We start from the raw sequence: 284,539 nt of genomic DNA on the forward strand, positions 1-284,539 counted from the left end.
CGCTGAGATAAATTCAAAATTCCTAACGGTTTGGAAGATATAGTCCTGACTAAATGACCATTTTTTCATCAAAGCATCAAACCTTTGGAGGCCTATAACCGCGAAAGTTGATGAGTTAGGGAAAAACGGCGAGAAAAGTGTCTTCTCATTTGTGGTGTTCTATCACACTGTGAAGTCAGAATATGGTCAAGAAAGTACACACAGTGTTACTTTTGTATTCGGTGCCCGTATTCGGAACATTCAGGACCTTTTACTGGATTAAAAGTAACAAGTAAGAAATGGGGCCACATTATACCATTATCTGGACATTAACTTCAAGCGTTTAAAAAAGAATTTCGAACAAAAATATCAAAACAGGTGGAATAAGTTTTTATTTTTTATTCTAGCTGAATGGGCCAGAAACGTGGACCCGGGACGTTTCTGGCCCATTGTTTGGGTTCTCCGTTTAAAACTTAGTAGTATATCTACCAATTAATTTATCTTGTATTCTAGCTGAATATCTACCAATTAATTTATCTTGTTTTTTCTTGTTACTTCGACTTTATGGGCCCCAAAAACCTGAGGCCTTGATGAAAAAAGGGATCATTTTGTCAGGCTAGTATCTTCCTAAAGTTGTTTGCTATTTTGACCTGTTCATAGAAAGTTCGAATGTTCCAGAAATTTGTCTACTGAAATCTTTGCTACGTTATTGTGGATCATTGATTTTGGAAATTTGAATGGTTTAGTTTCTATGAAGCAGAAACCGAAAAAATAGTAAAAAAATCGCATTTCTTTTGCTACTTTGTCCTTAAAGAACCGTTTCTACAGACTTTGTATGCTCTAGAAAATTGTTAATTGAGATCTTAGGTACATTTTTGTGGTTAGTTGTTTGATTCAGTTTTGATCGGTTTGATATCTGTGGACCAAAATCCGAGAAAAAATTATAATGGAAATTTGACCTTAACAATTGTGATCTTGAAGATGAGGTTGAATGCATTTTATGTGTTCACAATTATTATTCATTAAATATTAAATCGCGAAAATTGCATACACGCCCACTGTGCATTTTTTCTATTGTTATACCCTGCACCACACTGTGGTAAGTGCTCTTGAATCAAATTTTTATGGAAGGTGCTTACACCTGGAAAGTTTTTTAGATGAGAAAAATCAAAAAAACTAAAAAAATCGCCGGAGCGCCTTTTATAAATAAATCGCGATTGAAGTTGACATTTTTAAGGGGTTTTTAGGTTTTCACGATTTTGCTTGGAGACCACAAGTCGTATTGAAATGGGACTAAAGAAAATGTGCTATCAGCGAAAATTCTGTACAAGAGTGGTTGATTGGTATTTTCCTAGGTTTTGCTATTTTTGAGATATAGAGCAGAGTGAGGCAGAGAACATTTTTGGGTCTCTCTTGTGCTCTCAATGAGCGTAAATTTGTTGTTGTTCACAACGTGTTAGCATCTACACAGGCTGTGAGCGATAACAAATTTACGCTCACTTAGAGCACATGGGCTCTCTTGTGAGTCACAATGCCTCCTCCTGATATAGAGGTTCAGATCAAACTTTCATAGGTCTTCAGGATTTAGCTTGAAAATTGCAAATCCTTTGGAAATGGGACTTAAGAATATGTTGTTGCTGTAAAAAGTCTCTACAAGATTGGCTTTCGTAATTTTTTCTAGGTGTATCGTTTTTGAGATATATAAGTTTAAGTTGGGAAATTGCAGCCATGACATTGTTTTATGAGGAGGCGATACAGTCAATCCATTGTCCTAATTTGAGCTTTATATCTCAATAACGGTAAGAACTACGAAGGTATCATAAAAATCAATCTTGTAAAGAATTTTCATAGCTACAACATTTTCTTTAGTCCCATTTCGTAAGGGCTTGGGGTATCCAAGCAAATTCGTGAAAACCTAAAAACCCTTAAAAATGTCAACTTGAATCGCGATTTATTTAAAAAGCGCTCCGGCGATTTTTTTTTTTTTAGATTTTTCTCATCTATGAACATTGTAGTTTCAGAATCCGCAAAAACTTCCCAGGTGTAAGCACTTTTCCTTTAAATTTGATTCAATTTGGCTCAGATTTGGATATACATAGCTTCCAAATATATTTTCTGCCGATTTTACGTATTTGCTTCACCAAAAACGCTATATACTTCCGATTTTGATGACATATGGTATTTGTTTCTGAATTCGGCCTAAAAATAAATGTGCCAAATTTGATCGAAAATTTGGCTCATTTGAATAGAACCCCCCTTAAAATTTGGGAATACAGAAAGGTTGTGTCGATACATATTGACTCTATATTGAGAACGAAGTACTTTCCCTCTTGATTAAGGATACACCCGTATATCATGCTTTGGCAAGGATTCTTTAAATAATCTGGTATAATGCCTAACAATGCTTGCTTTTTTACCCTCAGCATTTATGAGGGTATATACACTTTGATACGACGAAATGTGTTTCAGACAATTTGGAGTCGATTGAGCAATGTCCGTCCATCTGTCTGTCTGTCTGCCTGGCTGGCTGGAGCGCACGATAACTCTCGAACGGATCAACCGATTCGATCCAAAATTTGGCTTTCGTTATATTTTGTCCAAACTTAGTTTAAGTTCGAAGATGGGTTATATCGATCCACTCCTTTCGGTACCTCCCCCACAAAATTTCGAAAATGTTCGGACATTTTGTACGTACGATAACTCTTGAAGGAAGTAACCGATTTGGACCATACTTTGCAAATCGTGAAATGTCTACCAGACTTAGATGAGGTTCTAATATGGACTCAATCGGTCCACTCCTTCGGGTACCTCCCACACAAAATTTGGGATATGTTCAGTTTAGGGCCTGCTCTCGAATCGATGTGGTTTTTGTTTCAGCAACTTGTATTCACTGCCCCCCCATACGACGGTACAAGTTTCATGAGGGGCAAGTCCGCACATCCTGAGAAAATAGCCTGAAAGTTGCAAAAAATCCCTATGACACCGTGTTTGGTTGTTGGAGCCCAAGATAACTCTCGAACGGATCTGCCGATTCGGTCCAAAATTTGGCCTTCGTAATATTTTGTCCAAACATAGTTTAAGTTCGAAGATAAACCATGTCGGTCCGCTCCTTCAGGTACCTCCCCCACAAATTTCAAAAATTTTCGAAAAAAAAAAATGTGCGCACGATAACTCTTGAAGGGAGTGACCGATGTAATCCATACTTTGCACATCCTAATATATCTACCAGATATAGATCAGGTTCGAATATGGACCATATTTGTCTACTCCTTCTGGTACCTCTCACACAAAATTTCGGATAAGTTCACTTTAAGACCTGCTCTTGAATCACTTTAATTTTTGTTGAAGCGCTTTGCATTCGCTACTTCCATTACGACGGTAAAAGTTTTTTCAGGGGCAAGTCCATATTTTTTGGGAAAACAGCCCGAAAGGTATAAAAAACCGCTATATCACCATATGTGCCGATCGGAGAGCACGATAACTCTCGAACTGTTCAACCGATTTGGTCCAAGATTTGGTCTTTGTCATATTATATCCAAACTTAGTTTCATGGGGCAATACCTGTCCACAACTTCCGGTACTTTAAAAAATTTCACTAAAATGCTAGGACGATATCACTTGAATGGGGCAACCAATTTAGTCCACACTTTGGATCCTCTAATAGTTTGTCAAAATTTAGTTTAACTTCTAAAATGGCCCATATCGATCCTCTCTATGGGTACCTCCCCAACAAAAGTTCAACATTTGTGTCTTAGTGCAGTTAATTCCTAATCCACATTTTTGTCGGTAAGTTTAAATGTCCAAAAAGGGCCACAAAATTCTGAAGAGACCTTAAATACATTCGATCTGTCCGTAGCTGAGGGTATATATCTGTCGGCAAAGCCGACTGACACTTTTTTACTTGTTAATTAGTGGATTCTAGCAGTAGACGCCAGTACCTTCTTCCATATTGGACCCGTCTGTGTAAATTGCCAGACCATCCAGAGGAGATATGAACTCAGCCCATGCTTCTCTGCTTGGGAAGATAACAGTTAAGGAGTCAAACTTAAATGAGGTAGGCATATAATCGCTTACGCAACCATTGTCACCTAAGTAAAGTCGACTATCAATTAGTTTTAGGATATTCGAGTGTCCAAAGTGTGAACCCTGCCAACACCCTGACACCCGGAGTATAAAAGCAGTTCTCGCCGCCTGAAATTGGATTAGGATGTCCAGAAGTTGGATATCTAGGACGACGTTTAAAGCAGCTTGAGGAGTGCTTTTAATCGATCCGGTAATTAGCAGTGACGCGGTTCTTTGTACACTCGATAATTTGGAAAGTAACGCTTTGTTCCCAAGAGCTTGCCAACAGACCAGGCCACAATAGGTAAGTATGGGCAGGACCACGGTTACATACAGCCAGTGTATGGTCTCAATCGCTAGTTTTTCCCAATGGAGTTCTTACAGGAATAGAATGCCATGAGTCCTTTCTTCATTCGCTCCTCTATATTTCTTTTCAATGACAAGCGATGGTCCAGAATAGTGCCGAGATATTTAGCTTCCGTAGAAAGTTCCAGGGCCACCCCGTCCAGTGAATAGTACAAGCTCTGTTTTTCCGGGTTTACTCCCACACCGTTTTTCTGGGCCCAGTTTTCAAGCTGTACTAAGGCTCTTTGCATGAGCTCAGACAGGGTTGGCAGGAATTTGCCACTTATCAGCACAACCACATCATCAGCATAAGAAACCACCTTGATCTTCAGCCGTTCGAAGCACAAAAGTATTTCATTTATTACCAGAAGCCATAGCAGGGGTGAGAGAACTCCTCCCTGCGGAGTGCCTCTGTTAACAGATTTCCTCATGCATGAGTTGGTATACGCCTTACCATAGCCCCCGTAGAACGGTGCCTCCCGATTTTCGGTATTTTGAAGCTAATGGCCACAATAATCCATCGAAGTGGCTGAAATTTGGTATTTAGTGTACTGTGGGGGTATTTAGCTTTCCCCTTTAATTTTGTCGTTATAGGGTCACGCCTTCATATACCCCTCATTGCCAACGTACTTTCTGATTTTCGGTATTTTGAAGGTTACGGCCACAATAATCCATCGAAATGGTTGACATTTCGTATTTGGTGTTCGGTGGGGTTATTTAACTTTTTCCCTCTAATTTTGTTGGTATAGGTCCACGCTTTCATATATCACCCATTGACCGATTTTCGGTATTTTGAAGGTTGTTGTCTCAATATTCCACCGAACTGGCTGAAATTTGGTGTTTTGTCTTCATTTGGAGTATAAAACATTCATATGCAATTTGTAGGTATGGGTCCACACCTTTATTTAGCCCCCATTCTAAAGGTTGTGACGTTAATATCCTACCGAAATGAATGAAATTTGTAAAAGAATTATAAGCATAGGTCCACGTCTTCCTATATCCCCCATAGAAGCATACCTCTTGACTTTTAGTATTTTTTTTACCGAAAAATCGGAAATTTGGTATTTAGTCTTCTTTGAGTCTAAAAACTTTCTGCAGGAATTTGTCGGTATATATCGAAGAATTTGCTGAAATTGGGTATTTAGTCTTCTTCATAAACAAAAGGAAACTAATTGTTCCATTTTACTTCAATACAACTCGTGTAGGAGGGTATAACAAGTTCATCCCGGCCGAACTTAACGCCGTTTTGACTTGTTTACAAATACTCTTTCCCCTTTATCTATTTTTTCGAGCTTGAAGGAGGTTTCTCGTGCACTACCCGTTGCCACTAATTACATACTAGCACAGTATACCACATTCTTCTCGCCACTTTGCCACTGTGCTGATGATACCGAAACGAGGAGTGATTTTATTAAGCAATTGGGCAGTTGAGTGGAATATGGTGGGGCTATATGTTTTGATTGTAGCTTTCCGATGTCCAACTTCCGAGTCGTGTTTGTTCGTAATTTAGTTGCTACGATTATTCCGATACGTATATTTGCTGCAATAAGGTAATGATCCATCTTTCACGAAATCATTAATTTAGTTTTTTGTTTATTGATCCCGTGACAGCCAGGTGCCCTTATTAACGTTGAGATGATTAAATCTGGTGCTGTTAACTATCATATTTGTCACCGCTGAGAAATCTCTCAGCCTCAATCGCCTATTATAGTTTTAATTTCGCCTATTATAGTTGAATGCCCATGGGCAGTATACCGGTCATATTTTTTTTAAGGTTCTCCACATTGAAACAATAAATCATTTTAATAATACTCGTACCATCGACCGATAAATCTTTAAGTGAAGTGTGTTCATATTCATAAATAATATAACCTTGCAATTTTTTAGCAATTAACAAATAATTTATTTATAGAAATTTGTAAGAAAATATTATATACTAAAAATAAGAAAACAATTTCGATATAATACAAACTCAAATTTAAGAAAATAATAAAAAACTAAAGCTAACAACTTGAGTAATTTATGAAAAATCATAGACCAACAAGTTTACCACCAATTATATCCAATTGGGCATTGACACTCTTATTAATGGATTTGAAGATTTGTTGTGGTTTCTAAAGATAAAAAAGAGAAAAGAAATATTTTGAGGTAAGTAAAAAAATCACTTAAACTAAACGATTACCTGAATGATTGTATTGAGGAAATTTGAAAATGCTTCATAACCGTTGACCAAGCTACGTGAAATACCATCGAACATATCTCCATTGTTGCCATATTTTTCGTGTTCATGAATTGTGTCCAAAATTGGAACAGGCTAAAAACGTTAGAATATTTAATTAAGTTAGATTACAATACATAATATAAAATAGTTACCTGTGTTTTATCGACTATAAATTTCTGACTGTTGTCGTAGACACTCAAAACCTTGGAGGGTACACCTTCTTTTTCCAAATTAACTGACTCGCGGGTTTTTACCGGGGCTTGGAATAGTGATATCTGGGAAGAAAAAAAAGTTTAATAGAATTTCATCCACAGAGTTATAGTGACAAATTAATGTTTAAGCTAATGGTGCTCTTTACGAACTATCCTTAATGTCAAAATGCCTCAAATATGTACTATAAATAATACCGATAACTGATAAAACGGTTGTTAAATGACAGGCATAATAGCTTCAAATCACAAAACCAGATTATGATTTATAGAGTACTTGTGAGAACATGGTCGAGTGTTCCCAAATGTTCATGGTTAACATTTGGTCATATCCATGAATGTATACCTGTGGAACGTTTCTCCCAATTAGTTACTTTTGACAAATACTTAAATATTCATACAAAAATGTAAATATGTAAATAATATGTATGTATTGAGAAAATGATTCCTAGACAAAACACTAGGGTGACTTGATAAAGAAAGACTTCAATAAATACTTCATAATTACAAATTTGTAAAAATGTTTGCATAAATAGAAGTTATCAAAACCAGCCTTTGTCTTCTAGCCATTAGCATTCAAATACGCCAGATGAGCCTGGCTTAAACCACCAGGCGAAACGATCGTAGCGTAATGGTTGAGTGTGTGGTATTTCGCTAGAATTCATTTTTAAATACAAAACTCCTTAGGCCATGTTAGCTCGATTAATCCAATTAAGTAAATATTTATTATTTATTTATTTTTATTTTGTTATTTGTTTAATCAACCAACTCCCTCATGGACAACATGTTGATAGAATATTGTAAAGAAGGAAATATGATAATAATGCCGAATTAGAAAGGAGAATATCTTTGACTCAACATTCAGTGTGAACAATGAAAGATCTGATAACGGAATGAAAATGATAGACTTCGCAACCGCAAAAAACATGGTACTTAGCAACATTAGAATTAAGCATCTTGACATTCGTAAGGGGACGTGGCTGTCACCTATTACGAAAGAAAACAAGTAAGAACAGCATTAAGTTCGGCCCGGCCGAACTTGATATACCCTAAACCACGAGTTGTAATGAAGTAAAACTGAACAATTACTTTCCTTTCGTTTATGAAGAAGACTAAATACCAAATCCCAGCAATTTCGGTAAGACAATGTGGCTAACTTTAAAAATACCGAAATTCGAGAGGTACCGTTCTATGTGCGCTATATGAAGGCGTTTACCTGTAGGGAGAAATTTCGGGGGTAAGTTTTATACGACCAACAAAGACTTAATACCAAATTTCAGGCATTTCGGTGGAATATTGAAGTCACAATCTTTAAAATACCGAAAATCGGGAGGTACAGTTCTATGGGGCAAATTTCAAGTGGAAAGTTCTGCACCGCCAACGAAGACTAAATGCCAAATTTCAGCCATTTCGGTGGAATATTGAGGACAAAACCTTGAAAATACTGAAAAGTGTGATGTTCTATAGGGTCTATATGAAGGCGTGGACTATACCGACAAATTTAGAGGGGAAATTTAAATATCCCAAATGAAGACTAAGTCCCAATTTACATTAGGCGAGTTTTCTTGCGGCAATTGTCAGTTTGTAGGTGAGAGAGGGTGCTGAGAGGCAAAGGGTTACCATATGCCTCACCTCTCTCTCCTACAAAATGACAATTGCCGCAAGTAAACTCGCCCAATGTAAATTGGGACTAAATACAACATTTCAGCAATTTCGTTGGAATATTGATACCACAATCTTCATGGGGCAATATGAAGGCGTAACCCTATACCTACAAATTTCAGGTGGAAAGTTTTGCATCCCAACGAACACTACATACGAAATTTCAGCCATTTCGGTGGAATATTGAGGCCACAACCTTCAATATATCGAAAATCGTGATGTGCTATTCTATGGTGGCTATATGAAGGCGTGGACCTATACCGATATTTTTAGAAGGAAAATTTGAATACCACCAACGAAGACTAAATAAAAAATTTCAGCCATTTCGGAGGAATATTCACTAAAAGAAAAATGCTTCGTTGTATCAATGAACGGGTTACATTGATTATTTTTCATTGATGCTATGAAACGTTCCGTTAATGTAATGAAATGTTTCATTCATGCAATGAAACTGTACGTTATTTAAAATTCAATAATTTTTGGTTTCATTGTATAAACGAAACGGATTTCATTGATGCAATGAAACTTTAAATTTCTATACATTTAAGAAAAATATGTATGTTTTGAATTCAAACTAAATGGAATGGACTAAAAAAATAGTGCGCAAACATCTTTTTAAAAAAATGGCGAAAAATGTATATGAATGAAACAGTTTCATTAAATAAATGAAAGAGTTTCATTAAATAAATGAAACATTTTTGAAATTCCTTTTTGCGTTTTGCATTCTTTGTAAATCTGTTAAGTTATAAAATTTGTCTTCTAATTATTTGTCTTTATTAAACAAATTAAATTTTTCACAATCATAAAAAGAACACATTTATATATTGGTATAGAATCACATACTTAAAAATGTATGCATGAATAATTGCCAAAACTAGCAGAAACGTCATCAACTGTACAAAAATTCGCTACAGTCGCCGATTGATTGGCTTTGCATCAATGAAGAAGTTTCATTGCATAAATGAAGGAGTTTCATTGCATTAATGAACAATTTCGTTAATTTTACTTGAATGAAACTCAATGAACTGTTTTCATTGATTCAATGAAGCTCTACGTTGGCTCAAAATCAATGACAAATTTCATTGTTGTTGCTTCAACAAAAATCAAAGCGATTCGAGAACAGGTCCTAAACTGAACTTTTCCGAAATTTTGTGTGGGAGGTATCCGAAGGAGTGGGCCGATTGACTCCATATTGGAATCCCATTTAAGTCTGGTAGAAATTTCACTATGTGCCAAGTATCCAATCGGTTACTCCCTTCAAGAGTTATCGTGCGCACAACTTTTCCGAACATTTTCAACTTTTTGTGGGGGGGGGGCTACCTGGAGGAGTTTCATTGCATTAATTAACAATTTCGTTAATTTTACTTCAATGAAACTCAATGAACTTTTTTCATTTACTCAATGAAGCTCTACGTTGGCTCAAAATCAATGACAAATTTCATTGATACAACGTAGGATTCCATCCACATTACGTAGCTTTTTCTTTCAGTGTTGAGGCCATAACCTTCAAAACACCGAAAACCGTGATGTATCGTTCTACGAGCCCTATATGAAGGCGTTGACCTGTACCGACAAATTTTATATGGACAGTTTTATACCCCAAATGAAGACTAAATACCAAATACCATTTCGGAGGAACATTGAGGCCACAACCTCCAAAATACCGAAGTACACTTCTATGGGGGCTATATGAAGACGTGGACCTATACCGACAAATCTCAGGGGAACAGGTTTATACCCCCAACGAATACTAAGTACCACATTTCAGGCATATACTGATGAAGTATATATACTTTATAGTGTCTCCGATGTGTTTCGATGTGTTACAAATGGAATGACAAATGTAATTATAACATAAAACATTCATCGATCGATATGAGGAGCAAACATCGCCTGGGAGAATTATTTATATTCCACTCAAATTACCAATTGCTTAATTAAAGCACTACTCGTTCTTTGGGTGCCACAGTAGTGCAATGGTGTGCACACCCGCCTTGAACGCAGAATGTTGTGGGTTCGATTCCCCGGCCATATACTCTGAGCTAATATGGAATTATTAGTTTTCTTCTGTTGCGAAAGTACCTATGCAAAGAATTTTAGCTGGAGAAATCACCTATGTGAAACCCTAAGTGTGAAATTATAGCCGATTCAGCCAGAACATGTGGATAAAAACTTCAAAATACCTGAAATCGAACGGTACCGTCATATGGGGGCTACCAGAAAACGTGGACCTATGCCCATAATTTATGGTTGTGAAGTTTCGTGGTCATTGGAAACCCTAAATGTCAAATTATAGCTAATTCGGGCAGTTTTCTCAAGAAGTATGGACTTGCCCCTGAAAAGACTTTTACTGCCGTAATTGAGGCAGTGAATGCAAGTTGCTTAAACAAAAATCAAAGTGATTCGAGAGCAGGTCTTAAAGTCAATTTATCCAAAATTTTGTGTGGGAGGTACCCGAAGGTGTGGACAAATATAGTCCATATTCGAACCTGATCTATATCTGGTAGATATTTTAGGATGTGGTAAGTATGGACCAAATCGGTCACTCCCATCAAGAGTTATCGTGTGCACAATTTTTCCCGAACATTTTTGAACTTTTGTGGAGGAAGTACCTGAAGGAGTGGACAGTTATGGCGAACTTAAACTATGTTTGGAAAAAATATTACGATGGCCAATTTTTGACCGAATCGGCAGAACCGTTCGAGAGTTATCTTGCGCTTCCAACCACAACACACGGTGTCATAGGGATCTTTTGTAACTTTCAGGCTATTTTTCAATAAAACTTGTACCGTCGTAGGGGGGTAGTGAATACAAGTTGTAACAACAAAAATCACAGCGATACGAGAACAGGTCCTAAACTGAACTATTCCGAAATTTTGTGTGGGAGGTACCCCAAGGAGTGGACCGATTGAGTCCATATTGGAACGTCATCTATGATTGCTAGAAATTTTATGATGTGCAAAGAATGTTTGATTTTGGGGGCGGTATCGGAAGGAATGGACTGATATAACCCATCTTCGAACTTAAACTAAGTTTGGACAAAATATTAAGAAATCCAATTTTGGAACGAATCGGTTGATCCGTTCGAGAAGTATCGTGCGCTCCAGCCAGACGGACGGGCATGGCTAAATCAACTCTAAATTTTCTGAAACGGATATCCTTCAAACATACTTGGGGTCTAAAATCATTATTTCGATGGGGCACATTTTTGGTCGTATAAAAGTGTACACGAGGGCAACTAGAAAACTTTCTGGCCTATGCTACACGCACTGTCGCCAGGCGACATTTTCTTTGAAAGTTTGACAGTTCTTAGCGTAAGCGTTGTTTACAGTGACTTGAAAAAATCACTTTGCAAAAAAAAAGGAATTTAGTTGTGAACATTTTCGTCCGATAATTTTTCACAATTTTTGACGGGGATAATCACGGCAAGAGGGCATCTTTCAAAATGGTCGATAAACCCAGCAAAAAAAGTCCTCCCAAAATCATGGGTTTCGTCAGGGATTTTTGACAGCCGTAACTACTCTCAAACCCCCTTTCTTCCCCATTATTTTTACAAGGGCAAGTCGCACTCAGTTTGTAGTTATTTTAGGACCACTAGAATAACTAGTTATTCTGTGGCCACTAGAAGTTGAAAAGTAAGGTGAAAAAATTCTGTTTTTAGAACAGTTGAGGTAGAGAATTTGTTTTAATTTCATCACACTTTTATTTTACTTTATTTTATTTGGCTGTCTGCCCGAATTGAACCCACGAACCCTCTGATTTCTAGTCAAAGACACTACACACTATACCACGCACACGAATATTAAGGGTTGCTTAAGAACTTAAATGTGCAGTGCACATGTGCACCACGAACTGTTATTTTTTAATTAAAAAAAAACTCGCGTGCCGACGGTGAGCGTTGAACACACAACCGTAGGATTTATAGTCGGACACACTCTCACTGTGCCACCGTTGAACAGTGTCACGACCGTGGCCAAAAATGGTACAAACTAAATACTTCGTTGAACAAATGTATTAATGGGAAGTGATAGAAAATATATTAATTAAGAAGAATCTGAAGTTTGGTACTGATACGTGAAGTAGTTTTTGCTATATGAGGATTTAAATACGTATTTTTGTGTTTTTTTATACCCTCCACCATAGTATGGAGGGTATATTAAGTTTGTTTTTCCGTTTGTAACGCATTGAAATACTCATTTGCGACCCTATAAAGTATATATATTCTTGAACAGGGTAAAATTCTGAGTCGATCTGTGCACGTCCGTCCGTCCGTCCGTCCGTCCGTCTGTGGTAATCACTCTAGCATCCACAAAAATGGAGATAGAACGCTGAAATTTTGGGAAGATGCGTCTTTTGTTTGCAGGCAGGTCAAGTTCGATGATGGGCTATATCGGTCCACGTTTTGGTATAGCCCCCATATAACGGTACCCCCCGATTTACGGTATTTTGCCGTTTTTAGCTACATTTTCAGACCGATTTAGCTATAATTTGACATTTAGGGTTCTTAAGTGTCAGCAAACTTATATCACAAAAGTTGTGGACATAGGTCACCGTTTTGGTGTAGCCCCCATATAACGGTACCCCCCGATTTACGGTATTTTGACGTTTTTAGCTACATTTTCAGACCGATGTAGCTATAATTTGACATTTAGGGTTCTTAAGTGTCAATAAACTTATATAACAAAAGTTGTGGACATAGGTCCACGTTTTGGTATAGCCCCCATATAACGGTACCCCCCGATTTACGGTATTTTGAGGTTTATAGCTACATTTTCAGCTATAATTTGACATTTAGGACTCTTAAGCGTCACTAAGCTTATATAACAAAACTTGTGGACATAGGTCCACGTTTTGGTATAGCCCCTATATAACGGTACCCCCGATTTACGGTATTTTGACGTTTTTAGCTACATTTTCAGACCGATTTAGCTATAAATTGACATTTAGGGTTCTTAAGTGTCAATAAACTTATATAACAAAACTAGTGAACGTAGATCAATGTTTTGGAATAGCCCCCATATAACGTTGCCGCCCGATTTCAGGTATTTTGACGATTTAAGTCGCATTTCTAGACCGAATTAGCTATAATTTGATATTTAGGGTTCTTAGTGACCAAAAAACTTATATTCGAAATAATTATGAACGTAGGTCCATGTTTTGGTATAGCCCCATATAACGGTACCTCGGTATAACGGATTTCGGTATCCCCATATAACGGATTTTCGGTATTTTGAGATTTTTACCTACAAGTTTTAACCGAATTATCTGTAATTTGAACATTTGATATTTGAAATTCTAAGTGGTCACCACACCTCTCCACCAAAAATTGTCAAGAAAGGTCGATGTATTGATAAAGCTCCCATATAAAAGTACCTCCCGATTTTCAGTAATTTGATGATTTTAGCTACAATATTAAACCGAACTAGCAGTAATTTGACATTTGAAGTTCTTAGTGGTCACAACACCTCTCCATAAAAAATTGTCAACATACATAGGTCCATGTTCGGATATAGCTCCCATATAACGGTACCTCCCAATTTTCAGTAATTGGCAATTTTTATCTACAATTTTTAACCGTACTAACTGTAATTTGAAATTTGAAGGTTGTAGTGGTCACCACACATCTGCATCAACAATTTTCAACATAGCCCCAATACTTCCCGATTTTCGGTATTTTGAGGATTTTACTTAAAATGTTTAACCACGTAGGACCATGTTTTGGTATAGCCCCAGAACAAACCTCCCGATTTTCCGTACCTTTGCTTTATTTTTTGGACGAACTTTCTGTAACTTGAAATTTAAAAGCCAACAAAAATTCTGCAACAAAATTTGTTCATTTAAGTTCATATTTTCGTATAGCCCACATACATCCGAACTAGCCGTTAATGACATTTGAAGTTCCCGCGTTATGTATTTTCGGTATTTTGAGGATTCTAGCTACAATTTTAACCGAATTAGGAGTTATTTGACATTAAAGGCTCCCATCAAAAACTGTCAACATAGGTCCATGTTTAATTATAACCCCTATATAACGGTACCTCCCAATTTCTCGCCCACCAAAAATTGATAACATATATAGTTAGATATAGGCACCATAAAAAAGGGCCTCCCGAATGAAGCATTTTATGTACATACATTATCTGACATTTTGACGTACCCACTTAAAGTTGGGGAATGAAAACTAATTATTCCATTTTAGTTCAGAATATTTTATGGTGGAGGGTATGAAAAGTTCGGCCCGGCCGAACTTAATGCTTTTTTACTTGTTTTTCTTAAAATTAATAAATTATATTATGCGTTAATATTTAAAATTTAAAAGTAACGGTCGCTGCAAAAAATGTTCCTAAGTTCTCTTGGGATGTAATAAACTTGGTTACACTTTTGTTTGCATGTAAATGTTAATCGTATGGTGTTTACATTTGCCCAAACATTCTGAAGCAAATTTTAAATTGAGTGGAGTGGGGAAAAATTGTATAAAAGTGTATATCGATATTTTTGATGTATGAGTAGTAAAAAGTGAGTACTTCAAATATATAAAGGTCCCAGCTGCAGAGGTTTGCAGACGAATGTCTCATTTCTCTTATTCAGCGACCACCTCACTGAGATTCCCCCTTTTTTAACAAATCGTTTTGCTGTGTTGGCTATAGCGCGAAAACGAATGAAGCGATCATCATATATTTTTGTGGGCTTATTAAGTACCTAATTATCTTGTTTTAAAACGAGAGAATTTTAAAAATATCAATTTAAAAAAAAAATTGTGAACAGCGACCCAGCAAATTATTACAAACCTCCTTTCCCACCCATTATTTTAACAAGGGCATGTCGCGCGAAATATCTGGTTATTTTGTAACCACTGAAATAAGTAGTCAGAATCTACTCAGTATCTACTTATTTCAGTGGTTACCATCTACCTATTTCAGTGGTTACAAAATAACCAGATATTTCGCGCGACATGCCCTTGTTAAAATAATGGGTGGGAAAGGAGGTTTGTAATGAGGATTTTTGCTGGGGAAAATCAAAATTCGATTTTTACAAAAAAATTGACCGTTTTTTGACCACTAATCGGTCAAAAAATTTTTTTAAAGGAAATTTCTCATATATAAAGACAAGAGTTTGATATATTCAATATGCTCACAAACAATATGAAGACAAAACACCAAATTTCAGTCATATCGGGTGGATATTGAGGCCACCACACTCAAAATACCGAACATGAGGAGGCACGGTTCTATGGGGGCTATATGAAGGCGTGGACCTATACCGACATATTTCTGGTGGAAGGTTATAAGTCCCCCAACGGAGACTTAATACCAATTTTCAGCCATTTCGGTGTGATAATCAGGCTAAAACCTCCAAAATACCGAAAATCGGGAGGTACTGTCCTATGGGGGCTATATGAAGGCGTGGACCTATGCAGACAAATTTTAAGGTGAAGGCATAATGTCCCCTACGAAGACAAATACCAAATTTCAGCAATTTCGGTGTAATAATGAGGCTAAAATCTCCAAATACCGATAATCGGGATGTACCGTTGTATGGGGGCTATATCAAAACGTGGTCCTAAGCCCACAATTCTCTGTTGGAATGTTTGATACCTCTGCCGATGACTAACCACAAAATGTGAATACTTTCGGTTGGTAATTGTGTCTAAAACATTCAAAATACCGAAAATCGGGAGGTACGGTTCTATGGGGGCTATATCAAAACGTGGACCGACCAACCCAATTTTTTGTCCTTAAGATTGTAAGTCAATAATAGGTACGTGTACCAAAATTGATGCACCTAAGACAACTCCTTCTATTTTTGGCCACAGTTAATATGAACTCGCGACATTGTGCGTCGTCATTACTTAGTGAGGAGTAAATTAAGTAGGTTTACCTTGTAAATTTTTTAGGAAGTAACTCATTACTTTTCAGATTACTTGTGATGCGAAAAGAATCTTGTTTACATTACTTTGTAAAGGGTTACGTAATGACTACCGGATCCAAATTTTTGCTGGGAAAGGACCATCCTATATTACTATGAAAAACTGGTTTAATGAATTCAATCGTGGCCGACGCTCGTCAAAAGCGAAGGTCTTGTGGGTCGCCCAAAATCGCACGTTGTGGCAGAAAAATAAAGCCGTGCATGAACGGATAATGCAAGATCGCCATGTTATATACCGTGTGATAGAGACACCCGTGGTCATTTCTTCAACGAACTAACATTTGATACTCGTATTGCATGAACACTTGTTTTTTCGCTAGATCCAGCGAAATTGGTCAATTGCTCCAAAAAGGCCTTTGTGGATTGGTGCAATTAAAATTATGAATAAACACAATCGCTGTGCTTCAAACTACATTTATAAGATCGTCACAGACGAATCTTGGATCTATGCTTAGGAGCCCGAAATAAAACCGTATGTGTCTTCGAAAGCGAGCCAAATCCAATGAAAGTTGTTCATGTAAGAAGACCTTCGAAGCAAATGGTTGCCTTTTTATTCGGCAAAACTGGCAATGTTGCGACTAGTATGGTTTGAGAAATGTAGGACGGTTAATTCTAAGTATTACACTGTAATTTGTTAGCTTGAAGTGTCCTGAGAAATTCAAAAAACTAACAAGAGAAGACGAATCGTTCTGCATCATGACAATGTTAGCTTTCACACATCGATTCAAACCAGCTCCTGTTTAACCGGACAAAACGTGGGATTGATGGGTTATGTGCCGTACAGCCCTGACTGGGGATCCAATGACTTAATCTGATTCCAGCACATCAAGAAAAAAAGACGTTATCAACGATTTTCGTAGCCAGAAGATGCTGTAAAGGCGTTCAAAAAATCTAAAATCATAAGGAGGCGATGCAGTCAGTGCATTGTCTCAATCTGAACTTCTATATCTCAAAAACGGTAAAACCTAAGAAAATATCATAGCGGTCAATCTTGTGGAGAATTTTCACAGCTACAACATTTTGTTTAGGCCCATTTACATAGGACTCGCGGTTTCCAAGCAAAATCGTGAAAACCTAAAGAACCCCTAAAAATGTGAACTTAAATCGCGATTTATTTGAAAATCCCTCCGGCGATTTTTTTGTTTCTTGATATTTCTCATCTATGAGCATTACAGTTTCAGAATCTGCAAAAACTTCCCAGGTGTAAGCACCTTCCCTTTAAATTTGGTTAAGACACACCGTGTGTATTTTTGTACACGAACATTATTATATCCCCTACCATAAAATATTCTGACCTCAAACGGAATAATTTGTTTTCTTTCCTGTCCAGGATACCAGTCGGAGACGTTTTTTGATCACTAAGAACTCCAAATAGCAAATTAAAACCAATTTGAAGCGAAAATGTAGATAAAACCCTCAAAATAACTGAAATAGGGAGGTACCGTAACATGAGGGCTATACCGAAACCTGGAGCTAAGACCACATTTTTTGGCGCAGAATGTTTTTGATCATTAAGAACTCCAAATGGCAAAATACAATCAATTCGGGCCGAAAATGTTGATACAATCTTCAAAATACCTGAAATCGGGAGGTACCGTAATATGAGGGATATACCGAAACCTGGACCTAAGACCACAATTTTTGGTGCAGAGGGTTTTTGATCATTGAGAACTTCAAATGGCAAATTACAACCAATTCGGGCCGAAAATGTTGATAAAATCTTCAAAATACCTGAAATCGGGAGGTATCTTAATATGAGAGCAATACCGAAACCAAGCCTAAGACCACAATTTTTGGCGCAGAAGGTTTTTGACCTTTGGAAACCCCAAATACCAAAGTACAGCCAATAAGGGCCGAAAATGTAGATAAAAGCTTAAAAATACCTGAAATCGTTTGGCACCGCTACATGGGGGCTATAGGAAAAACTGGACCCATATTTATTATTTTTTTGCCTAAAGTATTTTTTACATATTTTTAACATATACTGAAAAAATTAGATTGATCCGACGTTTATAAATATTTCTGTCGCACCTTCCCATACAAGTGGGACCACAGTGCACTGTAAACAACCCAACACATTGTCGTATGTCAAAATGTCCTGAGTACGCTTAGGCTAACAACTGTTAAACTTTCCAAAAAATGTCTGCTTAGGCAAGCAAGTTTTCTAGTGCCCCTCGTATACCCTCTTTAGCCTAAAGGCTGAGGGTATAAAAATATTTTTGGTTACCAAGGATAACGAAATCTGGGTAAAAATCGTCTCCGAATTTGAAAATAACTCGCCAATTTGAGCTAGAAACTGTGAAAGACCAAGATACCAAGAACCAAGAAGATTCTATCCAAGCTTGATTTAAGAAGAAACGTAAAGTTTTTAGAAACAAATTTGAAGGTTAACGAATAAATACAATTACATGTAGAACGCCCTTAAATAAGTAATATTTTGACAAAATAAATCAGATTTCATAAAAGCAACTTTTATGGGTAGTAATTAGTACTGAGCCACATTGTAGTTCTATACAAATGGGCTAACATAATGTACATATGTATGTAAGTAGATAATACTCGTACTAACCAATATAAAAATAGTGTCGTAAAATGTAACCTTAGCTCAAGTTATAAACACTTTTAAATAGTTAATACTTGTTTATGATAAGCGTACATTAACAACGTTGTTTCCATCATAGTATCGCCTAATATTTTGTAGAACTCACTCAATTCCAAAGAGAGAATTTACTTTTCCGTTTTTATGTTATTTCCCATATCACTTTTTCTGCGCAGGCTCATTATTATCTATCATACTACAATATCGATTATATTAACTTTACCCTAAAACCAGCTTTGGAATCTGATGCTGCATCTTCGGCTTGTGAATGGATATCGATATCTGATGGCGATGAATTTGGGTTCGGCTCAGCTTGAACACCATAATTATAAGATTCTGCAGGTTCAATATCCAACGAAGATTGACGAGGAATGCGTTCTGAATTCTTGTGAACTTCAGTGCCAATATTTTTAGTCTCCGCTGCATTTACACTTTTTGTAATCAGAGGTACATTTATCGATTCCGCTACATCCATATCAATGTCATCGAAACTTTGATCTTCAACTACGATTTGACCCAATGGCAAGGCAACACAAAATGACACAAACAACACATTAGCGATCAAGAAGGTTGACCACACAACACTGGACGTTTTCATTGTAATCACAAATGGGCTTTAATTACTCCGCTATAAAAGTATTAAGACGAAAACAACGAACGAAGTTCCGTTTCACACTACCAATTCGGACAATTTGTAAATTCCAACTAATTCGGCGTTGTGCTTTAAATCACGATTTGTATTTGAGGCCAAAGGCTTGCTTAGCAGCGCAAACCGAAAAAAATTGTAACAAAAACCTGCGACATCATTGCACACATTTTTATGTGTGGTTGGGAATACACACGCACACCCGACCAAGTCTAAGCAGCCAAGCAAGCTTTTGGCCAGCATAGTCCAAGGTACATGCAAACATATGGATTTTTTGTGTGTGCCAAGTTTGTTGAGTTATTGTTTGCCCACTTTACATCAATGTCCATGACCATCTATTTAGAGCTGCTGCTGCTACAGATGAGAGCTGATCGCGAAGCTGTGCTAACAAGATCAACAAATCCGAGAGTGAGATGAACAAAAAAACTCTCTAACTCAAAGCGTGCTACTGTCAACAACATCTTTCGCAATCAATGAGGAAGGAAGTGAATCACCTCAAGTGTATGGATGGTTGCATAAATGGATCGTATAGCATCCATATGGGGCGACAACATTGGTTCAAACAACAAACGATTAACCGCTGAACCCAGTTTTTTTTATTAGTAACACAATATGAAATCCAGAAGTTTAGATGCAACAAACTTTCCAATAAAAATGGGCTTTCATAAAACAAGACTTGGCCAATTATTTTTTGCCAAATAAGTTAACGAGAAACTTTTCAGGCTTGTTATTAAAACAGGGACGTGTGGGTGCATGGAAGGTGTCTAATAATAATGCGGAACTAACCAAAACTGTATCTGTATCATTGCTCACATCCACACTTTAAACCAAAATTTAAATTTCTAAAGAAGAATTAATGTTCGTCAACCTTTCCTCTCTCTGATCTCACACATCTACGTCCCTGCGGTGGCGTGGTATTTGCCCAGTTATATTTTTAGCAAATATGAATGAAAAATTGTGTAATAATCTTGTTTTCGTCCATTGCTGGTAATGTCGCTGTTGTTTGTCTTATTGTTGTTGTTGCTGAGACACTACTGGCCCAAAGAAAATCCAGTCTTCTGCACCGCACCAAAACAAACCCGACTGACTACACACGCCATATTTAAGATGTTAATGTGCGGCGCATGCCCATTACGCTTGTCCCACTGACTGACTGACAGATAAATACATTTTTGGAGTTAACAGTTATTTTACATTAAAAAAGCTTATGCAGAGCTAAATATGTAAAAAATATTTTCTTTGTTTTTTTTTCAAAAGCTTTCACTTGTAAGCTTATTAACAGTGCCCGCTAGTTTTACATTGTAATGACAGGTTTACACAATGTAAATTTTGTAAGCCACACTGCTGAGTTTATGTTGACTTCTTGGAGTTGTATTGTCCATATTTATATAAGGCAAGTTTCCTTGCGTCAATTGCCAGTTTGATGGAGAGAGAGGTGGGGCATATGGTAACCCTTTGTCTCTCAGCACCCTCTCTCACCAACAAACTGACAATTGCAGCAAGGAAAATTGCCAAATGTAAATATGGAATATTTATATTAGGCAATTTTCATGACACAATTACCCAGGTAGTGGTATCGTAAAATTTCGGAAAGAAATTCTGGAAAAATTCGAAGAAAAGCTTAGGTTTGCTGAAAAAATCGTTATAATTTTGTGATTAATAGTAGAACAATGTGCACGAGTATGTTGAAGCTATAAACACTAGCTTGAATTATTATATGTTGCATTTATGTTTAAACAAATTAAAAATTGTATATGCGAATTTTATAACCAGTTATTTTTTTCGACAAAAACCGAACAAAAAAATTCCTTAGAAAATCGATTAGAAATTCGAATTGATCATATAGAAAATCGTTTCAATTTAGAGAAATTGGCAAATTACTAAAAAAATATTCTGAAAATCTCAGAAAAATCGGAAATCGGAAATCTCGGAAAAAATTGTTAGCTGGGTGGTCATGACCTTTATTGTGATACACCGTCGTTCAATAGATTCTTTGCCTGCTGGAGAGCTGATAATTTACAAAATGTGTTTTTAAAAAGTGGATTTCCAGAGGCCAAATTTCACCCAAAAGTATGTACCACATTTGTTTATACACTTTGAAAACATTGAATAGGGCGATTTTGTTCCTTGATGCGGTGTTTTAAAACGGAGATACAAGTGTCTTCTAAAATATTTTCTTTGTAAAAAATATTTTCTTTGTTTTTTTTTTCAAAAGCTTTCACTTGTAAGCTTATTAACATTGCCCGCTAGTTTTACATTGTAATGACAGGTTTACACAATGTAAATTTTGTAAGCCGCACTGCTGATTTAATGTTAACTTCTTGGTGTTGTATTATCCATAAGTCCATATTTACATTAGACAATTTTCCTTGCGGCAATTGTCAGTTTGATGGAGAGAGAGGTGCGGCATATGATAATCCTTTGCCTCTCAACACCCTCTCTCCTGCCAACTGACAATTGCCGCAGGGTAAATTACCTAATGTAAATATGGACATACTCGATAAAGTAAGCGATTAAAGTAGAAACAGAATCAGCTCGTTGCTTGCTTGGCTTGCTTTCCAAATGTCAAATTATATGGGGAACGCCGGAGGAATTGCAAAGCGGCTCTAGCATTCCTTTATAATTTAACATTTGGAAAGCAAGCAACGAACTGATTCTGTTTCTATCTTTATAGTTGCGATATGTTCCGAATCGGCTTCAGTTTTTTTTTTGGAAAAAAAAATACTTGAAGAGGATATAGAGAACAGTGCACGGCGCTCTTGAAACAATTTTAAATGGAAGGTGCTTACACCTCGGAAGTTTTTGCGGATTCTGAAACTACAATGTTTATAGATGAGAAAAATCAAAAAACAAAAAAAATCGCCGGAGCGCTTTTTAAATAAATCGCGATTTAAGTTGACATTTTTAGTGGTTGTTTAGGTTTTCACGATTTTGCTTAGAAACCGCAAGTCATATCAAAAAGGGACTAAAGAAAGTGTTGTAGCTATGAAAATTCTCTACAAGACTGACCTTTATGGTATTCTCGGCGGTTTCACCGTTTTTGAGATATAGAAGTTCAAATTGGGACAATTCAAATTCAATTCAATTCTGTATCGCCCCCTTATAAAACAATGTCATGACGGCAAATTCCCAACTTAAACTTATATATCTAAAAAAATGTTACAACTTAGGATAAGTTGCTTAAGCCAGTCTTGTAGAGAATTTTCACAGCTTTAAGATTTTCTCAGGTCCCATATCGATAAGACTTACCGTATTCAAGCAAAATCGCGAAACCCTAACAAAAAACACATAAAAATATAAACTGAGCTTCATTATCTCAAAAATGGTACAGGCTGGGAACAAATGATAAACGTCAATCCTATAGAGAATTTTTACAGCTACAACATTTTCTTTAGCTTCATTTCGATTGGACTTGCGTTTTCCAAGCAAAATCGTGAAAACCAAAAAAACACCTAAAAATGTGAATTTTGACCGCCATTTATTTGGAAATCCCTACAGTGATTTTTTCTTTTTCTCATCTATGAACACTGCTGTTTCAGAATTCACAAAAACTTTCCCTGTGTAAGCGGTTTTCATCAAAAGTTAGTTAAGGCGCACCCTTCATGTCATTGTTTTGTAAGGGGGCGATACAGTCAGTGCATTGTCCCAATTTGAACTTCTATAACTCAAAAATGGTAAAAACTACGAAAATACCATAAAGGTGGGTCTTGTAGAGAATTTTCATAGCTACAACATTTTCTTTAGCCCAATTTTGATAAGACTTGCGGTTTCGAAACAAAATCGTGAAAACCTAAACAACCCTTAAAAATGTTAACTTAAATCGCGATTTATTTAAAAAGCGCTCCGACGATTTTTTTTTGTTTTTTGATTTTTCTTATCTATGAACATTGTAGTTTCAGAATCCCCAAAAACTTCCAAGGTGTAAGCACCTTCCATTTAAAATTATTTCAAGATCACCGTGAGTGTTGTTGTTGCAATAAAGAATATATTTTCAGTAATTTACTTATGCAACCTACACTGGTTGATTCCAGAAAGATTCAGGATACAGGTAAGGGGGTAATCTGAACAGATATGTAAATGCAGCATTTCATTCTGCACCACTCCACATGCCGGTCATGTGGAGGATATCGTGCTCAATACGAAGTGAGGCGGCTGTATCGACAGGATCTTAATAATAACAAATACAAGTAAACAATTTTTATGTTCGGCCGGGCCGAAATTTGTATCAGGGTTTCGGAGTCGAGGTATTTTTGGGTCGACTCCGATTCCAGACCAATTTTTTTCACGACTCAGGCTCCGACTCCAGGTCGACTTCGAGTGTAATTTAATAATGTAATAATTTAAACTTTTTCCTATATTTGGGTCCATATACAGGCTAATCTGTTGGTTTTTCCTAACATATTCTTAGAAATAGCATTCGTTCGGATATAACACTCAACTACAGAACATAAATATAAAGTAAAATTAATACCTATAGTGTTTCGTCTAATTTTTTTTTAATACTTTCAAGGCTGTGGCCTAAAATGGATGAAATTTGATATTTAGTCTTCCATGGGTGTATTAAATATTCTAGAAGAGTATTATATTATAATGGTTGCCGCCGTGGTGCAATGGTATGCACGCCCGCCTTGCGCGCTAAAGGTCGTGGGTTCGATTCCCCGGCCAGGCAACATCAAAACATTTTTCAGCGGTGGCAAAATGCCCCTCAGTAATGTTGGCGACATTTACTGAGTATTCAGCCATGTAAAACTTCTCTTCAAAGTGGTGTCTTAAGACACGCCGTCCGGACTCGGCGATAAACAGTAGGTCCTATATCATTGAGCTAATATGAATCGGGGTTTAATCATTGATATGACAGAAGTCTCCCTTGTCCCTTCAGGGATGTTTGTGGAACAATTATACAATTATAAATATATTTTCATGTCGTCATACATATAGCCCCCATAAAAGCGTACTTCTCAATTTTTGGTATTTTTATGATTGCGCTCTCAATAATCGAAACTGCTGAAATTTGGTATTTAGTCTTCTTTTAGGGTTTTACAACTTTCCACCTGAAATTTGTCGGTATTGCTCCACGATTTTCGGTATTTTGAACGTAGTTTTTCTTGAAATTTTAAGTCACGAGTGTCTATCGAATTGGTTGTTAATTTGAATGTTGCGTTCCCAGAAGATAGAAAACCTACTCACAAAAAAACTATCCATATATGTATATCTAGGCTTAGGCCAAGCCTCTACGAACCGGTATTACCCAATCTTATGTTTTTCAAGGGTTTTTTATTAAAGTTTCGAACCGAATTCCGTTAACGGCTGTTCTTACTTATTATTAAAGCGTCTTGCGGCGCAAACTCAAGATCGAACACTAATAAACATCAAAACCTAGTCCTTTATCGATCGATTTTGTAAAAATATATGATTTTACGTAAATAGTAGTCAGAATAAGGGAAAAATCGATTAAAATCAATCGATTAATTATTATATTTGATGTCGTTATTAATTATACCCTACACCACTATGTGGGGAGGGTATTATAAGTTGGTTTTGGCCAAAAAGTTTGTAACGCATCGAAATAATGGTCGTAGACCCATACTTGTATATACCAAAATGAATGTCTCGACGAGCTGAGTCGATCTGGCTATGTGTGTCCGTCCGTCTGTCCGTCTGTCCATCTAAACCTTGTAATCACGCTACAGGTCGCAATTTTGATCGGATCGTCACGAAATTTTGAATGTTGATGGGGGTCCCGGAGGGGAAGAAGCCTATTGATTTTGGTGATGGTCGGATAATATCTAGGGGTCGGAAAGGGCAAAAAACTTAGGTGGATAAAAAGACAACGTTTTTTCCAAAGCGAATATCTCAGCTTCTATATGGGGTATACCAAAAGCAAAAAAAACAATGAAAGCAGAAAATATCACCTTTCGAATGATGTAAAGTAGGTTCTCGTAGGTGATCAAACAACGAAGATATCACAATAGTAGCAAATAAAACCCCAATTTTAATTTTTGCGATTTTAATTATATTGACGAATATCACAGCTTTGGTTGAAAATTTTCCAAAAGCAAAGTCTGACTATGAAAGTAGAAGATCCCGTCTTTACAATGATGCAAACTAGGTCGGCGTAGGTAACCAAATAACGGAGATATCGCAATAGTCGGTAATACATCCCATTTTTCTATTTTTTTGGAAATCACGCTATAGGTCGCAATTTTGATCGGATCGTCACGAAAATTTGAGGGTTAATTGGGGTCTCACAGATAAAGAAGCCTATTGATTTTGGTGATGGTCGGATAATATTTAGGGGTCGGAATGGGCAAACACTTATTTGGAGAAAAGTCAACACTTTATTTCAAAGCCAATATCTCTGTTTCTTTAAGAGGTATATCAAAACCAAAACCTGGCCAGGAAAGTAGAAAATATTACCTTTACAACGATGTAAAGTAGGTTGTCCTAGGTGGACAAATAGCAGAGATATGCAATAGTCGATTATGCATCCCATTTTCCGATTTTTTTGTAATCACGCTACAGGTCGCAATTTTGATCGGATCGTCACGAAATTTTGGGGGTTAATGGGGGTCCCACAGAGGAAGAAGTCTACTGATTTTAATGATGGTCGGATAATATTTAGGGATCGGAATGGGCAAAAACTCATTTGGAGACAAATTCAAAGTTTTATTCTTTGTGAATATATTGGCTTTTAGTAGAGGTATTCCAACGGCAAAACCTGTCAATGGAAGAAGAAAATATTACCTTTACATTGGCGTAAAGCAGGTTGGCGAAGGTGGTCAAACAAGGAAGATACCACAATAGTCGGTAATGCATCCAATTCTTCCATTTTTTGCAATCAAGCTACAGGTCGTAATTTTGATCGGATGGTCACGAAAGTTTGGTTGCTTATGGGGGTCCCAGAGAGAAAGAGGCATATTATTTTTGGTGGTAGTCGGATTATATTCCCTAAAAGAAATGTTTACCAGTGAAAACCTTATGCACAGGGGTAGTGGTGTAGGGTATCGGCCCCATCCCGACTATAGCCTTTGCTCACTTGTTTTTTTCATAACTAGGATTTTATACAATCTTTTGTAAAAGCTCATCACAATATCATGTAAGGATATGATGTTGTAAAAAATTCATAATCCTAGCAAGCATCTGAAATTCATACATAGTTGAGGCGCTCAGTGCGCACATTGATTAAAAAATTAAAGGATCAATTGGACCAAAAACATTCTCGACTCGCATTTTGTGATCAAAATAGAGATGGAAAGACTAGACTTCAAAGGATAGTAAATATGCTGCAAATCTTCCTCTAACTTAGTATTGTTACGAATGTAACTGATAGGTTTAAGTTAGTTTAGTTTAATTTCCGTTAATTTAAAAATTTGAATTGTAACGTAAAGTTTTTATTACGCAGTTACAATAGACTAAATACTCTTATAGACAGAGAAGTCTTAATGTGTGCTGTTTTTGTAGATGGCGCCCTTCCATTCAATATGCTCTCGATATCCTGAAGTTGTCACTCAAATATGTCGTGTAGTAGCCCCATAGACAAAATAATCTATAGATAGATAATTTTAATGTGTTTATTTTTTATAGATGTTGCCCTTCCACTCAATATGCTCTCGATATGCTGTGGTTTTCACTCAAATATGTCGTGTAGTAGCTCAATTTTAAAAAAATTACCACTAACGCCATCTAACTATTACAGAGCATACTAAGTAACATGCTGAGAACAATTCTTCGTCTACACCTTCATTAGTCTATGGCAGTTACTTTATTTAAGCAACAACAACTACCATGTAGAACTCTCTTCATTATTCTAGATGTTACTTTACCTCTCATTAATGTGCTTTTATTTTGTTTTGCCATAGTCATGTAATTATTGTTTAGTTTGTCACTTCTTTATTTCTTGCATCTGTTTGTTGTTGTAGTTACGTCATTACTGTGCTTGTCGTCCAATTGTATTCCCCCCATGTATGTATGTGAGTATGGTTGTTCGCTTATGGGTGCTTTACACGATATGTATTTTACATATGAGTTGTCACTTTGCATATACATTTTGTATTGGAGAAGTGACAACTCATATGTAGAAAACATACCGTGTAAAGTACCCATTAGTGCGAATGTGCGTCTGTGTGTTCGCTGCACAGATTCGAGGTGTTGCCATATGTGTTCTAGAGGACTCTAGAACAGGGAGACTTTGGGGTATAAATACAGGGGAACTGGCAATGACGGAGTAGTTGTGTTTTAAGCGTTGAACTGAACAGATCGGTAAAAGAGTAGCTGCGTGCTAACTAGAGACTTGCTGTGTGCTTAGTAATTAAAGTCGGTTACGAATAAGTGTAATAAAGTAAATAAAGCATTGTAGAAACGTAATCTAAAACGAACCCTGTTTTATTTGGTACAAATCGTACTGGGGAATAAAACAACGTCTACACGGAGATTAGTTAAACCTAATTCCGTAACAGTATAATACAGCGTTTGCTTGTAAGTTTTTTATAGCTTAAAAAAAAATAAATAATGATTTTTGAAAAAAATGTTGGTGTACCGAATTTAATGTTATATTTCTATAATGCAAAAGAAAATTTGCCCGGAGTCGGCGTCGAGTTATTTTTTTCGACTCAGACTCCGACTCCAGCAAAATTGCTCGACTCCAACTCGTAGACTCCGACTCCGACTCTGAAACCCTGAGTTTGTATACCTAACTAAACATAAACTAATCTGAACTTAAGACCTCGACACATAAGAAGCATGGAATTCTTGCTTAAGTCATATCTGGTAAATGACTACACACTAAACTTCTCTACGATAAATTGTCATCATAGTCGATGGTCAAACTAGCAAGGTTTCTTGAAACCAATCTCAGCAAAGTTTCTTGAAACCAATCACGTTTGCTTGAAAATGAAAGAAAATGGAAGGAAAAAACTTGCAACGAACAACAAGAAGAGGCAACACAACAAACACAGAAAACCATGTACATGGGTTTCACTACTTCATACCCCTCGCCTATAAACTTGACGTCACCATGTTGAAATCGTGCTAGTCTGACCATCAACATAGGTACATGTTTTGGTATATCTCTCATATAAATATACGAATTTGTTGACCGAATTGTCTTTAATTTGACATTTGAGGTTCCCAGTGGTCACCCGAATATAAAATATATTGATTTTGTATCACGAGTTTGCTTTAAAATCTGTAGGTACAGCACCGCCTACCAAACATTTTTGGTAACCAAACTTCTTCATAAAAGACTCCAAATATTAAATAACGTTAAACTAAGTTCGAAAGAAATGTTTGGAAAAGTTTTAGAGCTATCTTGCACGATAGCTATTTGGGTATCTACCGGCAGGGTTTTGGAGCTTGGACCATTATCTCAGGAAGTATTGACTTATTTCGAAAAAAGATTGTACCGTTTTAAATGAGGCCGCTAGAACAACCTTCTGAAAAAAGTTTCTAAACGATGCGGGAGGAGCTCTTAAACTTCACTTTATCCGAATTTTGTGTGGGAGGTACCCTAAGGAGTGGACCGGTATAGTCCATATTCCAACCTGATACATGACTGGATGAAATAGTATGATGTGCAAAGTCTGCACCAATCAGAAACTCCCTGCAAGAATTATCTTGCGGATTTGCCATTTTGGGTGATGCCGTCAAGGTTTTCTGGAACAGTTTTCAAAATATCTCAGGATGTATGGACATGCACAAGAAACAAATTGTACCGTCGCAAAGGGAGCCGCATGGACAACTTACTGAAACAAATTTCAAAACGATCCGAGAGTAGCTGTTAAACTTCACTTTATCCGAATTTTGTGTGGGAGGTACACGAAGGAATAGACCAATATAGTCCATATTCGAACCCAATCTATATTTGGAAGGAATAATACGATGTGCACAGTTTGGACCAAATCGATTGCTCCCTTCGAGAGTTATCGTTCACACAATTTTACAGACAAATTTTATACTTTTGTGGGGGAGTTACGCGAGCGAGTGGACCGATAAGACCCATCTTCGAATTTAAACCAAGTTTGGACAAAATATTGCGATACCCAAAATTGGGTTCGAATCGGTTGATCCGTTCGAGAGTTATCGTGCGCACCAAAGTGTATATGAGGAAAAGTCAAAATTTTTTAGTTTCCATGAAGCCAAGGTTTGCACTATTATAATACGCGAACTATTATAGTTTACCCGTAACTATGACTATTGCTGGATTATTTTAGATGTTTTTGTACAAAGCTCAAAAATTTAGCAAAAAAAATTTAATTTACGTGGTAGTTACGACCGCGTAAAGGAAAAAACATAGGTAAAAACACGTTGAAGCTAAACAGGTTTTTTACATTGCTATTCGATTTCTGATTAAACCATTCAAATGACGGACATCTGTCCAAAGTAAAAGTAGGAGAATACAAAATGAAGATTACACTTCTAATGTATCACTTTTCAAAATTTCCACTGCATCCACCTTTTATGGATGCTGACATTTTGAAGCCGGATTTCAGATGTTTTTTGTATTTTTTATGTAACTGGGACGCGCATTCGGATATTTCGAAAAACAAATTATAGGATTAAAGAACTCGCGATTTCGCATAATCTGATATGTATATTGAGTATGTAGCCAAAACAGCAGCAGAGTAATCTACTGCCAAAGGCTAAAATTTAGTGTGATATTTTTTCTAAAAAACCTATTTTTTGGGTACAGTATTTACAATATCGTTTTGAGTGTGCTGGTACCCCGCGATATTTTAGTTTTTCGACGATCCGGATCATATGAATCACAGATCATAAAAATCCATCTACTAGAACGGCGGAAATGGCTACTGCAAAAATTGAAAAATTTGCGAAAAATGTTTTTCAAAATATCGCTGACTAATTCGCGTTTTATGTGGATCGTTTCCATTTCAATGAAGAAAGTGAATCATCACTCGCGTTTGTGCGAAAACAGCGGTTTGAAAAATTTAGCGGCGTGGGAGCTATATCCGATTTATCCAAAAAATACTGTGTGATGCTACATCCACGGTTCTTGATGGATTTTATTGAAATATGTTTAGATCGATGTATTTTTTCACGGTTGATAGTGAAATCGGATGCGCATAAAAAGTGTATGCACTTTGTGCAAAATATAAGCGTTATACAGTTTGTTGCACACTAAACTGCAGACGATGCTACATCATAGCGGCCAAAGTAAATCCTGGCAAATGTGTACAAATTAAAAGAGAGGAATTCGCTGTATTGGTAAACCGCATGCGCATCAAGTGATTTTGAGGATTTCGCGATTTACACGCATTTCAAAATGAACATTACCCGATACAATTTTATTTCAAGATTATAGCCCATTTAAAGGAACCCAACATTTATTTGAAACATATCCATATCTTCTGCTAGATGTTAGCGTGTTTTCGAGAAGTGATTAGAATAAAAAATGTGATTTATTGCGTGAAATTTAACTAAAATAGAAGAAAAACTCCGACCTATTTTTCTTACATTTTGTTCAACTAACTCACAAAATAAATTTTGATAAATATTTTCTCTTACAAAAATTTTATAAATTTCCTCAATATATTTTTTTGTTTTCGCTATAATATGAAAACCACTAAACGGATTTGTATAGTTTTGGTTTCATTTGAATCTTCGCGATGTATAGATTACGTACATATTTTTTATATATTTTTCAGAGGCATAATCAGGTTGAATTTTATTAAAACAAGTTGCAAACTACCAATTGTTTGGAATTCTTTCCTAATTTCCGCGAAAATGCACAACTTTTTCACTAAAGTTATGGGACCTCAGTAAACATATAGTATGTAGGGAGCCCCTAATTAAGAGACTTTCTCAATATAATGATTAGAGTCTTTTAAAGATTTTTTTCTTTTTATCAGAATTGAAACCGCCATAACTTTTGCGCGCAACAACCAAAATTAGTATCACGAACAGATTTAAGAATGGCATTTTTTCCCCAATCTATGTACCAAAAATCTTTCATGTAGCTTAAAAAAAAATTTTTAATTTTTTTTTTATGGAAAACTAAAAAATTTTGTCTTTTCTTCATATACCCTTTTAGCCTAAAGTGGCCTACAACGATATTTGTATATGTATATCGAGTTCGTCACAATCAATATACATACATATGTTATTTTCAAAAACTGTTTTTTTATTTCATGGAAAATCAAAACTATTTTGATTCCAATCATGGCACAATTACCCAGGTAGTGGCATCGTAAAATGTTGAATATGTTATGTCAAAACTTTCTTTATGTTGTTGGGGAAATTACAACAAAAATAATTTTTTATAAAGGGATTTGACATTTCATATTCGATCAGCTGGTGTGATACCACTACCTGGTAGTTCTGCCATGATTTCAATCCTGCTAAAAATACTGACACATACATTGACAAAATCTTCAAAATTTACTAATACGATTACAAATGCTGTCCTGCATGCCCACAGTGTATGGGCCGCATATGGATTGAGGAAAATCAAACTAGTTTTGATTTTCAAAATGAAACCGATGAATATGGTTCATTGTCAAAGTTGTCAAAAAGGAAATTTTGAAAAAAAAAATAAAACATTGTGTTTGTGAAGAAATAAAAAAAATTAAGTTCATTCATTTTTAGAGGAAAATTTGAAGATTTCTGTTGCCGATTGAAGACTGATTGAATGATTTACTACACACTTAGGGGTAGTTTACACTAAATGTAAATGTCATATGGCATGAAATTTTCCATCATTATATAGTCGCTAATATGTGCAATATCGGGAATTTTCCTTACGCCATTTACTTTGTGCGTCCACACCAGCAAAAATGTAATAAAATTACGTCTCCACATTGCCTGCGTGGGTAGATATGGAATGTTTTTATTTCGTGTCATATGACATTTACATATAGTGTAAACTACCCCTTATCCAGCAAACACGTACAGTAGGGGTTCATCGGCTGGACAAGCCAATTTGATAGTATATGGGCCGCTTTACCTTTTAGTTTGTTTATGTTACTCGACATTTTTTATTCGACTACTTTTTATGTTGGAGTTTCCAAAGAATGCTCTGTTCCAGAACCTGCAAGAAGCTACTATTTTTTACTACGATAACATTTTTCCTTTATGTTGTCGGAAAAAATAGTAAATATTAGTAGATTCTTGCAGTTCTGGAACAGACCAAATACTAAATACTATTGGCGCATAAACTCATTGAACAATCTCCAAGTGAATACATAGAATGCGTATGAATCACGGCATGACATATTTCCTCTTCAGCATGGACATCAGTACTTGAAAAAGGCGACGAGGCGTTGATATGCAACAAGTTGGGATGTAACAAACGTATGGTGGCAATACTTTCGCGCCATGTGTTCCAAAACAGCTGTAAGCAACAGTAAATTTAATAAACAATCTAATCCATATTATTTCACATTTCATCCAACAAACCCTTTTATATAAATGACCACCAAATTCAAAAAACATTGGCTTATCTTCGTCGTCGTCGTCTTCACCACACACGACTATTCGCATTATGTCTCGCTTTTGTTTGCGAAAGAAATTCAATTTGACAAATTGCAAAGGCAGCATGCTGACCAGCTCGAATGTTTCAATTTCGGGATCTTTATTCTGATGGCCATGGACGTCTTCTAAATCGGTTTTATCGAAATCATCACAGCCAAAGAGGAGTTTGGAACGTGTCAAACCTTGGAAGTTGTGAGAAAATTTTGTTAGATTGCTGCACCCATGTCTAATTGTATCTCATTGGCTTACCAATGTGAAATTGCCTCAAACCAATGCCATTCTCTGTCACCTGAGTAAATGGATTCTCCACAATAATTGGTTCATAAATCTCTTCATATTCCTCAATCATCAGCTTTTGTATGCGAAACATATTGGAAATGAAATTTAAGTTTCACAGAGAAAAAATGGCAAAGAACAAACACAATTTGTAAATAAATCAAAAATAAAAGGAAGAAGTATCGATAGCGTGCAAACGGTCTTGAAGAGCGTTAATAGATCTCGGGTCAATTGAAGTGTTATTTGGGGAGATACCTCAAAAATATGTTAAAGGTAGTGAGCAAACATGTGCAATGGAACCCATTAGGATTTTAACCAACGACCATAAAACCAAAGACTAACGAATTACCAAGAGAGATTTCTGTCATATAAATGAGTATCCTCATAAGGGAGGACTGATAGAGTCCATATTGGAATATTTCACCATGTGCAAAGATGGACCAAATCGGTTACTCGCTTCAAGAGTTATCGTGCGCACAATTTTTACGAACATTTTCGAACTTTTATGGGGGAGCTATCAGAAGAAGTGGACCGATATGGCTCATCTTCGAACTTAAACTAAGTTTGGATAAAATATTACGAAAGAAAAGAGCAGCCAGCCAGACGGACTGACACTGCTAAATCGACTCCAAATTGTTTGAAACGGATTTTGTCCTAACATACTTGGGATCTAAAATCATTATTTCGACAAGCCACATTTGGCTGAAATTGTTGTCATAGGTAGTCCTTAGCATCGTGATCACAACGGTATATACCTTTCCCGAGATATGGGTCTTGAAATTTCGGAAATGTCTTACTTTAACACCGCTGTCTTGTTTATGGACACCTCTCGGATCGTTCTGAAAGTTTTACCATAGGTAGTCCTAGGGACCCTGATCACAACTTTATATAGCTTTCCCGGGGGAAGTCCATACTCCCCGAGATTTAAGTCTTGACATTTCGGAAATGTCTTACTTTAACACCGTTGACTTGTTTATGGACACCTCTCGGATCAGACTGAAAATTGTACCATTGGTAGTCCTTGGTACCCTAATCACAACGATTATAGCTTTCCCGGGGGAAGTCCATACTTCCCGAGAATGGGTCTTGAAATTTCGGAAATGTCCTACTTTAACACCGTTGACTTGTTTATAGACACATCTCGTATCAGACTGAAAATTGTACCATAGATAGCCCTTGGGACCCTGATAACAACTATATATAGCTTTCCCGGGGGAAGTCCATACTTCCCGAGGTATGGGTCTTGACAGTGCATGAACACAGCCCATGAAATCGTCTTTGTCATCAGAATACGAGACTCCTCCGCAGTCCCATCAACAGCAACATTCCCACAAGATCCCCGACGGGGAAAGGGAGACTTCTTAATGATATGGAACCTACTTTTTATCGCCGAATCCGAACGGCGCACAGTGTTACCGCTTCCATACAAAAGTAGAAGAATTTTTTTGCACAAATACTTATGAGGGCCCAGGAATGAAAAATATCAACTTTGGTCCATATCGGTTCAGATTAGGATATGGCCCCCATATATACCTTTTCCCGATTTTGCTACAACTCGTTCAATTTTCATCAAATAGCCTTCAAATTGAATACGTGATTTTGCTATAAATCGGTATATTTTTGAAAAATATCCAACAAATTCAACATGGAATGTTTCCTCGGGCCCTTTTTCAGTTTCACCGATTTTGACAAAAATCGGTTTAGATTTGGATATAGCTCTCATATATATTTTCGCCCGATTTTATGTATTCGATGCACTTACCACGCAATGTATGTGAGATATTCATTAAATTAGGAAAATGTGACGTAATTATTCGTAATTGAGTGACATCGGGCGAAATTATATATGTAAGTCATATTCAAACATGAACCAATATGGACCAAAATTGATATTTTTCATATCTGTGCAAACATTCATCAAACCTGGGGCCTGAGGAAACATCCCATGTTAAGTTTGAAGGCTATTCATCAAAAATTTAGCGAATTATAGCAATGTTGTTGTAGCTACTCAGGCGCCTAAGAAAATAACACATACCAAATTCGAAAGCTATTCGATCAAAATTTAACAAGAAAAGATATATATGGTGGCTATATAAAATCTGAACCGATATAATAAGAATTTATATTTTTTTATCAAATTTAAATTTTTAATTTTTGATAACGGTACTTTGCCCATATCTAGTTGATGTCAACTTGTTGTACTAAAATCAAATCCCCTTTCGAAAGTCGCAATGATATAGATAATATAGATAATTATTGCATTGTCCACGGGCTTTAGCCGTTCACACAATATCTCAGATACTATGTTATAGGCAATAGGGAGCAGATTTATGCCCCTGTAATTGGAGCACTCAGTCTTATCTCCCTTCTTATGGACGGGATATAGGATGCTCACGTTTCGATCGTCGGATACGCATTCTTCCTGACAGCTTATGCTGCTTCGACCGGCTGAAGATCAAGGTGGTTGCCTATAATGATGTGGTTGTGCTGATAAGTGGCAAATTCCTGCCAACCCTGTTTGAGCTCATGCAAAGAGCCTTATTTCAACTTGCAAACTGGCCCCGGAACAACAGTCTGGTAGTAAACCCGGAAAAAACAGAGCTTGTAATATTCACTAAGAAACGCAAAATTTCCAATTTCGAGCCTCCGCCCTGGAACTTTCTACGGAAGCTAAATACCTCGGCACTATTCTGGATCATCGCTTGTCATGGAAAATAAATGTGGAGGAGCGAACGAAGCAGGGACTCATGTCACTCTACTCCTGTAAGAACTCCATTGGGAAAAGCTGGGGACTGAGACCAAAGATCATACACTGGCTGTATGTAACCTTACCTATGGTGGACTGGTCTGGTGGCAAGCTCTTGGCAAAAAAGCGTTACTCTCCAAACTATCAAGTGTATAAAGAACCGCGTCACTGCTGATTACCGGATCGATTAAAAACACTCCTCAAGCTACTTTAAACGTCATCCTGGATCTGATATGTGTTGATCATGTGTGCTGCAAAATATGAGTATGCGTGTCCGATACTATTTTATTATAGCGACAATATCAAATAGCATCAGCATCGCTAGCAATATTTTTGCGAAATTTGTTGCTACATGTTGACATTGTTCATTGTTAGCTCTGTTCCAGAACTAAAAAGTTTTTACAATTTTTACCACTTTTACACATTTTGCGTTCCCGTACACAAAATTTATATGAAAATCGTTTACGACTTTTACAACTTTTACGACTTTTACCACTTTATAAAGTACGGGAACAGGCCAGTTGCTAAACATATTTCGAACAAAATTTAGCAGGCAAAGCTGCAAATATTCGGTGATTTTGTTAATATGGAGTCAGCATTTTCAACCCTGATATGCCTGATATGCCTACCTCATTCAAGTTTGACTCCCTAACCGTTATCTACCCAAGCAGAAACGCATGGGCTGAGTACATAACTCCTCTGGACGGTCTGGCAATTTACACAGACGGGTTCAAGATGGAAGAAGGTACTGGCACTAGAGCCTACTGCTAATTAAAAACTCATACAAGCTCGACGATAAGTGTAGTGTTTTTCAGGCGGAGATTCTTCTGCTACCAGGAAAGCAGCTGAATTGGTGAAAGGCTTGAAGGCAGCCTTACATGACCGGTGACTAAATATGTCGATAGTCAAGCGGCCCTCAAGGCTCTCAAGTCATGGACCATAAATTCAAGAGCTACTCTTGATTGTAGGAGAGCTCTGCAAGATATACACCATATCGTAAAGCTATGTTGGGTTCCGTGTCACAACAACATTATGGGAAACGAGGTAGCAGATAAACTAGCTCGAGGTGGCTCTAGGTCAGGCCTGCTCAAGGTGCGCACCTGAGCTGTCGGTGTGTGTCAATTTTCTCACACACACAATTTAAAAAGAGAGCTTTTGTTTTTGTTTTGAATATTTTCAAAATTAAAAATCAGTCTCTATTGAACATTCAATGAGGAAGGTTCTGTTTTCGAATTTGTCTATGAATTTATATGCGTACACTGAAAAAATGAATGAAGATACTAAATACGAATTTTTATTTGCCTAAAATTTTTACGGCAAATTAGAGTATTTGGTTTGTCAACGCACTTTGGTTTGTCACGAACTTGATTTGCAACAAATTATAACATCAACAGTCACATTTGGTCAAAATAAAATAATTATTCTACTCTATATTTTGAAATATAAAATAAAAAAAAAAACTGTTACGATATTTCTCACAGTATACAGAGAGACAACCCCCCATACCATTGCTATCGCAAACGATTCGTTTTCGAATGTTTTTCGATAGTTTTGCGGATATTTTGTTCGAAAACGACACACGAAAACGAATTAAAAACGATTCATTCGTCGCTCAGTTTGTGGCAGGAAAGCCTTCGAATTCGAATATCGTTAATAATATTATTAGCGAATGAAAGATGATAGTTTTTACGATAGTGGCGAAAAACATTTTTTGTGGAGTTTCTTGATGTTTCTGTTATGTACCTTTTCCGTTTTTATTTCTTTATGTTTGCGACTCGATATGTAACTGCTGATAAACATTGTTGTCTTGTGTTTGGCAACCTACCCATATGTTGTCTTTATCAACACTTATTGTCTATATTATACGTAGCATTTATATCGAAATTATTTGAAAAAAGCAAATGGGATTTTTTTACAAACAATATAATTTTTTTTTTTTGAAACAAAAAAATTTTCAAAGTAAAAAATGTTTCTCGAAACAATTTTTCTTGAGAAGAAAAAACATTCGCCAAATGTTCGAAAACGATATCGTTTATAAACTTTTGACGAACAAAAGCACAACGTGCTTGTGTACACCCGAAAAACATTTGCCAATTCTTCGAATGTGATATCGTTTTCGAAAGTTTTGCCGAACATTCGAATAATATCCGCAATTGGTATGGGGGGAAAGGAAAATTGAAATTTGTGTATTTCAAAACCAACACAATTACAAAATGTGTTTGTATGTGTCTGAGCAGGCCTGCTCTAGGTCTATCCACTTATCAGTTGATGAAACCGTTCGGCCACCGATGTGCCACAACATCAGCAAACTTCGGGAGAGCACATCAAAGATGGCTATTGGAACCTGGTTGTAGGGTATCCAAGGCAATCTGGCCTATGGTCTCTCGTCGAAGAACGGATTCCCTTCTCTCACTTGATAAGTTAGGGATGAAAATCGCGGTGGGACTTATAACAGGTCACTGCAGAGTGAGATCTCTAACTTCAAAATGGGACGACAGTGGCATTGATTACTGCCGACTAAGTGAAGATGCGGAGGAGATAGGACTGTTGAACATGTGCTTTGTATGTGCCCCTTGTTGCAAACAAGGAGGTACCGACACTCTGACCTTCCTGTCTAACATAAATCCAATCGTCCTACTCAACTTTGCCAAACATCTATCATGGCTTGGCAAAGGTCCTTAAAATCCAATGATAATCAGACTCTTTTCACTCTTTCAGAACATTCTCATCTATACCTTGGCATAGATTTCTACATATCCATCCTATCTGTGCTGCACCATCAACTCAACATCTCCTACAATCAGCATCATCTCATCACCTCTACCCTATCATCCTCATCTCATAAAACTACATCAACACTTTCTCATCTCTATCATATTTAAATTATCAATAACACATGTCCATGATCTTTAACCCTTAAGCAATAGCCTACACAGGATGAACACAATGGACCAACGGTCTCCGAGTGGTGCAGTCACCTATTCATTCTACTAGATGGCTGTGCATCCTTAAACCTAACCTAACTAGCTGATGCATACATCCTATTTGCGTATCGCCCCCGAACAGCTCGGATGGTAAGCAATCATCTCCTGCTGCCTGGGATTGAATTTGTGGTATTATCGTCGTCTTCCCTAGTATCGTATAACAGTTTGGAAAAATGCTATTTCTATATCCTGAGCACATTATCTGTATCAGTCACCAAATTACCTAGCTGGTCTCTAAAGAGGATGTGCCTGTTACAAAGCCATCAGTTTTTATGTTTCGCTCATTGGTAGAATTTTCGGACTTCATTCTGGCTCCTGCTTCCTGTACATTAATTCAAAGGACTTCAAATTAACGGCCCCCATTAAACTCTACTGGCAATGTCGATGACTACCACAGTGACGAGACCCTCTAGCGGGAAATGTAGTAGCAAGAACAATGTTCACGGTGCGCCTTAAATAATTTTAAATGAAAGGTGCTTACACCTGGGAATTTTTTGCTGATTCTGAAACTACAATGTTCATAGATGAGAAAAATCAAAAAACGAAAAAAGTCGCCGGAGAGATTTTCAAATAAATCGCGGTAAAATTTCACATTTTTAGGACTTTCTTAGGTTTTCGCGATTTTGCTTGAAAACCGCTAGAACTATCGAAATGGGGTTAGAGAAATTTATGTAGCAGTGAAAATGTTCTATAATATTGACCTTTATGACTTTTTATTAGGTCTTACCATTTTTGAGATATAGAAGTTCAAACTGGGACAATGCACTGACTGTATCGTCTCCTTATAGAACAATGTCATGAAGGGTGCACCTTAACCAACTTTACGTGAAAACCGCTTACACCTGGGAAGTTTTTGCGGGTTCTGAGACAGCAATGTTCATAGATGAGGAAAATACAAAAACAAGAATTGCGGTTTCCGAGCAAAGTCGTGAAAACATAATAAAGCCCTAAAAATTTGAACTTTGACCGCGATTTATTAGAAAATCCCTCTGGCGATTTTTTTTTGATTTTTTGATTTTTCTCATCTACGAACATTGTAGTTTCAGAATCCGCAAAAACTTCGCAGGTGTAAGCACCTTTCATTTAAAATTAGTTAAGGCGCACCGTGTGTTTTAACCTGAAGTTGGTCGCAGTTTGTTGGCGCAGCCACCACCGCCACGCTATGAGAGGGCATGTCCAGCCATCACTCGGGACAGTTGGCGGTTGACCGCTGGTGAATTTACATGGGGTATGATAAGCTCATACCAATCTTTTAACTCTGTGGTGTGGTAGTGAGTTAACTGGGGTATAAGTTCGTACCAATGAGTTAACTGGAGTGCGGAGATTTGTCGATGTACCGTTCTTTTAACTCTGTAGTATTGTTGTATTTTAGCTAACTGAGATGCGGAGATTCTTCGACGTACCGATCTTTTAACTCTCTAGTGTTGTTGTACGTGAGTTAACTGGGGTGCGAGAAATGCGTACCGATCTTTTAACTCTCTTGTGTTGTTGTCGGTTGAGTTAACTGGGGCGCGTGTAAAGCGAACCGATCTTTTAACTATAACTGACGAATTGTTGTGTTAATGTAAGCACCTTAACGCATGTGCATCATAGCCGTACCAGATTGTCGCCGAGGTACATATCGGTAACCGAGCTGCTACAGACTCCGTGTCGTCAATGTGCACAGAATCGCTGCCGTTGTAAAGAACGTGTCTAACAAGCTGCTGTCTAAGGAAATGAAGGCAACGTCTGCCCCGTGAGTATCCGACGCCTTTCCAAATCCATAGTATATCCCGTATGGCAGTAATATCGGTATTGTACTTTCCAGGTACATACGCAGATTCGCCGATCATGGTCCTTAAAAAGTTTTGCGGGTGTCGTGTACTTTAGGGGGTTTGTTTATGTGGCTAACGCCACGCCCAAACCCAAGTTTTTATCGTTCTTATGACACATGTTAGCTTGCTACATTTAACGGATGTTAAAAGCAGCTCCCCAGGTCAGTGTCCACTTGAAATGAGAGAGGGACCAAGATAAGTCCAGGGCTTTGCCATGTTAAAGGGCCATTGCTTGACATCTTTCATTCCTTACTTCACTCCCATGCACATAACACATTGTACAATTGTCCCACGAAAGTTAGACGAATACTAAAGTAGGGCAATCATTTTTTTTCCGCACAGAAAATAATTTCAAATAGTGGAATTCTTTAAAAAGTCAATATTTTGAAACGTGGATAACTACTAGAATCGCCCAATTATGCAATATTCTCGCCTAATCGACAAAAACATTTCCTTTTTGGACATAAATACGGAAATAAAAAACTGAACAAATTCCGCACGGAATTTTTATTCATGAGTGTCCTGAAGGTCTCCATTATATTAAATACATTCCGTAGGTATAGATCAGGCCTGCTCAAGGTGCGCACCTGAGCTGTCGGTGTGTGTAAATTTTCTCACACACACAATTTAAAAAGAGAGCTTTTGTTTTTGTTTTGAATATTTTCAAAATTAAAAATCAGTCTCTATTGAACATTCAATGAGGAAGGTTCTGTTTTCGAATTTGTCTATGAATTTATATGCGTAAACTGAAAAAATGAATGAAGATACTGAATACGAATTTTTATTTGCCTAAAATTTTTACGGCAAATTAGAGTGTTTGGTTTGTCAACGCACTTTGGTTTGTCACGAACTTGATTTGCAACAAATTATAACATCAACAGTCACATTTGGTCAAAATAAAATAATTATTCTACTCTATATTTTGAAATATAAAATAAAAAAAAAACTGTTAAGGCCTGCGTACATAAGCTGCTTTGCCTGATTGCCTTGCTTACCTGCTTCATTTCTGACGTAATAAAAATAATAGAATAAAGACGAAATTTCGAACTGGGTTGCCATCAGTTGGAAATTGGGTCGGTCTTCTTTGTTCTTTTATTTTTTTATTGAAGCAGCAAAGCAAGGCAATCAGGCAAAGCAGCTTATGTACGCAGGCCTTTACGATATTTCTCACAGTATACAGAGAGACAAAGGAAAATTGAAATTTGTGTATTTCAAAACCAACACAATTACAAAATGTGTTTGTATGTGTCTGAGCAGGCCTGGTATAGATCCAATGCGAGTTTTTTTCTACAAAAACTTTATTATAATAAACAAATCAAGCTACACTACAAGTTACATAAAACATAAATATACATAGGGGGGCATTATAAAATCACTATAATTTGCATAAACAATAGAATTTGTTGATTCACCAATAACATCCCTAGAACAAACAATTTTTGAATCCTCAAGGTACTTATTCCGAAACATACATTCTGAGAATTCTCAAAATAATTTAATCAATATTTAGTAATTGCCATAAAATTGCCACGATCAAAGCGTTTGTGGGCCATCATGGCACTTAAGTTTGCCGTAGCCAAGGCCAAAGGACCATCGAAACGTTGTGGAAGTGTTGATGATTCCGATGATGAGGGAGTAACAATTAAATCATGGGAAGAGGGGGGAGGTTTTATGGTCGCTGAAGAAAATATGTTGCCATGTTTTGAAGTGGCCACCTTGCAATTGGGTTCCCCTGCATTTTTCATGGCGCTTTTATTGTTTTCTCTAAAATGGCGCCCAACATCGGAAGGTACACATTTGTCCATTTCATTTATCTTTGACTTTGTTAGTGTAGTTTGGTTATCGCAACATTTAATTTTGGCCTTTTCCATATCTGTTGGATTGCAAATCATGGTCGGTTTGGGTGAATCTTTAGCGAGGCCCAGTTTCTTCATGCGATTGCGCCTATGCCACTCTTTTAGTTCAGAATTTTTAAAATCGACATCTATTGATGAAGACTGGTTTAAGGGACTCATTCCCATTCGGTTATGATTTGGTTTCTCAGGATGCGATTTCAATTGTTTCTGGTTGGTTTTAACTAATAAATCATTTAAATTGTTAATTGGAAACTTGTCTAAAGGTGGCGGATGATTCCAAGCCTTGAGGCGATCATTCAGTAGGGGATGTTTCATTTCCGGCACTTCAATTTGTTCCTTTTTTCCTCCATTCACCGAAATGCGTTTACGTAAAACGGCATCAATTGCCATTAAATCATTTTGTATGGAGGAGCTGACCCTCATTGCCTCTGGCAATGAACCCAAATTAGCTTTTACATGTTGATTTCGTAGAGGCATCAAACATTTGGCAATGGAGTCATGCAACAAATAGCCACCACCACTACTGTGCATGGAACGCGAAATAATATTCAATTGTGGTTGATGCGAAGCCTGACGTTGCCGTTGACGTTTATCATCATGTCTACGAAATAGGCTGGAACGTGAACTGCTGGCACTTGAACCATAACGTCGGGAACCATAGATTTTTAGATTTGGTGATTTTATGGCTTTCTTTTGGGCAAGCACAGAGCTAATAGTGGATGTACTCTTCTTTCGTATTTGTTGATTATTTTGATTGCAGGTCCCCAATATTTGTATTAAACGTTCATGGTTAAGCTTGGGGGGCTTGGAACGGGCAGATTTCTTTGCTAGACCAGTCGTTGTTTGTGGTACTATTCTACTGGCCTGTTGCTCCGCCAATTGTTGTGATTTAAAAGTCCGTATGGGAGCTTTGTTTTCTGGTCGCTCGGCCGCTATCTTGGGAGGTTTGAGATCTATAAAAACGGAATTTTAAAATAAGATTAAAACCACGTCCGACATCCCTTACCTTTCCTATAAGAGAACGGCATTTGTTTATAGATCTTTTGTATGTAGGTATTGACAATCTCATTGGTGTTCTTCGATAGTACCCAAGGCTAAAATCATAAATTATATTTTTATTTAATGTTGATTAGATTTGAAACCTTTCTGGAAGATCCCTACTCACATTCAAATGGAAATTGTTTTGCACAATTTTCTGTATATTATTACTCGCCATTTGCAAATATATTTTTTATTTATTTTTTTCACGAAGAGATCTCTAATAAAGTAACGATTCTTAAAAAATCTTAAAATTTGTAATTTAAAAATTTCGAACAGGAAATAAATAAATGAAACTTCAAAAATAAAATAAGTACAAATTCAAAGTGTACTCCTTGCATTTATCACAAAACAAAGCCCAGGAAGGTACAGTAAATTTTTTGAAGCAGAGTTTCTGCAAGATTATACCATCAGGTTTTTTATTCTTGCTTCCTGGCATTTAGCCCTCTAATACATCAGCAAGCTCTCAACAGAAGAGATAGTGTAAAAAATCAGGGAATTATTGGGCGATTCAGCAAGACAGACAGTAGGACGAACAAAGCTAGTTTGTCTCCAAATTGCCCGAAACGGATTTGGTCTAAAGGTGACATAGGGGATGAAAGATACCAAGCAATTGTCCTGTCCGGCTGTAAAATGACATAGCCCAGGACTTTTCTTTGACTCTTTTTCATCTGATGTAAAGCATGACTGACACTGTCACCCGGGGAGCTGCCTTTAAAACCACTTAAAGGTAGTGAACTAACATGTACCGCTCGTTCACCCATAGGAACTTTAAAAAGTTGGGTTGGGCGTTGGCCAGTAATCTACCCTGCAAAAAACATCGTTCTATAAAAAAAGAAAGAAAAAGAAAATCAAACACCTCTAAAGTTGTCTACCCCGCAAATGTGCACCTAAATGTCTGGACTCTTTGTAGAGAAGGTGCAGTTTACGGACTGGAGGATGTACTTGCAAAGTACAAGGCCGATGTAACTGCCATACAAGAAATACGATAGATTGGAAAAGGCTTTTGGACACTTGAACTTGCCGGGAAGCATAGACTTGTCCAAGGAAAACATAATATCGCTAAGAACAGGACCACAATGAACGGCATCGGTATACATTTTCAAAGGATCTTCGAACAGACCCTAAACTGCACTTAAACAAAAATATTGCACTTTTGTATGTGTGCTTAAGCAGAGGGCCGATATGGGCCATTTTAGAAGCTAAACTAAATTTGGACAAAATATTAGAAGATCCAATGTTTGGACCAAATTGGTTGCCCCGTTCAAGAGATATTGTGCATACCATTTTAGTGACCCGGTCAGGCAACATCAAAATTGTAAACGGTGGCAAAATACCCCTCAGTAATGTTGGCGACATAGTGTTGTCTTAAGACACTCCGTTCGGTCCAATATCATTGAGCTAATATGAATCGGGGTGCACTTATTGATATGAGAGAAGTCTCCCTAGTCCCGCCTGGGATGTTTGTGGAACAATTATACAATATTTTAGTGAAATTTTTTAAATATTGGGGGGGAGTACCTGTAGTTGTGGACCGGTATTGCCCATCGTCGAACTGAAACTAAGTTTGGACAATATATGACGAAGGCCAAATTTTGGACCAAATCATTTTATCACTTAGAGAATTATCGTGCTCTACAGCTATTACATATGGTGCCATACGGATTTTTTTACACCTTGTGGGCTTTATTCTCAAGAAGTATGGACTTGCCCCTGAAAAACTTGTTACAGTTGAATTTGAGGTAGCGAATGTAAGTTACATAAACAAAAATCGAAGTGATTCGAGAGCTGGTCTTAAAGTGAATTTTGTGTTAGAGGTACCGGAAGGAGTTGACAAATATAGTCCATATTCCAGCTTCATCTATATCTGGTAGATATATTAGGATGTGTAAGGTATGGAACAAATCGGTCACTCCCTCCAAGAGTTATCGTGAGCACAATTTTTCCGAATATTTTTGAACTTTTGTGGAGGAGGTACCTGAAGGTGTGGATCGATATGGCTTATCTTCGAACTTAACCTAATTTGGACAAAATATTACGAAAGCCAAATTTTGGACCTAATCGGGAGTTATCTTGCGCTCCAACCACAACACATGGTGTCAAATGGTTTTTTGCAACTTTCAGGCTATTTTCTCAGGAAGTATGGACTTGCGCGTAATACCGTCGTATGGGGGGGGGGGGGGGGCAGTGACTACAAGTTGTTACAACAAAAATCAAAGCGATTCGAGAGTAGGCCTTCTGAACTGAACTTTTCCGAAATTTTGTATGGGAGGTACCCGAGTAAAGCGATTGAATCCATATTAGAACCTCATCTAAGTCTTGTAGGAATTTGACGATGTACAAAGTATGGACCAAATCGTTTAAATGGGCGCCATTGTGATTGATGGAAGATATTCACCGAGCGTGTTGGATGTACGACCGTTCCGAGGAAATGAAGTACGAGCATACACAACACGAAAATTGGACATCGGTAAGCTACAATCACAACAAATAGCCACAGCATATTTTACTCAACTGGCCCAATTGCTTAACCCAAGCATTCCTTGTTCCAATAATATATCTGCACAATAGCCAAAATATTGCCCAATTAATGCAAACAGCCGCAACATATATACTTGGATACCAGAGACCTCCCCCAGGAAACCATGGTATGATCAGGAGTACCGTGCTGCTACGGAAGAGAAAAATGCGGCATATTGGGCTACTCCACAATCTGCTGCAACGCGTAGCGCACGTGAGAGGTATCGTGAGAAAAGGAGAGAGAGGAGAAAGGTAATGGAAAAGCGGGAGTGTGACAAAATCGAGATGTACAGGAGCCAGATGAAGTTTGAAAATTCTACCAATCTAATGGCTTTGGTACAGGAACATCCTCCTGTAGAGACCAGGAACGTGATTTGGTGACTGATACAGATAGTGCGTGTGCTAGTGTACTAGCGAAGACTATAAAGATACCACAGATCCAATCCCAGAAAATGGTATTGAATGTATACCGCCCGGCCAAAATCAGATAAAGACAGCAATAAACCGGCTAAAGAATAATAAGGCAGCAAGAGCAGATGGCTTACCAGCCGAATTGTTCAAAACCACATTTAACACGCTGATAAGGTGTATGCATGAGCTAGTTGGCACCATCTGGCACGAAGTACACAGAAAAAAATATTTCAAGAATTTTTACATATTTTCGTTCGTGATGTAGTTTTTTCATACTGTACAGGTACCTGACATAAGATACATGTGCAGTTTCTTATTTCCATCAAAAATATGTAAGATTTTCATGAGATGCAAAATCACTTTCCTATTTTTTCCCGATATTCCACTATTTGCTCTCATATTTCCTCTCTTACTTGGTAAATGCTCTCAACTTTGTTACGTCTCACCATCGTATTGACAATGTATACATATATCAACAAACCACACACATACATACCACAACAACATACCTAAACTACCAGTGTTGTTAGTTAACTGACAAACCAAACAACTACAGTGCGTTTGGTGTCGAAAAAACAAAGTTCGTATAGTCAAATACTTCGCAACTAAAAATTTGTAATTTCTTTAATATAAAGGCAACATCTAATATCTCAACCTAGTGCTGATAGACTTAACATGTATGTACATATGGTTCGTATAGTTCTGCTATGTTCACAAGACGATAACAACTACAGTGAAAATCATTAGAAGAAACGGTAAGTTACAATAATACAAAATAAAAGAATTAATAAAAATAGCAAAATGTGTCTTTGGTTTGGTTGGTGGTGTGTGGTGGTTAGTTAATAATAACAAAAACAACAACTCACCAACATTGTTTTGCTTTATGAAAGGCGTTCATGAAATGCAGAAATTTGAACCTTTATGAACACTATTCCTGAAATGCAGTAATTATTTTTTTCTGTGTAGGCGTACTCGACGATTGGAACCTGAGCATTCTTTGTCCCGTTCACAAAAAGGAGATAAGACTGTTTGCTCTAATTATAGGGGCATAAGATAGTCAGGGACATTGTGCGAACGACTAAAGCCTATAGTCAACAAAATAATTGGACCATACCAATGCGGCTTTAGACCTGACAAATTCACCATTGACCATATATTTAACCTGTGCCAAATCCTGGAAAAAACTCCACAGATGCAGATCGACACTTACCATCTTTTTGTCGATAAAAGAGCAGCCTTCGACAGTCCCTTACATTCAAAGGTATTCCAAGCCATGTCTAAATTTTGTATACCCGCAAAGCTCATTCGGTTAAAATAGGAAAGAACCTCTACGAACAGTTCAGTACCAAAAGAGGTTTCAGACAAAGAGACAGTCTTTCATGTCATCTCTTGAACATCCTGCCGGAAAAGGTTATACGAGATGCAAACGTCAAGGGAAATGTCACATACACCACAACACCTATAACCACAGATTAATTGCTTATGTGGACGATATTGACTTCATAGGTCGATTAATAAAAGAAGTAACTAATACCTTTAAGAAGGTCCATGGAGAATGTGCAAAAGTGGGTCTGGCAGTAAAGGGAGATAATAACAAATGTGGAAGTTGTATAATTTTGAGGTAAAGACTTCATCTACTTCGGTCATAAGATCTACGGGCCAATATGCGTCGACGTCGTATGAACCACGTGCTGTATCGGCTATACAACGCCATAAGTATAGTTAAACTTAGCGATGTACGACTATTGGCCTAACATGTCATAAGAATGAGCAATGATGAGCCCGCTAAAAATGCGTATAAATACGGGCCACATGGCGGTACACTCACAAATGGAAGGCCAAGGCTTGGATGGACTAAACCAATTAAAGATGATATCGAAAAGCGCGGTATTCCAAATTGGAGAAATAAAGCAAAAAATAGAGAGGGACAAATGTTCCGTAGAGGGCCACCTAAGTAAGTCTCCTTTGGGGCTACAAAACTTTCCTCCAGAAATTTGTCAGTATAGGTCCACGTTTTCATACACCACCCATAGAACAGTACCTCTCTATTTGCATTATTTTGAAGGCCTTAAGGTAAGGTCACATTAGGCAAATATTTGGTACAAATTCGTTTTCCCATATTTGCCCAAACAAATGTGAATTTCATACAAAATTTTATTTGTGTTCACATTACAGGCAAATATTTGACACATTTTGTTTGTTCAAACAGTGACAAATAACGAAATGGGCAAACATGTTTGCAGTGTGTTCACATTTGAAAAGATATTTTCACCTAGAAATTGTTTGAGCAAACTGCCAGCAATTATAAAATTATTTGGCCGAGAAAAATAGAGAGAGAAAAAGAGAGAAATAATGAAAATGGCGTTGTGTTTATTGTTTGTTGTGGAGAAAGCAAATCAAAGACCACCTGTTTGGCAATGTGTGCCTTGTCGGAATGAGTTCATTTGTGTATTGTTGCGAATGTATGTGAATTATGGCACATTGACATTGTGCCTTGGAAAATTATTTTTATAAACAGCTTTCAATTTTGTTTATTATGAATTCATAGATATTTGTATTTAAATATTGTCAACGTAGTATTTCAACCAAAAGGGTGAATACAGTTTACCATGAAAACGTTTTCTATTAATGAAAATAATACACAGGTTATCAAGATAATGTTTTTAAACATAGAAAACGAAGTTTTTTGTATTGACTTATAAAAATTAAATTTTTTATAAAAAAATCGCGCTTTTTGTAAAATTAGTTGGTGAAGTTTGTGAAGATAATATTGGGCATATAAATAAAAATCCATGTATAACAATAATAACCAAATGAAAAAGAGTGTCAAATTCAATTGCGGTACTTTGTTTGGCGTCTTCAAAATCTTTCTAAAAAATTGATTACCGCAGCTATTTACAGTTTGCCACGGTAATATTTTTAAAAGAAAGAAGGATTTTTTGTACTAATTTATTAAAGTTGGCAGATAATCGGGATTAAAACGTCGGTTTTTGTTTTCAAGATAGTATTGTATGTATATATAACAAAACTAAATCCGCGTAGCAGTGCAATTATAACCACTACCAATAATTACGTCACAATTACTATTGTAATGTATGCCCATACGTCTAATAATTTCTGAGATTTTGCGTTTTGCTAAAACCCACCATTTTTGATGCTCAACCGGTTTCAGTAGCACCCATTAAAAATATGTCTATATACACCTATTTCAAACAGATTCTTCACGAACCGCGGATGTGCTTCCACGTTATGTTTTAGGTAAAATCGCGTTTAAAGGATTCCATTTATGTACGAAATGTTAAAGAAAATCGCGGTTTAAATTTTAAACGCAAAAAATAGGTTTTTTGAAAAAAGATATGCATTAAACGACGTAAAATCACGAGTTCTATAATCCTATTATGAGTTTCGAATATTATCTTGTTGCGCGTCCGAATTATTAAAAAATTCAAAAAACCCCGAAATTCCGGCTTCGAAATGTCAGCATCAATTTTAGGTTGATGCAGTGGATATATCGAAAAATGATACACTAGTATCATATTGCCCATGAAGTATTCTTTGAGTCTTTCTTTGGGTATATGTCTATAAAATGTAAGGTTAAGCCAGAAATCAGAAGGGAGCATAAAAAAACGTGTTGGCTTCAACCCATTTTTAGCTATTTTTCTACATTGATGCCGACACAGTTTCCACGTAAATTAATTTTAATGGTCGACCTTATGGGATTCCTCCTAAAACACTTCATTTTATAGATTTTCAATCATACTATATAGAATATGTAAACAGTTCGCGAATTCTGAATGGGTGAAACTCGGATTCATCGATTGTAAAACATTTTTGGTTTTCGCCATATACATATACATATGTATACGTATACATATATAAATCCCTCACCTCCCATTAATTTATTTCTTTATTCACTAATTATTGACTTTGTATTATGTATTTACAAGAAATTTCGTCATTTTATGGTCATAATATCCCTTTTTAATATGTGACAACAATGTGTTTCAGCAGATGTTTGCTCTTGTTTGCTCTTACAAACAAATTGTAAGACCAAATAAATGTTTGTCAAAAAAGGAGGAAAATATTTTCTGAACGGTGTTCACATTAAAAGAAATTTAGTTAAATTTTTGTTTGCTTCCAAATAGTTTTGTTTTCCCAAAAGCAGCTGTTTTCTTGTTTGCCTTTGAAAAATATTTGCTGGTCAAATTGTGGCAAACAAATATTTGTCACTTTTGAGCAAATATTTGCCTAATGTGACCTTACCTTTAGCCACATTCTCTTACCGAAATGATTGAAATTTGGTATTTGGTCTTCATTGGCTCTATACAACTTTACCAAAGAAATTTGTCAGTATAGGCCCACGTTTTGATATACACGCCCCCCATAGAATGGTATCTCCCGATGTTCGTTACTTGATACAGCCTCCATAGAACGTTACCTCCCAATTTTTGATATTTCCAAGTTTTTAAAAGCATTTTTCAACAGGAATGGGTAGATGTACAGCATTCCTGCAAAGAATTGTTGGTATAGGACCACGTTTTAATGTAGCCCCATACAAGGTACCTCCCAACTTTCGGTATTTTGTAGGTTTTAACCACATTATGGAATTTCGGACTCTGAAGGAGTCGAAAACATATATTAAACCTTTTTATATCCTCAGCATTTATGCTAACGAGCCTCATCGAAATAATGGTTTTAGACACCAAGTATGTTCGCACGAAATGTGTTTCAGACAATTTGGAGTTGATTTAGCCATGTCCGTCCGTCTGTCTGTCTGGCTGGAGCGCACGATAACTTTCGAACGGATCAACCGATTCGGTCCAAAAACTGGCTTTCGTAATATTTTGTCCAATCTTAGTTTAAGTTCGAAGATGGGTTATATCGGTCTAATCCTTTCGGTACCTCCCCCATAAAAGTTCGGAAATGCTCGGAAAATTTGTGCGCACGATAACTCTTAAAGGAAGTAACCGATTTGGTCCATACTTTGCACATCGTGAAATTTCTACCAGACTTAGATGCGGTTTCAATATGGACTGAATCGGTCTACTTTTTCGGGTACCTCCCACACAAAATTTCGGAATAGTTCAGTTTAAGGCCATCTCTCGAATCGCTTTGATTTTTGTTTTAGCAACTTACATTTACTGCCCCCCATACGGCGGCACAAGTTTCATTAGGGGCAAGTCCATACTTTCTGAGAAAATTGGATGAAAGTTGCAAAAAACCCCTGTGACACCGTGTGAGGTGGTTGGAGCGCAAGATAACTATAGAATGGATCTGCCGATTCGGTCCAAAATTTGCCCTTAGCAATATTTTCTCCAGATATAGTTTAAGTTCGAAGATGGGCTATATCGGTCCACTCCTTTAGGAACCTCCCCCCAAAAGTTCAAAAATGTTCGGAAAAATTGTTCGTACGGTAACTCTTGAAGGGAGTGGCCGAATTGGTCCATACTGTACACATCCTAATATATCTACCAGATATAGATCAGGTTCAAATATAGACTATATTTGTCCACTGCATCCGGTACCTCCCACACAAAATTTCGGATAAGTTCACTTTAAGACCTGATATCGAATCACTTTGATTTTTGTTGAAGCAACTTGCATTCGCTGCCTCAATTACGATTACTACTTGAGCAAACAGCCCGAAGGGTGTAAAAAACCCCTATGGCACCATATGTAGTGGCTGGAGATCCACTTTCATAATGGTCAATGTCGATCCATTCCTTTTAGTATCTCCTCCGCAAAACTTTTGATCTTTAATCCTAATCAACATTTTTATCGGTTCAAACGCCAAACATTTTCAAAACCCCCTAAATACACACGTGTTTTTGGAAAAAAATAGTTTCAATATACACAGGTTGAGGGTATATACCTGTCGGCAAAGCCGACTGATACTTATTTACTTGTTTAACATAAATATAGCCACAGCTTCCACGCAAATTATCTTTTAAGTCCAATATGTTCTGCCACGTTCAAAAACATTTCATTTTATACAAAAATATTTAATTTGTATAATATACAATCACAAGTCGCGTGTTCTAAAAGGGTAAACCTAGGCTTCAGCTATGTTAAATTTTCAAAAATATTGGTGATATACACTTTCATACGGGCAAAATGTGCCTCATCCAAATAATGGTTTTAGACCCCAAGTATGTTTGGAAGAAATGTGCTTCAGAAAATTTGGAGTTGATTTAGCCATGTCCGTCCGTCTGTCTCTCTGGCTGGCTGGAGTGCACTATAACTCTCGAACGGATCAACCGATTCGGTCCAAAATTTGGCTTTCATAATATTATGTCAAAACTTAGTTTAAGTTCGAAGATGGGTTATATCGGCCTACTCCTTCCGGTACCTCCCCCATAAAAGTTCGGAAATGTTCGGAAAATTTGTGCGCACTATAACTCTTGAAGTAAGTAACTGATTCTACCAGATTTAGATGCGGTTTCAATATGGACTCAATCGGTCCACTCCTTCGTGTACCTCCCACAAAAAATTTCAGAAAACTTCAGTTTAGGACCTGTTCACTAATCGTTTTGATTTTTGTTGTAGCAACTTGTATTCCCTGTCCCCTATATAACGGTATAAGTTTCATAAGGGGCAAGTCCACACTTCCTGAGAAAATAGATTGAAAGTTACTAAAGAGCCCTGTGACACCGTGTGTAGTGGTTGGAGCGCAAGATAACTCTCGAAGGGATATGCCCGATTCGGTCCACAATGTGGTCTTCGTAATATTTTGTACAAACTTAGTTTATGTTCGAAGATAAGCCATATCGGTCCACTCCTTTAGATACCTCCCTCACAAAAATTCAAAAATGTTCGAAAAAAATTAGCGCACGATAACTCTTGATGGGAGTTACCGATTTGGTCCATCCTAAAATATCTACCAGATATAGATCAGGTTCGAATATGGACTATATTTGTCCACTCCTTCGGGTACTTCTCACACAAATTTTTGGATAAATTCACATTAAGACCTGCTCTCGAATCACTTTGATTTTTGTTGAAGCAACTTGCATTTGCTGCATCAATTACGGCAGTAAAAGTTTATTTCAGGGGCAAGTCTATACTTCTTGAGAAAACAGCCCGAAAGTTGTAAAAAAAAACCCCTATGACACCATATGTTGTGGCTGAAGAGCTCGTCCACACGTTGGATATCGTAATATTTCTTCGTATATTATATGAAATTCGAAGGTGGTGCTTATAGGTCCACTTCTTCCGGTACCTCCCCCACAAAAGTCGAGAACATGTTCGATGAAATGGTACGCGCCATTTCTGTAGTGCGATTCTCTAACACATTTTTGAGTTACCGACAAAAATCGGTAACATTAAAACGCAAAATTATGAATGAAAAGTTCAAGTAAAAGTTGGCAACATTGTTGCTATCGGTAGAACTTTACGACTACTTTTTATTGGTCGCTAACTTACCGAATAATATCGTTAACTACCGAAATTATAAGCATTTTAATTTTACCCATAGACTAATGAAGAGTATTTAGTCTATGATTTTACCGACATTTGTCTGTAACTCAAAAAATGAGTTAGAGAATCGCACTACTGATAGACGTAGCAACCGATTTGGTCTTAACTTTGTATCTCTAAATATTTTCGAAACTTAGTTTATGTTCAAAATGTTTATGTGGTTCGAGAATCCTTTGGACATTTTTACCGAAGGTTTTCCTAGTTCCTACAGCAATATTATGTTTTTTCGAGGCTAGTGTGATAAAGCCCTATCTGTCGATATCTCCTCAAATTTTTTAACTTTAATCCTATCCATACTTTTGTCGCATACACCCAAAATTTTGAAAACCTCCCTAAATACATTAGTTTTCTTTTTCTTTTCTTTTTTTATGGGAAAACTGTATTTCAATCCACACAGGCTGAAGGTATATCTATGCCGACTGATACTTTTTTACTTGTTTACAGTTGGAGTGGCGAAAGGGCCTAGTACTTTCATAAACGAAGGGAAACTAATTGTTCCATTTTACTTCAACACAACTTGTGGTGAAGGATATAAAGAGTTCGGCTCGTCCGTCCCTACTTGTTAATATTGTCTGTCCAAATGTCAAAGTCACATATTTGCGATAGAAGCTAGTAACCTATAAAATGTGTAGCAGCTATCCACTCGAACTTTTTTCTGTTTTTTTGTTTAATTTGTCTTATCAGGATTATGATTCATTCTGCTGAATAATCATGGATATCTCCATGGTCGAAATAAATCTCTAACTGTGAAAAAAGATTCAATTTCGATTTATAGATTTTATTGCACTTTAACATAGAATATTTATACACAAAATACAATTAAAGTTGCATATTGATATAGAAGCACTTTTTGTTTAACTTATATCTAAATTTAATACATGCAATTGTAACAATTACATTCACTTATTGGCGTGAAGGGCTAAAGAAGTGGTGGCATAGAAAAGAAACAATGTTGTCAAAATAAAACAGCTTCTAAAGAACTGTTACAAGTTCTTGGATTATATCAATCAACCTGATTATAATGTGTTGACCTAATCCACCGCTATGTGATCCATTCTTCCTTTTGCCCTTCACTACCACATATACATAAATAATTGCTTATAATTATATATTATATAATACACACAACAACATTAAAATCTAAAAGAAAAATTGCAAATAAATTCGCACAATTTGTGACAGTTTGCAAAAAATAGCCCCAACACTTGCACCTCATTTAACCGAATTTAATGGATTTTTCAGTAGATTTATTGCTGCTGCTACTGGACGAATTATTGCGATTGCCGTTCTTTAAAATACCGCCGATACTGGTGGTGCCGCTGCTAGAGGTGTGATTAGAACCGCCATTAAATGTTGATGAATTGCCACCGCCTCCACCACCATTTAGGGAGGATTTTTGCAATTTCTTTGTCATTTCGGATACGCTGAATGTAGAATTATTGAAATTGACATTTTGATATTCATACTGCTGCGGCTGATGGCTGCTGTTATGATGATGATGGTGATCGTGATTTTGCTGGGAAGCATACCGTTGCTGATGCTGCTCATGGCGATGATGATGCTGCTGCTGATGGTTGTGGTGCTGGTGATTATGTTGCTGCATTTGCTGTTGACTCTGATGTAAGGGGCAATTACGTTGATGTTCCATAGCGGAACCATTTGTCTTTTTCAATTTTGACCTTGACAACGTACTGTGTAATTCACTTTGTAGCGTATCATGTTGATCACCACCGGATTCATTGCGTTTCGCTGTTGCCGCTGCTGATGATGATGGTGGACTAATAAAATCAAACTTTTCCGGTTCTTTTCTAGCACCTGGTTGATGATATTCACCAATGGTTACTGTACCCAATCTCAGTGTTTGACGATTTTGACTACTGGGACTTGTGACCTGTGGCGGACTTGTATTCCTATTGGAGTTGGAATTACGGTAGAGAGTTGTATCACCATTTTGTCCCATCGTAATACCGTTTGAAGGCACCGAAGATCTCAGGGTAACATTGGACGTTTGGTCATTGCAATACAATGATGATGTTGGTTTTGCATTAAACGCCTGGGAATTTTGGGCAAACTGTTGGGTTTTCAGGTTGCTGTTGTTGCTTGTCAGAGGTGATGACATTTGCATGGGCTGTGTGAAAGAAGAAAAAAGATATGAATTAAAAACAGTCAAGTGGATGATTAATTGTTTAAACAATTTATTTACCGGCGGTTTTGGTATGTGACTGTTGTTTTTATTTGTGTTGTTGTTGTTGCCGTTTTCTTGTTGCGTCTTTTCTTTTGTATTTTCCGCTATTTCAACTTTACCCGGAGGTTTGGTGCCTTTTGCCCGATATGTTGTGGGGTCATCCATCATTGTCGTGCCTTTAAGAGCTTCTTGGCGGTCCTATGGAAAATTCAAAAAATAACAATTTTAATTAAAAATATCTGATAAAAATAAATAATCTAATTAAACAAAGGAAATAAAAAAATAATGATAAACTTAACTAAATTATCCATAGAAGACCCGTTTGGAAGGGCTTTTATATATAAAATGCCTCTTGAGAAAAGCTTCCATCCTTTGAAGCCACCTTTAGAGGGAGTTCTAACCATAGAATACCACTTTAGTGGGGTTTCAGTTACAAGAAGACCTCTATAGAGGGGCTTATATCCGTAGAAGACCCCCTTAGAGAAACTAACTAAATCCACGTTTAGTGGATGGATTATGGAAAAATATTCTTTAAAAATCGAAGTTTGGTGGTCTGATGACACATGGAAAAATATTTTTTAAAAAATCCACGTTTGGTGGTCTGATATCCCATAGAAAAATATTATTTAAAAAATCCAAGTTTGGTGGTCTGATGGCCTATGGACAAATATTCTTTAAAAAATCCACGTTTGGTGGTCTGATATCCCATAGAAAAATATTATTTAAAAAATCCAAGTTTGCTGGTCTGATGGTCTATGGAAAAATATTCTTTAAAAAATCCACGTTTGGTGGTCTGATGGCCTATGGAAAAATATTCTTTGAAAAATCCAAGTTTGCTGGTCTGATGGTCTATGGAAAAATATTCTTTAAAAAATCCACGTTTGGTGGTCTGATGGCCTATGGAAAAATATTCTTTGAAAAATCCACGTTTGGTGGTCTGATGGCCTATGGAAAAATATTCTTTAAAAAATCCACGTTTGGTGGTCTGATGGCCTATGGAAAAATATTCTTTAAAAAAATCCACGTTTGGTGGTCTGATGGCCTATGGAAAATATTCTTTAAAAAAATCCACGTTTGGTGGTCTGATGGCCTATGGAAAAATATTCTTTAAAAAATCCACGTTTGCTGGTCTGATGGCCTATGGAAAAATATTCTTTAAAAAATCCACGTTTGGTGGTCTGATGGCCTATGGAAAAATATTCTTTGAAAAATCCACGTTTGGTGGTCTGATGGCCCATGGAAAAATATTCTTTAAAAAATCCAGGTTTGGTGGTCTGATGGCCCATGGAAAAATATTCTTTAAAAATTCCAGGTTTGGTGGTCTGATGGCCTATGGAAAAATACTCTTTAAAAAATCCATGTTTGCTGGTCAGATGGCCTATGGAAAAATATTCTTTAAAAAATCCACGTTTGCTGGTCTGATGGCCTATGGAAAAATATTCTTTAAAAAATCCACGTTTGGTGGTCTGATGGCCTATGGAAAAATATTCTTTGAAAAATCCACGTTTGGTGGTCTGATGGCCCATGGAAAAATATTCTTTAAAAAATCCAGGTTTGGTGGTCTGATGGCCCATGGAAAAATATTCTTTAAAAATTCCAGGTTTGGTGGTCTGATGGCCTATGGAAAAATACTCTTTAAAAAATCCATGTTTGCTGGTCAGATGGCCTATGGAAAAATATTCTTTAAAAAATCCACGTTTGGTGGTCTGATGGCCTATGGAAAAATATTCTTTAAAAAATCCACGTTTGGTGGTCTGATGGCCTATGGAAAAATATTCTTTAAAAAATCCACGTTTGGTGGTCTGATGGCCTATGGAAAAATATTCTTTAAAAAATCCACGTGTGGTGGTTTGATGCTCTGTGGAAAAATATTCTTTAAAAAATCCACGTTTGGTGGTCTGATGGCCTATGGAAAAATATTCTTTAAAAAATCCACGTTTGGTGGTCTGATAGCCTATGGAAAAATATTCTTTAAAAAATCCACGTTTGCTGGTCTGATGGCCTATAGAAAAATATTCTTTAAAAAAACCACGTTTGGTGGTCTGATGGCCTATGGAAAAATATTCTTTAAAAAATCCACGTTTGGTGGTCTGATGGCCTATGGAAAAATATTCTTTAAAAAATCCACGTTTGGTGGTCTGATGGCCTATGGAAAAATATTCTTTAAAAAATCCACGTTTGCTGGTCTGATGGCCTATAGAAAAATATTCTTTAAAAAAACCACGTTTGGTGGTCTGATGGCCTATGGAAAAATAATTTTTAAAAAAATCCACGTTTGGTGGTCTGATGGTCTATGGAAAAATAATTTTTAAAAAAATCCACGTTTGGTGGTCTGATGGTCTATGGAAAAATATTCTTTAAAAAATCCACGTTTGGTGGTCTGATGGCCTATGGAAAAATATTCTTTAAAAAATCCACGTTTGGTGGTCTGATGGCCTATGGAAAAATATTCTTTAAAAAATCCACGTTTGCTGGTCTGATGGCCTATAGAAAAATATTCTTTAAAAAATCCACGTTTGCTGGTCTGATGGCCTATGGAAAAATAATTTTTAAAAAATCCACGTTTGGTGGTCTGATGGCCTATGGAAAAATAATTTTTAAAAAAATCCACGTTTGGTGGTCTGATGGTCTATGGAAAAATATTCTTTAAAAAATCCACGTTTGGTGGTCTGATGGCCTATGGAAAATATTCTTTAAAAAATCCACGTTTGGTGGACTGATGGCCTATGGAAAAATATTCTTTAAAAAATCCACGTTTGGTGGTCTGATGGCCTATGGAAAAATATTCTTTAAAAAATCCACGTTTGGTGGTCTGATGGCCTATGGAAAAATATTCTTTAAAAAATCCACGTTTGGTGGTCTGATGGCCTATGGAAAAATATTCTTTAAAAAATCCACGTTTGGTGGTCTGATGGTGTTTTGAAAAAATATTCTTTAAAAAATCCACGTCTGGTGGTCTGATGGTCTTTCGAAAAATATTCTTTAAAAAATCCACGTATGGTGGTCTGATGGTGCTTGGAAAAATATTCTTAGGAAAAAATATTCTTTAAAAAATCCACGTTTAGTGGTTGGATGTTGGTTCAAAAAATATTCTTTAAAAAATCCAAGGGAGTGATAGGATCTAATGGGGCCTACTGACATTTATAATATATCAATATTATAATTCTTTGTTTGTTCTTTTACTGACATTTATAATATATCAATATTATAATTCTTTGTTTGTTCTTTAATTTCTTGTCTAAACAATGCAATTGTTTTTTTTTTTTTTTTTTTTTTGATAAGATTAAAATTTAGTAAAAAAATATAAACAAATGTTGAATCATTCACCACCTCACTTTTGCAACCGTCTGTTTGGGTTGTTATATTTTTCGACTTGCCGGTAAACTAAGGCATTGCTAAATCCCAGACATACCTCATAGGTACTGAACGTAACCAAACATTTTCCACTGCGTGCGGGTTTCATTGTAGCGTGCACCAACGCTGTGGTGGCTGTCGATGTTGATGATGGCTCTGCTGACGTTGTGGATGTTGATGATGATGTTGTTGTGGTGGCTTCGTTATCAATAGAGTTTTGCATTATGTTTATGTTTCACTTAGCCTCCCTCCTCCAGCTTCGGTCGGTATCACTGATATCTTAATTTAAAGTTTGCTTATGGTCGTTACACTTGTGTTTTTGTTTCGTATTTTGTTTTGATATCTTTCGTCGTTTCTTTTTCTATGAAATTTGAATTTAATTGAATTGGTTTGGGTGAATGACAAACCAACGTCACTATCACCTGACGGTTTGGTTGGTAGGTAGTTAACTAGCGGTCACAACTCCTTACACTTCAACGTTTCGAATAGAAATAAATTATTGTTAATTATAGCTGTTGTTTTTGTTTTGTTCGAAGTTGTTAAGTTTTTCCGATTTGCTGTTTTCTCTACACCTCGTAACGTCGTTATCAGGAGAGCTACGAACTGGTTGGGTGCTTGGGGTGATGATGATGATGATGGCTGTGGTGCACTGATGGTTCTTCTGTTTATACCACGTATTCCAAAGTTGTTAACAATTGCTAGAGATAAGATAAAATTGCTGGGAGATGTTACAAGTCCCACAACAGCTATACCATCAATTCAATTTAATTCAAAAGCGATGAGTCAAACATCACCTCAGAATAGAATGTCAATTTGGCCAAAAGGGGACTAGAGGGAGTAGAATATCCTGTTATTTCAATATTATGTATGATATCACAAAATCGTTGTCTATCTATTCCACCAAGCGTAAAAAAACCGACGTGTGATAACGCAACTCAACGTCTGTTATTTAATAATAATTCAAATAATAAACGCGATCGGATCAGGCAGCAACAGCGCACCGCAACATAAAAACAAAAGCTTTCTTAATACCAACTGTCAATTAATTGTTGGTAATTGCCTGCGCTACAGCTTTTAGTGGCACTTGCTACATAGGCAGGCTAGTTGTCTATCAAGCAAGTAGGGATGTCGATGCCGGTAGGTTTTCATAAATTCATAAATCATGGCCATTAGACCACCAAACGTGGATTTTTAAAGAATATTTTCCATAGGCCATCAGACCACCAAACGTGGATTTTTTAAAGAATATTTTTCCATAGGCCATCAGACCACCAAACGTGGATTTTTTAAAGAATATTTTTCCATAGGCCATCAGACCACCAAACGTGGATTTTTTAAAGAATATTTTTCCATAGGCCATCAGACCACCAAACGTGGATTTTTTAAAGAATATTTTTCCATAGGCCATCAGACCACCAAACGTGGATTTTTTAAAGAATATTTTTCCATAGGCCATCAGACCACCAAACGTGAATTTTTTAAAGAATATTTTTCCATAGGCCATCAGACCACCAAACGTGGATTTTTTAAAGAATATTTTTCCATAGGCCATCAGACCACCAAACGTGGATTTTTTAAAGAATATTTTTCCATAGGCCATCAGACCACCAAACGTGGATTTTTTAAAGAATATTTTTCCATAGGCCATCAGGCCACCAAACGTGGATTTTTTAAAGAATATTTTTCCATAGGCCATCAGACCACCAAACGTGGATTTTTTAAAGAATATTTTTCCATAGGCCATCAAACCACCAAACGTGGATTTTTTAAAGAATATTTTTCCATAGGCCATCAGACCACCAAACGTGGATTTTTTAAAGAATATTTTTCCATAGGCCATCAAACCACCAAACGTGGATTTTTTAAAGAATATTTTTCCATAGGCCATCAAACCACCAAACGTGGATTTTTTAAAGAATATTTTTCCATAGGCCATCAGACCACCAAACGTGGATTTTTTAAAGAATATTTGTCCATAGGCCATCAGACCACCAAACGTGGATTTTTTAAAGAATATTTTTCCATAGGCCATCAGACCACCAAACGTGGATTTTTTAAAGAATATTTTTCCATAGGCCATCAGACCACCAAACGTGGATTTTTTAAAGAATATTTTTCCATAGGCCATCAGACCACCAAACGTGGATTTTTTAAAGAATATTTTTCCATAGGCCATCAGACCACCAAACGTGGATATTTTAAAGAATATTTTTCCATAGGCCATCAGGCCACCAAACGTGGATTTTTTAAAGAATATTTTTCCATAGGCCATCAGACCACCAAACGTGGATTTTTTAAAGAATATTTTTCCATAGGCCATCAGGCCACCAAACGTGGATTTTTTAAAGAATATTTTTCCATAGGCCATCAGACCACCAAACGTGGATTTTTTAAAGAATATTTTTCCATAGGCCATCAGACCACCAAACGTGGATTTTTTAATGAATATTTTTTCATAGGCCATCAAACCACCAAACGTGGATTTTTTAAAGAATATTTTTCAATAGGCCATCAGACCACCAAACGTGGATTTTTTAAAGAATATTTTTCCATAGGCCATCAAACCACCAAACGTGGATTTTTTAAAGAATATTTTTCCATAGGCCATCAGACCACCAAACGTGGATTTTTTAAAGAATATTTTTCCATAGGCCATCAAACCACCAAACGTGGATTTTTTAAAGAATATTTTTCCATAGGCCATCAAACCACCAAACGTGGATTTTTTAAAGAATATTTTTCCATAGGCCATCAGACCACCAAACGTGGATTTTTTAAAGAATATTTGTCCATAGGCCATCAGACCACCAAACGTGGATTTTTTAAAGAATATTTTTCCATAGGCCATCAGACCACCAAACGTGGATTTTTTAAAGAATATTTTTCCATAGGCCATCAGACCACCAAACGTGGATTTTTTAAAGAATATTTTTCCATAGGCCATCAGACCACCAAACGTGGATTTTTTAAAGAATATTTTTCCATAGGCCATCAGACCACCAAACGTGGATTTTTTAAAGAATATTTTTCCATAGGCCATCAGACCACCAAACGTGGATATTTTAAAGAATATTTTTCCATAGGCCATCAGGCCACCAAACGTGGATTTTTTAAAGAATATTTTTCCATAGGCCATCAGACCACCAAACGTGGATTTTTTAAAGAATATTTTTCCATAGGCCATCAGGCCACCAAACGTGGATTTTTTAAAGAATATTTTTCCATAGGCCATCAGACCACCAAACGTGGATTTTTTAAAGAATATTTTTCCATAGGCCATCAGACCACCAAACGTGGATTTTTTAAAGAATATTTTTACATAGGCCATCAAACCACCAAACGTGGATTTTTTAAAGAATATTTTTCAATAGGCCATCAGACCACCAAACGTGGATTTTTTAAAGAATATTTTTCAATAGGCCATCAGACCACCAAACGTGGATTTTTTAAAGAATATTTTTCCATAGGCCATCAGACCACCAAACGTGGATTTTTTAAAGAATATTTTTCCATAGGCCATCAGACCACCAAACGTGGATTTTTTAAAGAATATTTTTCCATAGGCCATCAGACCACCAAACGTGGATATTTTAAAGAATATTTTTCCATAGGCCATCAGGCCACCAAACGTGGATTTTTTAAAGAATATTTTTCCATAGGCCATCAGACCACCAAACGTGGATTTTTTAAAGAATATTTTTCCATAGGCCATCAGACCACCAAACGTGGATTTTTTAAAGAATATTTTTCCATAGGCCATCAGACCACCAAACGTGGATTTTTTAAAGAATATTTTTCAATAGGCCGTCAGACCACCAAACGTGGATTTTTTAAAGACTATTTTTCCATAGGCCATCAGACCACCAAACGTGGATTTTTTAAAGAATATTTTTCCATAGGCCATCAGACCACCAAACGTGGATTTTTTAAAGAATATTTGTCCATAGGCCATCAGACCACCAAACGTGGATTTTTTAAAGAATATTTTTCCATAGGCCATCAAACCACCAAACGTGGATTTTTTAAAGAATATTTTTCCATAGGCCATCAAACCACCAAACGTGGATTTTTTAAAGAATATTTTTCCATAGGCCATCAGACCACCAAACGTGGATTTTTTAAAGAATATTTTTCAATAGGCCGTCAGACCACCAAACGTGGATTTTTTAAAGACTATTTTTCCATAGGCCATCAGACCACCAAACGTGGATTTTTTAAAGAATATTTTTCCATAGGCCATCAGACCACCAAACGTGGATTTTTTAAAGAATATTTGTCCATAGGCCATCAGACCACCAAACGTGGATTTTTTAAAGAATATTTTTCCATAGGCCATCAAACCACCAAACGTGGATTTTTTAAAGAATATTTTTCCATAGGCCATCAAACCACCAAACGTGGATTTTTTAAAGAATATTTTTCCATAGGCCATCAGACCACCAAACGTGGATTTTTTAAAGAATATTTTTCCATAGGCCATCAGACCACCAAACGTGGATTTTTTAAAGAATATTTTTCCATAGGCCATCAGACCACCAAACGTGGATATTTTAAAGAATATTTTTCCATAGGCCATCAGACCACCAAACGTGGATATTTTAAAGAATATTTTTCCATAGGCCATCAGACCACCAAACGTGGATTTTTTAAAGAATATTTTTCCATAGGCCATCAGACCACCAAACGTGGATATTTTAAAGAATATTTTTCCATAGGCCATCAAACCACCAAACGTGGATTTTTTAAAGACTATTTTTCCATAGGCCATCAGACCACCAAACGTGGATTTTTTAAAGAATATTTTTCCATAGGCCATCAGACCACCAAACGTGGATTTTTTAAAGAATATTTTTCCATAGGCCATCAAACCACCAAACGTGGATTTTTTAAAGAATATTTTTCCATAGGCCATCAAACCACCAAACGTGGATTTTTTAAAGAATATTTTTCCATAGGCCATCAAACCACCAAACGTGGATTTTTTAAAGACTATTTTTCCATAGGCCATCAGACCACCAAACGTGGATTTTTTAAAGAATATTTTTCCATAGGCCATCAGACCACCAAACGTGGATTTTTTAAAGAATATTTTTCCATAGGCCATCAAACCACCAAACGTGGATTTTTTAAAGAATATTTTTCCATAGGCCATCAAACCACCAAACGTGGATTTTTTAAAGAATATTTTTCCATAGGCCATCAAACCACCAAACGTGGATTTTTTAAAGACTATTTTTCCATAGGCCATCAGACCACCAAACGTGGATTTTTTAAAGAATATTTTTCCATAGGCCATCAGACCACCAAACGTGGATTTTTTAAAGAATATTTTTCCATAGGCCATCAAACCACCAAACGTGGATTTTTTAAAGAATATTTTTCCATAGGCCATCAAACCACCAAACGTGGATTTTTTAAAGAATATTTTTCCATAGGCCATCAGACCACCAAACGTGGATTTTTTAAAGAATATTTTTCCATAGGCCATCAGACCACCAAACGTGGATATTTTAAAGAATATTTTTCCATAGGCCATCAGACCACCAAACGTGGATTTTTTAAAGAATATTTTTCCATAGGCCATCAGACCACCAAACGTGGATATTTTAAAGAATATTTTTCCATAGGCCATCAAACCACCAAACGTGGATTTTTTAAAGACTATTTTTCCATAGGCCATCAGACCACCAAACGTGGATTTTTTAAAGAATATTTTTCCATAGGCCATCAGACCACCAAACGTGGATTTTTTAAAGAATATTTTTCCATAGGCCATCAAACCACCAAACGTGGATTTTTTAAAGAATATTTTTCCATAGGCCATCAAACCACCAAACGTGGATTTTTTAAAGAATATTTTTCCATAGGCCATCAGACCACCAAACGTGGATTTTTTAAAGAATATTTTTCCATAGGCCATCAGACCACCAAACGTGGATATTTTAAAGAATATTTTTCCATAGGCCATCAGACCACCAAACGTGGATTTTTTAAAGAATATTTTTCCATAGGCCATCAGACCACCAAACGTGGATTTTTTAAAGAATATTTTTCCATAGGCCATCAGACCACCAAACGTGGATTTTTTAAAGAATATTTTTCCATAGGCCATCAGACCACCAAACGTGGATTTTTTAAAGAATATTTTTCCATAGGCCATCAGACCACCAAACGTGGATTTTTTAAAGAATATTTTTCCATAGGCCATCAGACCACCAAACGTGGATTTTTTAAAGAATATTTTTCCATAGGCCATCAGACCACCAAACGTGGATTTTTTAAAGAATATTTTTCCATAGGCCATCAGACCACCAAACGTGGATTTTTTAAAGAATATTTTTCCATAGGCCATCAGACCACCAAACGTGGATTTTTTAAAGAATATTTTTCCATAGGCCATCAGACCACCAAACGTGGATTTTTTAAAGAATATTTTTCCATAGGCCATCAGACCACCAAACGTGGATTTTTTAAAGAATATTTTTCCATAGGCCATCAGACCACCAAACGTGGATTTTTTTAAGAATATTTTTCCATAGGCCATCAGACCACCAAACGTGGATTTTTTAAAGAATATTTTTCCATAGGCCATCAGACCACCAAACGTGGATTTTTTAAAGAATATTTTTCCATAGGCCATCAGACCACCAAACGTGGATTTTTTAAAGAATATTTTTCCATAGGCCATCAAACCACCAAACGTGGATTTTTTAAAGAATATTTTTCCATAGGCCATCAAACCACCAAACGTGGATTTTTTAAAGAATATTTTTCCATAGGCCATCAAACCACCAAACGTGGATTTTTTAAAGAATATTTTTCCATAGGCCATCAGACCACCAAACGTGGATTTTTTAAAGAATATTTTTCCATAGGCCATCAGACCACCAAACGTGGATTTTTTAAAGAATATTTTTCCATAGGCCATCAGACCACCAAACGTGGATTTTTTAAAGAATATTTTTCCATAGGCCATCAGGCCACCAAACGTGGATTTTTTAAAGAATATTTTTCCATAGGCCATCAGACCACCAAACGTGGATTTTTTAAAGAATATTTTTCCATAGGCCATCAGACCACCAAACGTGGATTTTTTAAAGAATATTTTTACATAGGCCATCAAACCACCAAACGTGGATTTTTTAAAGAATATTTTTCCATAGGCCATCAGACCACCAAACGTGGATTTTTTAAAGAATATTTTTCCATAGGCCATCAGACCACCAAACGTGGATTTTTTAAAGAATATTTTTCCATAGGCCATCAGACCACCAAACGTGGATTTTTTAAAGAATATTTTTCCATAGGCCATCAGACCACCAAACGTGGATTTTTTAAAGAATATTTTTCCATAGGCCATCAGACCACCAAACGTGGATTTTTTAAAGAATATTTTTCCATAGGCCATCAGACCACCAAACGTGGATTTTTTAAAGAATATTTTTCCATAGGCCATCAGACCACCAAACGTGGATTTTTTAAAGAATATTTTTCCATAGGCCATCAGACCACCAAACGTGGATTTTTTAAAGAATATTTTTCCATAGGCCATCAGACCACCAAACGTGGATTTTTATACCCTCAGCCTTTAGGCTAAAGAGGGTATTTACACTTTGATACGACCAAAAATGTGCCTCATCGAAATAATGGTTTTAGACCCCAAGTATGTTTGTACGATATCCGTTTCAGACAATTTTGAGTAGATCTAGCAATGTCCGTCCGTCTGTATGTCTGTCTGTCTGTCCGTCTGTCTGTCTGGCTGGCTGGTGCGCACGATAACTCTCGAACGGATAAATCGATTCGGTTTAAATTTTGGGTATCGAAATATTTTGTCCATATTCGATTTAAGTTCGAAGATGGGCCATATAGGTCCACTCCTTCAGGTACCTCCCCCACAAATGTTCAAAAATTGTCGCAAAACTTGTGCGCACGATAACTCTTGTAGGGAATAACCGATTTGGTCCATACTTTGCACATCGTGTAATTTCTACCAAACTTAGATGAGGTTCCAATATGGACTCAATCGGTCAACTCCTTCGGTTACCTCCCACACAAAATTTCGGAAATGTTCAGTTTAGGACCTGGTCTCAAATCGCTTTCATTTTTGTTTACGCAAGTTGTATTCGCTGTCCTCTATACGACGCTGTAAGTTTCATTAGGGGCAAGTCCATACTTCCTGAGAAAATAGCCTGAAAGTTACAAAAAAAACCCTATGACACCGTGTGTAGGGGATGGAGCGCAAGATAACTCTCGAACGGATCTGCCGATTCGGTCCAAAATTTGGCCTTCGTAATATTTTGTCCAAACATAGTTTAAATTCGAAGATAAGCCATATCGGTCCACTCCTTCAGGTACCTCCCCCACAAAAGTTCAAAAATGTTCGGAAAAATTGTGCGCACGATAACTCTCGAAGGGAGTGACCGATATAATCCATACTTTGCACATCCTAATATATCTACCAGATATAGATCAGGTTCGAATATGGACTATATTTGTCTACTCCTTCTGGTACCTCTCACACACAATTTCGGATAAGTTCACTTTAAGACCTGCTCTCGAATCACTTTAATTTTGTTGAAGCGATTTGCATTCGCTACCTCCATTACGACGGTAAAGTTTTTTCAGGGGCAAGTCCATATTTCCTTGGAAAACAGCCCGAAAGGTGTAAAAAATCCCTATGTCACCATATGTGGCTGTCGTAGAGCACGATAAGTCTCGAACTGTTCAACCGATTTGGTCCAACATTTGGTCTTCGTCATATTATATCCAAACATAGTTTCAGCGGGCAATACCGGTCCACAACATCCGGTACTTCTGCCCAATATTTAAAAAATGTCACTAAAATGCTAGGACGATATCACTTGAGTGGGGCAACCAATTTGTTCCAAACTTTGGATCTCCTAATGTTTTGTAAAAATTTAGTTTAACTTCTAAAATGGCCCATATAGGTCCTCCCTAAGGGTACCTCCCCCTCAAAGGTTCAACATTTGTGTCTTAGTGCAGTTAATTCCTAATCCACATTTTTGTCGGCAAGTTGAAATGTCCAAAAAGGACCACAAAATTCTGAAGAGACCTTAAACACATTCGATTTGTCCGTAGGTGAAAGTTTCACTTCACATTGGCTGAGGGTATATATCTGTCGGCAAAGCCGACTGACACTTTTTTACTTGTTTAAAGAATATTTTTCCATAGGCCATCAGACCACCAAACGTGGATTTTTTAAAGAATATTTTTCCATAGGCCATCAGACCACCAAACGTGGATTTTTTAAAGAATATTTTTCCATAGGCCATCAGACCACCAAACGTGGATTTTTTAAAGAATATTTTTCCATAGGCCATCAGACCACCAAACGTGGATTTTTTAAAGAATATTTTTCCATAGGCCATCAGACCACCAAACGTGGATTTTTTAAAGAATATTTTTCCATAGGCCATCAGACCACCAAACGTGGATTTTTTAAAGAATATTTTTCCATAGGCCATCAGACCACCAAACGTGGATTTTTTAAAGAATATTTTTCCATAGGCCATCAGACCACCAAACGTGGATTTTTTAAAGAATATTTTTCCATAGGCCATCAGACCACCAAACGTGGATTTTTTAAAGAATATTTTTCCATAGGCCATCAGACCACCAAACGTGGATTTTGTAAAGAATATTTTTCCATAGGCCATCAGACCACCAAACGTGGATTTTTTAAAGAATATTTTTCCATAGGCCATCAGACCACCAAACGTGGATTTTTTAAAGAATATTTTTCCATAGGCCATCAGACCACCAAACGTGGATTTTTTAAAGAATATTTTTCCATAGGCCATCAGACCACCAAACGTGGATTTTTTAAAGAATATTTTTCCATAGGCCATCAGACCACCAAACGTGGATTTTTTAAAGAATATTTTTCCATAGGCCATCAGACCACCAAACGTGGATTTTTTAAAGAATATTTTTCCATAGGCCATCAGACCACCAAACGTGGATTTTTTAAAGAATATTTTTCCATAGGCCATCAGACCACCAAACGTGGATTTTTTAAAGAATATTTTTCCATAGGCCATCAGACCACCAAACGTGGATTTTTTAAAGAATATTTTTCCATAGGCCATCAGACCACCAAACGTGGATTTTTTAAAGAATATTTTTCCATAGGCCATCAGACCACCAAACGTGGATTTTTTAAAGAATATTTTTCCATAGGCCATCAGACCACCAAACGTGAATTTTTTTAAGAATATTTTTCCATAGGCCATCAGACCACCAAACGTGGATTTTTTAAAGAATATTTTTCCATAGGCCATCAGACCACCAAACGTGGATTTTTTAAAGAATATTTTTCCATAGGCCATCAGACCACCAAACGTGGATTTTTTAAAGAATATTTTTCCATAGGCCATCAGACCACCAAACGTGGATTTTTTAAAGAATATTTTTACCACAAAATCACAGAGCCTCAAATATGGATTTTTACTGAAAATTTTCTCAACAACAATCACCACAAAATCACATTTCCATATCGCCACCCCTACCACCTACCCAAATAACGAGAAAAAGATAGGCTCACCGCCTGCAGTGCGTTTTTGTTTTCATGCCACAATAAAATCCAACTGAGCCAACAGAGCTGTACACGCGTCATATTTTCTAACTTAGGTAAGGTTAGGTTTGTCTGTTTATGAGTTATTAGGTCGCTCACTGGCACTAATGTGTCTTTAGTAATGGTAATTTACTTAAACATTGTCTAAACCGTAGATAGGGTTTCAAAATATTTCATAAATTTCGGAAGTGTTTTGATTTTTGTTTGTTTTATTAATTGAGTTAATTGCATAGGCAAAGTGAATGTCTATGTAATAGGTGAAGTGAAATACAATTATATTTTGAACTTGAAAACCGTAGGAGAATGCAATTAGTTACTAAATGAAGGTATATGGTTTTGTATTACTTTGTATGGTGGACTTCAAATAGCCAAATGTAAAGGGTGCAATTTTAAATTGATTTAAATTTTAAATGAAATACATATGATTTTCAAATTTATTGTCGATGCAAACGCAGAAATTAAATTAATTGCTGGTTAAAGTATGTTCGTGGGACCTATGTAGAAATTTTGACAACTTATAGTCGATTTGGTGGAATCATGTTGCTAGAACCTTCAGAACTGTTATATAGAATCTGCAATTTAATGCAGGTGGAAATTACAAGGTCAATATTACTGCTCCAGATGATCAGATCAAAATATATTTCAGAGCGTCTAGAAAGAGCCAACGACGGATATCTTTAAAACAGAATCTCGATACACACAAGCCATCTAGACTCCCTCCAGATCAATTAACAACATAAATGGATTACTAACGATGTAAGGGGCAAATATAGACTCGGATTGCAGCAAAGATTCGCATATGGTTAAAAGTTGCGAATAAAGTTCGGACTGTCACGAAAGCCGGAATCAGTCGGCTTTGCCGATAGCTAAATACCCTTAGCCAATGACTGTAGGAAAAACAATAACAGGAGTGGTGAACCTACCCGCCATACCATAGCTATCGAACACGATATCGTTTTCGCTCAGTTTGTGGTAGGAAAACCTTCGATTTCGAATATCGTTATTATATTATTAGCGAATCAATTGAAAATAGTTTTTACAATAGTGGCGAAAAAGATTTTTGATGGAGTTTATATGTTATGTTTGCGATACTGTTGACAAACATCGTTTTCTTGTATTTGCCCACCATACCATTGTTAACGAAAACGACATCGTTTTAGAATATTTCTCGATAGTTTTGCGGATATTTTGTTCGAGAACGACACACGAGAATGAATTGAAAACGATTCAATCATCGCTCAGTTTGTGGCAGGAAAACCTATTGCCGAATATCGGCAATAATATAATTAGCGAATGAACGGCGATAGTTTCTACGATAGTGGCGAAAAAGATTTTTTGCGGAGTTTCTTGATGTTTTTGTTATGTACCTTTTCCATTTTTATTTCTTTGTTATTTTTTCGACATGATATGTAACAGTTGATAAACATCTTTGTCTTGTTTAGATTATACGTAGCCTTTTGGTCTGTTCCAGTACTGCAAGAATCTACTAATTTTTGCTATATTTTTCGATAACATAAAGGAAAAATGTTATCGTAGTAAAAAATAGTAGATTCTTTCATATTTTGGAACAGAGCATTTATATTGACATTTATTGAAAAAAAAACAAATGGGAGTTATAGGGCGAAACCTATAGCTCTGCGTGTTGCGTGTGCGTTCAAAAATACAAAAACAAAATACATGTATTTGTTGTTGTTTTCAATTTGAAATACATGTATTTTGTTTTTGTATTTTTGAACGCACACGCAAAGCGCAGAGCTATAGGTTTCGCCCTTATACAAACAACCATGGTAGAACAAAGAAGGTAGAGTAAATACTACAACAAATACAATTCAACAACAACCACAGAGGAATTTGTTTTTGTTTGTAACGTTACTGTCACCGGTACATGTACATAAACAAAACAAGGAAATGTCTATAAATTATTGGAATTTATAAAACTAATATTTTTTCATATTTGATTGAATACCTATTTTGAAAAACATGAATGAAAATTCGTTACATTTTCAATTTAAAGTATCCATATCATTCTACTAAATGGATAATCTCACGTAAAAACTAGAATTCTTGAAAAAAGTTTTGGGGTCGCTAAAAATTTATTGAAAAAGGAAAAGCTGTTTCAAACATTTGTTTTTGAAATCAAGGAAGCACATTTTTATTAGGGCTTTCATTTTTTTCAAATTTAACAAAATATCAAAATATTAAAAAATATTGTACCGCTTCTATAAGAGGTGTTATTGTGTGTGTCACGTTGTTAGGACTTGGAAGAGGTTACATATCATTGATATGAAGCAGTCTTAATGGGAAATAGTTTTTTTCTGAATGATATTTTTTTCCTCAAAAAATATATATTCCTAATATACATCGAAAATAGAAATAAATGATCTGTTCCAGTACTTCAAGAATCTATAAATTTTTACTATTTATTTCGATAACATAAAGGAAAAAATTTTATCGTAGTAAAAATAGTAGCTTCTTGCAGGTTCTGGAACAGAGCAAAAAATGTAAAATGTGCTATGGAATTTGACACTAACATTACAGCCCAGTTCAGTCAGCTGGGTATTGCTGTTACCTTATTTTGTTCTACCATGACAAACAATATAAAATTATTTTTTGAAACAAATAAATTTCCAAAGTTTCTCGAAACAATTATTCTTGTGAAGAAAAAACTTGCACTAATTGTTCGAAAATTATATCGTTTTCGAACTTTTGGCGAACAAAAGAAAAACACAAGAAAAAAATTTGCCAAACGTTCAAAAATGATATCGTTTTCGAAACTTGTGGCAAACATTCGAAAAATATCAGCAACTGGTCACGGTGCTCTTGAAACAACTTTAAGGTGCTTACACCTGGGAAGTTTTTGCGGATTCTGAAACTACAATATTCATAGATGAGACAAATCAAAAAAACAAAAAAATCGCCGGAGCGCTTTTTAAATAAATCGCGATTCAAGTTGACATTTTTAGGGGTTTTTTAGGTGTTCAAGATTTTGCTTGGAAACCGCAAGTTCTATCGAAATGGGACTAAAGAAAATATTGTAACTATGAACATTCTCTACAAGATTGACCTTTATATATAGCATTTCCAAATTAAATGAAACCTTTTCCAAATTGAATGAAACTTTTTCCAAATTGAATGAAACCTTTTCCAAATTAAATGAAACCTTTTCCAAATTAAATGAAACCTTTTCCAAATCAAATGAAACCTTTTCCAAATCAAATGAAACCTTTTCCAAATTGAATGAAACCTTTATTTTTATTGAAAGAAAAAAGCCAGAATATTTTGAAAAGATAAAGAAATAAAAAATTATATGGATTTTCAACGAAATTCTAAATTAAACTCTAATCTTAAGTAATGACATAAAAGTGTAACTCGCTGCATGTTTTGCTTCCTTGAACATAAACATTTCATAATTTTTGGGCATCAATTAAGGCTATAGCGAAATAATCCTAAAGAGAGAATTTAGGTTTAAAAAATTCCTAATAACACTGTGACACAAAATGGAGGTGAAAATCTGGGGCAGAGATAATTCCCTTTGGGGATGAAAGCCCTTGGTGAGTATATTATGAATCCCGAAGGCCAGATCCGCCGTGAGTCGAAGTTCCGAGTTATGGCGTGATTAAGTTTCTGCTGAAGACCATATAAGGGATCTGAAATTAACGTTATATCTTTGTTAACAGTTGTTTTAGCTTATTTATGAAATGACTTGTCTTCAGTCAAATTGAATGAGGACTGTTTTCGTAGAGCATTTCGGCTTTCTAACTCGCTTCCTTCAATGTCATTTTCGTCCCTTATTTTAAGAACCGCTATAAAAGTACCACATGATGACGTTTTTCAGCTTCGAAATGTTCTTCAAAAATGTCGCTCAGAAAATGTTAGGTACGACCCTGATTGACAACTAATCGATTTTGTTGCGTTTTCACGGTCTGTTGTTTGAGCTGTTCGATACAATACTCAATCACGTCAACGGTATTACGATCTATTGTCCGATCTCGTAGTACGACTCTGGCACCAGTGTTGCCGTTTTGGGCATTTCGGCCCAAATTTGGGCCGAATAAAAATTTTTTTTTAATTTTGGGCCGATGGGCGGCCCAAAACCATTTTGGACAGTTTTCATGCTAATAATTTTAAACAATATTTTATAAAATATCAAATACTAGTCTTTGGGCTATTATTATATGCCTACTTTTACTATTGGATGGATTTGAAAACGCAAAATAAAGCAATTTGGTGGCATTAAAAATATAATTTTCACATTAAAACTTAATGCCAAGAAGGTCCACCTAAGAGTTTAATTGTCACTTTTAAATTTTAGTTACCCGGGTTTTGAAATATATTTTTCATGATACTTAAGTACTTGGTAAAGATTCATGCATTGTGTTCATAAATAAAAAAGTTCATAATAATTTGATGGCAACGGAATCATGGCAAACTAGAGGTGTTTTTTTTCTATTTTTGGCATATATTGTACCTATAATTAACAACCTTAAGAATGAATTTCAAGCAGATAGTTCAGGTTTATCCTATTTATATCCGAGTGTCAACTCAAATTTTCTTTTTTTATAAAAAAAAAAAAAATTAACTACAAAAAAAACATTAACAACAAAAATAAATCGTACCAGCTCGAAACTTCATAAATATTTGTAGCCACAAAAGCAAACAATTACATTTATGCACGCTCTTACTTAACAGAAAATGAAAAGTTTAATAGCCCATTTAGATATGACTTCATTAGCCGGATTTAGCACATTGTCAGGTTTTATTTGCTAAATCCAGCCAAAATCTACCAGATTTCCCATACAAAAAAAATCCTCGTATTGAGTGGATTTGTTTTAAATCTGTCATAAATACTCGTATACAACTCTGTTTTTTGCAACATGTTGCTAGAAAATACAAAAAGTTGCAAGTTGGCACAAGAAACAAGGTAGATGCATCGGTGAATTGCTACACTAAAAATAATTTAAAATGTAAAAATTTGTAAACAAGGCGGAAAAATTAAATTTGTTTTGATGTACAAAGTTGATTTTAATCAACCAAGACTAATATTTACGATGTGTAAACGATAAAATAATTCGTTTGATTTTTTAGATGGGCAAACTGCGATAAAATAATTATTTATTTGCTCTTTGGTTAGCATTAGTAGCATAATGTGCTAACATTTTCAGTACTAAACAATAAATTTGTAATTTGACGAATTCAATTTACAAAATTTTTTTTTTGACGTTTCAAATTCGATCAGATGGGCTGATGCATCTACCTTGGTAATTGTGCTATGAACAAAAATCAGCTGACTGTCTAATGCTTGGTTTACATTTACGAAATCCACTCGATTTCAACTGTCAAATCCAAAGATTAAACGTCAAATGAAATCCAGATGAGATTTCATTTGACGTTTGAGCTATGGAATTGACAGTTGAAATCGAGTGGATTTCGTAAATGTAAACTTATGGGCCACCGTAGTGCAATGGTTAGCACGTCCGCCTTGCACTCAGAAGGTCTGCGGTTCGAATCCCAGGCCAAGCAACATCAAATTTTCAACGGTGGCAAAATTCCCCCTCAGTAATGCTGGCGACATTTCCTGAGTATTTAAGCCATGAAAAACTTCTCTACAAGTGGTGTCGTAAGACACGCCGTTCGGACTCGGCAATAAAAAGTAGGTCCCATATCATTGAGCCAATATGAATCGGCGTGCACTCATTGATATGAGAGAAGTCTCCCTTGTCCCATCTGGGATGTTTGTGGAACAATTATTATTATAAATTATTAAACTTATGCTAAGTGGCAAAATGTATATCTAAATGCAATGAGATTTGTACTGGATTTATTAAATCCAGTCGAGGATTTATGGCTAGTATAAATGAGATATAAAATAAAATTTGCTGTTTTGGAGTTTTATATTAAATTACTAGATCAAAATAATAAGAGAATAGACTATAAAGTGACCCAAATACCCCCCTTTATTACAACTCTTCTTTTGTTATAGTTTGGATTTTGCGTACAGATTTATAGCGTTTCGGCCAACTTAAAGTTAAATTGAAGGAGGACCTTCTTTGTATTAACGTTTAGTGTGAAAATTACACTTTTAATGGATCCAAATTGTTTTTTTTTTTTGCGTTTTCAAATCCATCCAATAGTAAAAGAAAGGATGTAATAATGGCCCTTAAACTACTAAATACCATAACTCCATATAAGGTAACCTCAAACGAAGTTTTGCCTATTAAGAACCAGGTATTACATTTTCCCAGACTTGTCGAATGTGACACCGATTTAATAGTAAGAGATTGGAATTTGCTAAGACTCGGTGAAACTATACTTTCTTCATCTCAAAGAGCACATCTTATAATACCTTAGGAATTTTTGTTGTTGAAAAATAGTGCATATTCTTGAGGTAAATGGCTATCTGCGAAACCATCTTTTTGTAAAAGCGTTTTGCGGTGAAAACGGATGTGCCGATCATAGAATATTTTGGTAAGCGTTTTAGGAACCTAATAAAACAGAATTAAAAAAGAAATATTTAAAACAAATTTTGAGCTGTCAAAGTCAAAATTTCTATTTTTTGTCAAAAAATTGGGCAAAATATTTTTTTTAATCTGTCTCGCTTAAAGGCAAGCATTTCATGTATTTTATAAGCTCACATGAATAATATAACAAGGTCATATGAAGATCGTCAATTCGTTTTAGAGCTATCGTTGGCACCGACTTCAAAAACGCCGTTTCGAAAAACACGCACTTAAAGTGCTACATTCAAATCACAATAAATTGTTGCCTTCCAATCATTATATCTCAGACAATTTTTTGAGACATACTACCTTTACGTAAAAATAGACAATATTTTTTTCGATTTTACTAAAAGTATATGAGAGGTATGAGGTATCTATGAGAAATATATATTTTTGTTTTAATTTTTAATGTTGGGCCGTTTTAGGTCGTTTTGGGCCGTTTTTAGGAAAATTTTGGGCCGAAAAAATTTTTTCGAACGGCAACACTGTCTGGCACACAATTTTATTGTTGAAAGTTTTTTTTCAGGATTATTTTTATGCAATAACTTAATAAGTAAACGAATACAAATAATGATTGAATTAAACCGGAGTAATTTTAAATTTGTAATGCTATGTATATACAGCAATGCTGAACACAGTAGTAAAGGCATTTTCAAAAATAAAATTGTGTACCAGAGTGGTACTACGCGATCAGACAATAGATCGTAATATCGTTGACGTGATTGAGCATAGCATGAAAATTCCACAAGCAGCAAATCGTGAACCACTTCATTAGGTAATACAATTAGCCCTGTTGTTATTAGCAATTTTTTAGACCTTAATTCTCTCTTTAGCATTATTTCGCTATAACCTTAATTGATGCCCAAAAATTATAAAATGTTTAAGTTCAAGGAAGCAAAACATGCAGCGAGTTGCACTTTTATGTCATTACTTATGATTGGAATTTAAGTAAAAAATTCTTGAAACACCATATATTTTTATTTCTTTCGCTTTTCAAAATATTCTGGCTTTTTTCTTTCAATAAAAATAAAGGTTTCATTCAATTTGGAAAAGGTTTCATTTGATTTGGAAAAGGTTTCATTCAATTTGGAAAAAGTTTCATTCAATTTGGAAAAGGTTTCATTTAATTTGGAAATGTTATATATAAAAGTTTAAATTGGGGCAATTCACTGACTGTATCGTCTCCTTATAAATGAATGTCATGACTGCAATTTCCCAACTTAAACTTATATATCTCTAAAATGGTACAACCTAGGAAAAAATAACGAAAGCCAATCTTGTTTAGAATTTTCACAGCTATAAGATTTTCTCTAGACCTAATCGTGAAAACCTGAGAAAAAAAAAACTTAAAAGTGTGCCCTGAACTTCTATGTATCAAAAATTGTAAAGCCTAGGAACAAATCATAACGTCAGTCAGTCCTCTAGAGAATTTTCACAGCTACAACATTTTCTTTAGCCTCATTCGAAAAGACTTGCTGTTTCCAAGCAAAATCGCGAAAACCTAAAATAAACATAAAAATGTGATTCTAACTCCTTCATAAGACTTTTTTCCAGGAGTTTTTAGGTCTTCCTTTTTTCCTGCTACATTGAGGATTCCAATCTAGGGCTTGGCGGCACAGTTCATTGTTATTTTTTTCTCAACGGGTGCCCTTTCCATTTTCTTCTTTTTTTGATTGTTATTATTGGATCGGTATTGCTCCTTTGGTAGAGATCGGAATTGCTTATAACATTTGACCGAAGAAGTTTGAGTCGGCTTTGCCGACAGAGATATACCCTCAGCCTCAGTGAATTGAAACTTCCATCTACGGACAGATCGAATGTATTTAGGGTCCTTTCAGAGTTGTGTGGCCCTTTTTGGACATTTGAACTTGCCGACAAAAACGTGGATTAGGCTTAAATATCAACAGTGTTGCAGAGGAGGTACTTAAAGTAATTGACCGAAATATACCATTATAGAAGTGGATCTTATTTTAGAGTCATATCTTTTTGATAGATATCGCGCCCACTAGTCATTTCAGTGGGTCATCGTATAACTTTTGGACCGGTATGCCAAAAAGCATGGACTTTTCCACGGAAAACATAATGTGGCTGTAAACAGGACACAACGAACTGCATTGGTATACATTTCCAAAGGATCTTCGAACAGACCTTTTTGCTACTGCACCTTTTTTTGGGGGAGGTACCATAAGGAGTTATAGTGCTCTTCAGCGACACCATATGATAGGGGTTTTTGCACCTTTCGGGCTGTTTTTTCAAGAAGTCGTAATTGAAATCAAAGTTATTCGAGACCAGGTCTTATAGTGAACTTATCCGAAATTTTGTGTCGGAGGTACCCGAATGAGTGGACAAATATAGTCCATATTTTAACTGGATATACATCTGGTAGATATATTAGGATGTGTAAAATATGGATCAAATCGATCACTCCCTTCAAGAGTTATCGTGCGCACAATTTTTCCGAAAATTTTTGAACTTTTGTGGGAAGGTACCTGAAGGAGTGGACCATATCGGCTTATCTTCGAACTTAAACTAAGTTTGGACAAACTATTACGAAGGCCAAATTTAGGACCGAATCGGCAAATCCGTTCGAGAGTTATCTTGCGCTCAAACCACAACACAGGGTGTCATAGAGTTTTTTTGCAACTTTCAGGTTTTATCAGGAAGTATGGACTTGCCCCAGATGAAACTTGTACCGTCGTATGGTGGGCAGAAAATACAAGTTGTTATAACAAAAATCAAAGCGATTCGTACCCGATGGTGTGGACCAATAGAGTCCATATTGGAACCTCATCTATGTCTGGTAGAAATTGTTAAGTATGGACCACATTAGTTACTCCCTTTTGTGGGGGAGGTCGCGGAAGGAGTGGACCGTTAATGCCCATCTTCGAACTTAAACTAAGTATGGACAAAGTATTATGAAAGCCAAATGTTGGACCAAATCGGTTAATCCCTTCGAGAGTTATCGTGCGCTCCAGCCAGACAGACAGACGGACATGGCTAAATCAACTAAATCTGAAACGGATTTCGTCCAAACATCCTTGGGGTCTAAAACCATTATTTCGATGAGGCACATTTTGCCCGTATGAAAGTGTATATACTCTCGTTAGCATAAATGCTGAGGATATACAAAAAATTCCGAGAGTAGCTCAAGGTGTGATATATAGCATTTCCAGATTAAATGAAACCTTTTCCAAATTAAATGAAACCTTTTCCAAATTAAACGAAACCTTTTCCAAATTAAATGAAACCTTTTCCAACGGAAATGAAACCTTTTCCAGATGAAATGAAACCTTTTCCAGCTGAAATGAAACCTTTTCCAATTGAAATGAAACCTTTTCCATTTGAAATGAAACGTTTTCCAAATCAAATGAAACCTTTATTTTTTATTATAAGGAACTTGAAACTAATATTGATTTTTTATTGTTTAAATTAAAATGCTAACACAAATTGATGTAATTAAATCAAATATAGTTGTATATGTATGTTTTTCGTGGATAAACCTTACAGTAGTGGGATTTTGTAACTCATTTTTACCTTTACCGACAAAAATCCGTAAAATTAAATCGGAAAATTATTATTGAAAATTTTCAATAAAAGTTGGCATCACTGTTGCTATCGGTAAAGGTTAGCGACTACTTTTTATTCATCGTTAACTTACCGAAAAAAAATCGTTAATTACCGAAATTATGGGCATTTTAATTTTAACTAGTTTTGTCGGTAAGGCCAACAATGTGTTACAGAATCTCACTACAGGTGTCATTGTTTTTTTTACTCTTTTTGAACTCTTATTTCATAATTTTAACTTTATTTTTATCCATAAACGAAAAACAAACACTGAAATTCTTTATGGTTTTGTTAATATCGATCTGGAAATGAAAAATATATAAATTGACTATGTTAACATAATACTTTTCTTAGGTAGTCAGTCCCTTCAGTTTTCTGCTCTCATTTTTCTGTTGAATGCTGTGCTCTATAGCCTCAATGACGGATCGCGAAGTTCAGTTGTAGCGCAGCATTTTATTTTTGAAAATGCATTCTAAATCCGTTGAACTTTTGGAATATGGCTGCAGGAATTTAAGTTGATATCTGTTTATATGTAATAAAGTTCTTATGTCATTCTTCTTACGAATTTACTGATTATCCATTATCAGAAACGGGTTTTCTATTTCTAAGTCTGGTGTAATCTTTCCCAAAATACCTTCTATAAATTGTTTGAATTTGTCTGCATTCACTCTTAAACTTGAAATTATATTATGGTACACAAAACCCCCGATTTTATTTACTGCAATTAGAGTTACATATCGATCTTATAAAGTAGGCAGCACAATCTGTAGATTAAATCCACTATTCTTCTATAAATATTAGGGTTATGACTTTTTTGCAACCTCATATCCCTGTATCATAGCGTGATGAGTTTTGCCATAAGATTACATAAAATCTTAAGTATAAGGTGATTCGGTGAAAAAACCTCACGCACAAATGATTTTAAAATTTGAATTTATCAAAAATATGGACAATTTTTTGAAGTCACTGAAAACAGATATATAATTGAAAATATACTTTAGAGCCACATGAGATAATTAAAATGACATAAAATTTATTCCTCAATATTTTTCTTCAATTCTGAGAATCGTAAAAATGTCGTAAACGCTTTTATGCAAAAATATAATTTTTTAGCAAAAAACAAAAAATTTAAAATTTTTTCAAAGTGACTTTTTCGCGACTTTTTTAATATTTGAATGAAATAAAAGTTATTATAGTTATTAGTAAGCTTATATTTATTCATTCGTGCAACAAAAAATAATTTTTGGAAAAAAAAATTTTTTTCATTTCATATATTTTTTCAAAAAATTATTTTTTTAAAATCGATTTGTGCGTGAACTTTTTTTATATTTCAATGGAATAAACGATAGCATAGTGATTAATAGGCAAAAGTTCATTCATCCCTGCTACAGGAAATCATTTTTGAGGAAAAATGTCAAAAAGTCATAACCCTAATAAATATTAAATGTTCCCTTTGTTGAAGTATCAATTTTGGAAAATACCGAGCCTGTTTTTTTTTAACTGCGACGTTTTAGGCTTGTTCTATTTCGACTGAGGCTGTTTTTTAAATAATTTTCAATTTCCGTATTTAATTTTTAAGGTTTGGAAAACACAGTTTTTTATTGTTAAGACTGAAGTAAAAACTACGAAAAAATAACTCAAAAAACAAAACAAAAATAAAAAACAATGATACTTGTAACGCTTATTCACAAATTCATTCCAATATAACTATATTTGTTATAATAACATCAATTGATGTTATTATTTTATTTTAAAACAATAAAAATCAATATCACTTTATTGTTCATTATAATAAAAAATAAAGGTTTCATTTAATTTGGAAAAAGTTTCATTTCAAATGGAAAAGGTTTCATTTCAATTGCAAAAGGTTTCATTTCAATTGGAAAGGGTTTCATTTCCGTTGGAAAAGGTGTCATTTAATTTGGAAAAGGTTTCGTTTAATTTGGAAAAGGTTTCATTTAATTTGGAAAAGGTTTCATTTAATCTGGAAATGCTATATATGACAAAATTCATTTCTCGTGCTCAATAAGTGGCCATAACCTTAATTTGTCTTTAAGTAATTATTTTCATTAAAATGCACTTACTTTATTTTCAGAAGACTCCTTGAAACCATTTCGGAACATGCGTTTATGAGCCTGCTTAAACTCGTTCATTAAAGCACTGTGTTGGTCATCGACTGCAATGTGAGAATTATGGCTCTTGGTGGAAGATTTTTGTTCAGCGTTGTTGTTCAAGCCATCACTGCTCTGTGATGGCTGACAATTGGGTTGACGTTTCTAATGAAGAAAAAACAAATTATAAAACGTCGCAACACAAACAAAACATAGAAGTTCTTACCGCTCTTCGTTTCTTTAATTCCTCTGTAATGGCATTTGAAAGACTGCAGCTATCATTTTGTGTAGCAGGTGCTGATGATGCTGCCACTGCTGATTCACGTGACTCACTATCCCCTCCACAGGGCGGCTTTGGAGGAGAGTTTGGTAAATCATTTATGGCCACATAATTTGCCAAGGTTGCATATCTTTGCATGGTCGATGCTAAACCTCCCAGTTTGATGTTGGAATCTTTGTAGATGGGCGGCGATTGAATCGTATTTTTATGGCTATTCGTTGTGTGATGCATAGTTTTAGGCGCATTATTTGTTTGTATGGCAATTGGTGGTGGAACAGGTGGTATGTTACTCTTTACATCTGCCGAGCATTGATTCTGCTTTGTCAAGGTGGCAACATTGTAATCGTTATCATTACTGGAAACACTTTCACTATAACCACTGGTCAAGGAACCATGGCGCATGGTGTCCATGTTACTGTTGTGCAGCGGCTGCGGCGGTGGTGGCTGTGTTTGCGTAGTGGCCACATAGGTGTTGTTAATGGACGTACCACTCTCGGAAAGTTTAATAATTGTTTTATTAATTTCTTTGTGGGATTTTGAAAGGTTCTTCATGGTATCATCCGCACGCATGGTACCATTGGATTCAATGACCATGGATTTCATACAACGTTCCGCATTAGATTTTGATCTTGTCCTCGGTTCATTTTCATACAGCCCCTGATTCCAAATATTTTGTTTTGTCACTGCGGCTGTATGAGGTGGCGAGGACGGTGCCACACTCGTCGTTTCCTCCCGCACCGATGTTAAACGTTTTGACTTAACATCACCCCAACAGGGACTTTGATCCCCAGTCACCGAACTTGCTGAACTGTTGTAGCCACTCGATTCACCGGGAAAGAGATCACAACCAGCACCTTTGTGAACGGTCATATCCAATTTGTTGGAACTTTTCATAACTGCCACTGCCTCACTGAACAGGACATCGGAGAAATCAATGCTATTCACAGTTAAAATTTGATCCCCTGGACGTAGACCTGCTTCGCGAGCTACACTTTTCTCTTTTGTGAATTGTACAAAAATTCCCGGTTTCCATTCGGGCCCTTTGCATATGCCCAAACCGAGTTTGGTGCGCGGTGCCACATTGAGAACTATGTTGACCACTCGCTCATTGCGGTTGCGTAGAGTTTGATGTTCTGTACTCGTGCTCGACTGAAAGGAGCATTCCGAAGGTGTGCTACTAATGCTGGGAATTTTCACAACGCTCCACGAAAGATTATCCGCATCGGAGCTGGAAGAAAGAGAAACGTTTTTAGGAGGACAAAGAGAGGAAAAGAAATGTAGCCTTGCTGAATAGAGATTTCCATAGGAAATCAGCAATTCAGCCTGGCTGAATAGAGATTTCTGAATTTCTGATTTCCTTAGGAAATCTGCAATTCAGCTTGGCTGAATAGAGGTTTCCATAGGAAATCTGCAATTCAGCCTGGCTGAATAGAGGTTTCCATAGGAAATCTGCAATTCAGCCTGGCTGAATAGAGGTTTCCATAGGAAATCTGCAATTCAGCCTGGCTGAATAGAGGTTTCCATAGGAAATCTGCAATTCAGCCTGGCTGAATAGAGGTTTCCATAGGAAATCTGCAATTCAGCCTGGCTGAATAGAGGTTTCCATAGGAAATCTGCAATTCAGCCTGGCTGAATAGAGGTTTCCATAGGAAATCTGCAATTCAGCCTGGCTGAATAAAGGTTTCCATAGGAAATCTGCAATTCAGCCTGGCTGAATAAAGGTTTCCATAGGAAATCTGCAATTCAGCCTGGCTGAATAAAGGTTTCCGTAGGAAATCTGCAATTCAGTCTGGCTGAATAGAGTTTTCCATAGGAAATCTGCAATTCAGTCTGGCTGAATAGAGGTTTCCATAGGAAATCTGCAATTCAGCCTGGCTGAATAGAGGTTTCCATAGGAAATCTGCAATTCAGCCTGGCTGAATCGAGGTTTCCATAGGAAATCTGCAATTCAGCCTGGCTGAATAGAGATTTCCATAGGAAATCTGCAATTCAGCCTGGCTGAATAGAAATTTCCATCGGAAATCTGCAATTCAGCCTGGCTGAATAGAAATTTCCATCGGAAATCTGCAATTCAGCTTGGCTGAATAGAAATTTCCATCGGAAATCTGCAATTCAGCTTGGCTGAATAGAGATTTCCATCGGAAATCTGCAATTCAGCTTGGCTGAGTAGAGTTTTCCATCGGAAATCTGCAATTCAGCCTGACTTAACAAATGTTTTCATCAAAAATACATACTCCTTTGATGGCAACATGCCCACACTGCGCACTTTAAGGACCAAGCGATCTTGACTAGTAACAAGTTGGCAAAATTCTTTGTGAATGGCATCATCGATTCGAAATCCATTGATACGCAATATTTGATCGCCAATCTGAAAGCAAACGAAAATATTGAAAGTAAATTATTTTCAAATGGAAGCCAAATCTAATCGAAGAAATGAAGGGAGTGACATACATTCCTCTAGAATAAAAGATCAATGAATTACTAATTTTCATAAAAGTGACCCACATTTGAATTCAAAGAATGAAAATTGAAAACAAACCAACATGCATGCGGAATAATATTCAACAGGTATCCGAAACTAAACAATGCTGTCTGCTAATTAAAATTCATGTGTGGTGGCGACCACAAGTATGCGGCAGCAAACTCTTAAGCGTCATAATAATATTCAACGTGTGTGTGTGTAGTACCGGCGGGCGGTGTAAACTCTCCAAACATGGTACGTGAAAGACTCTCCCATAAAAGGTGATAATGATGATTCTCTCGCTTCAAGTAGAAGAAGAAATCTATCATCTCATGGGTTATGCTTAAGTGAAAATTCAAAATTTAACTGCGGGTACGCTAAGTGACACACAGACAAAGCTTCAAAACATTCCACTTCATTACAAATTAAGTTTCTATGTGGGTTCAAGAGGGGACTAACTACATAATTTTGGAAGTAAAGCAAATTCAATCGACACGTAAATAGAACATTCAAGTACGTAAACACTTTCACTGTTCGATTTTGAGATATACAAATGTGGGAGGCCGACATCGATTTTAGTAAATAAATATTTGGAAATTTTTAAAAGTTAGATTTTAGCTTAAACTACGCCATAGAAAACTCAAATTTGCCAGGCTGAATTGAAGATTTTCAAAAGTAGCCCTAATTAAGGCAGGCTGAATTAGGTTGTCTATAGGAAAACTTCAATTCAGCCTGGCTGAATTAGGTTTTCTATAGGAAAACTTCAATTCAGCCTGGCTGAATTAGGTTTTCTATAGGAAAACTTCAATTCAGCCTGGCTGAATTAGGTTTTCTATAGGAAAACTTCAATTCAGCCTGGCTGAATTAGGTTTTCTATAGGAAAACTTCAATTCAGCCTGGCTGAATTAGGTTTTCTATAGGAAAACTTCAATTCAGCCTGGCTGAATTAGGTTTTCTATAGGAAAACTTCAATTCAGCCTGGCTGAATTAGGTTTTCTATAGGAAAACTTCAATTCAGCCTGGCTGAATTAGGTTTTCTATAGGAAAACTTCAATTCAGCCTGGCTGAATTAGGTTTTCTATAGGAAACCTTCAATTCAGCCTGGCTGAATTAGGTTTTCTATAGGAAACCTTCAATTCAGCCTGGCTGAATTAGGTTTTCTATAGGAAACCTTCAATTCAGCCTGGCTGAATTAGGTTTTCTATAGGAAACCTTCAATTCAGCCTGGCTGAATTAGGTTTTCTATAGGAAACCTTCAATTCAGCCTGGCTGAATTAGGTTTTCTATAGGAAACCTTCAATTCAGCCTGGCTGAATTAGGTTTTCTATAGGAAACCTTCAATTCAGCCTGGCTGAATTAGGTTTTCTATAGGAAAACTTCAATTCAGCCTGGCTGAATTAGGTTTTCTATAGGAAAACTTCAATTCAGCCTGGCTGAATTAGGTTTTCTATAGGAAAACTTCAATTCAGCCTGGCTGAATTAGGTTTTCTATAGGAAAACTTCAATTCAGCCTGGCTGAATTAGGTTTTCTATAGGAAAACTTCAATTCAGCCTGGCTGAATTAGGTTTTCTATAGGAAAACTTCAATTCAGCCTGGCTGAATTAGGTTTTCTATAGGAAAACTTCAATTCAGCCTGGCTGAATTAGGTTTTCTATAGGAAAACTTCAATTCAGCCTGGCTGAATTAGGTTTTCTATAGGAAAACTTCAATTCAGCCTGGCTGAATTAGGTTTTCTATAGGAAAACTTCAATTCAGCCTGGCTGAATTAGGTTTTCTATAGGAAAACTTCAATTCAGCCTGGCTGAATTAGGTTTTCTATAGGAAAACTTCAATTCAGCCTGGCTGAATTAGGTTTTCTATAGGAAAACTTCAATTCAGCCTGGCTGAATTAGGTTTTCTATAGGAAAACTTCAATTCAGCCTGGCTGAATTAGGTTTTCTATAGGAAAACTTCAATTCAGCCTGGCTGAATTAGGTTTTCTATAGGAAAACTTCAATTCAGCCTGGCTGAATTAGGTTTTCTATAGGAAAACTTCAATTCAGCCTGGCTGAATTAGGTTTTCTATAGGAAAACTTCAATTCAGCCTGGCAGAATTAGGTTTTCTATAGGAAAACTTCAATTCAGCCTGGCAGAATTAGGTTTTCTATAGGAAAACTTCAATTCAGCCTGGCTGAATTAGGTTTTCTATAGGAAAACTTCAATTCAGCCTGGCAGAATTAGGTTTTCTATAGGAAAACTTCAATTCAGCCTGGCTGAATTAGGTTTTCTATAGGAAAACTTCAATTCAGCCTGGCAGAATTAGGTTTTCTATAGGAAAACTTCAATTCAGCCTGGCTGAATTAGGTTTTCTATAGGAAAACTTCAATTCAGCCTGGCTGAATTAAGTTTTCTATAGGAAAACTTCAATTCAGCCTGGCTGAATTAGGTTTTCTATAGGAAAACTTCAATTCAGCCTGGCTGAATTAGGTTTTCTATAGGAAAACTTCAATTCAGCCTGGCTGAATTAGGTTTTCTATAGGAAAACTTCAATTCAGCCTGGCTGAATTAGGTTTTCTATAGGAAAACTTCAATTCAGCCTGGCTGAATTAGGTTTTCTATAGGAAAACTTCAATTCAGCCTGGCTGAATTAGGTTTTCTATAGGAAAACTTCAATTCAGCCTGGCTGAATTAGGTTTTCTATAGGAAAACTTCAATTCAGCCTGGCTGAATTAGGTTTTCTATAGGAAAACTTCAATTCAGCCTGGCTGAATTAGGTTTTCTATAGGAAAACTTCAATTCAGCCTGGCTGAATTAGGTTTTCTATAGGAAAACTTCAATTCAGCCTGGCTGAATTAGGTTTTCTATAGGAAAACTTCAATTCAGCCTGGCTGAATTAGGTTTTCTATAGGAAAACTTCAATTCAGCCTGGCTGAATTGGGTTTTCTATAAGAAAACTTCAATTCAGCCTGGCTGAATTTGGTTTTCTATAGGAAAACTTCAATTCAGCCAAGCTGAATGAAAGTTTTGAAATTTGGTTTTGGATTTATTTAAAAAAAAAACTGTTTGAATATTTTCCACTTACCCTCAAACCCTTTTGCTCCGCCTCACTATTGCGATCCACATTGGACACAAAAAATCCCGTATTATATTCCTTGCCACCCCTTACCGAAAACCCATAGGAAGGTGTGGCACTGGGCGTTACCAACATACGACGAGTATGTGGTCGAAATAGCCGTATAAGACGTATTCGTGTTGAGGTGGGTATTGCACACCAAGACGAGGCCGCTGTTGTGCCAGTCATCATATCACTGGACGAGCTGGTTGTGGAGCCCTGAAAGCTGCTACAATCGGTAAGTATAGATGTTGCCATATTTTTGGACACGCTGGTCGTTTTTGCACTGGTCACAAGAATGAAGGAAACTGAAAAGGAAAAGAAAAAAATTTTGTTAATAAAATTCCCGACTTCATTTCAGGAAGTAGAATGGTCTAATAGCTGCAAGAAGACAGATCCGCACCATATGAAAATGCCCTCGTATTGTTTGCTATACGAAGCCATGCCATTTTGTTGTAATTTCTATTTTTGCTTCCGTTAGCCATTATAACCTCTCCTTAATTAGCTACACATTCCTTCGAAATGTTTCTCACATTAAGCATAGCTTCATAATTGCCTTAAACAATGGCTCTCCTATACCTCATAGCTTACATCCCGAGCTAATGATGGCTACATCTGATATACCGACAAAAAATAGACCAAAAGGTGGGACAACAAAACAAACATTTACCGTCGAATGCCAGGAAGAAAACAAACGAAGTAAATCCGCAAAAAATCATGGCCAACCCATTACAGACGCTATCGATTTCATCATACCACCATCCAGCCAGGCAGCAACCCACATATAGCTGGCTTACCACCTTCCACCCAAACACCACATGAAGCGACGCGAAGTGTTATTCAATTACCCAGCTGTTGTAGGAGGAGCAGACCTCCAACGCCATAATAACGTCTGTGTCGTTGAGAAGATTATCCGATAATGGTACGTTAACCTAATCCTGCTTACTTTGCATTTGAACCAGGGCTTTCTTCCTGCATGAAATCCAGGTAGTCATCCTAACCACAGCGCTTGCAGTGCAATAAGGAAAAATAACCAAAACATTTGCCAGCTTGCCTCTTATTGCACAAGCTTCTCTATAAGCTTGATGACAAATCGTGACCTTTCCATTAAAACAACAACAGCGCCACATAATGGTATTACAATTGTGCCTGCCTCCAATGACTTTATCCAGCCGAACATTTTTGGTGTCATCCATGGAGGCCAAGTAAAAGTGAAAATAACAGCAACGGCTGCAGCTCGGCCGCACAATGAACATTCAACTTTCTCCTTTAAGCATTCATCCAGTCAGTCAGTTAGTGGCTACCATCATTTTCAGCAGCAGCAGGAACATCTTCAGATTCCTATTGGACAGAGTAGCAGAGGCAGCTGTAAATTCGATGAGTCTATGCTATGGCCACACATTAGCGGAATGAATGAACGAAATGAATGGCAAATATTATTGGCTAAAAGATTAGCTCAGGAAACGAGGGAGGAGTGCAAAGGGAGGTATAAGCTAAATAATGTTTTCCATAGGAAAACAGCAATTCATCCTGGCTGAATAGAGGTTTGCATGGGATATCCTCAAGTTGAAGTTTCCCCCCGGAAACCACTATTCAGTCAGGCTGAATTGAAGATTCCCACCGGAAACCTTTATTCAGCCAGGCTGAATTAAAGTTTCCCCCAGGAAAACTCTATTCAGCCAGGCTGAATTGAAGTTTCCCCCTGGAAACCTCTATTCAGCCAGGCTGAATTGAAGTTTCCCCCTGGAAACCTCTATTCAGCCAGGCTGAATTGAAGTTTCCCCCTGGAAACCTCTATTCAGCCAGGCTGAATTGAAGTTTCCCCCTGGAAACCTCTATTCAGCCAGGCTGAATTGAAGTTTCCCCCTGGAAACCTCTATTCAGCCAGGCTGAATTGAAGTTTCCCCCTGGAAACCTCTATTCAGCCAGGCTGAATTGAAGTTTCCCCCTGGAAACCTCTATTCAGCCAGGCTGAATTGAAGTTTCCCCCTGGAAACCTCTATTCAGCCAGGCTGAATTGAAGTTTCCCCCTGGAAACCTCTATTCAGCCAGGCTGAATTGAAGTTTCCCCCTGGAAACCTCTATTCAGCCAGGCTGAATTGAAGTTTCCCCCTGGAAACCTCTATTCAGCCAGGCTGAATTGAAGTTTCCCCCTGGAAACCTCTATTCAGCCAGGCTGAATTGAAGTTTCCCCCTGGAAACCTCTATTCAGCCAGGCTGAATTGAAGTTTCCCCCTGGAAACCTCTATTCAGCCAGGCTGAATTGAAGTTTCCCCCTGGAAACCTCTATTCAGCCAGGCTGAATTGAAGTTTCCCCCTGAAAACCTCTATTCAGCCAGGCTGAATTGAAGTTTCCCCCTGGAAACCTCCCCAGACTGGCTGAATAGAGGTTTCCAGTGGGGAACTTCAATTCATCCTGGCTGAATAGAGGTTTCCAGTGGGGAACTTCAATTCATCCTGGCTGAATAGAGGTTTCCAGGGGGAAACTTCAATTCAGCCTGGCTGAATAGAGGTTTCCATGGCAAACTTCAATTCAGCCTGGCTGAATAGAGGTTTCCAGTGGGAAACTTTAATTCAGCCTGGCTGAATAAAGGTTTCCGGTGGGAATCTTCAATTCAGCCTGACTGAATAGTGGTTTCCGGGGGGAAACTTCAATTCAGCCTGGCTGAATAGAGGCTTCCAGGGGGAAACTTCAATTCAGCCTGGCTGAATAGAGGTTTTCCTGTGGGAAACTTCAATTCAGCCCGGCTGAATAGAGGTTTCCATGGGGAAACTTTCATTCAGCCTGGCTGAATAGAGGTTTCCAGGGGGAAGCTTGAATTCAGCCTGGCTGAATAGAGGTTTCCAAGGGGGAAGCTTCAATTCAGCCTGGCTGAATAGAGGTTTCCAAGGGGGAAGCTTCAATTCAGCTTGGCTGAATAGAGGTTTCCACGGGAAAACTTCAATTCAGCCTGGCTGAATAGAGGTTTCCAGGGGGAAACTTCAATTCAGCCTGGCTGAATAGAGGTTTCCAGGAGGAAACTTCAATTCAGCCTGGCTGAATAGAGGTTTCCAGGAGGAAACTTCAATTCAGCCTGGCTGAATAGAGGTTTCCAGGGGGAAACTTCAATTCAGCCTGGCTGAATAGAGGTTTCCGGGGGGAAACTTCAATTCATCCTGGCTGAATAGAGGTTTCCAGGGTGAAACTTCAATTCATTCATTGTTTAGAAGCCAAAGTCTTCATTTCCCATTTTAACCACACTCAACATACGTCTTCATTTTCATTCGCACTTACCACATGTGCTAATGTCTCAAATGTCTGTCGCTTTTTTGTTTTTGGTTTATTTTGCCATAATTGCGGTTTACCACTGGCACCCGGTCTGATTGAGCTCAAAATCTTACCAAAATCGAACAAGTGTTGAAATTGGCATCTTCGAAAGACAGACAGACATAGAGACATGGGAGACAGACAGACATTTATGCAGACTTTGTGAATGAAGGAAAACATTTGTTATTTTATTAACAGAAAGTTAATAATAACAAAAACAACAAGAAAGAAAATTGCAAATAAGAAAATACTGCAGCGGCAGTCGTCGTGGCTCGAACAAAAGATGTGCACATTTCTGTCAAAACAAATTTATCAAATTGGAAATTGCAACAATAATAGCATAACATCAAAACTAACGACGAACTCAGTGACTCCCCATGGAAGTGAAGTGAAGAAAACAAAAAAAGAAGGCAAACAAAACAAAAAAAACGAAGCACAACACAACAATGATAGTCACGTAACCTATGTCAAATGACATTGAAATGGAAAATGATCATCTTTCATTTTCATTTTTTTTTCGTACATATTTACAATCAAAAGCTACAAACTACAACAAAGTTTGGCTTTGTTAGTGTTGTAATGGTGATACTTGTCACTGTAAACTCCTGTGGCGGAACGACACTTGCCGAGTGACATCTCTTATTTCAGCTGCAAAAGATCATTGTAAAGCAGAAGAAGAAGAAGAAGAAATATCTGTTCGGGAGAAATTTATTTATTGCAACCAACCGCACACACACACCTTGATACCCACACCTGATGAACCCTCTTTTAATGTGTGATTACAGTTATAGGAAATCATGTGCATCCAATGCAACGACGAGGAGGATCAGCAATGTTCCCATGATATTTGATTTCGCGTTTTTTCTTCTTTTCTTTCATTTGCGAAAAAAGGGAAATTTTATTTGCCAAAGAAAAAATGATAGGATTTTTTGGTAAAACACCTGGCAATGCAGAGGGGAAATCGAATAATGGCTAATTTATTTGAATTGATAATACCAGCAGGTCGGTCCTAGGTTAATTTTGTGGTTAGGCGTAATTGTGGGAATCATAAACTAAAATTAATAATTTAAGAAGGAGTATATTTATATATGGGTATCACAGGGGCGCAATGATAATCATACCCGTCTTTTACGTAGGCATTGGAAATTTAGATTCCATGGAAACACGTATTTTGAAAGTTTACCTCGGGTGGTACTCGAGAATAATTCCAGAATATTTATACCCTCAGCCTTTAAGCTAATGAGGGTAAATACGCTTTGGTACGACCAAAAAAATGTGCCTCGTCGAAATAATGGGTTTAGACCCAATGTATGTTTCGACGAACTCTGTTTCAGACAATTTGGAGCCAATTGAGCAATGTCCGTCTGTCTGTCTGGCTGATCCGTCCGTCTGTTTGACATTCGTAATATTCCTTCGAATACCTCCCATACAAAATTCGTGACGGTTAAGAGCTCCTCTAGGATCATTTTGAAATTTTTTCAGCAGGTTGTTCTTGTGGCCCCCTTTTCGGGGCCAAGTCCATACTTCCTGAGATAATGGTCTAAAAGCTCCGAGAAACCTTAAATGGCAAACCCGCATGATAACACTCGCAGGGAGTTTATGACTGGTCCGAACTTTGCTCTTCGTATTATTTCATCCAGTCATGTATCAGGTTGGAATATGGAATATTATATCGGTCCCGGCTTTCGGGTACTTCACACAAAAAAAAAAAAAAAAACAAGTGAGAACCCCCCATACCATTGCTATCGAAAACGATATCGTTTTCGAATGTTTCTCGAGAGTTTTGCGGATATTTTGTTCGAGAACGACACACGAGAATGAATTAAAAACGATTCACTCGTCGCTCAGTTTGTGGCAGGAAATCCTTCGATTTCGAATATCGTTAATAATATTATTAGCGAATGATTGACGATAGTTTTACGATAGTGGCGAAAAACATTTTTTGTGGAGTTTCTTGATGTTTCTGTTATGTACCTTTTCCGTTTTTATTTCTTTATGTTTGCGACGCGATATTTAACTGTTGATAAACATTGTTGTCTTGTGTTTGGCAACCTACCCATATGTTGTCTTTATCAACACTTATTGTCTATATTATACGTAGCATTTATATCGAAATTATTTGAAAAAAGCAAATGGGAATTTTTTACAAACAACGTAAATTTTTTTTTTGAAACAAAAAAATTTTCAAAGTAAAAAATGTTTCTCGAAACAATTTTTCTTGTGAAGAAAAAACATTCGCCAAATGTTCGAAAACGATATCGTTTTTAAACTTTTGACGAACAAAAGAACAACGTGCTTGTGTACACCCGAAAAACAATTGCCAATTCTTCGAATGTGATATCGTTTTCGAAAGTTGTGTCGAACATTCGAATAATATCCGCAATTGGTATGAGGGGAAAAGGCTATAGTCCGTACGGGGCCGACTATGTGATACCCTACACCACTACCTCTGTGCATAATCTTTTCACTCGAAAACATTTATTTTAGGGAGATACGAAAGTTTTCGCCTATCTGGCTTTTATACCAAATGACTTAAGGCGAACTGAACCAAAATAATTAATATTTATTGTTATATTTGACTACTATCGACATCACCAACATCAATAGGCTTCTATCTCTGTGAGAAGATTTCGTGATGATCCGATCAAAATTCCGACCTGTAGTGTGATTGCAGAAAAGTGAAAAAAATTGATACATTAACGACTATTGCTATATCTCTATTATTTGACTACCTACGCCAACCTACTTTGCATAATTTTAAAGATGGGGTTTTCTACTTTCTTAGTCAGGTGTTGTTTAGAAGGTCCCCTAATCAAAGGTGTGCTATCGGTCAATATTATTAAAATCGCAAAAATTAAAAGTTGGGTTCTATTATCGACTATTGCGATATCTTCGTTGTTTGACCACCTACGACAACCTACGTTACATCTTTGTAAAGGTGATATTTTCTACTTTCATTGCCATGTTTTGCCTTTTATAGACGCTGAGATATTTGCTTTGGAAAAAATGTTGACTTTTTCTCCAAATAATTTTTTGCTCATTCTGGCCCCTAAATATTATCCGACCATCACCAAAATCAATAAGCTTCTTCCTCTGTGAGACCTCCATTAACCCTCGTGACGATCCGATCAAAATTGCGACCTGTAGCGTGATTCCCAAAAAAATGGAAAAATGGGATGTATTACCGACTATTGCGATATCTCCGTTAGTTGGTCACCTACGCCGACCTAGTTTGCATCATTGTAAAGAAGTGGTCTTCTACTTTCATAGTCAGGATTTGCTTTTGGAAAGTCCCCAACCAAAGCTGTGATATTCGTCATTATAATTAAATTGCAAAAATTAAAAGTTGGGTTTTATTTGCGGTTATAGTGATATCTTCGTTGTTTGATCACCTACAAGAACCTGTTCTACATCATTAGAAAGGTGATATTTTCTACTTTCATTGGTATACCTCATATAGATGCTGAGATATTCGCTTTGGAAAAAAACGTTGTCTTTTTATCCACATAAGTTTTTTTGCCCATTCCGACTACTAAATATTATCCGACGATCTCCAAAATCAATAGGCTTCTTCCCCTCCGGGACCCCCATCAACGTCCAAAATTTCGTGATGATCCGATCAAAATTGCGACCTGTAGCGTGATTACAAGGTTTAGATGGACAGACGGACGGACACACATAGCCAGATCGACTCAGCTCGTCGAGACATTCATTTTGGTATATATAAGTATGGGTCTACGACCATTATTTCGATGCGTTACAAACTTTTTGGCCAAAAACCAACTTATAATACCCTCCCCACATAGTGGTGTAGGGTATAAACACACAGATTACCAGCTCATCTCGGATCGTTTTGCATTTTTTGCAACAAGTTCTTCTTGCACGACGGCGCATTTTGTTTCGGGGCAAGTCCATACTTACTGGGATAATGACCCAAAAGCTCCAAAAAAAGCTTGCCGGCGCCAACTAAACTGGGTAATACGTAAAATAACCCTCAAAAGGAGATGTTATAACGATTTGGTCCAAACGTTCTACATGGTATTATTATACCCTCAGCATTTATGCTAACGAGCAAAATGTGCCAAGTATGTTTGGACGAAATCCGTTTCAGAGTCGATTGAGCAATGTCCGCCGTCTGTCTGTCTGTCTGGCTGGCTGGAGCGCACGATAACTCTCGAACGGATCAACCGATTCGGTCCAAAATTTGGCTTTCTTTATATTTTGTCCAAACTTAGTTTGGAACTTCCGGTATCTCCTCCACAAAAGTGGGAAAATGTTCGGAAAATGTTTGCGCACGATAACTCTTGAACATCGTGAAATTTCTATCATACTTAGATGAGGTTCCAATACATATAGACTCAATCGGTCCACTCCTTCGGGTACCTCCCACACAAAATTTCGGAAAAGTTCAGCTCAGGATCTGCTCACGAATCACTTTGATTTTTGCTGAATCAACTTGCATTCGCTGCCCCAATTACGACGGTAAAAGCTTTTTCAGGGGCAAGGCAATACTTCTTGAGAAAACCGCCCGAAAGGTGTAACAAACCCCTATGGCACCATATCTGGTGGCTGGATAGTAGAGTTGTGCCAAAGGAACTATATGGAACTATCTCGTTCACTTCGCAGTTCCAATGGCCCACAGTTTTTCTTTGAACAAACTGCGTATACTTAACAGCACGATGTTACTCATACGTTTTGGAACTAGTACAAGGAACTAGGAACTAGATTACCCAACTCTACTGGATAGCATGACGTAGGGGATGAACGATATCAAGGAACGGTCCTGACCGGCTTTAACATGGCAAAGTCCAGGATTTATCTTGGCCCCTCTCAAATCTCAAGTGGTCACGGACCTCCCCGTGGTGTCACCTGGGGTAGCTGCCTTTAACACCCGTTAAAGGTAGTGAACTAAAATGTGCCGCTCGTTCACCCATAAGAACGTAAAAAACTTAAGTTTGGGCGAAAGAAAATAGAAACAAATCCCTCTAAAGTTGACGAATCCCGCAAACGTTTTAAGGACCATGATCTGCCAAACTGCACCTGGAATATTCGCACTCTTTATAGAGAAGTTGCAGTCTTCGCATTGGCAGACGTACTTGAAAAGTACAAGGCCGACATTACTGCCATACAGGAAATACGATGGATTGGGAAAATCGTCTCAACAACACCTAACACAACTATTTTATAGCTGCCATGACACAAAGCATGCATTTGGCTGCGGATTTGTAGTTGGTCGGACGTTAAAACATATGGTCTCCAGCTTCACCCCAGTGAATGAAAGACTCGCTGCAATTCGATTAAATTCAAAATTCTTCAACATCAGCTTTATTTGCGCTTAGAAGAAACATATGACCTGTTGCCCTGCCCATGACATTAAAATTATTCCAGGCGATTTTAATGCCAAAATTGGAAAGGAGAATATCTTTGGCCCAACGGTCGGGTAATTCAGTCTCCACAGTGAAACATCTGACAATGGTATAAGGCTGATAGACTTTGCAGCTGCAAAAAACATGGTAGTTAGCAGTACCCGATTTAATCATCTCGATATTAATAAGGACACCTGGCTGTCTCCAGATCAGAAAACAAGAAATCAAATTGATCACGTTGTGATAGATGGGAGACATGCATCGAGCGTGTTGGATGTACGATCGTTTCGAGGTGCAAACATAGACTCGGACCACTACCATGTTGCAACAAAGGTACATACCAGATTAAACGTAGCAAACAAAGTACGAACACACATAACACGGAAGTTGGACATCGGTAAACTGCAATCGCAACAGATAGCCACCGCATATTCCACTCAACTGGCCCAATTGCTTAATCAAAGCCCTCCTCGTCCCGATAACATATCAGGACAATGGCAAAACATTGCCCACTATATGCAAACAGCGACAAAATCGGTACTTGGATACCAGAGACCTCCACCAAGGAATCCATGGTATGACCAAAAGTGTCGTGCTGCTACCGAAGAGAAAAATGCGGCATATAGGGTTACTCTACAATCAGTAACACCGCGTAGCGCACGAGAGAGGTATCGGGAGAAAAGAGAAACGTATTTTCCGCAGGAAAAAGAGAGAGTTGGAAAAGCGGGAGTGTGAACAATCTAGATGTACAGGAGCCAGAATGAAGTCCGAAAGTTCTACCAAAAAGTGAAACATCAAACTGATGACTTTGGTTCAGGTACATCCTCCTGTAGAGACCTGCAAGGTAATTTGGTAACTGATACAGATAGTGTGCTCAGGATATGAAAAGAACATTTTTCCAAACTGTTGGTATCCAATAGTAGCGAAGACGATGAAGATACCACAGATCCAATCCCAGAAGATGGTGCTGAATGTATACCCCCAGCCAAGAAGGGGTAACGTCAGCAATGAACCGATTAAAGAATAATAAGGCAGCAGGTGCCGATGGTTTACCAGCCGAGCTGTTCAAAACCGGAGGCGTCAAGCTGATAAGGTGTATGCATCAGCTAGTTAGCACCATCTGGCAGGAAGAACGAGTACCAGACGATTGGAACCTGAGTATCCTGTGTTCCGTCCACAAGAAAAGAGACAAAACTGTATGCTCTAACTATAGAGAGAATACTTATCTGTCTATTGCCTACAAGATGGTGTCAGGGATATTATGCGAACGACTTAAGCCTATGGTCAATGAAATAATTGGACCATACCAATTCGGCTTTAGACCTGGCAAATGCACCATTGCCACATATTTACACTGCAGCAAATTCTAGAGATGACCCAAGAGATGAAGATCGACACCTACCACTTTTTGTCGATTATAAAGCAGCCTTCGACAGCCCCCTACTTGCAAAGGTAGATAAACGTATCGAGGTGCAACGATTACGTTGGCTAGGCCATATCATAAGAATGAGCGATTAAAGACGTACAAAAATGGGTCACATGGCGGTACACGCAGAACTGGCAGGCCAAGGCTTCGAGGGAGCAAACCTAGCGGAAAAAGAGATGGAAATACGCGGTATTCCAAAAGCGAACAGAGAAAAATGGAAAAAGTGTTCTGTAATGGGCCAGCTAAGTAAGTAAGTAATACACAATGGAGAATCCTGTAAACGTTCCAAAATAATATTCTCCGAATTGTTTCGGGCAGCATCAACATGGCAAATGTCATTCATGATGGGATCAGGATACTGTCAGTCAGGTAACATAACATATCAATGTAAGGTAGTTAAGATATGTTCCTCTTTAATCAAAAATGTTCTATATAGGTCCACGTAGTAGGCTTTAAACCTGCACAATATCGAAAATCTGTCAATGACTTTATATGGCAGCTATTCCTTCTTCTTCTTCTTTATTGCTTATTCGATTTTCGAATGTTAGCGATCATATTACAATTGTCAAAAAAATTACATATTTATGTTTTTTATAAATTATTAACAAAATAGGAAAATATATCTCTATTTCTCGCTATGCTTATTAGATTTTCGGCGTTCTGGAATTCTGTCCATTGTTGGATATTTTGAATCCATGACATCTCTTTTTTGACATCTCTATTCCTAAACGTAGGCAAATATAGGCAATCTTCCAACTTGACCAGTAGACAACAAAAGACGCACATGTGGGACATTTTAGGGTCATATCTTAGTTGGGTTGAGTGCTAGATTGATAAAAATGCTAACGCCATATTAGCAAAAGCACAGAATATTTGCAGCTTTGCCTGCTAAAATTTCTTCGAAATATGTTTAGCAACAATGAACAACGGCAACATGTAGCAACAAATTTTACAAAAATAATAGGTGTGTCTTTTTACTTACTAAATGTTGCTTTGTTCAGCAACTTTTCCTTTATACAACTGTCAAAATCTGCAACATTAGTAATAATTGTTACTAATAATCACGTAAAAAGACACAGCTATTGCTAGCGATGCTGAAGCTATTTGATATTGTTGCTATAATAAACACGTAAAAAAGTATCAGTCGGCTTTGCCGACAGAGATATACCCTCAGCCTGTGAATATTGAAACAATTTTTTCCCCCAAAAAACGTATTTATTTAGGAGGTTTTAAAAATTTTGGGCGTTTGAACCGACAAAGATGTTGATTAGGATTAAAGATCAAAAGTTTTGCGGAGGAGATACTAAAAGGAATATATCGACATTGACTATTATGGAAGTGGATCTCCAGCCACTACATATGGTGCCTATGGGGTTTTTACACCCTTCGGGCTGTTTTCTCAAGAATTATAGACTTGCCCATGAAAAAAACTGTTACCATCGTAATTGAGGCAGCTAATGCAAGTTGCTTCAACAAAAATAAAAGTGATTCAATATCAGGTCTTAAAGTGAACTTATCCGAAATTTTGTGTGGGAGGTACCGGATGGAGTAGACAAATATAGTCCATATTTGAACCTGATCTATATCTGGTAGATATATTATCGTCCAAACACACTTGGGGTCTACAACCATTATTTCGATGAGGCACATTTTCATCGTATCAAAGTATATATATCCTTTTTAGCCTAAAGGCTGAGGGTATAAAAAATTCTTTAAAAAATCCACGTTTGGTGGTCTGATGTTGGATGAAAAAATTCTTTAAAAAATCCACGTTTGGTGGTCTGATGTTGGATGAAAAAAATTCTTTAAAAAATCCACGTTTGGTGGTCTGATGTTGGATGAAAAAAATTCTTTAAAAAATCCACGTTTGGTGGTCTGATGTTGGATGAAAAAAATTCTTTAAAAAATCCACGTTTGGTGGTCTGATGTTGGATGAAAAAAATTCTTTAAAAAATCCACGTTTGGTGGTCTGATGTTGGATGAAAAAAATTCTATAAAAAATCCACGTTTGGTGGTCTGATGTTGGATGAACAAAATTCTTTAAAAAATCCACGTTTGGTGGTCTGATGTTGGATGAAAAAAATTCTTTAAAAAATCCACGTTTGGTGGTCTGATGTTGGATGAAACAAATTCTTTAAAAAATCCACGTTTGGTGGTCTGATGTTGGATGAAACAAATTCTTTAAAAAATCCACGTTTGGTGGTCTGATGTTGGATGAAAAAAATTCTTTAAAAAATCCACGTTTGGTGGTCTGATGTTGGATGAAAAAAATTCTTTAAAAAATCCACGTTTGGTGGTCTGATGTTGGATGAAAAAAATTCTTTAAAAAATCCACGTTTGGTGGTCTGATGTTGGATGAAAAAAATTCTTTAAAAAATCCACGTTTGGTGGTCTGATGTTGGATGAAAAAAATTCTTTAAAAAATCCACGTTTGGTGGTCTGATGTTGGATGAAAAAAATTCTTTAAAAAATCCACGTTTGGTGGTCTGATGTTGGATGAAAAAAATTCTTTAAAAAATCCACGTTTGGTGGTCTGATGTTGGATGAAAAAAATTCTTTAAAAAATCCACGTTTGGTGGTCTGATGTTGGATGAAACAAATTCTTTAAAAAATACACGTTTGGTGGTATGATGTTGGATGGAAAAAATTCTTTAAAAAATCCAGGTTTGGTGGTCTGATGTTGGATGAAAAAAATTCTTTAAAAAATCCACGTTTGGTGGTCTGATGTTGGATGAAAAAAATTCTTTAAAAAATCCACGTTTGGTGGTCTGATGTTGGATGAAAAAAATTCTTTAAAAAATCCACGTTTGGTGGTCTGATGTTGGATGAAAAAAATTCTTTAAAAAATCCACGTTTGGTGGTCTGATGTTGGATGAAAAAAATTCTTTAAAAAATCCACGTTTGGTGGTCTGATGTTGGATGAAAAAAATTATTTAAAAAATCCACGTTTGGTGGTCTGATGTTGGATGAAAAAAATTCTTTAAAAAATCCACGTTTGGTGGTCTGATGTTGGATGAAAAAAATTCTTTAAAAAATCCACGTTTGGTGGTCTGATGTTGGATGAAAAAAATTCTTTAAAAAATCCACGTTTGATGGTCTGATGTTGGATGAAAAAAAATCTTTAAAAAATCCACGTTTGGTGGTCTGATGTTGGATGGAAAAATTTTTTAAGAAACCCACGTTTGGTGGTCTGATGTTGGATGAAAAAATCTTTAAAAAATCCACGTTTGGTGGTCTGATGTTGGATGAAAAAATCTTTAAAAAATCCACGTTTGATGGTCTGATGTTGGATGGAAAATTTTTTTAAGAAATCCACGTTTGGTGGTCTGATGTTGGATAAAAAATTCTTTAAAAAATCCACGTCTGGTGGTCTGATGTTCGAAGAAAAAATTAAAAAAAATACACGTTTATTGGTCTGATGTTGGATAAAAATATCTTTAAAAAATCCACGTTTGGTGGTCTGATGTTGGATACAAAAATTCTTTAAAAATCCACGTATGGTGGTCTGATGTTGGATGAAAAAAATCTTTAAAAATCCACGTATGGTGGTCTGATGTTGGATGAAAAAAATCTTTAAAAAATCCACGTTTGGTGGTCTGATGTTGGATGAAAAAACTTCTTTAAAAAATCCACGTTTAGTGGTCTGATGTTGGATAAAATAATTCTTTAAAAAATCCACGTTTAGTGGTCTGATGTTGGATAAAATAATTCTTTAAAAACTCCACGTTTAGTGGCCTGATGTTGGATGAAAAAAATTCTTTTAAAAATCCACGTTTGGTGGTCTGATGTTGGATGAAAAAAATTCTTTAAAAAATCCACGTTTGGTGGTCTGATGTTGGATGAAAAAAATTCTTTAAAAAATCCACGTTTGGTGGTCTGATGTTGGATGAAAAAAATTCTTTAAAAAATCCACGTTTGGTGGTCTGATGTTGGATGAAAAAAATTCTTTAAAAAATCCACGTTTGGTGGTCTGATGTTGGATGAAAAAAATTCTTTAAAAAATCCACGTTTGGTGGTCTGATGTTGGATGAAAAAAATTCTTTTAAAAATCCACGTTTGGTGGTCTGATGTTGGATGAAAAAAATTCTTTAAAAAATCCACGTTTGGTGGTCTGATGTTGGATGAAAAAAATTCTTTTAAAAATCCACGTTTGGTGGTCTGATGTTGGATGAAAAAAATTCTTTAAAAAATCCACGTTTGGTGGTCTGTTGTGGATGAAAAAAATTCTTTTAAAAATCCACGTTTGGTGGTCTGATGTTGGATGAAAAAAATTCTTTTAAAAATCCATGTTTGGTGGTCTGATGTTGGATGAAAAAAATTCTTTAAAAAATCCACGTTTGGTGGTCTGATGTTGGATGAAAAAAATTCTTTTAAAAATCCACGTTTGGTGGTCTGATGTTGGATGAAAAAATTCTTTAAAAAATCCACGTTGATGGTCTGATGTTGGATGAAAAAAATTCTTTAAAAAATCCACGTTTGTGGTCTGATGTTGGATGAAAAAAATTCTTTTAAAAATCCACGTTTGTGGTCTGATGTTGGATGAAAAAAATTCTTTAAAAAATCCACGTTTGGTGGTCTGATGTCGGATGAAAAAAATTCTTTAAAAAATCCACGTTTGGTGGTCTGATGTTGGATGAAAAAAATTCTTTAAAAAACCCACGTTTGGTGGTCTGATGTTGGATGAAAAAAGTTCTTTAAAAATCCACGTTAGGTGGTCTGATGTTGGATGAAAAAATTCTTTAGAAAATCCATTTTTGGTGGTCTGATGAAAAAAATTCTTTAAAAAATCCACTTTTGGTGGTCTGGCGAAAAAATTCTTTAAAAGATCCAGGTTTGGTGGTCTGATGTTGGATGAAGTATTTTTTTTTTTTAAATTCACGTTTGTTGGTCTGATGTTCGATGAAACAATTCTTTAAAAAATTCACTTTTGGTGGTCTATTGTTGGATGAAAAAAATATTTAAAAAATCCACGTTTCGTGGTCTGAAACTTTTATGTATTAAAAACTACTTTATCAGCGTTCACAATCACCCAAATTTATGTTTTTCAACTGTTCAAAAACTTGAAAATTTTTCCCAATTTTAACACAGTGCAACAAGAAAAGTAAAGAACATAGAACATTGCTATTTTGGATACTGAGCTAGAATTGTGAGCACTTTAACCTTGTCAATACAGATTATTAAAAAAAATGGTTTTGATTTTCCAATTAAGCACCGTTTTTTCGGATTTTAACCCTACGTATTTTCTTCCACAGTATTTAATCCAAGGGTCATAGACGCACAGGCATTAACGCCGAGATAGGATAGCAAAGAAAAGCATATCAATACGGCATTGGTGTAGTCCAAAAACATTGTTGGTTAATTATACCCTCAGCCTTTAGGCTAAGGAGGGTATATACACTTTGATACGATGAAAATGTGCCTCATCGAAATAATGGTTTTAGACCCCAAGTATGTTTGGACGAAATGTGTTTCAGACAATTTGGAGTCGATCTAGCCATGTCCGTCCGTCTGTCTGCCTGTCTGTCCTGCTGGCTGGAGCGCACGATAACTCTCGAACCGATGAACCGATTCGGTTCAAATTTTGGCTTTCGTAATATTTTGCCCAAACTTAGTTTAAGTTCGAAGATGGGCTATATCGGTCCACTCCTTCCGGTACCTCCCCCACAAAAGTTCGAAAAAGCTCGGAAAATTTGTGCGCACGATAACTCTTTAAGGGGGTAATCGATTTGGTTCATACTTTGCTCATCGTCTAGTATGTACCAGACCTAGATGAGGTTCCAATATGGACTCAATAGGTCTGCTCCATCGGGTACCTCCCACAAAAAATTTCGGATAAGTTCAGTTTAAGACCTGCTCTCGAATCGCTTTGGTTTTTGTTTTAGCAACTTGTATTCACTGCCCCCCATACGACGGTAGAAGTTTCAGCAGGGGCAAGTTCAAACTTCCTGAGAAAGTAGCTTGAAAGTTTCACAAAACCCCTATGACACCGTGTGGGGTGGTTGGAGTGCAAGATAACTCTCCAACGGATCTGCTGATTGGGTCCAAATTTTGGCCTTAGTAATATTTTGTCCAAACATAGTTTAAGTTCGAAGATAAGCCATATCGGTCCACTCCTTCAGGTACCTCCCCCACAAAATTTCAAAAATGTTCGGAAAATTATTCGTACGGTAACTTTTGAAGGGAGTGGCCAAATTGGTCCATACTTAACACATCTTAATATATTTACGAGATATAGATCAGGTCCAAATATGGACTATATTTCTCCACTTCATCCAGTACCTCCCAAACAAAATTTCTGATAAGTTCACTTTTAGACCTGCTATCGAATCACTTTTATTTTTGTTGAAGCAACTTGCATTCGCTGCCTCAATTATGATGGTAAAAGTTTTTTCAGGGGCAAAACCACACTTCTTAAGCAGACAGCCCAAGGAGAGTAAAACCCCCCTATGGCAACGTATGTAGTGGCTGGAGATCGACTTCCATAATGGTCAATGTCGATCCATTCTTTTAAGTAATTCCCCCGCAAAACTTCTGCTCTTTAATCTAATCAACATATTTGTCGGTTCATGCGTTCAAAATTTTTAAAACCCTCTAAATACCTACGTTTTATGGGAAAAAATTGTTTCAATATTCACAGGCTGAGGGTATATCTCTGTCGGCCAAGCCGACTGATACTTTTTTTACTTGTTTATATAGAAAAGTTAAATTTAAAAGTTCGGTGAACCACCTAAGATTCTTTGAGGTAACTGTTCACGGTTCGATGAAATTTTAAACCATAAAAGGCGATATTCTTAAAAAAACACCACACATTTGGTGAACTACTTACATACATAAACAAAAATTTCGGAAGTTAGCTTGAATTTTGCAAATTTGCAATATAGCAAAAATTGCTTGTATCTTTTTAACAATATCCTACATATAACAATTGTTATAGTTTTTATTGCTGTTATTATATTCACTATTACTTTGGTCATTATTATTTTTTTTAACTTACTGCCGGTTTCATTTCCAGCGAATGAATGAACATTGTTAGTACTTTTGTTTATTTTTTCGTCAGGTATTGTTATGCTTAAATCAACAACATTAATTGTTTTAATGTTTTTTGTTTCTGTTTATTTTCCTCTTTTTCTGTTGGCAAATTTGTAATTTGTCTATTTAAAAGTACAACTCCACTGATGGTGATGCCGATGATGATGAAAATCGCCACTACTGCCAAATGTTTGCCAGTTATGTGTGTAATGTGTGTTGTAGGTTAAACCTCGGGCAGCTAGAGCCGCAGCACATGCCTTTTAAATTAAATGTAATGTTTGTTATTTTTTGTTTGTTTGTTCATAGGTAATTTTGTTCGTTCATAGGTAATTTAATAAATAAAATACTGTTCCGACATTAACTCAACTACTGATGTAACATTTCATCTGAATAGGTTGAGTTTTGTTGGTTAGATGTGTTTTGATATAAATAATTGCCATCACGTGTTATTTATTGCGAAGAAAATATTACGGTACTCAGCTATGAAATTAAAGAAAAGTACGTACAGCCAAGCTAAATTGATGTTTTACCTATGGAAACCTCTATTCAACCAAGCTGAATTGATGTTTTAACTATGGAAACCTCTACTCAGCAAGGCTGAATTGAAGTTTACCTATGGAAACCTCTATTGAGCCACTGAATTGAAGTTTACGTATGCAAACATCTATTCAGCCAGGCTGAATAGATGATTTCCTATGGAAACCTCTATGCAGCCAGACTGAATTGAAGTTTACCTATGGAAACCTCTATTCAGGCAGGCTGAATTGAAGTTTACCTATGGAAACCTCTATTCAGGCAGGCTGAATTGAAGTTTACCTATGGAAACCTCTATTCAGCCAGGCTGAATTGAAGTTTACCTATGGAAACCTCTATTCAGCCAGGCTGAATTGAAGTTTACCTATGGAAACCTCTATTCAGCCAGGCTGAATTGAAGTTTACCTATGGAAACCTCTATTCAGCCAGGCTGAATTGATGTTTTAACTATGGAAACCTCTACTCAGCCAGGCTGAATTGAAGTTTACCTATGGAAACCTCTATTCAGCCAAGCTGAATTGAAGTTTACCTATGGAAACCTCTATTCAGCCAAGCTGAATTGAAGTTTACGTATGCAAACCTCTATTCAGCCAGGCTGAATTGAAGTTTACCTATGGAAACCTCTATTCAGCTAGGCTGAATTGAAGTTTACCTATGGAAGCCTCTATTCACCCAGGCTGAATTAAAGTTTACCTATGGAAACCTCTATTCAGCCAGGCTGAATTGAAGTTTAAATATGGAAACCTCTATTCAGCCAGGCTGAATTGAAGTTTACCTATGGAAACCTCTATTCAGCCAGGCTGAATTGAAGTTTACCTATGGAAACCTCTATTCAGCCAGGCTGAATTGAAGTTTACCTATGGAAACCTCTATTCAGCCAGGCTGAATTGAAGTTTACCTATGGAAACCTCTATTCAGTCAGGCTGAATTGAAGTTTACCTGTGAAAACCTCTATTCAGCCAGGCTGAATTGAAGTTTACCTGTGGAAACCTCTATTCAGCCAGGCTGAATTGAAGTTTACCTATGTAAACCTCTATTCAGCCAGGCTGAATTGAAGTTTACCTATGTAAACCTCTATTCAGCCAGGCTGAATTGAAGTTTACCTATGTAAACCTCTATTCAGCCAGGCTGAATTGAAGTTTACCTATGTAAACCTCTATTCAGCCAGGCTGAATTGAAGTTTACCTATGTAAACCTCTATTCAGCCAGGCTGAATTGAAGTTTACCTATGTAAACCTCTATTCAGCCAGGCTGAATTGAAGTTGACCTATGTAAACCTCTATTCAGCCAGGCTGAATTGAAGTTGACCTATGTAAACCTCTATTCAGCCAGGCTGAATTGAAGTTTACCTATGTAAACCTCTATTCAGTCAGGCTGAATTGAAGTTTACCTATGGAAACCTCTATTCAGCCAGGCTGAATTGAAGTTTACCTATGGAAACCTCTATTCAGCCAGGCTGAATTGAAGTTTACCTATGTAAACCTCTATTCAGCCAGGCTGAATTGATGATTTCTTAAGGGGAACCTCTATTCAGCAGGCTGAATTGAAGTTTTCCTATCGGAAACCTCTATTCACCCAGGCTGAATTGAAGTTTACCTATGGAAACCTCTATTCAGCCAGGCTGAATTGAAGTTTACCTATGGAAACCTCTAGTCAACCAGGCTGAATTAAAGTTTATCTATGGAAACCTTTATTCAGCCAGGCTGAATTAAAGTTTACCAATGGAAACCTCTATTCAGCCAGGCTGAATTAAAGTTTTCCCGTAGGAAAAATTATTAAAATTTTAATTCTGAAATACCCTCCACAATGTTATTGCCCTGATACTGTAATATTATTTGCAAACCACACATCTAGTCTTGTAGTTGTTTTTATTTTTGCATTACACATTTCGGTACTGGGTCAATAAACTCAGAATAGAATTAGGTAAGAACGAGTCATTGGAATTTATCGCCATAGTCGTAATTTGAGGCGCTCACTTTTTTCACTTACTAAATAAGCAGCAGCAACAACAACAACAAATGCTAAAACAACATGCAACACTATTTCGATCTAAACTTAATGCCATGAGCAGCAGCAGGTCGGTCAAATCGTCCGTCGTCTGTGTGACTGTCTAGTACACGAGCTTTGTGCAGATGGTGTTGTTGTTGCTGTTACTCCTGTTAGCTGGTTTTTGGTAAGAAATACAAAAAACAGGCATTACATTAAAATTACTTGGTAACAGGCAGCCAGACTTTCATACTTAGCTTTATTTTTTACAGTTTTGTTCTTGTTGTTGTTGTTGGTCTGTAAAACAAAAAACAACAACCAAAACATGCATTGAATTGCCATGATCATGATGAGGATGATGAAAGCGCGGTAAACAGACAAATCATGAATGCATTAAAATGTTGCTGCCGCTTTTGTATCTTCAGCCACTGCACCCCTCCCTCCTCATCACGTTGCCTCTTTACCAACTTTGTGTGTGAGTATTCCCCACAACGTAGCTATTTAATTCTGTTTTTTATTGAAAAATATGTAAACAGGTTTCGTTGTCGAGGGAAATTATTTTTTGAATACCGCAAAAATTGTTTCTGGAGACACAAAACTGAAACGCCGTTGAACAAACCAAACGATAAATGTTAAGTGTGGCACAAAAAGTACATCATTTGGACTTTTTTCTAATTAATTCACAATATGCAGTTTTAATGTTCACCAGCACGATTAACACAGTGGGTTGGATGAGGTTAATAATCGTGGTAAGCCAATACAATTACCTAAGTCAATGTCGTGTTTAGTTTAGCTCGTGATTCTCAAACAAGGGTAGTATTGGCTATTTAAGCGGGTCCTTGCGAAATCAGTACTCACGCCTCAGATCCAAATACCAACCGGGCAGTATCAGTGTTTAGTGCAGTGCTTTTTTAGTCGGACAAGAACTGAGTTTTTTTGTTTGATATGTTTGCTAAATGCCATCATCCATACCAATATGTCCCCAGCCTTTTTGTCGTGTTGAAGAAAAGGCCCCTGCTGAAAAATTATCCTTGATTTCTTCAATTTCTATCAAGTTGGACTACGAACTTTCGATTTCTATCCAGTTGGACTATCGCCGAAAGTGAAATTGTCCATCAACATCACTGCATATCGCATCGGCAATAGAAAAAAAGTAGAATCATTGAATATTATATTTTTAATTCGATAAATATTGACAGAATTGTCCTTTTTATGGCGAACCTCTTCTCCAAATTTCTTAAATTGGATCCAAGTCAATTCGCCCTTTCAACGAAGCATAGATAAGTGCTAATAACGGACACATCCACACATTAGTGGAATGTCCAAAAATATATATATTGGATACCAACGAATCAAATAGTCAGCAATGGCAACAATCAGCAACTGCGCAAGTCCATACTTCCTGAGATATTGGCATAAAAGTTCCAAGAAACCCTGGCGACACCAACAAAAATGGCAACTCCGCAAGTAATTCTCGCAGGGAGTTTCTTTGCACATCATATTATTTCATCCAGTCATGTATCAGGTTGGAATATGGACTATATCGCTCCACTTCTTCAGGTAGCTCCCACACAAAATTCGGACAAAGTGAAGTTTAAGAGCTCCTCTCGGATCGTCTTGAAGTTTTCTCAACAGGATGTCCTTGTGATTCCCTTTATGACAGTACAATTTTCTTCTTGCGCAAGTCCATAATTCCTGAGATATTGGCCTTAATGTTCTAAGAAACCCTGACGGCACCAACGAAAATGGCAAATCTGCAAGATAATTCTCGCAGGAGTTTCTGATTGGTGCAGACTTTGCAAATCATATTATTTTATCCAGTCATGTATTAGGTTGAAATCGGTCCACTCTTTCGGGTACCTCCCACACAAAATTCGAAAAAAGTGAAGTTTAAGAACTCATCTCGCATCGTTTTGATTCTTTTTTCAGTAGGCTGTTCTAGCTGCCTCATTTTCAACGGTACAATCTTTTTCCGGAGTATGTCAATACTTCCTGACCAAAACTCTCCCGGCACATACTAAAATGGCTATTGTGCAAGATAACTGAAAAACTTTCAAAAATTTCTTTCAAACCTAGTTTAAGTAATCTAATATTTCGAGTCTTTTATGAAGAAATTTGGTTACTACAAATGTTTGGTATATGTCAATGATTTGTTATAGCCCCATATTACGGTACATACAGATTTTAAAGCAAACTCGTGAAAAAAATGTTTATATTTTATATACGGCGTAATCATTGTATTTGGTTTGGTGTTGTTTTTTTTCAGTGACTGAGGGTATATCTCCGCCAGAACAGCTGACTGATACTTTCTTACTTGTTTTTAATATGATTCAAATAGCGATTCAATGAGTGAGTAAAGTGACTGACATTTGCTAATATAACTGCAGTCTGGACTCTGATTGTTATTGCATCGAAAACTTAAATGTCAAGATATTTCCATTATTTCCGAAGTTTCTGACTCTTGCACCCATGTTCATGTTCCTCCTCTAGACCCGCCAAGCTGGCTGGTTGGAGCGCACGAGAACTCTCAAACATATCTGCCGATTCGGTCCAAAATTTGGCCTTCGTAATATTTTGCTCAAACTTAGTTTAAGTTCGAATATGGGTTATATCGGTCCACTCCTTCCGGTACCTCCCCCACAAAAGTTCGAAAATGCTCCGCAATTTTGTGCGCACGATAACTCTTGAAGGGAGCAACCGATCTGGTCCATACTTTGCATACCGCGAAATGTCTACAAGACTTAAATGAGGTTCCAATATGGACTCAATCACTCCAGTCCTTCGGGTACCTCCCACACAAAATTTCGGAACAGTTCAGTTTAGGACCTGCTCTCTAATCGCTTTAATTTTTGTTATAAGAACTTGTATTCACTGCCCCATACGACGGTACAAGTTTCATCAGGGGCCTACCAGGGGAGTCAATACATCCTGAGAAAATAGCCTGCAATGTGCAAAAAAGCCCTATGACACCGTGTGTAGTGGTTGGAGTGCAACATAACTCTCGAACGGATCAACCGATTTGGTCCAACATTTGGCATTCGTAATATTTTGTCAAAGTAACGTTTAAGTTCGATGATAAGCCATATCGGTCCACTCCTTCAGGTACCTTCCCCACAAAAGTTCAAAAATGTTCGGAAAAATTGTTCGCACGATAACTCTTGAAGGGAGTGACCGATTTGGTCCATACTTTACACATCCTAATGTATCTACCAGATATATGTAGATCAGGTTCGAATATGGACAATATTTGTCCACTCCTTCGGGTAGTTCCCACACAAAATTTCGCAGAGGTTCACTTTAAGACCATCTTTCGAATGATTTTGATTTTTGTTGAAGCAACTTGCATTCGCTGCCTCCATTACGACGGCAAAAATGTTTTCAGGGGCAAGTCCATACTTCCTGAGAAAAAGCCCGATAGTTGTAAAAACCCGCTAAGGTACCATGTGTAGTGGATGATGTAGCGCACGATAACTCTCGAACTGATCAACCGATTTGGTCCAAAATTAGGCCTTTGTCATATTTTGTCCAAACTAAATTTCAGTTCGAAGATGAGCAAAACCGGTCCACAACTTCCGGTACGTACCCCCAATATTTAAACAATATCACTAAAATGGTATGCACGATATATGTATCTCGAACGGGGCAACTAATTTGGTCCAAACTTTGGGTTTCCTAATAGTTTGTCCAAATTTAGTTTAACTTCTAAAATGGCCCATATGTTATGGTACCTCCCTAAGTGCAGTTTAGGAACTGTTCGAAGCTTCTTTGCAAATGTATACCGATGCTGTTGGTTGCAGTCATTTTTTAGCGATATTATGTTTTCCGTGGAAAAGTCCATGCTTCGCGGCATACTGGTCCAAAAGTTATGCGATGACCCCCTGAAATTACTAGTGGGCGTGATATCTATCGAAAAGATATGGCTCCCAAAATAAGATTCACTTCCATAATGGACTATGTCGGTCCATTCCTTTAATTACCTCCTCCGCAACACTTTTGCACTAAAAAGAGCCACAAAATTCTGAAAAGGCCCTAAATACATTCGATCTGTCCGTATATGAAAATTTCAATTCACATAGGCTAAGGGTGTTACTTGTTGTTTACTATTGCTGGCCATTTCATCGTGAAAAGACTATGCGGCATGCAAGACAGCATTTCGTCACCATAAATGTCCAAAGTCGTAACTAACAAAATAATTTTACAGGAGAAGCAAAAAACGTTATCGTCTTCAGGAACACGCCACGCCCACACCTTCCAATATTTTGACCTATTTTTATACCCTACACCACACTGTGGTAAGGGGTATTATGTCAAAAGGAAACGAAATGGACCCATAGTTCCTTTTGGGGATATACATATAATCACTTTCTCGATTTATGCATGTCTGTCCGTCCGTCTGTCCATGTATTTTTGTTCGCAACGTACAGGTCGCATTTTTTGTCCGATTCAGCTGAAAATTGGGGACTATAACTTGTTTAGCCATAGGAAGAACGCTATTGCTTTTGGTTAAAATCGGTTCAGATTTGGATATAGCTCCCATATATATTTTTGCCCGATTTCACGTATTTGCTGCACCAAACACGCTATATACGTCTGATTTTGATGAATTTTTGAGTGTGTAACTCAATTCGGTCTAAAAATAAGTGTGCCAAATTATATCGAAATCGGTTCAGATTTAGATATAGCTCCCATATACATTTTTGACCAATTTCACGTATTTTCTGTAGCAAACAAGCTATATATGTATGTCCGATTTCGATTAAATTTGGAATGTGTGACTGAATAGCAGGTCTTAAAGTGAACTTATCCAAAATTTTGTGTGAGAGGTACGGGATGGAGTGGACAAATATAGGCCATATTCGAACCTGATCTATATCTGGTAGATATTATGAGAATGTGTAAAGTATGGACCAAATCGGTCACTCCCATCAAGAGTTATCGTGCGCACAATTTTTTCGAATATTATTGATCTTTTGTGGGGTAGGTACCCGAAGGAGTGGACCGATATGGCTTATCTACGAACTTAAACTAAGTTTGGAAACAATATTACGAAGGCCAAATTTTGGCCGGAATCAGCATTTCCGTTCGAGAATTATCTTGCGCTTCCACCTATAAACATGGTGTCATAGGGTTTATTTTTCAACTATCAGGCTATTTTTTCAGGAAGTATGGACTTGCCCCTGAGGAAACTTGTACCTTCCTATAGGGGACAGTGAATACAAGATGTTACAACAAAAACCAAGGCTATTCGAGAGCAGGTCCTAAACTGAACTTTTCCGAAATTTTGTGTTGGAGGTACTCGAAGGAGTTTACCGATTGAGTCTATATTGGAACCTCATCTAAGTATGGTAGAAATTTCATAATGTGCAAAGTATGGACCAAATCGGTTACTCCCTTCAAGAGTTATCGTACGCACAAATTTTCCGAACATTTTCGAAATTTTGTGGAGAGGTACCGGAAGGAGTGGACCGATATAATCCATCTTTGAACTTGAACTACGTTTGGACAAAATATTACGAAAGCCAAATTTTGGACCGAATCGGCAGATCCGTTCGAGAGTTATCTTGCGCTCCAACCACTACACACGGTATCATAGGGTTTTTTGTAACTTTCAGGCTATTTTCTCAGGAAGTATGGACTTGCCCCTAATGAAACTTACAGCGTCGTATAGAGGACAGCGAATACAACTTGCGTAAACAAAAATCAAAGCCATTCGAGACCAGGTCCTAAACTGAACTTTTCCGAAATTTTGTGTGGGAGGTACCCGAAGGAGTGGACCGATTGAGTCCATATTGGAACCTCATCTAAGTTTGGTAGAAATTACACGATGTGCAAAGTATTGGCCAAATCGGTTATTCCCTACAAGAGTTATCGTTTGCACAAGTTTTGCGAAAATTTTTGAACATTTGTGGGGAGGTACCTGAAGGAGTGGACCTATAAACCCAAAATTTGAACCGAATCGATTGATCCGTTCGAGAGTTATCGTGCGCACCAGCCTGCCAGACAGACATACTTGGGGTCTAAAACCATTATTTCTATGAGGCACATTTTTGGTCGTATCAAAGTGTAAATACCCTCTTTAGCCTAAAGGCTGAGGGTATAATAATTTTAATTATATTTTACCAGGAAAATCGAGTTTTTTAATAAAGTGACAGCAAATATTATTTTCACAATTTAACTTAACGTAACCAATGCCCAATAGAGGCATATATAGTCGGCCTGGTTGGATTGTTCATATATCGTTTATTTCTTTATTTATATTTCAAATTATTTATTTATATTTCAAAATCTCCCTCCAACCCATTGTGCAGAAAATAACCGTACTTAGACCATATAATAATAAGCATAACTAAGCAAAATGACAACAACAACAACAACGAAAATCTCTTTCTTTCTTTACCATATAAAGTAATTATGTAAATGCGATTTTATGCCAAAGGAATGTCAAATCAAATCAGGTCTGAAAGTCGCGTTCAAAACCGTAGTGGCAATAAAAATATGTTTTAATTGCAACAAAAGAATTTTCACGGCTTATGGCATTTATTAAATGCGGATTCATATTTCATAGTGGCTGAGCGAGCAGCACAAAAGACAAAGAATTGGCAAGCACACACATGTGTTAGCGCATTTGGCATTTGACCAAAAAATATTTGCGGACAATAAAAAAATTTTCTAAGAGTTTTTGGGGCTTAACGCTTTTAATATGTGACAAATTCAAAAAGAAAACTTTCTTTGTTTCAACAGCAGAGTGTGGAGAAACAGTGGCTGTAAGGAATGTAAATAGTAAAATGTTCGTATACAAAGCATTCATGACAACTGTGAACCACTGTAACGTAATCCGTAAATTAAATTTTAAAATTGTTTCGCTACTGTTTTTTTCGATCGCATTTAATGTCACACTTCTCTCTTTCACAATTTGACAAATGGATTTTTGCACGACAATTGAATTGAATTCATGTTGAAGGCGTTAAAATGTAAACAATTGTCGTGATCGAATTAATTTTGTTGATTGTAAATCGCATTTTAGGAGCCATTCAGCTAAAGCTAATTCTTCAAAAGCGATTTTTTATTCTTTTACAAGCAAAATTACTTGAAATTTTACAAAGGTTTGTATATTACAGATTGACGTGAATGGGGAAAGTTAGGTTTTTACGCAGATTAAAAAGTGTTGATTCAGTATTGAGATGAAATTTTAATTTTAACTCAAATTTTGGGGATGTTAGAAGGAACCTACATTGGCACAGGTTAAAATAGAATACCGAATTTGGACATCAAAGCTTCATTTTCCCAGTCACAGGTGGTGGTTATGGAATGATATTGCCGAAAATATTCATTTATAAATTTATTTATTTTTAATTACAAGAACAAAAGACTCCCCCCTCCTTAAGCTTAACTCATCACTTTTGCTTTCAACAGTTTTATTATTACATCGCCATAGCACATTCCCACTCAATCATCATCGTCATTATTTTTAAACAATATCGTAAATCATCCTGGCCTCTGATTTATCATCATTCTTTTTCAAACAATAGAAAGAGTAACAATCGACGCTAGCCTCAGGTCAGTTCAGCTACGAAAATTAAATCTATTCTTTTTTTGTGTGTGTGAACAGCTACAGAAGCAAACAAAATATTTCTCATGGTCCGAAAGATGCTGTTGGTGCCACTCACTGCTGCTGATACATCAAAGATAATTTGATGATAAAGTCAACAAGTCATGGCATGTTGAAACATGTGTACATAAATGCAACAAAAACCACGAAATCACAAGACAAGTTGTACAAAAAGGTTTCAAGTTGTTTCTATGTTTTCCTATAGAAACCTTAATTCAGCCCGGCTGAATCGAAGTTTTTCTACGGAAACCTTCATTCAACCCGGCTAAATCAAAGTTTTCCTAAAGAAAACTCTATTTAGCCGGGCTGAATTAAAGTTTTCCTAAAGAAAACTCTATTCAGCCGGGCTGAATTAAAGTTTTCCTAAAGAAAACTCTATTCAGCCGGGCTGAATTAAAGTTTTCCTAAAGAAAACTCTATTCAGCCGGGCTGAATTAAAGTTTTCCTAAAGAAAACTCTATTCAGCCGGGCTGAATTAAAGTTTTCCTAAAGAAAACTCTATTCAGCCGGGCTGAATTAAAGTTTTCCTAAAGAAAACTCTATTCAGCCGGGCTGAATCAGAGTTTTCCTAAAGAAAACTCTATTCAGCCGGGATAAATCAGAGTTTTCCTAAAGAAAACTCTATTCAGCCGGGCTAAATCAGAGTTTTCCTAAAGAAAACTCTATTCAGCCGGGCTGAATCAGAGTTTTCCTAAAGAAAACTCTATTCAGCCAGGCTGAATTAAAGTTTTCCTAAAGAAAACTCTATTCAGCCAGGCTGAATTAAAGTTTTCCTAAAGAAAACTCTATTCAGCCAGGCTGAATTAAAGTTTTCCTAAAGAAAACTCTATTCAGCCAGGCTGAATTAAAGTTTTCCTAAAGAAAACTCTATTCAGCCGGGCTGAATCAGAGTTTTCCTAAAGAAAACTCTATTCAGCCAGGCTGAATTAAAGTTTTCCTAAAGAAAACTCTATTCAGCCAGGCTGAATTAAAGTTTTCCTAAAGAAAACTCTATTCAGCCAGGCTGAATTAAAGTTTTCCTAAAGAAAACTCTATTCAGCCTGGCTGAATTAAAGTTTTCCTAAAGAAAACTCTATTCAGCCTGGCTGAATTAAAGTTTTCCTAAAGAAAACTCTATTCAGCCAGGCTGAATTAAAGTTTTCCTAAAGAAAACTCAGCCAGGCTGAATTGAAGTTTTCCTATCGGAAACCTCTATTCAGCCAGGCTGAATTGAAGTTTTCCTATCGGAAACCTCTATTCAGCCAGGCTGAATTGAAGTTTTCCTATCGGAAACCTCTATTCAGCCAGGCTGAATTGAAGTTTTCCTATCGGAAACCTCTATTCAGCCAGGCTGAATTGAAGTTTTCCTATCGGAAACCTCTATTCAGCCAGGCTGAATTGAAGTTTTCCTATCGGAAACCTCTATTCAGCCAGGCTGAATTGAAGTTTTCCTATCGGAAACCTCTATTCAGCCAGGCTGAATTGAAGTTTTCCTATCGGAAACCTCTATTCAGCCAGGCTGAATTGAAGTTTTCCTATCGGAAACCTCTATTCAGCCAGGCTGAATTGAAGTTTTCCTATCGGAAACCTCTATTCAGCCAGGCTGAATTGAAGTTTTCCTATCGGAAACCTCTATTCAGCCAGGCTGAATTGAAGTTTTCCTATCGGAAACCTCTATTCAGCCAGGCTGAATTGAAGTTTTCCTATCGGAAACCTCTATTCAGCCAGGCTGAATTGAAGTTTTCCTATCGGAAACCTCTATTCAGCCAGGCTGAATTGAAGTTTTCCTATCGGAAACCTCTATTCAGCCAGGCTGAATTGAAGTTTTCCTATCGGAAACCTCTATTCAGCCAGGCTGAATTGAAGTTTTCCTATCGGAAACCTCTATTCAGCCAGGCTGAATTGAAGTTTTCCTATCGGAAACCTCTATTCAGCCAGGCTGAATTGAAGTTTTCCTATCGGAAACCTCTATTCAGCCAGGCTGAATTGAAGTTTTCCTATCGGAAACCTCTATTCAGCCAGGCTGAATTGAAGTTTTCCTATCGGAAACCTCTATTCAGCCAGGCTGAATTGAAGTTTTCCTATCGGAAACCTCTATTCAGCCAGGCTGAATTGAAGTTTTCCTATCGGAAACCTCTATTCAGCCAGGCTGAATTGAAGTTTTCCTATCGGAAACCTCTATTCAGCCAGGCTGAATTGAAGTTTTCCTATCGGAAACCTCTATTCAGCCAGGCTGAATTGAAGTTTTCCTATCGGAAACCTCTATTCAGCCAGGCTGAATTGAAGTTTTCCTATCGGAAACCTCTATTCAGCGAGGCTGAATTGAAGTTTTCCTATCGGAAACCTCTATTCAGCCAGGCTGAATTGAAGTTTTCCTATCGGAAACCTCTATTCAGCCAGGCTGAATTGAAGTTTTCCTATAGGAAACCTCTATTCCGCCAGGCTGAATTGAAGTTTTCCTATCGGAAACCTCTATTCAGCCAGGCTGAATTGAAGTTTTCCTATCGGAAACCTCTATTCAGCCAGGCTGAATTGAAGTTTTCCTATCGGAAACCTCTATTCAGCCAGGCTGAATTGAAGTTTTCCTATCGGAAACCTCTATTCAGCCAGGCTGAATTGAAGTTTTCCTATCGGAAACCTCTATTCAGCCAGGCTGAATTGAAGTTTTCCTATCGGAAACCTCTATTCAGCCAGGCTGAATTGAAGTTTTCCTATCGGAAACCTCTATTCAGCCAGGCTGAATTGAAGTTTTCCTATCGGAAACCTCTATTCAGCCAGGCTGAATTGAAGTTTTCCTATCGGAAACCTCTATTCAGCGAGGCTGAATTGAAGTTTTCCTATCGGAAACCTCTATTCAGCCAGGCTGAATTGAAGTTTTCCTATCGGAAACCTCTATTCAGCCAGGCTGAATTGAAGTTTTCCTATCGGAAACCTCTATTCAGCCAGGCTGAATTGAAGTTTTCCTATCGGAAACCTCTATTCAGCCAGGCTGAATTGAAGTTTTCCTATCGGAAACCTCTATTCAGCTAGTCAGCCAGGCTGAATTGAAGTTTTCCTATGAAAACTTCTATTCAGCCTGGCTGATGTACTCCATTTCCTGTGGAAGTTACTAAACTTTTTCTCGAGTGTATTTCCCATACATCTATTAAAAAACTGGCCCCACCACTACAACTTGTTTTTATCGCATAAATAAATCAGTATTGGGAAGCAGCTCTCGTTACATGATGGGCAGCTAGAAAAAAGGTTCTCATCGGCATGGGCAGATGGAAAAATCGACAAAGATGCGTCGCTTGGCGAAGAAAAAGAAATGGAAGATATCACAATCCAAAGAAAAAAGTGGCGTTCGTACCACCACTACCTATGCTGATCAAGTGTTATTTTCACTTGAAATTGCGATACTGGTTTCTGCTTACTTCGGAATCTGCCATGATGAAGATGTGTAGCATTGACTACTAGATGCTGGAAGGCGCATTGTCGCATCGCTGCATCTCGCTGGGCTAATAATGTTGTCGATGTTGGTCGGCAAATAATGTTATGCATCAATGGAACAATTTCTCATGAGTTTCATAATACAAAATTGAAGTGAAGATCGCTAAACAATTTTTATGAAAAAGAAAAAGAAGAAGAAGCAACGGCATAATTTCACTTTTACCATTTTGCAGAAACATGATTGTCGTTGTTGACCGGCTGGATGTTATTAACTTTCTTCTTCTCGTTTATGTGTGCCCTAAATTTAATAATTAATTTTATTGTAAAACAAAAAACAGCAACAACAACAACATCATCATCTTTAAAAGAAATTGAACAAGAATGTAATGTCATTTAATGAGACATTTTGTTGTTGTTGTTTTTTGTTTTCCTCCCAAATGATTTAAACAACTTCAAAAAACGGTTTAAACGCTGGTCAGGAAACCGGCAACGGAACTCTATTAAAGTAATCACAAAATCAGTGAAGAAGTCATAAAAATTTTCATAAATGCTACAAAAATGTTTATCTTAAGCGCTGTTACGTGACTAGTTACGAAGAGGGCTTGGCTGATCTTCAAATCGCTACTGTGAAAGTTTTAATAGCTGCGGAGTTATTTGCAATACAAATGTAGCGCAGAGTAAACATATAACAAATGTGCTTATTAAGAGGTCAATAAACTTACCACGATTACTTTAAGGGCACCTGAAATTAAAAAAAGGCAAATATTTTTTAATATTTGAATATATGTAATAAGGAATGATGTTTTTTGGGGAATAAAAAAAATAAATAAATACAAATTATCCCATGATTATGAACAGGCTTCCTTCCTCCTCAGTGCGACTCCCATCATGGCGATCCGATCAAAATTGCGACATATATTGTGATTGAAAGCTTTAGAATCTAAGTGTAATGATGAATATCCCAGCTGTAATGTGATCAATATCGAAGAAGACAGTATGCGTTTTAATTGATGTCAATTATGTTCCTAAAGATGGTCAAATATCAGGGATATAGAAAAAGATTCATTTCTTTTTCAATTTCCAATTTATGTCGTCGCCTTTTGCGAATAGAAGCTCACACTTGCCTAAAAATAAAGCGTGATTTTTTTAAACATTTTGCAGAAATTGTGGATTTTTTTTAAATTTATTTTACAAAATGTGATTTTTTTAAACATTTTCCAGAAAATTTGAATTTTTGTAATATTTTTTCACAAAACTTGGATTTTTGTAAATTATTTTAAAAAATTTAATTTTTAAAATATTTTTTACAAAGTTAAAAAAACATAAATTTTCACGTATTTTTTAAATAATAATCGACTCCAAATTGTCTGAAATACATTTCGTCCAAACATACTTGGGGTCTAAAACCATTATTTCGATGAGGCACATTTTGCACAGCTACAACATTTTCTTTAGCACCATTTCGATTGGACTTGCGGTTTCCAAGCAAAATCGTGAAAACCTAAAAAACACCTAAAAATGTGAATTTTGACCGCGATTTATTTAAAAATCTCTACAGCTATTTTTTCGTGTTTTTGGATTTTTCTCATCTATGAACATTGCTGTTTCAGAATTCACAAAAACTTCCCCTGTGTAAGCGGTTTTCATTAAAAGTTAGTTAAGGCGCACCCTTCATGACGTTGTTTTATAAGGGGGCGATACAGTCAATGCATTGTCCCAATTTTAACTTCAATATCTCAAAAATGGTAAAACGTACGAAAATACCGTAAAGGCCAATCTAGTACAGAACTTTCATAGCTACAATATTTTCTTCAGTTTCATTTTGATAGGACTTGCGGTTTCTGAGCAGAATCGTGAAAACCTAAACAACCCCTAAAAATGTCAACTTGAATCGCGATTTATTTAAAAAGCGCTCCGGCGATTTTTTTGTTTTTTGATTTTTTTCATCTATGAACATTGTAGTTTCAGAATCCGCAAAAACTTCCAAGATGTAAGCACCTTCCATTTAAATTTGATTCAAGAGCACCGTGAGTATTTTTCAAAAAAGTAGATTTAAAAAAAATAAAAAACTGATTTTTTCACAAAACGTGAATTTTTTTAAAAAATATATAAAAACTTAAATTTTCAAATATTTTTCACAAAATGTGATTTTTATACCCTCAGCATTTATGCTAACGAGGGTATATGGCGAATAACAAAATTCCTTTACAATTCCATTTGAAAAAAATGAAAAAATGTTTTTGCGAGCACATCTACGATTTTTGGTATATAGGTAAAGGAAAAAAATCCGGTTTCAAATCTGCTCGCGTTCACGAAATTGGCCAATGCGCACAAAAGTTATAGCGGTTTTTATTCTCATATAAAGAAAAAATATTTAAAAATATATTTTTTGTTGTTATGAGAAAATGTATGCATAAATCGTTAACAGCATTCCATATCTATTCGTAGATGTTTAAATAGTTATTAAATTTATTATTATTTTCGCGGAAAATCAACAAATAATAAAAAAATTTTGAAGTACATCCAAATTATCCTGTCCCAGAATCCATACAAACCCTCAAAAATAAATTAAAGAATATATGCGGAATCTAGACAATGCGTAGAAAAATATGATACCAAATTTATAGAGATTGGGTACATAAATTGCATATTATAGCAACAACAAAAGAGAAAAACTTATTGTTGGAAAATATTGTTGCAAATAATTTTTTGTTTGTATTTTTGTATTTTGCTAAAATCCCATAGAATAATGTATGTATACTGTTAAAACTTCATCAAAAAATATGGTTTACCATCGCGAGAGTTTAACTGATTACTGTGATAACTTATAAGGGTAGGAAATTAAGAGTAATATTGAAATTACAATCATTCAATTAATATTAAAATTAAAAAGCCCGTTATTCGCGAATTAGTTAAAGTCGGTTGATGCGCATCCAATTTTGGATAAAGCGAATCAATCTCTTTCAATATTTAGGCATATTTCAATGTTTCACTCAGCGGCCATTGTGTGCCGCTAGTTGCATCATGCAGTGCAAAAAACCTTAAAGTTGGTAAAAGTCGCGCAATGTGCATACGATTTTGATGCGCATCCGGTTTCATCAGCGCCTATCAAAATACGTTAAAATATACCAATTTTAATTAGATTCTTCAAGAACCGCGGATGTGCCTCCACATTCAATTTCTTGTAAAAGACCGATATTACTCGCGTATCTCTTTTCTTTTATGACACGCGTTTTCGCAAATATTATAATCGCCAGTAAAGGATTCCATTTTTGTAAAAAAATTTAAAGAAAATCGCGATTTATTACGCGGATTTGTCAAAATATATTTTTGCTGATTTTCCGATTTTCAAGGTATCTATATCCGCGGTTTTAGTAGATGGATTCGATCGCGGAAGGCTTCATTAGAACCGTCGCGTAAAAAAACTAAATTCACGCGGGTTTCAAAGGAAATGGAATGACAGTTGTAAATTTTACACGTAAAAAATAGGTTTTGTAAGAAAATTCACGCATCAAATTTTGGCCTTTCGACTCCAATTACTAGGATGCTGTAAGGAGCACACTCATGAGATATGCTTCAAACGACGTAAAATCACGAGTTCTATAATCGTGTTGAGAGTTTGCAATATTATCTTCTTGCGCGTCCGGATTATTACAAAAATTCAAAAAACCCCGAAATTCCGGCTTCAAAATGTCAGCATCAATTTTAGGTGGATGCAGTGGATATATCGAAAAATCATACACTACAATCTTGTTGCCTATGGAGTATTCTGTGATTCTTTCTTTGGGGATAGGTCTATAAAATGTAAGGTTAAGCCAGAAATCGTATGGGAACATAAAAAACTTGTTGGCTTCAACCCATTTATACTCATTTTTCTACATTGATGCCAACACAGCTTCCACGAAAATTAATTTTAATGGTCGACATTATGGGATCCCTCCTAAAACACTTCATTTTAAAGAATACTTTATAGAATATGTTAACAGTTCCCGAATTCTAATAGGGTGAAACTCGGATTCATCGATTGCAAAACATTTTTGTTATTTACCATATACACTTTCATACGGGCAAAATGTGCCTCATCGAAATAATGGTTTTAGACCCCAAGTATGTTTGGACGAAATGTGTTTCAAACAATTTGGAGTTGATTTAGCCATGTCCGTCCGTCTGTCTGTCTGGCTGGTGCGCACGATAACTCTCGAACGATCAACCGATTCGGTCCAAAATTTGGCTTTCGTAATATTTTGCCCAAACTTAGTTTAAGTTCGAAGATGGGTTATATCGGACCACTCCTTCCGGTACCTCTCCCACAAAAGTTCGAAAACGTTCGGAAAATTTATGCGCACGATAGCTCTTGAAATTTGTAACCGATTTGGTCCATACATTGCACATCGTGAAATTTCTACCAGCCTTAGCTGTGGTTCCAATATGAACTCAATCGGTCCTCTCCTTCGGTTACCTCCCACACAAAATTTCAGAAAAGTTCAGTTTAGGACCTGTTCTCGAATCGCTTTAATTTTTGTTGTAACATATTGTATTCACTGCCTCCCATGCGACGGTACAAGTTTCATCAGGGGCAAGTCCATACTTCCTGAGAAAATAGCCTGAAAGATGCAAAACAACCCTATGACACCCTGTGTAGTGGTTGGAGCGCAAGATAACTCTCGATCAGATGTGAAGATTCGGTCCAAAATTTGGCCTTCGTAACAGTTTGTCTAAACTTAGTTTAAGTTTGAAGATGGGTTTTATCGGTCCACTCCTTCCGGTACCTCCCCCACAAAAGTTCAAATTTTTTCTGTAAAATGGTCTGAACGATAACTCTCGAAGGGAGCAATCGATTTGGTCAAAACTTTATATGTCCACTTCTTCGGGTACCTCCCACACAAAATTCGGTTAAAGTGAAGTTTACGGGCTCCTCTCCGATGGCTTTGCAATTTTTTCAGTAAGATTTCCTTGCGGGTCCCTTTATAACGGTACATTTTTTTCCTGCGGAAGTCCATACTTCCTGATATATTGACCTAAAAGCTCCAAGAAACCCTGACGGCACCAACCAAAATGGCAAATACGCAAGATAAACCTCGCAGGTTCAGTCATGTATCAGGTTGGAATATGGATTGTATCGGTCCAGTTTTTCAAGTACCTCCCACACAAAAATGTACAATTGCAATGGTACATTTTGTTCCGGAGTAAGTCAATACTTCCTAAGATAATGGCCCAAAAGCTTCAAAACCAAAGCTCCCAATACTCGCTCAAATTCGCTCGAATTCCACTCGCGAGTAAAACTCTTGTCGAATTCGAGCAAGTTGAGGGGGATAACTTGTCCCGTCACCAACACCAAACTTACCCCACAAAAAAATTTTTCCAAAAAGTAGAAAAAAATTTCAAAAAAAATTGATTTTTTCACAAAACTTGGATTTTTTAAAAAATATGAAAAATTTAATTTTCTATAATTTTTCACAAAATGTGATTTTTTTTTGAATAATTAAAAATATGAGTTTTCACTCAACGTGATTTTTTTTAAAATAATTTAAAAAACATAAACGTTCACATATTTTTCACAAAACGTGGAATTTTCAAATATTTTTCACAAAAAGGTTGGATTTTTTTTAAAAAATTTTAAAATTTTTATTATTTATTTTATTTATTATTTATTAATTATTTTTTCACAAAACGTGAATTTTTTAAAAAATATAAAAAATTGAAATTTCAAATATTTTTCACAAAATGTGATTTTTTTGAATAATTAAAGATTTTAATTTTCACTCAATGTGAATTTTTTTAAATTATTTAAAAAAAAACGTCGAATTTTTCAATAATTTAAAAAATAAAAATTTTTTCAGTGCGTTTTGTAAACATTACTCTCTGCAAAAAGGGTAGTGATGAAGTAAGGCCAATGGAGGAATACTCCAGACTTAAGCAATCATATGATTGAATCTTCAACTAAAACAGAACAAACAAAAAACAGCGAAGGCACGCGCAAAATGGAACTTTTTAAAATAAAATTCCAACAACATACTCACAGGTAACTGTGCTGTGTTGGATCGTGCTGGCAGCTTGCAAATATTTTGTTCAGGTGTTTTTTGGGAAAGCCGAAAAGTGAGCATCATTCTCATTAACATGAGAATACTCGATGCTTAAAGAGTTCAGGTTTTCACTAAAAAATCGTCATTTCAAAAACTGAAAAGCCAATTGAAAATTCCCTTAGCCAGGATGAAATCATGATATTGGTAGCGATCAGTAAATTTTGCAAGTTGTCAGTGCGTTTTGTAAACATTACTCTCTGCAAAAAGGGTACTGATGAAGTTAAGCCAATGGAGGTATACTCCAGACTTAAGCAACCATTTTTTTCACATATTTTTCACAAAACGTGGAATTTTTTCAATAATTTAAAAAATAAACAAGTAAGAAAACCGTTAAGTTCGGTCGGGCCGAACTTTTTATACCTTCCACCACAAATTTCAGCCATTTCGGTGGATTAATGTGGCCACAACCTTCAAAATACCGAAATTCGGAAGGTACCGTTCTATGGGGGCTATATGATGGCGTGGACCTATACCTACAAATTTCTGGGGGAAAGTTTTATACGCCTAAAGAAGACTAAATACCAAATTTAAGCCATATCGGTGTGTTAATGAGGCTAAAACGTTCAAAATATCGAAAATGGGGAGATATTGTATTATGGGGGCTATATCAACACGTGGACCTATATAAACATTTTATGGTAGAAATGTTTCTTAGCCTCTGGAAACACAAAATACAAAGTTACAACCGATTCTTTGGTCAAATGGGTCTAATACATTCAAAATCTATTAAAATGGCGCGTACTTTATAAGGGGTCTTATATGGGGGCTATGCCAAAACGTGGACCTATATAACGCAACTTTGGTAGGAATGTTTTCTGGCCTCTGGAGACACAAAATACCAAATTACAACCAATTCTGTTGTCAAATGAGTCTAATACATTCAAAATATATTAAAATGACGCGTACTTTATATGGGGCCTTATATGGGGGCTATACCAAAACGTGAACCTATATAACCCAACTTTGGTAGGAATATTTTTTGGTCTCTGGAGACACAAAGTACCAAATTAAAACCAATTCGGTGGTAAAATGGGCCAAATATCTTAAAAATGCCTTAAAACGACGACGCGTCACGCGAGTTACACATTTGTCATTAACAATGAATTCAATTTTGTCTTTTACTGTTTAATATTATTTGCTTTACTCTTTTATCAAAAATTCCTTTCTTTATTAGTTTATTATTATTTATGCTTTATCAATTTGTTATCATAGTTACTTTAAATATCTCTTTATTATCTTTCCTTCATTTTATCCAAACATAAATTAGTTGTTGTAATCACATCTCTCTTTAATAAAAACCGTTACGTTTAATTGCTAGAGTTTAAGTTTTAAATATTGATTACATCGTCTGATTCAGTTGAGTTGTCATTTGGAGTTTAATGTGAACAGTTGTAATCTTTAAGAATTAATGTTAATAAACCGAATTAAAACTTTAAATATAAATGTTGTTTCAATTTACATAACTGGCGCAGTCTTTTTATCGAACCTATTTAACGGAACGATGCGTATTTTAATAAAATATTACAAACAAAAAAGAAAATAAAATGAAGTTTATTTTAAATTAACAACAGTTAAAAAGAACAATTTGAAGAAAGTGTAAAATAGTGAAGTTATTTCCACATCATAACTATTCTTCCTTTATGAAACATTAATTTATTGATGTTAAAAAAAAAACCATATATTTGAACACCACAACGATATATTTTTTAAGTTATCGTTACTAAAAAAAAATAAATAATTGAACTGTGAAAAAATAGTAAAAATAAATTGAAATAAACATTTGACCTTTCAAGGTTACTTCATTTTGACTTAGTCAACAATACAAGAAATAATCTCCAAGTGAAAAAAATATTAACAATAACAACACTACAACTTCTATCAATTAGAAAGAAAGAAAAAACAACCACATCCATATTGAATGAGAACAGTCTTTCTAACTACAAAAGAATTCCACTTTCTAAAAAAATTTCGTTTACATCATTAAATAGCAGTACGGATATTACACATGAAATAATTACAGACCTACCAACAGAATTCGGTGAACAGGCCACAATGTCGTGGAAACTTACAAAATTTGTGAACAAAGACTTCGATGCCATTTTAGGGCAAAATATATTAAGGCCTCTTGGAGCCATAATAGATATGGAAAATGAAACACTGACAATAAATAATAACGTTTTAGATTTCATTCAAATCTGCCCTTACGAGGCAGAATGTGTTTGTCAACTCGAAGCATTGAACATAAACAACGAAGTTTTTAGAAATTTATTCAATAATTTAAATAAGGAAGAATCAATGGCTTTAGAAAATATTTTAGATGAGTTTAGGGATTTGGTGTATCAGGAAGGTGATGTTTTGGGCAATACGCCGCTTATTGAACACGAAATCAAAACCATATCGGATAAACCTGTGTATGTAAAAAGTTACAGATATCCACACATACATGAAAAAGAAATTTGCAATCAGATTGAGGAAATGCTTAAAAATGGAATAATAACTGAAAGCAACTCTCCTTACAACAGTCCCCTTTGGATCGTCTCAAAAAAGTTAGATAACTCAGGAAAACAGAAATATAGGATTGTTATTGATTACAGAAGGTTGAACGATTTGACGGTAGATGATAAATTTCCCATACCAAATATTGACAATATTCTCGACAAACTCGGTCGTTCCCAGTATTTTACAACCATTGATCTGGCCAAGGGATTCCACCAGATTATGGTTAAAGAAAGTGACAGACATAAAACAGCATTTTCCACCCCCTACGGCCACTACGAGTTTGTTCGAATGCCATTTGGCCTAAAAAATGGTCCTGCCACATTTCAAAGGTTGATTAACCATGTTCTTAGAGAATACATTAATAAGATATGCGTCGTTTATTTAGACGATATCCTTATTTTTTCAACTAGTCTTCAAGAGCATATTACAAGCATAAATACAATTTTCAATAGACTCAAGGAAGCGAATCTTAAGATACAGATTAATAAATGTTCATTTTTTGCAAAGCAAACATTATATTTAGGACACTTGCTGACAACAGACGGCGTTAAACCAGACCCAGAGAAAGTAGACACAATTTTGAATTTGAAACTTCCTCAAACAGTTAAAAATATAAAATCCTTCCTCGGTATTACTGGCTATTACCGAAAATTTATCAAAGATTACGCCAAAGTCGCATATCCGATGATAAAATACTTGCAGAAGGGTGTCAAGTTAAATGTTAGTGATCCTAACTTCATTAACTCATTTGAAAAACTGAAAAGGATCTTAACGGTTGATAACTGATGCTAGCTCAGTCGCAGTTGGTGCCGTTTTGCAGCAAAACGGACACCCAATCTGCTATGCTAGCAGGACTCTCAATATTCATGAACGTAACTATTCAGCGACAGAGAAGGAACTGCTAGCTATAGTATGGGCAACTGGTTATTTTCGTCCTTACCTGTATGGCGTGAAGTTTGACATTCTATCGGATCATCAACCATTAAGGTGGTTACTTGTAAAATCCCAGACTAAAGAGTTGAGTCCACGACTATATCGTTGGATCATGAAGTTGAGTGAATTCAACATTACCATTGAATACATAAAAGGAAGAGAAAATGCGGTTGCTGACTTCCTAAGTAGAGTGAACAAAGATACTGGACAGATCTATCACCTAAGTGAGTCCAATGATTCTTTATATAATAATGGCGATGATGATTTGGCCACTGTCCATTCTCAGTTTGAAGGGGATGTCGACTTTATACCAATTCTAGATACAGTAGTCAACCGATTTAAAATTCAGATTATTTTGACCGATGAAAAACTTATGGAGACTAATAAAATTCACGGAAATAAAAAGATATTTATCAACTCAGATGATTTGAACGGTGATGTGAGTAAAATACTTGTTGATCACATAGAGACAGGAAAAGTAGGTATATACACAGAACTCAGTGATCACAAATACTACATTTTACAGAAGAAAATAACTGAGCTGTTTCAAGGCAACTCTGCTGTCAAATTTGTCCGATGTGCATATATGGCCCGAGATATGACCACCGAAAATGACACTTACCAACAAATACATCATTATCATAAGAATGAGACTGGTCATACGGGAATTAACGAAAATTTTGAGGGTTTAAAGCGGAAGATATATTACCCGAATTTAAAATTACTGATTCAGAAATATATCAACAATTGTGATATTTGTAGCCGAGTAAAATTTGATCGTAATCCAATAAAATCTCAATTTCAACATACGGAAACACCAACCGACATTAGACAAATTATTCATATGGACATCTACATGAATTCAAAATGTAGTTTTTTAACATTTTTCGACAGGTTTTCTAAGTTTGCAACAGCGTATTATTTAGAGGATCGTAATAATCAAACTATTTTAGAAATAATTCGATTATATAAATCGCAAATAGGTCATTTTAGTAAGCTGATTACCGACAATGAATTTAAAAGTATAAATATAAAGGATTACTTTAGGAATGAGGGAATAGAACTTCACTTAGTGAAATCGAACAACCATACAGGAAATTCAGATATAGAGAGATTTCACAATACTCTCACTGAGAAAATTAGGGTGTTATACATAGAAAATAAATCCTTATCAATCAAAGAGAAAGTAAGCAAAGCTGTGGAATTTTACAATAATAGTTATCACTCTGTCATTAAAGAAAAACCGTTTGAAGTTCACTATGGATTCTGCAATAAAAGAAAGGTATTCGAAAGAGCCGTTGCTATGAAAGAGATTGTCATTAATAAAAGAAACAAAAAAAGAGAAAATTACATTGAAAATAGAGACCAAGGTTACATAAAAAATTATAAGTCGGTTAGGCATAAAGACGAGCCAAAATACCGATTAAGTGATCTCCAAAATGTACATAATTCAAATATTAAAAGAAATACTAGACACAAAGATGAATTTGATATTACGGGTCTTAATCCTATTTAATTTTAATTTAACTTTATATTTTGTATAATAATTTCGTTAATATAATAATTTGTAAATTCTTTTAACGCAATTCTGAAGACCAAAAATGTATTTTATTTTCTTATTTTATAAAAAAACAAATAACAACAATGTGGACATTGTCTTTATGTAAGCGAAGGGGAAGTTACACATTTGTCATTAACAATGAATTCAATTTTGTCTTTTACTGTTTAATATTATTTGCTTTACTCTTTTATCAAAAATTCCTTTCTTTATTAGTTTATTATTATTTATGCTTTATCAATTTGTTATCATAGTTACTTTAAATATCTCTTTATTATCTTTCCTTCATTTTATCCAAACATAAATTAGTTGTTGTAATCACATCTCTCTTTAATAAAAACCGTTACGTTTAATTGCTAGAGTTTAAGTTTTAAATATTGATTACATCGTCTGATTCAGTTGAGTTGTCATTTGGAGTTTAATGTGAACAGTTGTAATCTTTAAGAATTAATGTTAATAAACCGAATTAAAACTTTAAATATAAATGTTGTTTCAATTTACATAACTCGCGTCATTTTGTATGGGGGCTATACGAAAGCGTGGACCTACATAGCCCGCTTTCAATACCAAAAGTCCTACGTAAATATAACATATTTTCCCAAGAATTGCACGCTGATCAAGAATATATATACTTTGTGGGGTCTACAATAATTATTTCAGGTAGTTACAAACGTAGTGACAAACTTAATATACCCCCATCCTATGGTGGAGGGTATAAAAATATTTTACATATTTTTCACAAATCGTAGGTTTATTAAAAGTGAATTTTCGAACGTTTTCAACAAGACGTATATTTATTAAAATAATTGAATTTTCGATTTTTTTTTTAATATTTTAAATTTGAATTTACAAATATTTTTCACAAAGCGTGGATTGTTTTAAATATTTTAAATTTAAATTTTCAAATATCTATCTATATATATAAAATTGAAATTTGTTTGTACGTTTGTTTGTTTGTTTGTTCGTTTGTTTGTGCCTTATAGACTCGAAAACCGCTGAACAGATCTTACTGAAATGTTTAGGGTACATTGCTACATGGCCTGGAATGAAAATAGGCTATATAATATAATAATTGTTCCACAAACATCCCAGATGGGACAAGGGAGACTTCTCTCATATCAATGAGTGCACGCCGATTCATATTGGCTCAATGATATGGGTCCTACTTTTTATTGCCGAGTCCGAACGGCGTGTCTTACGACACCACTTGTAGAGAAGTTTTTCATGGCTTAAATACTCAGGAAATGTCGCCAGCATTACTGAGGGGGAATTTTGCCACCGTTGGAAATTTGATGTTGCTTGGCCTGGGATTCGAACCGCAGACCTTCTGAGTGCAAGGCGGACGTGCTAACCATTGCACCACGGTGGCCCCCAATAGGCTATATCATTTTTTGAAATTTCGCGTTGATCTGGAGATATAGCATCAAAACCGGAGGTACCTCCAAAAAATTTAGATTTTGTATTCAAATATCTTTAGAACTATTACAGATACAATCTCCACATTTTGTATGTGTGACGGAATTTGATGTAGAAATAAATTTACTGCACTATATTCAAATCGGTTCAGATTTTGGTATGGCTCCCACATACATATATTTTCGGCCGATTTCCTTATTTTATGTACCAAGCATGCTATGTATGTCCAATTTCAATGAAATTTGGAATGTGTTGCGGAATTTGTTTTAGAAATAAATGTGCCAAATTATATGGAGTTTGGTTCAGATTTGGATATAGCTCCCATCTACATATATTTTCGGCCGATTTCCTTATTTTATGCACAAATCACGCTATATATGTCCAATTTCGGTGAAATTTAGAATGTATGATGGATATTGGCCTAGAAATATATGTGCCGATTTATTTAGAAATCGGTTCAGATTTGGATATAGCTCCTACATATATTTTCTGCCGATTTCATGTATTTAATGCACCAAACACACTATATATGTATGTCCAAATTCACTGAAATTTGGAATGTGTTACAGAACTTGGTCTAGAAATAAATGTGCCAATTTATATCGAAATCGGTTCAGATTTCGATATAGCTCCCATATACATTTTCGGCCGATTTTCCGCATTTGATGCACCAAACACGCTATGTTTGTCCAATTTCGCTGAAATTTGGAGGGTCTGACGAAATTTGTTCTAGAAATAAATGTGCTAAATTATATCGAGATCGGTTCAGTTTTGAATATAGCTCCCATATATATTTTCGGCCGATTTCCTGTATTTTATGCACCAAGCACGATATATATATATATATATCCAATTGCGCTGAAATTTGAAATGTGTGATGGATATTGGCCTAGAAATATATGTGCCAATTTATATAGAAATCGGTTCAGATTTGGATATAGGTCCTATATATATTTTCTGCCGATTTCATGTATTTGAGGCAACAAACGCGGTATTTATATCCAATTTCAATAAAATTTAGAACGTGTGACTGAACTTGGTCTAGAAATACATGTGCCAATTTATGTCGAAATCGGTTCAGATTTGGATGTAGCTCCCATATATATTTTCGGCCGATTTCCTGTATTTTATGCACCAAGTACGCTATGTATGTCCAATTTCGCTGAAATTTGAAACGTGTTACAGAACTTGGTCTACAAATAAACGTGCCAAATTGTATCGAAATCGGTTCAGATTTGGATATTGCTCCTATATATATTTTCGGCCGATTTTCTGTATTTGATGCACCAAACTCGCTACATATGTCCAATTTCGATGAAATTTGGAATGCGTAACGGGATTTGGTCTAGACATAAATGTGCCAAATTATATCGAGAACGGTTCAGATTTGGACACACTATATATGTCAAATTTCATTGAAATTTGGAAAGCGTGACGGAATTCGTTTTAGAAATAAATGGGACAGATTATATCGAAATCGGTTCAGATTTGAATATAGCTCCCACATATATTTTAGGCTGATTTTCTGTATGTATGTTCAATTTCAATGAAATTTGGAATGAGAGACAGGATTTGGTCTAAAAATAAATTTGACAAACTATATCGACATCTGTTCATATAGGAATATAGCTCCCATATATATTTTCGGTCGATTTCATGTTTTTGTTACGTATGTTCAATTTCAATGAAATTTTGAAGATTTAGCAGTCAGTAGAAGTCATCATTATTTACACAAGTACTTATAGTTAGGAAGGAATTTACCAAGGCTTTACCTATTAAGTATCATATCTTTGAGAGACTTCTTAAGATTTATGTTTTATTATGATATATCTAAATCATTAGGAATACTTATAGGCGGAAAGGCTTTCGGAGGAGTGTTACTTCCTGAAACATACCAAAATACCATATTAGTTCCATAACAACCCTGAATAGGTACATAACGCCTTCATATCTCCTATATTTATTCGTTAAAATATTTAAAAAGTTAATATAATCATAGCATTCCATTATATTTTATCGTAGTCGGGGCAGCAAAGCGCACCGGGTTCAGCTAGTTTTTCACAAATGTTGGATTTTTTCAAAATTTGAATTTTCAAATATTTTGTACACAATTTTTATTTTTAAATATTATTTAAAACATTTTAAAATACTTTTTAAAAATTTCTAATTTTCAAATATGTTAAAAAAAACTTGAGTTTTCAAATATTTCTTAAAAATTATGAATTTTTAAGTGTTAATAAATAATTTGAATTAAGTTTTTTTAAATTGAATTTCTTGATATTTGTAAAAAAATTTTTCCGAAATCGAACAATCAAATATTTATTTAATATTAATGGGCTGTTTCAAATTCGTTTCAATTACTACCAAACTCTCCGTTACTGCAAAAAGTTTCTGTTTGAATGAAAACAACAATGAATCAAATATATTTAAAAAAAAAACAGAAGTTTGGTAGTAGTTCGAGGGAATATAAATTCGAATCGTCTACATGGAACAAGCCATTAGTTTAAAAAATGAATTTTCAAACATTTTTAAAAACTTTTAATTTTCAATTATTATTTAAAAATTTAGAAGTTTCAAATATTTTTTTAAAATACTTTTATTTTCAAATATTTTTTTCAAAATTTTGAAAATATTTTTTTTTTTAATTTGTATCTTTAAAATTTTAAAAATATAACACATTTTCGATTGTTTGAGTGGAGTATTCCCCCATTGGCTCAACTTCATTTATTACCCTCTATTACAGAGAGTAATGTTTTTCAAAACGAACTGACAAGTGTTGCAAAATTTTACTGATCGCTACCAATATCATGATTTCATCCCGGCGAAGGGAATTATCAATTGGCTTCTCAGTTTTTGAAATTATGCCTTTTTAGCGAAAAACCGAACTCTTTAAGTGTTCTCATATGAATGAGAATCACACTCACTTTTCGGCTTTTCCAAAGAAACACCAAAATCAAAATATTTTGCAACATGTCAGCACGTATCAACTAAGAATTCTTCGAATTCTGTGAGTTGAAAAGAACACCAACACAGTTGCCTGTGAGGTTGTTATTGGAATTTTGTTTTTTTGTTTTTAACAAAGCTCCATTCATTCGCCCGTGCCTTGGCTGTTTTTTGTTTGTTTTGTTTATTGTTGAAGTTCAATCTCATTTTCGATTGTTTGAGTGGAGTATTCCCCCATTGGCTCAACTTCATTTATTACCCTCTATTACAGAGAGTAATGTTTTTCAAAACGAACTGACAAGTGTTGCAAAATTTTACTGATCGCTACCAATATCATGATTTCATCCCGGCGAAGGGAATTATCAATTGGCTTCTCAGTTTTTGAAATGATGCCTTTTTAGCGAAAAACCGAACTCTTTAAGTGTTCTCAAATATTTTTTTCACAATTTGAATTTCTAAATATTTGTTAAAAAAGTGCTTTCTGAATTCGAATATTCAAATATTTAGAGGCTATTTCAAATTCGTTCGATTTACTACCAAAAGGTAGAGTTTTTTTTATTTTATTGAAAACAAAAATGAATCAAAAACAGAAGTTTGGTAGTAGTTCGACGGAATTTAAATTAAAAAATAAGTAAATTAGTTTCAACAAATGTGACTTTTGAAATATTTTGTCCGTTCCAGTACTGCAAGAATCTACTGATTTCTACTATTTTTTCGATAGCATAAAGGAAAAATTGTTATCGTAGTAAAAAGTAGTAGCTTCTTGCAGGTTTCGGAACAGAGCAATTAAAAAATTTAACTTTCAAATATTTTTTAAAACAATTTAATTTCCAATTATATAAAAAATGAATTTAGTTACACAATTTAAAAAAAATGTATTTTAAATACATTTTTTAAAAAACAAATTGAATTTAATTTTTTTCATTTGAATTTTCAATTTTTTTACAGATGTTAAATTTCAATATTTTTTTTTTTTTTTTGGGAAAATTGGCGGTGTGCAGTGTGTGTACCGCAATTTAGGCAGTATTTATTTTATTTTATGGACTCGTCATTGATCATACTCAAGACATAGCCTAACCCAGGCCATCGTTGCCATCAACAATCAACATTCACAGTTGGTCCGAGTTCTGTAGACGCATTGCGTGTTGATACTATCAACCTGCTCTTTTACTGCCGGACCCACTTTAGCAGATTATATTTCTTTATCAGAACGACCCATGATGAAAATATAACACGAAACGTCTTTTTTACAAAACTGTAAAAACAAACAGACAATGTTGCCGATCTACACAAACTTCCCAAGAGGGTCATTACAATTCATGAAGTAAAAAAACCTTCGATTGTACGTACATATGTATGTATGTAGATATTGAGAAATGATTCTAGACAAGACACTAGGCGAACTTGATAGGAAAAAGGCTTCAAAAATACTTCATATCTGCAAATTTGAAATAGTGTCCATATAAATAGAAGTTATCAATCTCTGCCTTTGTCTTCTAGCCATTGACATCTGATATGCCTGATGAGCTGAATTAAACCCCGAGCGAAACGATCGTAGCTTTTTGGTTGGGTGTGTGGAACTTCGCTAAAATTCACTTTTCCAATAAAAACTCCTTAGGTCATGTTAGTTCAATTAATTAAAAAGTCGATTTGCATATTTTGGGTCTTTTCCAGAATTTGATGCAAGGTCAATGGTGGATTTGATTTGGTCTGAAGTGGTACTGACATTGTCCAAGTAGTTCATTGGCTATAGGCTGTCAGACACTATCTTAATTTGAATACACAGCCGTATCTCCTCTCTTGTGGAAGGGACATAGAACGTTCCCATCACCAGGTATGAGCTCTGCCATATTGTGCTACCTAGTTGATGCATACACCTTATCATAGTGTCGCCTTCAGCTTTGAACAGTTCGACTGATAAACCATTGACTCATGCGTAGTTATTATTTTTCAGCCAGTGTATTGCTCTATATAGCTCATCCTGGTCAGGCAGTATTCTTTCAATACCATCTTCCGGGATTGGATCTGCAGTATCTTCTCCATCTTCATTAGTATTTATTTTCTCATATCGATTAAGGTATGCATGGGAAAAACTCATTCCAATGGACGATAATTATTTGTACATTTCATATCCAGTTCTGCACATTGTTTTATTGAAACACACACCTGCTATCATCATCTTACATACACACATATCAAACACACCATACATATTTACCAATAAATACTTTTTTGCAAAAACTAACAATTTTTATGTTGTTATGGTAAACAATTGTTTGGTGAATATAACAAAACATTCTACCGCCTCCTACTCCTGGTCCCATCCTCTCTATCTGGTGATCATCAACAACACATTTTATAGACATAAAGGCATCGAAAAAACTATAAAAACAAACGTAATCTATCTCTGTTCCAATGTATTCAGTGTATTTCAATGAATTATTATAATTCAGCAGCACAAAACCCGATGTTGAATATGAACGAACAGCAGCAGCAGCAAGTGTTGCATGAGAACAAAACCGATTCATCTGAGGCACCACACGCCAAAGTGTTGGTGGGAATCTAAATGGAAGTCATTTCATGTGGCTGACATCATAGGCAGGTAAGAGACATAAGCGACTGGCTGGTTAGTTGGTTGGTTGGCTAGCTGGCCTAACTGGTAGCAAACAGCCAGGCAGCCATTCATACCTTCAATTGTTGTAGTCGTCGCCTGTTGCAGATTGCAATTCTCTTGCTCGATTTCCGAATAAAATCCGGAGTAGAGTATCACCAAAGTAAAGTTCAATAACATAAAGACATGCAATAGCATTTACGGCGACACAGACAGACGTCCGACCTGACGTATACTTCTCCAAAGTGCTACCATAACAAAACACCAACAACAATAATAATAATAAAAACACACTGCAAATAAACAATCTAACAATCGATTGAAATGAACTTTAAGTCATAAAATATATTTTTTTGGTTTTTTGTTTTTGTTGTAAAGTGTTTGGCGTCTGAAAACGCCAAACACATCGTAGAGACGACGTCATTATTTTTATGTGGAAATGGAAACGACATTGGCTAGATGTTATGGCAAAAACAACAAAAAAATATACATATTAGCAATGAAAAATATTATGGATGTAAAAAAACTGGAGATAAGTTGAAGTATGAAGAATCACATGCAGACACACATACCATACAAATATTCTGAGTTATGGGTATGGTCAAAACGACTTAAATTCCAGCATATTTTTATTGGTTAAATAATAATAAAACAGAGCCACGGGCGTGGACTGCTTAAAGAATATTTCTCAAATGGCACGGTGCTATGTGAAGGATGTAATATACCAAGCAACGGTTCTAAACGACTTTAAAATGACAAAAAAAGCGGGTTCTTTCGTACCGGATTGACAAAATCATCGTTCCGGCCAGCGGCTGCCACCTCAGTGTACACATGTTTGTATTTGTTTCGTTTTTCTGTGTTGGGAATGCCTGCTCCGAATTATTTTGGTCCATGCCGGGACGGAGGAAAACCCAGGACCAATATATCTGTGTTCAGTTTGTCACATCCGCATCTTCACCCACATCCAACCTTCGGTGAGATGCGATAGATGTCAGGAGTGTGTGCATCTAAGGGCTGCTCTGGACTTGTCCACGTGAGGGACTACGACAGGGACTATGTTACTGCATGCTGCGTGAACACAGTCCCCAGTGAGTCGTCGTCTGACTACGAAACTCCCCCGCAGTCCCCTTGACAACAACCGCACACGCAGCCCTTAACACCAGCCGTTGTTGTCCCAATCCCAGAGAATGCATCCTGTTTGCAATTTAATTGCAATGGACTCCGAGATAAGATCGAGGAAATAGTAGATTTCATGAGTCGGAAGAACATCAAGGTCGCTGCGGTGCAAGAAACCAAGCTCAACAACAACTGTAGCTTACAACATTGTGATGGTTACAATGTGCTATGGAAAGATCGCACCAGAAGTGGAGGTGGGGGATTAGCTTTCCTATTGCACCAGTCTGCCCAATACAGACCTATCTCGCTTGAGCCTGTCTCTAATGATCCGTACATGGAATGTATGGGGGTAGCAGTCAGGTGTGGAACTGCCGAGATAGAGTTGCTGAACGTATACATCCCGCCGAGAAATAGCTGTATCTCAGATTTCGTGCCTAACATTAGCCCGCGTCTGGTCCTGGGGGACTTTAATGCGCACCATGAGATGTGGCATTCGGCCCTCGGAAACGACCAGAGAGGTACAGCGCTGGCTGAACAGATTGACAGCTCTACGTTTCGCACGGTCAATGAGGACGCCCCTACCAGAATTAGAGGAGAGTGTCACAGCTCGCCAAACATAATCATCGTGTCACCTGGTCTGACAAATGACGTTACCTGGCAACCCGTCATTTCCCTTGGATCAGACCATCTCCCTAAATTGTCTCCATTAGCAGACCACCCGATTTCATTACCTCTGAACGCCGCACATTTGTCAATCATAAGAAAGCTGATTCTCCGGGTTTCAGAGAGTTCACCAATTACAGCTTCAGAGAACTGCCCAATCCTTCTGATGTTCGGGTAGCGGAAAGGACGTTCCGAGACATCATCACTGCTGCAGCCGCTCGGTATATCCCTGCTGGTCGAATGCCCGAAGTAAGACCAAACTTCCCAGCAGAGGCGACGGGATTAGCAAATGAGCGTGATGAGCTTCGCCGAACCAACCCCAATGACCCCAGAGTCAGGGAGCTGACACTGGAAGTTAACAGGCTGGTCGGCGAGCATAAGCGGAAAAAGTGGTAAATCATCTGAAGAGTTGCAACATTGGAGCCGGTCGAGGTGAATTGTGGGCAACGGTTAAATCACTCTCGAACCCTGGAAGAAGGAAAGATAGGACCTCAGTCACGTTTGGCGACGTTACGTTGACTGACCCGAAGAGGTGCGCACGTTATTTCAATCGACAGTTTGTCGAGCACCCTAAAAGTGACAGGACGAAGAGGAGAGTATTACGTCGCATCAAATCTCTTCCTGTCTAGGAGGAACCACCACAGTTTACAATGGATGATGTTGGCAATGTCATCAGGAACGCTAAATCATCCAAAGCGTTGGGCCCTGATGGAATCTCCATGCTAATGCTGAAGCAGCTGGATGAGACGGGAGTGGAGTATCTCACAAAAGTTCTCAACTTGTTGCTATCCACCCTCATTGTTCCCGAAGTCTGGAAAATGGACAGGGTGGTCCCACTACGGAAGCCCGGCAATGATACCAGCAAAAGTGAATCGTACAAGCCGATTTCGCTTTTGACGCCCGTAGCAAAAACCCTTGAGGCCTTACTCCTCCCCAGTATCACAAATAGCTAGTCCCACTACGGAAGCCCGACAAGGATACCAGCAAAAGTGAATCGTACAGGCCGATTTCGCTTTTGTCGCCAGTAGCAAAGACCCTTGAGGCCTTAGTCCTCCCCAGTATCACAAATAGCTAGTTGCCGATCATCAGCACGGATTCCGTAAGCAGCACAGCACGACAACTGCGCTGCACGCCATTACCACACATATTTGTCAAGGACTCAACCAGAGACGGCCGTGCGACAGAACAGTGATGGTGGCGCTTGACTTATCAAAAGCTTTTGATACAGCCCGGCACTCCACGCTGTTTGAGGACATTGAGCAGACAACCCTCCGGCCAAGCTTGAAACGTTGGCTAGTTAATTATATGTGTGGACGCCAGTCGTACGTGGAATTCAGGAACAAGAAGTCAAAAAACCGTAGAGTGAAACAGGGAGTTCCCCAAGGTGGGGGTGATATCTCCGGAACTGTTTAACCTCTTTCTCTCCTGTATTCCGCCCCCTCCAGACGGCATCGAGATCGTAACGTATGTGGATGATTCCACGATCCTGACGTCGGATACCTATCCTAATGACATCTGTGAGAGACTGAACAACTATTTAACCGGTCTTACCACCTTTTTCCATTCGAGGAATATGCAGATTTCCGCCACAAAATCAACAGCCACTCTTGACAGCGCAGTTTGGAAGAGAATTGAATGTCGTGATCGACGGTAGCAGAATTCCGACCACAAACTGCCCCAAAATTTTAGGGGCCACATTCGACACTACTTTCAAGTCGTGCGCGCACGTCACAGCTATCTGCTACAAACTGAAAAGTAGGAACAAGGTCCTCAAGTCCCTAGCCGGCAGCACTTGGGGTGCAGATAAAGAAACCTTGTTGACCACATATAACGCGATATGTCGGTCTGTGGTAAGCTATACGGCGCCAGTCTGGTCCCCGAGATTATGTGATACGAATTGGAAAAAGACTCAAACTTGCCAGAATGCCGCCCTGAGAACAGCAACAGGGTGCCTCTTCAAATCTTCAGTGGACCATCTACATGAGGAGGCAAAGATTATTTCAGTAAAGCAACACAATGAGATGCTTTCGTTGCAGTACCTGCTTAGATGTTACCGTGTGAGCCATCCCAATCACCATCTTGTAGGTAGGCCCGACACATACAGGCAGATCAGGTCCAACGGTGCAGGAGAGAACCTCTAGATCAACAAGCGTATTGCAGGTTTAAATAGTATTCACACGGATGCAGTTGCCAAGGCCTTAATAAATTATAGTGCAAATAAAGTGCTCGAAATACACCCCCCATCTATTGCAGCTGAGGAACGTCAGCTGCCACTACAAACTAGAGTAGTTTTGGCTCAACTACGCTCGGGATATTGCAGTCGCCTAAATTCTTATTGGGCGGAAATCGACCGCGCCGTGCAAGACATGTAGCATGGGCCCGCACGACACAAAACACCTTTTCAACTGCCCAGCCAAACCTACTCATCTAACTTCAGTGGATCTGTGGCTACATCCCATCGAAGCAGCCATTTTTCTGGAACTGGAGATATACCCAGAGCCAGATTGAACAGGGGAACGAACATATAAACATAATAAAAACACTGTTACAGCAACAACAACAAAACGTGGATTTTTAAAGACATTTTTTCAGTCACCCTGGAGCACAAAACGTGGGTTTTTAAAAATTTTTTTTCAGTCACCCTGGAGCACAAAACGTGGATTTTTAAAGAATTTTTTTCAGCCACCATGGACCACAAAACGTAGATTTTTAAAGAAAAAAATTTTCAGCCATCCCTGGACCACAAAACGTGGATTTTTAAAGAAAAAAATGTTCAGCCATCCCTGGACCACAAAACGTGGATTTTTAAAGAAAAAAATTTTAAGCCATCCCTGGACCACAAAACGTGGATTTAAAAAAAAAAATGTTCAGCCATCCCTGGACCACAAAACGCGAATTTTTAAAGAAAAAAATTTTCAGCCATCCCTGGACCACAAAACGTGGATTTTTAAAGAAAAAAATTTCAGCCATCCCTGGACCACAAAACGTGGATTTTTAAAGAAAAAAATTTTCAGCCATCCCTGGACCACAAAACGTGGATTTTTAAAGAAAAAAATTTTCAGCCATCCCTGGACCACAAAACGTGGATTTTTAAAGAAAAAAATTGTCAGCCATCCCTGGACCACAAAACGTGGATTTTTAAAGAAAAAAATTTTCAGCCATCCCTGGACCACAAAACGTGATTTTTTAAGAAAAAAATTTTCAGCCATCCCTGGACCACAAAACGTGGATTTTTAAAGAAAAAAATTTTCAGCCATCCCTGGACCACAAAACGTGGATTTTTAAAGAAAAAAATTTTCAGCCATCCCTGGACCACAAAACGTGGATTTTTAAAGAAAAAAATTTTCAGCCATCCCTGGACCACAAAACGTCGATTTTTAAAGAAAAAAATTTTCAGCCATCCCTGGACAACAAAACGTCGATTTTTAAAGAAAAAAATTTTCAGCCATCCCTGGACCACAAAACGTCGATTTTTAAAGAAAAAAATTTTCAGCCATCCCTGGACCACAAAACGTGGATTTTTAAAGAAAAAAATTTTCAGCCATCCCTGGACCACAAAACGTGGATTTTTAAAGAAAAAAATTTTCAGCAATCCCTGGACCACAAAACGTGGATTTTTAATGAAAAAAATTTTCAGCCATCCCTGGACCACAAAACGTGGATTTTTAAAGAAAAAAAATTTCAGCCATCCCTGGACCACAAAACGTGGATTTTTAAGAAAAAAATTTTCAGCCATCCCTGGACCACAAAACGTGGATTTTTAAAGAAAAAAATTTTCAGCCATCCCTGGACCACAAAACGTGGATTTTTAAAGAAAAAAATTTTCAGACATCCCTGGACCACAAAACGTGGATTTTTATAGAAAAAAAATTTCAGCCATCCCTGGACCACAAAACGTGGATTTTTAAAGAAAAAAAATTTCAGCCATCCCTGGACCACAAAACGTGGACCACAAAACGTGGATTTTTAAAGAAAACAAATTTCAACCATCCCTGGACCACAAAACGTGGATTTTTAAAGAAAAAACATTTCAGCTATCCCTGGACCACAAAACGTGGATTTTTAAAGAAAAACATTTCAGACATCCCTGGACCACAAAACGTGGATTTTTAAAGAAAATTAATTTCAGCCATCCCTGGACCATTGACTTTGCTTTGCCGTTGGAATACCCCTAGTAGAAGCCGATATATTCACAAAGAATAAAACTTTGAATTTGTCTCCAAATGAGTTTTTACCCATTCCGACCCCTAAATATTATCCGACTATCACCAAAATCAACAGGCTTTTTCCTCTGTGGGGCCCCCATCTACCCCCAAAATTTCGTCACTATCCGTCACTATCCGGTCAAAGAAATACATTTCTGCCATCCCTGGACCACAAAACGTTGATTTTTAAAGAAAAAAAAATTCAAACATACTTGGTGTCCCATTATTTCCGATTATTTCTTTGAGTCACGTTTTTGGTCATATCAAAGTGTATATACCCTCTTTCGCCTAAAGGCGTTGATAGTTTTTTAATTGGTCGATTTTAAATTGCCACAATATATTTTGACGACCAATGTATGTATCATCCGGTCTTACTGAATGACCTTATATGTGGATCCTGGGTTTGACCTAGTAGTTCGTAGACAATTGTTTAACCTACTGCACAAGTGCCTTATACTTAATAGGCTCCATAATCTCTATCTCTGAATTTTAATTCCGAACAAGCATTTGGTAACAAACTTTATTAAGGTTATCTGATTTTTCTCCACAAACCATCTACGTGGATTGCCACAATTGACAAATGATGAACAACACTACGACATCGATTTTTTTTGCTGATAGCTGAGCAGATGGCAAACTTGCCACGCATCTACCTCTATTTCTTTGAGTAATTAAGAAATATGAATGCCATGAGGAACAATTATGGCGTGAATGTTAGATGAAATTCGGCGAATAGTTTCATTTACGCAATACAAAATTGACTCCATGGTGAATTGTCTGTCTTGTGCATATGACTAGGCCTATCAAATAAAAGATTCTTCAAACCATTGATCGATGGCATACAAATATGAAATGGATGGTTGTTGTGTTTCTATTTCCCGGCACTAATGGATTGTTGCTATTAATCAATGACTGACTGACTGCCTGCATTTATAACCAACAAATGGTTCGAATGTTTGGTGGTAGGTGATACCTAATAAACTTTCAATTTGTTAACACAGCTGAACATTTGGCGTATTTAAGTGTATTTCCCGAAACTAAAGCAATCGATCTTTAAGGAAAAAAAACAGAGTTTTAAACTGTTTTCCTAGGTTTGTGCTGAATAAACATTTGGACACTGATGCTTATCTTTTAAAGCAACGTCATTTAACTGTTAAGCGCGTTGTGTAGTGTTGCATGTGGGGGCTGGTTGTTGTCGATTGTATAAAAGAAAAAAAACTTTAAAGTGTTTCTTTCAATGTATGAAAACAAAAAAATATTTTGCAATGCTGCCTCCTACATGCGGCAAAGAGTGTCAGCTATGCCAGCCAGTTTACTTGACCTGCGTCTATATTTTAGATTTCAAAAGATGGTCAAAAGATGCTTATCAGTCAGAGGCGATTTGATGAAATTTGACAAGCCAAACACCGAACAAAATCTTCACACAGAAATCCTTCACATATTCAGTTAATTTTACTTTATTTCATACCGTTTTCAAATATTTCAAAATCTCAAATCAATAAATAAATTATTTTCACACATTTGTCGCCACATATCGAAATATCGCAACAATGAAATGTTGCAACATTTGCGACATAATTACCAACTCATTTAAATGTAAAATTTGTAACCACAACAGCACAGACAAACATTTGTCCAGCCAGCTGTCAAATTAACCCACATTTTAATCTATATTTGCTTTAAAAGTTGTGTGGAAAGCTAGGCTGAGCTGCTGGGAAACGCAGTAGGTAAGTGACACAGTGAGAGGTAAAGTGAACTAAGTCATTAAATATATTTCTAATGGTTCCTAAAAATATCCTTTAAAAATCAAAGTTTGTGGCCTTATTGGGCTTTGAAAAATATTCTTTAAAATCTCCGCAGTCTTTAAAAATATTCTGCCAAAAATCAAAATCTACGTTGATGGTGAATTTCGAGGTCGTTGGACCAAGAGCTGTATCTGCTATACAACGACATCAGTATAGATAAACGTATCGAGATACGACAATTGTGTTGGCTAGGCCATGTCATAAGAATGAGCGATGATGAAAAAGGCGTATAAATACGGGCCACATACGGGCGGTACACGCAGAACAAGTGGAAGACGAGGTGAAAAGGCGCGGTATTCCGGAGAGCGAAGCAACAAATAGAGAGACTTGGAGATCTATTCTTAGTTCGGCTTATGGAACAAATGTTCTGTAATGGGCCAGCAAGGTAATGTAAGAAAGTAAGTAAAAAATCCAAATAATTTTTAAAAGTTCACTGTCCCTAAAGTCCGTCGCTAGAGAGAAGAGCGTCACAATGCTACTCAAGGGTAGATTGTCTGGCAATCGGCATCCGAGCGTCGTCTTCGATGGTCTATGTCTCTTGTATAAGACTGAAGTGAGGTATTTCGGCATCACAATGGGTGAGAGGATGAATTTCATCGCTTACTTACATCGGCTCAAAGAGAAAATGTGCAGCGTTGTAAGTCCTGTTCGTCGCATTTTGCGCTCGGATTGGGGTCTGAGTAGACGTGCGTTGCTGGTGGTATATGGTGGTCTGCTTGTTGCCTGTGCAACATACGGTTCCCCCATATGGCGCACTGCAGTTACCGGGTATGGTAAGATACTGTCATGTCAGCGCATTATGATGCTGGCGTGTCTCCCTGTATGCCGCACAGTGTCTACTGAGGCTATGCAGGTGTTGTTGGGCATCCCTCCTCTTGACCTGGAAGTGATACGTGCAAACGTGTCATTTTTAGCCAATAGATGTCTGCCGATTGTTCCCACTGATTGGGCAGTAGAGGTTGTGGAGAGCTTGGATGCCTTGAATCGCAAGGCGCGGCTGCTTGAGCTCGTAATATCTAGATGGCAATCTAGATGGAACGAGTGCGAGAATGGGAGAGTAACATTCAGGTTTATTCCGGATGTTACTTTTGCCATGACGAACCCCGATTTTGGTTTCGGCCTTCATCTGGGATACTTGTTGACTCTCAATGCATTTTTGCATAGTAGAAACCTTTCTGACACTTCATCGTGCAGTTGTGGGGCTCCAGTCGAAGACTGGCTGCATGTGTTGTGTGAGTGTCCTCATTATGAGGACTTCAGGAACCTAGATTCCATGGGTATCACCAGAGTTGATGGCCAATGGGATGTGAGTCATGTGCTTTCCACTAGCTCTACTCGTGCTAGTCTTGGGGACTTTGCAAATAGGGCGTTCCGCCTTCGCAGAGCATTAGTGCAGGTGTCGTCGTAGGTGTTGTTTCTATGTCGTTGTGTTGAGGCTTTATAGGCTTAACCGCTTATATTGCCACGGGGGGTTACCAGTCCCCTGGTCGCATGGGATCGAAACTGGAAGTAACTCGGTTACGAGATCTGACCAGAGGTCATTTTTCTGGTACCGCAGAATAATGGGGAATCTCAATTCTCTACCATGCCATCACTGATCTTTTAGATCTTGTCGGGGGCACATTCAAACATAATCGGTTGCCGTTCGCCAGCTTCAGAGCGGAAGAGGTGAATGGACCTCGCTCCTCGCAGTGAGAAAGCTACGTCCATGTAAACGTGCTGATTAGACTGCTACATCAGTGTAACACTTGTGTTGCACTCTTCCCATTCCCCGATCGTGCCTAAACTCTCTCTCTCACTTTGGGTGACCAGTCCCGTGTAGTATGGAACAAAAACTGGTAGTAGTTTCGACTACGAAGTCTGACCGGAGACTTTCTGGTACCGCAGGAGTCAGGAGCCCCTAGATCTGTTGATCTAGCCTGACTATGGAGAGGCACCTATTGGTTGCAACGCGGTGGTTGTGGTGCTGCGACCCATAGAGCAGCAGAGGTGTAAGATAGTCCTCAACCCCTTACCAAGAGGGAAATGAAGCCCATAATTGTGGATCTTCGAATTGGTACCTGCGGGATAGACTTGGGGACTCTGTGAAGAGCTACCACTCTCTAAGAGTACTCTAGGTAATTCCAAAGGGGCGCTGGCCGACGCATTGTATCGCGACCCCCGGTGCAATGGTGCACCATGGTTAGAGCCGTCAAGGCGAGAATCATGTAAAACCCCCTCGACTTCACGTCCCTAAAGTCCTTATAAAAATATTTTTTTAAAAATCCAATGTCCTTAAAAATATTTTTTAAAATATCCGAAGTCTTTAAAAATATTATTCAAAAATCCACGGTATCCAAAAATACTCTTAAAAATATTCTTTAAAAAATCCACGGTCCTTAAAAATATTCTTTAAAAAATCCACAGTCCTTAAAAGTATTCTTTAAAAAATCTAGGGTATTTAAAATATTCTTTAAAAATACACGTTTCCCAAAAAATCTTTAAAAATGCACGTCTAAAAATAATGTTTAAAAAAATACGGCGTCCCTAAAAATAATCCACGGTCCTCATATTTTTAATTTAAAAAAATCCAGAGTCCTTAAAAAATTCTTTAAAAACGTCAGGGCCCTTAAAAATGTTCTTTAAAAACTGCACGGTCCTTAAAAATATTCCTTAAAAAATCCGCGGTCCTTAAAAATATTCCTTAAAAAATCCGCGGTCCTCAAAAATGTTCTTTAAAAAATCCACAGTCCTCAAAAATATTGTTTAAAAAATCAAAGAGCCTTAAAATGTTATTTAAGAACTCCTCGTTCTTAAAAATATTTTTTTAAAAAATCCAGGTCCTTAAAGTATTCTTTAACAAATACAGCGTTCTTAAAAAAATTCTTTAAAAAATCCAGGGTTCTTAAAAATATTCTATAAAAAATCCACGTTCCTTAAAAATGTTCGTTAAAAAATCCACGGTCCTTAAAAGCGTTATTTAATAAATCGACGGTACTTAAAAATATTCTTTAACAAATCTACAGTTCTTAAACATAATCTTTAAAAAAAAGGTTCTTAAAAATACTATTTAAAAAATCCACGGTCCTTAAAATAATCTTTTAAAAATCCACGGTCCATAAAAATAATCTTTTTAAAATCCACGGTCTATACAAATAATCCTTAACAAATCCACGGTCCCTAAAAATATTCATAAAAAATTCAAAATAATTTTTAAAAACTCCACGGTCTTTAAAAATATTCTTTACGAAAACCACGGTCCATACAAATAATCTTTAAAAAATCCACGGTCCCATAAAATATTCATTAAAAAATCAAAAATAATTTTTAAAAACTCCACGGTCCTTAAAAATATTCTTTACGAAAACCACGGTCTTTAAAAATATTCATTAAAAAATCCACAGTCCTTAAAAATATTCATTAAAAAATCCACGGTCCATCAAAATAATCTTTAACATATCCACGGTCCATACAAAAAATCTTTAACAAATCCACGGTCCATACAAAAAATCATTAACAAATCCACGGTCCCTAAAAATATTCATTAAAAAAATCCACGGTCCTTAAAAATATTCTTTAAAAAATCCACAGTCCTTAAAAATATTCTTTACGAAAACAACGGTGCTTAAAAATATTCATTAAAAAAACCACGATCCTTAAAAATAATCGTTTAAAAATCCACGGTCCATCAATATAATCTTTAATAAATCTTTAGTAAATCCACAACGGTGCTTAAAAATATTCATTAAAAAAACCACGATCCTTAAAAATAATCGTTTAAAAATCCACGGTCCATCAATATAATCTTTAATAAATCTTTAGTAAATCCACAACGGTGCTTAAAAATAATCTTTAATAAATCCACGGTCCTCAAAAATACTCTTTAAAAAATCCACAGTCCTTAAAAATATTCTTTACAAAATCCACGGTCCCTAAAAATATTCATTAAAAAATCCACGGTCCTTAAAATATTCTTTAAACAATCTACGGTCCTTAGAAATAATTTTTAAAAACTACAAGGTCCTTAAAAATATTTTTTTAAAAAATATTATTTAAAATATCCGAAGTCTTTAAAAATATTATTCAAAAATCCACGGTACCCAAAAAATTCTTTAAAAATAAAAGTCCTTTAAAAGTATTCTTTAAAAAATCCAGGGTTCTTAAAAATATTCTTTACAAAATCCACGGTCCTTAAAAATATTCATAAAAACAATTCACGGTTCTTAAAAATAATCTTTTAAAAATCCACGGTTTATCAAAACAATCTTTAATAAATCCACGGTCCATACATATAATCTTTGACAAATCCACGGTCCCTAAAAATATTCAATAAAAAATCCACGGTCCTTAAAAATATTCTTTAAAAAATCCACAGTCCTTAAAAATATTCATTAAAAAATCCACGGTCCTTAAAAATAATCGTTTAAATAACCGCGGTTCATCATCAAAATAATCTTTAATAAATCCACGGTCCCTTAAAATAATCTTTAAAAAATCCACGGTCCTTAAAAATAATCGTTTAAATAACCGCGCTTCATCATCAAAATAATCTTTAATAAATCCACGGTCCCTTGAAATAATCTTTAATAAATCCACGGTCCTTTAAAATAATCTTTAAAAAATCCACGGTCTTCAAAAATACTATTTAAAAAATCCACAGTCCTTAAAAATATTCTTTACAAAATCCACGGTCCCTAAAAATATTAATTAAAAAATCCACGGTCTTTAAAAATATTCTTTAAAAAGTCTACGGTCCTTAGAAATAATTTTTAAAAACTCCACGGTCCTTAAAAATATTTCTTAAAAAAATATTATTTAAAAATTACAAAATCCACGGTCCTTAGAAAAATCATAAAAACAATCCACGGTAAAGTAATCGTTTAAAAATCCACGGTCCATCAAAATAACCTTTAATAAATCCACGGTCCTTAAAAATAATCTTTTAAAAATCCACGGTCCATACAAATAATCTTTAACAAAACCACGGTCCCTAAAAATATTCATTAAAAAATCCACGGTCCTTAAAAATATTCTTTAAAATATCCGAAGTCTTTAAAAATATTATTCAAAAATCCACGGTACCCAAAATTTTTTTTTTTTTAAAAAATAAAAGTTCCTTAGAAGTATTCATTAAAAAATCCAGGGTTCTTAAAAATATTCTTTACAAAAAATTCTTTACAAATTTACGGTCCTTAAAAATATTCTTTAAAAAATCCACGGTCCTTAAAAATATTCATTAAAAAATCCACGGTCTTTAAAAATATTCTTTAAAAAATCCACGGTCCTTAAAAATATTCTTTAAAAAATCCACGGTCCTTAAAAATATTTTTTAAAAAACCACGGCCCTTAAAAATATTTTTAAAAAAATCCACGAGTCTTAAAAATATTCTTTAAAAAATACACGGCCCATCAAATATTCATTAAAAAATTCACAGTTCTTAAAATATTGTTTACAAAATCCACGATCCTTAAAAATATTTTTAAAAAATCCACGGACCTTAGAAATATTCTTGAAAAAATCCACTGTCCTTAAAAATATTCTTTAAAAAATCCACTGTCTTAATAAATTTTCTTTAAAACATCTGCGGCCATTAAAAATTTTATTTAAAAAAAACACTGTCCTTAAACATATTATTCAAAAGATCCACGACTCTTACAAACATTCTTCAAAAAATCCACTGTCCTTGAAACTAATCTTTAAAACATCCACGGTCTTTCAAAATAATCTTTAAAAAATCCATGGCCCATAATAATATTCTTTAAGAAGTACACGGTCCATAAAAATATTCTTTAAAAAATCGGCGGTCCTTGAAAACATTATTTGAAAACGGTCCTTAAAAATATTCTTTAAAGAATCCACGGTCCTTAAAAATATTCTTTAAAAAAACCACGGTCCCTAAACACATTTTTTTTAAAATCCACGGTCCTAAAAATATTTGATTAAAAATCCACATTTATGAGTATGATGGTCCTTAAAACTATACTTTAAAAATCTTGGACTTAACCAACCATATATCTCACCGCTACAGAAAAAAACCTAATTTATTAACTCCTATTTTGTATAAATTTCCAATATTGATTTCATTTAAATGTTCACCAAGATATCTCACTGACCAAATTCGTACTTAAATTAGTGCCACAGTTTATAAGCCAATATTAACCCGCAATCGAATCTCGATGCTGTTGCTAAGTTTTTTTTCTGTTAGTATTTCACTAAGCCAAACCAAATTTGAATTTATTTTTAATAAATCGAAAATAATATTTAATATTTTTTTTTTTTTTTTTTATTTTTAAAATATACTTTGAATAATTTGTGAATATTGAATTTGCAAGGGAAAGACTTCAGTTGCAGCTGCAATTTGCTATCTCTGAACTCTCGTAGGTACAACAAAAAATCCACTGGAAAAGACTCATTGCAGCTGAAAGCCCGGCTAGCCTGGTCGATCAAAAGTACAGCCACATACATAGACACAGTGTCTAGCAAAAGGACAGACATATTCAAGAGACGCGAGAAAAAAAAACGTCTATCCACAAATGTTCCAACTCCAAATGGATACCGGTAAAAACTTAAGATAATCCCTGTATGTTTGGCATGGCTATCTTGTATGGGCTTGCATGTGACGGCGGCGGCATTGCCACCAAACAAACCACCACACACACCGACCGGAGGGGAAAAACCAGATTTTTCCATTCCATTATGAATTTCTATTTCATGCGAAATATATTCATTTGGCTTGTCGTCATATCGCATCTGTGGATGCTTGGATATTTTATGGTTATGGACTAAACACCAAACCAACAAACCTACCATTGTGAATGGATCGATGGTTGGTAGATCAGGCACTCAGTCAGCCAGGCTGGTCGTCTGAACGTGAATGTATGCATTTCTGGTTAGTGTGTCGCTTTATATTTTAGAGCGTTGAATTGTATATTAAAACGCTTATCGTTATGCTGCACAGTGATTATGAACTCGCTAAAGTTAATTACTGTGTGACCTAGTGTACGGATTCGGTTACACCTCCTGGATTTTTCTAATGAAACACTTTTAAATTTGTTTATTCAAATCAATCAAAATTCTGCAAACAATTTCAAACAGAGCTGTAAGGTTGCGTAACATAATTTTTAATAGGACAGTAATTATTTTGAATTGGGAAAAACTTTTGGATGTCAGTCTACCAATGCCATAAATGCTGGATTTTTTAAACAATATTTTTTCAACCACAATCCGACCACAAAACGTAAATTTTTAAAGATTTTTTTTAACCACCAATTCGACCACAAAAATTGGATTTTTTAAAGAAAAAAAAACTATTTTTTCAGCCACCAAAACTTAGATTTTTTTAAGAATATTTTTAAGGACCATGGACTTTATAAAAAATATTTTAAAGCCGTGGATTTTCTAAAAAATATTTTTTAGGACCGTCGACATTTTAAAGAATATTTTTAAGGACTGTGGACTTTTTAAAGAATATTTTTAAGGACCATGGATTTTTTAAAGAATATTTTTAAGGACCGTGGATTTTTTAAAGAATGCTTTTAAGGACCGTGGATTTTTTAAGGAACGTGGATTTTTTAAAGAATATTTTATAAAATATTTAAAGAACCGTGGATTTTTTAAAGAAGGATTTTTTATGGACCCTGGATTTTTTAAAGAATATTTTATAAAATATTTAAAGGACCGTGGATTTTTTAAAGAATATTTTGGAGGACCGTGGATTTTTTAAAGAATATTTTTAAGGACCGTGGATTTTTTAAAGAATATTTTTAAGGACCGTGGATTTTTTAAAGAATATTTTTAAGGACCGTGGATTTTTTAAAGAATATTTTTAAGGACCGTGGATTTTTAAAGAATATTTTTAAGGACTGTGGATTTTTTAAAGATTATTTTTAAGGACCGTGGATTTGTTAAAGATTATTTTTAAGGACCGTGGATTTTTTAAAGAATATTTTTAAGGACCGTGAATTTTTTAAATAATATTTTTAAGGACCGTGGATTTTTTAAATAATATTTTGAAGGACCGTGGATTTTTTAAATAATATTTTTAAGGACCGTGGATTTTTTAAATAATATTTTTAAGGACCGTGGATTTTTTAAATAATATTTTAAGGACCGTGGATTTTTTAAATAATATTTTTAATGACCGTGGATTTTTAAATAATATTTTTAAGGACATTGGACTTTTAAATAATATTTTTAAGGACAGTGGATTTTTTAAAGGACATTTTTAAGCACCGTGGATTTTTTAAAGAATATTTTTAAGGACCGTGGATTTTTAAACAATAATTTTTGAGGACATTGGATTTTTTATAGAAAATTTTTAAGCACCGTGGATTTTTTAAATAATATTTTTAAGGACCGTGGATTTTTTAAAGAATATTTTTAAGGACCGTGGATTTTTTAAAGAATATTTTTAAGGACTGTGGATTTTTTAAAGATTATTTTTAAGGACCGTGGATTTGTTAAAGATTATTTTTAAGGACCGTTGATTTTTTAAAGAATATTTTTAAGGACCGTGGATTTTTTAAAGAATATTTTTAAGGACCGTGGATTTTTTAAAGAATATTTTTAAGGACCGTGGATTTTTTAAATAATATTTTTAAGGACCGTGGATTTTTTAAATAATGTTTTTAAGGACCGTGGATTTTTTAAAGAATATTTTATATAATATATTAAGGACCGTGGATTTTTAAAGAATATTTTTAAGGACTGTGGATTTTTTAAAGAATATTTTAAAGACCGTGGATTTTTTAAATAATATTTTTAAGGACCGTAAAGAATATTTTTAAGAACCGTGGATTTTTTAAAGAATATTTTTAAGGACCGTGGATTTTTTAAAGAATATTTTGAAGGACAGTGGATTTTTTATAGAACATTTTTGAGCACCGTGGATTTTTAAAGAATATTTTTAAGGACCGTGGATTTTTAAATAATATTTTTAAGGACCGTGGATTCTTAAAGAATATTTTAAAGGACCGTGGATTCTTAAAGAATATTTTTAAGAACCGTGGATTTTTTAAAGAATATTTTAAAGGACCGTGGATTCTTAAAGAATATTTTTAAGAACCGTGGATTTTTTAAAGAATATTTTTAATGACCGTGGATTTTTAAATAATATTTTTAAGGACAGTGGATTTTTTATAGAACATTTTTGAGCACCGTGGATTTTTAAAGAATATTTTTAAGGACCGTGGATTTTTAAATAATATTTTTAAGGACCGTGGATTTTTTAAATAATGTTTTTAAGGACCGTGGATTTTTGAAATAATATTTTTAAGGACCGTGGATTTTTTAAAGAATATTTTATATAATATATTAAGGACCGTGGATTTTTAAAGAATATTTTTAAGGACTGTGGATTTTTTAATGAATATTTTAAAGACCGTGGATTTTTAAATAATATTTTTAAGGACCGTGGATTTTTTAAAGAATATTTTTAATGACCGTGGATTTTTAAATAATATTTTTAAGGACAGTGGATTTTTTATAGAACATTTTTGAGCACCGTGGATTTTTTAAAGAATATTTTTAAGGACCGTGGATTTTTTAAATAATATTTTTAAGGACCGTGGATTTTTTAAATAATGTTTTTAAGGACCGTGGATTTTTTAAAGAATATTTTATATAATATATTAAGGACCGTGGATTTTTAAATAATATTTTTAAGGACCGTGGATTTTTAAATAATATTTTTAAGGACTGTGGATTTTTAAAGAATATTTTTAAGGACCGTGGATTTTTAAATAATATTTTTAAGGACAGTGGATTTTTTATAGAACATTTTTGAGCACCGTGGATTTTTTAAAGAATATTTTTAAGGACCGTGGATTTTTTAAATAATATTTTTAAGGACCGTGGATTTTTTAAATAATATTTTTAAGGACTGTGGATTTTTAAAGAATATTTTTAAGGACTGTGGATTTTTAAATAATATTTTTAAGGACAGTGGATTTTTAAATTATATTTTTAAAGGCCGTGGATTTTTTAAATAATATTTTTAAGGACCGTCGATTTTTTAGAGAATATTTTTAAGGACCATGGATTTTTTAAAGAATATTTTTAAGGACCGTGGATTTTTTAAATAATATTTTTAAGGACCGTGGATTTTTTAAATAATGTTTTTAAGGACCGTGGATTTTTTAAAGAATATTTTATATAATATATTAAGGACCGTGGATTTTTAAATAATATTTTTAAGGACCGTGGATTTTTAAATAATATTTTTAAGGACTGTGGATTTTTAAAGAATATTTTTAAGGACCGTGGATTTTTAAATAATATTTTTAAGGACAGTGGATTTTTTATAGAACATTTTTGAGCACCGTGGATTTTTTAAAGAATATTTTTAAGGACCGTGGATTTTTTAAATAATATTTTTAAGGACCGTGGATTTTTAAATAATATTTTTAAGGACTGTGGATTTTTAAAGAATATTTTTAAGGACTGTGGATTTTTAAATAATATTTTTAAGGACAGTGGATTTTTAAATTATATTTTTAAAGGCCGTGGATTTTTTAAATAATATTTTTAAGGACCGTCGATTTTTTAGAGAATATTTTTAAGGACCATGGATTTTTTAAAGAATATTTTTAAGGACCGTGGATTTTTTAAATAATATTTTTAAGGACCGTGGATTTTTTAAATAATATTTTTAAGGACCGTGGATTTTTTAGAGAATATTTTTAAGGACCGTGGATTTTTTAAAGAATATTTGTAGGACCGTGGATTTGTTGTTTTTAAGGACCGCGGATTTTTTAAAGAATATTTATAAGGACCGTAGATTTGTTATTTTTAAGGACCGCGGATTTTTTAAAGAATATTTTTAAGGACCGGGAATTTGTTAAAGAATATTTTTAAGGGCCGTCGATTTTTTAAAGAATATTTTAAGTACCGTGGATGTTTTAAAGAATATTTTTAAGGACCATTGATTTTTTAAAGAATATTTTAAGTACCGTGGATGTTTTAAAGAATATTTTTAAGTACCGATGATTATTTTAAAATAGTTTATGGACAGTTGATCTTTTAAAGAATATTTTTAAGGACCGTGGACTTTTTAAAGAATATAATTTCAACGACCATCAAACCAATAAACTTGCAGGTATTTATCTCGATTTCCGACTACTGTGCAACGCCTGTTATGCAAAGAAACGTTTGAAGCCAAGCCACAACTAGAATCCAAATCGCATGAAAGGTTTTCCTCTGTTTTATTTCCAACAAATGCAGGAATTTTTCTACATTTGTCCCCAGCAATGATAAAGAAGAGATTGAAAGGCTTATTGCCCCACGTGTAATTAAAGCAAACGAAAGACAAATGTGAAAAAAGAAATGAACAATAGGTAATCTTAGGTAAAATTGTACCTCATGAAATGCGGTAAATGTCGTTCTTAAGTAAGCTATACCATAGAAGATTGATGGCCACCATAAAAACAACTGATCAACTTTGTTAGTTGACCTGTGGATACCAAGACATCTCCACCGCAATCTCCATTGCTTAGGCTCATCATCAACATCGCATCTTCGCGTTATCATATTTCCATTTTCAAACAAAATTAGTGTTCAATTGTTAAACAGCCATCAGACCTTACGGATGGACGGCTAGACAATGTGATGTTTTTTCTTCTTGCTTTTTATTCCAGCTAGTTACAAATGTTCCCTAATAACCACATTGGCCATTGGTTCATCAAACACACAAAGTGCTAACTCTTTTTGAGAGACCAATGATTAGCAGTATTACACTTAAATTAACAGCTGGCTAGCAGGCCTTTGGTATGGCTTTGTAAGAAATGCCGCCACCAACATTAAGGCAGTTATTCGCCATAGCTCCAACTATCCATGGAATACATTTTTCCACACAAGAGGGGACAATAATCCCATGACAGCAAATAAAAATAATAATAATTCAGTTCAGTCTCAGTTCAATTGCTTTTCTTGAAATACCACCACCACCACTCTAATTACACCGCTGCTGATGATGAATGAAAGTTGTAACGTTGTAAAAAAATCTTTGTTTCGCACAGAAGAAATCTGTGAGCGGGAGTTTAGTGGAGCTTTGTTAACTAAACTGCTTGATATACTCGTTTTGTTGTTGCAATTGCAATTTGACACAAATATTAAATCATAATTCATTCGTATTATAAAATTCCATAATTTTCTCAAGTGGAATGGTGTGAGAGAATTTTAGAATTGCGATATATATGGCAAATTGGATGACTTATTTAGTTGAGAATGAAGAAAAATTGAAAAAAATATTATATAAACAATCCACGTTTATGGGGTGGATGGTCCTCGAAATCCACGTTGAAAAGTATTTCTTTAAATCCTCGCTGAAAAATATTTCTTTAAAAAATCCACGGCCCTAAAAATATTCTTTAAAAAAAATCACGTTCCTTAAAAAATATTTTTTAAAAACCCACGGTCCTTAAAATAATTTTTAAAACTCCACAGTCATAAAACATTTTATTTAAAAAATTCACAGTTCTTAAAACTATTCTTTAAAAAAACCATGGCCCTTAAAACAATATTCTTTAAAATGTCCACGGCCGCTAACAATATTCTTAAAAAATCTACGGTCCTTAAATATGTCCTTTAAAAAAATCCACAATCCTTAAAATATTCTTTAAAAAATCCACCGTCGTTAAAAATAGTATTTAAAAAATCCAATGTCATTAAAAATATTGTTTAAAATCTCCCCGGTTCTTAAAAATATTCTTTAAAATATCCACGGTCCATAAAAATATTCTTTAAAAAAAGGACGGTCCTTAAAAATATTCTTTAAAAAATCCGCTGTCCTTGAAAAATATTCTCTAAAAAAACCAACGGTCCTTAAAAATATTTTTTAAAAAATCTACGGTCCTTAAAAATGTTCTTTAAAAAATCCACGGTCCTCAAAAATGTTCTTTAAAAAATCCAAGGTCCTTAAAAATGTTCTTTAAAAAATCCACGGTCCTTGAAAATATTCTTTAAAAATCAACAGTCCATAAAAATATTGTTTAAAAAGCCCAAGGTCCTTTAAAGTATTCTTTAAAAAACCCAGGGTCCTTAAAAATATTCTGTAAAAAATCCGCGGTCCTTAAAAATATTCTTTAAAAAATCCACTGTCCTTAAAAATATTCTTTATAAAATTTACGGTCTTTAAAAATATTCTTTAAAAAATCCAAGGTTTCAAAAAACTACGGTCATAAAAAATCCACAGTCTTTAAAAATATTCTTTAAAAAATCCACGGTCGTTAAAAAAATTATTTAAAAAATCCACGGTCGTTAAAAAAAATTATTTAAAAAATCCACGGTCCTTAAAAATATTCTTTAAAAAATCCACGATCCTTAAAAATATTCTTCAAAGGTACACGGCCTTTAAAACAATATTCTTTAAAAAATCTACGGCCTTTAAAACAATATTCTTTAAAAAATCCACGGTCCTTATAATATTCTTTAAAAAATCTACGGTCCTTACAAATATTCTTAAAAAAATCCACTGCCCTTAAAAATATTCTTTAAAAAATCCACGGCGCTTAAAAATATTCTTTAAAAAATCCCCGGCGCTTAAAAATATTCTTTAAAAAATCCACGGTCCTTAAAAATATTCTTTAAAGAATCCACGCTCCTTAAAAATAATCTTTAAAAATCCATGGTCCGTAAAAATATTCTTTGAAAAATCCACGGCTCTTAAAAATATTCTTTGAAAAATCCACGGTCCTTAAAAATAATCTTTAAAAAATACACGGTCCTTAAAAATATTCTTTAAAAAATCCACGGTCCTTAAAAATATTCTTTAAAAAATCCAAGGTCCATTAAATTTTTCTTTAAAAAAATCCACGGTTCTTAAAAAAGTCCTTTAAAAATCCACGGTCCTTACAAATATTATTTAAAAAATCCACGGTTCTTAAAGATATTCTTTAAAAAATCCACGGTTTTTAAAAATATTCTTTAAAAAGCACGGGTTTTAAAAGTATTCCTTCACGGTTCTTGAAAATATTTTTTAAAAAATCCACGGTTCTTAAAAATATTTTTTAAAAAATCCACAGTTCTTGAAAATATTTTTTAAAAAATCCACGGTTCTTAAAAATATTTTTTAAAAAATCCACGATTCTTAAAAATATTCTTTGAAAAATCCACGGTCTTTAAAAATATTCTTTAAAAAATCCACGGTCCTTAAAAATATTCTTTAAAAAATCCACGGTCTTTAAAAATATTCTTTAAAAAATCCACGGTCTTTAAAAATATTCTTTAAAACGTCCACGGTCAAAATATTCTTTAAAACATCCACGGTCAAAATATTCTTTAAAAAATCCACGGTCAAAATATTCTTTAAAACATCCACGGTCAAAATATTCTTTAAAAAATCCACGGTCTTTAAAAATATTCTTTAAAAACTCCACGGTCAAAATATTCTTTAAAAAATCCACGGTCAAAATATTCTTTAAAACATCCACGGTGAAAATATTCTTTAAAAAATCCACGATCTTGAAAAATATTCTTTAAAAAATCCACGGTCAAAATATTCTTTAAAAAATCCACGGTCAAAATATTCTTTAAAAAATCCACGGTCTTTAAAAATATTCTTTAAAAAATCCACGGTCTTTAAAAATATTCTTTAAAAACTCCACGGTCTTTAAAAATATTCTTTGAAAAATCCACGGTCTTTAAAAATATTCTTTAAAAAATCCACGGTCCTTAAAACTATTTTTTAATAAATCCACGGTCTTTAAAAATATTCTTTAAAAAATCCACGGTCTTTAAAAATATTCTTTAAAAAATCCACGTTCTTTAAAAATATTCTTTAAAAAATCCACGGCCTTTAAAAATATTCTTGAAAAAATCCAGGGCCTTTAAAAAATCCACGGTCCTTAAAACTATTCTTTAAAAAATTCACGGTCTTTAAAAATATTCTTTAAAAAATCCACGGTCTTTAAAAATATTCTTTAAAAAATCCACGGTCTTTAAAAATATTCTTTAAAAAATCCACGTTCTTTAAAAATATTCTTTAAAAAATCCACGGCCTTTAAAAATATTCTTTAAAAATCCACGGTCTTTAAAAATATTCTTTAAAAAATCCACGGTCCTTAAAATATTCTTTAAAAAATCCACGGTCCTTAAAAATATTTTTTAAAACTCCACGGTCCTTAAAAATATTCTTTAAAAAATCCACGGTCCTTAAAAATATTCTTTAAAAAATCAACGGTCTTTAAAATATTCTTTAAAAAATCTACGTTTATAGGTTGGATGGTACTTGAAAAATATTCTTTAAAAAATCCAAGTTTTGTGGTCTGTTGATGGTTAAAAATATTTAAAAAATCCACGGTCCTTAAAAATATTTAAAAAATCCAAGGTCCTTAAAAATATTCCTTAAAAATCCACTGTCCTTAAAATATTGTTTATAAAATCCACGGTCTTTAAACATATTCGTTAAAAAATCCACGCTTATGGATTGGATGGTACATGAAAAATATTTAAAAAAACACACTGTCATTAAAACAATATTCTTTAGCAAATCTACGGCCCTTAAAAATATTCATTAAAAAATGCACGGCTATTAAAAATATCCTTTGATGAATCCACGATCCTTAAACGGTCCTTAAAAATATTTAAAAAATCCACGGCCCTTAAAAATATCCTATAAAAAATCCACGGTCCTTAAAAATATTCTTAAAAAAATCAACAGTTCTTAAAAAAATTCTTTAAAGAATCCACGGCCCCTAAACATATTCTTTAAAAAATCCAAGGTCCATAAAAAATATTCTTTAAAAAATCCAAGGTCCATAAAAAATATTCTTTAAAAAATCCACGGCCCTTAACAAGTTCTTTAAAAAATCCACGGTCCTTAAAATATTCTTTTAAAAATCCACGGTCATTAAAAATATTCCTTAAAAAATCCACGGCCCTTAAAAATATTCTTTAAAAAATCCACGGTCCTTAAAAATTTTCATTAAAAAACCCAAGGCCCTTAAAACATTCTTTAAAAAATCCACGGTCCTTAAAAATAATTTTTAAAAAATCCACGGTTCTTAAAAATATTCTTTAAAAAATCCACGGTCCTTAAAAATATTCTTTAAAAAATCCACGGTCCTTAAAAATATTCTTTAAAAAATCAACGGTCTTTAAAAATATTCTTTAAAAAATCTACGTTTATCGGTTGGATGGTACTTGGTTAAATGGTTAATGGTTAAAAATATTTAAAAAATCCACGGTCCTTAAAAATATTCCTTACAAATCCACAGTCCTTAAAATATTGTTTATAAAATCCACGGTCTTTAAAAATATTCGTTAAAAAATCCACGCTTATGGATTGGATGGTACTTGAAAAATATTTAAAAAAAAAACACTGTCATTAAAACAATATTCTTTAGCAAATCTACGGTCCTTAAAAATATTTATTAAAAAATTCACGGCTATTAAAAATATCCTTTGATGAATCCACGATCCTTAAACGGTCCTTAAAAATATTTAAAAAATCCACGGTCCTTAAAACAATATTCTTTAAAAAATCCACGGTCCTTAAAAATATTCTTTAAAAAATCCACGGCCCTTAAACATATTCTTTAAAAAATCCAAGGTCCATAAAAAATATTCTTTTAAAAATCCAAGGTCCATAAAAAATATTCTTTAAAAAATCCACGGCCCTTAAAAAGTTCTTTAAAAAATCCACGGTCCTTAAAAATATTCCTTTAAAAATCCACGGTCATTAAAAATATCTTTTAAAAAATTCACGGCCCTTAAAAATATTCTTTAAAAAATCCACGGTCCTTAAAAATATTCCTTAAAAACCCAAGGCCCTTAAAAACATTCTTTAAAAAATCCACGGCCCTTAAAAATATTTTTTAAAAAATCCACGGTCCTTAAAAATATTCTTTAAAAAATCCACGGTCCTTAAAAATATTCTTTAAAAAATCAACGGTCTTTAAAAATATTCTTTAAAAAATCTACGTTTATCGGTTGGATGGTACTTGAAAAATATTCTTTAAAAAATCCAAGTTTTGTGGTCTGTTGATGGTTGAAAAATTGTATTTATTCTCAAATAAGATGTAAGTACATATAAAACAGCAAGTTTAGACATGCCCTCCTTTACATATGTAATTTAGCAACCTGAGTGACTTTTTAGTTCTAATCTGAGCTCAACCCAAATCATTATGCCGACATTTTCTGTGGGTTTCCCAAACACAACAGGTAGCATTCATTGCATTTCTTTTCCGCTGAGCAATTGTACAATTATAAACTTAGTAAAGATTTTTTTCCCGTTCTACTGGGTGTGTACTTATGAAAAGCTCTGCAACGCCTAAATTATCTTTTCTGTTTTCTAAAGAGGTTGGCAAAAAGAGGAGGGAGCAGGAAGGCATTCCATCAAATGACCGGACATTATGGTGGGAATTTAATCAACAATCGTCAAGCAACCAACCAGTCATCCTAACTGTATATCAGCATACAAAAGAAGAAGCTTCTTCTGCTTCTCTAGTTCGCTTTTTTGCTGATAGACAATTAATTGCATGAGAATTAAAAATCCAAGTCATCTTAAGTTAATTATGCAGCAGCAGTCGTTGTGTCGTGGTCTCACCACCATCATCATCATCATCATAACCTGTATGAATTTGTTGTGATGTTATTCATTCTTCTGCTTTGTGGAATCTTCGCTATTTGCGGTCTTTTTTATTTAAAACAAACTACATACTGCACAGTACGAAGTTAGTGGAACTTTATTTCTTTTGGAGTGATTACTGCCGCAGCACTAGAAAATGATCTGTTACTGGTTATTCGAAGTTAAATGCATTTCAGAGATCTCTGAGCCTCCATCCCTCCTCCATTCAGCGTCCCATGTTGCCTTCTTATTTTACCTGATCTTCAAGGTAATAATTACAATGAATAATGATTGTTGCTCTGTGCTATTAAGATGTATTGTAATGGCTGTGGCATTAGTTGATTTATATGAAGTACCTACAACACTACAGGTTGCTTTGGAATCCCCCTCCTCCAACCTGCCTATGTATAAACTCATTCATTGAATGTTGTAAATATTAAAATTGTTGGCGGTTAAAATATTGTTGTTTTACAGCAGCGGCTCAATGAAACTCTTCGGTGATTTGATGCTGTAGGTCCGCTACGAAAATCTTGGGAATTAAATGCTAATAACGGATTTTTATGCAAATTGTATATCGAGACAAATGAATGAAATGACGATCACCAGGCAAAAGAAGTACATAGATACTAAGGAATATTTGTTTAATGGGAAAGATTTCCTTTTATTTTTTTTATTTATGGAAAGTATAATTTCTCGAAGCTTGAATTTTACATACAATGAGAGAAAATTAACGTTGTTCCTAAGTCGCTGGAATGAATGTTGCAACTTGATAATGACCTTGAAAGGCAGTTTTTTACAGCCTATATGCATAAAGCTCAACCCATGGTGCTTTTCAAACTTCTAACTTCTTCTATATTGGTAAATATTTATAATAAAAAATAATTAAAAATGAATCAGTCGGCTTTGCCGTCAGCTAATTACCCTCAGGTATGCCCATACAAAAAACATTAACAGGATTGGTGGACTTAAATCCATCATCCAAATTCGTTTGGTCCGCGCCATGGCGAAGGAAAACGGAGGACCAAGTTTGATATGTCTGTTTGTTTGTAAACTTCAAGACTACGGCAAATTTTTTAAAAATAGTTTAAACAAATGTTTGAAAAATGCATGACTCAGCAAAATTTTCTTAAAAAAATCCAACACAGGAAAATTATTTTAAAAAATTCACGACTACAGGAAAAATATTATAAAAAATCAGGAAAATCATTTTAAAAAATCCACAACTACAGGAAAATGATATAAAAATATATTTTAAAACATTTTTGAAAAATGCACGACTCAGCAAAATTTTCTTTAAAAATCCAACACTACCGGAAAAATATTTTAAAAAATCCACGACTACCGGAAAAATGTTTTAAAAATCCACGACTACCGGAAAAATGTTTTAAAAAATCCACGACTACCGGAAAAATATTTTAAAAAAATCCACGACTACCGGAAAAATATTTTAAAAAATCCACAACTACCGGAAAATATTTTAAAAAATCCACGAAAAATATTTTAAAAAATCCACGACTACCGGAAAAATATTTTAAAAACTCCACGACTACCGGAAAAATATTTTAAAAACTCCACGACTACCGGAAAAATATTTTAAAAAATCCACGACTACAATAAAAATATTTTACAAAATCCACAACTACAGGAAAAATATTTTAACAAATCCACGACTACCGGAAAAATATTTTAAAAAATCCACGACTACAGCAAAATATTCTAAAAAATCCAGGACTACATGAAAAATATTCTAAAAAATCCAGGACTACAGGAAAACATTTTAAAAAATCCACGACTACCGGAAAAATATTTTAAAAAATCCACGACTACAGGAAAATTATTTTAAAAAAACCACGACTACCGGAAAAATATTTTAAAAAATCCACGACTACAGGAAAATTATTTTAAAAAAACCACGACTACCGGAAAAATATTTTAAAAAATCCACGACTACCGGAAAAATATTTTAAAAAATCTATGACTACCGGAAAAATATTTTAAAAAATCCACGACTACTGGAAAAATATTTTAAAAAACCACGACTATCGGAAAAATATTTTAAAAAATCCACGACTACCGGAAAAATATTTAAAAAAATCCACAACTACCGGAAAAATATTTTCAAAATTCCACGACTACCGGAAAAATATTTTAAAAAATCCACGACTACAGGAAAAATATTTTAAAAATCCAGGACAACCGGAAAGATATTTTGAAAAAATCCAACGCTACAAGAAAAATATTTCAAAAAATGCACGACCACCGGAAAAATATTTTAAAAAATCCACGACTACCGGAAAAATAATTTAAGAAATCCACGACTACCGGAAAAATATTTTAAAAAATCCACAACTATCGGAAAAATATTTTAAAAAATCCACGACTACCGGAAAAATATTTTAAAAAATCCAGGACTACCGGAAAAATATTTTAAAAAATCCACGACTACCGGAAAAATATTTTAAAAAATCCAGGACTACCGGAAAAATATTTTAAAAAATCCACGAGTACCGGAAAAATATTTTAAAAAATCCAAGACTACCGGAAAAAAAATTTTAAAAAATCCACGACTACCGGAAAAATATTTTAAAAAATCCACTACTACCGGAAAAATGTTTTAATAAATCCACGACTACCGAAAAATGTTTTAATAAATCCACGAAAAATATTTTAAAAAATCCACGACTACGGGAAAAATATTTTAAAAAATCCACGACAAATATTTTAAAAAATCCACGACAAATATTTTAAAAATCCACGACTACAATAAAAATATTTTACAAAATCCACGACTACAGGAAAAATATTTTAACAAATCCACGACTACAGCAAAATATTCTAAAAAATCCAGGACTACATGAAAAATATGTTAAAAATCCAACGCTACAAGAAACATATTTTAAAAAATCCAGGACTACAGGAAAACATTTTAAAAAATCCACGACTACCGAAAAATATTTTAAAAATCCACGACTACAAAAAATATTTTAAAAATCCACGACTACCGGAAAAATATTTCAAAAAATCCACGACTACCGGAAAAATATTTTAAAAAATCCACGACTACCGGAAAAATATTTTATAAAATCCACGACTACCGAAAAAAATATTTTAAAAATCCACGACTACCGGAAAAGCTTTTAAAAAATCCACGACTACTGGAAAAATATTTTAAAAAATCCACGACTACCGGAAAAATATTTTAAAAAATCCACAACTACCGGAAAAATATTTTAAAAAATCCACGACTACCGGAAAAGTGTTTTAAAAAATCCACGAAAAATATTTTAAAAAATCCACAACTACTGGAAAAATATTTTAAAAAATCCACGACTACTGGAAAAATATTTTAAAAAATCCACGACTACCGGAAAAATACTTTAAAAAAACCACGACTACCGGAAAAATACTTTAAAAAAACCACGACTACCGGGAAAATATTTTAAAAAATCCACGACTACCAGAAAAAAATATTTTAAAAAATCCACGACTACCGGAAAAATATTTTAAAAAATCCACGACTACCGGAAAAATACTTTAAAAAAACCACGACTACCGGGAAAATATTTTAAAAAATCCACGACTACCAGAAAAAATATATTAAAAAATCCACGACTGCCAGAAAAAATATTTTAAAAAATCCACGACTACCGGAAAAATATTTTAAAAAATCCACGACTACCGGAAAAATATTTTAAAAAATCCACCACTACCGGAAAAATATTTTAAAAAATCCACGACTACCGGAAAAATATTTTAAAAAATCCATGACTACCGGAAAAGTATTTTAAAAAATCCACGACTACCGGAACAATATTTTAAAAAATCCACGACTACCGGAAAAATATTTTAAAAAATCCACGACTACCGGAAAAATATGTTAAAAAATCCACGACTACCGGAAAAATATTTTAAAAAATCCACGACTACCGGAAAAATATGTTAAAAAATCCAACGCTACAAGAAAAATATTTTAAAAAATCCACAACTACAGAAAAATCATTTTAAAAAATCCACGACTACCGGAAAAATATTTAAAAAAATCCACGACAACCGGAAAGATAGTTTAAAAAATCCACGAGTACCGGAAAAATATTTTTAAAAATCCACGAGTACCGGAAAAATATTTTAAAAAATCCACGACTATCGGAAAAATATTTTAAAAAATCAACCACTGTAGAAAAAATATTTTAAAAACTCCACGATAAAAGGAAAAATATTTAAAAAAACCACGACTACCGGAAAAATATCTAAAAAAATCCACGACTACCGGAAAAATATTTTAAAAAATCCAAGACTACCGGAAACATATTTTAAAAAATCCACGACTACAGGATAAATATTTTAAAAATTCAGGACTACCGGAAAAATATTTTAAAAAAATCCAACGCTACAAGAAAAATATTTCAAAAAATGCACGACTACAGGAAAAATATTTTAAATAACCCACGACTACCGGAAAAATATTTTAAAAAATCCACAACTACCGGAAATATATTTAAAAAAATCCACGACATCCGGGAAAATATTTTAAAAAATCCACGACTACAGGAAAAATATTTTAAAAAATCCACGACTACCGGAAAAATACTTTAACAAATCCACGACTACCGGAAAAATATTTTAAAATATCCACGACTACCGGAAAAATATTTTAAAAATTCCACGACATCCGGGAAAATATTTTAAAAAATCCACGACTACAGGAAAAATATTTTAAAAAGTCCACGACTACCGGAAAAATATTTTAAAAAATCCACGACTACCGGAAAAATACTTTAACAAATCCACGACTACCGGAAAAATATTTTAAAAAATCCACAACTACCGGAAAAATATGTTAAAAAATCCACGACTACCGGAAAAATATTTTAAAAAATCCACGACTACAGGAAAATTATTTTAAAAAAACCACGACTACAGGAAAAATATTTTAAAAATCCAGGACTAATAAAAAAATATTTTAAAAATCCAGGACTACCGGAAAAATATTTTAAAAAATCCACGACTAACGGAAAAATATTTTAAAAAATCCACAACTACCGGAAAAATATTTTAAAAAATCCACAACTACCGGAAAAATATTTTAAAAAATCCACGACTAACGGAAAAATATTTTAAAAAATCCACGACTACCGGAAAAATATTTTAAAAAATCCACAACTACCGGAAAAATATTTTAAAAAATCCACGACTACCGGAAAAATATTTTAAAAAATCCACGACTACCGGAAAAATACTTTAAAATATCCACGACTACCGGAAAAATATTTTAAAATATCCACGACTACCGGAAAAATATTTTAAAAATTCCACGACTTCCGGGAAAGTATTTTAAAAAATCCACGACTACAGGAAAAATATTTTAAAAAGTCCACGACTACCGGAAAAATATTTTAAAAAATCCACGACTACCGGAAAAATATTTTAAAAAATCCAGGACTACCGGAAAAATACTTTAACAAATCCACGACTACAGCAAAATATTCTAAAAAATCCAGGACTACATAAAAAATATTCTAAAAAATCCAGGACTACAGGAAAACATTTTAAAAAATCCACGACTACCGGAAAAATATTTTAAAAAATCCAGGACTAACGGAAAAATATTTTAAAAATCCAGGACTAACGGAAAAATATTTTAAAAAATCCACGACTACCGGAAAAATATTTTAAAAAATCTATGACTACCGGAAAACTATTTTAAAAAATCCACGACTACCGGAAAAATATTTTAAAAAATCCACGACTACCGGAAAAATATTTTAAAAAATCCACGACTACCGGAAAAATATTTTAAAAATCTATGACTACCGGAAAAATATTTTAAAAAATCCACGACTACCGGAAAAATATTTTAAAAAATCCACGACTACCGGAAAAATATTTTAAGAAATCCACGACTACCGGAAAAATATTTTAAAAAATCCACGACTACCGGAAAAATATTTTAAAAAATCCAGGACTACCGGAAAAATATTTTAAAAAATCCACGACTACCGGAAAAATATTTTAAAAAATCCACGACTACCGGAAAAATATTTTAAAAAATCCACGACTACCGGAAAAATATTTTAAAAAATCCACGACTACCGGAAAAATATTTTAAAAATCCACGACTACCGGAAAAATATTTTAAAAAATCCACGACTACCGGAAAAATATTTTAAAAAATCCACGACTACCGAAAAATGTTTTAATAAATCCACGAAAAATATTTTAAAAAACCCACGGCTACCGGAAAAATATTTCAAAAAATCCACGACTACCGGGAAAATATTTAAAAAAATCCACGACTAAAGGGCAAATATTTAAAAAATCCACAACTACAGGAAAAATACTTTAAAAAATCCACGACTACTGGAAAAATATTTTAAAAAATCCACGACTATAGGAAAAATATTTAAAAAAATCCACGACTACAGGAAAAATATTTTAAAAGGTCCACTACTACAGGAGAAATATTTCAAAAAAAACCACAGCCACAGAAAAAAAATATTTTACAAAATCCACGACTCGAGGAAAAACATTTTGAACAAGCAAAAAAGTATCAGTCGGCTTTGCCGACAGAGATATACCCTCAGCCTGTGTGGATTGAAATACTTTTTTCCAAAAAAAAAAAAAAAACGTATAAATTTGGGCGGGTTTTTCAAAATTTTGGGTGTATGAACCGACAAAAGTATGGATAGGATTAAAGCTCAAAAATATGAGGGGATATCGATAGATAGAGATTTTTATCACACTAGCCTACGAAAAACATAATATCGCTGTAAACAGGACCACTAGGAAAACCTTCGGTAAAAATGTCCAAAGGATCCTCGAACAGACCCTTAACCACAAAAAATGTTGAACATTTGTGATTGGATAGGACCCAAATTAGAACATAAACTTAGTTTCGACAATATTTAGAGATCCAAAGTTTCGACCAAATCGGTTGCTACGTCTATGAGAAATCGTGCGTACCATTTTAGCTAATATTTTCGAACTTTTGCGGGAGAGGTACCGGAAGGAGTGGACCTATAAGCACCACCTTCGAATTTCATCTAACATTTGAAGAAATATTACAATATCCAAAGTGTGGACGAACGCAGCATTAGGTTCGAGCTCTCCAGCCACTACATATGGTGCCAAAGTTATTCGAACATTTCTGAACTTTTGTGGTGGAGGTACATGGAGGAGTGGACAGATATGGCTTATCTTCGAACTTATACTAAGCTTGCACAAAATATTACGAAGGCCACATTTTGGACCGATCCGTTCGAGAGTTATCTGGCGCTCCAACCACTACACACGGTGCCATAGGGGTTTTTTGTACCTTTCAGGCTATATTCTCAGGAAGTATGGACTTGCCCCTGATGAAACTTATACCGTTGTATGGGGGGCAGTATATACAAGTTGCTACAACAAAAATCAAAGCGATTCGAGAGCAGCTCCTAAACTGAACTTTTCCGAAATTTTGTGTAGGAGGTACCCGTAGGAGTAGACCGATTGAGTCCATATTGGAACATCATCTAAATCTGGTAGAAATTTCACGATGTGCAATGTATGGAACAAATCGGTTAATTCCATCAAGAGTTATCGTGCACACAAATTTTCCGAACATTTTCGGACTTTTGAGGGGGAGGTACCGGAAGGAGTGGACCGATTTAATCCATCTTCGAACTTAAACTAAGTTTGGAAAAAATATTATGAAAGCCAAATTTTGGACCGAATCGGTTGATCCGTTCGAGAGTTATCGTGCGCTCCAGCCAGCCAGACAGACAGACGGACGGACGGACATGGCTAAATCAACTCCAAATTGTCTGAAACACATTTCGTCCAAACATATTTGGGGTCTAAAATTATTATTTCGATGAGGCACATGTTGCCCGTATGAAAGTGTATATACCCTCGTTAGCATAAATGCTGAGGGTATACAAAATCCACAACCACAGAAAAAAGTATTTAAAAAAATCCACGAACTAAAAAATCCAGGACTAAAATAAAAATATTTAAAAAAATCCAAAAATTGAGGGAAAGTATTAAAAAAATCCACGACTACAGGAAAAATGACTACAAGAAAAATATGTTTAAACCCACAACTACAAGAAAAATATTTTTAAAAATCCACGACTACAGGAATAATATTTAAAACAATCAACTTATACAATTTTCGCTTTATTTATTCATTTAAGATGTTTGTCGCGCCATTGACAACGATTTTATCACCGCCTTGTAATTTTGTTGCATTAAATTTAATAACCAACTTTCGCTTTTGAAAGATCGCTATTAGCCAATAAGATTGAGTAGAAACATCAAGCAAAAATTCCAAATTCTTTCCAAAAAAAGGTAATTTGTCTACCTACTTCTTAACCAAAAGAAAGATTACTTATTTCCTTTCTTTGCCACCGTTTTCTTCTTCTAGAAAGAAAACAAAATCTCTTTCATCTTCCGGTATTATTTAATTTTATCATTATTGTATTATCTTCTTCTTCAGAGGTACACATGTCGGTTTTTCTGTACATTGACCACTAACAAATGTACAAAACAACGACAACAATAAACTTCCTACGGTCATAAAAAAAGTTCATAATAAAAGTTCAAATGCCATAGCAGACAGTGGTTGGTTGGCTAACTTACCACATCTAGGCAAAAAAGTCGTTTATAAAATGGCCCAACAAGAAGCGATTACAGCAGGCAGGGTAAAATGTTGAATGGTAGCATCCAAACGGCTTTGTTGGGTAGGTCGTTTTATTTGTTTGTTTTTTTTTATAGCCTTTTGCTCAATTCACTGTTTGTTTGTATCTTTTTTCTTACTCTTCTTGAAATGAAATGAAAAACTTAAGAAACAAGCACTTTACGAGTTTTCTTTACAACACACACATACACTGAAGCAGAAAGGCATGTCCATGCACACACATTCGCAAAATGCACTTTTACAAATTCAGGTGGGCACTACAGTTTTACTATTTGTTTTCTTCTTTTTTTGCAAAAAGAGAAAATTAAAAGCAGTTTGGCTTTATTTTTTAATTCTTTATTAAGTTGTTTATTATTATTTTTTATTCCTTTACATTTCCATTATTGACCATTAAAAACAAAGGGAATTTGCATTTGACGAGTGGCAGAATTCCACAAAATACAACTGCAAAAATAGTTTTGCCTTTAATAGTGTTGTATTTGTTTAGTATCCGTGCACAATTTTGTTTGGTTTTGCTTCTAATAACAATGTTGTTGCATAGTAATATTTGATTTTATTTATTTTTTATTATTTATTTATTATTCTTGTTCTATTCGTTACAACACTATTTAATTTGCAATTTGTTCCCCATCACTCTCTAACTAAACACAAACAAAACAAATTATTCTCTTCAAACACCGCACTTGTTCTATGTTTTAGTAAAGTCAATAACTTATTTGTTTTTCTTTTATTTCTTGTTTTCCCGCCTAGTTAAACATTTAAATAAAAGAAGTTTAATCCGCGCTTTTTGTGTTGTCCATTCGAAGTTTAATCCAACAATGTTCAATGTTTGTTCAACTTGCAACTCCCATTGAGGTTACAAAATTCCACAACTGTCAATGGAGAGTACACTTCTCACTTTCTCTTCTCAAGTGTTTTTGTTTACTTCAAAAATTAAAACTGTTCTCAGAGACAACGGACTGTTAAATTGAATAACAGCTGTCTGTAGTAAAGGGAAACAAATGTAGATGGCGACTCTGTTGATGTTTATTTCATATAGGCCCATTATTACATACTTTCCTATTTTATTAAAAATAAAAAAAGAAAATGACCCTCAAAAAAAAATTTTTTTTTTCATTTTGCAACTTGGTTCTCCAAAAAACAAAACAAATTACTTGTTTATTTCCACAAAAAGCATTGTTTTCAATTTGCACAAACATATACCACCGCTTAGCCTCAATAAATATGTATATTCTTTCTCATGATGGAATCTATCAAATAAAACGCTTGCCCTTTAATTTTGCCACCATTTAATTTAAATGCAAGCATTTTATTTGAGAGATTCCATCATGAGAAAGAATATATTTATTGAGGCTAAGAGACAAATTACTTTCTAGTTTTAAGTGCATTTCTAAATAAAATACTCCACTCGATTTCAACTGCCATTTTTTAAACGTCAAATGAAATCCAATGGATTTCAGATGAGTTTTCATTTGACGTATACACAAAGGAATTGACAGTTGTAATTGTAAACCAAGCATTAATTTTTTTAAATTATTTTTTATTTTTAACTATTTATTAAATACTTTTTTTGACCACTGAGAACAAAATTATAGTCAATTTAGGCCGAAAATTTAGATAAAAACTTTAAAATGCCTGAAATCGTGTAGTACCTTTATATAAAGGTTATACCAAAACCTGGTCCAACAATATTTGGTGGGGAAGTTTCTGTACCATTGGGAACTCCAAGTTACAGCCAATTCTGGCTAAAAATGAAGATAAAATCCATAAAACACTTGAAATCGGGTGGTACCACCATATGGGGCTATACCAAAACCTGGACCTATGTCAAAAATTTTTGGTGGAGAAGTTTCTGTACCATTGGGGACTCCAAATGCCAAGTTACAGCCAATTCGGCCTAAAAATGAAGATAAAATCCTCATAATACTTGAAATCGGGTGGTAGCGCTATATGGGGGCTATACCAAAACCTGTACCTATGTCCATCATTTTTAGTGAGAAAGTTTCTGTACCAATGGGGGGTCCCATTGCCAAGTTACAGCCAATTCGGCCTAAAAATGAAGATAAAATCCTTATAATACTTGAAATCGGGTGGTACCGCTATAAGGGGGCTATACCAAAACCTGGACCAGTGTTCACAATTTTTTGTGGGGAAATGTCTGTATCATTGGAAATCGCAATTTCCAAATGACAGCTAATTCGGGCTAAAAATGAAGATAAAATTTTCAAAATTCCTGAAATCGGGTGGTACCGCTATATGGGGGCTATAGGAAAAAATTGGCCCATATTCATGTATTGTCATCCAAACTGCGTTAAACATTAGTTACTGGATTTGAACTAAATCGGGTGGTACCGCTGTATAGGAAAATGACTAGATTTGAAAAGCAACCTAACATAAATAAAACACCTTAAAAACACTGCAAAAGTGGACCAATATTGGTTTTGATTTCATATTCATGTATTGTCGTCCAAATCTGAAAAGTGTGCAAAGTATTAGTTCGATTCAAGGCATACTTAAACAAGGTAGAAGTGACAATCAGCTGTATTTTTACTTTTTTTGTAAATTTAGTTTTCAAAATGTAATAGGGTCTACTCATGAAATTTGAAACTTGAAATTTGCTACCATAAAATACTGCTTTTCATCCTAAACGTGTAATAAAATTACCTACGAGAGTTCTGAATGCTTTAAGTACAGTACACATTGTCAGCTTTGAATGACGATTTTTTGGAATTATCGATAACTCTCCAACCGTCCAGCAACCACAAAATATTTTGTGGTTGCATGATGAATGACAAAAATTAACGGCCACACTAGCAAGCAACAACAAAGCTGTCATTCAAAACTGACAATGTGTACCCAGCTTTACATTAAAATTTTGCTCTGTTCCAGAACCTACAAGAAGCTACTATTTTTTAATACGATAACATTTTTTTCCTTTATGATATCGGAAAAAATAGTAAAAATTAATAGATTATTGCAGTACTGGAACAGACCATTTGTTCTATTTTAGAGGATTTTCAAAATGCATTTAAGTTTTTCCTGAGATTTTTTTTCTGTCATAGTTGAGTTTGTTCAACTTACAGAAAGTATACGCTCGACGTATTTCGATAGTTCCCATAAGAATACATGTGTTCTACTTTTTTCACCACACACGCCCTGGGAATACGGACGTATTTAAGCATAGCGGTAACTTTTTAATAGAGTTGGGCAATTGAACGACCTAGTTCACAATCTAGTTCATTGGACACCGGTTGTTTGTATGAACAAAATACATATACTTAATATCTCACGTTAGTTTGTATGATGTTACTCATACGTTTTTGAACTAGGACAGTGAACTAGGTCGTTCAATTGCCCAGTTATTGTTGCTGTGTTCCAGAACCTGCATGAAGCTACTATTTTTTACTACGATAACATTTTTTCCTTTATGTTATCGGAAAAAATAGTAAAAATTAGTAGATTCTTGCAGTACTGGAACAGACCATATAGTATGTACATATATGAAGTCTCATCTGTCAACAAGTGAAAAGACCTTCTCTTGGAAGGTGTAAATTTTTGAGCCTATATTTTTGGATACTTTTTAAATTAATTTTTTTTAAAGTTAAAAAAAGAAAAAGAAAAGTTAAAAAAAGAAGAAAAGAAAAGAAAATTTTGGAGTAGGAACTCTTCTTATGAATATTGTAAAACTAATTGGCCTTCAGGCTTACTTTACAAAATGTTTCAATAAATAAATAAAAAAACAAGTAAGAAAAGCGTTAAGTTCGGTCGGGCCGAACTTTTTATACCCTCCACCACAAATTTCAGCCATTTCGGTGGATTAATGTGGCCACTACCTTCAAAATACCGAAATTCGGAAGGTACCGTTCTATGGGGGCTATATGATAGCGTGGACCTATACCTACAAATTTTTGGGGGAAAGTTTTATACGCCTAAAGTAGGCTAAATACCAAATTTCAGCCATATCGGTGTGATAATAAGGCTAAAACGTTCAAAATATCGAAAATCGGGAGATATTGTATTATGGGGGCTATATCAACACGTGGACCTATATAAACATTTTATGGTAGAAATGTTTCTTAGCCTCTGGAAACACAAAATACAAAGTTACAACCGATTCTTTGGTCAAATGGGTCTAATACATTCAAAATATATTAAAATAACGCGTACTTTATAAGGGGTCTTATGTGGGGACTATACCAAAACGTGGACCTATATAACCCAACTTTGGTAGGAATGTTTTCTGGCCTCTGAAGACACAAAATACCAAATTACAACCAATTCTGTGGTCAAATGGGTCTAATACATTCAAAATATATTAAAATGACGCGTACTTTATATGGGGCCTTATATGGGGGCTATACCAAAACGTGGACCTATATAACCCAACTTTGGTAGGAATATTTTTTGGCCTCTGGAGACACAAAGTACCAAATTACAACCAATTCGGTGGTAAAATGGGCCAAATATCTTAAAAATTCCTTAAAACGACGGCGCGTCACGCGTCATTTTGTATGGGGGCTATACGAAAGCGTGGACCTACATAGCCCGCTTTCAATACCAAAAGTCCTACGTAAATATAACATATTTTCCCAAAATTTCATCAACCTACGTCAATCCGTTCGGACGCTAGAGTGATTTCCACAGACGGACAGACGGACAGACAGACAGACGGACAGACGGACGGACATGGCTATATCGATGTAGAATTGCACGCTGATCAAGAATATATATACTTTGTGGGGTCTACAATGATTATTTCGAGTAGTTACAAACGTAGTGACAAACTTAATATACCCCCATCCTATGGTGGAGGGTATAATAAAAAAATTTAAAAAGTAATCATGGTGAATTATTGCCAATATACAGTCAGGGACAAAAGTTTACATACACCCCCTAAATCTCGGGTATTAGGGTTGGTAGTGATTTTCATGAAATTCCAAGTATGCAGTTTTATTTCTTCTCAATAATAATCAATATTTAATAGAACAAAAGTATGTTCCATAAAACAAACAACGGTAAATTTTACAAAAACCTAAAAATGATGGGGACAAAAGTTTACATACACCCCAAGGAAGTATGCGTATTGCCGTGCAATTTATGGAATTAACAGCAACATTTATACATTTTATTGTTTTGGCGAATGCCTCTGGGTGTTTGAGATACATATATTTTAGAGAAAAGAAAATAATTTTTGGGGGTCAAATGCCGTTATTTAAAGTCAAACTTCTTGTACAGCTTGTTAAAGCCGACACTCGCTTAATTCTTTGCGTTTTTAGGTAATGCACTTTTAAAAAAACCACAAAATTAGTGTCAGATTGCAAATTTTGAGACCCTATAAAGCTTTGGAGTTGTTCTTGTGCAAAATATTGCTTCTTGACCGTCGATAAATGCCCGCTTTTCATCAGATTTCTCAGGAAATTAATAGGTTCCGCGGAATTCTTGGTGCAAATTACATATAGAAGGCCTTGAAATGCCTTGTAATATGGTCTGATACAATCCTCTGGCATCAATTGAATCAGAAATAAAACTGCTTACTTGGAATTTCATAAAAATCACTACTAACCCTAATACCCGGGATTTAGGGGGTGTATGTAAACTTTTCTCCCTGACTGTATGTAACCGTTTCACAAAATATAAAGAAGATGATTTAGAACACATTTCTGTTTGATAGTACGGCTAAAATCCTGAAAACCCCTAAAACCAGAAGGGCCGTTCTACTGAGGCTATATAAAACAAACCAGTGCTGACACGTTTCTAGAGGTAAGTTTAGTAGCCTCAAAGAAGACTAAAAAAAGTATTAAATTACAAACATTTCTTCAATAATTTTTCGCTCGAAAATAATAAAATATATCAATGAAACAGCAAATAAATCAAATTTTTTTACTTCTGCACATATGTATACAGTATGCAAAGTTCATATTCGTACACCCCTAAAAAATTAATAAAATCGTTATTAATTCCATATTTTATGTGCAAATATGAAATAATTGATATGAATTACCATAACGAAGAAAGACTTACGAATAGCAAAACAAATTTTTAATTTATTCCGTCATTTAGGTATAGATGGTGCCTGTGTGGGTGGCAAAATTCGTATTCGTACACCTATACGCACTATATATTTGGAGTTTTTAAGGTTTTTCAAAGCAAAATACCGCAAATTTTTGTTCTTTTCTTCTTTTGGGATGCCTCTGCTATAGAAATATTTAAAAATAAAGGTAATTTTATTAAAAATTTTGCTTGAATAAGAAGTCGGACGAATATTTGAAATACTTAAGAAAAATGTGCTAGATATGATTTACTATTGCAATTTATTCCCGAATTTTGGACAAAAATAGTAAATAGCCGTCCTTCTGTAACAATATTCGAGGTCTAATATGAAAATAAATGTTGTCAGCGTTTGGAAATGGAAAGAAACGTAATCCGGGCTTAGGTAAAGTAAACACATTTTTGGTTTTTACTTGGTAAAAGTCGCAAGTTTCGTTTAATATTTGACATAAAATGTATTGAAGTTTTAGAATACGGTTTTGGAAATCATTTTATGTCGAAAACTGTGAGAAATTATAAAGAAAAATGAATCTGTACAAGTTTTCATACTGTCTGTGTACGACTGAAATTCTATGCTTACTATGAACGAGGGTTATGGCTGCCAAAATTGCGAAAATAATGGTTTTTACTTCTTGAAGATTGTATTTCTTTACCGAATGATCCAAAATGAGCACAAAAATGTCAAAAGAATGAAGTAAATTGTCCAGGAAAGAGCGTGGGGTAACCTTTAGAAGAAATGAATTATTTTCGGGGAAATTTTATTCCTCGAAAATTCATTATTCCCCGTAATTTCCGATATGTCTTGACATAAAATGATCTTCGAAACCGTATTCTAAAATTTCAATACATTTAATGTCAAATATAAAACGAAACTTGAGATTTTCACCAAATAAAAACCAAAACTGTGTTTACTTTACCTAAGTCCGGAGTACATTTCTTTGCATTTGCAAACGCGGACAACATTTATTTTCATATTAGACCTCGAATATTGTTACAGAAGGACTGCTATTAGCTATTTTCGTCTAAAATTCGGGAATAAATTGCAATACAGTAATTTCTGATTACCTGCATTATTCATACCTGCATTTTGGCGTTACCTGACCAAAAATCTGTTTATATGCAACTATTCTCTAGATTCCGTTCAATGTATTATGTTTTAGTGCACATTCAATAGCTGCATTTTCAGCATAGCTGCATCAAAATTTAGGTGATTTTACTTCAATTTGGTTGTAAAATTTACATACAGTTTGTCAAGTAATTGTTTTCGAACAAGAAAACTAAAATTTTTCTGTACTAATTAATGAAAAAATTACTGATAATTGTGATAAAAATGTCGGGTTTCTTGCAAAAATTAGTTGGACGACTTATTTAAGATAAGATAGGATGTATAAATAAAAAATTAACCCACGTAGTCCAACAAAAAATAACGAAAAGCAATAACTACATGTAATGCAAGTTGTCAAATAAATGTTTTCGAAATGTAATGGAGGTTCCAATATACCCCATATTTTCGGTAAATACTTGAAAATCAGGACAATTTATGAATTTTATTTTTAACAGGGAGTAACTACTAACATGTATCAACAATATTAGTGATCGAATATCCGTACTAGGAGGGTTACCATATGGACCAAGGGAGTACCAGGTCATATTACATGTAAACAGGGTCCTGTAGGTTTCAAACCGGGAATATTCGAAAACTAAGACGTTTTATGAGTTTCTTTAGTTCACTAGGACGGATTGTCATCAACTAAAATAAATATTACCTTCAGAATAATTAAATCAGGAGGGTTGCCAGATGTACGAAAAAGGTACCAGGTTATATAAACAGTAAACGAGACCACCTGTGTCTCAAAACAGGGCACCGAAGTTCGTTGTTTCACTTAATATTAATTAAGAGGTAATAACATTTCACAAAACTATCGGAAATATCGCATTAAGAGACTAATATTGCTTAGAAATGTATGGGGTATAGATTTCGACAATTTTCAGAAATGCCTACTACGACCTATTGGAATCATTTCGTGTACTCTGCAATACTACTCAGCATATTTTTTAAGAGAAAAATAATGCTGACGGCAAAATAGTGCTTCAATTTTACCATGGAAGCCAAAAAACTTAGAGAATTCCTCTGAACTGGCTCTAAACAGTGGACATCGGATGTCCATTATAAAATCAGTATAGACTAACAATATCTTGCATATGTATTTCTAAGCGATATTTGTACTTTTATGTCATATTTTGATTTGTTTTAGAGAATTGTTTCTTCCATTAATTCAATTTGAGTTAAATAAACAAATCTTAAGCCCTGGTTATGGATTCAGGTGGTCTCATTTACTGTTTATATAACCTGGTACCTTTTTCGTACATCTGGCAACCCTCCTGATTTAATTATTCTGAAGGTAATATTTATTTTAGTTGATGACAATCCGTCCTAGTGAACTAAAGAAACTCATAAAACGTCTTAGTTTTCAAATATTCCCGGTTTGAAACCTACAGGACCCTGTTTACATGTAATATGACCTGGTACTCCCTTGGTCCATATGGTAACCCTCCTAGTACGGATATTGGATGACTAATATTGTTGATAATTGTTAGTAGTTACTCCCTGTTAAAAATAAAATTCACAAATTGTCCTGATTTTCAAGTATTTACCGAAAATATGGGGTATATTGGAACCTCCATTACATTTCGAAAACATTTATTTGACAACTTGCATTACATGTAGTTATTGCTTTTCGTTATTTTTTGTTGGACTACGTGGGTTAATTTTTTATTTATACATCCTATCTTGTCTTAAATAAGTCGTCCAACTAATTTTTGCAAAAAACCGGACATTTTTATCACAATTATCAGTAATTTTTTCATTAATTAATACAGAAAAATGTTAGTTTTCTTGATTCGAAAACAATTACTTGACAAACTGTATATCTGCACAAGAAAAATTTTTAAATTTTTTGCGACCTCAAAACAAGGGTGAAATTCAACCACTCTGATTTTGTACTGATAAGAAGTGTGCAAAACAAATTCAACACAAGAAAAGATAATGAATTATGAAAAATTGTAACGTTTTCTCTCCCGAACTTGAAATGTCTCTCACTTTATTATTTCAACATTGCTTATAGCTGCACATCATATGCACCTAAGTAATATTGAAGATATCGGCCTTGTTGGGCAGTTAAGTGAATTTAAGCTTCCTGCATTTTGGGGATTGCTGCACAAGAAGTCGTGCAATTTTTGATTGTGCAGGTAAGCAAAAAATACTGTATTATTTAAACATTCTGAAGGATTATTTGGAATTTAGGCGCTTAAAAAATGGGATTTGGGACAACATTACAATTTTATCAATATACATATGAGCCGAGCACAAATCACATACAGTTAGGCAAGAAATGTATTGCAAAAACCAAAATTGTAGAAAATTTCATATTAATTGTTCGTTTATGGCAACAAATTATAAAAAAACTATACGGTTTTTTGTGCAAATCTCTTGCTATAGGTCCTTACAACAATATTCCATCAAAATATGCCAAGGTTATTTGCGATTTATAACAAATACGGTCAAAAATAAGAATTAACTACTACTTGGGGGGTGACAATAAAAGTATTGCAACGGGAAAATCAGTACTATAAAACTATAAAAATTTTGCGGTCATTATGCATTTTTATGACTTTTTCGGCTAATAATAGACTAACAGTATTGAATGCAATAAAGTTCAGTGATAAAAAATGTGTTCATGGAGGGTCTTCAGACAGGTAAAAAACGCATGGGACCATATTAACAATAAACAATGACGAATCGGCCACAGGCAAGTATGCCAAGAATGAATATTTGACTCAATATGTATTGTAGGATAATGGAACAATGCAAAACAGCCCGATTTTGGCCTTGAGAACATAGAAATACCTTTGGAAAGTATATGGAAAAAATTGACACCAGTGTAGTATTTTGAAACGGCCTAAGCCAGAGCACTATTTCGTCTCTAAATGGTATTGATATGATTTAATTTTTACTAAGTGGATAGATATTATCCTCTGCTATCATAATAAATCCAAAAAATTGCACCAAATCCAATAAATCCCATCAAATATGGAAATTAAACCGCAACTGGAGAAGCTGGAATACCGAATATTTGGGTACTATATTCTTTACCATGGAAAATAGTACGCAAAATTGCGTTCACGGATATAATACTGATTGGGAAGACATCCCCACTGACATCATTAAGAAATTTTTAAAAGCATTAGTCTGAAAGTCAGAAAAATCGATCCCGGAAGCTCAGACAGAGTCAACTACTACATTCCAAAGAACAGATAATGATATGTTAATCTTATTTGTGTAAATTGCCGATGTAATATAACAACACGAAACTCTTAAATTCATCGGGCCAACATCCTGATATCAACCCTCATAAAATGTTTGGGTCCAATTTAACAAAAAAACTCCAAAAACATACTCCAACGAAGGATCAAGATTTACTAAAAACTGGGGAACCAGTATCCTTAGAGTGGAACATACCGAGCCTTAATTTTTGGTTTAACTAAGCTCATTAATGCTCCAATGAATGTCTAAAGTGGATAGACAACTCATTGAGGAACACATTTTTGGTAATTCTCGAAGAAACCATCGATTTTGTAATTTTTGCAATACTTTTATTGTCACCCCCAAATAGTAGTTAATTCTTATTTTTGACCCTATTTGTTATAAATCGTAAATAACCTTTGCATATTTTGACGGAATATTGTTGTAAGGACCTTTAGCAAGAGATTTGCACAAAAAGCCGTATAGTTTTTACATAATTTGTTTTCATAAACAAACAATTAATATGAAATTTTCTACAATTTTGGTTTTTGCAATACATTTCTTGCCTAACTGTATTTTTCCAAAAGTGATTCCAACACCTCCCCGATCCCCGGATTTGAATCCTATAGATAATTTATGGAGTATTTTGGAGACAAATATAAAAAATCGTAACATCTAAAGTATAGGAATCCTGAAATATGCCTTGCAAGAAGAATAGGGAAAAATTCCGATATCTTGCCCCGAAAACTTAAGTACAATACACATTGTCAGTTTTGAATGACGATTATTTGCAATTATCGAAACATAAAGAAAATTCCCTTCATTTTTGTTTCCTTGTTTTCACGAAAATTTGAACCGAAAACACATAAAATATACCTTAAATGAATAGGAAAATCAATAGATTTTCCTTCAAATGTTTCTTCTATATTTAACTACACATTTCATTCATTTTTTCCATAAATTCTGAATAATAATTTTGTATTTTCAATATATTTTTATATGTTTCTATTTTCAAAATTAAAGAGAGAGAGAGACATGTCAAAACAATGTTTGTGTATACAGACTTTCAGTTATTTCTTTCCTTTTTGTTTCTATTTTTTTACACGATTTTGAACTAATGGACAAGAAATGTGTGTTGAATTAAGAAGGAAAAACAACCATCTTCCTTCTGCATCTATGTATATAAAATGTTTAGTTCATTAAGCTTCATTCATCTGTTTCCTTTTTTCTAAAAATTTTTGTGTTTTCAACAAATTTTTCAATTTTGAATTTGGACATGTCATAATTAATTTTTTCGATAAATTCTCTAATTTGTTAGGGATGGGACATACTTATTCGTCATTCAGAGAGTATTTCTAATCGAACAACGTAGAAAAATCGTCGTTCGTTCATAGAATTTTGTGTGGGGAAATAAGTAATTTATTCGTAGTTATGGGTCGAACAACGAATAGAGAACGAACGACGCACCGTGGAAACGGGCTATAAAACCTGTAAAGGATAACAAAGGTACCATACCAAGTGTTAAACTCCTAAGAAATCCTTTTGGTTTCATAAAACTTTTAGAGTGGATACTTTTCACTTTGAGGTAGAAATTGATGTTGTTTAAGTCCCAAGTCCCAATTTACATTGGGCGAGTTTACTTGCGGCAATTGTCATTTTGTAGGAGAGAGAGGTGAGGCATATGGTAACCCTTTGCCTCTCAGCACCCTCTCTCACCTACAAACTGACAATTGCCGCAAGTAAAATCGCCTAATGTAAATTTTAATCAACGATTGTAGACAATTGACGTGCCCCACGGTTTTATTTTAGTCTAGTCTATGCATATGTTTATAATTCCCACGACTGTATCTATTTTATTATTTTTTGGTTTTTAGTACATTTATCTTAAACATTGCAATGTATGTTTAACATAAAACCGTTTAACATAAAAAGTTTTTTTACCTATTTTTATTTTATTTTACAATATTTAAGTTAAGACACTAATGTAACAATATAACAAGTAAAAAAGCATTAAGTTCGGCCGGGCCGAACTTTTCATACCCTCCACCATAAAATATTCATTCCTGTCCCCAACTTTAAGTGAGTACGTTAAAATGTCAGATAATGTACATAAAATGCTTCATTCGGGAGGCCCTTTTTTATGGTGCCTTGACAATTTTTGGTGGGCTAGAAATTGGGAGGTACTGTTATATAGGGGTTATAATAAAACATGGGCCTATGATGACAGTTTTTGATGGGAGCCTTTAATATCAAATAACTCCTAATTCGGTTAAAAATTGTAGCTAGAATCTTCAAAATACCGAAAATCGGTACAAATGTCATTAACAGCTAGTTCGGAGGTATGTGGGCTATACGAAAATATGAACTTAAATGAACAATTTTTGTTGACTTTTAAATTTCAAATTACAGAAAGTTCGTCCAAAAAATAAAGCTAAGGTACGGAAAATCGGGAGGTTTGTTTTGGGGCTATACAACAACATGGACCTACGTTCGCTTAAACATTTTAAGTAAAATCCTCAAAGTACCGAAAATAGGGAAGTATCGTTATATTGGGGCTATGTTGAAAATTGTTGATGCAGATGTGTGGTGACCACTACAACCTTCAAATGTCAAATTACAGTTAGTTCTGTTAAAAATTGTAGCTAAAATTGCCAAATTACTGAAAATTGGGAGGTACCGTTACATGGGAGCTATATCCGAACATGGATCATGTTGACAATTTTTGATAGAGAGGTGTTGTGACCACTAAGAACTTCAAATGTCAAATTACTGCTTGTTCGGTTTAATATTGTAGCTAAAATCATCAAATTACTGAAAATCGGGAGGTACCGTTATATTGGGGCTTTCTTGACAATTTTTGGTGGAGGTGTGGTGACCACTAAGAATTTCAAACGTCAAATGTTCAAATTACAGATAATTCGGTTAAAACTTGTTGGTAAAATTCTCAAAATACCTGAAATCGGGCGGTAACGTTATATGGGGGCTATTCCAAAACATGGACCTATGTCCACTAGTTATATAAGTTTATTGACATTTAAGAACCCTAAATGTCAATTGATAGCTAAATCGGTCTGAAAATGTAGATAAAAACGTCAAAATGCCGTAAATCGGGGGTACCGTTATATGGGGGCTATACCAAAACTTGGACCTAGGTCCACAACTTTTGTTATATAAGTTAAGTTACACTTAAGAACCCTAAATGTCAAATTATAGCTATATCGGTCTGAAAATGTAGCTAAAAACGTCAAAATACCGTAAATCGGGGGTACCGTTATATGGGGGCTATACCAAAACGTGGACCTCTATGTCCACAAGTTTTGTCACATAAGTTTATTGACATTTAAGAACTTTAAATGTCAAATTACAGCTAAATCGGTCTGAAAATGTAGCTAAACCCGTCAAAATACCGTAAATCGGGGGCACCGTTATATGGGGGCTATTCCAATACGTGGACCTATGTCCACAACTTTTGTTATATAAGTTTATTGACTTTCAAGAACCCTAAATGTCAAATTATAGCTAAATCGGTCTGAAAATGTAGCTAAACCCGTCAAAATACCGTAAATTGGGGGCACCGTTATATGGGGGCTATACCAATATGTGGACCTATGTCCACCACTTTTGTTATATAAGTTTATTGACTTTTAAGAACCCCAAATGTCAAATTATAGCTACATCGGTCTGAAAATGTAGCTAAAAACGTCAAAATACCGCAAATCGGGGGGTACCGTTATATGGGGACTATACCGAAACGTGGACCTATGTCCACAACTTCTAATTTATAAGTTTATTAACACTTAAGAACCCTAAATGTCAAATTATAGCTACATCGGTCTGAAAATGTAGCTAAAAACGTCAAAATACCTGAAATCGGGCGGTAACGTTATATGGGGGCTATTCCAAAACATGGACCTATGTCCACTAGTTATATAAGTTTATTGACATTTAAGAACCCTAAATGTCAATTGATAGCTAAATCGGTCTGAAAATGTAGATAAAAACGTCAAAATGCCGTAAATCGGGGGTACCGTTATATGGGGGCTATACCAAAACTTGGACCTAGGTCCACAACTTTTGTTATATAAGTTAAGTTACACTTAAGAACCCTAAATGTCAAATTATAGCTATATCGGTCTGAAAATGTAGCTAAAAACGTCAAAATACCGTAAATCGGGGGGTACCGTTATATGGGGGCTATACCAAAACGTGGACCTATGTCCACAAGTTTTGTCACATAAGTTTATTGACATTTAAGAACTTTAAATGTCAAATTATAGCTAAATCGGTCTGAAAATGTAGCTAAACCCGTCAAAATACCGTAAATTGGGGGCACCGTTATATGGGGGCTATACCAATATGTGGACCTATGTCCACCACTTTTGTTATATAAGTTTATTGACTTTTAAGAACCCCAAATGTCAAATTATAGCTACATCGGTCTGAAAATGTAGCTAAAAACGTCAAAATACCGCAAATCGGGGGGTACCGTTATATGGGGACTATACCGAAACGTGGACCTATGTCCACAACTTCTAATTTATAAGTTTATTAACACTTAAGAACCCTAAATGTCAAATTATAGCTACATCGGTCTGATAATGTAGCTAAAAACGTCAAAATACCGTATATCGGGGGGTACCGTTATATGGGGGCTATACCAAAACGTGGACCTATGTCCACAACTTTTGTTATATATGTTTGTTGACACTTAAGAACCCTAAATGTCAAATTATAGCCAAATCGGTCTGAAAATGTAGCTAAAAACGTCAAAATACCGTAAATCGGGGGGTACAGTTATATGGGGGCTATACCAAAACGTGGACCGATATAGCCCATCATCGAACTTGACCTGCCTGCAAACAAAAGACGCATTTTCCCAAAATTTCAGCGTCCTATCTCTATTTTTGTGGATGCTAGAGTGATTACCACAGACGGACGGACGGACGTGCTCAGATCGACTTAGAATTTTACCCTGATCAAGAATATATATACTTTATAGGGTCGCAAATGAGTATTTCAATGCGTTACAAACGGAAAAACAAACTTAATATACCCTCCATACTATGGTGGAGGGTATAAAAAAGAATGAAATTGCTATCGTTAATTAACTCTTAGAAATCGCAGTTTTAATGAAAGTGAAGTGGATACTTTTGACTGTGATTCACTGTACCTTTTTATGGTAATTAGGACCAACTGATGTCAAAAATCTACTCAAAAAGTTCCTATTTTTTGATTTCCCGGAAAATGGTGTTCGAAATTTCGAACACTACAATATGCAAAGTTCATACATACATCTTATCCTTAATTCCTTCGATAAAAACATGATTTCCTACACCGGAAGCACTCATACAACGCCATACCACAATAGAGTATCCTCTGTGCTTTACTGTTGAAATTCTGTGTTTAGGGTCCAAGGCGGTATTTGCCCTATGACATACCTTAATTGGTCCATATGACCAAAACTGGTTAAAGTTGTCTTCATTGCTTTAATTGGCAGCCTGTTTTGGTCATATGGACCAATTAAGTGAGTGCCAATACAGTCAGTGTCAAAAATATTCGGTTGTCAATTTCGCCTATAATAACACCACAGTTTTGTAACTTTTGTTAAATATTTTGGCAAAAAAACCGGTCAATACCGAAATTTTTCTGCAATATGAGTATAAATTTCAATAATTGCGAACAGAATCTTTGTTCCTGTGTGCAAAAATATTATATTTCATAGCAAATTATTACAATTTAGGGCTAAGGAAAAACGCTATCCTTGAAAAGAGAAAACTCTTTATATTTCTTTATAAAAACGTCAGAAATAAAGGGAATTTTTGCTTATTTTTGAATATTTAGTCGAATAAGTTGATATAATGTGCAAAAGTCACGAAAATACAGAAATAATCGATTTCGTGAAACAAATAAGCCAGCCAAACCAAGAACTGGGAGGGAAGGTAGAGGAATCTCCTGAAAATTTATAGCTAAACCGCCCTTAATTTTCTCGAAATTGGCCACCGAGTCCTAAATTACTTTCAGAAGATAGAAAATATGCACTTACATTCCAAAAAAATCGAAAGGATAAATCCTTTCATAGCCTTGTAGGACGTCACACACCATCGGCTTATTTACATAACCAAAAATCTAGTTCAAATTTCGCCTTGATGTACCTTCAAAACTTGATACACATCAGAAACTTGGTGAAATGGAGTTAGTTTTGAATGTCTAAGCAGGAAAATCAGTATACCACCAAGTTTCCGGCCTTTCTGTGTACTCCAACACAAAAAGTACGAAGGAGCTTCTAGGAGGCATGTCTTATGATGTGTTACAAGGCCATGAAAGGCTTTATCCTTACGATTTTTTTTTTTTTTGGAAAGTAGGTGCATATTTTAAATCTTCTGAAAGTCATTTGGGGCTCTGTGATCAATTTCAAGAAAATTAAGGGCGGTTTAGTCATAATTTTTCAGGAGATACTTCTACCTTCCCTCCCAGTCCTTGGTTTGGCTGGCTTATTTGTTTCAAGAAATCGATTATTTCTATATTTTCGTAACTCTTGCAACTTGTTTCAAATATATTCAACTAAATATTCAAAAATTCCCGCTATTTCTGCCGTTTTTATAATGAAATATAAAAAGTTTTCTCTTTTCTAGGATGTTTCTCCTTAGCCCTAAATTTTAATAAATTTGCTATGAAATATAATATTTTTGCACACAGGAACAAAGATTCTGCTCGAAATTATTGAAATTTATACTAATATTGCAGAAAAAGTTCGATATTGACCTGTTTTTTGTGAAAATATTTAACAAAAGTTACAAAAACCGAATATTTTTGACGCATGGAAAACAGGGTTAACAACGTGTTCTTTGTTATTCTCGCTTATAGAGTTGCCATGGATCCATGTTACATACATTTTTAATAGCCACAGGACCAACATTTTTTTAAGTATTTGGTTTCTTTGTTATTGGGTATGGACATCTAAAATACTGAGGTGTTATTATTGGTAAAATAGAAAACCGAATATTTTTGACACTCACTGTATGTCATAGGGCAAATACCGCCTTGGACCCTAAACACAGAATTTCAACAGTAAAGCACCGAGGAGACTGTTGGATGCTATGTAACTGTCCAAAGGTCATTCAAACACCTCCCCGATCCCAGGATTTGAATCCTATAGATAATTTATAGAGTATTTTGAAGACAAATATAAGAAGTCATAACATCTAAAGTATACGAACCCTGAGAAATGCCTTGCAAGGAGAATGGGGAAAAAACAGATATCTTGCACAGAAATTTTAGTTAAATCTTTGCCAAAAAGACCAAAAGGTATAAAGTATAAAACAGAGGATGTCATACCAAGTGCTAAAACCCTAATAAATCCTTTTTGTTTCATAAAACTTTTAGAGTGGATACTTTTCACTGTGAGGTAGAAGTCGATGCTTAACAATTTTTATTTTTTATCTAAATTTGCCCGAATTTCGTTAATTTTATTTTATTATATTTAAGACCCTAATGTAAAAAAATAAAAAAGTACGAAATCGCTATCATTAATTAACTCTTAGCAATCACAGTTTTAATGAAAGAAATTGAAGTGAATACTTTTGACTGTGATTCACTGTATATTTGATCATTAAGAAGTTAGCGCGAACAATGAAGGTGTTAAAGAAGAAAATCCTTATCTACAAGAAAATCAAATTTTGCGAGAACAGCTTGAACAAGCCTTATCCAAAAAAATTGATTTTTTGCAGGAACAGCATGAGGTTGCTCTCGCAAAAATTGATTCTTTGGAAGAACAGAGTGAAGCGGCTCTAGCAAAAATTGATTTTCTACTAGATAATGGAATTTTCCCTTCAGATGCCAGTAAACATAGCGTCGAATTTGATCGTGTCATTACAAATTACTCCTCACCGCCGTACAATTCTGAACAACTGGACCTTGTTCAATATTTGTTTACCTTCTATCAAAGGATAATTACGAATTTTTAAGAAATCACCTTGAATTTTCCATGCCCAGTAGCGAATCTGGGCTTAGTTGGCGAACACAACCAACCTTAGTCGGATTTGACTATAGTTTAATGGGAACTTTGCAATCCATCTTAGGGGGAATGACATTTGATCAACATACGTGCACATTGCAGTTCGACCAGCTGAAACCCTCCGATACGGAGAATAATGTTTATGCTTTAAAGCTACAGTTGACTGGTTTATGTAAAGACTGGAGGTTATGTGTTGGATTTGTACTAGCTCCGGAATACAGCCTCACGGTACTGGAAGATGTACTTGGTCAAGAATTAAGGAAACTTGTCTCTGAATATTTTAATGTTCATTTTCGACCGACATCCAGTTCATGTACAAGTTTTACATCAAAATTATAATGGGCTTAACAGTTTAAGCATCCATCCAAACTTGGAAGAAAATATTTTTGTATGCTCGACATTACCCACTTGCCAATAAATATAATACATTTTTTTTTATGTAACCTTTTTATGAAAAGCAAGCTGGGCACTCAATTAGAACAAGTTTCCCCCGCAGTCATTTTAAAAATATTCAAATCTGAATCCCATTTGGATGATGATGAGAAATTATGTTCTCAATTGACTAAAATATTATTTGCACCCAGTTATTGTAAATCCTATGCCTACTTAGGGCCTGTTTCACTATGTCGAAAGAAAATTAATGCGAACAAAAAACTTGTAAACTTTGCTTTTCATGGTAATATTGAATTTTCTTTTGCTTCGAAACAACTACAAAAATTAAAAATCATACATGAGTTTAGTAGTTTTTCCTTCGTTTTCATTTTCGTTCGACATAGTGAAACATGCCCTTAAATAAACCTATGGAAAGAGTGCAAGCAAACGTGCTAGAGGCTACAAAAAAAATTTATATTGGGATAATTCCAATAGTGGAACTTTGTTCCAATCACGTCAATGTAGATAGATATGAGGCGTGCGCAATCGCGACTAGATCGATAGGTTTCCTAAAATTTTTTGTAGATATACCTTCTATGCTCCAGTCAACATTATAAACACTGTCGTCTGTGTTGATAGAGCACAGAGATATTTTGGCAAATTTATGTCTGAATGATGGCCTGGAAAGTGATTTTGTGGAAATCAGAAAACGTCCAAAAAATTCCGCCTCAGGCTCCGGCCCAAAAAATTCTGCCGCAGGAGGTAAAACAAACGCCCCTAATCGATTATGGATAGCAACTCAACTGTAGTTGGGTTGCTATTCATAATCGACCCCTAAATAAAATAAATATTTCAATATCAAACATTTTATTGTTGTTGAATTCATTATGGGAATATGAAATAAACAGAGAATGGAACTATGTACAGTGAGTGTCAAAAATATTCGGTTTTCAATTTCACCAATAATAACACCTCAGTATTTTAGAAGCCCATGACCAATATCCAAAAAACCAAATACTTAAAAATATGTTGGTCCTGTGGCAATAAAAAAGTGTATGTAACATGGATCCATGGCAACCCTATAAGCGAGAATAACAAAGAAAACGTTGTTAACCCTGTTTTCTATTCGTCAAAAATATTCGGTTTTTGTAACTTTTGTTAAATATTTTGCCAAAAAACAGGTCATTATCGAACTTTTTCTGCAATATTAATATACATTTTAATAACTGCGAACAGAATCTCTGTTTTTGTGTGCAAAAATATTATATTTTATAGCAAATTATTAAAATTTAGCGCTAAGGAAAAACGCTATCCCAGAAAAGAGAAAACTGGTCATATTTCATTATAAAAACAGAAGAAATAAATGGAAATTTTGCTTATTTTTGAATATTTAGTCGAATATAGTGAAATTTATTGAAATGACATTCCAAGTACACCGTTATATTTCTTCTCACTAATAAACAATATTAAATAAAACAAAAGTATATTCCATATTATAAATAACGGTAAATTTTACAAAAACCAATAAGTGATACATACAAAGGTTATAGGAATTAGCAGCAAAATTTATACATTTTATTGTTTTGGCGAATGTGTCTGGGTGTCTGAGATATATTTTAGAAAAAAAATAATAATTGTTGGGGATTAAATGCCGTTATTAATTGTCAGACTTCTTGTATAGCTCGTTAAAGCGGACCCTTGCTGATTTATTTCCTTTTTAGGTATTTTACTTTATAAAAGCCACAATATTAGTGTCAGATTGCAGATCTTGAGATCCTAGAAAGGTTTTAAGTTGTCCTTGTGCATAATATACCTTCCTGTGTGCCGATAAATTCACATTTTTCCTGGGATATCTCAGGAAGTTAATAGATTCCTCGGAATTCTTGGCTCAAATTACATACAGAAGACCTTGAATTGTGTTTTAATATGGTGTTATATACTCCTTGGACACCAATTGAATTTTCAAAGCAAAATACAGCAAATTTTTGTTCTTTTCTTCTTTTGGAATGCCTCTGCTATAGACATACAGTGAGTGTCAAAAATATTCGGTTTTCAATTTCACCAATACTAACACCTCAGTATTTTCGAACCCCATAACCAATATTCAAAAAACCAAATACTTAAAAAAATTTTGGTCCTGTGGCAATTAAAAAATGTATGTAACATGGATCCATGGCAACCCTATAAGCGAGAATAACAAAGAAGAAGTTGTTAACCCTGTTTTCTATGCGTCAAAAATATTCAGTTTTTGTAAATTTTGTTAAATATTTTGGCAAAAAACCGGTCAATATCGAACTTTTTCTGCAATATTAGTATAAATTTCAATAATTGCGAACAGAATCTTTGTTCCTGTGTGCAAAAATATCATACAGTCAACCAAAAAAGTCTACATACACCCTATAAATCTCGGGTTTTAAGGGTAAGGAAGCATTTTTATGAAAATCAAAGTACAGTGAGTGTCAAAAATATTCGGTTTTCAATTTCACCAATAATAACACCTCAGTATTGTAGAAGCCCATGCCCAATATCCAAAAAACCAAATACTTAAAAAAATGTTGGTCCTGTGGCAATTAAAAAGTGCATGTAACATGGATCCATGGTAACCCTATAAGCGAGAATAACAAAGAAAACGTTGTTAACCCTGTTTTCTATGCGTCAAAAATATTCGGTTTTTGTAACTTTTGTTAATTATTTTGCCAAAAAACAGGTCATTATCGAACTTTTTCTGCAATATTATTATACATTTCAATAATTGCGAATAGAATCTTTGTTTCTGTGTGCAAAAATATTATATTTTATAGCAAATTATTAAAATTTAGCGCTAAGGAAAAACGCTATCCCAGAAAAGAGAAAACTGGCCATATTTTATTATAAAAACAGCAGAAATAAATGGAAATTTTGCTTATTCTTGAATATTTAGTCGAATAAAGTTGAAATAAAGAGCAAAAGTCACGAAAATATAGAAATAATCGATTTCGTGGAACGCAGAAGCCTGCCAAAACCAAGAACTGGGAGGGAAGGTAGAGGAATCTCCTGAAAAATTACGGCTAAACCGCCCATAATTTTCTTGAAATTGGTCACTGAGCCCTAAATAACTTTCAGAAGATAGAAAATATACACTTACATTACAAAAAATCGTAAGTATAAAGCCTTTCATGGCCTTGTAACACATCATAAGTCATTGATAAATACATGTCTCCTAGAAGCTCCTTTGTACTTTTTGTGTTGGAGTACACAGAAAGGCCGGAAACTTGGTGGTATACTGATTTTCCTGTTTAGAGATTCAAAACTAACTCCATTACACCAAGTTTCTGATGTACATCAAGTTTTGAAGGTACATCAAGGCGAAACTTGCACTAGATTTTTGGTTACGTAAATAAGCCGATGGTGTGTGATGTGTTACAAGGCTATGAAAGGCTTTATCCTTACGATTTTTTTGTAATGTAAGTGCATATTTTCGATCTTCTGAAAGTCATTTAGGACTCAGTGACCAATTTCAAGAAAATTATGGGCAGATTAGCCGTAATTTCTTAAGAGATTCCTCTACCTTCCCTCCCAGTTCTTGGTTTTGGCTGGCTGCTGTGTTTCACTAAATCGATTATTTCAATATTTTCATGACTTTTGCACATTATTTCAACCATATTCGACTAAACATTCAAAAATAAGCAAAATTTCCTTTTATTTCTGCTGTTTTTATAATGAAATATGACCAGTTTTCTCTTTTCTGTGATAGCGCTTTTCCTTAGCGCTAAATTTTTTAATAATTACCAATAAAATATAATATTTTTGCACACAGGAACAAAGATTCTGTTCGTAATTATTAAAATGTATACTAATATTGCAGAAAAAGTTCGATATTGACCTTTTTTTGCAAAATATTTAACAAAAGTTACAAAAACCGAATATTTTTGAAGCATAGAAAACAGGGTTAACAACGTTTTCTTTGTTATTCTCGCTTATAGGGTTGCCATGGATCCATGTTACATGCACTTTTTAATTGCCACAGGACCAACATTTTTTTAAGTATTTGGTTTTTTGGATATTGGGCATGGGCTTCTAAAATACTGAGGTGTTATTATTGGTGAAATTGAAAACCGAATATTTTTGACACTCACTGTACTTAGTTCTATTTCATATCCTTAATAAACAATATTAGATGCAACAAAAATATATTCCATAATACGAGTAACGGTAAATTCTATAAAAACTAAAAAATTTATAGGGAAAAAGTGTACATACACCCAATGAAATATGGATATTACCGTAAAATGTATGAAATAAGCAATACAAATTGTACATTTTCTTGCTTTAGCGAATGCCTCTGGTTGTTCATGACATCTTTTAGGCAAAATAGGAACACATTTGTGGATTAATTTCCGTTATTTCAGGTCAGCTATCGCGTATAGCTTGTTAAAGCGGACCCTTGTAGATTTCTTTGAGTTTTTCAGTCTGGTAGTTTATGAAACCCCAGAAAATACAGTGGGACTAATAATTTTGAGATCCTAGAGCGCCTTGAAGTTGTTCTTGTGGATAATATATGCCCTGAGCTTCGCTAAATATACGAATTCCCGAGTTTTATCATAAATTTTATAGCTTTCACAGCATTCCAAGGGGAAAATTACATGCAGAAGCCTTGGAATTACCTTGTAATTAGGTCTGGTACGATCCTCGAGCATCCACTGAATCAGCAATGTGAAAGTATCCAACATTTATAGCGCTTTAAGTGACCCTAACGATCATAATAAGAGAGCGTAGTAGTTAACAGTGTAAATTTCATACAAATTGTATGCATTCTTTGGTGGTGGTTTTATTTTGATGCTTTGAAAGCTTTAGGAGCGGGTTTGTAGAAAAATATTGTACATTTCTGATTCAGTTAAGGTCCAAAAATTATATCAGACCTTATTATAAGGTAATTCCAAGGCTTCTGCATGTAATTTTCCCTTGGAATGCTGTGAAAACTATAACATTTATGAGAAATCTCAGGAATTCGTATATTTAGCTAAGCTCAGGAGCATATATTATCCACAAGAACAACTTTAAAGCGCTCTAAGATCTCAAAATTATTAGTCCCACTGTATTTTCTGGGGTTTCATAAACTACTATACTGAAAAACTCAAAGAAATCTGCAAGGGTCCGCTTTTACGAGCTATACGCGAAGTCTGACCTTAAATAACGGCAATTAATCCACAAATATGTTCCTATTTTGCCTAAATGATATCATGAACAACCAGAGGCATTCGCTAAAGCAAGAAAATGTGAAATTTGTATTGTTTATTCCATAAATTTTACGGTAATATCCATATTTCATTGGGTGTATGTACACTTTTCCCCTATTAATTTTTTAGTTTTTATAGAATTTACCGTTATTCGGATTATGGAATATATTTTTGTTATATCTAATATTGTTTATTAAGGATATGAAATAGAACTATGTACTTTGACTTTTAATAGGAATGCTTCCTTACACTTAGAACCCGAGATTTATAGGGTGTATGTAGACTTTTTTGGTTGACTGTATTTCATAGCAAATTATTACAATTTAGGGCTAATGAAAAACGCTTTCCTAGAAAAGAGAAAACTGTTCATATTTCTTTATAAAAACGGCAGGAATAAAGAGAATTTTTGCTTATTTTTGAATATTTAGTCGAATACATTTGAAATAATGTGCAAAAGTCACGAAAATATACAGTATGCAAAGTTCATATTCGTACACCCCTAAAAAATGAATAAAATCGTTATTAATTCCATATTTTATGTGCAAATAATGAAATATTTCAAAGGAATTGCCATAACGAAGAAAGATTTAAGAACAACAAAACAAAGTTTTAATTTATTCCGTCATTTAGGTATAGATGGCGCCTGTGTGGGTGGCAAAATTCGTATTCGTACACCTATAAGCACTATATATTTGGAGTTTTTAAGGATTTTCAAAGCAAAATACCGCAAATTTTTGTTTTAGTCTTCTATTTGAATGCCTCTGCTATAGAAATATTTAAAAATAACGGTAATTTTATTAAAAATTTTGCATGAATAAAATGTCGGAGGAATATTTAAAATCCTTAAGAAAAATGTGCTAGATATGATTAGCTATAGCAATTTATTCCCGAATTGTTGATGAAAATAGGTAATAGGAGTCCTTCTGTAACAATATTCGAGGTCTAACATGAAAATAAATGTTGTCAGCGTTTGGAAATGCAAAGAAACGTAATGCGGGCTTAGGTAAATTAAACACATTTTTGGTTTTTACTTGGTAAAAATTGCAAGTTTCGTTTTATATTTGACATAAAATGTATTGAAGTATTAGAATACGGTTTCGAAAATCATTTTATGCCGAAAACTGTGAGAAATTATGAAGAAAAATGAAACTGTACAAGCTTTCATACTGTCTGCGTACGACTAAAATTCTACGTTTACAATGAACGAGGGTTATGTCTGCCGAATTGCGAAAATAATGGTTTTTACTTCTTGAAAATTATATTTTTTTACCAAAGGATCCAAAATGAGTACAAAAATGTCAAAAGAATGAAGTAAATTGTCCAGGAAAGAGCGTAGGGTAACCTTTTGAAGAAATGCATTATTTCTGAGAAAATTGTCTTCCTTAAAATTTTTTTATTCCTCGTAATTTCCGATATTTCTTGACATAAAATGATTTTCGAAACCGCATTCTAAAACTTCAATACATTTTATGTCAAATATAAAACGAAACTTGCGATTTTTACCAAGTAAAAACCAAAAATGTGTTTACTTTACCTAAGCCCGCATTATGTTTCTTTGCATTTCCAAACGCTGACAACATTTATTTTCATATTAGACCTCGAATATTGTTACAGTAGGACTGCTATTACCTATTTTCGTAAAAAAATCGGGAATAAATTGCAATAGCTAATCATATCTAGCACAGTTTTCTTAAGGATTTTAAATATTCCTCCGACTTTTTATTCATGCGAAATTTTTAATAAAATTACCGTTATTTTTAAATATTTCTATAGCAGAGGCGTTCAAATAGAAGACTAAACCAAAAATTTGCGGTATTTTGCTTTGAAAATCCTTAAAAACTCCAAATATATAGTGCTTATAGGTGTACGAATACGAATTTTGCCACCCACACAGGCGCCATCTATACCTAAATGACGGAATAAATTAAAAATTTGTTTTGATATTCTTAAATCTTTCTTCGTTATGGTAATTCCTATCAATTATTTCATATTTGCACATAAAATATGGAATTAATAACGGTTTTATTCATTTTTTAGGGGTGTACGAATATGAACTTTGCATACTGTAGAAATAATTGATTTCGTGAAACACATAACCCAGCCAAACCAAGGACTGGGAGGGAAGGTAGAGGAATCTCCTGAAAAATTACGGCTAAACCGCCCTTAATTTTCTTGAAATTGGTCACTGAGTCCTAAATGACTTTCAGAAGATCGAAAATATGCACTTACATTACAAAAAAATCGTAAGGATAAAGCCTTTCATAGCCTTGTAACACATCACACACCATCGGCTTATTTACGTAACCAAAAATCTAGTGCAAGTTTCGCCTTGATGTACCTTCAAAACTTGATGTACATCAGAAACTTGGTGTAATGGAGTTAGTTTTGAATCTCTAAACAGGAAAATCAGTATACCACCAAGTTTCCGGCCTTTCTGTGTACTCCAACACAAAAAGTACAAAGGAGCTTATAGGAGACATGTAATTATCAATGACTTATGATGTGTTACAAGGCCATGAAAGGCTTTATCCTTACGATTTTTTTGGAAAGTAAGTGCATATTTTTTATCTTCTGAAAGTCATTTAGGGCTCGGTGACCAATTTCAAGAAAATTAAGGGCGGTTTAGCCGTAATTTTTCAGGATATTCCTCTACCTTCCCTCCCAGGTCTTGGTTTGGCTGGCTTATGTGTTTCACGAAATCGATTAATTCTATATTTTCGTGACTTTTGCACATTATTTCAAATGTATTCGACTAAATATTCAAAAATAAGCAAAAATTCCCTTTATTTCTGCCGTATTTATAATGAAATATGAACAGTTTTCTCTTTTCTAGGAAAGCGTTTTTCATTAGCCCTAAATTGTAATAATTTGCTATGAAATATGATATTTTTGCACACAGGAACAAAGATTCTGTTCGCAATTATTGAAATTTATACTAATATTGCAGAAAAAGTTCGATATTGACTGGTTTTTTGCCAAAATATTTAACAAAAGTTACAAAAACCGAATATTTTTGACGCATAGAAAACAGGGTTAACAACGTGTTCTTAGTTATTCTCGCTTATAGGGTTGCCATGGATCCATGCTACATACATTTTTTTATAGCCACAGGACCAACATGTTTTTAAGTATTTGGTTTTTTGAATATTGGTTATGGGGTTCTAAAATACTGAGGTGTTATTATTGGTGAAATTGAAAACCGAATATTTTTGACACTCACTGTATATAAAAATAACGGTAATTTTATTAAAAATTGTGCATGAATAAAAAGTCGGACGAAAATTGGAAATACTTAAGATAAATGTGCTAGATATGATTAACTATTGCAATTTATTCCCGAATTTTGGACGAAAATAGGTAATAGCAGTCCTTCTGTAACAATATTCGAGGTCTAATATAAAAAAAATGTGGTCAGCGTTTGGAAATGCAAAGAAACGTAATACGGGCTTAGGTAAAGTCAACACATTTTTTGTTTTTACTTGGTGAAAATCACAAGTTTCGTTTTATATTTGACATTAAATGTATAGAAGTTTTAGAATACGGTTTCGAAATTCATTTTGTGTCAAGACATATCGGAAATTACGAGGAATAATCAATTTTTAAGGAAGACAATTTCCCCAGAAATAATGAATTTCTTCAAAAGGTTACCCCACGTTCTTTCCTGGAAAATTTACTTCATTCTTTTGACATTTTTGTACTCATTTTGAATACTTCGGTAAAGAAATATAATTTTCAAGAAGTAAAAACTATTATTTTCGCAATTTTGGCGGCCATAACCCTCGTTCATAGTAAGCGTAGCATGGTTTAATAAGAAAGGTTAGCCAAAGCTTTATGTCAATTTAAATTTTTTCATTCGAGTATGCCTAAAACTTCAAAACAATATAAACAAACTGTATATGTGTGTGTGGTTTTTGAATAATGTGCCAAACAATTATAAAAACAATCGATTTCAATGATTTTTAAAATTGTTTTTAGACCATTTGTATGGAAGAAATTGGTGAGATTTGCATTGAAACAATGAGTTTATGATATTCACAACTCGATTATGTGGAGAAAACTTAACTCTTCATTCATTTTTCGCGTTTTTTATAAAATGCTCAAAAATGAATTGTAAACAAACCCACTTGTTGCTTTTATTTTGAAGTTTTAGGACTTCAAGAAAAACAAGGGTTCTATAGATTTTTTTCATTTAAATCTACCTCTTTACTTATACCATGAAGCGTAGAATTTCAGACGTACGCAGACAGTATGAAAACTTGTACAGTTTCATTTTTCTTCATAATTTCTCACAGTTTTCGACATAAAATGATTTTCGAACCCGTATTCTAAAACTTCAATACATTTTATGTCAAATATAAAACGAAATTTGCGATTTTTACCAAGTAAAAACCAAAAATGTGTCTACTTTACGTAAGCCCGGATTACGTTTCTTTGCATTTCCAAACGCTGACAACATTTATTTTCATATTAGACCTCGAATATTGTTACAGAAGGACTGCTATTACCTATTTTCGTCCAAAATTCGGGAATAAATTGCAATAGTTAATCATATCTAGCACATTTTTAGTATTTCAAATATTCGTCCGACTTTTTATTCATGCAACATTTTTAATAAAATTACCGTTATTTTTACATATTCCTATAGCAGAGACATTCCTAACGAAGAAAAGAACAACAATTTGCGGTATTTTGCTTTGAATCTCTTTAAAAACTCCAAATATATAGTGCTTAAGGGCTGTTTACACCATCTATCAATGTCATATGAGCTGCCATTTCTTTCACCCATTCGACATTCTCTATGTTTGTCAAAATTGACGTCATCCATACAATTTTCAATTTGTGCGTTCATACCTGCAAGTGTTATTTTCGTATGACATAACCTAAAAATATAAAAACAGCTGTTTTTGTCATTATTTACATTTATTGTTGAGTTGCAATTTTGCGCAAATTTTAATTTTGGTTGAAGGAAACTGAATTGGTAGAATTGGTGTTTGGAGTTATAGAGGCATTCATGTTTTTGCCACCAAATAATCATTTCAAAGACTGCTTCTTTTGACCAATCGATCTGAAAATAACATATAAACGCCATTTATTTACTTTACTGAATATTTAAATATACATACAGTTAGTCAACTATATTATTGCAAACGATGAATTGTTAAACATTTAGATTTTTAATTAGGAATTACTACAAGAAATTCTTTCAATAATATTGGGTTTTTTGTACATATCTGTTGATTTACCTGTTAATGACAACATCCAGCCAAAAAATGCAAAAATCGGTCGTAAATTACAAAAACAACGGGCAAAAAGTATAGGTACCTGGTTTTTGTGGTGTCAACTAAATAATTGCAAAATGAATGAATGTGCAATAAAATCGTGGGATTTTCCCAGCGATTTTTTTCAATTAAGGATTTTTATGATTTTATGGTATGTGGACATGTAAACCCATAATTTTTGATCATAAATTAATTGTTCTGTGTGTAACATAGGCGGTATATTCAGAAAAAGAGAAACTCAGGTAAACGGATTTCGGAAAATATGCTACATTTGATCTATTCCAATTATAATAATGGTAAACCCGCCACAGAAATCGCTAAAATCACCTCTCATAAGCTGATAACTATATGCAACATCATATACCGCACCGAGAGAGAAGGCAGGTTCAAACTAAAGACGTCACATTGTAGGTCAAAAGTAGTAAATCCACGAATTGGCAGGAGACTGATTAAAGAAATCGACGAAAGTCCCCAAAGCAGCACCAGATAATTGCTTTTTTTAATCAAAATAGAATTTGGAGTAAGTGTTTCACATGGAAAAGTCAGAAAAGTGCTACATAATAACAAGCCTTCATCATGAGTGACTAGGTAAAAACTATTGCCCTCTCAGCACAACTTATAGAAACTATTCAGACTTGTTACAGACAACTTTTCATGCCATGTTAAGTATGGGGATGACGTTATATTTTCTGATAAGACTAAAATTATGTTGTATTTTCACGATGGGCCTCAAAAAGTACTGCGAAACCCCTTTATAGCCATGGAGAACAAGAATTTAATACATACCGCAAAGTTCGGAAAACAGTCAATTATGGTATTGGGTTGTATACCAAGCAGTGACCTTGGTGCATCCAGATTTTGAACGAAACAATGACAGAGTACGTTTATTTACGTGTTTTAAAAATTATTAAACCAAAAAGTGTCAAGAAATTTGGACCTGTTGACCCTGAAAATGCAAAAAATTGCAATATGAATACTACCAAGAAAACGACCCTACGCATAAATCGTATTTATGCAGGACTTGGTTGTTGTACAACTGCACCAAAGTCATTGACACCCTAGTCCAAAGCCTAAATATTAACCCAACATCGACAATTCATGGGTACACCTGAAGAAAAAAGTCGGGAATAGGTCGTCCACTAACCTGGGGGACTAAATAAAATGCAATTAAGAAGAATGGCTATAAAATACAATTGGAATATGACATTCCGAAACTTATTTATTAAATTATGATACGTTTACAACCTGTTTTTGATGCCAAATGTGGGCATAGGAAATATTATAACCAACTTTTCGAAAAATACCGTGAAAAACTGAAAAGTTGTGAATTTTGCAATTCTTTAGTTGACAGTGCAAATAATGAGTTGTACTCATTTTTTGTTAATTTTAAGAAAATGTTTAGTGAAATTTAGCTACTTTTTATTTTATTATATTAATAAACATGTGTAAGAATTGTGTTGTTAACAAAAATATTAATAATGATATTTATTTATACCAATAAAATGATGTTTTATTTAAAATTTTGTAATAATTTTGGTTTTGCAATAATTTAGTTGACTAACTGCACCTTTCCATTTTCTTTTTTAAAAGATTTTGTTTTTCATTTTTTGTTTGAGAATGTCAGAAAACAGCTGATAAATTTATGTTTACATACGAGAATGCCGTATCAAATAGAACGCTCCCTAAATGAAAAAATTACATATGAGTTGCCAAATCATTTTGATAGATGAAAATTTTCATAGTGGTTACACTATAGCTCTGTTCCAGAACTAAAAAGTTTTTACAATTTTTACCACTTTTACACATTTTGCGTTCCCGTACACAAAATTTATATGAAAATCGTTTACGACTTTTACAACTTTTACGACTTTTACCACTTTATAAAGTACGGGAACAGGCCATATGTGTACAACATTCGCAGGTAGAAAATTTGGCATCTCATACGACATTGATAGATGGTGTAAACAACCCTTTAGAAGTGTACGAATACGAACTATGCCACCCACAAATGCGCCACCTATACCTAAATGACTGAATCAATTAAATATTAGTTTTGATATTCTTAAATCTTTCTTCGTGATGGTAATTCCTATAAATTATTTTATATTTGCACATAAAATATGGAATTAATAACGATTTTATTCATTTTTAGGGGTGTACGAATATGAACTTTGCATACTGTTTTTATGTTAAGACTCTAATGTAAAAATATAAAATAGAATAAAATCGCTATCATTAATTAACTCTTAGTCCCGGTCCACACTAGAGTGATTTCATTGATAAAATTGCATGAAATTATGTGTCTCTAGATCATAGCCGACCAAGAAGAGCGAGCGCTTAAATTGTTTATGTGTGGGTAAAATTACACTGACAGAACAGGGTGATGATTTTCATATTGAGTGTGAAATGAAAAATATATTGTTGGCGCGTTCGCTTTGTATGACTTAAATTAAAAATAATATAAATAACTTCATAATTTGAAAAGTATTTTTCTTCATATGTTAATTTTTTTGAGAGAAAAAACAAATTGTATATAAAAATGATTTTTTAAGACTTTCTAAGCATACATACATTTTTTATTGTTGCATTGCAGACGAGGCAAAAATATTAATACAAAACAAAAATCATTTTCAAATTCTTCCCTCCACATATTTGCTGTACAACTGCAAAATCTTTTCTGTGTACCCAAAAATAAACAAATAAAGCGGCATCAACCTGCTTGCATGAAATTCAGTACAAGACTGAAGTAAAAAAATCAAAACATTTGCTCTCTTACTTTGCGTTCGGGTCGCGTGTGTGTGATTTGCCGAAAAACTTCGTAACCAAATCAATACCCACGAACGGGTTTGCTCTAGATTGACTTCCATAGTAGAGTAATATCATAAAATTGCTGCGGTGGGGAATTCGATTTAAGAACGCCTAATTTCATGAAGTTTTTTAATGAAATTCACGCTGGTGTGGACCGGGACTTAGCAATCGCAGTTTTAATGAAAGAAATTGAAATGGATACTTTTGACTGTGATTCACTGTACATAAATCCCGGTCCACACTAGCGTGAATTTCATTAAAATATTTCATGCAATTAGGTGTTCTTAAATCGAATTCCCCACTACAGCAATTTTATGATTTTACTCTACTATGGACGTCGATCTAGAGCAATGGTGAGCAAAACAGAATTTAAGAGAAAATAAGAGAATTTAACATTTGTCGTTTTTCATGGTTTTTCTAAAATGTTTTTTAATTGTGAAAACACAATTTTAATCTAAAATCGTGGATGAAATTATTTATTAAATTATAATAACAAAAAAATCTTTAGACGTCTGAGTTTTGTTGAATTAATAAAAGTAAGAGTATTTTACAGCAGCCACCAGTGGATGCCCGTGCACACCTATGATCTAGAGACGCATAATTTCATATCAAAATTTCAGTGAAATTACTGTAGTGTGGCCCGGGACTAAATAATAGTTTAGAAAATAATAGCCCCTTTCCACGGCACGTCGTTCGTTCTCTATTCGTTGTTCGACCCATAACTACGAATAAATTACTTATTTCCCCACACAAAATTCTATGAACGAACGATTAGAACAGAGCTGAGCAAAATCGAGAGAGAGGCAATTTTAAGGGAGAATTAATATTTAATTTTTCGTGATGTTTCATTACTTATTTCAACATTTTTTAAACAATGCAAATGATTAAAAAATATAATTAAAAAGTTGCATAAACTTTTAATTGTTTATGGTTCACAAAAAACTAAGAGTACGTTTTCACAATCTGGCTGTGTGCTAGCACACAGTCGTGCTCAACGGATTAGAAATACTCTCTGAACCAGCATCCGGCAAAAAGGGGGCACACGTGCCCTTGATGGGAATAACAACAGAACAACCACCACTCAGTCTTCGTTCAGAAGTCAATGAAGAAGGTTCTGCTGGTTAATTATGACATGTGTAAATTCAAAATTGAAAAATTTGTAGAAAACACAACGATGTTTAGAAAAATGGAAAAAGATGAATGAAAATTAATGAACTAAACATTTTATATAGATGCACATTTCTTGTCCATTAGTTCAAAATCGCGTAAAAAATCAGAAACAAAAAGGAAACAAATAACTGAAAGTCTGTATCATGGTGGAATAAGATGGTGTTACATCAAATCATACCAAACGTCAATATAATGCAGTGCTGTGAATTGCTTGTTTACATTTTGTATGAGATTTTATTCACAATAATGCATTTTGACAACTAGTCTGAAAGTCAGCTGTTTTTGGCGCTGTACCTTCTTATTGTGACATGGTCTGTATACACAAACATTGTTTTGACATGCCTCTCTCTCTTTAATTTTGAAAATAGAAACATATAAAAATATTTTGAAAATACAAAATTATTCAGAAATTATGGAAAAAATGAATGAAATGTGTGTAGTTAAATATAGAAGATACATTTGAAGGAAAGTCTATTGCTTTTCCTATCCATTTAATGTATATTTTTTGTGTTTTCGGTTCAAATTTTCGTGAAAACAAGGAAACAAACATAAAAGCTCTGTTCCTTTACGTGCAAGTATCTTCAAGTTTTACCACTTTTTACTCGAAAAGCGTTCCTTTACTTCAGACACCATACAATTCATATGGGAGCAGTTTACAACTTGTACTACCTTTGCCGGTTTTACTATTTTCAAAAGTAAAGGAACAGACCAAAAGGAAATTTTGTTTATGTTTCTGTCAATTACGAATGGTGTCGTGGAAACGGGTGTACGTCGTCCGACAGGCGAACAACGTAATTGAAACGCTCGTGTGAACATGACATAAGCAGGAAAATCAGTGTTTTGTGGTTGCTGGATTAGAGCTGGCAAACCATCGATATTCCCAACATTAGATATTTTCGATATAATGTTTTAAAATATCGATTGCTATCGATATTATCGTTAAGTTTTTATCACCATTAATTTGGAAATGCAAATGGAGGAAATGTCAATGATTTTCTTGAAATTTTGCACAAGTAGTTCACAGAAATGGGAGGGAGAATAAACAATTGCTTTTATTTTATAAAAAATATAAAAAAATACATTTTACTTTACCGAAAAATGTGTACGTGTGACTACGGGCTTACTTTCTCACTCACACATAACCGAAAAGTAGTGAAATTTCTATTTATTTCAATGAATTTCAGGTTAGGGGTTCTTATTCCGATAATATCGATAGGTAGAACCATCTATCGATATTGAATTTTTAAATAACAATCGATATTATCGATAGTGCCATCGATTTTTTGCCAGCTCTATGCTGGATAGTTTAACATTTATCGATATTTCCGAAAAATCGACAGTCAAAACTGATCGTGTGTACCCCGCTTAACTTTTAGGAGATTCCATGGTACAATAATACAGGTAGCATTATCATGCCAGCTGATGGTAACATGATGTGTCAATTGCATTGAATTGATGTCAAATTTTGACATCTTATGTTGCCAACAATTGCCGATGCGGCTACCTGTGTATTTGTACCATGGGAGATTCCTCTACCTTCTAGAGCTGGCAAAAAATCGATGGCACTATCGATAAAATCGATTATTTTTTAAAAATTTAAAAATTCATTGAAGTATATCCATATTTATATTAGGCAATTTTCCTTGCGGCAATTGTCAGTTTGATGGAGAGAGAGGTGAGGCATATGGTAACCAGGGATGACAAGTTGGTGGTTTTCCCACTACTTGTGGTGATTTTTGACGGAGAAAAACCACTGTTTAAGCAGGAATGTCTACTGTTTCAAGGTAAAAATCGCTACAATGCGTATGTGGCTGTAGCTATTTTTACATTCGAACAGTTGGCATCGCTGATGGTAACCCTCTGTCTGTCAACACCCTCTCTCATCGACAAACTGACAATTGCCGCAAGGGAAATTGCCTAATGTTAATATGGACTATATAAAATTTTCGATTATTATTTAAAAATTCAATATCGATAGATAGTTTTGCCTATAGATATTATCGGAATAAAAACCCTAACCTGAAATCTTTGAAATAAATATAAATTTCGCTGCTTTTCGGCTATGTGTGTGTAAGAAAGTAAGTCCGTAGTCACACGTACACATATTTCGGTAAAATAAAATGTATTTTTTACATTTTTTATGAAATAAAAGCAGTTGTTTATTCTCCTTCACATTTCTGTGAACTACTTTTGCATAATTTCAAGAAAATCATTGACATTTCCGCCATTTGCATCTCCAAATTAATGGCGATGACAACTTAACGATAGTATCGATAGCAATCGATATATTAAGACATTATATAGAAAATATCTAATGTTGGGAATATCGATGGTTTGCCAGCTCTATCTCACACTCGTTCACTCTGTTCCATGGTACCATCTCTTATGTTACACGCTAAAACTTTCATACGAAACTTTCCCATTATTTTGGCGTTCTTAGGTCGAGTTCCCCATTACAGTAATTTCATAAAATTACTTTTGTATGGAACTCGATGGTGAATTATCTGACAATATCCCAATTTCGAAAGGTGTACGGCAAGGATGTATTTTGTCACCTCTTCTCTTTAACAAGAATGTTTCAAGAATCAATAGCTTCCAAAAACATTGGCATTAGCATAAATAACATCCTCATCAATAACATTCGTTACGCTGACGACACCACATTACTGGCAAGCAGCTTAGCAGGGCTACAAAGACAAATAGATGCACTCATGAAGACCAGTGAAAAATATGGATTATCAATAAACATAAGAAAAACTAAATATATGATTGTCAGCAGAAAACAGGTGGAAAATAATGTACCTATGATAATTAATAACATAGAAATAGAACGTGTAAGAACATATAAATATCTAGGAGTCCAGATAAATGACCGATGGGATATGTCAAGTGAAATTAAGTGCCGAATCGAAATGGCAAGAAATTCATTTTCCAAATATAAGAAAACGCTAACCAGCCATGACATAAGCCTTTCAACGAAAATACGTTTTGTCAGATGCTACATATGGTCAGTATTATTATACTCTGCAGAAACTTGGACGATAAAATTAGCCGACGAAAAACGACTAAATTCTTTTGAAATGTGGATTTATCGTCGTATTCTAAAAATTCGCTGGACTGACCACGTTTCAAATGAAGAAGTACTACGACGGATGAATGTGGAACGACAAATAACACGCGATGTAAAAAGCCGAAAAACATCTTATCTGGGCCATATAATGCGCAATGAAAAATATAAGCTCCTCCAAGCCATTATCCAAACCACAATAGATGGAAGAAGACCAAGAGGCAGAAAAGAAACATCATGGATAAGAAATATTCAAGAATGGACGGGACTGCAAGACGAAAGAAACCTCCTGAATGCTGCCAAGAATCGAAACCTATCTATAATGGAATAAAAAAATATAATTAAATTGTTAACAATGTAAAACAATTGTATGATCGCCAACACCCGAATACGGGTCTGCAAATAAAGAAGAAGAAGAAGATGGAACTCGATCTATGAACGCCAAAATAATGGGAAAGTTTCGTATGAAAGTTTTAGCGTGTGTTTGTCTATAAAGTGTAGACATGCTATCTCTTACTTACCGAATCATATGGTTTTTTGTTTTGATTTTTCATGGCGAATTCATAGTTTTTTGACGTTTTAGATTCGATCAGCTGGGCTGAGGCATCTACCTTTCTAATTGTACCATGCTCAGTTCATATCGTTCGTGCTTCTTCTTCATCAAAACAAAAATATTTTTTTTTGTCGACTTTCTTCATGGTATATTACAAATATTTAAAACAAATTTACAATCGTTTTGGGCTTAATAGTACGTTTATATATAACCGGATTTAACAAACCCACTGGGTTATAAATGTCAATTCCATTACATATACGTCAAACAAATCCTCATAAAGAAGGTTAACCCTGCAAAAGGCTATAATATAAACATGGTTTTAGTCTCGTTTAGGGGCACCTCTCGGATCAGGCTGAAATTTTCACCATAGGTAGTCCTTGGGACCCTGATAACAACTATATATATATATATTTCCCGGGGGAAGTCCATACTTCCCGTGATATGGGCCTTGACATTTCGGGAAAGTCCTACTTTAACACCATTACTTTATTTATGGGCACCACTCGGATCGGGCTGAAATTTTCACCATAGGTAGTCCTTGGGACCCTGATCAGCATTTATGCAGATGTAAATTCTTGAATTTTTAGTTTTGTTTCATGTCTTTTCTTAAACCAATATAATAAAAATAGCACAGTTAAATATTATTGTGCGATATTATGCAATTTTTACTAAAAAATGTGTTCAAAAGCCGCATAAAAAGAGTTGACTCCATTATCCGTGAAAATCGATTATCCGTAATGCCTCCGGTCCCGACCATAACGGATAATCAAGGTCCGACTGCACTTCAATTGCATTTTTTTAATTCGGAAAAGATCAGTTTAGTAAATGAAAAACGAAATTACACTATTAGATTTCTTATTCACTAATAAAAGATAGGGAGAGAGAGACAGCTGATGTTAAATGAACTGATGGAACTAACTAACTCTTATCAGCCATGCACGCGTCTTTGTTAACTACAACTCTCTTTCCCATACAAAACCCAAAATAGCATTCTCTTCTTGTGCATCATGCAGCCATGCTATTATGTTACACGCTAAAACTTTCATAGTCGAAGGTCACACTAGAGTGGTTTCATTGAAACTTTTAGGGATTCTTAAATCGAGTTCCCCACTACAGTAACTTTTACTCTAGTATGGAAATCGACCTAGGAACCCTGGATTTCATGAAATTGTTTCAATGAAACCATCTAGTGTGACCAAGGACATAAGAAACTTTCCCATTATTTTGGCGTTCATAGATCGAGTTCCATACAAAAGTAATTTTATGAAATTACTGTAATGGGGGTCTCGACCTAAGAACGCCAAAATAATGGGAAAGTTTCGTATGAAAGTTTCAGCGTGTAACATAAGAGTAAAAGAGAAGAGCAAAAAGAATGGGAGAAAAACGAACGAGGGAGCAAATGGAACTAGATGAACCGCATAGTCGGACCTAGTACCGGTCGTTCCTTTTGTAGTTCCTTTGAACTAGTTCGTTCCGGAACGACACAACTCTAGTTGACGTTGCATGCGGAGATTTGCGGTTTGCAAAAATTAAACTGGAATGGATCATTTTGACAAAAAGGATGTTATACAAGCTATTCTTATAGCCGACAACAATGTGGAAAACTTTAAACCATTGTCCGACACCGACTCTACGGTAAGTTGAAATACAAAACAATCGTGTCTTTTGATATTCATACGACTTTCATTTTCAGGCTCTTATTCCTTTGGTCAATGTTTCCATGCTGGATTATGCCCTGGAGGCTTTAAATCGTAGTGGGATCGAGGAGGTATTTGTGTTTGCCAGTCAACATTTGCAAAGCCTAAGAGACTTCATAAAGTAAATGGAATTTTAACCCACAATTCCTGAACACCTTTTAATTTGTTTACATTTTATTTGGATAGGAAAGGAATTGCATCACTCAAATCATGGTCGGTGAATATGAAAGTTACGGTCATTGGTGGTGAAGGCTGTCGTTGTTTTGGTGATGCCATGCGAGAATTGGATAGCAAGGCATTGATACGAGGAAATTTTGTAATACTAGGAGCTGACACAGTTACCAATGCCGATTTTAGGCCCATCTTTGAACAACACAAGTAAGTGGAACTAGCAATTCATTATTGGAGCCCAAATAAACTAAATATACTTCATTTTAGAAAAATAGCCAAATATGACAAAGGTGCTGCTGCCACTCTCATCTTCAAAGAAGCTGAAAACCACTTACGTACCGGCAATGAAATCATGATTGCGGTGGATATACAAAACAACCGACTACATCATCATCAAAGGCTCCGTTTGAATGGCAAAGAGACCAACTTCGAAATACCTTTGGAGGTATTTATGAACAATTCCCAAGTGGCTTTGTATCACAATCTCATTGATCCTCAAATGGCCATTGGTTCACCTTCAATGCTATCGCTGTTTTCGGATAATTTTGATTTTGAAACCCGAGATGACTTTGTTAAGGGCATATTGATAAATGAAGAAATTCTAGATAGCCGTATATATGTTTCCCTGCTGCCCAGAGAACAATATGCCCGCAAAGTAAATAATTGGTTAACGTATCAAATAGTTAGCAATGATATTATAAGCCGTTGGACTTATCCCCTTGTACCCGATATGGGTGTGGTGGGTTTGAAGCAACAATACATCTTTTTGAAAAACAACATTTATCGTAGTCCAGAATCAAATATGTCAAAGGTAACACTGAGAGAAAATGTGGTGGCTGGTGCGGGTAGTTCGGTTGGTAGTGGTTCATACCTGAGTTGTAGTGTTTTGGGAAATAATGTTAAAATTGGACACAAATGTCGTCTGTTAAATGCTTTTATATTGGACGATGCTGTTGTGGAAGACAATTGTGTTTTGGAATTTTGTATTGTGGGTGCTAATGCTAAGGTTGGATGCAAGACTGAACTAAGAGATGGCTGTGTGGTGGGTCAAGATTGTGTCCTGCCAGCTAGTACGAATTTGTCGGGTGCGGTAGTTACATCGGCAGTTACGGAAGATGACGAAGGTAAGGTAGAAACTCAACCCTATATTGATTGCACAAGAAAATATCTAAGTTCTTGCTAATTTCAATTGCATTAACCAAAAATATTTTTTAGAAACTGGCGATATTAAAAAGTTGGGCGACAAAGCTTTCATCATCACGGCTTCGGATCGTAATTTAGCTACTTCTGAAGATGAGGACGATGATGAAGAAGATTTGCCCGAAGGAAAGGTGGTACCTAAAATGATGAAATTGCCACTTACCTATGAGGAAAGTGATTATTGTTCGAGCAGTGATGAAGACGAGTCCAGGCCGTGTTCACCAATGCCCGATGATACCAACAGTATGTAAATGGAGAATTTAATTTTTATCCTTAATCATTAATCTTCCTTTTTATTTTAGTTTTCCTCTCCGAGGTTATTGATTCCCTGTCACGTGGTTTCCAAGAAAAATCCAATCCCGATTTTCTTATATTGGAAATCAATTCCTCACGTTATGCCTATAATATGTCGCTGAAGGAGGTCAACTTTAATGTTGTTAAGGCCATATTTAGTTTGCCACCCATTAAGGAATGTAGCGGTAATGTTTTGGTGGACATTAATGCTGTCTTTAAACAATTGGGTCCCGTAATGTCGAATTATATTAAAAGTGAAGATTCCATGGTGGATTGCTTAAAGGCTTTGGAGGTAAGAAAATAATCTAAGACAAAAGATCAGATTGAATTTTATAAAAGAATCGGGTATGTTCTGAGACACATTTCACGCCTCAAGCATTTAGTTCACCCCATTTACGCTTATTTTTCAAGTATTTTTTCGGACGGACTAGGATGTACTCTTCTTTTTAAATACCCTAATGAATCTTAGCCTCATGAAATTCGCAAAAATAGTAGTAAATGGGGTGAGCAAAATGTTTGAGGCATGTGAGAGTGAGAGGTGAAGTGTGTCTCAGAACACATCCGAATATTTTTTTAAATGAGTAGGGATTTACAATTTTGTACGTACCATCATATTGTGACGTTGTGATCCTATTGAATCTACATATTCGAGGACGTCAAAATTGTCATCCTTCTTGTCAGAATATTAAATTCCCACTTAGCCAGGGCGCGGTTCAGGTTCGCAAGACATGACTTCGAGTCAAAGTCCGTGGATTTTTTAAAGATTATATTTAAAGTCTTATATTTTTTTAAAGAATATTGTTAAAGACCTTGGTTTTTTTTTAAAGAATCTTCGCTATTAGTTGCTGGCTTCCTTTCCTGGCTTCAATAGCGGGACCACTTGCCAATTTCCCAGGCTTCTGGTACAATATGTCCTAGCGACATTGTCATCCATTTTAGTTCGGTTAATAGGGTTTTTAGTTGATCCGTTATCAAGGCTTCTCCACCCAGTCTTGTCTAATTTAATGTATTCTTGAGCTCTCCATATAGCGAACTGTCAGCTTCTCAGAAATAATCCATTTTTTCGTTTTCTTCTCAGGATATCTATGAAGAAAATCCCAAGGTGCGTGAAAAGATTTCACAAATTGTGCACTTCCTCTACGACAAGGATTTCGTAAGCGAAGAAGCCATTTTGGCCTGGCACGAAGAATTGGATTTGGAACAACATGAAAGTTTGCGTAAATCTTTGCAAAAACTAATTGAATGGTTGCAGCAATCGAGTGAAGAGGAAGATGATGACGACGATGAAGAAGAAAGTGATTAAGTAGACCTTAATAAATTTGTTTCTATGTTTTTTAATAAAAATTAATAAATCTTTTTCATTTGTTTTTTAAAGTCACCATATTTATTTATACAAATACGTAATGGAACTGAACAAGTAAACGTTTTAAAAATAAGAAAAAGATTCATAATTAAACAAAATCCGTGTGTGTATTTATGTGTAAGCTAAATTTAAACAAAAATAAAGAAGGAGATACATCCAGTCACCATTTAACGCTCTACGTTTCCGCCTCCGCCACTAACATTCATCATATTAGCACTGGCATTCATCATGCTCTGGCCAATACCCAAACGTATGTGATGCAAGTGGATTTGTACATGTTTCTGGAACGTTTCCACATTGACGCCATACAAACTTGAACGCACTTCTTCGATGCAGCCCTCCAGGACCTTATTGACTTGTGCTGTATTCTCACTACTCAAATGGGAGGCAACTAGGAGGACAGTTGCCAATTTCTTGATGAGACTTAGAATGGCTTTATTCTTTAAAATACCTTGGGCATTGCGTTGCACTGCCTCCTCGGCAGCTTCACGGCATTTTTCTCTTAAATATGATGGTGTTAACATGGCCTGGACTTGTGGATCCCTTGTTATGTCTGTGGCAAAAGATTGCACTTCATTTAGATAATCTTGTATGTCACGATTCATTTTTTCCATGGAAATAATTATGGAGGCATAACGCCGTTGGAACTCCTCACTCAGCTGGGGACCATTGCCATCTGCGGCATTTACATTTTGACTTTCATCCGAGGATGAATTACCAGAGTTGTTGTGGGCCGCAACCAATTGTTGTGATACCTTCAACTCGGCTTCATTGTTCATGTCATTGAGTCGACTAAGTTTCGATTGCTTGATTTTCAAAGCCCTCTTGAGGCGTACCAAAGTCTCCAATAGTTTTGGCGGATAACCATTTATATTCTCCTCACGTATTACAGGATTTTTAAAGGGACTGTCAATAACCTCACCTAATAGGGGGTCACTTTTATTTAAACTCATATTGTATGAAGAGCGTACTTGGCGCAAACCGCCACCACGCATTGGTGAGACGGTGTTTCTGGTGGCTCCATTGTAAACGCTCATTAGGCTTGGACGAAAATCTTTGGTTATACACTGTAAGGGCAACATTTCATTAAAGTTCTCAGAGACAATTTCATAGTCGGGTATAGAATGGGTACCCAAACCAGGGCGATCAAAGGTTACACGATATGATGATGTCATAGATTCGAAGGCATCCACAGTACCACTAAATATGCCATCTTGCGGAACACGTAATCTGGCCGTTACCTTGGTACCAACCGGTAAAGGTAGCGGTATTTTATCGGGTAAATCCCTGAGGAAATTCATATCCTTAACCTCACCAGACCGGCGACTTTGCATAAAACGCATTTTCTGTCGCTTCTTTTCCAATTCTCGACGTTCCTCATCAAAAAAGGCCTGGGAACAACGCCGCGGCTTACCCATCAGGGAACGCACTTTTTGCCATTCAGCTCGAGTTAATTCTCGGGTACGTAGATTGGGAAATGATTCTGCCAAGCAAACTTGGAAATCATTTTCACCCTCGAACAAGGGTTTATCGATGAAAGAATAGAACCATTCATAGATAACCCATTTGTGGGCCTTTGGTAGTTTCAAAAGATTGCGTAAACGCATTCCAATCCCTTGTCCAATTTTCTTGTCTGCTGGTATAATGGAACCAATCGCACTACCTCCTCCCGGTGTGGTGGCATTATTTCTATTGGTTCCCGACTTGGGAGTGGTATTCACCGAATTTCCACCAGCAGCACCACCGCCTCCACGGGCCGATGTTGAGGGGGAATGATGGTGTTTGTCTTCCGAACGCATATAACGTGAAGCCACACCTTTACGTTTTTTAAGAATTTTTGTTGGTGTCTTGTGTGGCGAGTTAACTTTCATCGTATTCTTCCTTGGCGATAGACTCATTCGCAGTGGTTTGTCATCGTTGATAATGTCATCATCGAAAAATAGACGATTACGTTTTCTGATTCTAGCTGGCATTCCACGAGCGTTCAGCATTTGTATGGGTTGTTGTGGTTGCGGTTTAGGTGGTGGTGCAGTGCCCACACGTTGCAGGCCCAGAGTGGCTAAACTGAAGGATGGTGGTGGTTCTTCGGGTTCCTCGTCGGACATTGCTGGTGATTGTGGTTCGGCGTCTTTTTTCGCCGTCTTATGGGAGGTTGTGGACGAAGTATCCTCGCCCATATTGCTGTCCTCTTCTTCGTGCATTATTCTTTATTGAGCTGTAATATAAAAAGTGAGGTTATTTTACAATTTACATGAAATTATGGAATAAATGTGACTTTGTGTGCTCTTCTTGGGTTGGGATTTAAGGAAACCACCTGCAGACAATTTTTCACACTTATCAAAAATTCGTCGTTTTCCCAACATAAAATGAAAAGGATTAATTTTAAGTGGATGCGAACAAAACCAAGTAAAATAAAAAATATAATATTGAGAAGTCCACATCGCTCTAGGAAACAACCTGCAGACAATTTTTCACACTTATCAAAAATTCGTCGTTTTCCCAACATAACATGAAAAGGATTAATTTTAAGTGGATGCAAACAAAACCAAGTAATCTTCTTCTTCTTTATTTGCAAATCCGTATTCGGATATTAGCGATCATACAATGTTGATTATTACAGAGTTGTTTGATTGTATATGTATAATAAAATAAAAAAAAATATTTCATTCAATTATAGCTAGATCTCTATTTCTGGCGGCGCTTAAAAGGCTTGTTTCATCTTGGTGTCCTGTCCATTCCTGAATGTTTTTGATCCATGTTATTTCTCGTCTCCCTCTCGGACGGCGTCCTTCTATTTTGGATCTTATGATTGCTTGGAGGAGATTATATTTTCTGTTTCTCATAAGATGTCCCAAATAAGCAGTTTTTCTCGTTTTTATCATTCTGATCATTTGACTATCGGTATTCATTCGCCTCAGTACTTCATTATTTGAAATGTGATCTATCCAGGATATCTTTAAGATCCGTCGGTATATCCAAATCTCAAACGAGTGCAGTCTTCTCTCGTCTGCTGCTTTTAGTGTCCATGTTTCTGCCGAGTATAATAGTACTGACCATATGTAGCATTTAACAAATCGTTTTTTTGTTTCCAGGGTTATGTCATGACTCGTTAATATTTTTCGATACTTAAAAAAAAGAGTTTCTTGCCATTTCAATTCGACATTTTATTTCCATTGATGGATCCCAGTTTTCGTTAATTTGAACTCCGAGATATTTGAATGTTGAGACTCTTTCTATTGGAGTACCATTGATGCTTAAAAGAGTGTTGGATTCGACGCCTCTTCTACTTATAATCATGAACTTTGTCTTTTTTATATTAATTTTTAAGGCATATGACGTACTTGCATGTTCAAGAGCATCTATTAATTTTTGTAGTCCTGCGAGGCTGCTTGCAATTAGGGTGGTGTCGTCGGCATAACGAATATTGTTTATAATTGTGTTGTTTATTCTTATTCCGATATTTTTCCCACATATTGACTCCTCAAATATTTTTTGAGAGTACAGATTAAACAGAAGGGGCGATAGTATGCACCCCTGCCTTACACCTTTTGAAATCGGAATATTTCCAGTAATTTCACCATCTACTTGAATGTTTGCGGTCTGTTGCCAGTATAGGTTTCTGATGCATTTTATGTCGCTATCCTCTAACCCAATTGAAATCAAAATTTCCATTAATTTGTGGTGGTTGACCGTGTCGAATGCCTTTTCGTAGTCGACAAAACATACGTAGACATCTTTTTGTACATCGCGGCAGTTTTGTATGAGTACATTCAAACTAAGTAGGGCCTCTCGAGTTCCCATGCCTTCCTTGAAACCAAATTGCGTTTTCCCCATATGTGCTTCACATATTGGGTATATGCGCCTATGTATTATCTTTAAAAATATTTTTAGGGCATGACTCATAAGGCTTATTAATCTATAATCTCCGCACGTCTTCGCGTTGTTTTTCTTGGGAATCATAATAAACGTAGATTTTAGCCAATCTTGAGGGTATTGTCCTGTTTCATAAATTTGGTTGTATAACTTCAACAATAGTTGTGTATTTCTTCCATCTAGTAATTTAAGTAATTCAGATGGGACTTCATCCGGCCCGGTAGCTTTGTTGTTTTTCATTGAATTTATGGCCACATCTAATTCGCTTTCTGTAATGCGTCTTCCCCCAAAATTGGCTTCTCCATCTGTGCTATGCATTTCGGTTCTTGCGGTATCTGTGAACAGACTTCTAACATATTTTTCCCAGTGTTTTTTCTTTTCTGCAGTTTCATATATGGCTGTATTATTCTCATCGAAAATAAATGTAGATGATCTTTTTGAATATATTCCAGATGCCTCTTTTAACTTTTTGTGGAGATTGAAATCGTCATGTAAGATTTGGAGTCTTTCAATTTCCTGGCACTGTTTGTTTAATTGTGCATTTTTTGCGGCCCGAGTTGCGACTTTTATTTCTTGATTAATTTCCCAATATCTTTCATAGTTTGAATTCTTATGTTTGCTCCTTTCTATGCGAAGTGCGCGTATCTCGTCGGTCATCCATGTGTCCTCTCTTTTAGATGTTGTGGTTCCAAGGATATTGCTGGTTATAGTATTTATGGAATTTTTTACATTGTTCCATAAGGTCTCGACATCTTCTCCATCAATATTTTGTAGTCCTGCATTAAGGTGATCTTTCATTGATTGTTTAGTGGAAGGATCGTTTAATTTTTGAATGTTAACTCTTCGCTTTGGTGTTTTCTTTCGGATAGTAGTTAGCTTTATCTGTAATTTCCCTAACAGAAGATTATGGTCCGAGGGAACATCAGCTCCTGGATACGTAGAACATTTATTCATGCAGGAGGAATATCGCCTATTTATTAAAATGTAGTCAATTTGGTTTCTAACAATGTTTCTGTTATTGTCTTGTGGCGATTTCCAGGTGTAAAGTCGTCTTGGATGGAGGCGAAACATAGTATTAGCAACCTTAAAACTGTGTTCTTGACAGAATTGTATTAGTCGTTCTCCTCTTTCATTCCGTTGTCCTAAGCCAAATTTTCCGGTGATTCCGGTTGTTTCTTCTTGCCCAACTTTAGCATTAAAATCTCCCTGGATTATTGTAATATCGTGTGGTTTTGTCATCTTTAATAAATTTTCAACGTCGTAATAAAACTTTTCCAATTCATCATTATCGCTATCACTTGTAGGTGCATATACTTGTATTATGTTCATGTTTATTGGTTTTGCAGATATTTTTATCATCATCGCCCTATCAGAAATTGGAACATATCCAGTGACACAGGTCGCTATGTGGCTTTTTACTATAATAGCAACGCCCTTTCTATGAATTCCCTCTCTATTTCCGGAATGATAAATTTTTACGTTCTGGGAAATAAATTCCGCATCCTCCACCCACCACGTTTCACTGATACCCAGGATATCAATTTGTAGTCTTCCCATTTCGCTTATGGTGTTGTCTAGTTTTCCAAGCTCATAAAGACTTCTCACATTCCAAGTTCCTATTCTAAGTCTGGTTTTGGTTTTACCTCCGGGGATTCTTAGCACCCTCTGATTGCCGGAGACTGAGGGCCGTAGGTTATTTTCTGTATTCATTGTAATTGTATGATTTTTCTAGGCATTATACTTCAGTGGTTTGCCGAGGCCTTCTGAAGGGTTTAGAGTTTTCCGTCTCCGTATTCAGCCGCTCCTCCTGGAGTTCAGACGCTGTTTGCTGCCGCCAATCCTTTGGTCAGACGCTGCCATTTTCCATTTTTTTTCTTTTGGTTCGCCCCGCATATTTTATTTCTGCGGTACCCGCCATATCTGATGAGCGTTCCCCTATCCACCACCTGGGGAGGCGTCCGATGGGAGAGAAAAAAAAGGAAGAAAAAAAAAAATAACTCCAAGTAATAAAAAATATAATATTGAGAAGTCCACATCGCTCTAGGAAACCACCTGCAGACAATATTTCACTCTTATCAAAAATTCGTCGTTTTCCCAACAAACCATGAAAAGGAGTAATTTTAAGTGGACGAGAACAAAACCAAGTAAAATAAAAAAATAATATTGGGAAGTCCACATCGCTCTAGTGCCTGCCATCAATTGAATAACTCCTACCCATTTCTCATGACTGGAACCGTCGTCCATAAGCAGTAACCTCTTTTTTGAAAAATAATCTCTCTTAATTTCATCTTTCCAAATTAAAATTCAATACATTTATTATTGTCCAGAAATGTTAATTTCTATATTTTTCCAAACCTTTTTGTTTCCTCTATTCAAAAACAAACTCCGGTTCTTATTACATTGTTGTTGTTGTTGAAAAGGAGGGGGTATCTCTGCTGTGTGATTGTGGTGGTGGTGATTGTGAAATAAACATTTACACAATTTTATTATTTATAATTAATACTTTTTTATATATTTTTGTCTATATTTGTTTGTTTGAATAGGAGAGAGGTGGTCAATTAGGTTTTGTGGAGAGTGGAGAAGAGAAAAAATAGCGGGACTATTTAACATAAGCCACATTTACAATAGTGATTCGTTTTTTGTCATTGTAACAATTTTCCAAGGATTTTGTTTTTTTTTTATTTTGGTTAATGAAGATTAATTTTAATGTTGCTATTTTTTATAGTTGTCTTAGATTATTTTCATTAAATATTATATCATTTAGATAATTTGTTATATAAGTGTTGTGGTGTTTGGATGGAAAACAAAAAAAATTATGGCCTGAAATGAAAATAAACATAAATTACACACCCTCAAATTAAATGATTCGATACAATTATAATCGAACTCAATTATATATTTCAAAAAAATTCCATCGCATTTGCACGACACAAATATTACAAGTCCTTGGAGACTCCCAATTTGTCTGAATTCACTAACAAAAGATGGAACTGTAAAAAAAATTTTTAGATACACAATATTGTTCAAAAAAAAAAAAAAACACGAAAAAGGAAAAAGTTAGAAATGACAAAGCTCCAAAACTTAGGGAATTAAATTAATTCGAGTTCGAAAATCTGACAAGCATCCTTAATTTACCTTTACTAAGCTATATTGTAACCTACGCGAGAAACAGGGTTTGTAAATCCCTCTACTGAATAGAGTCAAGAATGCCAGAATAGGTGAATTTGATAGACCGGTTTGCTTTTTGTCACCAGCAACGAAGATTCTTCAGGCACTACTCCTCTATGTCCAGCCAGCCGCATAAAAGAATACTTTGGTTGGACTGTGGTTAATGGTTGTGGTTCCACTTCCAGTGTCGCCTATCACTATAAATGGTTGAAAAGTAATTCTGGTAATTAGTTTAACAATTTGGGAAATAAGCTCTTGGATTTTTTAAAATAATTTTTTCTGAGCTCGTGGATTGTTTAGAGATTTTCTTTCTGAGCTTGTGGATTTTTTCAAAGAATTTTTTCTTAGGTCGTGGATTTTTTTAAAAAAAATTTTCACAGGTCTTGGATTTTTTTAAATAATTTTTCCCAGCATGTAATTATTTAAATATTTTTTTCTGAGCGCGTGGATTTTTTTAAAAAAAATCTGAGCTCGTGGATTTTTAAAAAAAAAAATTTTCTGAGCTCGTAGATTTTTTTTAAATTTTTTTCTGAACTCGTGGATTTTTAAAAAAAAAATTCTGATCTCGTGGATTCATTAAAATTATTTTTCTGTGCTCGTGGATTTTTTAAAATTATATTTCTGAGCTCGTGGATTTTTTAAAATTATTTTTCTGAGCTCGTGGATTTTTTAAAAAAAATTTCTGAGCTCGTGGATTTTCTAAAAAAAAATTTCTGAGCTCGTGGATTTTTAAAAAACAAATTCTGAGCTCGTGGTTTTTTTTTTTTTTAAAAATTCTGAGCTCGTGGATTTTTAAATAAAAAATTCTGAGCTCGTGGATTTAAAAAAAATGTGAGCTCGTGGATTTAAAAAAAAAATCAGAACTCGTGGATTTTTTTAAAAAATTCTGAACTCGTGGATTTTTTTAAAAAAAATTCAGAACTCGTGGACTTAAAAAAAAATCTGAGCTCGTGGATTAAAAAAAAATCTGAGCTCGTGGATTTTAAAAAAAAAATTCTAAGCTCGCGGATTTTTTAAAACAAAATTCTAAGCTCGTGGATTTTTTAAAACAAATTCTGAGCTCGTTGATTTTTTAAAAAAAAATCTGAGCTCGTGGATTTTTTTAAAAAAAAAGTTTCTGAGCTCGTGGATTTTTTTAAAAAAATTTCTGAACTCGTGGATTTTAAAAAAAAAAAAAATTCTGAGATCGTGGATTTAAAAAAAAAAAAATTTCTGAGCTCGTGGATTTTTAAAACATTTTTTTCTGAGCTCGTGGATTTTTAACATTTTTTTCTGAGCTCGTGAATTTTTAAACATTTTTTTCTGAGCTCGTGGATTTTTTCGTAATCAGAAAACCGCAGTTCCCAAACAAAAGCCGCAAATACATAACCTAACACCCATCCCCGAAAATGCTTCCTTTTGTCAACTTACTTGCAAGGACTCCGAGATAAGTTCGATGAAATAGTGGATTTCATGAGTCGGAAGAATATCATGGTCTCGCCATACCCGAGTCGAGACTATTTTTTTTTCTCATCAGAGGCGCCGTGCCAACCTGACCTGAAGCTGACACTGAAGTTAACCGGTTTGTCTGTGAGCAAAAACACAACAAGTGGCTAAATCATCTGAAAAGTTGGAGTCAGAAAAACTGAGTTGTTGGCAAGGGATTTCCCCAAGGTGCGGTCATATCTCCTGAACTGTTTGAACTCTACCTCTCCTGTATTACATCCTCTCCCGACGGTATTGAGATGGTAAAGTATGCGAATGATTTGTGAAAGACTGAACTCCTATTTGACTGATCATATTACCTTTTCCCACGCGAGGAACATACAAATATCAGCCACTAAATTTTCGACCACTTTGTTTACCACATGGACTGCAGAGATGAGGTACTGGCGTCTACTGCGAGAATCCACTAATTGAAAACTCAAATAAGCTTGACGATAATTGTAGTGTTTTTCAGGCGGAGATTCTGCTATCAGAAAAGCAGATGAATTGGTGAAAGGGCTTGAAGGCAGTCTTACAGGACCGGTGACTATATATGTCGATAGTCAAGCGGCCCTCAAGGCTCTCAAGTTTTGGACCATAAATTCAAGAGCTATTCTTGATTGTAGGAGAGCTCTGCAGGACTTACACGATATCGTAAAGCTATGTTGGGTTCCGGGTCATAGCAACATCATGGGAAACGAGGTAGCAGATGAACTGGCTCGAGGTGGCTCTTGGTCTATCGACTTATCAGTTGATGAAACCGTCCGGCCACCTATGTGCCACTACATCGGCAAACTTCGGGAGATCTTCCATGAGAAAGCACATCAAAGATGGCTATTGGAACCTGGTTGTAGGGTATCCAAGGCAATCTGGCCTGTGTTGTTTCGTCGAAGAACGGCTTCCCTCCTCTCACTTGATAAGTTAGGGATGAAAATCGCGGTGAGACCTTTAACGGGTCACTGCAGAGTGAGGTCCATAACTTCAAAATGGGACGACAGTGGCATTGACTAGTGCAGACTATGTGAAGATCCGGAGGAGATAGAGACTGTCGAACATCTGCTTTGTAGGTGCCCCATGTTGCAAACAAGGAGATACCGTACAATAGGCAGATATGAGATAGACACTCTTCCTGTCTAACATAGATCCCATCGTCCTACTCAACTTTGCCAGACATCTAGCATGGCTTGGCAAAGGTCCTTAATAATCAGACTATTTTTCACTCTTCCAGATAATTCCTTGGCGTCAATCTCTACATCTCCTACACTAACCACAATCTCATCATCTCTATCCTATCATCCTCATCTCATCAAGCTGCATCAACACTATCATCTCCTTCATCTTTAATCATCTCAACTACAAACCTCCATCATCTTTAAATAGCCTACACGGTCTCCGAGTGAAGCAGTCACCTATTCTAATAGAGGGCTGCGCATCCTTAAACCTAACCTAACCTGAATGTCATGGTCGATGGTAGCAGAATTCCACCACCCCACCAACCACCCCAAGATTCTCATTCGACAAGCATGTTCACGTCGTCCGCACCTGCAACAAGCTGAGATGTAGGAACAAGGTCATCAAGTCCCCAGCCGGCAGCACTTGGGGTTGCAGATAAAGAATCCTTGTTGACTATATAACTATATAAGTGCAACGCGATGGAAAAAATATTCAACCCTGTCAGAATGCCTCCCTGAGAACTGCAACAGTGTGCCTCCCCATGTACAGCACATCTACACAATGGCATGCTATCACTGCAGTACTTGCACAGGTGTTACCGTGAGAGCCATCCTAATCACAATATGGTGGATAGGACCATCCACCCTCCAGGTAGGCCAGGAGGGATCCAACGATTCAATGTTACAAGAGAGAAGCCCTAGATCAATAACACTTTCAAGCAGGTTTAAATAGCATTCACACAGATGTAGCCGCAGATGCCATAAACAATTATCATGTGTAGTTTTGGCTCAACTACGCTCGGTATGGTGCAGCTGTCTACAATTTTATAGGATTGATCGAAAACATCTGGCCAGCATGAGCCTACACAACACACTACACCTATCCTAATCACCATATGATGGATAGGACTCCCTCACTCAGGCATGTCATATACAGTCGCAGATGTCATAAACAACTCAGCTGAGGAGCATCAGCTGCCACGACAAACCACAGTCGTTTTGGCTCAACTACGCTCGGGATGATACAGCCGTCTAAATTCATATGTCAAGTATCGTTGGCGACGCAAAACGATTTTATAACAAGTAAAAAAGTGTCATAGGGCTTTGCCAATGTGAAGTGAAACTTTCACCTACGGACAGATCAAATGTATTTAAGGTCTCTTCAGAATTTTGTGACCCTTTTTGGGCATTTGAACTTGACGACAAAAATGTGGATTTGGAATTAACTGCACTAAGACACAAATGTTGAACGTTTTTAGGGCAGGTACCCTTAGGGATGACCGATATGGGCCATTTTAGAAGTTAAACTAAATTTTGATAAAATATTAGGAGATCCAAAGTTTTAACCAAATTGGTTGCCCCATTCAAGTGATATCGTCCTAGCATTTTAGTGACATTTTTTAAATATTGGGGAGAAGTACCGGAAGTTGTGGACCGGTATTGCCCCATGAAACTAAGTTTGGATATAATATGACGAAGACCAAATATTGGACCAAATCGGTAGCATTTTAGTGACATTTTTTAAATATTGGGGAGAAGTACCGGAAGTTGTAGACCGGTATTGCCCCATGAAACTAAGTTTGCATATAATATGACGAAGACCAAATGTTGGACCAAATCGGTTGAACAGTTCCAGCGTTATCGTGTTCTCCGACCGCCACAGGGGGTTTTTACACCTTTCGGGCTGTTTTCCCAAGAAATATGGGCTTGCGAATGGAAATCGCTTCAACAAAAATCAAAGCAGGTCTTAAAGAGAACTTATCCGAAATTTTGTGTCAGAGGTACCAGAAAAAATATAGTCCATATTCGAACCTGATCAATATCTGCTAGATATATTAGGATGTGCAAAGTATGGATTACATCGGTCACTCCCTTCATGAGTTATCGTGAGCACAATTTTTCCGAACATTTTTGAACTTTTGTGGGGGAGTTACCTGTAGGAGTGGACCGATATGGCTTATCTTCGAACTTAAACTATGTTTAGACAAAATATTACTAGGGCCAAGTGTTGGACCGAATCGGCAGATCCGTTCTAGAGTTATCTTGCGCTCCAACCACCTCACACGGTGTCATAGGCGCTTTTTGCATCTTTCAGGCTATTTTCTCAGGAAGTATGGACTCGCCCCTGATGAAATTTGTACCGCCGTATGGGGGGCAGTGAATACAAGTTGTTGCAACGAAAATCAAAGCAATTCGAGAGCAGGTCCTAATCTGAACTTATCCGAATATTGTGTGGGAGGTACCCGAAGGAGTGGACCGATTGAGTCCATATTGGAACCTCATCTAAGTTTAGTAGAAATAAATGCTGAGGGTATAAAAAGGGGGTTTCCCAGGTAGCCATTTACCACAAAACTATACAATATTTTTCAAAGAAGTATAAGATATGCTCTTTCAGATAAAAGTCCATATTTATATTAGGCAGTTTTCCTTGCGACAATTCTCTTGAAATCGTTATTAATTTTATGGAAATTGTTAAAGATGGGGTTACCGTACAAATTATCGGAATTTAAAATATGTTGTCGTCATAACATGGGTTCAATTATTCAAAATATGTCTTCTATGCATATTTCATGAAAAAATAAATAATTTGTTTAATTTAATGACTGTGTCAATTTATTTTGATGATTTTTTGTTTTTTATTTTAAGGAAAGGAAGATAAAACTAAAATATACAGTGAAATATGTATGCATTTGTGGGAAAATACTATAGTTTTCATTTAAAGTAGACGTGTGTTGGAGTGGGAAACAGGAGGTAAGGTAAAGAGGAGAAAAATGGTATTGACAGACATTGCACGTATATATATTTTAAGTAGGAATTAATCAAAGCTTTTTATGAAAATACTTTTCAAAAATAAATTCTTCGAAAATCTTATTCTAATTAAAAAAAACACGAAAGAAATATTACAAATTTACTACAACCACTACACACATATAGATTTTAGAAATTATGTAAATTATTAGGATTAAGAAAAAATGTTTTAGTTTTTGTTGTGTTTATCTACAGAGGCTGTCAATACCTTGTAAAGGAGGAAATGGGGGTGCACTTAGGTGGCGGGAGAAAAAATAGTGTTTTTCTTTTCGTTATTATTACTTCATAAATATATCGGTTTTTATTTTTCATTATACATAAAACACAATACATATTTATATAGTATTATTGTTGTTGTTGTTGTTTTGCAATAGTTACACTTACTACTATACAATGCAAATTAAATTTAAATTTTGTTTCTTTTTTGTTGTGTTTTTTGTTATTTTTTTCAAACAGAACAACAGCAGCAGAATAAAAGTAGTTAATTGTTGCTAATCTTCTAAGTTTTTTTCTTGTTTTTGTGTTGCTGTTTTTTGTGTAGTTTTCTTTATAACTTTTTCTTGCTTTTCTTTTTAAGTGTAGGAATAATAATTATTATAATTAATTTTCTTTTAATAATAAAAACAATTTTATAACAGTTTATAATTGAATATAACAAATATCATTATCGTTTCGTATAACAGTTAATTATGTATTTTTTTATATATATAATTTGTTTTAAATATGTATTTATTTGCTTTGTTTTAATTTTCTAACATCTTTTTATATATGTATGTATATGTGAATATTTTTGTGTTCGTTTATATTTTATTTTGCATTTTTTGTGGTTTTATTTTATTTTTTTATTTATAATTTATTTTTGCTATGTTTTTTCTTGTTGTTATTTATGTCTTATTGGATTTGTGTCTTGGAGTTTTTTTTTGGGAGATTTATTTAGCTACGACTATGACAATGATGATGATGGTGAACGACAACAACGATGACTACATACATACTTTTTTTAAATACCACACAAACCAATTCAAATTTAACCAATAGAAAAAAGTAGTACTAATTTCTATATACTCTAGCTGATGAAGTAAATTCTGTAGCTGGTTTTCAATTTCCCTCTCATACCCCATTATGATGCGGATCATGGTGTGTACGCGATCCCTACGTAAAAGGGAGGTCGCCCCCTCGGTCGGCAGGGGTGGGAAAGTGAGGCGTGGGAACGTTCGAAAAAAAGAACCCTATATGAGAATACTAAGGAACAAATTGAATACTCTACCAGCTGCCGGAAAAAATTTGATTTTTTTTTTTAAATTGTAAGTTTTTTCTATGTGGCCGGCCTTCGGCCGGGGATTTAAAACTTTCTCCTATGGACAGGAGCTAATTTAGGGCACGAAAACAACATTTTTTTAATTTAAATTTTTTTCTTACTTTAACAAGGGAATTTCGGAACTTAAGAGGCCCATATCTCGGGAAGTATGGACTTCCCCCCAACAAACTTTATATTTTTGTAATCAGGACGTAAAGATCTAACTGTGGTAAACATTTCAGATTTTTCCGGCAGCTGCTAGAGTATTCAATTTATGCCAATACTAAGTCCAAATTTATATTAGACAATTTTTCTTGAGGCACTTTTCTCTTTTATGGAGCGAGAAGTGAAAAAAATGGGAACCTTTTTTCGTCTCACTACCCTTACTCACCCTTACATTAACTGAAACTGCAAGAAAAAATACCTAACATACTTCAGTCCAGGCCCCGCATTGTTATTCTATGGAAATTTGAAATGAAAAAGTTATAACAGTTTTCATTTTACATAGAACAATAATTGGCAACCGGGAATACGTCCAAAGTTGTCCTGCGAAGAAAATTGAGTAAATTATTTAAAACACTATTTGAAGTCCAGTTTAGCGCCTCCACTCGAAATACTGGAAACCACTGGGAGTACTTGCTCAAATTAGCACACCTATGTCCCTTACATAAGCGGATATGCAAACTTCTCTATATTTGATCTTCTAAGATATAATATGGCTACCCAACTTGCACATTAATTCTGCGAATTCAATTCCCAAGGTCAGGCAAAGCACATCTTCAACGGTGGCAAATAAACCTCTCAGCGTAATGTTAGCGACGTTTCCCCATTATTTAAGCCATGTACACATTTTCTAAAACTGGTGTTCTAAGACATGCCATTTGGATTCGTCTTTAAAAAGTAAGTACAATATCATTGGGCATATAATTGAATGAGAGAAGTCTCCCTCGTCCCTTCGGGGATTCCTTGTTGTGCTAAGCACAATAATACACATTATACTGAGGAAAACCAAACTTTCTGATATATTGAAACCAATGGGCCGATTCCGTACAGCGAGGCGAGTCATGTCGCGTCGTCTATCGTCTCTGCGACAAAATTTAAAAAATGCACTACGTACAGCGATAGAAGATAATCGTCGATAACAAGTTATTTTTTATTTTTTTTTTATTTTTTTTTTATTCGTTAGTAAAAATGAACGGCGACAGCTAATTTGTTGTCGCCGGAAAATGAACATTACGGCGACAAAAGTTGACGTCTTCCTGCGACTTTTGCCGTACGTAATGGAAAAATTGCAACTGGCAACGCGACACGACTCGCCTCGCTGTACGGAATCGGCCCACAAACTTTCTGATATATTGCTATCGATTATGGATAGCAACCCAACTCTAGTTGTGTTGCCGACAGAAAATTTAATAATAGAAATTTCCATTTCCGCATTGAAATTCATACTTTTTGGCAAATAAATTAATAGATATTGAATGGATTTAAAAAAAAAATTCTGTCGTTTCAGTTGTTTTAATTGTACGATTTTCTCATCTGGCAACGCAACTACAGTTGAGTTGCTGTCCATAATCGACCCCTAAATCTGTTAACAATAGTTACCTGCGGTGAACATTTAAAAATACATTACTAAAATGAATGGTCTAGGGACATTTTCACGAACAAATTGACAAAATGACTTCCTACGATGAACGAACTCTTTCCGATCTCTCCTACATAGGATCATGATCAGCTTAATAACAACACCTGAGGTAAATATTTCACATCGCTTAAAAAGGAGACCCTAAACTGGAAAGGAAAGGTGTAATCTTTGTATACGACTTTGAAAGAAACCAACGGAAATCTTGTAGAGGACATATGAGTTGTAATTTTGGGATCAGTTCCACAATTGCAACCTGTAGTACACATTTCAGAACGATGCTTCCTAAAGAGGACTATAGTATTACTTAAAGTATGTTTCTGTAAGACGATTTAATGCGAAATCATTCATATTACTAACAAAGAAGAAAATAATTCGAACGAATTAGGTTTCGAATCGAATCTTAGGAAAACATGTAGAGGAAAACATGCACTCTAGACCAGCATACGGCAAAAAGGGGCACACGTGCCCTTAATGAGAGTAACAGCAAAACAACCACCATTTAGTCTTCACTCAGAAGTCAATGAAGAAGGTTGTGTCGTCGCTTTTGTCAATGATTTTTAATTTCAGCAATGTAGTAACCCAGACGATGTTTGTGAAGAGAGCGACATTTACGCTCTCGATGTCGTATGCGTGTGACCGCACATACTTCATTTGTATTGGTGCCGATACCTGCTCTAGACATTTTCATTTCTCATTTTGGTTCCAGAATGTTGTGTATTCGACTTTTTGGACAACCATGAACGACTTAAAAAATATCTTAAGGTTGTATCTTTGCGATATACGGTTCAGAACGATTCGAAAGAAACCCCACACAGCAGAAGATAAGGGAGTAACTAAATTGAACTTAAGCTTTAATTGGCAACGACTTTGAACGATCGAAGTGGAAGTTCATTGACGACATGGCGGTTGAAGGGTGATCAATAGCAACCAGGGATGTGGCGATGCCAAGAGGGGTCTGGGAAACATCCTATTGCAAAATGTTTTTATATATTGGTTGCAAGCGATCACATTTTGTTTCAGAACACTTCGCTTGAAGCTATAGGTAATAGATCCCACGGTGCTCTTGAAACAATTTTAACTGGAAGGTGCTTACACCTTGGAAATTTTTGCAGATTCTGAAACTACAATGTTCGTAGATGAGAAAAATCAAAAAACAAAAAAAAATGCCGGAGCGCTTTTTAAATAAATCGCGATTTAAGTTGACATTTTTAGGGGTTGTTTAGGTTTTCACGATTTGGCTTAGAAACCGCAAGTCCTATCAAAATGGGTCTAAAGAAAATGTTGTAGCTATGAAAAGTCTCTACAAGATCTACCTTTATTGCATTTTCGTAGTTTTTACCATTTTTGAGATATAGAAGTTCAAATTGGGACAATGCACTGACTGTATCGCCCCTTATAAAACAATGTCATGAAGGGTGCGCCTTAACTAACTTTTAATGAAAACCGCTTACACAGGGGAAGTTTTTGTGAATTCTGAAACAGCAGTGTAGAAAAATCCAAAAACAAGAAAAAATCGCTGTACGGATTTTTTAAAAAAATCGCGGTAAAAATTCACATTTTTAGGTGTTTTTTAGGTTTTCACGATTTTGCTTTGAAACCGCAAGTCCAATCAAAATGGAGCTAAAGAAAATGTTGTAGCTGTGAAAATTCTCTAGAGGATTGATGTTTATCATTTGTTCCCAGCCTGTACCATTTTTGAGATAAAGAAGCTCAATTTACATTTTTAAGGTTTTTTTGTTAGGGTTTCGCGATTTTGCTTCAATACGGCAAGTGTTCTCGATATGGGACCTGAGAAAATCTTAAAGCTGTGAAAATTCTCTACAAGACTGGCTGAAGTAACTTATCCTAAGTTGTAACATTTTTTTAGATATATAAGTTTAAGTTCGGAATTTGCAGTCATGACATTGTTTTATAAGGGGGCGATACAGAATTGAACTGAATTTGAATTATCCCAATTTGACCTTCTATATCTCAAAAACGGTAAAACCAACGAAAATTTATTTATTTAACGATCACTTTTCACTTGGAATCCCCAAGGTAGCAGAAGAAAAGAAAGGCCTAAACTTGTGAAGGAGTTAGAATCCACCGAAAAGCCATGGAGCGAAATGAAATAAACAGCAAATGACAGATCATACTGGGGGATGTTTGTAGAGGTCCTATGTCTCAAGGAATTAAGCGGAAAAGAAAAAGACGTTTAATTTTATTTTAAGGTTTTGGTTAAAATAATTCTGTCCGAAAAATCCAATAAATAATAAAAGAAGACTTAAAATAATGGGGGTAGGAATATTGTGATTTTGTTTGTTTATATATTTAAAATTTACATTCCATTTTGAATTTTGTAATTTACAAATTTAAGTTAGAATTCAGAATTCGACAATAGAATTTCAGGAATTGTTATTAAAAAAATGATTTCAAGGAACAAATTGAATACTCTACCAGCTGGCGGAAAAAATGTGACATTTTTTTTTTTTAATTGTAAGTTTTTTCTAAGTATCCGGCCTTCGGTCGGGACTTTCTCCCATGGACAGGAGCCAATTTAGGGCACGGGAACAACATTCTTTTTAAATTAATTTTTTTTCTTACTTTAACAAGGGAATTTTCGGAACTTCAAAGGCCCATATCGCGGGAAGTATGGACTTCCCCCAACAAACTCTATATATTTTTGTAATCAGGACGTAAAGATCTACCTGTGGTAAACATTTCAGATTTATCCGCCAGCTGGTAGAGTATTCAATTTATGTCGATTTCAAATTTAGAATTCGAAAAATAAATCTCAGAATATTTTTTTAATTCTGATATTATATTTAAAAAAATTTTCAATTTATACCTCAGAAATTTCATTAAAAATTCAGAAACTCTATTTTAAATTAAATGTCAAAATTTTTAATTAAATTTCAGATTTTCTAATTAAATTTATGAAAATCAAGTGATTGCATTTGAAATATAGTAAATTTTGTAATTTAGAAATTTAATTCAAAATTCGTCAATTCAATTTCAGAAATTAAAAGTATGCACATTAGGCAATTTTCCTTGCGGCAATTTTCAATTTGATGGAGAGAGAGGTGAGATGTGCACCCTTTGCCTCTCAACACCCTCTCTCTTACCCACAAACTGACAATTGCCGCAAGGGAAATTGCCAAATGTAAATATGGACTATATGAAATTCAAAAATTAATTTGAAATTTAGAAGTCGACAAATATATATTTATTTTTTAATTCTGATAAAATATTTAAAATTTGCATTCCAATTTATACTCAGCTTAATTTCAGAAATTTCATTTTAAATTCAGAAACTCTATTTAAAATAAAATTTTTGAATTTGAAATTAATTGTCTGATTTTCAAAAGAAATTTATGAAAATCAACTGACGAATTCTGAAAAAGAAATGAACAATTTTTGAATATTTATCAGAATTTAAAATCGAATTTCTGAATTTCCATTGACGAGTACCGAATTTCAATTCCATAATACAAATAATTGTTCCACAAGCTACTCAGAAGGGACAGGGGAGACTTTTCTCATATCACTGAGTGCACCCCGGTTGATATTAGCTCAATGATATGTTTAACGCCGAGTTCGAGTCTTAAGAAACCGTATGTAGAGAAGTTTTACATGGCTTAAATACTCTGGAAATGGCGAGAAACATTACTGAGAGATATATTGCCACCGTTGAAAATTTGATGTTGCCTTGCTTGGGAATCGAACCCGTATATTCAGCGTGCAAGGCGGGTGTGCATACCATGGCAACCAAATTTAATTTCTGAATTTTCAATGGAATTTCTGAATTTCAAATAAAAAATCTTTATTATTTAAATTGGTCTTTTTTGAATTTCAAATGCAATATCTAAATTACAATCGGTATGTTCTGCTTTACGCCTGAAATTTGTGTAGTTTTCATATAACATAGTCTGGACAAGGACACATGTCCTTTGTCTAGGAAAAAACAACTATCATGTGTACTTGTCCAAAGCTAACTCTCCAACTGCTTTGTGAACTGTGTTCATTGCAGATAGTAATCCCTTTCTTTCTCCTACATCTATTTAATCATTATAAACAAATCTAATAGACGTCCTGAATAGTTTAAGTAGTTCGATAAAAGCGTTTTTTTTAATTTTTAAACACAACTATAATTTCGACTCAAATAACCAATCTCTGCTCATAAAATATTTTCACATGTTGTATGCTTATAGATGGTCGCTGTTGTTTGTTTATGAATGTGCCTTCCTCATCTCTTCGTCTAACATTGTCATCATTGTCTTTTTTCTTTAACTAATATATGATTGCCATATGTTTTATATATATAATAATACCTTTATATATGTATTTATGTATGTTTATTGTATGATGCTTCGAATATGTAGTTCGGCGGCTTCTAATAATTGATTCTTGTTGTTATTGTTGTTGTTTTTGTTTTCGTTTTTAATTTTTGTTCATAGATTCAAAATGAATCAAAATTAAATAAACTTTGTTTTTGGGAATTTTTTTTCTGTTAACAATATTAAGGATTTGGTGTTTGGTTTACTCAATGGCATTTTTTCACGTTTATTTTGTTGTTTTTTCTTTTCTAAATTGTATTATTATCATGTTTTAAATCTAATTAAAGAGAAGTGGGGATGTGTGTGTTTTTTTTTGGGATAAAATTGGGATAATGATTCCCATTTAAAAATAAAATATTACAAACAATTTTTTTATTTAAAAATAGTTTAACATCGAAAACATGAATTAATTGTTTTTTGCTTTTTTTTTCTTCCTGCTGCTCTGCGGCTACTTCTATATAGTTTATAATTTCAACATCTCCAACAAGTGCCCTGCTGTATTTGTTAGGGTTGAAGGAAGATGTCCATATAATACCGTTGGGGTAAATGTCTTCAAGCTTCCAGAACAAATGAACTCACCATCGTTCATTCTTCTTCCTCGTTTCTTTGAGACATCTCGCTTAGACATTAAAACGTGTTTCTGAACCATCGGCCAGCATTAACGTCACCGTACGATTGTTGATCCACACCAGCTTTGCTAAACGCATTGGATTGAGACGTGACACATCGGGTATGGGTGCCGTAGAATAACCTTTGGTACAACGGGTCTGTGATTGACCTAAGCCAAACATACCCGTACTTGTTTGCCAGAAGGATAAACGATTCTCATTGCATGAATATGAGACCAAATATTTGCCATCTGGTGAGAATGCCAGTGAGGTAATTGGATGTGTATGTGCCGGGATCATTTGACATTTGTTTTGTCTTAGCTCGTAAATGGCCAGGTGACCATTTATGGCACCCACAGCAATTCTGCGTGTCTGGGTGCAATGAGATACCTGATTGAAGCGACATATGGCTGGGCATACATCGGCCAAACCCCGAGTCTTTAGTTCAGCATTTTCCAAACAATGTAATGTGATGTCCATTACCTCTACCAGGAGGCTGGCAATTTCGGCTTGCATTTTATCTATCAGCATTTCGACGCATTGTAGAATTTCTCCTTTGGCCTTGTATAGGACAGATTGGGTCAATGGCACACTTATCGATTGGGGATTCTGTTGCATACTATTGTAACGGGCCACTTCTCTTGCCATTGTTGTTATGAAGGCTGCAGGTCTTGCTGTGGCGATCAGCCTCAAGGCATGTCTTGCTGTTCGGCAGGCATCAGCTTGTGGTGTGAGGGGAAGTTTGTAATTGAGGTTTGGTACTGATTTTCCATCACATGACAACTCCAACAGGCCCAATAATACTTTGCTTACATCCAAGTAGGGTTCCCACACTGTGAAACCTCTACCCAGTAAATCGATTGCAGCTCTCCTCAGGGGTGTGTATTGAGGCAACTTAGGTGTGGGTGGGGCATATAACAAATGGGCCAATGCCATTGAAGTTAAACGGGCCAAATTGTTGGCTATTCCAAAACCTTCAACCACCGATGATTTTCTTCTTTCACCAGCGATGGTGCTACTAATACTGGTAGTGCCGCGCACAGGTGAATCCTGATTTATATCTTGACCAAATTCAGCTCCAATTACACCCAACAATATCACAGCAGTGGTCTGTTTACGCTTCAGCTCCGATAAACTGGACGGCTTGCGTATTATCTCTTCCTCCTCCTCTTCGTAATCTTCGCCGCCATCGAGGCCATCACCATTGTGGCCGACACCACCACTGCCCAACGATGAATTGGAATGACCATTTGCCCCGTTGGCATGATGCACCTGTTGAGCTATGGGTTCTGTGTGCGTATACATTGGCAGATATTGAGCCCAGCTCTCTACCAGCTGCTTACGCCCACGTTTGCCCATACGTCTCAACTCACCGAGTAAAATCTGTTGAGCTGCCTCTCGTATCTCAATGCAATGATGTTGCCAACGTTTTGCCATCATTTCAACCTGGGGTCGTTTAAATTTCTTTGGTTCCAGTGCCTCAATTTTGTCGGGCAACAAAAAGCAATGATGTGTGGACAATAGGCTCCAGCCCTGTTTAATTTGTGATATATGATGCGCCAGCAACTCCTCACGCTCCTCTTCAGTGGCCATCAGAGACTCGGAACGTTGGGCTAGACGCAATAGTTTTTTGCTGCGTTCGCTATCGGGCAGAAATGAGGCAGAATTCATTGATAACAAGGTATTGGACATGGCGACCAAGGCCAAAATGTGATTAGAGGTAAGGGTGGTGCTCAATTCCCAGTGCAGACGGGAGGTGAATACGGCTGTAAGCTGTTCTTGACGCAGCAGTTCGGCTGGAATGTCACGTTTCTTAGAGCTGCTTGCAACCACAATTCCCTCGCCCAATTCGAAGTTGTTCTGCCAGGTAGGCAGTAAAAGAGACATATAGCCACCCTTGGAAAGGATGCCAAAGGAAACGGGTACCATGGGTCTGAGTAGACCTAATTGTGACTCACAAACCTTATCCAAATGGGGATCTAGGCCCCAAGAGTGCAGCAAAGACAACAGCAGTTGGGCCACTTCCATAACATGGGTAACTTCCATTTTTGAGGCCATTTTAGATTTCAAATCTGTAGTGCCATCATCAGGGGAATCTTGAGGTTCTAGTACCTTTTGTATACTTTCCTGGACCTTGGCCTGTACTTTCTTTTCCACAATTTCTGTTTTCTCTTTGAATTTCTGGACCAAGCCATGCTTATCTTTGTCCTTTAACATTTTCTCCATATCGCCAGCTTTGTTTTTCACTTTACCAAAGAAGTCGCTGATCTTCTTTGAAGCCTCCACATGTAGGGCCTTATCTTTGGGATTGTTGATCATTACACCTAAAGCTTCCAGCTCGGCTGGAGTCATTTTCATATATTCCTCGCTGTGCAATTCAAAAATTAGGCCCTCAATATCGAAGAATAGAATGTGACTTTCTGCATCCTTGGGATTGGTACGTAGACCCTGGATAATTAGGGGGTTGCTGCGGTGCTTCATGAGGAAATCAAAATGACCCTGATTGTGACCATGTAATTGCTGCCATTGTGTTATACCACGTTGCGTTGCATGCCTAATGGCGTTCATATTGCGCGACTTGAGACCTCGGAAAAAGTGTACAGCCGGATTGGCCAAACCCTCTGTATTGGAGGCATGTGAGTTGCAGCCAGGCTCGTCGGCATTCTGCTCATCACAAACCGCCAATACCTCCTCGGCTAACATACCGTGTAAAACGCGATCCAAGTGGCCAGTTTCCATTTGCCAAACATATACCGAACCATCCGAGCAGCCAACTATGAGGAAATCATCCAACGGTCGCCATTTGATGGTTACCACTGGAAACAAATGGCGACTGGCTAGTGTAATGCATTTGCGTTCCTGCAAGCTGAGCAAGGTGACCGAATGATCAGAGGCCACCGAGCAAATGCATTTCAAAATACGAGGACTACACGTTTCAGGGGGCACCAATAGCTGCGTAATTTCTCCCGCATGTACACAAAAGCGATGCAATAAACTGCCACTGTATAAATCCCAAAGACAAACGGCAAAATCCACACCACCCGACAACAGCAATGACTTTTCGTAACGGGGATGTACCAGCGAAGGGCATAGTAGACAGTTGACACGACCTCTATGGCCATATAGGATTTGATGAGAAGGCCATTCACTGAAATTCTGTTTTATGCCCACCAATAGCTGCATCATAACAGTCTGGGTGGCGGGGACAATGACAATTGAACCATCTTCTCGGCCAATAACCAAACGACTTTGTTGGGGCAAATAAATGCTGGATGTCAATTTTACTGGGTGATCTGTGATACGGGCCAATTGATCTAAAATACCCACCGGGGGAGGATCCATCAGGGACCAGGCCTCTATCAGCGATGTACAAACGGATGGCTTCAGCGTACGCGGAGGCATTTGTTTTGCTTGCAAAATACTTATATTATCGAGAGGAACATCGGGCACCGTCCACACCGAAATGAAACCCTCCGAATCACCTCGCAACAGACAATGAGACACCGACTTGCCTTCAAGTTCGCTGCGTATTAGCTTCATGGCTGGTGGACAGGATAACACTTTATCTCCCGGATGTTGCAATACATAATACAAATATGGAGAATCCCGGACCACGCTCTTGGAATGGAACTCCTTATTGTCAGGTATACAATTCGCAGGTAATTTATACAGATAACCTTTGCCCTCATCGGTCCATAGCATTACACGATCCGAGCTAATAAAATCACCACCCTGCCATCGTTCACGTGTAGGTGCAATGACCGAGCAAAGTACTGTAAAATCACCAGCATCATAAATCTGCCAATATTTCGTGCACACAATCAGCACCGTTCGTTGATTTTGTGAACAACAATTCATCGTGATGGCATTCAGACAGCGTATCTCTTTCGATTCATTTTCATAGATGGGCTCGGCATGCTTGTTCTCATTGCCCACCAATGTCCACACTTTCACCGTACCTGTCGTTGTAATGGCCAGCACCACATCATCTTTACGACGCATTGGTCTCAATACATGCAATGCCGATATCCAATCGGGCTTTACTTTTGAACTGAGCGTATATATCACCTCAAGGCTTATGGGATCCATTACCATAATCTCCGGGTAATAGCCAATACAGAAGAGATGTAGATCAGCACTGTTCGCTGTGTGATAACTTTGGATTTGTGTATGGACCTGAGGTAATTTGACCGATTCCATGCATTTGCCATCGGTCATGTCCCATGTACACATTTCACCATTTTCCGATGAGCTCACCAAGAAGTTGCTATCGGTCATACTGGAGGCACGGACAAGACATAAAACTGGTGCTGTGTGCCCCACCAGCAGGCAGCGGGGTGACATTTTCAGCGTACCCGGTTCAACATGCCACAAACAAATTTGTCCATCATAACAGCCAGTTGCCAATGTGGTTTGATCTTCAGACAAATAAACACTGGACACACAATGAGTGGGGGCCGAGGGCCCCCACAGCACAACTGGCACCACTAAATTGGTGCTAACCATGTTTCAATTGCCTTCTAAGGGCTTAATCTGCATACGATGTAGAAGAATGTGCCAAGTATGTCAGCAGCCGGAGACATTGCAAATGGAAGGGCGGGCAACAGCAACGATGGTGGGGACCGATGAGTGTGGTTTAAAACGTGACAACAACGACGTCAAACGTTAACGTAGTTATGCGTAGCCAGTCAGCCAACCAATCAAGAAAGAAACAAATAACGAAATATTCTATAAGATAAAATACTCAAAAGGCTCACCACTCACATGCACGGTGGACACACACACTCAAAACGATGACGAAGAAGAACAAGAATAAAAGGTTATAATAAAATAAGTTTGTAACAAAAATGTATCTCTTCGTAACGTTTGTATGAACATTTGTTGTTTTTCTTTTTTATTAGGTACGCCAGGTATGCTGCTGCTGCTGATTTTTCAACTTTTTCCCGCAAAGATAAGCTTTAGATAATGGAATAGAACGTTAGCAGCAGAAGAAGAAAATGTCTTGCCCAAAATATTGTTGGCCAATTCCGAACACGGCAATAAAACAGTAATCGTAATGTGTTGGCTGGTTCGTTGTGATATGGAGGTCTTATTATAAGATTAATGGGATATGTCAATATCAAAACGACGACAAAGACGAAAGTTTGATACGTTTTGTAAACATTGAGAAAATTGTTTCGTACCAAAGCACCGCCACCAACAACAACAAACATTTACTGATCCAATTACTCATGTGCGAAACAATCATGGAAAGTAAAATCAACTTTGAATTTTGCGAAATGCGATCGCGCAATGAGATGAGAGAATGTGGAATATTTTTAGGATTTTATAAATGGAATTTACTTCGAATTTAAATGAGGTCCTATGAGTCAGTTTTATAATAAATTTGGCTGCAACCAATTTGGAACAATACTTTGTTAATGAATTAACCTCTAACTCGTTTCCCCATAAATGTAGCCAATATTAAGCGGAAGAGTTTGAATTTTGTTAATAACACTGTGCAACATTTTTAAGGAGATCTTGTGCAAACAATTCGAACTGAGGATTTTTTAAAAGTACAGATCCAAACGACTTGGATTCTGGCAGATACATAGAAAGCGAGCCTGATAAGGTGCAAAAGCATGATGATCATCAGCTCAGTGCAGTAAAGCAATTGAACCGATTGGCTTTGCTTTTGTGGAAATAAGCTATAAAATGACATGAATTAGAAGGTTTGGCTGACATCCGTACACCACGGTAACCTGTCATAAAAATTGAGAGGAGTATTCAAAGGGTGTCACCGTGGTGCAATCATATACACACACGCTTGGCACGCTGAAGGTCGTGGGTTCGATTTCCCAGCCAGGCAATATCAAAAATTTTCAACGGTGGCAAAATGCGCCTCAGTAATCTTGGCGACATTTTCTGAGTATTTCAGCCATGTAAAGCTACTCTACAAGTGGTGTCTTAAGAACGCCGTTCGGGGTTTACTCATTGATATGAGAGAAGTCTCCCTTGTCACATCTGGTATGTTTCTTGGAACAACTATAATTATTATTAAGAGGCCTCAATTTCCTTGAAGATCGTACATCTAATGGTTTAAAAACTCATAGAACAACCGGTTTATTTACAGGCCTATCCACCTGTATACGGTATAGATATTTATAACTACGGTGCTAAGATGGAAACTGGAACAGCAGACGTCTATAACGATATTCCCAACCTACGTCTCTCATAAAAATTGCATTGCGGAAATCATTATAATCAGAGTGATAGGCAATATGAATAGTGACAAAGTTCGTCCAGTGACTATCAACGTCAAGCGGCATTTAAATCACTCAGGTTCTGCTCTTGTAGAGATCAGGTTTTTCAGTCGGCCTATCCACCTTGTCTTCCCAATAGGCTGTAAGGGTCGCACTAACCCTAAGTCCTTTCGTTTCTCCTTTGTCTTTTGGAGTTGAATCGGGTATTGATGCATACCCTTTCATCAATTGACCACCTTAGGGATACCATTTGGTTTAGGTTCGGTTTCGGACTAGATTTCGATTCCGCCACTTTGCCTGAGGCAGTAGGTTTCTCCACTTTTTCGTTTGTAGCCGGAATCTCCTTAGACTCTCTGCTTACAAGATTTGGGAGGAAAATCCTATCCACGTAAAGTTCGCGTCGATACACATGAGCATACACTCTTTCGAACTTCCGTACGAACCTCAGCTTATTTTTGATGAAGAGCACCTCCCCCTCAGAATGAAAGTTCGCGTCTCTTCCCACGAACTTCCAAAGATACGAAGCAGTTATAGTGCTTCGTATCCGAAGCTTCTCGGGCAGATTCGTCCTTAGAGTTATTGACTTTTGTTGGATTTCCACTCGTCGGCCAGTTACCCCATGGCATTCTGCCTTTGAACCCCTATGTCGGCATGTGACGACATAGGACGAATCGAAATTGGAATGGTTGCTGGTTGAGCTTATCTTCAATAGTATACTTTCCGGGATCACCGTGGTGTCCAGCTCATCATCAGGTAGACTCCTCGAGGATGAATGCAGAAGCAAGTGTGAAGCACTAAGTAGAGTGAAGCATGGAATTCCCCAAGAGGGGTGATATCTACGGAACTTTTTAACTGCATTGTGATAATTACGTACGATGATTATTGTAGGGTTATGGGGTTAGGTACCACCGTTAATAATATTGGTGTCGGGCTAATCGCCTACCTCATTGATCTTATTATGTCATTTTACGCTTGGAATATTAAAATATCCTAAATGAAATATTCACCACATGGATTGTGGACGCAGGCCGATGGGTCAATAATTCCAACTACTAACTACCAAACACTAAAGTCGTGGGGGTCACACTCGACAGCTTTGACACTGTCAGGCAGGTGAGCAGATAACCCTCCGGCCAAGTCTGAAACGTTGGATAATGAATTATATGTGTGGACGCCAGTCGTACGTGGAATTCAGAAACAAGAGGTCCAAATCCCGTAGAGTGAAACAGGGAGTTCCCCAAGGTGGGGTGATATCTCCGGAACTGTTTAATATCTACCTCTCCTGTATTTCGCCCCCTCCAGACGGCATTAAGATCGTAACGTATGCGGAGATTGTACGATCCTGGCGTCAGGTACCTACCCTGATGGCATCTGTGGGAGACTGAACTCCTCTTTAGCCGATCTTACCACCTATTTCCACGTGAGGAATATGCAGATATCCGCCACTAAATTTACGGTCACTCTGTTCATCACATGGACGACACAGTATAGAAGAGAGTTGAATGTCGTGGTCGATGGTAGCAGAATTCCGACCACAAACTGACCCAAAATTCTAGGGATCACATTCGACACCACTTTCACGTCATCCGCGCATGCCACAGCTATCTGCGATAAACTGAAATGTAGGAACAAGGTCCTCAAGTCCCTAGCCGGCAGCACTTGGGGTGCAGATAAACAGCGCGAAGGCATATAACGTGGTAAGCTATGCGTCGCCATTTTGGTACGCATTGGAAAGAGATTCAAGCTTGTCAGAATGCCGCCCTGATAACAGCAAAAGGGTGCCTCCTCAAGTCTTCAGTGGACCATTTAAATGGGGAGGCAAAGATTCTGCCAGTACATCAACACAATGAGATGCTTTCGTTGAAGTACTTGTTCGGGTGTTCGGGCTAGGCCCGACACACCCAGACATATCAGGAAGTATATTCATGCTCTAGAGAGGGAGGTCCAACAATATAGGAGAGAACCCCTAGATCAACGGGAATATTAGGCAGGTCTGAATACGTTCATCACATGGACGACACAGTATAGAAGAGAGTTGAATGTCGTGGTCGATGGTAGCAGAATTCCGACCACAAACTGCCCCTAAATTCCTGGGGTCACATTCGACACTACTTTCAAGTTGTGCGCGCATGCCGCAACTCTCTGCGACAAACTGAAATGCATAAACAAGGTGCTCAAGTCCCTAGCCGGCAGTACTTGGGGTGCAGTTAAAGAAACCTTTTTGACCACATATAGCGTGATAAGTCGGTCTGTTGTAAGCTATACGGCGCCAGTTTGGTACACATTGGAAATAGATTCAAACTTGTCAGAATACCGCCCTGAGAACAGCAACAGGGTGCCACCTCAAGTCTTCCGTTGACCATTTACAAGTGAAGGCAAAGATTCTGCCAGTACAGCAACACAATGAGATGCTTTCGTTGCATTACTTGTTCGTGTTTTACCATGGCTCTCCCAATCACCATCTTCTGGCTAGGCCCGACACACCCAAAATATCAGGAAGGATATTAATGCTCTAGAGAGGGCGGTCCAACAATATAGGAGAGAACCCCTAGATCAACGGGGATATCAGGCAGGTCTGAATACCATTCACACGGACGCAGTTGCTAAGGCCATAAGCAAATACAGTGTGAATAAAGACCTCGAAATACATCAGCCAACTATCGCAGCTGAGGAACGTAAGTAACGTAAGTTTCATGCTGGTACAACAACAACACACTGCACATTTTCAAATGCCCTGCCAAACCTACTCATCTAACTCCAGTGGATCTGTGGTTACATCCCATCGAAGCAGCTGGAGATAGATCCAAAGCCAGATTGAGCAGAAGAACGAACACACAATAATAAACAAAAGAAGGACTATCTTCGCTGAAAAGCGGAAGTTTTTAACTTTTGTAAGGGGGTACCGGAAGTAATTGTGTTTATTCCTCATCTTCTATTTCTAGGAATTCAGAATGAACACAATGATAATTCCTGTACTTGCATGAATCGATAATAGTCTTTTAAAAATCGGAGGGATGATGGCCTTTACAAATGTTCACTACAATGTAAAGTGCCTACTGCACTTACCCCATTAATCAACGGTATCTAATACACATCTATCAACATTACAAATATGTACAGGGACTTTTCTCAATATAACACTTTGCTTCCAAGAAAAAGAGACTGGATATGCCCTTAATTTTTACAATGACAAACCTCAACAAAACTTTTCTTAGAAATTATAGACGTTACATTGAAACATTTCAAAACCCCGCATTTTAATTAAAACGTGATCTAAGCAAATATGATCAGCAGCAGCTGTGTTTGTCGCTTCATGTAGAATGTAAATATGTCAACTTGGGAGTAAACAATAATCTTACGCAATTAATTATCAATTTTGTATTAAACATCAACAACTACAACTGTATTTAATTTTAAATTATCTAAAATTAAAAATTCACTCGCATTTGTCGCAAAAAAAAAAAATTATAAATAAATTGTCTTTAGAATCATCATTAAATGTCAATGAACTCGCCCAAAACAACAACAGAAAAAAACTTGTTTACATCAAGTGGGATAGATTTGTAAAGTAACGCTATTTTAACAATTTGAAGTTCTAAAATAAATTTCGCTTCATAAATATAAATTCTTATCTTGCAATAGTCGCCGCCTCAAGTGGTTTGCGGAAAAGCTTGACTGTTCGAAATCCAAAAAATTAAATCGTGCAAGATTAATTACAAATATGTTTTTGGCCAACATTTCTAATTAACACTAAAGTACTTCTTCTTTATTTGCCTATTCGATTTTCGAATGTTGGCGACCAAAATGCAAATATAAGTATAATATTACAATAGTTTGAATTATTAAATATTGTTTATAATATCGGCAAAAGTCTCTCTGTTTCTAGCTTCGCTTAGCAGGTTTATGACGTCACGTATGCCGGTCCATTCTTGGATGTTGTTGATCCACAGAAGTTGTTTCCTCCCTCTTGTCGGCCTTCCTTCAAAGTTTACACGGATAATACTTTGCAGCAGTTTGTATTTTTGATTTCTCATAACGTGTCCCAAGTATGATGTTTTTCGTCTCTTTATGTTATTCAACAGCTCTTTTTCTCTGTGTAATCTTCTGAGAACTTCATTATTTGATATGAAGTGTGTCCACGATATTTTTAGGATGCGTCGATATGTCCACATCTCAAAGGCTTCGAGTTTTTTCATATCTACGGATTTTAAGGTCCATGTTTCCACGCCATATAATAGGACAGACCATACATATGTTTTAATATATCTTATTTTAGTTTTTAAGTTTACATTATGGCTTGTAAAGACTTTTTTATATTTAAAAAATGTGTCTCTAGCCATTTCAATCCTGCAGGCTATTTCTTTAGAAATGTCCCATTCGTTGTTGATTATAACTCCCAGATATTTAAAGCTTTGGACTCTTTCCACATTTATTTCATTAATTTTTAATGGGACCGCATTAGTATATGTATGGCGTTTACTGATGACCATGTATTTCGTTTTGTTGATATTAATTTTAAGACCGTATTTTTCGCTGCAAGTGGTCAGCCTGTTGACGAGTTCTTGAAGTCCTGACATATTATCAGCTATAAGAGTGGTGTCATCGGCATACCTTATGTTGTTAATGAACGTTCCATTTACATATATTCCTTTCCGGATATCATTTATTGATTCTTTGAATATTCGTTCAGCGTATATATTGAAAAGTAGAGGGGACAGGACACAACCTTGTCTAACACCTCTAGAAATATTAATATTTTCAGTCAGTTCACCATTGACGTTGACTTGCGCTGTTTGGTGCCAGTACAAACTTTTTATGCATTCAAGCTCCTTGCCTTCTACTCCAATGGACAATAAAATCTCTATCATTTTGTCATGTTGGACCGTGTCAAATGCTTTTTCATAATCAATAAAGCATATGAACACGTCCTTCTGCGAATTTCGGCATTTTTGAACTAACGCTTGTAAGGCGAATAAAGCTTCGCGGGTTCCCATCCCATCTTTAAAACCAAACTGGGTGGTCCCCATTGCATTTTCACATTTCCGGTAAATTCTGGAGTGAATAATCTTTAGAAATATTTTGAGTGCGTGGCTCATTAGACTAATTAATCGATAGTCATTACAAAATTTTGGACGAGTTTTCTTAGGAATGGTTATAAAAATGGATGTGAGCCAATCTTTGGGATATTTACTAGTTTCGTAAACATAATTAAAAAGTTTCGTCAGAAGGTTAATGTTTTCACCATCAATTAACTTCAACAATTCGGAAGGAATCTCGTCTGGTCCACATGCTTTTTTATCTTTTAGCGCCTTTACTGCTGTTTCAACCTCCGATCTTGTGATAGATGTCCCAGATAATTGTTGATCTACCGGCCTTTCGTAGATGGACCGATTTTCGTCAGTAAAAAGGATTTTTATATACTTGCTCCATATGTTTTTCTTGTCTATAGTATTCAAAACAGGTTCATTATGTTCATTGTATAGTACTTTAGGTATTCCTCTGTTGTATATTCCAGCAGCTTCCTTAATTTTTTTATGAAGATTGAAGTCGTCATGTAATTGTTGCAATCTCTCTATTTCTCTGCATTGATCATTAAGATATTCATTTTTGGCATGGCGTATATTAATCTGTATTTCTCTATTTATTTCGTAGTACAGTTCGTAATTCGTATTCTTATATTTTCGCCGTTCTTCCATTAAGTCCAGTATTTGTTTTGTCATCCAATCTTTTCTTTGTGGCTTTTCTGTATAGGACAGATTATTGTCAGCAATAGTTTTAATGGCGCATTTTATGGATTCCCAAATATTTTCTACATTTTCATTGTTGACTGAGGTTAGTTCGTGGCTTAAAAGTTGTTTCACATTGGCTCGAACTGTTTGATCCTGTAGTTTCTGTATATCAATCTTTTTCTTTTGTTTGGTCCGCTTAGCATATGCAGAAATTTTAATTCGTAATTTAGACATTAATAGGTTATGATCCGATGGCACGTCCGCCCCCGGGTATGTCGACGTCTTTTTTATGCTTGAGCTAAAGCGCTTGTTTATAAGAATATAATCGATCTGATTTCTAATAACATTGTCATTTCTGTCAAGTGGCGATTTCCATGTATAAAGACGTCTTGCAGGCAAGCTAAACAAGGTGTTAGTTATTATCATTTTGTATTCTTGACAGAATTGCACAAGTCTGTCACCTCTTTCGTTTCTTGATCCTAAACCGTATTGACCCGTAATTCCAGGAACCATGTGTTTTCCCACTTTCGCATTAAAATCACCTTGGATAATGGTAATTTCGTGAGATTTTGTTAATCTTAGTAAGTCGTTGATTTCTTTATAAAAGTTTTCTATTTCATCTTTGCTTTTGTCAGCAGTGGGAGCATATACTTGAATTATATTTATTTTTACTGGTTTTGTGTCAAGTTGTATAAACATAGTTCGGTCCGATTTCGGTATGTAATCTGTTACGAATCTTGCTATACTTTCCTTCATGATTATTCCTACTCCATTCCTATGGTTTCTATCCAGATTTCCAGAATAAAAGATTTTCATGTTTTGCGAAGTGAAATCTCCACTATCAGGCCACCAAGTTTCGCACACTCCTAGTATATCTATATTCAGTTTTTTCATTTCAGATATTGTGTTTGCTAATTTGCCAGATTCATATAGACTTCGTATATTCCATGTTCCGATATTTAAAGTATTTATTGTTTTACCTCCGGGGATTCTTAGCACCCTCTCGTTTCCGGAGAATGAGGGCCGTATATTGTTGTTCATATTCATAGATGCATGGTTTACAAGGGATCTTACTTCAGTGGTTGAAAATTTCAGATAATGTACAGGGAACACCGGTGGTGAAAATAGGCTATATATTTTTTTGAATGGTCGTCGCGGAAGTGAAATATCGCGGTCATCCCAAATTATTCAAAAATGTATTATTTCAGATAATATACCTAATTTTAGTAAGCGTGACTACAATCTTGGCCGGGTGGTATACATTCAATACCATCTTCTGGGATTGGATCTGTGGTATCTTCGTCGACTTCGCTACTATTGGATACCAACAGTTTGGAAAAATGCTCTACCATATCCTTAGCACACTATCTGTATCAGTTACCAGATTACCTTGCTGGTCTCTATAGGAGGATGTGCCAGTTCCAAAGCTATCAGTTTGATGTTTCACTCTTTGCTAGAATTTTCGGACTTCATTCTGTCTCCTGTACATCTCGATTTGTTCACACTGCCGCTTTTCCATTTCCTGCGGAAAAGACGTTTCTCCTTTTCTCCCGATACCTCTCTCGTGCACTACGCGTTGCTGCTGATTGTAAAGTAGCCCTATGCCGCATTTGTCTCTTCGGTAGCAGAACGACACTCCTGATCATAACATGGATTCCTTGGTGGAGGTCTCTGGTATCCAAGTACTGATTTTGCGGCTGTTTGCATGGAGTGGACATTGTCTTGATATGTTAGCGGAACGAGGAGTGCTTTGATTAAGCAGTTGGGCCTGTTGAGTGGAATATGCTGCGGCTATCTGTTGTGATTGCAGCTTACCAATGTCCAACTTCCGTGTTGTGTCTGCTCGCACTTTCTTTACTACTTTTAATCTGGTACGTACCTTTGCTGCAACAAGGTAGTGGTCCGAGTCTTTGTTTGCACCTCGGAACGATCGCACATCCAACACGCTTGATGCACGTCTTTCATCTATCACAACGTGATCAATTTGATATATTGTTCTTTGATCTGGCGAGATGCTTCAATCTGGTACTGCTAACTACCATCTTTCTTGCAGCTGCAAAGTCTATCAGCCACATACCGTTTCAGATGTTTCACTGTGGAGAATTTCTCGACTGTTGGGCCAATTTTGGCATTAAAATCGCGCTCGTAAAATATATCTTTGGTCTGTTCGTCCTTGTCTTCAGTGGAAGCAGGAGTGCAAAAAAAGCTGATGTTGAAGAATTTAGCTTTTAATCGAATTGCAGCATTGCGTAAACTGCACCTTCTCTATAAAGAGTGCGAACATTCCAGGTGCAGATTCATGGTCCTTAGAGGGGTTTGTTTTTCTTTTCTTTCGTTTTTTCATAGTAGGCTGTTTTTCCTGGGGGAGGATTACAAACCCGACGCTCAGCCCCAAGTTTTTAACCTTCTTTTGGAAGAACTCGCGGCACATGTTAGCTCACTACCTTTAACGGGTGTTAAAGGCAGTTCCCCAGGTGACAACACGGGGAGGTCAGTGTCCACTTGAGATGAAAGAAGGACCAAGATAAATCCTGGGCTTTGCCATGTTAAAGCCGGTCACGACCGTTCCGTGGTATCTTCCATCCCCTACGCCACCCCAACAAAGACTAAAACCCAAATTTCAATCATTTAGGTGGCATATTGAGGCCACAATATTCAAAAAACCGAACATCGGGAGCTACCGTTTAATGGGGGTTATATGAAGACGTGGACCTTTACCGACAAATTTCAGGTAGATAGATTTATACCCCCAACGAAGACTAAATACCAAATGTCAGACATTTTAGTGATATATTGATGATAAATCCTTTAAAGTACCGAAAATCGGTAGGTACCGTTCAATAGTGGCTATATAAAAACGTGAACGTATACCGACAAACTTCGTGTGGAAAGTTTTATACCCCCAACGAAGACTAAATACCAATTCCAGACATTTCAATGGTATATTGAGGTGTTCTATGGGCGCTATATGAAGACGTGGACCTATAACGGCAAATTTCAGGTGGAAAGTTGTATACACCCAAAGAAGACTAAATACCAAATTTCACCCATTTGAACCATATCGGTGAAATCTTGTGGTCACAAACTTTAAAATACCGGGACTATATGAAGACGTGGACCTATACCGATAAATTTCAGAAGGAAAGTTTTATACCCCCAACGAAGGCCAAATACCAAATTCCAGTCATTCCAATGATATATTGGACCGATATAGTAACATGTTGAATACCAAACATCCTAGGAGTAATAGAAAATTCTATACCAAGCTATGAGCTGTATCTAGATTTCAGCAGACGTGCGGACTTGGCTATTTCGTCTTAGAATTTTATGCTGATCCAGAATATATATATATATATATATATACTTTATAGGGTCTATAAATAAATATGTATAGGCAGACCCACGTTTCCATACATCTCCCATAGAACGGTTTTAGCCTCATTTTCCGCATTTACATCCTCAGATTTTAGACTAAAGAGGTTTTAGACTCCAAGTATGTTTGGACAAAATCAGACAATTTGGAATCGACTGGGCAATGTTCGTCCGTCTATCTGTCTGGCAAGTGCACACGATAACTCTCTAACAAAGCAACTGATCGGTTCTAAAATTTGTCATTCGTAATGTTTTGTCCAAACTCCCTCCGTTACCGCCTCCACAAAAGTTCAAACATTTTCGCTAAAATGATGCGCACGATAATTCTCGAAGAAAGTAACGTAATTGATCATAACTTTGCATATGGTAATACTACTTCCACACATAGATCGGGTTCGAATATGGATTGTATCGGTCCACACCTACGGGTACCTCCCACACAAAATTCGGAAGAAGTGCAGTTTAAGAGTCCCACTCGGATCGTTTTGAATTTTTTCAGCAGACTGTCCTTACAACGGTACAGTTTTTGGGGAGGGAGTCCATACTTCCTGAGATAAAATCATAAAAGATCCATGAAACCTTGACGGCGCCAATTACAATGACAAATCCGCAAAGTAACTTTCGCAGGAAGTTTCTGATTGGTTCTACCTTTGCACGTCATATATCAGGTTGGAATATTGACTATATCGGTCCCGTCCTTTGGATACCTTCCATACAATATTTGAGAACAGTGCAGTTTAATAGGTCAGTTCTTCTTGCAGTGAGATAATAATATATATAACTAGCTGACCCGGTCCGCGTTGCTGGCTCGTTGTTTGGGTTCTACGTGTAAACTTTAGTTATTTATCCAGCATTGATACAGCCATAATTAGGCATATCTCTAGAAACTTCATAATATAAATCAATGTTTTGACATAAATTCCATGTAATGGTATCCCCCACCATAAATTGACAGTTTAAAGCACTTTGTGACCCACATATAATGATCGGTGCACGTCAATTAACATTGCTATATATTGGATTGTTGGTCTCGGTTGGGGTCGTAAATATTACTGCAGAGAATTGTCAGTATAGGTCCACGTTTTGATATAGCTCCCATAGAACGGTACCGGCTGATTTTCGCTATTTTTGAGGATTCAACATCATTATCACACCGAAATGGCTAGAAGTTGGTTTTATTGTAATTTAGAGAGGAGAGCAGAAATATTCGTATCGACCGAAAGACACGCCTTTTTAATTGCGCTCGTTATGCAACAGTTATAGGTTCACGTTTTGATATAGCTCCCGTAAAGCAGTACCTCCCGATTTTCGATAGTTTGGAGATTTAGTCACTTTTGGGGGTCGTAAACAGTCTTGCAGAGAATTTTCAGTATATGTCCTCGTTTTGATTTTTGGTGGATTTAACCTCTGGATAGTGACATCTCAAGTTATCGGGATTTTACTGTATTCCAAGAGTTGATCGCGCTATCCCACTTATTGTTTAGTGTTCACCGTTTATAGCATTTTTTAGGCACGCAAAATTATGTATATTATCTGAAATAATAAATGTTTGAACATTTTGTGACGACCGCGATATTTCACTTCCGCGAAGACCATTCAGGTTCAAGACGGTAATTACAGTAGTATAGCAAACAATCTGTAAACAATACGTTCAAAAATATCATGGACTTTAAAAAAAATTGAAGGAGAACCTCCGGTCACTACACTTAGCCATATTAAAATAGCTCACGACCGCGCTATCCCACCTGTTCAAACTAGTGTTCATATCAGTACATATACGAGTATATTTTTTATTTGTAGCATTCTCTCTATTTGCTGATGAAAACACAACCGTAAACACGGACATATGTACATACGTGAATTATGTGAATGTAAATAATAATAAGAAGAATGACAGGTAGAGGTACTTTTTTTCAAAACAAACAATAATACGAAAAAAGCACACACAACAAAGCACTATAAAGAGAGAACAAGTGAATTGTTCTAATGTCGGGTGGAACCGAAATTGTGATGAGCTACAGAGATTCTTTAATATTTTAAAGTACCTCAGCCAATGTGTAATTCAAAATACCGGAAATCGGGAGATACCGTTCTATGTGGGCTATATGAAGACGTGGACCTATAGCGACAAATTTCAGATGGATTGTTTTATATCCTCAAGGAAGACTTAATACCAAAGTTCAGCCATTTCGGAGAGATATTGAGGCCACAAACATAAAAATATCGGAAATCGGGAGGTATCGTTGTATGGGGGCTATATGAAGACGTGGACCTATACAGACAAATTTCAGATGGACTGTTTTATACCCTCAAGGAAGACTTAATACCAAAGTTCAGCCATTTCATTTCATTTATTTATTTCTACATTGTAATATAAAGAAGCCAATACGGCGGATGGATAATGAGACCACAACAATCAATATACCGGAAATCGGGAGGTACCGTTGTATGGGGGCTATAAGAAGACGTAGACCTATACCGACAAATTTCAGATGGATTGTTTTATACCCTCAAAGTGTACGTAATACCAAATTTCAGTCATTTCGGAGTGATATTGAGGTCACAACATTCAAAAAAGTTTTATATCCTCAAATAGGACTAAATACCTAATTTCGTTCATTTCGGTAGGATATTAAGTCCATAACCTTCAAAATACCGAAAATCGGGAGGTACCGTACTATGAGGGTTATATGAAGACGTGGACCTGTACCCACAAATTTCAGGTGGAAGGTTGTATACCCCCAACGAAGACTTAATACCAAATTTCAGACATTTCGGTGGGATACTTAGGCCACATGTCCTTGAATATGGTTTTGCATATGCTCATTTTATGCAAATATGTCGAAATATGCAAAAATTGCTGGGCCTAGTTCGTTTTATTTTGTGATAAAACGAGTTTCTGTCTAATCAGATTTTCTCTACGACCATCCTAACCATATATGCATTTGCATAGGATTCCGCTGTCTAGAAATGTAATGTTTCACTAAGGGCAGTAGATTTGCTGCTCATAATAGAAAAATATTCAATCGACTAGTAGCTGGAATTTTCGAATCTTACCCCTACCACTTTCCCAACAAAATTTGGAATACAGGACCTTCCTTCTTGACTTATCCCAACCGATATTCCGGCCAGTACTCCAACGTGTTACATTGTTTCAACCCATGTACATTCATCCGTGCAATGGAAAATATGCATTCTTTTTGCCTATTTCCACTTTGAAATTATTGTTAATTAATAAATCCTCCGCCTGCATGCCTTGCTTTCCGGCTTCATTTCTGACATAATAAAAATAAAGGAATAAAGAAGGCCGAGCAATTTTCTTACTGGGTTGCCTTTTTCTTTTTTATTCTTTTATCAGAAGCAAGCAAGGCAAGCAGACCAAGCCGCTTATGTACCTAGGCTTTAAGACTGTATAACTATAAACAGATCCTAAAAAATAAAATAAGTTCTGTTCCTTTATGTGCAAGAATCTTCAAGATTTACCACTTTTTACTCAAAAAGCGTTCCTTTACTTCAGACACCATAACAATTCTTATGAGAGAAGTTTACAACTTTTACTCCTTTTTCGGTTTTACCATTTTCAAAGGTAAAGAGACAGACCAATAATATCTCAGGAAGAATTGGACTTCCCTAGCAAAAATTAGAATATTGTTATCACAACGACAGTCAGCTATTTCAAGATACGAGAAGCGCCCTTAACTGGATTAACACGTTTGCAGATGTGAATACTATATTTTTATGATAAATGACGTGAATGCTATTGAATTCAAATTTCAAGTACTGGTCACCGAGGGATTTTTTAGCTTTTGGGTTATTATGTTGGGAAACATAGATTTGCCGAAGAAAAAATTATGTCGTTGTAATCAGAACCACATAAAAATTTCCAAAAAAAAAATCTCGAACAAGGAGGGATATGCCGGAAGGAGTTGACCGATATAGTCCATCTTTGAACTTGATTTAAGTTTTAGAGAAATATTAAGACGCTGGTCAAAGTAGTTTTTTTATCGTTTGGATCATTGTGTCAATAAGCATGGAGTTGCCCACAAAAAAATTATATCTATTTTACCTTCGGTTAAAAATGTCAACACGATTCTAGAGCAGACCTTAAACTGCACTTAGTCGAAATTTTTTAACTGTGGGGAGGGTACACGAATGTGTTGCTCCATATATAACTTCTTGAAACTTAATGTATGTTTGTCAGAAAAGTTAATATATACAAGTTCCGGGCAAATCGGCTACACAATTCGTATGATATTATGCTAATCGGATACTCAGTTCGTATGATTTTACATCGTAAGGTCACGAGGGCAACATGTTTACATCAAATTTCAAAATGATGCAGAACTTTCAATTTTGCAAATGAAAATTGAAATTTTTGTATGGAGGCTACACGAACGAGTGGACCGATTCAATCCATACGCCAACCTGAAATATGTCTGCTGAAAAAATTACGAGGGATGGTACAGGAAGGAATGGATCGATATGGCCCATCTAACTACTTTTACTCCGAATTCTTAGAAACGGTGGATGAGTATTATAAAAACATCTATTGTTCTGACATAATCTCTTTGTCAAAATTTATATAAATATGGGGGCTAAAAGGATTACCTTGATGAAGAACGTGATTGTCTATCCATATGAGATTATAAAACACCATTTTAATTAGCAACTGTATTTTTTCACACCCGCCTTGCACGCTGAAGGTCGTGGGTCCGATCCCCCGGCCAGTTAACATCAAAACTTTTCAACGGTGGCAAAATACTACTACTTATGGCCTATAGGCTATGTTACGATGAAAGAAATAAATTATAATTAATTATATAACTGATGACCATTGTAGTTAATGCTTTTTTACTGTATATACTCTTATATTTACTATAAGTTTAGATGGCGACATTTCCTCAGTTGTTTAGCCATGTAAATCTTCTCTACAAGTGGTGTCTTAAGACACGCCGTTGGGACTCGGCGATAAACAGCAGGTCCCATATCACTGAGCTAATATGAATCGGGGTGACTCATTGATATGAGACATTTCTAGGATGTTTGTGGAACAATTATTATTATTAGCTTTTGTCATGGTCGGCTTAAAAATGTTGAGAAAAAAAATCGTGGATACCCACAGAACTTCCGTCCGCAAGAAAAAAATCTAAGTATTTGTAGCCATTCACACGGCACATTTTCTGTACATTTATTCAGTAGGATCGACTCAAAGTTTACAATCAATTGAGAGGAACAAATTGGGTTTAGGGCCACCAACAGATTGTTATACAAGTTCAATTATAGGCAAGTATCTTTGTACTTCATTTTGATCACAACAACAAGATCTACACTCTCCTCCCTCAGACAGAAATAAAGCCCCAACCTCATTCTAATCGCCTAATCTGACAAGCCACTGAGGAAATCTGAGCTGCACAGTGGTGCCATGCACGTCTTGCACTCTAAATGACTGGGTTCGATTTGCAGCCTAGAGAAAATCAAATTTCGGATTACAAATAACTGACATGTAAATATAGGGGATCGACAATTCCGATTTATAAGATGAGTTAAATATCACATAGTCGGATCTGTAGAGCGATTCTCCAACTAATTTTTTGAGTTACCGACAATAATTGATAAAATTAAAACCCAAAATTATGAATGAAAAGTTAAAATAAAAGTTTACAACACACTTCCTATTGGCAGATCTTTACGTCTACTATTTTTCATCGTTAACATACCGCATATTGTTAACTACGGAAAGTATTTTAATTTCACCGCGGTAACTCGAAAAAAGGGTAAGAGAATCTCACTACTGATTCCCCGGGGAAGGGTGATATTTTTGAAACTCAAACTCATGCTCACGATATGAAAACGCAAAAATTTGTCGATAAAATAGCAGCCAACCTAAAAACTAAAGCGAGATGTCTACAAGAAGTTAGTAGATTACAAGGCTAATTAAGCAGATATTACCCATCAACTATTGGAGCAAAACAGCAACAAACGGCTGCGACAAACGAGAGAATGGCACAATGAAACACACCACAAGATGTATTAATTTAAATGCCCTTTCAAATGCAAATCTGCTAACAAATTAATGGAAGACTGGAATTGAGTTCCTAAAAAATGAGTTGAAGAAAGCTCTTGGAAGCAGATAAACTAAAACTCTCTCAATTCCCTGAAGATGATTGGAGATTCCAATCGAAATATTGGAAAATAAAACCTATTTTTATTTAAAAAGCCTATGGCCGAACAATACCTACATATAAGAAAAAATTTTCAAACTATATTCACCTCAGAGTTCCTCAAAATAGTTTTTGCGTTGACCATGGTAGGAGACTCTTCCCTTTTCCTAGACGACGTTTTGTTCATACATTTTCGTACAAGGCTGATCAAAGCTGTTCTACTCGTAATCGTATTATTGAATTAAAACTCGGGGCGAATTAATCTTGTACGATAGTCATTCTTTCAACTTTGATTAAGTTTGAAGAAATAATCAGATGCACAAAGTTTGAAGAGAGTTTGAACCAAATCAGTTACTTCTTCTAAGGTTCATCTTGACGCAGCCAGCCAGCCATTCAGACGTAAATCTACTCCAAATTAACTGAAACAAGTAAGAAAAGCGTTAATTTCGTCCGGGACGAACTTTTTATACCCTCCACCACAAAGTGTATTGAAGTGAATCCCAAAAATTCCGAAAATCGGAAGATACCGTTCTATGGGAGCTATATGATGGTGGATCTATACCTACACATTTCTGGGGGAAAGTTTTATAGCCCCAACGAACACTAAATACCAAATTTCAGCCATGATATTGACGCTAAAACCTTCAGAATACCGAAAATCGGGAGATATCGTCCTATGGGGGCTATATCAAGACGTGGACGTATATAAACATTTTATGGTAGAAATGTTTCTTAGCCTCTGGAAACACAAAATACAAAGTTACAACCGATTCTGTTGTCAAATGGGCCTAATAGATTCAAAATATGTTAAAGTGACGCGTACTTTATATGGGGCGTTATATGGGGGCTATACCAAAACGTGGACCTGTATAAACAAACTTTGGTATAAATGTTTTTTGGCCTCTGGAGACACAAAATAAAAAAAAAAACAACCAATTCTGTGGTAAAATGGGTCTAATACATTCAGAATATATTAAAATGACGCGTACTTTATAAGGGGCCTTATGTGGAGGCTATACCAAAACGTGGACCTATATAAACCAACTTTGGTAAGTATGTTTTTTGGCCTCTGGAGACACAAAGTACCAAATTACAACCAATTCGGTGGTAAAATGGGACAAATATCTTAAAAATTCCTTAAAATGACGACGCGTCACGCGTCATTTTGTATGGGGGCTATACAAAAGCGTGGACCTACATAGCTCGCTTTCAATACCAAAAGTCCTACGTACATATAATATACATATTTTCCCAAAAATTTCATCAACCTACGTCAATCTGAAATGCCTGCCTAAAGTCGTAATCTTCAGCGTAACCCTTTGAGGATGTCTTTGGGCATTCCAGGTGACGATATACATACAACATTATTTCAATGAGGCACATTTTTTTCCTAGGCTTAAGGGCACAACAATACAAATTTTCAGGGTACAAAAGTAAATTCTAGGCTAATTGTCAGAATATCCGAAAACACTCTGCCAATTGTAGCAAAACATTAAAAACAAGAACTTTACCTTGAAAATATGCTAAAATGTCAAAAATGGATGACATGTGATGACATGCCCTCTAATGTAATAGTTCATCGAATCCCAAAACAATTGATTACAATTCATTATACACCCCCAAAACAATGTAGGGTATAATAAAAGAAACACTAAACAAACTTAAGCAGCGGCATATGACTGCGAATGAGAATACCTGTGGCGTAATATTGAAAAAAAAAAAAAACAACACTGGCCGAGAACGCGAGTCGCGAATTTATATAAAATAATTAACAAAATGAAAATCATTTGTTTTTAATTTTTGTTTTGTTCTTCTTCCTCGTTTTAATTGTGGTGACAATATGCGAGCACTGCGAGTCAGGCTGCAGACAGGCTGGCAAAAAAACTTACACTTGTTTCTCCACCTTCTCCTCCCTTTGTTTTTGTGTTGATTTGTTAATGGATTTATTTCAAAAGAAGAAATTGACAACTGCTTCACAGTAAGACTTTGGTAAAATTATATGGCCCAAACGCACCTTACGCGACCGTCAATATTTTATTATGATGTGTGGTGGATGGGGGACGACACTTGTTTTTTTCGTTTTTGCACTCTTGACCACACAGTATGTTTTGTTGTTATTTGGATCTGCTGCTCTGCTTGAAATTTCTTCTATTCAATCCAATGACACTGAATGCAGAAATATGTCATAACAAGAAGAATGACTGACTACTCCAAAAAATTACATGAACTCTCGATTCCAATGGATGGAGACAGACAAGCAGACGACGGTTGTGGTGATGGTGACAACGACGACGACAACGATGGCAATAGCAGCAACGGACAGCGCAAATCAGCAGTTATGGAACTTCAATGTCGTGCACTTCCACACACAATGAACATTCAGAAAAAAATTAAGACGTAGACGACCGTCGTTTTATGTGTTTTCTAGCGAATTATATTCGTTGATTTTCATATAATTTACACATTTTTCTTGTTTGTGGAAACCACAATCGCGAATTTTCTTTGCAATTTGTTCGATATTTGCAAAATCTTTTATAATATTTGATGTCTTTTTTCTTTTTGCTCGCAGAAAAACGAAAATATCACGACCGAGCTATAAAAAAAATATCGATTGACTCGCGTCTGTCATAATTGTCAAATTGGAACGTAACTAACTACGGCCCACTACCAAAAACGACACAGCAAATGTCAAAGTAGTTAATAACAACAAAAACATTAGGCAAGGGAATAAAAACCAAATAGGAACTCAGATGCCAGCATTCAAAAAAACAACAATGTCAAATAAATATGCCTAAATTTATAAAATTTTATCAAAATACCAAAAATTTGCAAATTAATTAACAATTGTTTAAAAATTAAATTCGTACCTTCTAAAGCAACTCTGTTTGGGACCTGCTGTTTTGTGTACCTAAACGTTGGTAGACTTCTGTCAAAAAGACGTAACGTTGAATTTTTTGCTTTGATTTGGGCCTTTAAAAAAGCCTTTTGAAAGCAGTGTTTTTGTTATAATTATGGACAAGATATTAATATGCAATGCTCATGTTTCCTTTGCTTGTTATATTCCCCATATTACACTTTTCTTTTAATGACCAACTACTCCACAAGTAGCCAAGAGAAATCCACAACCCATGGCAAGAGAGTAGCATCCCACATAGCGCTTAAAAACAATGTATTTTTTATTTGCTCCATGCCGCTCCGCAAGTGGTTTTGTAAACAATAATAAGTTACACTCCATAAATGCGTCCAGCACTAATGTTTTATTTCACTTCCCAACATGTATTTTGGTAAATAATTTTTCGTAATTCCAAACTGCAACTTGGGCCAGTAATTTCAATCCATTTAGCCCAACGACTCAAGTAGCACACAAATTCATAAAGTTGATACGAATTTTTTTACACTTACCTTAATACCGCTGTTTTGTGTTGTATTATTGTTGATATTTTTCGAATATTTCGATATTTAATTGATTTAATTGTTGTTTTTATAAAATCAATGTGAAATTTAAAACAAAAGCGACATTTGTGTTCTCTCAAGTGAAGTATGTTCAGTGTAGGACAAATCGAGGAGGATTGACAACCGTCACACAGAGTTGTATGATAACGTAGTGTCAAGTGATTTTTGATATATTGGAAAATTTTGTTTGTTAATTAATTTTTATTTGTTAAACGGCCAATTTTTTCATATATTGTAAACAAAATTTGATGTTAAAACAATAAAAGCAATTATATTCTCGTAAAAATTAAAAAAAATGTGTTTGACGGTAAGTTGAATGTTCTTCCATCTTCGTTGATAACGTATGACAACTGTTAGAAATTTAATAGACCGTGTTTAGACATTCAAACTGGGAAGAAAATGTTTTCTTCTCAGTTTCTTTTAAAATTTCCTTGTTGTTTAGGCACGGAAATCATGTTTGTGTCAATTTTATAATTTTTCTTATTCTTCTTCACACTCATATTTTCATTGCGCCGTCAAAAACAAATCCAAGGAAAAATTGTAATGACAAGTAAAAATGGACGTGTGTGATAAACAATTAATTATTATCCCCTGTTTTTGTAACTATTTTTTGTTCGTTCGTCTATATCCGTAATAATTTGGGCATCGATAGCTCAGCCCTTAAGGCCTGCGTACATAAGCTGCCTTGCCTGCTTACCTTGCTTACTTCTGTAGTGCGATTCTGTAACTTTTTTTAATAACGAACCGACATCGGTAGGTAACGAAAATATTCGGTTGAGTTAACGAATGTGCTATTCTGTAACTTTATGTTAACGATTGTAGAAATCGTTAACTCATACCGACGAAAATTGATAGGAAGGAAATGTCAAATATTATATTTGAATATTAATTAAAACATATTTTGAAGCTGAAACATTATTTCGTCGCGAGTACAAAACATAAAGCGTTTAAGAAGGAAACAATTCAGATTTTTGAAGGAATTTGGCTCAAATGTGTGTCTTTTGTATGAATACGGATGCCAGTAAAGAATGATTTCTTAAGATGTTTTTATTGTGTGTGTGATTTAAAAGTAATAAAAGTGATAAAACCATCATTAATCTTTTTTAAAAGCGCAGTTGTATTTTTTTAATTAAAAGTTGGGATCATATTTTGGGTTGTGGCGCTCTATGAAAAGTTCGAAAATCCAAGCTTTTACGCCATTTTTAGCATTCTGATTGTTAGTGATGCTGAGTTAAAATCTATAAGATTATCACAGAACAAAGTAGGTTATAGTAATACTATTCACGTGTTGGCCTCAATGCTAAATTAAAGCCAACGAAAGCCTCCTAGAAAGATAGTGTTACGGACATTGGTATAGGTCTTACATAGCAGTACCTCACTTGAGTTCTTTTGAAGCATTAGATAACGTTTTTCCTCTTTAGTAAGTAAAACAAAGGTTAGCGTAGTCTTCATATGTAGGATAGCATGGGGCAGCTTCGCCACTGTTGCGCCTTCGCCAGCGCCGAATTAATTGATGCTTCATGTAGGTGGTCTAAAGGAAATTTATGAGTTAATCGAAGATCAAAGAGAACTTTGATGATCTTTATGCAGATTCAATAAAATCGGCGCTGGTGAAAGCACAACAGTGGCGAAGCTGACCCATGTTATCATACATAGTTAACCCTTATGTAAACGCTTTAAGAAGATTTTTCTCAATAAGGCAGAATTTACCTTGTGTACACTCCTCATTAACATAACATATGCTCATATAAAAACGCCGTTTTTAAAAGAAATCAACAAAATATTGCAATAATGTACTGTCGTTAAGACTTAACAACAACTTTTTTTTGGTTGTTAACTTAACAATAATTTTCGGTAATTAACGACAAAATTTACCGACAAAAATTGTTAAAATTGGTATACAGAATAGCACTTACCGAAAATTATCGTTAACTACCGACATTCGTCGTTAATTCTGTCGTTAAGGAGTTACAGAATCGCACTACTGATAAAAGAATAAAAAAGAAAAGGGCAACCCAGTTCGTAATTTCCTCGGCCTTCTTTATTCTTTTATTTTTATTATGTCAAAAATGAAGCAGGAAAGCAAGGCAATCAGGCAGAGCAGCTTATGTACGCAGGCCTTTAGATGACATACAGATCTAATTCTTCGTAGACACGTTCTATATATAGGTAAGAATTCCTCATTCAAAAATCAGCGTTCCACATTTGCGCTAAGGCGGGTAAATCGATCTACAAAATTTGACAATTCGTGTGAGAACATAAAATATTTTTACAAAAACTGGGGGTTAAAGGAACCCTTGAATTGCATTTTAATTTTGATATTTCCACATATTTCGAATTATTTTTGCTTAAAAAAATAGTTTTTCCTCCAAATGTTTTTTTTTTCAATTGTCTCCGCTGTTGTTTGTTTCTCGACAGAGAAAATAAAATGAAAGAAAATGCAAAAATAAATCTGCAGCCAACTTCAGGTTGTATACGAAGAAAAACGAAACAAAACAGAATTTGCCAGTACAGAGGTGTGTGTACCCCCTCTTATTCCTCTCTACTCCCTCGCCCATAAACTCAATTTTCTTTCCCATCAACTTTCCCTGTATAAACAGGGACATACAGTTTGTCAAGAGCTGGCAAACTATCGATATTTCCAAAATTAGATATTTTCGCTATTTCATTCAAAAAATCGATTGATATAGATTCCTAGCAAAATGTTTGCATCCGCGGGTGCAGTTGAATCACTACAAGTGTACAGTACAATTGCCGTTGGAGTACATCTGTTTCTACCCAGCAAAAGGTTTGCATCCGCGGATGCAGTTGAATCACTACAAGTGTACAGTACATTTGCCGTTCGAGTACATCTTTTCCTATGAATTCACTTATGAATTTTACAAGAGAGCGCGCAGCTAGGATACACTCCATTTTCGATCCAAATCACAACTTAAGATGCAGTGCTTTGGATCGAATTTATATGCATTCTTCGGATTGCATTTTTAATCAGTCTGAGGATGCAATTAAAATGCAAGCCATTGCGAAATATCGCAAAATAAATAAAATGCATTTATTATTTGTGTAAAACAAGAACACAAAGAACTTTGTTATATAAACACAAATTAAAAAAAGTTTTCAATAAATTCAATCACATTTGAGCTTACTTCCTCCGTTCTTGATTTAATCCAAGTGCATCTGATTTTCTTTCATCATCCTATAGGTTTTTTATGTTGCCTTCCTATCACTTCCACTCCATTAAAAATGTCCGTTTCGTGAATTACCGCACAAATTTTCGCCACTTAAGTTGTTATTTCTTTATTTTATAACAAATTCTTCGAAATGTATACACTCTCGTTTATATTTTGAAGAAATGTGTAGGAATCAACCAAATGTTTTTTTTTGTAGGGACCTCTACAGCAATTGCCTGTAAAATGTATCGAACAGAGTGCATTTTTCATAACTCTGTTGGAGTACATCGGAAGATGTTGTGAAATCATAACTCCAATTGCACAACTTCCAAAATTTTTTGCTGGCTATACACGGACTTGTTGAGGAAATTACAGGGTACAATTAATACCCCGGTTGGGTGCCAACGTGGTGCAATGGTATGCACACCCGCTTTGCACGCTGAAGGTCGTGGGTTCGATTCCCAGTCAGGGCAAACATCGAAATTTTCAACGTTGGCAAAATACCAAACACCTCTCAGTAATCGAAACTAAACTTATATGCTGTTTATATTAGAGCTTTTTGCAGGGTTAACCTTCTTTGAGAGGATTTGTTTGAAATATAAGCAATGGAGTTGACATTTAAAACCCAGTCGGTTTGTTAAATCCGGTTATATATAAACGGGGTATTACTACTAAACTTACCGTAACTCAAGTTTACGTTCTTTGGTATAGTGTTTCAAAGCGTATACATTGCTAAAACTGCTCACTACCAGTAGAATAACTATATTAATTGTTCGCCAAGTGCACTTCATATTGCTTCATTGGCACCTACTAATCTAATAAAAAAATAAATATAAAATATGCAATCAAAACAAAAACAGATGTGTGGTATGTTCAGTGCATGACAATTTCAATGCCGGCAAATTTAACCCATATGATCTGTTCCTTTACGTGCCTGAGGTTACCATTTCTTACAATTTTTAACCTGTAAAGTGTTCCCTTACTTTTAATAGCACACAATTTATATGATAGCAGTTTACCACTTTTGCCATTTTCTGCCACTGTTACCATTTTTAAAAGTAAAGGAACAGACCAATAACTGTTACAATTGTAACATTAGCTGTGTTCCTTTACTTAACTGAGGTTACCATTTTTGCCATTTGTTACCATTTTTAACCTGCGAAGCGTTCCTTAACCCCGAAAAGTGGCAAAACTGGAAGCAATTTTTAAGAGAGTGAGAGTGGAGAGAGAGCGAAAATGGCTTTCTCTTCTACCACAGGCTACCAGCAAAATTTCTGCAGGTGAAAAATTGCAGAACTGATTTTTCGACTTTTGTTTGACGATTATTTCACAATAAAAAAGAAAATGGACGAAAAAAGGAGAAAAAGTCGAACGCTGACCAAACTAAATTAAAAACTGTGAAATAAAAGACGAAAATTGATTTTTTAATGTTTCTTTTTGACATTGCTGCAAGATCTACCATTTTTCCGTTCCTTTACTTTTCTGGTAAAAATGTTCATGAGAGAGCAATTTTGACACTTTTCTCTTTTACCACCCATATAGGCCGTTTACATATAACCGGGTTAACCCAGTGGGTCTGGGTTTCAAATGCCATGTCCATTGTGTATACTTCAAATAAATCCTCATAAAGAAGGTTAACCCTGCAAAAAACTATAATATAAACGCCGTATTACCATTAAAAAAGGAACAAATCTATTATAATTAACCCATAATTGTTACAAGATAAAGAGAAAAAAGAGCACACAATTGAATAAATTGAAATGAAACAATTTTTGCTTTATGATATCGAATAAATACTAAAAATTAGTAGATTCTTGCAGTTCTGGAACAGACCATATTTCGGGAATTATGGACTTCCGCAATAAATGTTATATATATATTTGTGATCAGGTTGACGAGACCTACCTATGAAAAAATTTGGTCCTGAACCAGCTCAATGAAAACATTCAACTTAAGCCAAAGTCTCAATGCCAAATATACCAGCTGATGTCATACAAGTGAAAAAGCATATGGTGTGATATAGCCATTACCGACAAATGTCGGTAAAATTAAAATGCTTATAATTTCGGTAATTAACGATATTATTCGGTAAGTTAGCGACCAATAAAAAGTGGTCGTAAAGTTCTACCGATAGCAACAGTGCTGTCAACTTTTTTTTGAACGTTTCACTCAACAAATGAGTTAGAGAATCGCACTACATATTAGCTTTTTGGCACGTTTTTATTATAACAGAGATATTGTCCGAAAATATGGCAACACCGTTATGATTTTTCATGCGAATGTTGTCATAATATAGGACTCTCAAAAACTATATAGTATGGACCTGTAATCCAAATACTGCTGAAGAAACCTTAACATATAAAGAGAATAGTTGTCAAACCTATTCAGATGAGCGGGAGTGTACTTATACCCCGGTTACTCTTAACCGCTTTAACCCAGTGGGCTTGGATTTCAAATGTCAATTCCATAGCGCAAACGTCAAATAAACCATCATGAAGTGGGTTAATCCGGCAAAAAAAACTCTAATGTAACCGTGCAACTACTACTTTAGGCATTTTTGTACATTTTTCATTATTTAATTAGTTCCAATTTACATTAGGTGAGTTTACTTGCGGCAATTGTCAGTTTGACGGAGAGAGGTGAGGTATATGGTAACCCTTTGCCTCCTGTTCCAACATGCCTATGAGGGTTACTTGAAATATGCTTCAGATTATGATGAATTACGACCGTTGACATGTGATGTTGTGGATACATGGGGTTGCTATTCTTTGACCATGATTGATTCTTTGGACACCTTGGCTAAAATGGGTAATTTTACAGAGTTTCGTAGAATATCTAAGGTATTGGAGGAGAAAATGGATTTCGACAGAGATATTAATGTATCGGTTTTTTGAAACCAATATACGAATTGTTGGTGGTCTGCTATCGGCCCATTTGTTGTCCAAAAAGGCTGGAGTGGATTTGGAAGAGGCCTGGCCTTGTCAGGTAAGTGAGTAAGTTTTGGACATTTTTGCGGTTATGGAATTGTGTTATCATTCATTTTTTAGGGTCCCTTGCTGCGTATGGCTGAAGATGTGGCAAGACGTTTGCTGCCCGCCTTTGACACATCCACCGGAATGCCTTATGGTACTGTAAACTTACGTTATTGAGTACCCAAGGGTGAAACCTCCATAACATGTACAGCTGGTGTGGGTACTTTGTTGGTTGAGTTTGGTACCTTATCACGTTTAACGGGAAATAGTATCTATGAAGAAGTGGCCTTGAATGCATTACACTCATTGTAGAAAAGAAGATCCAATATTGGTTTATTTGGACGGCTTTAGATTCTGGAATTGGTGCTGGCGTCGATTCGATGAAATTGAAAAAATTCTCAAGGAATATGAACAAAAGTTTGTAGCGGAGAGGTGAGTAACTGGGAGATTGACATTCTTTTGCCTTGGCTATAATTAGCACCTTCTTTTTCCTGATATTTCCAGTTGGTACCGCAAGATACGATCGGCATTTGTTAAACGTTACGACAGTTCCTTAGGATGGTCTTCTATTGCCACCTCAGTTCTCACCACGGTGGCACTGCTTATCGCTCAGTCATATTTTGCAGCGTTATGTTTAGCAGATATCAATCTGCGACGAACTGAGGTGTATCGCAAAACACTACTGATACTAAATGATATTCGTTTGGCAGAGGTGGAATTGTGTTCAGATTGGCAACCTTGCAATTATCCAATTATCCGCATAATTGTTGCGCCTTGTCGCCTTGTCTGCAGTGGACCTATAGGGATGGAGTTATAGTAAATTTGCCATGGGCTTTATTGGTGAAGGGTGATTATATTGTAATGAGACCGGGTCACATAACGTCTGGTCCGTGTACTGAACTGAATGGAAAGTGTAGCTTTAACGCTCATGAGATATATGGGGTTACACATAGTGAGCCGCCAACATTAAAACCAATTGCCCGAATCCCTGGTTTGTTGCCTAGAATCTACATTTGGTACGACAGTTAAATAAAAGTAAAAACAACTCTACCCAAAGACACTCATTAAAAAAAGAAGAAAAGTTGGTTGGCTTTGCAATGGATTGACAAAATTATTATTAAAACAAATTGAAAAGTTTATTTCAATTGCGGAAGGTGCTGGAATAAAGGAAAAAGGTATGTATAATTTTGAGTTTTTTCATTTAATGCAACTACAAATTTTGTTCTTTCCATAGGGAATCGAAGGATGTTTACAATACATACAGGTATGTGTTACATATTTCTATATATGTTATCTTCTATATCTATCTATATACACTGGTGTGCGAAATAATAGAGCCGCAGTCGTTACAATGCATTTAAACGTTTCTAAAACACTTCCGCGCAGTGTGTTATGGGGGATTTGACATTTTTATAATAAAATAGTATCCCATAAACAAAATTTAATCAACATTTGTCAAATTTGGGCAATGATATGATCGGGCCCATAAGGAGGTGTGAAAAATAATAGAGCCAACCTAAGTTGACAAGAATGTTTCGTAAGAAAATTGTAATTTGGCCATTAAAAGCTTAGAAGAAAAGATAGTTATCCTTCCTAGCATTATTTTCCAGAATAAATTTCGCACCGCTTTTCACAATTTAGACTACCGAAATCCGTTTATGAAATTGACAGTTGAAATCGATTGGATTTGGTGAATGTAAACGTACTACTAGATTGGTTATCGTTTGTGAACTGACCACCAACATAGTTCATACGCTCTTTTCAATGAATCATTTGATTGAACTAGATAGCCACTCTGTTTTGTTTGCACATTTTTATCTGCCATTCCATCTTGTTTCTTATTCGTATAGGCAGAAATAAAGATAATACAAGTTCGTCTTCGGACGGCTTCCAGAGCAGACGTCCTCTGACAGTGATAAACACGTACGGCTTAAAGAAGTGAAAATAATTAAATATAAAATTATCGAATGGCTACGTGCTAACAAGATCTCTCTGAATTTCTGTTGACAAAGGATATGTTCCTGAATTTTTTAACCAAAGTCTGCGTGCCAAATCGCTGTGCGCTTATCAATTGACTGGGTGCCTAACAAGATTTTGTTGAATTGTATCGTTTTAATCAACGCAAACAATAAATGAATAAAATCCATTCGGATTAATTGAACCTAACCTTAAAAGGAAAAATTACAAATGGTGTATCAACTCTAGTAGAACGTACGTGTTGTTTAAACATAGTCTAAAAGTATTTATTGGAAGAAACATCACAAGATTTTGAAATAAAGACAGGATATGTTTATGCTTGTCTTCATTTCAAAGTATTGTGATTTTTCTTGCAATAAATATTTTTAGACTATATTTAAACACAACACGTACGTTCTATTCGAGTTGATATCAAAAAATTTTTACTTCTTTTTTTTTTGAGCTAAGGAGGGCAGCATTTTAATCCTGGACGCACCCTTTTTAGGTCTGAAATCTTCAAAATACCAACATTTTTCGAACAGGTTTTGGTGTTTACTTATGTTTGCTAGTAGATTAGCCGATTCCATTTACAATTGCAAATATTGTTACTATATTTAAGGTTCAATCCTTGGAGCTTCTGCTTCAATTATTGGTGCTTCCCTTTGAATTTTGGTACTTCTGGTTCAATTCTTGGTGCTTCCCTTTGAATTTTGGTGCTTCTGTAGTGGGATTCTGTAACTCATTTTTGCTGTTACCGACAAAAATCGGTAAAATTAAATCGCAAAATTATGACTTACAACATAAAGAAAAGTTGGCATCAATGTTTGTGTCGGTAGAGACTAGCGACTACTTTTCATTCATCGTTAACTTACCGAAAAATTTCGTTAATTATCGAAATTATAAGCATTTTAATTTTACCGACAATTATCGATAACAGCAAAAATGAGTTACAGAATCCCACTACTGGTTCAATATATGGTGGTTCTGGTTGAATTTTTGGTGAAGTTGGTGCCTCCTTTTTTATTTCAAAATGGAAAATGAACAAAATGGAAATGAGCGTGGCGAACTCATTAAGCAATTGCTATCAAAGGGCAGGAGAGAATACATGAAGACGTGCCAGCGCTCAATCTTTCCCACTGTTGCAGTGGTGGAATCTTGGTTTCCAAGATGTACCAAGGGTTTCACGGACCCAATTAAAGGCAAACTAAGAGCTTTTTTCAGCCAGATGGACAAAAGTGACAGGGTGTGCTACCTCATATTCGACGCTCTACACATTACCCACCCCACTATGAAGGAGCAATACGGCTACCTTTTGAACGGCGCCGTGAAAATTTGGTGGATATTTATTGGTACAGAGTGCCGCGAAAAATACACTAAACGTAATGTTACCGAAATGCTGACGATCCTAACCAATGAGGCAAAGTGTCGAAGCACAGGTGGTAGGATACATCGGCGATGCGGCCCCAGCTCACATACACATGCCACAGTACCGTGACGGTCGGTCGTGCTTGAACGGACGCTTTTTTATATTTGATGTGTACCACCTGCTAGTTACCCTGACCCAAAAGTTTATCTTTGGAATATTGTCTCGTATTCATTTTCGTTATGTGGCGACCAGATGTCACCATTTCGCACAGTTGAAAAACGATTATTTCTATGATAAATTTAGAATAGAATGGTATCATGATTTATTTAATAATGAAATTCTGCAGGCACTGCACGACCAGGCAGGCAACGACGACATCAAGGCAACGATCAAATTTGTATCGGCAATGACGGAGTTCATTGCAATGCTGACTGTTGAGTGGTCTTTGCAACAAAAGCAACAAATTGTTGGCAAATTTTACGGCGGTGTAGCACTCACATCCTCAGCAAGTATATCCGGACGCTGATGACGATGAAAAAAATGTTAGCAATCTCGGAAATTTAAAGTTGGACCTACTAAGCAGCCATCTAACCATCGAAAAGTTTTTCTACAATGTTAGAAGTCGGGTTGAGGGCACCCCAACAAACTATACAATGCAATATGCGAAGGCGCGATCCGACGCCTGCGTTGCAACGTGCAACAACATTGAAGAGGCTAACAGGTTGTTTTGGGCTGAATTGCATTTCCCAAAATAAAAGGGTTGGTATTTTGTAATATATTTTTCAACCTATATTTTTATTTTTGTTTTTTTTTTTTCATTTTTAATTTCAATTTATTTATTTAACATTGTAACAGAGCAGACAGGCCACATTACTTACACTACTCAACTTATAACTAAATGTAATAAAAAACATGTAAGCAAAGGCTATAGTCGGACAGGGCCGACCATACGATACCCTACAGCGAGTTAGCTTTCACCAAATCAAAGTTTCTTCTGAACAAATAAGCTCGTTGTAACCTTTTGGTCTTACATGCATTTTTACCAAAACAAACTTAAAATACCCTTTCCACATTGTGGTGTAGGGTATAATAAGAGTATCATAAATGAAATAATAATTAAGAAAACATCTCAATATACATAAACTACTCTTATTTAGCATCATTTTGTATTATTCTGTTTTTCAGATAAAAAATAAGACAACATTATAATTATAGTTGTCCCGCATGGGGTTGTAAGAATTCAATTGGGCCAAAGCTAGTCTCCCTCAACATCGTCACTGGTGCAAGCAGCCCAAGGCCAGTCATCCTCAACACTGTCACCAGCCTCAACATCGTCACTGGTGCAAGCAGCCCAAGGCCAGTCTTCCTCAACACTGTCACTGGTGCGACTAGTCCAATGCCAGTCTTCCTCAATATCGTCAATGGTGCGACCAGCCCAAGGCCAGTCTTCCTCAACACTGTCACCAGCCTCAACATCGTCACTGGTGCAAGCAGCCCAAGGCCAGTCTTCCTCAACACTGTCACTGGTGCGACCAGCCCAAGGGCAGTCTTCCTCAATATCGTCAATGGTGCGACCAGCCCAAGGCCAGTCTTCCTCAACACTGTCACCAGCCTCAACACTGTCACTGGTGCGACCAGCCCAAGGCCAGTCTTCCTCAATATCGTCAATGGTGCGACCAGCCCAAGGCCAGTCTTCCTCAACACTGTCACCAGCCTCAACAATGTCACTGGGGCGACCAGCCCAAGGCCAGTCTTCCTCAATATCGTCAATGGTGCGACCAGCCCAAGGCCAGTCTTCCTCAACACTGTCGCCAGCCTCAACATTGTCACTGGTGCAAGCAGCCCAAGGCCAGTCTTCCTCAACACTGTCACTGGTGCGACCAGCCCAAGACCAGTCTTCCTCAACACTGTCACTGGTGCGACCAGCCCAAGGCCAGTCTTCCTCAATATCGTCAATGGTGCGACCACCCCAAGGCCAGTCTTCCTCAACACTGAATTAATTTTTTTAATAATGTGTGATTAACACGCAATGTTATAATCATATTATCAATAACTAAATTGTTCTTGTTGAAGGGGTACTCATTAAACCCTAAAAAAATTAATTATTTTAGGGTTTATTGAGTACCCTTTGAACCCCGTAATCTACAGGCTTTTAGCCTGTGAGACCGGAGCTAGGAGGCTTGTTCAATATATTTTCTTCTCTGCGTTGTTTAACTCGATTTCTTATAGTCCTTGCAGGAACACCGTACTCCTCCTCACACTTCGCGGGGCTCATTTCCCCATCCAGGCACATTTGCACACACATTACTAATGCTTCTAGTGAGTAAGTTTTTCGTTTTTTCCAACATTTGTGTTTTGGCCCGTTTTTGACATTTTGTTTTTACCTTTTGGTTGTGGTTCAAATAAGAAATCCGAACCGCTATCTGATTGATACGATGTAGATCCAGATTGGGTTGACGATATAGAGGAAGACTGGCCTTGGGCTGCTTCCACCACTGACGATATTGAGGAAGATTGGCCTTAGGCTGGTCGCACCAGTGACAGTGTTGAGGAAGACTGACCTTAGGCTGGTCACACCAGTGACGATGTTGAGGCTAGTGACAGTGTTGAGGAAGACTGGCCTTGGGCTGGTCGCACCATTGACGATATTGAGGAAGACTGGCCTTGGGCTGGTCGCACCAGTGACAGTGTTGAGGAAGACTGGCTTTGGGCTGGTCGCACCATTGACGATATTGAGGAAGACTGGCCTTGGGCTGGTCGCACCAGTGACAGTGTTGAGGAAGACTGGCCTTGGGCTGCTTGCACCAGTGACGATGTTGAGGCTGGTGACAGTGTTGAGGATGACTGGCCTTGGGCTGCTTGCACCAGTGACGATGTTGAGGAAGACTGGCTTGGGCCCAATTGAATTCTTGAAACCCCATGCGGGGCAACTATAATTATAATGTTGTCTTCTTTTGTATTTGAAAAACAGAATAATACAAAATTATACTAAATAAGAGAAATGCAATTCAGCCCAAAACAACCTGTTAGCTTCTTCAATGTTGTTACAAGTTGCAACGCAGGCGTCGGATCGCGCCTTCGAATATTGCATTGTATAGTTTGTTGGGGTGCCCTCAACTCGACTTCTAACATTGTAGAAAAACTTTTCGATGGTTAGATGGCTGCTTAGTAGGTCCAACTTTAAATTTCCGAGACTTGCCAATATTTTTTTCATCGTCATCAGCGTCCGGATATACTTGCTGAGGATGTGAGTTCTACACCGCCGTAAAACTTTTTCCAAGTTGCCAACAATTTGTTGCTTTTGTTGCAAAGACAACTCAACAGTCAGCATTGCAATGAACTCCGTCATTGCCGATACAAATTTGAACGTTGCCTTCATGTCGTCGTTGCCTGCCTGGTCGTGCAGTGCCTGCAGAACTTCATTATTAAATAAATCATGATACCATTCTATTCTAAATTTATCATAGAAATAATCGTTTTTCAACTGTGCGAAATGGTGACATCTGGTAGCCACATAACGAAAATGAATACCAGGCATTCTTCCAGAGATAAACTTTAACTAGCATGTGGTACACATCAAATATAAAAAAGTATTTATTGCAAGAAAAATCACGATACTTTGAAATGAAGACAAGCATAAACATATCCTGTCTTTATTTCAAAATCTTGTGATGTTTCTTCCAATAAATACTTTTAGACTATGTTTAAACAAAACGTACGTTCTACTAGAGTTGATACGCCATTTGTAAATTTCAACAGAAATTCAGAGAGATCTTGTTAGCACATAGCCATTTTATAATTTTATATTTAATTATTTTCACTTCTTTAACCCGTAGGTGTTTATCACTGTCAGCGGGTGTCTGCGAAATTTATTCTGGAAAATAATGCTAGGAAGGATAACTATCTTTTCTTCTAAGCTTTTAATGGCCAAATTACAATTTTCTTACTAAACATTCTTGTCAACTTAGGTTGGCTCTATTATTTTTCACACCTCCTTATCATTGCCCAAATTTGACAAATCGTCGGTGTCATGCTTAAGTGTTCCATACGCCATTCTTTACTTTTTGAGATACGGGTGGTTTCTAGGGTTTTCTGGTATGCTCTTTCCAAATTCTTTGTCGGCTTTCCCCTATCTGCTCTAGTTTCCGAGATATCCATGCATAGACTTGAAAGCTTAAACGTTTTTCAGTTATGAAATTAATATTTTAAAAACACGTTTCAAAAATCAGAACATGAATATTCGCTTTAGAAGTATTTTATTTATTGAGGTAAATATGGAAAATTTTTTTGTCACTTTGTTCCATGTGATTTACAATATTTCACATTTGTGGCATAAGTGCGGATATGGAACAAATCGACAAAAATTCTTTTTTTAAAAAAATCTCTATAACTTTTATATTCCAATATATATTCCTCTATATTTTTGGAAATATGTTCTATATACTATTATTAATATTTTAAGTCAAAAATATAAATATTTTCTTTAGTCAGCTCCACGCAGTTGAGACGCAAAACATAAAAATGCGATTATCTCAAAACGGGCAAATGGCGTATGGAACACTTAAGCATGACACCGACGAAATGTTGATTGAATTTTGTTTATGGGATACTATGTTATTATAAAAATGCCAAATCCGCCATAGCACACTGTATGTATGTAAACATCTTTCGATTTCCTATGGAAAGAAAAAAATTGTAGTTGCATTAAGTGAAAAAACTCAGAATTATACATACTTTTTTTCCAGTACCTTCCGCAATTGAAATAAACTTTTCAATTTGTTTTAATAATAATTGTGTCAATCCATTGCAAAGCCAACCAACTTTTCTTCTTTTTTTAATGAGTGTCTTTGGGTAGAGTTGTTTTTACTTTTATTTAACTGTCGTACCAAATGTAGATTCTAGGCAACAAACCATATCCGACAAAGGGATTCGGGCAATTGGCTTTAATGTTGGCGGCTCACTATGTGTAACCCCATATATCTCATGAGCGTTAAAGCTACGCTTTCTATTCAGTTCACGGACCAGGCGTTATGTGACCCGGTCTCATTACAATATAATCACCCTACACCAATAAAGCCCATGGCAAATTTACTATAACTCCATCCCTATAGGTCCACTGCATAAGAAAGGATGCTTCTATAGACCCTTTCTGAAAATGAACTTAGGATTGTAAAGATCAGCCTGGTGGGAAGTTTATTATTAAGTTTATTATTTATTCACAGAAACGAATTTACAACAACAAGAAAAAATTATTAATTGAGGGAGTAAATATTAAAATGTTATTATTAATGATATTTATAATATGAAGAACAAATCATTAATTGAGAGGGAGTAAATAGTAAAATATTATTATTAATGATATTTAATGATGCGTGTTTTTCATATATTATTAAAAAACAAAATATTCTTTAAGGTTTTATATGATGCGTGTTTATCATACATTACTAAAAAAACAAAATGGTTATTTCAGGGGTTATTGAGTGCCCTTTGAACCCCGTAATCTACAGGCATATATCCTGAGAGACCGAAGCTAGCAGATTCGTTCGCCATAAGTGTGTCTTTCTGTCTTTAACTCTATCTCTAATCTTGCAGGAACATCGTATTCTACCTCACACTTTCCGGGCGTCATTTCGCCTATCAGGCACATTCGCACACACTTTTCTAAAGTTTGTGGTGAGTAATTTCTTCGTGTTTTTTTATTATTTGTGTCTTGGCCCCTCCTTGTTGGCATCTTGTTCTTACCTTTTGGGCGTGGTTGCTGTTCAAATAAAAAGTCTGAAGCGCTATCTGATGCATACGATGAATATTGTGATGATGACAACTGATCTTGGGGTGGTTCAAAAAGTGATGATGTCGACAAAGACTTGGCTTGAGATGAAGATGTTGACGATGTCGACAAAGACTTGCCTTGAGATGTTGACGATGTCGACAAAGACTTGGCTTGATATGTTGACGACAAAGACTTGCCTCGAGATGTTGACGACAAAGACTGACCTTCAGATGTTGATGTCGACAAAGACTGGCCTTGAGGTGTTGATGTCGACAAAGACTGGCCTTGAGGTGTTGATGTCGACAAAGACTGGCCTTGAGATGTTGATGTCGACAAAGACTTGCCTTGAGATGTTAACGACAAAGACTTGCCTTGAGATGTTGACGACAAAGACTTGCCTTGAGATGTTGACGACAAAGACTGACCTTCAGATGTTGGTGTCGACAAAGACTTGGATTGATATGTTGACGACAAAGACTTGCCTCGAGATGTTGACGACAAAGACTGACCTTCAGATGTTGATGTCGACAAAGACTGGCCTTGAGGTGTTGATGTCGACAAAGACTGGCCTTGAGATGTTGACGACAAAGACTGACCTTCAGATGTTGGTGTCGACAAAGACTGGCCTTGAGGTGTTGATGTCGACAAAGACTGGCCTTGAGATGTTGACGACAAAGACTTGCCTTGAGATGTTGACGACAAAGACTTGCCTTGAGATGTTGACGACAAAGACTGACCTTCAGATGTTGGTGTCGACAAAGACTTGGCTTGATATGTTGACGACAAAGACTTGCCTCGAGATGTTGACGACAAAGACTGACCTTCAGATGTTGATGTCGACAAAGACTGGCCTTGAGGTGTTGATGTCGACAAAGACTGGCCTTGAGATGTTGACGACAAAGACTGACCTTCAGATGTTGATGTCGACAAAGACTGGCCTTGAGGTGTTGGTGTTGACGACAAAGACTGACCTTCAGATGTTGATGTCGACAAAGACTGGCCTTCAGATGTTGATGTCGACAAAGACTGACCTTCAGATGTTGATGTCGACAAAGACTGACCTTCAGATGTTGTTGTTGACGATGTTAAAGGTGTTGACGGTGTCTGGCATGTTCCAAATTGAATGGTGGAGACCCCACGCTGGACAACAAGAATAATAATATTGTCCTGTTTAGCATCTGAAAATAAAAATATATTTTTATATAACATATATGAAAATATAAATATATATATGAAAATATACACCTGTTTGACCTTGGGAAATGTAATTCTGACCAATACAACGTTGGTGTCGACAAAGACTTGGATTGATATGTTGACGACAAAGACTTGCCTCGAGATGTTGACGACAAAGACTGACCTTCAGATGTTGATGTCGACAAAGACTGGCCTTGAGGTGTTGATGTCGACAAAGACTGGCCTTGAGATGTTGACGACAAAGACTGACCTTCAGATGTTGGTGTCGACAAAGACTGGCCTTGAGGTGTTGATGTCGACAAAGACTGGCCTTGAGATGTTGACGACAAAGACTTGCCTTGAGATGTTGACGACAAAGACTTGCCTTGAGATGTTGACGACAAAGACTGACCTTCAGATGTTGGTGTCGACAAAGACTTGGCTTGATATGTTGACGACAAAGACTTGCCTCGAGATGTTGACGACAAAGACTGACCTTCAGATGTTGATGTCGACAAAGACTGGCCTTGAGGTGTTGATGTCGACAAAGACTGGCCTTGAGATGTTGACGACAAAGACTGACCTTCAGATGTTGATGTCGACAAAGACTGGCCTTGAGGTGTTGGTGTTGACGACAAAGACTGACCTTCAGATGTTGATGTCGACAAAGACTGGCCTTCAGATGTTGATGTCGACAAAGACTGACCTTCAGATGTTGATGTCGACAAAGACTGACCTTCAGATGTTGTTGTTGACGATGTTAAAGGTGTTGACGGTGTCTGGCATGTTCCAAATTGAATGGTGGAGACCCCACGCTGGACAACAAGAATAATAATATTGTCCTGTTTAGCATCTGAAAATAAAAATATATTTTTATATAACATATATGAAAATATAAATATATATATGAAAATATACACCTGTTTGACCTTGGGAAATGTAATTCTGACCAATACAACGAATTAGCCTCTTCAATGCTGTTTGACGTTTCAACGCAGGCGTCGAATCGCGCCTTCGCATATTCCATAGTGTATGTTGTTGGGGTGTCCACAGCCCGAATTCGTAGAAGGTGGAAAAAGCGTTCGATGGTTAGATGGGTGCACAGTGAATCAAAACAAAAATTTCCCCGACTTGACAACATTTGTTGCAGCGTCATCAGCGATTGGATGTAAATGGCGAGGCTGTAAGTTTGACACCGCCTTAAAACTTCCAGCAATTTGGCAATAATTTGCTGTTTTTGTTGCAAAGTCAAGTCAATGGTGAGCATTGCAACAAATTCGGTCATTGCCGACATAAATTTGATGGTTGCCTTCATGTTGTTGTTGTTGCCTCCCTCCTCGTGCAGTTCCCCCAGAACGTCATTGTTATATAATTCGTGATAGGATTCCATTTGGAAGACATCATAAAAATAATCGTTTTGAAAAGGTTCATAATTGGGACATCTATCGGCCACATAATCAAAATTAATGCCAGGCAATTTTTTGAATATAAACTTATGAGTCAGGCTCACTAGCAAGTGGTATACATCAAAGATAAAAAAATTTTTGTTCAAAAATAAAAAAACGTCACGGTATCGTGGCACGTTCACATGAATTGGCGCCGAATCGCCGATGTATGCCACCACCTCTGCTCCGAGACTCTCTGCTTCAGTGCTTAGGTTCGTCAGCATTTCGATAACATTAGCTTTAGAGTATGTTTCCCGGCAATCAATCGCAATAAACACCCACCAATTCTTCACGGCACCGTACAAAATATAGGCGTATGCTTCCTTCATAGTGCGGTGGTTAATGCGGAGAGCATCAAATGTTAAGTAGCACACCCTGTCACTTGGGTCCATGTCCCTGAAAAAAGCTGTCAGTTTCCCTTTAATAGTATCGGTAAAACCATTGGTACATCGTGGAAACCAAGATTCCACGACTGCAGGAGTTGGAAGGTTTGATCGCTGGCACATCCTCTGATATTCAATCCTGCCCAATGATAGTAGTTTTTGCATGAGGTCAATACGCTCATTTCCATTTTGTTCATTATCCATTTCGACACTTCAACAACAGTCACCACCAACGCTTTAACAACAGTCGCCACCAGCAACGCTTTAACAAAAATAGCCACCAACACTTCAACAACAGTCACCACCAACACTTCAACAACAGTCACCACCAACGCTTTAACAAAAGTCACCAAAAGCAGAAATTGTTCCTTTTATCTGTAGAAATTGTTACTTTTATCTATCCTTATCAAAATGTATATTGAAATATGGGACCCATTCGCAGAAAATAAAAAATTTTCTTTTAAATCGCAAGTTTTTTTAAGTAGCCGGCCTTTGGCCTGGGATTTAAGACTTTCTGCTATGGACAGGAGCCAAAAAAATTTTTTTAATCGTAATTTTTTCCGGAAGAAACACAAAAAAGGCACTATGTGTGGTAATTTTTTATAATTTTCTGCGGTGGGTCGGCAATGGAAAATAACATAATAATATGTAACACTTACCTGTATGTATTGTAAGCATGCTTCGAAATCTGAATTTGTCCCTTTTTTAAACTTTTTCTTGAAACTTTTTAAAGGAACAATAAGTGACAAGAATTTTGTTGTAATATATTTTTGTCAACACATTGCAAAGCCTACTCTTCTTTTATGACTTTTCATAAAGTCATTTTCAGGGTGCAGAGCAAAGCCTACTCTTTTTTTTTACTTTTTATAGTCATTTTCAGGGTGCAATAGATTGAATTCCTCGAAAACATATTGGTGAAAATAATTTAGTTTTGTCCGAGAGGTAATTCACAATGCGAGGGCACATACCTGTTGTTCTTCAATACAATGTATTTTTGACACTCTTTCCTGTGCCTGGTGTTGGTGCTGACGTCAGGCCTTTCAATACCGATTAGACATTTTATTATAGAGCCGGCCACGTTTGCCTGTCCGATAATATTAAACATTTGATGTTCTGGTAATTTCATTGCGCTTATGAGATCCTTGCTGTAAATTCATAAAAAATCATTAGTAAATTAAACAAAAATAATTTTTGATTGAAAAAACTTACCGATAAAGCTCTGCTGGTGCTTCGGTTGAACTTCGTTTATATATACTAGACATTTTGATGTCAGACACCGATCTTGCCTGCCATCCTGCTGCCGATGATGAAGAACTGCCCAGAGCTTTAAAGCTTGTGGAACACCAGGCTAAATCATCAACACCACCTGCTGTTCCAGATGCGGATGTTGTTGTAGCATGTGTTGCTGCTGCTGATGTTGTTGCTGGATTGTCGATATCTATTTGTGTGACATTTGTTGTTGTATTGCTTGTTGTTGTATTGCTTGATATTATTAATGCCGTTGTTTTGTTGTGTGACTTTAGAAAAGTTGGTCAGTTACAGTTAACAGTCTCCTCCACAGGCACACAGCCATTCAATTTTTCTGCTTTGTTTAAAGCGTGAGACACACAGTCTCCTCCACAGGCACACAGCCATTCAATTTTTCTGCTTTGTTTAAAGCGTGAGACACACAGTCTCCTCCACAGGCACACAGCCATTTAGTTTTCCAATATCCAATGGAACATATCCATTGGTTAACACTTCGTACAATTTTTAGATGCTTTTCCTAGAAGATCAAAGTTCGCAATTTTAAGTTTTTTTTTAGGTTTTCACGATTTTGCTTGGAAACCGCAATTCGCATCGAAATGAGTCTAAAGAAAAGTTTGTAGCTGTGAAAATTCTCTACAAGACTGACTTCTAGCTTTCTTCGTGAGTTTTACCATTTTTGAGATTTAGAAGTTCAGTTCAAATGTTTAGGTTTTTATCTTAAGTCTTCAAGATTTTGCTTGAAACTCGCAAGTCATACCAAATAGGGATTAAAGAAAATTTTGTAGCTGTGAAAATTCTCTATAAGATTCGCAGTTTTTCTTAGGTTGTCGTAGATATATACAGTTAGTTAGTTTAAAAATAATAAACTTGCTCTTTTATTTTTTCACAATAACGTTTGTTTAACAATTTATTCCTAAATGTATTTAACAACCATAACATGTATGTAAAATCGTACGTGTGTGTCGCAAAAATTACAGAAAAGTTGAACCGTGCGTACTCACACTATGACAATTGCCAAGGTAGATGTATCGCGAAACAAAAAACGCTTGTTGTACACTGAAGCGAAAACATATCCAACTTTCCAGTAAAGTTTGGTTTCCTTTCTGAAAAAAATAAAGAAAAATTCGATATTTATTGTTCTTCCTCTTTTATTAGAAATGAGAAAATGAAGATGAAAACGGAATTGTATAATAGCTGCAACTGTTGCGAATGTGTGAACCATGAGATTCTTGTTTTACACAACTGAAAATTTAAATATTTGACTATAGGATATTTTGAAATGGTTTGCATCTTTAGGCTTATATTTTAATAAGTATTTAATGTATTTTAACATTCCGAAGAATACCTTTAAATTTTCAAAAGCTCTGTTCCAGAAACTGCAAGAAGCTACTATTTTTTACTTTATGTTATCGGAAAAAATAGTAACAATTAGTAGACTCTTGCAGTTCTGGAACAGTCCTTATATAAATAATACTTCCATTTACCATAATAAACTGGATACAATCACATTTTGTCATTAACATGATTCAATGTTTTATTTGTATATTTTGCATATAGTTTTTATTTCTGTAATAGCCCGTTTCCACGGTACGTCGTTCGTTCTCTATTCGTTGTTCGACCCTCAAATACGAATAAATTAATTGATTCCCCATAAAAATTCTGAGAACGAACGACGATTTTTCTACGTTGTTCGAGTAAAAATACTCTCCAAACACCCATAAAATATGTCCCATCCCTAACAAATGAGAGTATTTATCGAAATAAATTAATTATGACAGACAAAATTAAAAATTTAAAAATGTATGAAAAACACAGCCTTTTTTAGAAAAACTACAAAACATAAATGAAAAGTAATCGGCGGAACGATTAGTATACATTCAAAACATAGTAAATATTGTCTTCTATGCCATTGCAGTTGCATTTCTTGTCCATTGTTTCAAATTCGCGTGTAAATCTTGAAACAAAAGTCAAAAACCTGCAGGAGAGTTTGTATACACAAATATTGTTTTGGAATGTCTCTCCCTCATTAATATTAAAAATAGAAACATACAAAAATTGAAAGAAAATACAAACATTTTCAGAATAAATGGAAAATATGAATGAAAAGTGTGCAATTAAAAGTAAAATATATATTCGCAGGAAAGGTCAGAGAGTTTCCTGCGCATTTAATACATGTTACACGTGTTATTTGTTAAAATTCTCATGAAAACGAGGAAACAAAATGTAAGGAAAAATAAATGATGTTTCTTTTAATTACGAATGGTGTCGTGGAAACGGGCTATTTCGTCTACGTCTTTCGAGTGCCGAACAACGTACTTAAAACGCTCGTGTGAACATGACATAAGTATTAACTCAATCAAACTAATTGAATTCTTCTTTGTGTTATCGGTTCATATTGCCGGCAATATGTGATTGCCACAGTGGCAATATAGGCGGCATTTCTTTAATCTTTTACCCTACTGCGTCTTCCGGTTCATATTGCCGGCAATATGTGATTGCCACAAGTGGCAATATGTGATGGATGATGTCACAAAAATAGATTTTTTTTTATTTATTTATTTATTTATTTAAAAATTCATATATGATACAAAGCCTCAATGGCCAATTAAACGTATCTTAAGACAAAAAACCTGAGTTATAAAATAATAAATTTAATTTAATTCACTTAAATAAATTAATATATAACAAATTATTATTATTTAAATGCAGATATATCTCTTCGGCTCCCCAGCCATAAAAACAGAGAAGAAAATAAAAACAATATATAAATTTATTTATTTCTTTCATTCCAAACTCATTCTAAACATAAAATTTAAATGTGCATCCGTTTTTGAAGAAACATGAGACACGTGTTGATCGTACTTTGCAAGAAGTGAAGCATAGAGGACAGGATATGGTCTTTCATTATGCCATTGTGTTGTGGCTACAGCAATTGCTAAATGTCTTAATTATGTTTCCTATTTCTATGTTTTATTTTATGTATTATGAAAAATAGATAGTGCCAAGGAAATACAATAATCCCTATGAGTTACCTCCCGAAGTTTCCGATTGTACCCAGTGGCAAACAGATTATAAAAACCGTCGCCCTGGGGAAGAAAAGAAATTCTATTTATGAGATTATTGGGAACAAGTCGGGGTTGTGTCTGTTTTTGGATTATGTATATACCACAGATAGCCCATGGGATTGTGAGTAGAACGATATAAATTTTGTCTTGCACAAGTCCATAACAAGCCCCGAGATATGGGCCTTTAAATTTCCATAACTACACCTATATTCTATATCAACACGATCCGGGAACGGATCGAAATCCGTTTTCTCCTCCAAAACCTTAGCTATTCTACGAAACTCCGTAAAATTACCCATTGTAGCCAAGGTGTCCAAAGAATCAATCATGGTCAAAGAATAGCTACCCCATGTATCCACACCATCACATGTCAACGGTCGCAATTCATCATAATCTGAAGCATATTTCAAGTAACCCTCATAGGCATGTTGGAACATACCACGTACTTGTTCACTAGGAAACATAACAATTGTATCAGCAAGCACATTTGGGAACAATTTGAATACTCTACCAGCTGACGGAAAAAAACTGAATTTTTAATTTAATTTAATTTATTTCAATTCTCTTATGCCCAGTCTTTCGACCTTAAGGCTGTACACTACAATATAATGCCATTATAATTTAAAATTAAGTAATTTAAGGGAGGGATAACAATACTACTCCAAAACTCAATTACTATGTATAAAAATATATGTAGTAGTTATAATTAATCTATATTGAATATAAAACATTTTGATTGATTGAATTATTATACTCCAGGAAATGAAAGGGATGTTAAACTACTCAATAACAAATATACAGAGCTTTAGTATAAAATAAATATAAATAAATGTATATGTTCAAAAGTTTGTTTCATCACAATGTTTTAATAAGTATAAATAATGAATTTTGTAATAACAATTTTCATTTCGACTGAATTTTAATATGTATAAAATATTTTGTCATATTTTTCAAAACCATACACATACAGTCAGAATCAAAAGAAAGTATACACCTCACAAAAAGTTTTTAATAGCATAATTACACCGGTATAATGATACAATAAATATAAAGCACAAATACAATTTTTTTAAGTGTTTGGTGGTGAATTAAAATCCAGAAAATGCTAGGCCTTGTATAGGCTAAATTATGAAATAAATGAAGATTGATAAAATAACTCAACATTTTAAGAGTCAAAAGAATGTTTACACTCTTGCGAAAATTGAGACATTTTTTTAATTCTTTAGGTTGACATGCTTTTATTTTGGCTTTTTAACTTATTTTGATCTATTCGAGTGTCTAAATAAAAGATCTACCAGTATTTTGGTGAAATCCGGTGTTAATAACAACAAAAACATTAGGCAAGGGAATAATAAACCAAATATGAACTCAGATGCCAGCATTAAAAAAACAACAAGTCAAATTAATATGCCTAAATTTATAAAATTTTATCAAAATACCAAAAATTTGCAAATTAATTAACAATTGTTTAAAAATTAAATTCGTACCTTCTAAAGCAACTCTGTTTGGGACCTGCTGTTTTGTGTACCTAAACGTTGGTAGACTTCTGTCAAAAAGACGTAACGTTGAATTTTTGGCTTTGATTTGGGCCTTAAAAAAAAAGCCTTTTGAAAGCAATGTTTTTGTTATAATTATGGACAAGATATTAATATACAATGCTCAAGTTTCCTTTGCTTGTTATATTCCCCATATTACACTTTTCTTTTAATGACCAACTACTCCACAAGTAGCCAAGAGAAATTCACAACCCATGGGCAGAGAGTAGCATCCCACAAAGCGCTTAAAAACAATGTATTTTTTATTTGCACCATGCCGCTCCGCAAGTGGTTTTGTAAACAATAATAAGGCGGCCATCAGACCATCTGCTTTTTCACATGTATGTTGTCACTATGGGTATACTAATATACAGTACAGCTGATGTCATACATGTGAAAAAGCAGATGGTCTGATGACGGCCTAAGTTATGTCAAGTTTATACTTGCGCTCCAAAATCCTCTGGATTTCACGAAATCCTGAAATACACCCCGGTGTTTACACTTATTTTTTTTGTTGATTTCAAACATATCACAATAATCAAGGTAGATACATATGCGCAGCTTATCGAACATGAATTTTCAAAACAAGTTGTTGTAAGTTCTTGCTTCGGCAGAACATATACTAAAATTGGAACGATACAGAGAAGATTAGCATGGCCCCTGCGCAAGGATGACACGCAAAATCGTGAAGCGTTCCACATTTTTCAGGCCACACTTATGGAAAAACTTACCTTCATAGAATAAACATTGCCTCGTCAAATCTATGTGAATCATGCAACACTATTGAATCAGACAACCACGTAATCTTCCAATGCAGCAAACATAATACCGCCAGGAACAACTTTTCCATCTTCAACAAATATACAAATCTATCTGCGTTACTCCTCAACAGATCAACTACTGATGTAGAAGAACTATGCAAATTCATACATCACGCCAAAATCACACTTTAAAACAGCTGTTCTATCAAACCAATCAAAACACACTTCATTCAGTACAAACAAACTTAAGAAGTTACTGAATAACCAGCCAGTGGATATGATTACTTCGGGTAATCGACCAACTACTTGACAACTGCTGCAGCAGACAAATCCAAAAAAAAAAAGTTGTTGTAAATTGATTTAGTCATCAAAAATATACGACAATATAGAACTTTACAACTTTATTTCGAAAATTATCGTAAAATTATCTACGTATCGTATTAAATGTGTGTAGTACTAACAAATAAAAAATGATTTTATCGTTGAGGCATCATAATAATAAATTTTGATAGATAAAAGCTGTGTTCGGAACCTGCAAAATATTACTACTTGCAGTAGTTTTCTCGTTTAGTGCTCAAACTACGTTCCCGTACTCCGGAATCTAGCAAGACTTCCATTTCTCTTTAAACAAAAATAGCGCCGAAAAACACCCTCCTCTTCTGTTTTCTGCAATACAATTTTGGCGTAGTAGAAACTAGCAGCATGTTCTTTGGCATCTAAACACGATAACTGATACGTTGATTTTGACATTTCTGCTGGAATTTTTACAATTTCCATCATTTTTCCGTTCCCGTATTTTTTAAGAAATTTGTATGGGGAAGCAATTTTTGACAATTCGCTTTTTTCTAACATTACCATTAAAAAAGTAGGAAACACAATGAAAAATATCATTGTAACAAAGTAATTCGATATTTTTTCACATTGTTTACAAATGTTGATTCTAAAATTTTTTGTTGCAGCAATTGACCATCTACCTTGTTTATTGTGATACGTGAAAAGTGTTGCAACTTTTGGTACTTTTTTAGGCAAACACAGGGTACACAGGGTTGTATATCATGTGTACTGTGATTTCGATGTTGATTTCGTTGAAATCACGAAATAAGATGATTTCATTTTTGTATGCGAAATCATGATAAATTTTGCTTGATTTCGCTCGAAATCACGAAACGGCTTCGAAATCACGAAACGACGCCGAATGTAAACCAAGCATTACACTCCATAAATGCGTCCAGCACTAACGTTTTATTTCACTTCCCAACATGTATTTTGGTAAATAATTTTTCGTAATTTCAAACTGCAACTTGGGCCAGTAATTTCAATCCATCTAGCCCAACGACTCAAGTAGCACACAAATTCATAAAGTTGGGACGATTTTTTATACACTTACCTTAATACCGCTGTTTTGTGTTGTATTATTGTTGATATTTTTTGAATATTTCAATATATAATTGATTTAATTGTTGTTTTTATAAAATCAATGTGAAATTTAAAACAAAAGCGACATTTGTGTTCTCTCAAGTGAAGTATGTTCAGTGTAGGACAAATCGAGGAGAATTGACAACCGTCACACAGAGGTGTATGAAAACGTAGTTGATTTTTTTGATATCTTGGAAAATTTTATTTGTTAATTAATTTTATTAATTTTCATTTGTTAAAAAGCCAATTATTGAATATATTGTAAAAAAATTGTTGTTTAAACAATAAAAGCAATTATATTCATTA

General features: G+C 35.7%; 8 protein-coding genes and 1 non-coding gene across 12 annotated transcripts; 2 read left to right on the top strand and 7 right to left on the bottom strand.

Annotated features, from left to right (window-relative positions):
* Positions 1 to 6,265: 6,265 nt before the first annotated feature.
* Positions 6,266 to 19,712, bottom strand: LOC141397348 (uncharacterized). The gene is made up of 4 exons (XM_073973493.1): positions 19,227 to 19,712; positions 6,760 to 6,882; positions 6,569 to 6,700; positions 6,266 to 6,500 (listed from the first exon to the last, which is right to left on the bottom strand). Exons 1-4 carry the CDS (start codon positions 19,599 to 19,601, stop codon positions 6,417 to 6,419), a joined length of 714 nt encoding a protein of 237 aa, XP_073829594.1. The 5' UTR covers positions 19,602 to 19,712; the 3' UTR covers positions 6,266 to 6,416.
* Positions 19,713 to 32,782: 13,070 nt separating this feature from the next.
* On the bottom strand, positions 32,783 to 33,533 carry LOC141397349 (uncharacterized). Its single transcript, XM_073973495.1, has 3 exons — positions 33,384 to 33,533; positions 33,060 to 33,316; positions 32,783 to 32,994 (listed from the first exon to the last, which is right to left on the bottom strand). Exons 1-3 carry the CDS (start codon positions 33,502 to 33,504, stop codon positions 32,797 to 32,799), a joined length of 576 nt encoding a protein of 191 aa, XP_073829596.1. The 5' UTR covers positions 33,505 to 33,533; the 3' UTR covers positions 32,783 to 32,796.
* Positions 33,534 to 42,293: 8,760 nt separating this feature from the next.
* On the bottom strand, positions 42,294 to 44,176 carry LOC141397350 (uncharacterized). Its single transcript, XM_073973496.1, has 3 exons — positions 43,976 to 44,176; positions 43,817 to 43,904; positions 42,294 to 43,763 (listed from the first exon to the last, which is right to left on the bottom strand). The coding sequence occupies exons 1-3, from the start codon at positions 44,024 to 44,026 to the stop codon at positions 42,454 to 42,456; spliced, it is 1,449 nt and encodes a 482-aa protein (XP_073829597.1). The 5' UTR covers positions 44,027 to 44,176; the 3' UTR covers positions 42,294 to 42,453.
* A 10,841-nt stretch (positions 44,177 to 55,017) lies between these two features.
* On the bottom strand, positions 55,018 to 172,166 carry LOC141399255 (uncharacterized). Of its 3 annotated transcripts, XM_073977664.1 has the most exons (9): positions 171,481 to 171,931; positions 171,050 to 171,230; positions 119,781 to 119,800; positions 88,364 to 88,701; positions 85,075 to 85,208; positions 82,787 to 84,068; positions 82,534 to 82,725; positions 56,459 to 56,638; positions 55,018 to 56,383 (listed from the first exon to the last, which is right to left on the bottom strand). In XM_073977664.1, the coding sequence occupies exons 4-9, from the start codon at positions 88,649 to 88,651 to the stop codon at positions 55,472 to 55,474; spliced, it is 2,988 nt and encodes a 995-aa protein (XP_073833765.1). In that variant the 5' UTR covers positions 88,652 to 88,701; positions 119,781 to 119,800; positions 171,050 to 171,230; positions 171,481 to 171,931; the 3' UTR covers positions 55,018 to 55,471. The 3 variants fall into 3 exon arrangements, with proteins under 3 accessions (XP_073833765.1, XP_073833764.1, XP_073833766.1); XM_073977663.1 differs by having other exon boundaries at positions 171,050 to 172,166; XM_073977665.1 differs by lacking the exons at positions 119,781 to 119,800; positions 171,050 to 171,230; positions 171,481 to 171,931 and adding an exon at positions 105,487 to 105,887.
* Positions 172,167 to 209,394: 37,228 nt separating this feature from the next.
* On the top strand, positions 209,395 to 212,676 carry eIF2Bepsilon (eukaryotic translation initiation factor 2B subunit epsilon). Its single transcript, XM_073977672.1, has 7 exons — positions 209,395 to 209,575; positions 209,634 to 209,758; positions 209,824 to 210,015; positions 210,076 to 210,932; positions 211,024 to 211,251; positions 211,311 to 211,594; positions 212,381 to 212,676. The coding sequence occupies exons 1-7, from the start codon at positions 209,480 to 209,482 to the stop codon at positions 212,603 to 212,605; spliced, it is 2,007 nt and encodes a 668-aa protein (XP_073833773.1). The 5' UTR covers positions 209,395 to 209,479; the 3' UTR covers positions 212,606 to 212,676.
* mip130 (Myb-interacting protein 130) lies at positions 212,657 to 258,095 on the bottom strand. 2 transcript variants are annotated; one of them, XM_073977670.1, is made up of 2 exons: positions 257,920 to 258,095; positions 212,657 to 214,880 (listed from the first exon to the last, which is right to left on the bottom strand). In XM_073977670.1, the coding sequence occupies exon 2, from the start codon at positions 214,864 to 214,866 to the stop codon at positions 212,833 to 212,835; it is 2,034 nt and encodes a 677-aa protein (XP_073833771.1). In that variant the 5' UTR covers positions 214,867 to 214,880; positions 257,920 to 258,095; the 3' UTR covers positions 212,657 to 212,832. The 2 variants fall into 2 exon arrangements, with proteins under 2 accessions (XP_073833771.1, XP_073833772.1); XM_073977671.1 differs by lacking the exon at positions 257,920 to 258,095 and adding an exon at positions 218,591 to 219,458 and having other exon boundaries at positions 212,657 to 215,122.
* Rbcn-3B (WD repeat-containing protein Rbcn-3B) lies at positions 232,602 to 257,212 on the bottom strand. The gene is made up of 2 exons (XM_073977669.1): positions 256,407 to 257,212; positions 232,602 to 237,546 (listed from the first exon to the last, which is right to left on the bottom strand). Exon 2 carries the CDS (start codon positions 237,517 to 237,519, stop codon positions 233,026 to 233,028), a length of 4,494 nt encoding a protein of 1,497 aa, XP_073833770.1. The 5' UTR covers positions 237,520 to 237,546; positions 256,407 to 257,212; the 3' UTR covers positions 232,602 to 233,025.
* A 14,524-nt stretch (positions 258,096 to 272,619) lies between the features above and the next one.
* Positions 272,620 to 276,886, bottom strand: LOC141398479 (uncharacterized). The gene is made up of 5 exons (XM_073975765.1): positions 276,868 to 276,886; positions 275,299 to 275,889; positions 275,190 to 275,233; positions 274,450 to 275,116; positions 272,620 to 274,382 (listed from the first exon to the last, which is right to left on the bottom strand). The coding sequence occupies exons 1-5, from the start codon at positions 276,884 to 276,886 to the stop codon at positions 272,965 to 272,967; spliced, it is 2,739 nt and encodes a 912-aa protein (XP_073831866.1). The 3' UTR covers positions 272,620 to 272,964.
* A 5,768-nt stretch (positions 276,887 to 282,654) lies between these two features.
* On the top strand, positions 282,655 to 282,761 carry LOC141400216 (U6 spliceosomal RNA). The gene has a single exon (XR_012412108.1). It is a non-coding gene; the product is annotated as a U6 spliceosomal RNA (small nuclear RNA).
* The last annotated feature ends 1,778 nt before the right edge of the window (positions 282,762 to 284,539 follow it).

Source organism: Musca autumnalis, unplaced genomic scaffold, assembly GCF_047663935.1.
Source record: "Musca autumnalis isolate F117 unplaced genomic scaffold, ASM4766393v1 scaffold_3, whole genome shotgun sequence".
NCBI classification, from domain to species: Eukaryota; Metazoa; Arthropoda; class Insecta; order Diptera; family Muscidae; genus Musca; species Musca autumnalis.

Bases quoted from the DNA above. Each gene is read 5' to 3' on its own strand.
- LOC141397348 (XM_073973493.1), bottom strand. From the start codon at position 19,601: ATGAAAACGTCCAGTGTTGTGTGGTCAACCTTCTTGATCGCTAATGTG. The intron at 6,701-6,759 runs GTAACTATTTTA...TAACGTTTTTAG, and splicing joins TTATAGTCGATAAAACACAG to CCTGTTCCAATTTTGGACAC. The intron at 6,501-6,568 runs GTAATCGTTTAG...TTTTATCTTTAG, and splicing joins TCCTCAATACAATCATTCAG to AAACCACAACAAATCTTCAA.
- LOC141397349 (XM_073973495.1), bottom strand. From the start codon at position 33,504: ATGTTTCGCATACAAAAGCTGATGATTGAGGAATATGAAGAGATTTAT. The intron at 33,317-33,383 runs GTAAGCCAATGA...ACAACTTCCAAG, and splicing joins TTTGAGGCAATTTCACATTG to GTTTGACACGTTCCAAACTC. The intron at 32,995-33,059 runs GTTTGTTGGATG...TGTTGCTTACAG, and splicing joins GTGGTCATTTATATAAAAGG to CTGTTTTGGAACACATGGCG.
- LOC141397350 (XM_073973496.1), bottom strand. From the start codon at position 44,026: ATGGCGAGTAATAATATACAGAAAATTGTGCAAAACAATTTCCATTTG. The intron at 43,905-43,975 runs GTGAGTAGGGAT...TTATGATTTTAG, and splicing joins AAAACAATTTCCATTTGAAT to CCTTGGGTACTATCGAAGAA. The intron at 43,764-43,816 runs GTAAGGGATGTC...CCGTTTTTATAG, and splicing joins GCCGTTCTCTTATAGGAAAG to ATCTCAAACCTCCCAAGATA.
- LOC141399255 (XM_073977663.1), bottom strand. From the start codon at position 88,651: ATGGCAACATCTATACTTACCGATTGTAGCAGCTTTCAGGGCTCCACA. The intron at 84,069-85,074 runs GTATGTATTTTT...TCTTTCTTCCAG, and splicing joins GGCATGTTGCCATCAAAGGA to CTCCGATGCGGATAATCTTT. The intron at 82,726-82,786 runs GTAAGAACTTCT...TTTCTTCATTAG, and splicing joins AATTAAAGAAACGAAGAGCG to AAACGTCAACCCAATTGTCA.
- eIF2Bepsilon (XM_073977672.1), top strand. From the start codon at position 209,480: ATGGATCATTTTGACAAAAAGGATGTTATACAAGCTATTCTTATAGCC. The intron at 209,759-209,823 runs GTAAATGGAATT...TTATTTGGATAG, and splicing joins AGCCTAAGAGACTTCATAAA to GAAAGGAATTGCATCACTCA. The intron at 210,933-211,023 runs GTAAGGTAGAAA...AATATTTTTTAG, and splicing joins AGTTACGGAAGATGACGAAG to AAACTGGCGATATTAAAAAG.
- mip130 (XM_073977670.1), bottom strand. From the start codon at position 214,866: ATGCACGAAGAAGAGGACAGCAATATGGGCGAGGATACTTCGTCCACA.
- Rbcn-3B (XM_073977669.1), bottom strand. From the start codon at position 237,519: ATGGTTAGCACCAATTTAGTGGTGCCAGTTGTGCTGTGGGGGCCCTCG.
- LOC141398479 (XM_073975765.1), bottom strand. The intron at 275,234-275,298 runs GTATATTTTCAT...TTTTATTTTCAG, and splicing joins TTTCCCAAGGTCAAACAGGT to ATGCTAAACAGGACAATATT. The intron at 275,117-275,189 runs GTCTCCACCATT...CAACATCTGAAG, and splicing joins TTCTTGTTGTCCAGCGTGGG to GTCAGTCTTTGTCGACATCA.